The 261,597-nt window shown below is 40.2% G+C and overlaps 3 protein-coding genes and 1 pseudogene across 23 annotated transcripts; 3 read left to right on the top strand and 1 right to left on the bottom strand.

Moving 5' to 3' along the window:
* Window positions 1-24,452: 24,452 nt before the first annotated feature.
* Window positions 24,453-50,235, top strand: SLC25A15 (solute carrier family 25 member 15). 6 transcript variants are annotated; one of them, XM_049100922.1, is made up of 10 exons: window positions 24,463-24,594; window positions 25,788-25,926; window positions 27,503-27,627; window positions 30,089-30,224; window positions 34,461-34,576; window positions 34,676-34,719; window positions 41,035-41,172; window positions 44,853-45,022; window positions 46,136-46,294; window positions 47,612-50,235. In XM_049100922.1, exons 4-10 carry the CDS (start codon window positions 30,200-30,202, stop codon window positions 47,734-47,736), a joined length of 777 nt encoding a protein of 258 aa, XP_048956879.1. In that variant the 5' UTR covers window positions 24,463-24,594; window positions 25,788-25,926; window positions 27,503-27,627; window positions 30,089-30,199; the 3' UTR covers window positions 47,737-50,235. The 6 variants fall into 6 exon arrangements, with proteins under 6 accessions (XP_048956880.1, XP_025318176.1, XP_048956879.1 ...); XM_025462393.3 differs by lacking the exon at window positions 30,089-30,224; XM_049100921.1 differs by having other exon boundaries at window positions 34,461-34,719.
* LOC112669357 (phosphatidylinositol 3,4,5-trisphosphate 3-phosphatase TPTE2-like) lies at window positions 46,024-222,434 on the bottom strand. 16 transcript variants are annotated; one of them, XM_025462377.3, is made up of 32 exons: window positions 222,414-222,434; window positions 221,819-221,906; window positions 220,912-221,001; window positions 216,601-216,651; window positions 215,513-215,566; window positions 199,309-199,365; window positions 188,542-188,595; window positions 187,443-187,496; window positions 186,616-186,666; window positions 185,674-185,727; window positions 184,774-184,827; window positions 170,079-170,132; window positions 168,662-168,715; window positions 167,765-167,830; window positions 149,807-149,857; window positions 148,363-148,524; window positions 146,949-147,068; window positions 144,952-145,051; window positions 144,748-144,811; window positions 143,927-143,991; window positions 100,067-100,127; window positions 98,943-99,024; window positions 98,751-98,839; window positions 82,719-82,780; window positions 81,100-81,180; window positions 76,689-76,794; window positions 57,858-57,949; window positions 54,602-54,697; window positions 53,214-53,284; window positions 51,702-51,783; window positions 47,154-47,353; window positions 46,024-46,240 (listed from the first exon to the last, which is right to left on the bottom strand). In XM_025462377.3, exons 3-31 carry the CDS (start codon window positions 220,968-220,970, stop codon window positions 47,177-47,179), a joined length of 2,223 nt encoding a protein of 740 aa, XP_025318162.1. In that variant the 5' UTR covers window positions 220,971-221,001; window positions 221,819-221,906; window positions 222,414-222,434; the 3' UTR covers window positions 46,024-46,240; window positions 47,154-47,176. The 16 variants fall into 16 exon arrangements, with proteins under 16 accessions (XP_025318162.1, XP_025318163.1, XP_035575138.1 ...); XM_025462378.3 differs by lacking the exon at window positions 222,414-222,434 and adding an exon at window positions 222,321-222,411; XM_035719245.2 differs by lacking the exon at window positions 222,414-222,434 and having other exon boundaries at window positions 216,601-216,648; window positions 221,819-222,302.
* On the top strand, window positions 194,334-195,345 carry HNRNPA1L2 (heterogeneous nuclear ribonucleoprotein A1 like 2; the record flags this gene model as incomplete). The annotated part of the gene is given in 3 exon segments (XM_025462388.2): window positions 194,334-194,433; window positions 194,436-194,708; window positions 194,711-195,345. Coding segments are annotated over 3 exon segments (1,008 nt in total), but the record flags the coding sequence as incomplete, so codon positions are not given.
* A 29,831-nt stretch (window positions 222,435-252,265) lies between the features above and the next one.
* Window positions 252,266-253,654, top strand: LOC112669356 (chromatin target of PRMT1 protein-like; annotated as a pseudogene).
* The last annotated feature ends 7,943 nt before the right edge of the window (window positions 253,655-261,597 follow it).

Below are 261,597 nucleotides of genomic sequence, written 5' to 3'. Positions count from 1 at the left end.
GGGGGCGGGGCCGCAGCGGGCGGGCTCGGGACCCCGGCGTCGGGACGGAGCGGACGCGGGCGCCAAGCAGGCGCCGCTCCCCGGGATCCCGGAAGACGTGCTGGTGTGTTCCGGGAGACCGCAGGTGGGCGTGGGCGGGGGCGTGGGCGGGGCGTGGGCGGGGCGCGCGGCGGGGAAGGACGCCCGCCGAGCCCCGCCGCACCAGGGCCGCGCACAGGGCCGCGGCCTCCCCCCGCCGCCCGCGCCGGAGACGCCCGGGTCGGCTCGGTGCCCACGGCCTCTGCGCCTCCGGCCGCGCCCTCCGCCGGGGATCGCCGCCGCCCGCCGGCCCCCGCCCGCCTCTCCCTCCGGGGCTCCGCTCCGGGGCCGCCGGACGCCCTATTCCCCGCCTGCCTGCGGGCAGGGACCTCTGCGTCCAACCAGCGGATGTGAACGGAAGCGATGTGCCCTTAAACATGGGCAGAAATGCCCACAAACCTCTCCTCCTTCCTCTCAGTCGGGATACAGACGGGATGGCAGGAGCTGAAGGAGCTGGGGCCTGGAGAGGGGAGGGTCAGAGGCGCCCAGGAGGCCGCCCTACCCGTCCCGCCACCTCCTCCAGACAGTCACAGAGAAAGCGGGGGCGGGGCGGGGCGGGGCGGGGCCACTCCATCCTGTTTAAATGTATTTTTGAGTTTCCTTGTGACTCGGTGTCTAGACTGAATCTTAACTAAGGCACCCTCTTATGTCAAAATCTTGATTCATTTCCACAGAGCATCACTAGGTGAAATTTCTCTCACATCTACGTGCTCCAATACTTGTTACCTCTCCGACGGAATGTGTTTTCCGTGAAGGAGTGGACTCTGTCCTATCCACTGCCGCAATTCTAGTTCCTAGGGCCATGCCTGTCATACGATAGACGCTCAAAAATATTTTGTGAATAAATTATTTCCAAGCACAAAGGAAAAAAGTAGGTGCAGAGAGTTTATTTAATTCACTCAAGTTCCTGCAGCTAGTCAATGGCAGAGTTAGACTCAAACTCAGAACATTTAACAGATATTCTTGTTCATCCTAGAATAGCTGATGGTTTATGATCTTCCTTATGTGTACAAGTCATGTGTGGACACCTCCTAATACACATTACTGAGTAGCCCAGAAGATCTGAATCTGAGACTTTAACAAGCACCCAGGTGATTATGGTGCAGGTGGTCTTCAGACAAAACTTTGAGAAACACTGCAATGATGATTTGGCTTATTTAGCTATTCATGGCTCTGTATCCTCTTAGAACACACATAAAGAAAAAGTGTTATAATTGTGGAGGCCGAGAAAAATTAAGGCCATTCCACCTCAAGTTTAGCGTTAGCACAAGTATAGCCATCTCAGGCCCCTGGGAATAAGAGCTGAACTTTACAGGAAAAACCACAGAACACCCTTGACAGAGAGTCCCATATCAGAATGAGAACAGAGCTTAATGCCCTTGAGAGAAAGTCCCATATCAGAATAAAAACAGAGCTCAGAACGCCCTTGACAGAGACAGAAAGTCCCATATTGGAATGAAAACAGAGCTAAAGGGATCCCTGGGTGGCGCAGCGGTTTGGCGCCTGCCTTCGGCCCAGGGCGCGATCCTGGGGACCCGGGATCGAAACCCACGTCGGGCTCCCGGTGCATGGAGCCTGCTTCTCCCTCTGCCTGTGTCTCTGCCCCTCTCTCTCTCTCTCTGTGACTATCATAAAAAAAAAAAAAGAAGAAGAAAACAGAGCTAAAGAAATTCCTCCACCTCTTCTAAAAATCCCCTAGACCAGCCCATAAAAACCCACCTGTAACCCCCCTTGGGGTCCAAGTCCCTGCCTGCTCCACTGTGTCGGGTATACTTGGACCCAAGCTTGAGCTTGTTAATAAACCCTCGTGTACTTGCATCGGTGTCGGCTCCTCAGTGGTTTCTCGGATTCGCAATCTTGGGCACAACAATAATTGATACAATAGTAAAAGTAATAATCAGACTATTACTCTGGATGGACATTTAAGTCACTAGGCTCAGTGAACAGAGCCAGACCTAAGAGACCATACACTGTATGATTCCGCTTACATAACAGTGTGAAAAAGATAAAGCTATAGGGACAGAAGTCAGCTCAAAAGTTACCAGGAGGGATCCCTGGGTGGCTCAGCAGTTTGGCACCTGCCTTTGGCCCAGGGCGTGATCCTGGAGACCCGGGATCAGATCCCACGTCGGGTTCCCTGCATGGAGCCTGCTTCTCCCTCTGCCTGTGCCTCTGCCTTTCTCTCTCTCTCTCTCTCTCTCTCTCTGTCTCTCATGAATACATAAATAAAACCATTAAAAAAAAAAAGATTGTATTCATTCATGAGAGACACTGAAAGAGAGGCAGAGACACAGGCAGAGGAAGAAGCAGGCTCCCTGCAAGGAGCTGGACTCAGCACTTCATCCCAGGACCCTGGGATCACAACCCAAGCCGAAGGCAGACGCACAACCACTGAACCACCCAGGCTTCCCGTAAGGGAACTTTTTGAATTTATTGAAATACTCTATATCTTGGCTCTGGTGGGGATCATGGCCTTTCACACTTCCCAAAACTCACAGGCTTGTACACCTAAAATGCATGAATTTTATTGTATATAAATGATAGCAAACCTGACTTCAACAAAACAGATAACTAAAGCAGTTAGAAATTTGCAATTTAAAAAAAAAAAGAAATTTGCAATTAAACCACAGAGAATTTCAATATATCCTAAGAAAAGAAAAACCTGTCTTTTTAAAAAACATAATTTGTGCAATTGTCTAGAGCAATCTCATAAAAATACTTTTATGAGAACAACAAAAATGTAGCCTGAAAATAGAAAATGTTTTCCCTCCTTCTTCTATTTTGGCATGGACTTGCTAGTCATTTTCTTCTCAGTGCCCCCTTGAAATACACTTTCTAGAATAATGTGCCTTTGGCAGGAGGCAACAAATCAACTGAAATAGATCCTGATATACATCAGTGACTTTGTCCTAAATATCTCATGAAATTCTGCACTAATTAACTTGACAAGCCTTCCATGAACAGAAAAAACAAAATCATTCTATATTCCAGTTATCAATTGGTGCATAACAGATTACCCCAAAACTTAGTGGCATAAAACAATTTATTCTCTCTCACAGTTGTGTGGTTCACTGGGCTCGGCTGGGCTATTGCTACTTGGGGTCTGTCATGTGGTTGCAGTCAGATAGCAGCTAGGCTGGATTGGATGTCCCAGATATTTTTTTCATTCACATATCTAATGGTGCAGCTGGGATGGCTAGAAGAAACAGGACCTGGCTGGTAATTCTCTCTCTCTCTCTCTTTCTCGGTTGCTCTCTCTCTCCACATGGCCTCTGAAGGGTAGCAGAATATGCCACCCTAAAATATACCACTTTGATAATAAAGATCATTTTGAGCTATGGATATTTAACAACGAAATACAAGTCGAGCTCTCTGCCCTCCCCCTATTTGCCTAAAAGCAGAACATAAATTTATGAAGGTGTTCCTTCTCCATTCTCTACCAGCACTGGATGCAACTCTAGATCCTTGTCATCCCGGAGATGGCACTAAAGGAATCTACATACCCAACTTTACTAACTAGTCCTTATTTTACATTAGTTCCCCCATATATTTGCCTTTTTGTGACTTGCTCCCTTGGAAACTGAAAATCCTTTGCCTGAAAATCACTTCCCTGAAAATTTACCGCTATTTCGTTAAGATGATATATAAGCCAAAATTCTAACCACTCCTTTATTTATTTATTTATTTATTTATTTATTTATTTATTTATTTATGAGAGACACACAGAGAGAGGCAGAGACACAGGCAGAAAGAGAAGCAGGCTCCCTATAGAGATCCCAATGAGGGACTTGATCTCAGGACCCTGGGACCATGACCTGAGCCAAAGGCAGATGCTCAACTACTGAGCCACCCAGGTGCCCCAACCACTCCTTTAAATTACTCATTTCTGAGTGCTCTCATGTGTCTGTGTGGTGTATGTGTTCATAAACTTCTATTTGTTTTTCTCTTGTTAACCTGTCTTTTGTCAGTCTAATTTACAGGCTCTTGGCCATTGAACCTAAGATGGATAGAGAGAGGGAAAATAGATCTTTTTCCTCTCCTATACCTGTCTACCTGGTTAGCTTAGCTTCCTCATAGTGTGGCATCTTAGAGTATTTGAATTTCTTACGCAGAAACTAGCTTGCCTTGTGGTGAGTGTTCCATGAGGTGCAGGCTAAAGCTGCACAACTTTTTAGGACCCAGCACTGAAAATCACATAGTATCACTCCATGGTACTCCATTGGTAAAAAATGAGCCAGAAGACCAGCCAAAAGGAAGGGAACTATCTATACCTCTCAAGGAATACTAGGGGGAGTGGCTCATTGGGACCACCTTTGGAGACTTGCTACCACCTCCCAGAAAACTTTAAATTAAGTCCATTCACTTTATTAGCCACTCTGCTATATTGTTTTGTCTTTTTTAATTTCCAACCATCTTGATGATCTTTTAAGTACTTCATATTTCAGTTTATATAAACTATTACAAAGAACTATCACATACACTATTTAATTTGATCATTGTGGTAATAGTTGAGGTAGGCAGGGTAATAATTTTTATTCCCCAATGTACTAATAAGAAAAATGAGCCTCAGAGAAGTTAGCTGAGTCACCTAAAGTCAATGACTAGTAAGTACCAGCCCACAGCCTACTGACTTTTAACCAGAGCTTTTCACTGGCTCTCATGCCTGCTCAATTGTATATTTGGGTTCCATTGGCATCATTCCAGCCTGAATGTTGAAGTTCACTTGACAACATCCAAGTGCTGGTTTTGGCAAATCATGCTTCTGAGATTAGTATGGTAAGACAAATTAAGAAAAAGCAAAGAAACTTTTAGAGAGCTATCCACTAGAGAGATTTTATTTTATTTTATTTTTTTAAAGATTTTATTTATTTATTTATTCATGAGAGACAAAGAGAGAGAGAGAGAGAGAGAGAGGCAGAGACATAGGCAGAGGGAGAAGCAGGCTCCATGCACGAAGCCCAGTGTGGGACTCGATCCTGGGACTCTGGGATCATGCCCTAGCCAAAGGCAGATGCTCAACTGCTGAGCCACTCAGGCATCCCCACTAGAGAGATTTTATTTTATTTCATTTATTTTTTTTCCCACTAGAGAGATTCTAATGAGAATCTATTTCAGATGAAGATTATAGGTGTTGATTGTACTATTTTTTAAAAAGGGCTTCTTCAAACTGATTTTGATTTTGTAAAATATGAGATAATCCTTTTGAATAGAGTAGTAATAAATTTTCCTTTATGCACTAATGCTAGAGTTGATGCCGAGGTAACCTAAAATACTACATAGACAAGTCATGAATGTTCAAAGGATCATGAAAAAGATATTCTACGTTTTCAGGTCTAAATATTTATTTTATTTTATTTTATTTTATTTTTAAAAAGATTTTATTTATTTATTCATAGACACAGAGAGAGAGGCAGAGACACAGGCAGAGGGAGAAGCAGGCTCCATGCAGGGAGCCCCACGTGGGACTCAATCCGGGGTCTCCAGGATCACACCCCGGGCTGCAGGCGGCTCCAAACCGATGCGCCACCGGGGCTGCCCTAAATATTTATTTTAAAAATCTTTTTATTGATAGAGAGCAAGAGAGCAGTGGGAGGGTCAGAGGGAGAGGGAAGAGGGAGCAATCTCTCCATTGAGTGGGGGAGCCTGAAACAGGGCTCAGTCCCAGTATCCTGAATCAAAGAGTCTGATGCTTAACTGACTGAGCGGTTCAGGCGCCCCAGGTCTCAAATATTTATATTGATGACATTGTTTAGTGTTGGTTCACAATGCCAAGCAAATGTTGAAGTTAACAAAAAAAAGAAGGATATGCTGCTACATGTTAGAGAGTTAACTTGAAGGGTCTCCTTACCTCCTTACCTCCTCAGTCGGTTCCCAGACTGTCCCCTTTCTACTTCCTTATCTCCTTACCTCCCCTAGTAAGGGGGTAGCAAGGGAACAGTCTGGGGACAGACTGAGACAGGGCCCAGTACTCTAAGCAGACAAAACTATTTGAAGTATGCCATGTGACATAGACCACCCACAAAATTCACATAACTAAAGAAAAATAAACTCTAATATATGTTTTTAAAATTATAATTTTTCTAAAAAATTGAAAGCAAAGAAATAAAGAATAAAGCAATCACACTAGAACTCTATAGTTCAGTGTTACTTGGCAGAGCATAGGACTCCTGATCTGGGGGTTTTAAGTTTGAGCCCCACACTGAGTGTTGAGATTACTTAAAAATAAAATCTTTTTTTTTTTTAAGATTTTATTTATTTATTCATGAGAGACACAGAATGAGAGAGAGAGAGGCAGAGACACAGGCAGAGGGAGAAGCAGGCTCCATGCAGGGAGCCCGATGTGGGACTCGATCCTGGGTCTCCAGGATCATGCCCTGGGCCAAAGGCAGGCATCAAACCACCGAGCCACCCAGGGATCCATTTAAAAATAAAATCTTAAAAAAAAACAACTCTATGACTCAGGTATAATAGACATAGCAGAATGTGGTTGCTCTGGGATGGGCAGAGTAAAGGACAGTGCTTTGCCCAAGGAACCTTGGGAAAATTTTCTTACCATCTTTGGATCTCAGATGCCTTATCTGTGGAAAAGAAATCATAATATCACCTACCCTCAAGGTGGCTGTGAGGATTAAGTGGATTAAAATGTGTGTAAGTGCTTAAAACAGTGCCTACCACACAGTAAGCACTATATAAGCCTTTGCTACTTTTAGAGCAAAAATTGAATATTAATATCCTTTGAAAGTTTAAAAATCACAGAAGCTGTACAGAAGACAATTTTGTTTTGTAATAAATCTTCTATGTTTAAATAATTGTAGACGTACAGTAAAGTTGCAAAAACAGTACAAATAATTTCCTTATATCCTTAACCCATACTACCCAAATGTTAACATTTCATCACATTTGTTTTTATTATTTTCATTCTCTTACCCATTATTTTTTCATGAAACACTTAAACTAGAGCTACAGAGATGATTCCCTTTACCTCTAAATGATTTGGGGTGTGTTTCCTTTATTTTTATTATTTTTTTATTATTTTTTTGTTTCCTTTATTTTTAAAAAAATTTTTAAACGATTTTATTTATTTATTAATGAGAGACACACACAGAGAGAGGCAGAAACACAGGCAGAGGGAGAAGCAGGCTCCATGCAGGGAGCCACATGTGGGACTCGATCCCAGGTCTCCAGGATCAGCCCTGGGCTGAAGGCAGCGTTAAACCGCTGAGCCAACCCAAGGCACCCAGTGTGTTTGCTTTAAAAGGGCATTCTCGGGATGCCTGGGTGGCTCAGCTGTTGAGGGCGTGATCCTGGGGTCCCGGAATCGAGTCCCACATTGGGCTCCCTCAGGGAACCTCGTTCTCCCTCTGCCTATGTCTCTGCCTCTCTCTCTCATGAGTAAATAAATAAAATCTTAAAAAAAAAGAGAGCATTTTCTTACCTAAGTACAGTAAAATTATAAAATTAAGAAATAACATCAATACAGTACTACAACTAAATCTACAGACCTTATTCAAATTCCACCAACTGGGGATCCCTGGGTGGCTCAGTGGTTTGATGCCTGCCTTTGACCCAGGGCATGACCCTGGAGTCCCGGATCGAGTCCCCACATTGGGCTCCGTGTATGGAGCCTGCTTCTCCCTCTGCTCCCCCGCCCCACCGTGTCACTTACGAATAAATAATAAAATAAAATATTTAAAAAACAAAAAACAACAACAACAAAAAACAAATTCCACCAACTGTCACAGTGATGTCCTTTATCGCAAAAGCAGAAGAAACTCTTTTCCGCATCCAGGACCTGATCAGAGATTACAGTTTGCATTTAACTCCATGCCTCTTCATCTATTTTGACTCAGTCCATCTTTGTCCTTCATGACCTTGACTTTTTTTAAAACTTGAAGTAGAGTTGACACACAATGTTACATTAGTTTCAGGTATTTGACCTTGAGGTTTTTGAAGAGTTCAGGCCAGTTATTTTGTAGCACACTCCCAATTTTTTTTCTTGTTTCCTAGTGATTAGATTGAAGTTATTAGTTTTTTAGCAGAACTACAGAAATGAAATTATAATCTTAACTGTGCTGTATATCAAGAGGCATTGGTATTTATCTCTTCCATTACTAGAGGTATTCAAAATGAATAGTAGCTAGATTAAGAGGTACATAGGGCAAGGTCTAGAAGGGTTGTGGGCATAGGAGCTTCTGTCCCATTGACCTGGGGTGTACCCATTCTCCTGGCACATAGATGTGTTTGACAAGTTTGAAGCTCCTGCAGAAAACCACTTTGGTTGAGGATGTTGAACTATCTAGAAGGCTAGTAAACACTGTCCTTTATAAGGATGTCTTCTGATTTCAAACATAGCACTTCTAGAGAACACTGAAGCCACTTTTTTCAGCAATTACCACTTCTGGATCTAACAGTGAACTTTCATCAGTCAGCTCTTACTAGATAGTCCAGGAAGAGTGTATCGTTATTATTGTTAAGAACGTTTTTAAAGATTTATTTATTTATTTGAGAGAGAAAGAGCACACACAGAGGGATAGAGGGAGAAGAGAGGCAGACTCCCCAACGAAGGTGGAGCCTGACGCAGGGCTTGATCCCAGGACCCTGAGATCAAGACCTGAGCTGAAATCAAGAGTTGAATCCTCAACCAACTGAACCACCAAGGCATGCCCATAGATTTTATATTTTATCTTTAGGGCTGGTAGACATTACTAAATACTTAGAATCTTGATTTCATATGTAAGTAAAAGGTTATCTTACGTGCAAAATAATCCCTTCTCTAAAAATCAACTCTAAAAAATAAATATAAATAAATAAATAAATATCAACTCTAAATGAACTTTCAATACTTTGTGTAAATGAGTGCATAAAATTTTTTTCCAGCAAAACTGGGAGGTATCATATATATCCCTGCAATATGATAATTAATTAGTGATAATGGAGTGCCTGGGTGGCTCAGTTGGTAGTGTCTGACTCTTTTTTTTTTTTAAGATTTTATTTATTTATTCATAGACACAGAGAGAGAGGCAGAGACACAGGCAGAGAGAAAAGGAGGCTCCCTGCGGGGAGCCCCGTGTGGGTCTTTATCCCAGGATCCTGGATCCCCACCTGAGCCAAAGGCAGATGCTCAACCACTGAGCCACCCAGGTGCACCAAAAATTTGATTTTTAAAAGAAGATCTTTAAATTTCAAAAAGCAAAGACTGTACCTCCAGATGAGATTATTTGTTTTTGCTTTCCTGGCCCTCTCAAATTATGCCCTGGGGAAACTGCTCCTCTAAGAGTTAATTCGATTTGCCCCTGGGGTGTATTTGTAAGGCTCAAGTGCCCTCTGGAGGCAGAAACAATCTCATGTCACATAAAACATTTATACCATAGTGTGTGTGGGGGAGGCGGTATGTGGTGCTCCTGTTTGTGTTGGTATATATGTGTGGGAGTCTGGGGGGTTGGGGAGTGTATGTGTGTAGTATGTGGTATGTAATATGTGTATGGAGTGTGTGTATGTAGTATGTAGCATGTGTGTGGTGCTATATATATGTAGCATGTGGTCTCTGTGTGAGTATGTAGTATGTAGGGTCTCTGTGTGTGGCATGTGTGGCGTGTGTGGCGTGGTGTGTATGTATGTGGTATGTAGGGTCTGTGTTTGGTGTGTGTGTATGTGGTATATAGGGTCTGTATGTGGTGCGTGTGTGTGTGTGTGGTATGCAGGATCTGTATGTGGTATGTGTGTGTGCATATGGTATGGAGGGTCTGTATGTCCATCATGTGTGTGTGTAGTGTGTGTGTGCATGTGGTATGGAGGATCTGTATGTGTGGTGTGGTGTGCGGTATGTGTGTGTGCATGTGCATCCTTACTAATAGACTACAAACGATTGGAACCTGAGCTGGGGGTTCCCTCATTCCTCTGCCACCCCTATTCTAGATCCCAGTCCAAGTCACCATTGTCCTGAGCTTTGACTATTTCAGTGGTCAACTAACTGGACCCCTTCCCGTCATTCCCATTCTCTTGCAATTTCTTCCCTACCTAGCCACCACTAAAGCTATCAGTAATTTAATTCAGACCATCTTTTTCACCTGCTTAAAATCCTGAACTGGCTCCCCATTGCACTTTGAATTTTTTCCCCCAGAGGGTAAGATTTCCTTTTATTGTTTCATCAATCTCACAGATAAACCCAATACAGCCAGAAACATTGAGCTGCTAAACCACAGCCCAGAGGCCTGGCAACAGAAGAAGAGAGGAATCCAGTCTGTCTCCAGGTCCCCAGCCTGGAAAGCTAATTCTATTATACAAAAGCGAGGGCAGCAAACAAAGCAATCTACTCTATAGACTTGCTGAGCTGAGGAATAGAAAAGCTTTCCAGGTAGGTTTTGTGCGGTGCCAGAAAATGGGCTTAAATGCCCTACATGTCCAGCGGCTCCCACCTCCATCCCCCCACCTCCCCTCCCCTTGCTCCCTGCAGTTCCAGCAACTTGGGTCTGCTTTCTGTTCTTCCCAGACACAACACAGCTTTGCTCTAGGACTTTCAGCTTTGGCATGGAAAATCTTCTTTCCTGGAATATTCGTCTCAAAGATTATCCCATGATTGCCTCGCTCATCTCTTTCTCACTTAGCTCAACAGCCACCTTCTCAGCCACACCACGCCTGGTGGAGCCAACCTTCCCATTCTATCGTGTTGCCCAGTTTCTTTGCCTTGCTAGCACTCATCACCGTCTGAAATGGTCTCCTTTCATCCACTCAAGGCATTCATTGAGTGCCCACAGTAGACACCCTCTCATGTACTTGGGCTCTGTCAGGATACAAAAGGATTAGCTCCCTGCCTCTTGGGGCTTACAGATCTTGTCAACTCTTTTGTTTACTTATTTATTGTTAGCCTCCCCTACTAGAATATAAGTTGCACAAGAGCAGAGACCTTGGTCAGCCTTGTTTACTACTTTATTCTCAGAGTTTATAACTGCCTAGCACATCATTCATGGTCAATTGATTTTTGTTAAATGAATAAAGTGTTTATATCTTTATTAGGGTACACAGACAACATTTTAAATTCCTATCATTGTGACAAAGTTAATTCATTTGATTACTATTTACTAGAAAAATTAGGCAAACAAGAAACCTACTTATCAATTATTCCAATGACCTATAATAACAATAGTTAGCTTATTGACCACTTACTATGTGTCAGGCACTATAATAAGTGCTTTATACATGTTACCTTATCTTATCTTTACAAAATTCCATGACCCAGGTACAATTTTTCTCCCCTCCTCTTTTAAAAAATGATTATATTTATTCATTTGGGAGAGAGAGTACAAGCAGGAGGAGCAGCAGAGGGAGAGGGAGAAGCAGGCTCCCTGCTGAGCAGGGAGCTGATGCTGGGCTTAATTCCAGGAGCCTGGGATCATGACCTGTGCTGAAGGCAGCTGCTTAACTGACTGAGCCACCCTGTTATCCCCGACTCTCTCCTTTTTAAGATGAGGAATTTCAGACTTAAAGAGGTTGTCCACTATCACAAAGCTATCGAATGGGAGAGCCGATCTTCAAGGACAGGATGGTCTGGCTCCGAAGTCCATGCTTTCAACCTCCTCTCCATGCTATCTCTCCACCTGTCCACATTCATATCATATGAATGAATAACTCACCATTTCCCTTTTCCACCCTCTGTATAAACTCAACATTCAGGGCCTGTGGGACCTCTAGAGACCAGCCCCGCTCCTTGCTAGCCTCTTCTCCTATCACCCTCACCTCTTATCCTGCACCGAACCACCTGGGCTCCTAGATGTCACGTTTCTTTCTCCTTTCTTCTCTTGCAAATGCATGGTTTGTTCACTCCTTTCAAACTCCTACCCACAACTCCTTCTCATACTTCAAGACTCAGATTACCTGCTCCAGATATCTTTCCTCATTCCTTGGGCTTGATCCGGGGCCCTTTCCCTGTTGCTCCCCAGCATCCCAAACATGCATCTGCAATATTCAGTGAACTCCTTCCCTTGCTGCAGTCCCAGGTATTTGGGAGATGAGGTTTTGCATTTCATCTCCAAATTTCTAGTGTTTAGTGCAAAGCTTGGAGCAGAGATGTTGACTACTTGCTTTGAATGATGGATATTCATTTGGGGATTGACTGAATCCCATGTTTTAGTATTTAACACACAGCAGGGAAAGAATCCTATTATGTGGAATATGGCATGTGGAAGTCTTCATTGTGAGATCACATGGGCATTGGGGATAGTGGGAATGGGGGTGGCAGGCACACAGAGCATCAGTTGTTAGAACCATATCTTTCCCTCATTCTCACCCCAGAAAACTTATTCAGCCGGCTGGAAAAATAGATGCTGGGATTTTCCTCTTAGGCCATCTGACGCCAGAGCCTGCAATAATCTCTAAGCTGTATTGCCTCAGATATACTGGGCCTTCCAAAGAATGGGTGTGTCTCTTTATTCATATACCCTTTCCCTGGTTGTATCTGTGTTTTTCCAAAATAATCAATTCTCTAAAAGCAGTTTTTAAATGTTAATAAATGGCTAAGTGTCTAGTGATGGGTGCACAGAAAGATTAAGTAATTTACCCAAGTTTACACACTACTAATATTAGACCAATTTGCCTCTAGGCCCTGTTCTCTTAACCAATACTATCTTGTCTTAAAGACAAGTCAACGGAAAAGAAGAAACAAACATGCTGACTGCTGTAGTTAGGCATTGGTTTGGTCCTGAGCTTTCTGGCAGCCCAGGAGAAAGGGGAGATGTTATGAATAACAGTTTTTATAATTAGGAAAATGAATTCAAATGATTTCTTAGAGAGTTAACACTGGGTGTTATACTAGCAGTGCCCTTCTAGCTATTTTTATAGTAAAGACAGAAGCAGAAATCACATAATTGTGATAGTCACTAAAATAAAAAAGATGATGTTTTAACATTGAAACACTTTTAAATCAAGCTACTATTTCATACGGTGAAGTTGTAGTTAATCTCCACACAGGTTTAATGCAACTCAAAGACAGAAGAGCCTCAGGTACCTTGAGGACTGACTGAATTCTGAATTCCTTAGTCTGGTGGTCTTCAATTTGAATGTTCATGAAAATCTAATAAAGTCCTTATTTAAAGTACAAAAAAACCCCAAAACTCAGCCATTCAACTACACATTCTACAAATGTTTATTGAGTGTCATAGCACGCCAGCTATTGTTCTAGATCAACAATATTCGGTAAAACTTTTCAGTTAGGTGCCTGGGTGGCCCAGTGGGTTAAGCATCTGACTCTTGATCTCAGGGTTGTGAGTTCAAGCCCCCCATTGGGCTCCATGCTGGGCATGGAGTCTACTTAAAAAAAAAACTTTCATTGATATTGAAATGTTCCCTATCTGTCCTGTCCAATATGGTAGCCACCAGCCACGTGAGGGTAATTAAGTATTTAAATGTGTCTAGTGCAACTGAAGCAATGCATTTACTTTATTTCATTGTAAGTTCAAATTAAGCAGCCACATGTCGTGATGGGCTAACAAAATGGACAGTGTCATTGCAGACATTAGGGAAACAATAAAAAGCAAAGACACTTGATCTTACAGAGTTTACATTTTAGGATGGGGACAGAGGTGAGAGGGAAAGAGAAAGAGTGTAAATAAGAGACATAATAAATAAATAAATTATATAGCATGTGATACACTACCGAAAATTTAAAAGTACAGCACAGTAAATAGGGGCTGGCTTGCATTTTAAAATAGGGAGGGCACATCAATCTTAGAACTTGCTCATCCCTTGGTTAGGATAATTTGGTCTGATCCAATTCCAACTCCCAATCTCTCTCCTTCCCTCCTCCCCTTCCTCATCAGAGTTTAGCTCCTCAAAGACGGGGCAGGAAGAGGATAGGAAAGGCAAGTTTGCCTTTTAAACTAGCCTTGCTCTTGTTCCATCTGATGTTGGTGGATGAGAGCCCTTCAGAGACTGTGCTATGGGGTTCTCTAGGGGATAATATGGAGGTTTGCCCTGTCCCCTTCCATGGTGAAGCACCGGCTCAGACTAGGGCAGCCATCTTTCCTTTCTGCTGCAGTTAGCCTACCCCCAAGGCCATTTTAGGTGATGTATCACCTCCTCTGGCTGCTTGGGCTGTCCCTGGGCTCCTCCCCTTCCTGTAAGGGATATTTTCCTTCATGTGGGGCTATGGGAATGGCTGAAAGCCCTGAGTCCTTCCAGGCCACTATCCCTTCAAACAGCTGGCTAAGCCTCTCCATCTTCAGAAATATATGAGAAATAGGCACCAGTCCTTATGTCCATGAGACCTCTGTGCTCTGGCTGCCCCCAAGACACACACCAAGTCCTCCTGAGATCCCCTCTTCACGCTTGACTCTGCTTGGATGGTAACTGCACCATTTTGGGTATAGACTTGGCAGCTCACAATCTGCCAGCTGGGAAGAGAGCTATACATATTCCCTTCAATTTAAAAAAATATATTACTGAAGTGTAGTTGACATACAATGTTATATTAGTTTCAGAGGTACAACATAGGGTTTTGACAATGACAATGCTGTACATCACACAACACTCACCATGGTAAGTGTTGTCACCATACAATGTTATTACAACATTATTGACTATATTGCTTATGCTGTACTTTTAATCGCCATGACTTACTTATTTTTTTTAAATCTTATTTATTTATTCATGATAGACACACACACACACACACACACAGAGAGGCAGAGACACAGGCAGAGGGAGAAGCAGGCTCCATGCAGGGAGCCCGACGTGGGACTCGATCCCAGGTCTCCAGGACCAGGCCCTCGGCTGAAGGTGGCGCCAAACCATTGAGCCACCGGGGCTGCCCATGACTTACTTTATAACTAGAAGTTTATACCTCTCAATCCACTTCACCTATTTCTCCCATCCCTCCATAAATCTTTTGGTGACCTAAATGATCTTGCAACAGGGAGCATAGGCATCTCGACAAGAGTCCTATGCTCTCCCTGCCCCTCATAGTTTGCCTAGGACTAATGACAAACATGTCCCTACCGCCTATTCAATTTCTCTCCTACTATGGACTGTGATGGTGGAGCCTGGGAAAGGAGAGCTGGGCTGATGGATGAGAAGGCAGCAGACTGGGATGCCTGGGTGGCTCAGCGGTTGAGCATCCATCTTTGGCTCAGGGTGTAATCCTGGAGTCTTGGGATTGAGTCCCACATTGGGCTCCCTGCATGGAGCCTGCCTCTCCCTCTGCCTGTGTTTCTGCCTCTCTCTGTGTCTCTTGTGAATAAATAAATCTTAAAAAAAAAAAAAAAAAAAAAGGAAAGGCAGCAGATTGTGCAAAAAAAGGGAAGACAGCAGATTATGCCAACCTCTTATTTAACTCTTCCAGGAAGTATTGTTATCCACTTGTGGTGACTCTGTCTGGAATACATGGGACTTACCACCTTTTCCCTTCAGATTTTTTCCCCCAAGACTTCATTTATTCATCTGACAGAGAGAGAGAGAGAGAGAGAGAGCACAAATAGGCAGAGCAGTACATAGTGGGAGAGGGAGAAGCAGGCCCTCTGCCCAGCAGAGACCCCAATGTAGGGCTCAATTCCAGGTCCCTGGGACATTACCTGAGCCTAAGGCAGACGCCTAACAACTGAGCCACCCAGGTGGTCCCCCTTAAGCTTTGAGTCTTAGCACTGCTTTAGGATAAGAGACCTCAGCCTCCTCTTATTTCTGGTGTTATATCACAAGGTAATTGTTAACATGGGCACCTGCATGGCTCAGTTGAACAAGTGTCAGACTCTTGATCTCAGCTCAGGTCTTGATCTCAGGGTCTTGAGTTTAAGCTCCTTGTTTATTTTTTTTAAGCTTCTTGTTTAAAAAAAAAAGCTTAAAAAATAAAAACAAGTGAATTTTTAACCATGTATTAAATGATCAGTGTACACAACATCCTTGGGGATACAATATAAAGACTTCCTTTTCTGGTCATCTTGTTTAGTCCACAAAAAGGGGTCCACCACCAGAAGATAAACTTCAAATCTCCCACTGACCACAGTGACCAAAATACATAAGAGAAGAGAAAAGATCTAAGAATCGTAGGGTTGAGATAGTCTAGCATGATAGTTGCCAAGGCAACTGTTCTGCCACAATTCGTGTCACTTGACCTACTGCTTCATAGTGACCAAAGGAGGAACTATTCCTCCCTATTTTATGGAGAAGCTATACATTAAGTGTCATCTGTCATGTCTCCCCCCGCCTCCCCGTTTGCCAGTAGTTAGTTCAAGCTGAATTGGTGTTTATTGACTCTGAAAATTTGAAGGGATATATCTGATTGCTGTCGGATGTGAACATAAGGGATGAAAAGAACCTGAAGGAGAAAATATATTTGTAAATTTCTGATAAGTTTGCACTTCTAAGAAAATAGAAGCAATTATAGATTTTGCAGCTTCTAATGATCATAAAAGAAAAAGGAGGGCAAAGAGAAATACCCTTTACAATTATTATTTTTTCTCTTTCTAAATAGGTATATTTTTATTTTTTAAAAATTATTTTAAAGATTTTATTTATTTATTTAAGAGAGAGAATAGAGAGAGAGTGAGAAACATACTCCCCACTGAGCAGAGGGCTCGATGCCAGGACCCTGAGATCATGACCTGAGCTGAAGGCAGATGCTTAACTGACTGAACCACCCAGGTGCCCCTAAGTAAGTTTATTTTTAAGTAGCTTTCAAGATACACATATTTTTCCTTTAAAAAATATGTTCCGGGATCCCTGGGTGGCGCAGCGGTTTGGCACCTGCCTTTGGCCCAGGGCGCAATCCTGGAGACCCCAGATCGAATCCCACATCGGGCTCCCGGTGCACGGATCCTGCTTCTCCCTCTGCCTGTGTCTCTGCCTCTCTCTCTGTGTGTGTGACTATCATAAAAAAATTTAAAAAAACAATTATTATTTAAAAAGTATTTATAAAATGCTTGTAATGCTTACTTTGATGATTTATTTGGTAAGTGTAAAAGATCAGCAAAGTTGGTAATTCTTTCATTTTTTTACCATAAAACAGATTATTGTTCATTCTGGCTCTCAAGCCATATTTTATTACCATGAAAAAAAAAGATTTTATTTATTCATTCATGAGAGACACAGGAAGAGAGGTAAGACAAAGGCAGAGGGAGAAACAGGATCCCTGCGGGGAGCTGGATGCAGAACTCGATCCCAGGACTCTGGGATCACAACCCGAGCTGAAGGCAGGTGCTCAACCACTGAGCCACCCAAGTGCCCCTTTGTTACCATTTTTAAAAATGGTTTTGATCAGTGCCTGGGTGGCTCAGTCAGTTAACTGTCTGCCTTTGGCTCAGGTCATGATCCTGGAGCCCTGGGATCCAGTGCTACATAGGGCTCGCTGCTCCACGGGAAGCCCGCTTCTCCCTCCACCTGCCACTCCCCCTGCTTGTGTGTGTGCTCTTTTTCTCTCTGTGTCAAATAAATAAATATTTTTTTTAAAATCGTTTTGATCTGGCATCTAAATGAAAGCATCACTGAGGAACAGGGATGTGGTTCTAAAAGTTAGCAACTGAATACTTCCATATCTAAATCAAATTAGCCTTTAGAAAAGTATCCATTATAGACATAGACAGGCCTAGTTGTGGGAAAGAAGACACCTACAACAGTCATACTGGTGAATTTTAAGACAATGAGGCAATTCAACAAATTTATTTCAATGATTCTTAAAAAAAAAAAAAAGATTTTAGGGACGCCTAGGTGGCTTAGCCGTTGAGCATCTGCCTTTGGCTCAGGGTGTGATCCCGGGGTCCCAGGATCCAGTTCCATACTGGGCTCCTTTTATTTATGTATGTATGTATGTATGTATTTATTTATTTATTTAAAAGATTTTATTTATTTATGCATGAGAGACATAGAGAGAGAGAGAGGCAGAGACACAGGCAGAGGGAGAAGCAGGCCCCATACAGGGAGCCTGACATGGGACCCGATCTCGGGTCTCCAGGATCCCACCCTGGGCTGAAGGCAGCGCTAAACCTCTGAGCCACCAGGGCTGCCCTCCTTTTTTTTTTTTTTTAATTTTATTTATTTATTCGAGAGAGAGAGAGAGAGAGAGAGAGAGAGAGGCAGAAACACACACAGGCAGAGGGAGAAGCAGGCCCCATACAGGGAGCCTGACATGGGACTCAATCCCTGGTCTCCAGGATCATCCCCTGGGCTGAAGGCGGCGCTAAACCACTGAGCCACCTGGGCTGCCCCATACTGGGCTCCTTGCATGGAGCCTGTTTCTCCTGTCTCTGCCTCTCTCTCTGCCTCTCTCTGTGTCTCTCATGAATAAGTAAATAAAATCTTAAAAAAAAAAAGATTTTATTTATTTGAGAGCAGGAGAGCACATGTACAATAGCGGCAGGTGGCGGGGAGTGGAAGGGAGAGAATCTCAAGTGCACACCTACCAAGCAGAGCCCCATGCAGGTCTCCCTCTCACAACCCTGAGATCATGACCTGAGCCAAAATTCAGAGTCAGACACTTAACCAACTGAGCCACCCAGGCACCTCTCACAATGATTCATTTTGACAGTGCCTAAAACCCATCATGGGCAAGGCCGCAGCCAGGTGAGAAGTAAGCCACAGTTTGTGTGCCTCAGCAGGGGACATAGAGTAGATTCTACTATAGGATCCCTGAGGGCTCAGCAAGTGGCTATTCCCACCCATCCAGCAGAATCTTCCAACACTCTTACTTTATACCCACCCCCACCCCCGGAGAGCCAGACTGCTGCAGTTCTGCATTTGAATTTGTACCTTTGCACATGCAGTCTTCTCTGTTTTTTTTTTTTTTAAAGCCCAAATTGGAATCATTTGCCCCTACAACAGTAAACCCAGACTTATAGTTTCAACTTATTTCAGGAATGTGACCTTTTAACAGTCAATATGAAATTTCCTGATCAGCACTAGTGAGGTTATCTCCATGATAAACCCTGTTTTTCTCTTTCACCATAAAAGAAGCTGACCTGGCCTGAAACAATCCTTTCTTTTCTTTTGCAAATAACTTCTCCCTCCATCCTCCTTCCTTTAAAAAACTTCTATTTTGCACAGCTCCTCTCCATGTTCCCCTCTACTTATTAGATGGAATGCTGCCCGATTCATGAATTGCTTAATAAAGCCAATTAAATCTTCACATTCACTTGGCTGGATTTTGTTTTCTAACACCCCTGATGGGAATGCTTAGCCTGCCTGGAGTGGACATGTGTCATGTTTTCTGGCTACTTGGCATTGTTTTAAAGCCCTGCCTACATTCAGGGAGTTTCCTACCAAGTGATTCCTTCCTCTTCAAAACAAGCCGGAAATCTCAGGATCCCAGTCCCCTTTGCAGGTCGGGGTACAGGCACATGACTTGCTCTCCTTCCATCCACTGTCTCTATGTGATTTATCAATTTGGAAATAAGCAATACAAGGCACTGGACAGGATGTGGCAGTGACCTATCACGCAAGGCTGGTAATGAAGGTGCCCACCTTTGGAAGAACAGTAGTTATGATGCAGAGGCTCTGGTACAAATGGGACAGTAGTAAGAACTATAAAATCTAGGGGCTCTGAAGGAGTTGCAGCATAGTTTCCATGGCTGTTCTGCAGCGGCTTGGGGACTGTTTCAAGTCCTTCAGGGTGCTCCATCTCCTCTTTCAGAGATTCCAAAAGTTACTCGGTATCATTTTAATCAGTTATTCTTGTACTCCAGAGCTGGCTTCTCTGCTGATTCTAACTGAGCTTTCCTCTTAAGAAAGAGCCATTTGTCTTTCAAAACCCACTCTGATATGGGTGTCCCCTGGGGGTCTCCTATGAAACTCGCTTTTCCATTCTTTATTTCCTGCTCTGAGATGCCACACTACCCACACCCCACTTGCTGCAAGTCCTCCCCAAATTTTAATTATTTGTTTCTTCCTCCTTTACTTGGGCTGAGGTTTCTTTGAGGCTACCCATTGTCTTCCATTTCTGTATTTCTTAGTGCGGGTTGATACAGAGCTGATCAGTGCTAAATGAAAATTTGTTATTGATAGGAAGCAGTGAACAGACATGTTTAGGAAAACTAGGAAAAGGCGTTTGAGATGCCTGTGTCAAATACAGGTCTTGGTAAATAGGGATTTCAAAATGAAACCAGAATGGTTGAGACTGTCCAATTGCAGTCCATATTGACATACAATCTGCTTTTAAAAATGATTATATCCCTAAGCATTTTCCCATATGCTTAATATGCTGTAGGGGACCTACTAAAACCCTGCTTCCCCCAAGCTTCCCTCCAGGTCTGCAGTGGTAATGTCGCAGAAAAGGTGGGCCTCTTCCACAGTCCCAAGGGGAGAAGTCATCATTGGTCAAAACCAGAGGTTGACAAAACACAACTTGCCAGCAAGATCAGGCATGCCATTTCTTTTTGAATGGCCACGAGCCATACAATTTTTTTAAAAACAGTTTTAAAAAGTTGAAAAAAATAAAAGTCAAAATAATATTTTGTGACAGGTAAAAATTATATGAAATTCAAATTTCAACACTCACAGGTAAAAGTTTTATTTTGGAACACAACCACACTTTTCTCTTTACTGTATCTATGGCTGCTTCTGTTTACAACAGCAGAGTTGAGTAGATGTGACAGAGATTGCATGCCCTGAAAAATATTTACTAAAATATTTACTAGCTGATTGATCATTTTCAGAAGTTTGATGACCCTGGTTCTAAACCAAATATGGTAACTCCAATCTCTTTCCAGTGTTTATGTTTGGGCAAGCACGAGACTCAGTTCTGGGCTAATGGAATACAAGGGACAGGGGGCTTCTGGGAAAGTTTTTTTGCATGTGATAAAAAATTTTGTAAAGAAAGCTCCTTCCTGCACTTGGATTTTACATGTGAGGATGTGACAGAGCTATGGCAGCCACTTTGTGATCATGAGAGAAAAGTCAAGAGAATGACAGAGAAGCTGATCCCAGATACTTTTGAGCTGTTAAATTTTTTTTTTAATCTTATTTATTTATTCATGAGAGAGAGAGAGAGAGGCAGAGACACAGGCAGAGGGAGAAGCAGGCCCATGCAGGAAGCCCGACGCGGGACTCGATCCTGGGACTCCAGGATCACGCCCCAGGCTGAAGGCAGGTGCTAAACCACTGAGCCACCCAGGGATACCCTTGAGCTGTTAAATTAAGCAACTCTGGAACTTCCTATTTCTAGATTTCTTTTTATATTCAAAATAAATATATTAATAGTTGTGCATTCTGCTACTGGAAGCCAAGTATTTCCTAAAGCATGTCATTTAAAAAATGATTTTTAAAATTATGTCATAGTATTTCCTCTTACTGATGATGATCCATTAAGTTTTATCCACTCATGGGCATTTATCCTAAGTCCTTGCTATTATAAATTATGTCTTTAAAATACATATATATATATATATATATATATATGACAAATTCAATCCTAAGGCTCATGAAATATACATCTCAGCTGATTTTCTTACTTTTTTTTTTTTTTTTTTTTTTGCTTGTACCATTTGCTGGTACCCTTGTACTATTAAAAAGCTGTCAAGGAAAAGACAAAAGAAATTGCCCTCATTTAAAACATTGTCTTAACTTTTTCATGGGATACAAAATACTCCCTTATTCCATATAGATGACAAAAAATAAAAATCCACGTTTATTTCAAATACAAAGTCTACCTAATTTCATAAAAGATTTGAGAGAATTTTCAATAAAGGTTACATCAGCAGCCAATAATATTCAATGGGAGTTGTGTAATCAAAGCATTTTTTTCCTTTCTCACTAATTAAAAGTACCCTTGAATTGGAAATGATTTACATTTTTAAATTATTTACAACTCCAATTAACACTTTGTTAAGACACATCCACATGGTATTAGGGCCAAAATGCTTCAAGTGATGAAATTATTTCTCCTTTTGGTGTCATTAACTATTGCATTGTGAAATACTATTGAAATAGCAAAGTCTCCCTTTTCTGTGTTAGCTACTCTGCCCCCTTTCTTCTGACCTGCGTCACACCTGCCCTCCATCACAGTCAGCTGCACTAATGTCCCTGGATTGCGCAGTCCAAGTGTAATAATCAACCAACTGGAGCAAAGGGGTCAGTGCATTGTATTTGCTTGGTGTTGGGAACCCAGCTCAGAAATGCCATTGGGTTAACCTACCTATACTGAAAGCATAATGCAGGACTCTTTTAAGTCCTGTTCTCCAGGCCATCAGATATCTGGGGAATTAGCCATAAAACAAAGTTTGTGTGGATACCAAGCAGGTGGTTTTCCAATCAGTTCTCTGAGCTGTGAGATGTTAAGCTTTTCAACATTTTATATTTGTGTTTCTATTCCTAAAGCAAAGATAACAGAAAGAGCCACTCCTGTGAGGGATTTTAAGTTGCTGAGGTGAATTTATAAGATATGAAGGGAGATCTATTTCAGGAGAAAGAACTGGTTCCTGCAACCCTCTTGCTTTTAAAAGGAGGCTGTCTAGGAGGTTATGGACATGAACTTCAGAATTGAACACAATTTTGTGGAGTTCCAGCTCTTTTATTAGTACTTATATAACTTTGGGCACACGATTTGACCCCTGGGAGCCTCTGTGCCTTCACTAGCATCATTGGTGCCAGCCATGGTTCGAGGTGCCAGCAAGATACAGCAAACAAGACAACAGGATAGAGGCAAATGGATGTGTTTTTTTTTTTTTCCAAAAAAAGATAACTTTGTAAATTAGGGGTTAAAAACTTGCAGAAATGTTTCCTGGTTGTTTTTGAGTGTACGAATAAACTGAGGCTAAGGTTGTTGAAGAGAGGTGAGGGAGAGAAGAAATGGTGTGGTGAGAGTCTGGAGTAGCCCTTGTGAGAGTAGGAGAAGGGGTTCAGGGAGACCACACAAAGAACGAGGTGCACACAGTGGACTGGAGTAGCACCTGTCCTCACAGTGGATGGCCCCAGTAGGCTCCCAGAGCAGCAGTGGCCCAAGTGGTGGATGGCCCCAGCAGGATCCAGAAGATCGGAGGCCATGATGCAGTTGCATGAAGGCTGGGCTTTGAAAAAGTTAAATAACTCATTAAAAGTCACCCAGATTTTTACAGAAGCATCCTGGTTCCAGTTCCAGTGCTCTTTCCAATCTGCAACGGAAGATCTGGATCTTTCTTTAATGAGGTTTCCTTTGGGCCTAATTTTTCTAGCTTGCTAAAGCCACTGGACAGGGGATACTGAAAGTCCTTTTGTCCTCCGGGATTTTTTAAGGGTAGGTTCTGCTCCTGAGTCAGCTTCCCCCCAGTTAGGTCACAAGTCACTTTGGGCAAGTATTTCAAACTCCTTCGCTTGTTTCCGTAATTGAATTGTTTCAGAAACTTGACTTCTAAAGCGCTAATTTTGTGAAAAGACAGTTTTGTGCTGTTTTGATGAATGCCTCATTTATCAGGAGTTCTGATGCCTTCATAGCACCTCCACCTCATGAAGGTCTATGCAGTTGGGCGTTCTCATGAAGCACAAACACAAGTCACATGGAATATTTAAGTCCCCCCCCCATCACTTAACTGACATTGTCACTAATCCACCACCACAATCAAACGGGCAAAAACCAACTGTAAAAGGAAAAGAGAGCATGGTTTAAGGAGGAAAATACAGCATAGAAAATGAAAAATGCATGAACACTGAACCAAAGAAACCCAAAGACTAGGACTGCGTTATATTGAGCAGCTCTCAGTAATAATAGCTCTTTGTCCCTAGTAGGGAACTAGAGAAAATTCCTTTACTCCTGGTATGCAAGATTCCTTGAATTGTGCTTTTGAATAAAATGCCAGAGAGCCTATAATTCATTAGGAACTAAAAGATCAGAGGAGCTATTTAGAGCTCGTTTTCATGGGTGGGCCTACTTTCTCGAAGGGGTCAAGTGAGGATGGATTTCCTTGCGATATGCAGAACGGGAAGTGTGTGCTCTGTGGGGTTTTTCTCTGGCAATAAGCGAATGTACTTTTCATCACTGCGTTTCCAGCACTTTTGTATTCAAATATAATCTAAAATCGAGGCCTTGAGGTCCGGCAAGGTCAATCAGCCTGAAGACCTCGCTCGGTGGGTCCTCCTGACCCCCCCGCCCGCGTCCTGAGCGCTAAGCGGGGGGCGAGCCTCTCGGGAGTCCCCCCGGAGCCTGGAGGAGGGACAGGGCTCCCCCGCCCTGCGGAGACCCGCAGCCGCTCCGGGGCCGGCTCCTGCGGCCTGCGCGGGCCGGGCGCGCCGCCTCACCCGCCACTTCCGCTTCCCGCGCTCCCGCCCCGCCCCCGCCCCCGCCCCGCCCCCGCCCGCGCAGCCCCCCCGCGCTCCCGCCCCCGCCCCGCGCTCCCGCCCCCGCCCCGCCCCCGCCCCGCGCAGCCCCCCGCCGCGGGGCGCCCCTGGGCTCGTGGGGCCCGGTCCGAGCGCCCCCGCCGCCCGAGCGCCCCCGCAGGAGAGGGCGGGGCGGGGCGGGGCGGGGCGGGGGCCGGCCCGCGGCCGACGTGGGTGTTAAGCGGCCGCCCGGGCCGCGGAGGCAGCGTCGAGAGCCCGCGCCTGACCCCGAGCGGGACGCGGCCAGCTGGCGTGGCGGTGAGCGCAGCCCCGGCCGGTGCTCCGGGGGCCCGCGGGGAGGAGGCGCGGCGGGAGCTTCGCGGGCGGGCGGGCGGGCGGCCGGGGGGGGCCGGGGGGGCCGGGGCTCGGGGTCCGCGGCGCGCACGTGCTGCGGGGGGTGTTCCTCCGTGGCCCCCCGGAGTGTCGGCCTCCGGGGCGGGGGCGCAGGGAAGGGGGACGCTCGCGGGTTGCCGGGCCAGCTCGTGCACGGTGAGGCCGCGCAGAGGAGGCTGGAGGCGGCCTCAGAGCGCCCCTGCGCCCGCCGGCCCCGAGCCCCGCGGCAGGAGCGTCTCGGCGGCCGGCGGGCTGGTCCCCGCGGCCCGAGGCTGGACGCTCGGCGGTGGGGGCCCCCCGGCGTGGAGGGCCCCGGCGTGGAGGGCCCCGGCGTGGAGGGCCCCGGCGTGGAGCACCCCCCGGCGTGGAGCAGCGGCGGGATTTTTTTAAAAAATGAAAGATGGTTCATTAGCAGAATATTAAGATAATTCAACAACCAATTCTGGTTGGTTTTCAGAGTATGTGAGTGACTTATGCATGAGTAAGGAAGTGCAATCTTTAGTCTTCACACTAAAGACCTTTGTGCTCCCACTGGGGCCACCTCTCAGAAGGGGGGTGGGCTGGTTGGATCAATGTCAACCTTAACATCAGCAGAAAGAAAAAATTATCCACTAAGAAGTTTGGCCAGTTGACACATGTTGCCAATGACCAGACACCAAGAATCTTGCTTTCCTTACAAAACATTGTAAAACCAGCAACCACAAAGGCACAGTCCTGGACTTGAAAAAGCAACTAAGTGAACCCGACAAGACATGGATTTTATGTTATTGACAGGACTGGAGAGGCAAAATCAGTAGTAACTCGCGTTGAGAAGGTTGTGGCCATCCTGTACCTAGAGAAGGATAGGAGGGTCCTAATCCAAACTCCCTTTTCCACGTGGAAAGCTGAGGCCAGAGGGCATGAGCTTTTCCAAGGTCATACAAGTAGTGGATTCAACTAGTCTTGCCTTTTGGGTCTCTGCCTACCAATCAATACTTAACTCCTGACCACAACCAAAAACACCCAACGGTGCATTTTAAAGGAAAAGTGGAGGCAAGTGGGGGAGAGTCACCCAGGGTGTAAGCGAAGTGGCTTCTCCACGCGTTCAATTCTTTGGATGTGTAACATTCCTTAATCAGAAAGGCCTGGATCGTTCCGTGTCGTCAGTGTGAATTCAACCCCTTCAGATAAGCCAAACTTAAACACCGTGAATCCCACGAGGGACGACTTACAGAATCGTTAGGATACCAAACGACGGCGAGGACTAAAACTCAAAAGGTGAGGGCAACTGATCAAAATTCTTGTGTAGCTTAAGAAGGCTTCGGAGGGCTTGAAAAGTACAAAGGGCTTGGGGCTAGTAGGCGAGCCTGGTCGGGGTAAAGCTCATTCCCCGAGCCCGTTGAAGAGAAAAGCGGAGTCCTTTCGGCGTCCCTTCTCCGGCCCTCCCGTGGGGGCGGCGCGCGCGGGCCCGGCGACCCGGGAGACCAGCAGCGCCGCCAACCGCACGGCGACCGCCTGGGGAACGCCGACAAGCAGCGCTCCACGCCGGGGGCCTCCACGCCGGGGGGTGCTCCACGCCGGGGGGTGCTCTCTCTCTCCCTCTATGTGACTATCATAAATAAATTAAAAAAAATGAAAAAAAAATCCATATTTATAAAGTCCATTCCTCTGCAATAGTTGATTTTTGTCTAAAGGTAGAGGAGTAGACTCTCGTTTTCCCAAACTTTTTTTTTTTTTAAGATTTATTTATTATTTATGATAGACCTAGAAAGAGAGGCAGAGACACAGGAGGAGGGAGAAGCAGGTTCCATGCTGGGAGCCTGACATGGGATTTGATCCTGGGTCTCCAGGATCACACCCTGGGCCAAAGGCAGGCACCAAACCGCTGAGCCACCCAGGGATCCCCTCCCAAACTTTTTAGGCTCTAGCTCAAACATGCTGAATCAAGATCACTAGGAGAGTGGCTTATTTGAATATTTCATAGGCATCCCAGTAATTCTTATCAAACAAATTTAGGACACACTGGACCAAGTGTTGCTTCTCAAAATGTGGTTGGTGGCCAGTCATTATCAGCCTCATCTGGGAGCTTGTCATGACTGACAGGGTTTCTGGTCCCACCTGAGGCCCATCACATCAGAATCTGTATTTTAACAAGGTCCCCATGTGATTAATGTACACGTTTATGGTTGAGAAGTTCTAGAGAGTACTCTGATAATTAGTAACATTTGGTGCTGTGTTCTGTAGTTATAAGAACATCTGTCTCACGTGGCTATTTGTGATTGCCTTTGTATTATGATAATACTTCTTCACCTTTTATATGTGGAGACTCCCAGCTTTAGGGGCCCACCCTGCTGGTGGCAGAGTAGGCGTTCAAACCCCCCCCCCCCACCCCTCCACCATGTGTCACTTTGCAGAGCCTCTTCTCCGTTCCTTTCCAGACTTCTGTTTTGTGACCTCCTATTGGGGACATAGGCTGCTGTGTGAATTTAGAACTGACCTAATTGACTCAGAGTTCCAATTAGGCCTCTGAAAAACTAGTTTGATATGCCTTGGGTGTCTGGCATTTGGCATTCATTTGTTAAGTTTTTCAGAAAGACAGTTGACATGCCCCCTACTAGTGGCTGTAGCTTTGATACTCAGGGAAGGTTTATGACTTGAGAGATTTTTATGGGGAGATAATGGGCAGGGAGAAGGGGATGCCAGTTGCTAGGCTCCACTGACATCTTGACTGCCTTTCTTTGGAGAAATGTAGAGCTCCCAGAAGTTGAGGTCCCAGTAACTGGGCGGCTATTCTAGAGAAAGGGAGGCTGCAGAGGCCCCACTGATGGTGAGCTCTCCTCTCCTCTCCTTTCAGGGATATGAGACACCTGTCATAAGTTCCAGAGAGTTGCCTTCCACGGAGCCCAGCAGAGGAGTGGGCGAACATGAAGCCCAATCCTGCTATCCAAGCTGCCATTGACCTCACAGCAGGGGCTGCAGGTAATTCCAGGGGAAACCCCATCTTCTCTTCTTCAAGTACTGCTACAAATGAGATCCAGCGAAAGGGTGGTGAAAATACTACCTTTGCCACTCCAGAAGCAACATGCTTTCCACCTTGGAATGAATCCATTTAATGGAAATACAATATTATGTTCCAAGAACAGTAGAAGGTAGAGTAGTTCCTTTATAGGAAAACTCTTGAGTCAGTGTGGGAATATTGTCAGTTTACAGCTGGAACACCTCACAGCTCAGAGCTGAACTCATTTGTTTATTGTCCCACGCTGGAGTATGCAGGTGACATGGGGTTTTATTCCAAGCCTGGCAGTCTAGAGAGCCCTTGTTGTCAAGAATCACACTGTGCCATCTCTCCAGGGAAGTTCTAGTTACTGTCCTTATTACTGCCAAGGAAAGAAAGGAGGACACCCTTTAGAAATGTCTTTGGTAAATGAGACTGGTATTTGGTGATATCTAAAGCCCTGAAAGGAAAGGAGAGGCCCTAGAATTTGCCAGGGATGGTGGGCTGGGAAGGGGTTGAGCCCCAGGACAGACTGCAGCCTCATAGGGCACAGGTAAGCACTCCTGGGCAATGCTTGAAACACATAGGCCTCTTTTTAGAAAGATTACCTTTACTTAGCCTGAGGTCAGTAACTGGAAGTGTATGGATAGTAACTTGGTTTTCTAGGTTCCTGCATTATTTTAGAGCCAGAAGAATGCTGTAATGCTTACATTTCTCAGATGAAAACCCTGGTTTACCCTTGCCCCTTATACTGATTCTTATCAGGGTCATAGCTCCTAGGCGTGGAGAGGCCAGGGGCGGTGGCCATTGTCCTCTTATCCAGTAGGACCTCCTGGGTCAGTGGATCGAGTGCAGTCAGAGGGCCACCACCTGTCATCCTGTCATTCCCTTAATTGGAAAAAAAAGAAGTCCCAGTTCAGAGAACAAAGTATTTTCTGGTGAACCAAAGGTCGACCAAGGTAGGCTAGTGAGAAAGGCTACAGACAGTGCATTACACTAGTAAGAAGTGCAGGCACTAGCTCCCAGGTTAGAGACCACAGGAGTGTCTTGGCCCAGTTGTAGGAAAAACTAAGGGCTGCCTAGGTTTTGCCCTGCTGGCTTCTTGTCTGCCGAGTGCCTTGGGTCAGTCTCTTACCCAGCTGCAGCCCTTAGGCCACGTGTACCATCACCACCCCCAACCGTGTGCCACATTGTGAAGGCACTGACCATGGGAATGGCGGACCCATTTGTCGACTACTGGCACCCTCTTACCAGTCCAGAGAATGCTCTAGGCTCAGTTTTTCCCACAAGAGGGTATTTAACCACATGAGAGATTCTCAACTTTTGAAATTAAATGTCCCTTAGTGAGTCTGCCAAAGATGTAGAATCTGTTGTGACAGAATTTTCTTTTCCCTAGAAAGGCATTTCTGTGTGACAGGTATTTGGGTGCTACATATATACTTTACAGTGAATTTTATTATTTTTTATAGATTTTATGTATTTGAGAGAGACCCAGAGCACAAGGTAGGGGGAAAGGGAGAAGCAGGAGCAGGCTTCCCACTGAGCGGGGAGCCCAATGTGGGCCTTGTTCCTAGGACCCCGGGATCATAACCTGAGCCGAAGGCAGACGCTAAGCCACCCAGGTGCCCCTATGGTGAATTTTAAGGATACAAATTGCAAGAGTATTTATTGTTGGGAGTCCACTGTGTAGGGTATTTGCTGGTATACATGTTCTCCCCCCTCCTCTCCCCCCATAGTACTGATCTGTTTTGGGCCAGAAAACATATGGCTTTTAATTCTCCTGATGACTAGATGGGATTTCTTCCTGCAGTGGTAACAGAGGGTCACCCCTCACTGCTATAGCATTGTCCTGCATCCTCTAACTTTGGAGGAGAGAAGGCTCCTTTGCAGGGGTCCATGCTTTATTATTATTATTATTTATTTATTTATTTATTTGGGGGGGGGGCGGTGTCCATGCTTTAAACTAGGTTAGAGTCTCTTCCATGGTGCTGGCAGAGGAGGCTCCTGTTAGTGACCTGAGAATTTCTACTGGGAGGTGCATGGAATGCAAACAGGAAGCCAGAGCCCTGCTTTGGAGGGGTCTCAGTCTCTCAATGATGGAGCTAGAAGGGCCTTTAGAGACTGTTGGCTCTAATGCGCACTGTATATGTAGAAAGGAGATCTGGAGATGGACAGTGGATTTGTCAGTGATTGCACAGCTAGTTTATGTCAAGACAGGGCTAGGACGTTGGTTGCTTGGTTCCTTGACCAGTCCTGTCGTTGTCTTTAATACTATGTAATGGGCCAACAGCACTCTTGGGGGTGGAGATTAGTCTGAAGCCCCTGATGCTCAGCCGTCTAGGTTGGGACATTGGACCATCGTGGCCTGTGGTGATATAGGTTAGATACATATGTTCTTTTCTGTATCCTTCCTTTTCTTTGAAACAAACTTCTCCCATCTGGCAGGTTTTTGGTCCACTTCATCTACTATAAAGTACTGGGAAGCTGTCATGCCTGTCTGCAGCTAGTAGAGGAGAAATTCCAGGAAAGAAATTCCAGAAATTCTAAGCAGCTAGGATGGGAGAGGATTTGAAGAAGATAGGTAATTGGAAAATATTGAAATGAGTAGTGTGGAGCTCTAAAGTTAAATTGCCTTAATGAGGAAACTTGGTCTCCCTTTAAGATACAGTAGTTGACAACTATAAAATAACACACTGCCTGCTTTGACTGCTCTGTTGCTATGTGCCTTAACTAGTGTTAATTTCTGAATGTGACATTTGAGACCATTCACATTTATCCCCTCATACCAAAATTTATGTTTCTGTTGGCCATCTGGATATCTTCTTTAGAAGAACATCTCTTCAGGTCCTCTGCCTGTATTTTTCATCAGAATGTGTTTTGTTTTTTTGTTTTTTTGTTTTTTGGTTTTTTTTTTTGGGTGTTGAGTTGAAGTTCTTTATATATAATTTTGAATATTAACCGTTTATCAGAAACATTATTTGCAAATATCCTCTCCCATTCAGTAGGTGGTCTTTTTGTTTTATTGGTTTCCTTTACTGTGGAAAAGCTTTTTTTATTTTAGTGTAGTCCCAATAGTTTATATTTGCTTTTGTTTTCCTTACTTTAGGAGACATATCTAGAAAAATGTTGCTAGGCCAATGTCAAGAGGGCTTACTGCCTGTATTTTCTTCTAGGAGTTGTATGGTTTCAGGTCTCACATTTAGGTCTTCAATCCATTTTGAGTTCATTTTTGTGTATGGTGAAAGAAAGTAGCCCAGTTTCTTTTTTTTTGCATGTAGCTGTGCAGTTTTCCCAGCACGGTTTATAGAAGAGACTGTCTTTTCCCCATTGCATATATATGCCTGCCTTCTTTGTTGTGGAATAATTGACCCTGTAAGTTTGGGTTTATTTCTGGGCTCTCTATTCTGTTCTGTTGATCTATGTGTCTGTTTTGGTGCCAGTACCATACTATTTTGATTACTACAGCTTTAAAGTATATATATATATTTTTTTTTAAAGGAAGAGGTTTACTATAAAGTGGCAAGATTCACATCAGTAGAGATGATAAAATTACCCTTTTCTTGATAAGAGTTCCAGTTTTGCATTTTTCTTTTCTGCCATCTTTTAACCTGTGCTTTTCTATTACTTTCACCCCACCTCTTCTTGTCTATGGTTATATTGACTGATCCCCTCTTTCCCCCTCATAGTTTAGAAAGTATACTCCAACACAAGCTATGATGATTAACATTAATTTTTTAAAAACTATTTTATTGATTTGACAGAGCACAAGCAGGGAGAGCTACTGGTAGGCAGAGGGAGAAGCAGGCTCCCCACAAACTAGGGAGCCTGACACAGGGCTTGGATTCCAGGACGCTGGGATCATGACCTGAGCTGAAGGCAAACGCTTAACTAATTCAGTCACCCAAGCTCCGTGATTAATTTTATTTTATTTTATTTATTTTTATTTTTTTATTTTTTTAAATTTTTATTTATTTATGATAGTCACAGAGAGAGAGAGAGAGAGAGAGAGAGGCAGAGACACAGGCAGAGGGAGAAGCAGGCTCCATGCACCGGGAGCCTGACGTGGGATTCGATCCCGGGTCTCCAGGATCGCGCCCTGGGCCAAAGGCAGGCGCTAAACCACTGCGCCACCCAGGGATCCCTCCGTGATTAATTTTAACACCCTCTTTTACTTTACCAACATTTAGGCAGTATCTGTAACCTTCCTTTCCCCTAGTCCCCTAACACTGTTAGCTGTTTATCTATCTAGGTAGATACGTGGCATTTTATTTTCCTGTTTTCCTTGTTGATTTTTGGTGTGGAAGATAATATATATAGTGTGTATGTGTTTAGGGTCACCCTAGATAGCTAAAATATATCTTGCAGTAATTCTTTCAAAGGGTATGCAAGAAATAAACCGAATTCTTTAGTATCAAAAAATGTCTTTGTTTTACCTTCAAAATCAGATGCCACTTTGGTTGGATGTAGGATTCTAAGGTTAAAACCTCCCTGTGGAACTTTTATGATCCTGTCCCCATTTACTTCTAGCATCCAGAGTATCTAATGATAAATCTGTCAACCTGATTCTTGTTCCTCTGTAGGCTCTCTCTTTTTCTGGAAGCCGTTATATTTTTATCTTTGGGATTCCTAGATTTGTAGGAGTGAGTCTCTTTTCATCAATCTTACTAGGTACTGGGTAAGTACTGACAATCTCAAGACTTGAATCTTTGTTTAGTTCTGGAAAATTTTTTCAATCATTTCCTTAATTTTATTTTCTCTGCTCCATTCCCTTTATTTTTTGCTGGAATTCCTGTCAAATGGATGTTGGAACTTCTGGATCTATCCTGTCTCTTGATCTTTATTAACTGTTTGGCCATTTACATTGTATCCTTAGAGATTTCCTCAAGTCAATCTTCTAGATTGTCTCTTGTCTCTTCAAGTATGTCTATTCTGAGCATCTATTGAGTTTTTTATTTCTAAGACTTCTGTATGATTTTTATTTCTAATCTCTTGTATCTTTCTGAGTTATTAATTACTTCTGGTAAAGTTTTCTTATTTTAAGTCTGTTTCTTTAGATGTTGGCTCCTCTTTTGCAGAGTTTTGTATCTGTCTTAGTTTTCCTTAAAAGTGTAGTGATTTCTCATGGAATACTCAAATTTGTACATAGATGCCTTTTCTGTTTATCAGAACGTAGCTCTAGTGACTTTGAGGGAGAGGCGCCGAACATACTATCCCAACTCCTTGATTTATGAGCATAGCTGTTTCCTCTTTATTGTTTTTTTTTTTTTTTTCCTATCCAACATTTTGGCAAATTTTTCTCCTCAGACTCCCAAACCACATAACTAGAGGCAATTTCTTTAAGTCCACTTTTGAGGCCTCTCTTTTCTCAATCTGGGAGGCGGTCTTTACATGTTCTGCTTCAGAGTCTTCTCCTCCCCCCACAATGAAATTATTTCCATTTCCCACTCTGAACTATCTTCCTCCTGTGGCTCAGAATCTTCTCCCTCTTTAATTAAAATAATCTCCAAGGCATTTTTGGTTATTTCCTCAACTCCATGCTTTGTATTTACCACAGTATGACTTTGGTAGGTTAGATCCTGTTCGTTAAATAATACTAAAGTGTCTTCTCTTTCCTCCTCTAGCATTCAGGCCTCTCCCCCCTCTTCCTCAGGCCTCTCTTGCCCTCCTCCTCAGGCCTCTCCACCCTCCTCTTCTATCTCTGAAGCTTCTTACCTGAGGGCTTGTTTTTCCTTCCACTCTGAAGACTCTTCTTCCGGAGTCTCCAAGTTCTTCGTCTTCTCTGGCTCAACAATATTTACCTCTTCAACAAATAGAAAGCTCAAGCCATCACCAGTCTCCTCCCCAGTTCCATGCTTTGAATCTATTAGTTTTATCCATTTTTTTTCTTGAATTCTGTATCTTCCTCCTTTTCTTTTTTTGTTTTATGGGAATGTATCTTTTAGTAATTCTTAAATGATTTTTGGCTGGTAAATTTGGGGCATATCGGAAGAGCTGCTTCACCATGCTTAATGCTTACATGCTAATTTAACTTGGTATAGAAATTTAGGTTCAAAATCATTTTCCCTTAGAATGTTGAAGATGTTACTCCATTGCTTACTAATGTCCAGTTGTTGCCAAGATGAATATTGCTCCTTCATCTTCTAATGAAGACACTACAAAAAAGAAAACTGCAAGCCATTATCTCTGACATAGATGCAAAAAATCCTCTTCAACAAAAAATATTAGTAAATGGCATTCAACAATACAGTAAAAAAAAAAAAATCCTTTAGAGCAAGATCAAGCAGGATTTCAGGGATGCAAGGATGGTTTCAATATTTTGAAATCAATCAATGGGATACACCATATTAACAAGGATAAAAACCATATATATGATCTCAATAAATGCAGAGATGCATTTGACAAAATACAACATCTGTTAATGAAAAACAATTTCTCAGGAAAGTTTAGAGGAACATACCTCAATATCACAAAGGCCATATATGAAAAGCCCACAGATAACATCATACTTAATGGTGAAAATCCTAACACCCCAGAACACACACCATACTTTTGTATCCTGTGGCTTTGACTGTCAAACCACGTCTGTCTCTCTTGCTGAGTGCAGGCCCCTTCAGGACTGGAGCTCGGTGCTCCAGGCATACTAGGGACGCTTTGTTCACTGGACTGGGCTAGAAGCTTTGGGGGGACAGAGGTAGAAATGAACTGAAACAGAAGCAAGCCCTGGGGGGGCTGATTATCTTTCTTTTCCTCGGGTATTTGAATCTACATTCTAACACACATCGACTTGTGCTGGAGAAGAATTCTGTCCTGGTTTTAGGGGGCACAGCATGTGTACTGACTGGGCAGCCCTTTGACACACTGAAAGTGAAGATGCAGACATTCCCCGACCTGTACAGGGGCCTCACCGACTGCTGCCTGAAGACATACTCACAGGTGGGCTTCCGGGGCTTCTACAAGGGGACCAGCCCAGCGTTGATTGCCAATATCGCCGAGAACTCTGTCCTCTTCATGTGCTACGGCTTCTGCCAACAGGTGGTGCGGAAAGTGGTTGGATTGGAAAAGCAGGCCAAGCTGAGGTGAGTTTTCGGTTTGTTTAAAAAGACAACACTGTTACGTAGTCAAGAGTTTTATGTTATCTTCTCGGAAGAGTGTTTCCTTTTTTTAAATAGCCACTTTCTTGTCATGAAGTCTTATGTTCTCATCATATTAAACTTGGAAAACTGGTATTATGCAGAAGGGTTGTAATGTACCATGGAGAATGAGCTCCCCCTTACGTGTCAGTATGCTTCAGAGAGCTGCTTTTCAGATGCTGCTGGTGGTACTACTTGTCTTGTGGGCATGAGTGCTGGACCGGAGCCATAGATGCAAGTTATGAGCTGATGCAAGTTTGGGTTCCACTTCATTAGCAAAATGCAGAGGATTGGAAGAATTTGCCTGAGCCAGATAGGCTTAAGAAAAACTTGGAATTTTAGGAAGAGTTGGAAGCATCTGTGCAGATGCAGATAAACCTGTTTGGCCAAGTCAGCCCAAACCTCCGACTTTGGCTTGTGTGCAGTCATCCCTTGGATATTTATTTGCACAGAGACTAAAAAGAATTTAGGAACCACTGGGATGTGTAGCCATCCTTTTTGAATGTTGATTTATTTTAAGTCATTTAAAATCCTATCAGCTTCACGGTTGCAGAGGGTAGACCGCCATCTGGTAGACCTAGTTCTGGTAGGAATTGGAAACCCTATTGCAACTCAGGTTGCACAGGCCCCTTTTGTACAGAAATATTCTCTAGAGGTGCCTCGTCTTAAAGATATGCCCTTTTATGGGCAGAACTGTATCTTCATGGATGGAATTTGTTTTCTAAAAGCTTGGGACTGGATGAAATCACCTAGGAAGATAGCACTCATAGAGGGACTGCATACAGATTCTAGGACCTTCCACCACAGAAGGGTCACAAAGAAGAGGAGGAAATAAAGAAAGGAGCAGGAGGCCAACCAGGAGAGTGTGGGATCTAATGATAGAGATGGATGGAAAGAAGACCGTAGCGATTGCCACTGTTCCCAGTCAAGGGGGAGACCTTCTCTGGGAGGAGATGAGAGGTTTAGGTCCCTTGCAGAATTCCTAGAGGAGGATGCCTTGAAGAGAAGATGGGCACAGCAAGCAGCCATGTGAGGTCCTGGAGGAAGTCCTGCAGCCAAGAAGCCACCCTGTTTGACTTGGCCTAACCTGGTACCCTCTTCTTTGATCCTTGTGGCATGGGGGATGGCGGCGTCTTCATCCTGCAGGGCAGTGTTTGCTTATTACCTGGTGGGGCAATGCTATCTTAGAGCTTACAGAGCTGTGACACCCATGGCCTTCCTGTGTTAGTTAGTCCTCATCATGGTCCTGTGTGAGCAGCCAAGCCTGTGGTATCACCGGTCTTATAGTTGGGGACTCTGAAGTGCAGAAAACTGGCTTGCTTAGGATACTGTTGTCTGAATTCACAACCAAGAGCAAGACCCAAAGCCAGTCTTCTGAGTCTCTGCCCAGTACTCTTTCCGTAAGATCAGAGTTGGGGCTCTGGACTATGTGGGAGGGGGCAGATGTAGAAGAAAGAGTAGTAAGTAGAGTCAGTAAAAGGAAAGCACTGCTTGGATGATCCTGCTGTGAATTTCAGCAATAACCCCGTAAATATTTATCTGTCCTTGGTTGAATGCCACCCCCTGGTAGTGTGTTCCTTTGACCTCAGGAGTGTTTGGGTACATGTTTGTTGAATGGGTGACAGTTAGTTGGTCCTTACCAAAGGTGCTTCTACACCTGCTGCAGTTTCAGTTCTGGGTCTGAACGCCTCTACTGCAGGTGCAGCCTGGGGCCCCTTGCCCCTCATTTAGTGCCCTGGTAGACAAGCATATTTATTAGAGAGCCAAAGTCCACTGCAGATCTGATTTGGCCTTGTTGCTGCACTAGAACAACTTGGTTGGTATTCATTCAGGTGGCTGACTCGTTACAGCATCTGAGGTTGAGTAGATGTCCACATTTACTGATGCCACCTCTGTTCCAACAGACTCGGCACCTCTGGCTAATGACCCTCATTGACTGTTGCCGGTCAGCGAGTTGATGGAGAGTCCCTGAGGGAGACAAAGTGTGGATCCGCAGGCTGGCTGAGAGACCACAGAAACCACTTTAATCTTTGGTTTTGACAAGCAGCTAAGTAGGAGTGAAGCAGGAAGGGAAGGAACAGTGTGAACTGTTGGACAGTTTCTGTATGCAGAAGCTGAGGGCAAGTACAGTCGTGTGTCTGGTCTGATACCTAATTCTCTAAAATGAATAGCAAGTCCATACTATAAGCAGAGGTCTTCTCCTGGAAGAGAGAGCCTTGTTCCTAGCCAACTCTTTTGGGACTGGGGTGTGTAGCAGGCCAGCTAGTCCCAGGCACTCACCCTTCATCTCAGGGAAGGGAATAGAAGACTGGGGCTAAGATTGGAGGCAACCGTCAACTTTATACTAATGTCTGATATCAGTTTACTATAACTGTTTAACTCTAGGACAGTTGAATGTTAGGTCTACTAGGCTTTTGGTCATGGTTTGGGGAAAAATTGTGAGGTGCCCTCTCTACCAGGGCAATCAGCTTAGGTGTCATCCTGGTGGTTGGTGATAGTGGGCTGCTGGCAGTGAACAAGTTAGAGTCGGGAGCCAGTGGTCCTGCTCTGAGCAGCTTGCTCCTTCCTGTCCAACCCCAAGCCCTGCCAGCCATGTTCCTGTGATAGAACACGGTCCTGAATTGGAAGGGATCTTGTTTTCTGACCCTCATGAACACTTGGGGAAGAATTCCCTGAGTTCACATTTGATTTTTCAGACTTTTCCTCATATTGAACTCTGATTGGACCTCATTTTCACAGCCCTGCTGGTGATAGTGGCTGTAGTACCAAACCCTCTTGAGGCGAAATGAATACTTTGGGTTGTATTTATATGCATTAGTTCCTCCATTTAGATTCCTGATTTAGCCATTTTACCTGCAGGAACTGAACTTGCTGATGGGAACTGGCCTCCCCCAGCCCCACCCCCCCACCACTGTTGCACCCTCTTAGTGCCCTCTGTTGCTGAGGTCAGGAGGTCATCAGTGGAACTGGGAAATCTTTTTGCAATGAGCGGCTTTTTGGTTAAAAATTTATCCTGAAAAAAAAATTTATCCTGGACTTTCATCTACAACAGTCACATTACACATCTGGTTGCTTCGGGTTGGATTTTGGGCATGCAGGGATGGCCTCAAAAACTTATTTTATAAAGCTTAGTGGCAGATATGCTCAAGTATTGATGTGTGTCTTGGAGGGGGAGGGGAGTATGGGTGATCTTTTTCTCCAGATCTTTTTTGGTTTTGTATATCACTGTGTCTTAGCTCTGGCTGCTATGACAGAGTACTGTCAACTGGGTGGCTTAAACATTTGTTTCTCACAGTTTTGGAGACCAGAAAGTCTAAGATCCATGGTACTGGTTGGTTTGGTATCTGGTGAGGGCCCATTTCCTGATTTACAGAGGGACAACTACTGGCTGTGTCTTCAAAGGGTGGAGAGATCAGCGGTCTCTTATAGGGGGACGCTAATCCCATCATGGCCAGTTCTACCCTCACGACCTCATCTAAACATAGTTATCCCCCAGAGGTCCCCTCCGAATGCCATCACACTGTGGGGTTAAGGCATCAGCATAGAGATTTAGTGATGGGGGATACATTCTGTGCATAGCACCTATGATTAATAAGAGGAGCATAGATTTTGCAGTCAGACCTGGGTTTGAATCGTAGCATTGCCACTTAGTGGTGTGACTATATATAAATAAAAATAAAAATATAAAATATAAAAATATAAATATAAATAAAAATATATAAAATAAAATATATGTAAAAATAAAATATATGTAAAAATATAAAAATATATCTCAAGATTTTTAAAATAAATTTATTTTTTTATAATTTATTTTTTATTGGTGTTCAATTTGTCAACATTCAGAATAACAGCCAGTGCTCATCCCGTCAAATGCCCACCTCAGTGCCTGCTACCCAGTCACCCCCACTCCCTGCCCACCTCCCCTTCCACCACCCCTAGTTCGTTTCCCAGACTTAGGAGTCTTTGATGTTCTGTCTCCCTTTCTGATATTTCCCACACATTTTTTCTTCTTTCCCCTTTATTCCTTTTCACTATTATTTATATTCCCCAAATGAATGAGATAATGTTTGTCCTTCTCCGATTGACTCATTTCACTCAGCATAATACCCTCCAGTTCCATCCACCTCAAAGCAAATGGTGGGATGGTGGGTATTTGTCGTTTCTAATGGCTGAGGAATATTCCATTGTGTACATAAACCACATCTTCTTTATCCATCATCTTTCGATGGACACTGAGGCTCCTTCCACAGTTTGGCTATTGTGGACATTGCTGCTAGAAACATCGGGGTGCAGGTGTCCCGGCGTTTCATTGCGTCTGAATCTTTGGGGTAAATCCCCAGCAGTGCAATTGCTGGGTCATAGGGCAGGTCTATTTTTAACTCTTTGAGGAACCTCCACCCAGTCTTCCAGAGTGGCTGCACCAGTTCACATTCCCACCAACAGTGTAAGAGGATTCCCTTTTCTCCGCATCCTCTCCAACATTTGTGGTTTCCTGCCTTGTTAATTTTCCCCATTCTCACTGGTGTGAGGTGGGATCTCATTGTGGTTTTGATTTGTATTTCCCTGATGGCAAGTGATGCAGAGCAGTTTCTCATGTGCATGTTGGCCATGTCTATGTCTTCCTCTGTGAGATTTCTCTTCATGTCCTTTGCCCATTTCATGATTGGATTGTTTGTTTCTTTGCTGTTGAGTTTAAGAAGTTCTTTATAGATCTTGGAAACTAGCCCTTTATCTGATAGGTCATTTGCAAATATCTTCTCCCATTCTGTAGGTTGTCTTTGAGTTTTGTTGACTGTATCCTTTGCTGTGCAAAAGCTTCTTATCTGGATGAAGTCCCAATAGTTCATTTTTGCTTTTGTTTCTTTTGCCTTCGTGGATGTATCTTGCAAGAAGTTACTGTGGCCAGGTTCAAAAAGGGTGTTGCCTGTGTTCTCCTCTAGGATTTTGATGGAATCTTGTCTCACATTTAGATCTTTCATCCATTTTGAGTTGATCTTTGTGTCTGGTGCAAGAGAGTGGTCTAGTTTCATTCTTCTGCATGTGGATGTCCAATTTTCCCAGCACCATTTATTGAAGAGACTGTCTTTCTTCCAGTGGATAGTCTTTCCTCCTTTATCGAATATGAGTTGACCATAAAGTTCAGGGTCCACTTCTGGGTTCTCTATTCTGTTCCATTGATCTATGTGTCTGTTTTTGTGCCAGTACCACACTGTCTTGATGACCACAGCTTTGTAGTACAACCTGAAATCTGGCATTGTGAGGCCCCCAGATATGGTTTTCTTTTTTTAAAATTCCCCTGGCTATTGGGGGTCTTTTCTGATTCCACACAAATCTTAAAATAATTTGTTCTAACTCTCTGAAGAAAGTCCATGGTATTTTGATAGGGATTGCATTAAACGTGTACATTGCCCTGGGTAACATTGACATTTTCACAATATTAATTCTGCCAATCCATGAGCATGGAATACTTCTCCATCTCTGTGTGTCTTCCTCAATTTCTTTCAGAAGTGTTCTGCAGTTTTTAGGGTATAGATCCTTTACCTCTTTGGTTAGGTTTATTCCTAAGTATCTTGTGCTTTTGGGTGCAATTGTAAATGGGATTGACTCCTTAATTTCTCTTTCTTCAGTCTCATTGTTAGTGTATAGAAATGCCACTGACTTCTGGGCATTGATTTTTTTTATCCTGCCACACTGCCAAATTGCTGTATGAGTTCTAGCAATCTTGGGGTGGAGTCTTTTATCTCTCTTAAGATTTAAAAAAAATCTCTAGGATTATGCCCTGGGCCGAAGGCAGATGCTAAACCACTCACAGAGCCCAATCAGGCGTCCCTTTTCTTTTTCTTTTTTTTTTTTTTTTAAGATTTTATTTATTTGACAAGGGTACAAGCAGGGAGTGCAGCAAGCAGAGGGAACTGAGAGGGAGCAGCAGAAGCAGGTGCTCTGCTGAGAGCCTGATGCAGAGCTTGATACTAGGACCCTGGGATCATGACTTGAGCTGAAGGCAGGCACTTAACCCACTGAGCCACCCAGGTGCTCTGTGCATCATGTATTCTATGCATTGGTTTTCCACATGAAAATTGGGGTGTCGGTGTCCGCCTCATAGGGCTGTGGGATCCTTAGATGAAACAGCGTGTGCAAGTTCTTGGAACTCAGGAAGTGTTCATCTCCTTTGATCCTTGCTCTCCCTCACCCAGCTGAGTGCTTTGCATGGTGAGAGCTGAATGAATGAGTAACCTGACTCCTGTGCTTGTTTCCTTCCAGTGATCTGCAGAATGCAGCTGCTGGTTCCTTTGCCTCTGCCTTTGCTGCTCTGGTACTCTGCCCCACTGAGCTTGTGAAGTGCCGGCTGCAGACCATGCATGAGATGGCATCGTCGGGAAAGATAGCCAACAGCCAGAAGTAAGCACTGCTTGGGCACAGACTTTGGGTCTCTGTTTCCTTGATACAGCACATATTTATAAATTCTATGTTGTACTAAAACTAAGTGGCAGAGAAAGAGATTGGTCTACTCCAAAATACTGTGTGTTTAGAACTCCTTCCCTTACCAGTCAGAGGATAGCTTTCTAAATGAACCTTATGAGGGTTGGACCCACCCCCGCTCCCACAATAGAACATTGTAGGCAGATATTTACTACCTGGGAAATGGAGAGGCTGGGAGGTGAGCCTTCATAAGTACCAATTTGGGTTCCAAGATGAGTATTTGATGCCTGTTTCCAGTTTCACATGGGCCGATCACCCCAGATCCTGGGATAACTTCCTTACCTTCCTACCCTGATCCTTCACATGTATCAGCAGAGGGCCTGGGGTTATGAGGACACTCAGAGCCCTTGTGAGCTATCCTGTAACCATCAAAACACTGTCCCCCTCAGTCTTGGAAACAGATGTTACATGAGTCAGTTGTATATAGGATGATTTGTTTGGATGGTAAAACAATTTATTGTTTTTATTAATCTCAATACTTATTTATCTTAACATCTGGCTGACTAAAGCCTTTGTCACTGTGGTTAACTCAAAGTCTATAAGTCTGATGGGAAAAACCAGATAAACTGACCATTTACAGAATTAGTGTCCTTCCGGTAAGGATGGGGTTTCTAATAGAGCTCGGTTTCCTGTACCCCTGAGATTCCCTACAACCAGTTTGAATGTATTCATAGTTAGGAGGTCCAAAAGCATAAGTCTCTAAAACTTTTTATAGAAATACAATGTAGACAGGGCACCTGGGTGGCTCAGTGGTTGACCGTCTGCCTTTCTCAGGGTGTGATCCCAGAGTCCTGGGATTGAGTCCCACATCGGGCTCCCTGCAATGGAGCCTGCCTCTCCCTCTGCCTGTGTCTCTGCCTCTCTCTCTCTCTCTGTCTCTCATGAATAAATAAATAAAATCTTAAAAAAATATACAAGGTACCCACAGAAATCATAAGTGTGGGGTTCTGATAGTCATAAACACGTTTGTAACCAGTGTCCAGATTAAGAGGTAGAATTTTTTTTAGATTTTTATTTATTTTGGCTATTGTGAACATTGCTGCTATGAACATCGGGGTGCAGATGTCCCGGTGTTTCACTGGGTGTTCTACTATATGTTGGCAAATTGAATTTGAATTAAAAAAAAAATGTAAAAAACCCATGAATTAAAAAATTTTTAAAAGAAAAAACATGTAAAATTCAACAGGTACTAAATACATAGATAAGAGGTATGAGGGTGTTTGTCATGTTTGTCTTTCACTATATTTGCAACTTTTTTCGTAGGTTCAAAAAATTTTCCAAATAAAGTTGGGAAAATATATCTTTAAAATAGAAAAAAAAAAAAGATTTTTAAAAATATATTCATGAGCGAGATATAGAGAGGCAGACACACAGGCAGAGGGAGAAACATGCTCCCTGCAGGGAACCTGATGCAGGACTTGATTCCACGACTCCAGGATTACAACCAGAGCCCAAGGCAGATGCTCAGTCACTGAGCCACCCAGGTGCCTCTAAGAGGTAGAATATTAACAGCACCTAGAAAGTTGCTCTCCTGTCCCTTAGAAATATTTTAAAGTATCTTTAAAAATTTATTTAAATTCAATTTAGTTAACATATAATGTATTATTAGTTCCAGGGATAGAATTTACTGATTCTTCAGTTGCATATAACACCCAGTGCTCATTACAGCAAGTGCCTTCCTTCATGTCCATCATCCAATTACCCCATCCCCCATTCACTTCCCCTCCAGCAATCCTCAGTTTGTACCATGAGGTATTTTAAAGAAATTGTTGTCTCTAAAAACAAGCAAATGGACACCTTTCACAAAAGTATTGGTTGACTATATTTTAGGTGTGGCAGTGCCCACACAGGTATATGGTAGCTTGGGATTAAGACTTGCGTCAGAAAGCAGGCTGATCATGTTGAGTTGGATACTGTGTCACATTTCCATTATCGAATGGGAGCCGAGTTGCAGGAAGGACCTGGATAATGAGTGATGCCTGACGAAGCCTTCTGAAGTGACTTTTATTACTGGGGGCTCAGTTATTCCTTGGTCCAAGTAAGGTCACCTGCTGAGAGCCAAGTGAGGACAAAGTGTTCTCTAAACACCAAGGATGTGGTTTCTGGTGCTGTTTTTCTGACAGATAAAGCCTGCCATGGTGCACACCATCAGGAAGAGGGGTCTAAGCGGAAAATGTCATGCATTCCAACTGCTACAGGGCTCTGATCAGCTTGAAATAAAAATTCTTGCATATCTACTCTCTCAGAACTAAATTCTCGGTGCTTCTTGCCCTACAGAATTTCTAAGAATTTCCTTTGTCTTACCTTCCAGTAGCATCTACTCCTTGCTCATTCTGTGCACTAGTGCAAGACCAAACAAGCCCTAAGAACCTGAACACATTCCTTCAGTAAACACCAGGTAGAAGGAAAGGTTGAGGAGGGTAGTCATTGAGGGGAATTGGGAACTGGGCAAACATTATGCCATTTTATTCTTGCTGAATTTGGACAGCTCCTTATTGTCATTTCACTTATTCATTGTTGGAAAAAAGTGGGTATTGGCTACTTGACATCTTTGATAATGACATCTAGAATGTAGGAATGCACTTTTTTTCAAATGAGGAACTTTTTGAAACAAATTTGAAACAAATTCAAATGGAATTTGTTTATTGAGGGCAAGAGAATGCAACCAACAAAATCAAGAGCTTGTCTGGCTTTCACTGACTTTTCTCTGCTTGTCAAATGGGGGTTGGATTTTATTTGTATATTTTCTTTATTTTTAAAATATTTATATTCATGAGGGACACAGAGGAGCAGAGACACAGGCAGAGGTAGAAGCAGGTTGGGACTTGATGTGGGACTCTATCCCAGGACCCGGTATCATGACCTGAGCCGAAGGCAGATGCTCAACCACTGAGCCACTCAGGTGTCCAATTTGTATATTTTCTGAGGGTCTGCTCATGGAATCCTTATACAGGGAGAAGCTGGGGGACAGGTTTCTGAAGACCCCCTTCTGGAGAACTGTCATCCAGCAGGAGTGTTGCTTAGTGCTTCCTACTTTTCCTTTTGCTTCATTTGTACTACAAAATAAGCATCGCATGCAGTGGTGAGCCTAGCAGTTAGTGAAAAGCAGCTCTGGGAGTCCCCTTGGTCCTGTTGGCACCAGTCCAGGTCCTTCATTGTTTTGTCTATGGCCCGAGGAGGTCTGATTTTCTAAAAATCCAGGGAACTCCTTTTCTAGGTGTGCTCTTAGGTCCTCCTCTGCTGAGTAGTCTTGATCCCCAGCACACTGGGGAAATGTGAATGTGGTTCCATTTGAGATGGGGTTCTGGCGCGGTCTCTTGAAATCTTGGCCACAGGTGCAATGGGCACACCCAGCTCTGTATGAATGTGCACTTTAATGAAATGTCCTTGCCATCAGATAGTTCAGGTGAGAACAGCTGTCCTAAAATAAATGTACGTGTGCTCCTCTGAGGTTTCCTCCCTGCAGAAGCCTTATATTCTCAGGATTCCGGTCCCTGGGTTTCTAGAATCAGCCCTGCCCAGGGCTGAGCCAGGCCCACCACTGGCAGGAAATGCCCCTCCCCCCACCTGCCCTAAGCTCGCTCCCTGTCACCTTGCAGCACCGTCTGGTCTGTGGTGAAGACTGTCCTCAGGAAGGACGGCCCCTTGGGCTTCTACCATGGCCTCTCCAGCACTCTACTCCGAGAAGTGCCCGGCTATTTCTTCTTCTTTGGAGGCTACGAGCTGAGCAGGTCGTTTTTTGCATCAGGGAAATCCAAGGATGAACTAGGTAAGCGCGCCACAGGGACGCAGCTGGCTGGGCTGGGCTCAGCCCTGCAGAGGCGTGCTCATTGTGGAGGCTGTGGGGGTCTGCCCTGCCCTTCGCTGGGGTTCCTGGAGCCTGGGAAGGACCTTGGTGCCTTCCTCTGGGTATGCTAATGTCCTCAGGGCAGGGCTGAAGCTGTGTATTCCAAACATCTTTACTGGAATAATGTTTTGGGGGAGAATACAGAGATGACTTTCCCTGTGGGAAATCTCTAGTAATGGGTAAGTCACCTGTGAAGCATTTTGCAATAAGCTTAAAACTTGGTGATAAATCTTGAGAGTTTCCAGAGCACGGGGAAAAATTTGTTTTTTTATCCTGTTTTGCTGCTTGACACAACCATGTCCACGTTTAGCTTGTGTGAATGATTACTTTTTTTCCCCTCAAACCCCTCCCTTCAGTGTTTTGGACTTGTTCTCGGATTAGGCAAGCTTCCAGGCTGAACAATTGTGATTAATAAGACAACTCTGGTTTTCATGATAAAGGAAGAGTCAGGGCTGTGGGGCATTGAAATATTGAAATACTGCCAAGTGAGAAGTTTGGAAAAAACATGGTCTATGTTTCAGTGGCCACTGTTGTTATTCCCCATGGTAGAGTGTTGCCATGTTGCTGGGGGCCTGCTGGTTCTGTGTGAGCCAGCCCTCTGGAGGACAGGCCAAGAGGGCCCCATAGCACCACAGTGACCACCATGATGAGGGGCAGACAGTGCCACCACAGTGCCACATGGGTCCTTGTGTTCTCAGAGCTTTGGTTGCTTCCTCAGAGAATTGTGCTTTGCAGCATTAGCATTTTTTTAAAAAGCTTTTATTTGAGAGAAAAGCATGGAAGAGGGGCTAGGGCAGAGGAAGAAGGACAAGCAGACTCCCCACTAATCAGGGGGCTGACGCGGGGCTCCATTCCAGGACCCCAGGATTATGACCTGAGATCCTGACCTGATCCGAAGGCAGACACTCAACCGACTCAGCCACTGAGGCATCCCAAGCATCGGCATTTTTATTTGTACCCTGTAGCCACTACTACATTAACCTCTGGAAATGCTGTTCTTGAGACAAAGTGCTGTTTGCTAATTTCCTCCTCTAGGCCCTGTCCCTTTGATGTTAAGTGGTGGAGTTGGTGGAGTCTGCCTCTGGCTTGCTGTTTACCCAGTGGATTGCGTCAAATCCAGAATTCAGGTTCTTTCCATGTCTGGAAAACAGGCAGGATTTATTGGAACCTTTATAAGCATTGTGAAAAATGAAGGTGAGTCTGCTCATGGCAGAAACGGAGTAGGTGTGCATAGACTGGTCACTTCCCTGTAAGCCTTGTAAGGTTGAGGTCGTGTGTGTACCTCTTCCCTGTCTCTTCTCCTTTTTCTTTCTTAATTTTTTAGAATTTATTATTTTAAGATTTTATTTATTCATAAGAGAGACACAGAGAGAGGCAGAGACACAGGCAGAGGGAGAAGTAGGCTCCATGCAGGGAGCCTGATGAGGGACTCGATCCCAGGATCACAACCTGAGCCAAAGACAGACACTCAACCACTGAACCACCCAGGTGCCCCTCCTATCCTTTTTCTAGTGCTGTTTCCGTATCCAAACCCCTTTAGCTTACTTCCATTCTCAAGAATATTTAAAGTTGTTATTCCTAAAAAAAAAAAAAAAAAAAAAAAAAAAGTTGTTATTCCTCACTTCTGGGCCAGGATTCTTCTAAATAGCATAGAGGGAGTTTTTTACAATATAAACGGTGCCTGAGGGGCCACATGCTTTGAGGTCAGCACCACTTGTTTTATAGAATAGAGGTACTATCAGAAAATGATTTCCAACAGAAATACTAAGGGACTTAAAAGAACGTGCAACACATCCCTAAGCTAAGACTTTCTGAAGGTGATTTGTTGTTAATTTTGAGACTTAGGCAAGAGGATAAAGATTTTCTATGTGATGTTTGTATAAAGCCAGTGTCCTGCCACTAGTGAGTAAAGACCTGGCCTTCCAGCATCCACTATACATGTTATACCTCGGGATGTGTTGATTTTGAGAGCGAGCACAGTCACAGTGTGTGAAAACAGTTAAGTTCATATCCCAAAGTTGCATGACACTTCATAGTCTCACAAAGTACTTACACCTCCCTCAGCCACCTGGATCTTCATAACCACCTTGGGCAGCACCAGCAGTAGACACCAGACTCTGACTTGAGCACCATTGCTTTTTGCCTGATGTCTCCAGGTCCTTTCCTCCCAGGTGACACTGTGGAGCTGCCACCCCATGTGGCCCTGGGGTTCCTTCTGTCTGCCCAGTGAGGCCTCTGCTCTGCTTGATACATCTACAGGGAGTGAACCAGGCATGGGATTAGTGTATAGTACCTGAGCATCACCCAGCTTTGCTGGGAGACTTGACTCCTGTCTTTGTTTCCATTAGTCTCTTCTGTTCCCATTAGTCCAGGGAATCCTAGAGAGAAATCCTATTACTTGTTGGTGTTCAGTGTGTTCTCTGGATTTGTAGGTGTCCAGCCTCATGCTCTGCGGCTTCACGGGGTCTAAGGAAGGGCATCTCAGTCTTTGATCACTTTTTTGTCTTCTAGGAATAACAGCCTTATATTCTGGACTGAAGCCTACTATGATTCGAGCGTTCCCTGCCAACGGGGCACTGTTTTTGGCCTATGAATACAGCAGGAAGCTGATGATGAGCCAGTTTGAAGCCTACTGAAGTGTCCTAGTGAACTGAATTCCAAGCATAGGCATTTGAGGACTACAGTTCATCTCAGGGTTTCATGGAGTACAAGACCAATGTGGAATTAGTTTGATTTCATATGAATTTTGATTTTTTTTTTTTTTTTTTTTGGTCTTCCCTTATTCTACCCTAAATCTTAAACTTTATGTAAGGGGCTCTATTTTATATTCTATAATTTCTGTCTGTAATTGTATTGAAATAGAAAAGTTGCTGCACTTGTCCTTGGTGGGACATTGAGAGTGAGCTGCTGGCCCTAATGATAATCTGAAAGGCTAAATATAGTTCTGTCAGGGCTTTGGCATAAACCTGTATGTTTCCATGCAGTTTGGATGGTTACATGTTGTTAGTAAAGCACAATTTGGTTCCATGTTTAATCTCAGATCTCACTAGTAAACTCAGAAGTAATCATGTTTCATGGAGATGACTGTAAATGATTACTTAACTCATTCTAGATGTAGGGTCTCCTAAAATGTGCTTAGTACATGTACTGCACTAAGTGGCTAAAGTTTTTTAGTTTTTCTGTGGTGCTTGAAAACTAAAATATCCATGTAGATTTTGTAGAGGAGAACACACCTGTGTACCGGTATGGCTTCCATGTTATGATTTAAGTTGAGAGTAAGCACCTTGGATTTTCCCAAGATGTCCTACTGTTAAAATAGTGCCATTCATTTTCTAGATGGGATCATGTTCTACACCTGTTGCATGTCAGGTGTGGCTAGAGCAGCACGACCTTTACCTGTGGCAGCTTCCCTTTTCTCCCAAAGAACTTCCCCTCTGCTGGGCTGCTTTAGGTTGAGGGGAAGGCTGGAGGGGAAGGGATGATACTACTATGCTTTGTGAAGACCTCTGCCTGGTGGTAGCCCTTAGTTTCTGGCTCTGGGTCCTGGTCTGAGTAGGATTCCAGAGTATTTCTTTGGACCGTCTCCGGGCTGTTGATCCACTCTGGACTACTCACTGCCTCCACAATCAGATACCCTTCCAGGGAGCAGAGTGCCAAAGCTGAGAAGCCCTTGTTCCCTGTCTGGTGCCTGAATGACAGCACTTGTGGGCAAAGTCCTCCTCTGATGGAACTGGACAGAGCATAGTGCTTGTCCTCCACAGTGAGTGATGTTGGGGCTGACCCTTAAGTTTATCTTGTGATCCATAACGGCTTGCCGTGTTTCCTATAGTGCTGGAGCCTTTTACATTTGGTACTGGCAGTCCGTGGATTTTCATGATGATTGCATACAGGGGGTGACTTCATAAAGTAATGAAATAAGCAGTGATTTTATTAAGCTATGGCATATGTATGCACTAACAGCAACCACAAGATCCCAGGTCACCTGGTGTAAGAGGATCCTTCCTGTCACCACTTAGGTAAGCCTCCTCATTCCATGCTGCTCGAAGACCAGCAAGGGCTTCCTCAGTAACAAGTGTTCTTAAGTAGCCTATAAGGCTGAAAGCAAGCAGGCTGACCCTGCTAATGTCTGTCCCGTGTGTCTGTCATTGTTGGCACAGTGTTAAGCCTTGAGTGAAATCTCTGGTTCCCTTCAGCTTTTTGTTCTCTGCGGAGCCCCTGTGCTAACTCTAGCCATGTGCCAAAAGCAGGACGGTCCGGGAAGTGAGCTGCTGATGGTCCGGAGCAGTGGCTGGTCTGCCCTCTGCTTTTTCCTTGAAAGAAAACCATTTTTCTACCTTTTCTTTCCATTCTTAAATAGTAGCTACTGAGTGGTGCTTCATCTGGACAGGCCTGGACTGAAGCAAAAGAGAAAATGGAGCTGGCTTCCAGCAGGAAGTGAATTACTTCAGAATCTGTGAGCCTCTGCCTGGTGCCTGTGAGCCCATCTGAGTAAGGCCCGTTGGCAGGGGACCTTCTCATATGCTATCCTTTAAAGTTTTAACTAAATATCTGTAATAGCAACAATCTGAGGCAAGTAAAAGGAATAGTAAGGAATGAAATCTGAATCAAGGGAATTACTGTTTTTTTATTGTTTGCTTAATTCATGGTTTGGTATTTGGATACGATTTGTATGTTTTGGCTCTGTACTCCAGACAAAAACAGTAACTTGAAATCGTGTCTAAAGCAATTCTGTTCTGTCATTAAATTATTTACCTAATATTTGAGTATATGATGAGTTGTTTTAAGTACTTGACATGCTAGGAACCAACTGTCCAGAATGTTTCAGTTATGTATAGTAATATTTCAGGGTGGTGGTTTTATTGCAGTGAGCATTCTTTTTGTTAAGATTTATTTGAGAGAGAGTGTAAGCGCACATGCAGAGGGAGAGGGAGAAGCAGACTGAGCAGGGAGCCCGATGTGAGGCTCTATCCCAGGACTCTGGGACCATGACCTGAGCCAAAGGCAGATGCCCAACCACTGAACCACCCAGGCGCCCCTGAGCATTGTTTTTTCGTCAGCAGTATTCCTGATGTAAAATAATTTCACTGCAAGTAAAGTGACAAATGTGTTTTTAAATATACACTACAATTGTGAAAGTTGGCCCACTAGCATTATTCTTCTCTGCCTGGCTATGCGTGTGATGGGACTGACATGGCAGGATGCTGTTCTATTTTTTTTTTTTTTTAAATAGTTAAACTTGCTATTAAGTTTCGGATAATACTATTCCAGGGTAGTAAATTCCATTTGAGAAAACCAGTATCATTCTGATAATAACATTCTTGAAGTGTCCAAGGAAGTGTTTACATCAGGTTCTAAGGGGGCAACTCCCATAATTCTCTTATGAGTAAAAGCACAAGAATGTGGCAACTCCATAATGCATCTTGGAGGGTTAGGGAAGAGAAATCCTAAATATAATCTTATTTCAAAAAGCAAGAGTCTTAAAAATTGGGGTTTCCTTCCTTATGGCCAACAAAGTATTTTCCCCTCTATTTACCTAAGGCTGCCACCTGGTCTGCCCTCTCTGGCTTATGGCTCATGCATTTTCAAGGGAACAGTACAAGTTGTTCAGCCACAACATGTTTCTGTGACACAAATTACAGCAAGTAATGTAATCAGACCATGGAAAGAACTTAAAGCATGTTCCTCCAAGGGGAGCCCAATAACTTAGAAAAGCAAAAAGCCTTTAGGTGGGCTGTTGCACTGGCAGCTAAGACCCTTTGAGGACTATTTAGAAGGAAAAAGAGCACCTGCATCCAGGGCGTGTCCATAAATAAGGACAATTAAGATACAGTGAAGATACTTAGAATGTGCAGCCAGGACTAAGTGTTTATAATGAGAAGTTGACCTTCCTTCTCAGAGTTCCCTAAATGTAAGTGAAGTTGTGGTAAGGGAGGGGGTGGATTTTAAAATCATCTAGATTTTTCTAGGCAAACATTTCCTTTGACTTCACTTGTCATGTTATGAAAAAGATAATCTTCAGTAACTTCTGCTTATGTTTACCAAACTTGTCTTGCCTTCCCCAAAAACTGTATAATTAAAGGAAGCATGTAGCCTAAGCACTGGTGGGACTGCTTATGGGAACAGTTCTAGGGATTTAAAACAAGTTTTGATGGCAATCTGATGGTTTATAAGCTATTAACAAACAAGTAGAGGAAGAAAATAGAAACAACTTTTCTTAGCTGAAATTACAAATGTAAAGCAGGGAATTCTTATCTAAAAATATGTAATAAACCTCACTCAATATTGTGAGGAGTCACAATTTTTAAATGCTATTTTGATATGAAAGTCTGTTATTTCAAAGCTCTTAAATTTGGACACAGAACAGTAGTTATCTCAACCTGACAGAACTCCTTCAAAAAATAAAATGCACCACTGACATTTTACTTTGTATATATTTAAGGTTTCTCAAAAACATATGTACATAAATGTAAATGTAAGTATACCAGGAAGGAAGTAGGTTTAGAAGATATAAATATGTGGCGGTGGGGTGGAGAACATGATTCTGTCCTAGAAAGGGAACTGTACTTGATCAGGTACCAGCTACTACTTCATCAAAATATACCTCGACTGCAAACTGTGGACGGTAAATTTTCCATGTTTTTTGTTTATGGGGATTATCCAATTCGCTTCTTGGAAGATAAAGCCTAGAAAAGAAGAAACCTCGTTTCAATCGATGACCATGGCCCCTGTCTTGGCTCCTAGGAAGCCTGCTGAGAACCCACTCCTCCCTTCCATAGCGAACAAAATCTTAATCATCAGTAACAACTTGTCCCTGATTCTTCTCATATTGCCTTCTATGGCAGTAGTGACATTTGACTTTTCACATGGCAATTTATTAATTAGACTAGATGTGAATTAAAATCAAGCAGTAAAATAGTGTCTCTTACATGAGGATAGGGGCATTTTTGACTTATTAACCTCTGTGGAACAAATAAAACTGTTCTCCCTAGTAGTAGGGAAAATTAGAAACCTGTGAAAGTGAGGAGAAAAGTGATCCTAATGGGCTGCCTCTCCAATATGATTGTGGGGTTATAAAGGAAAAAACTGTACCCCTTACCAAGAACTACTCTGGAGGAGCAGCACCAGATGAAGTTCTACCTGAGGGACTTCATCCATGTTATGAGTAAAAGTTTATATACACCCCGGGAAAAATTGTTAAAAATTTTCCATCAAAGCCAAAGTTTCTCTACCCATGAAATATGTGTATTGTAAGTATGTAGACCAGATGTTCCATTTATTATTGCCTTACTGAATATGAGGTATGGTGAGATGTTCAGATTTGAAGAAAAGACTAGGGTTGTATATAATGAGAACTATTAATTCATGCCACATACAATCACAACTACTTCAAAACTCATTTCTTTGGATATTTTTCCTTTTTTGTATTGGATGATACATGAGATGTATTGGGGTGATACCAATACATCTCAAATTCTCAGTGCCAAAGAATACTCCTTAAAGTACTAGAATTCTAGAGACCCTCTAGACTCAGGAATGAGTTTCCAGATAGGGAAGAAGTTTCCTTGGAATAGTAGTTATTACTTTTTAAAAAATGGTTTCCCAATTTAGCCACTAGAAAATCATTTTTAACTGGGATACTAGGATTCTCTTGAAGCTGTCTTCATTGATGCTTATTGTGTCATAAATTTCTGCCACTCTAGATCTACATACCACCTTTAAACTAGCTGAAGCCTTCCTTGAGGATGCCTGACTTTTTGGCATAGAATTTGGTGGATGGTCAGTAAATTAACATACAGAGAACCTGCTGTAGTCAGAGTGACTGAGCAGACTCATATTAAACTTGCATGGGAGGGATTTATTACCATACTCAAGATCTGATTAGATTATGTTTTAACTTATGCGACAGTCCATGGCATGGGCCTTGAGGATCATGCAACAGTGGTTCTTAAGAATAGCCCATGTTTTACATGACCAGATTCAGAGGAAAAAGACAATGAAGAATGGGGGACTTGAGGATTTCTTGGTTTCTGTAAATTGAGCATAGGATTGCCATTATGCCTTACACAGACCTTGGAGATTAAGGGGTTTCTACTGGATTGTATCAGAGCCATACCTGTTATTTTGTATAAAAGATGTGTGGAACCAAAAGAAAAATGGGCAGTTGTCATAGTATTTAGGAAGATCCTAAAATTAAAAAAAAAATTTTTTTAGTATCATTTCTACTATGAAAAATAACAAAGGGGTTAAAATTCTGTATTTGTCGATCAACTAGAGCCATTAAATGTGTAGCATTTAATAGTCTGTAATCTTTCATGACACAGCAGAGGAGGCTTTAAGAAATGCCTGGTTCTTTCTCTTGCTCTTTCTATCAAAATTTAAGGAAATAGTCAGTAGTCTCCTAGTTTACAGTGTCGACCAGAGACTGATGCCCATTTATGCTCAAAGAGATCGTCCACTTCCACAAGGAACAGCTACATTGATAACTGTCAGTATTTAAATAAGAATACCTACATATTCTGAAAGTGTTTTCATTTCATGGCCCCTAAAAATCACAAAATTAGCAACACTGCCTGGACCAGTACTTCTTGTACTGGTGCTGCTGCTTAGAGACCACTGATTGAGAGAGTTCAGACTGGCTTCAGTAATCAAAGGATGGCCATCCGGTATGACATAACATTTCACTATGGAACAGATGCTCTCACCATGGAGCAAGCAGGTGGTGAAGGAGGGCAAGGGATACAAACTTTAAATTGATCAACCTCGTTAATTGTAGGCAGTTCTGCTTGATGATTTTAATAGAAAAACAACCACTAAGGCCTAGAAATTTGTTATATACAGAATAACACTTGTATACTTTGTGACTGCTCAGGGGAAATTACTCATGTTATTCAGAGTAAGGACAATGGCAAACATTCTTTTCGTAAGTTAAATATTGGATTAAAATACTATTATCAACTCAAAGGAAAGTCAAATCTCCCTCATTTTAAAGTCTTTATAAATTATGGGAGCAGGGACGCCTGGGTGGCTCAGCGGTTGGGCATCTGCCTTTGGCTCAGGGCATGATCCTGGGGTCCTGGGATCAAGTTCCGCATTGGGCTTCTTGCATGGAGCCTGCTTCTCTGCCTGTGCCTCTGCCTCTCTTTCTGTGTCTTTCATGAATAAATAAAATCTTTAAAAAAAAATTGTGGGGAGCATGTGTTTTAAAGATACAAAACAAAAATGTGATCACTGCTATGCAGTAGATATGCCTTGGTTTTTTTCTTATTTGAAAATATGATGTAAGTTGTATAGAACTTAGAAAAAACTAAACCAAAAACTCTTTACCTGTGTTCTTTTTATAAACTGTTACAGACCTGACCTGTTTTTCTCCCCCTCCCTGGCCAGGGGTTGATATTTCCTATCATATTCCTTGCTGAGAATTGTAGCAAAGGAAATCCTAAATCAGAATCATTCAAAAGTCCAGATGAGAATACTGGCATAGGTTCTTTCTTGATTACTCACCGAAGAAGAGAAAAATTGCACTTTGACATCGTCATACAGAGGTGGGCAGTTGGATAGCTGAATTATTACACTGTCTGTTTCAACATCATGAAATATCTGTGAATAATCACATGGAATTCAGAACTATAACCCTACCCAGTAGAAGAATAACAGTGAAGTTCAGTCTGCTTATCAAGGCTTCTGGATTTACCAAGTATGCTTGGTCTTCAAGCCCAGTCACTACCCATATAAATAAATGTGAATCATTTCTGTAAAGTTGCAATACTGTTTACACTTTTAAAAGGCCAATATTCTTGGAGGTTATGGTAATGCACTGTTGAAAAGTGAAGTATTTGGTTTTCTATTAGAGTTTTAGTAAACATTACTGTTGAATGTGTGTCATTTGATTTTCATATGCTGGGACACAGAGCTCAGTTTTAAAGCTGGCATTCACATTTAAGAAGTAATACCTAATTGGTCATGTTTTATCAAAAAGGTGTTTGCTTTTGGGATCATAGGCCTTGTCCATAGCCGACCACTGGATGGAGTGACCAAAGATTGGCCAAGTTTCTGGAATGAAGGACTTTGAAGCTATACTGAGTATTTCTTTGTTACCGATTTACCCTGGTATAATAATGGCATGCACAATGAGAAAAGTCTGTGCTAGGCCCTGTGTAAAATACAAAAGAAAGTGCAAACTCTGGTATGCTTCAGGGAGCTATTTACATAAACAATTAGAATGGCATAAATTACATGTCAAGCTGGATGATGAAGACTGGTGTGTGTGCTTTGGGGAGGTTAACAGGAAGCATAGAATAAGAAGGTTTCACAGAGGCATGGAAACAGCTGGGCATGGATTTGTATCATGAGCGCTGAAGAGAGCATCCAGTGCAGACAGTGTGGTGTGGGGTAGGGAGAGGAAAAACCAGCAAACACATGAAACAGAAATGAAAGTGTTGTGTTCCAAGGGTCAGAAGGTACTCAACCACTTTGAATGGAATCTGCAGGTCAAATTACTGATGGAAATTCGCTCAGGTCTCAGATCTGATAGGGCTATATCATAAAGGTTCAAGAGCCAGGGAAGTAAGTTGTTGAAGCATGTGGTGGCGATGGTGGGGGCATTTCCTGGTGACAAAGTGGCCTGAAAATTTCCACATGTAACACTTCTTCAGTGTTTTATAGCTCACAAAGCAACTTCACGTATGTTATCTAATACTCATAACACTTGAGATTTGATCTTTATTTTATAAATACACAGAGCTGAAGATCCTAACCAGCTTTGACTACAGGCACACAGAGTGTCTTCTGCTCTACAGTAAGAGCAGAGAAATACTTGCATATTTTAGGACTCTCTGTACTGTACTGTATGAGAAGAAAGGGAAGGAGGGAGAGCATTGTAGAAATTTGGCAATGAGCAGATGAGCTGCCGGACTAGGCAGGGGCAATGGGAACAGAAAGGAATGGAGAAAGTGAAGAGAGATTCCAAAGGTATAATCAACAGGAATTGGTGACTGACTGGACTGGGGGTGGGGGACGCGGGGGGCGAGGGGCACAGCAAAGAAAGAATCAAAGATACTACTACCTTTTAAGGCCTGAGTGAGAGAACTCTGGTGTCATTTGCAGAAGCCGAGGAAAAGCTCATTTGACACATTTGGATCAACAAATGTGGTAGCATTGTGGGAGTAGAGGCTGTCTACCTGCCAGGTGGTGGGTGCTCATAAATGTGTGCAGAGTGAGAGAAAAAAAATAGCTTTAAAGCAGGGGAATGGATGAGCAAAACCAAGAGTAGAGTATTTGTAGAGATAAGAACAGAAAGTCAATCAGGTCTGGGTGAGTGCCTTCAGTTGGGTAAAGGTGAAGGAGTGGTGTTGGAGAAAGAAGAGAGACAAAACCCTGAGAGAGAATTTTGAGAGTTTATATTTCTGAGACCCAGGAAGGTTTCTTATTACTTCAGAAAAGGTGGGTAGTCTAAGGTACTTCTTCAAGTAGAAAGAAAAGAAAACAAGACTATCAGGACCCATTGCTTTGGGCAAAGAAATACATCCCCCGTCTGACCACCCTTGCATGATTTCTCACAGTGCAGTCCCATAGGACATCTGAGGTAGAATCACTTGGGACATTGCTAACTCTAGATATTTCTGGGCCCCATTCCAGATTTCCTGAATATATTTTTGGGGTACAATCTAGGTATCTGCATCTTTATGAGCTCCTAGGTGATTCACATGCACACTAAAATTTTAGAATCAGTGCCATATTATAAAATAACCAAGAAGAAGACGACATGGCTAAAAATCACCAGATGCATGAATTTAAAATTCAGATAGATTCCTGGGGACATGCTTGGCATGTATGGAAAAGTGACAGGCAAAGCAATACTCTGAACTGAAAACATATTCTGGAAAATGCCCTGAAAAACGATTTTGAATAATGAGTTTGAGCTCTGACTTGCTCAAGGACACCAAGTTGGATGGTAACCAGAAAACAACATGGTCTTTCTTTGTGATGACTGATGGTTTGGGGAAGTCAACATGCTGATTTGACATTGAGATTTAAAACAAACACTAGGGGAATGTAAGCTGGTGCAGCCACTCTGGAAAACAGTATGGAGGTTTCCTCAAAGAGTTGAAAATAGAGCTACCCTATGACCCAGCAATTGTACTACTAGGGATTTACCCCAAAGATATAAATGTAGTGATCCAAAGGGGCACCTGCACCCCAATGTTTATAGCAGGAACGTCCATAATAGGCAAACAATGGAAAGAGCCCAGATGTTCATTGACAGTGAATGGATAAAGAAGATGTGGTATATATATTTATGTATTTATATATGTTTATATATTTACATATAATGGACTACTGAGCCATCCAAAAATGAGATCTTGCCATTTACAATGATGTGGATGGAACTAGAGGGTATTATGCTAAGTGGAATAAGTCAGAGAATTATGATCTCACTCATGTGGAATTTAAGAAACAAAACAGAGGATCATAGGGGAAGAAAGGAAAAAATAAAATAAGATGAAATCAGAGAGGGAGACAAACCATAAGAGACAATCTATAGGAAACTGAGGGTCGCTGGAGGGGAGGGAGTAGGGGGGATAGGGTAACTGGATGATGGGCATTAAGGAGGGCAGGTGATGTAATGAGCACCAGGTATTACATAAGACTCATGAATCACTGATCTCTACCTCTGAAATCAATAATACATTATATGTTTATTAATTGAATTTAAGTAAAATTTTAAAAATACCAGAATTTTCAGGTTACATGCTGTTACCTGACAGTTTTTAGAAGCAGAACAGAAAAAGATGATCTTGTGCTGCATTATTACTTGTACTTTTAGATCATTTCCATTGCCTTTTCCAACACCTGAAGAAAATAAAGTTAGGCTAGTTAGAGCAAAGAACAAATGTATCACCAATTAACATTATGGATTAAAAAGAGGAAACTATTCCAGCTAACAGTGTGTCAATAATGAATCATTTAGGTCTTGCTTGGATTCCATCTTCAAAAGACAAAGCTTTGAGCCCAACTTTGTCTCCTAAAGCACAACTCATAAGGCTGGGGGGCAGAAAAAGACATAGTTCAGCTTCGAAGACTTAGAATCTCATTTCTTCAACTTTCTAGAAAAAAAAAATCAGGGAAGGTAACTTGCAACATTTCCTGCTAATGTGTTACTTGCTTCAGACATCTGATAATGTTTCTCAATAATAAATAGTCTAAATTCCTCTTGCTTCATCTAACTTCAGTTCCTAGAGCAATCAATCTCTATGGAAATATTGGACAGCTGTAATCTAAACATTCCTGTGGCGTTCAGGATACATCTACAGACAAATGGTTTCTTGCTCTTTATTCAATTCAAATGACCCCCTTCTTTTAGTAGTTCCTAAAAGGGCTGGTTTCTCAAGCCTTCAATTAATTTCGTATTGCTTACCTTTTAACCATGCATGTGAAAAATATACACAGAAGTAAAGGTACAGAACTAAAAAGACATTCTAACAAAGTCATATATTAATCATTCTTGATGTTCATGTTTTCATTGTTTTCACTAACACCACATTAGTAATTTGTCTTAAGCATCATCATTTCTCAGAGGAGGGGCAAGACGGCGGGAGAGGAGGGTCCCCAGGCCACCTGTCCCCACCAACTTACCTAGATAACCTTCAAATCATCCTGAAAATCTATGAATTCGGCCCGAGATTTAAAGAGAGAACAGCTGGAACGCTACAGTGAGAAGAGTTCGCGCTTCTATCAAGGTAGGAAGACGTGGAAAAAGAAAGAAACAAAAGGCCTCCAAGGGGGAGGGGCCCGCGAGGAGCCGGGCTGAGGCCGGGGCGAGTGTCCCCAGGACAGGAGAGCCCCGTCCCCGAGAAGCAGGAGCTGCACCGACCTTCCCGGGCGGAAAGGGGCTCGCGGGGAGTTGGAGCAGGACCCAGGAGGGCGGGGGTGCCCTCGGGCTCCCGGGGACACTAACAGGCACCTGCGCCCCGGGAGAGTGCGCCGAGCTCCCTAAGGGCTGCAGCGCGCACGGCGGGACCCGGAGCAGCTCGGGGGCTCGGGGGCGGCTCCGCGGAGGGGCTGCGGGGCGGGAGCAGCTCCGGGGGGCTCGGGGGCGGCTCCGCGGAGGGGGCTGCGGGGCGGAGGCGCGAATTCACCAGCGCAGGCCCCTAGCACAGGGCGCGGGACAGGGCCCAGGATCCGGCCTCCCCCGGGACAGGCAGAGGCCGGGAGGGCCCAGGACAGCGAGGACGCTCCTGCCCCGAGCTGAGCAGATCAGCGGCCCCGCCCGGAGCCTCCAGGCCCTGCAGACAGAGAGCTCCGGAGCTACTGCGGGGGCTGACTCCAGGGCTGCAGAGCTGGCCCCGCCACTGGGGCTGTTCCTCCTGGGGCCTCACGGGGTAAACAACCCCACTGAGCCCTGCACCAGGCAGGGGCACAGCAGCTCCCCCAAGTGCTCACACCTGAAAATCAGCACAGCAGGCCCCTCCCCCAGAAGACCAGCTAGAAGGACAATTTCCAGGGGGAGCCAAGGGACTTAAAGTACACAGAATCAGAAGATACTCCCCGTGTTTTTTTGTTTTGTTTTGTTTTGTTTTTTCATTTCTGTTTGCTTCCCCCACCCTTTTCTTCCCCTTTCTTTCTTTTTCTTTCTCTTTTTCTTCTTTTTTTTTCTTTTTTCTTCCTTTTTTCTTTTTTCTTTTTCTCTTTCCTTCTTTCTCTCCTCTTTTTTTCTCCTTTGCCCAATACAACTTGATTTTGGCCACTCTGCACTGAGCAAAATGACTAGAAGTAAAACCTTACCTCAAAAGAAAGAATCAGAAACAGTCCTCTCTCCCACAGAGTTACAAAATCTGGATTACAATTCAATGTCAGAAAGCCAATTCAGAAGCACTATTATACAGCTGCTGGTGGCTCTAGAAAAAAAGCATAAAGGACTCAAGAGACTTCATGGCAGCAGAATTTAGATCCAATCAGGCAGAAATTAAAAATCAATTGAATGAGATACAATCCAAACTAGAAGTCCTAACGACGAGGGTTAACGAGGTGGAAGAATGAGTGAGTGACATAGAAAACAAGTTGATGGCAAAGAGGGAAACTGAGGAAAAAAGAGACAGACAATTAAAAGACCATGAGGATAGATTAAGGGAAATAAACAACAGCCTGAGGAAGAAAAACCTACGTTTAATTGGGGTTCCTGAGGGCGCCGAAAGGGCCAGAGGGCCAGAATATGTATATGAACAAATCCTAGCTGAAAACTTTCCTAATCTGGTAAGGGAAACAGGCATTCAGATGCAGGAAATAGAGAGATCCCCCCCTAAAATCAATAAAAACCGTTCAACACCTCGACATTTAATAGTGAAGTTTGCAAATTCCAAAGATAAAGAGAAGATCTTTAAAGCAGCAAGAGACAAGAAATCCCTGACTTTTATGGGGAGGAGTATTAGGGTAACAGCAGACCTCTCCACAGAGACCTGGCAGGCCAGAAAGGGCTGGCAGGATATATTCAGGGTCCTAAATGAGAAGAACATGCAACCAAGAATACTTTATCCAGCAAGGCTCTCATTCAAAATGGAAGGAGAGATAAAGAGCTTCCAAGACAGGCAGGAGCTGAAAGAATATGTGACCACCAAACCAGCTCTGCAAGAAATTTTAAGGGGGACTCTTAAAATTCCCCTTTAAGAAGAAGTTCAGTGGAACAATCCACAAAAACAGGGACTGAATAGATATCATGATGACACTAAACTCATATCTCTCAATAGTAACTCTGAACGTGAACGGGCTTAATGACCCCATCAAAAGGCCCAGGGTTTCAGACTGGATAAAAAAGCAGGACCCATCTATTTGCTGTCTACAAGAGACTCATTTTAGACAGAAGGACACCAGCAGCCTGAAAATAAAAGGTTGGAGAACCATTTACCATTCAAATGGTCCTCAAAAGAAAGCACGGGTAGCCATCCTTATATCAGATAAACTAAAATTTACCCCGAAGACTGTAGTGAGAGATGAAGAGGGACACTATCTCATACTTAAAGGATCTATCCAACAAGAGGACTTAACATTCCTTAATATATATGCCCCGAATGTGGGAGCTGCCAAATATTTAAATCAATTAATAACCAAAGTGAAGAAATACTTAGATAATAATACACTTATACTTGGTGACTTCAATCTAGCTCTTTCTACCCTCGATAGGTCTTCTAAGCAAAACATCTCCAAAGAAATGAGAGCTTTAAATGATACACTGGACCAGATGGATTTCACAGATATCTACAGAACTTTACATCCAAACTCAACTGAATACACATTCTTCTCAAGCGCACATGGAACTTTCTCCAGAATAGACCACATACTGGGTCACAAATCAGGTCTGAACCGATACCAAAAGATTGGGATCGCCCCCTGCATATTCTCAGATCATAATGCCTTGAAATTAGAACTAAATCACAACAAGAAGTTTGGAAGGACCTCAAACACGTGGAGGTTAAGGACCATCCTGCTAAAAGATGAAAGGGTCAACCAGGAAATTAAGGAAGAATTAAAAAGATTCATGGAAACTAATGAGAATGAAGATACAACCGTTCAAAATCTTTGGGATGCAGCCAAAGCAGTCCTAAGGGGGAAATACATCGCAATACAAGCAGCCATTCAAAGACTGGAAAGAACTCAAATACAAAAGCTAACCTTACACATAAAGGAGCTAGAGAAAAAACAGCAGATAGATCCTACACCCAGCAGAAGAAGAGAGTTAATTAAAATTCGAGCAGAACTCAACGAAATCGAGACCAGAAGAACTGTGGAACAGATCAACAGAACCAGGAGTTGGTTCTTTGAAAGAATTAATAAGATAGATAAACCATTAGCCAGCCTTATTAAAAAGAAGAGAGAGAAGACTCAAATTAATAAAATCATGAATGAGAAAGGAGAGATCACTACCAACACCAAGGAAATACAAACGATTTTAAAAAAATATTATGAACAGCTATATGCCAATAAATTAGGCAATCTAGAAGAAATGGACGCATTCCTGGAAAGCCACAAACTACCAAAACTGGAACAGGAAGAAATAGAAAACCTGAATAGGCCAATAACCAGGGAGGAAATTGAAGCAGTCATCAAAAACCTCCCAAGACACAAGAGTCCAGGGCCAGATGGCTTCCCAGAGGAATTCTAGCAAACGTTTAAAAAGAAATCATGCCTATTCTACTAAAGCTGTTTGGAAAGATAGAAAGAGATGGAGCACTTCCAAATTCGTTCTATGAGGCCAGCATCACCTTAATTCCAAACCAGACAAAGACCCCACCAAAAAAGAGAATTACAGACCAATATCCCTGATGAAGATGGATGCAAAAATTCTCAACAAGATACTAGCCAATAGGATCCAAAGTACATTAAGAAAATTATTCACCAGGACCAAGTAGGATTTATCCCCAGGACACAAGGCTGGTTCAACACTCGTAAAACAATCAATGTGATTCATCATATCAGCAAGAGAAAAACCAAGAACCATATGATCCTCTCATTAGATGCAGAGAAAGCATTTGACAAAATACAGCATCCATTCCTGATCAAAACTCTTCAGAGTGTAGGGATAGAGGGAACATTCCTCGACATCTTAAAAGCCATCTACGAAAAGCCCAGAGCAAATATCATTCTCAATGGGGAAGCACTGGGAGCCTTTCCCCTAAGATCAGGAACAAGACAGGGATGTCCACTCTCACCACTGCTATTCAACATAGTACTGGAAGTCCTAGCCTCAGCAATCAGACAACAAAAAGACATTAAAGGCATTCAAATTGGCAAAGAAGAAGTCAAACTCTCCCTCTTCGTTGATGACATGATACTCTACATAGAAAACCCAAAAGCCTCTACCCCAAGATTGCTAGAACTCATACAGCAATTTGGTAGCATTGCAGGACACAAAATCAATGCCCAGAAATCAAAGGCATTTCTATACACTAACAATGAGGCTGAAGAAAGAGAAATTAAGGAGTCAATCCCATTTACAATTGCACCCAAAAGCATAAGATACCTAGGAATAAACCTAACCAAAGAGGTAAAGGATCTGTACCCTAAAAACTATAGAACACTTCTGAAAGAAATTGAGGAAGACTCAAAGAGATGGAGAAATATTCCATGCTCATGGATTGGCAGAATTAATATTGTGAAATGACAATGTTACCCAGGGGAATTTACACCTTTAATGCAATCCTATCAAAATACCATGGACTTTCTTCAGAGAGTTAGAACGAATTATTTTAAGATTTGTGTGGAATCAGAAAAGACCCTGAATAGTCAGGGGAATATTAAAAAAGAAAACCATAGCTGGGGGTATCACAATGCCAGATTTCAGGTTGTACTACAAAGCTGTGGTCATCAAGACAGTGTGGTACTGGCACAAAAACAGACACATAGATCAATGGGACAGAATAGAGAATCCAGAAGTGGACCCTGAACTTTATGGTCAACTAATATTCGATAAAGGAGGAAAGACTATCCACTGGAAGAAAGACAGTCTCTTCAATAAACGGTGCTGGGAAAATTGGACATCCACATGCAGAAGAATGAAACTAGACCACTCTCTTGCACCAGACACAAAGATAAACTCAAAATGGATGAAAGATCTAAATGTGAGGCAAGATTCCATCACAATCCTAGAGGAGAACACAGGCAACACCCTTTTTGAACTCGGCCACAGTAACTTCTTGCAAGATACATCCATGAAGGCAAGAGAAACAAAAGCAAAAATGAATTATTGGGACTTCATCCAGATAAGAAGCTTTTGCACAGCAAAGGATACAGTCAACAAAACTAAAAGACAACCTCCAGAATGGGAGAAGATATTTGCAAATGACATATCAGATAAAGGGCTAGTTTCCAAGATGTATAAAGAACTTATTAAACTCAACAGCAAAGAAACAAACAATCCAATCATGAAATGGGCAAAAGACATGAACAGAAATCTCACAGAGGAAGACATAGACATGGCCAAGATGCATATGAGAAAATGCTCTGCATCACTTGCCATCAGGGAAATACAAATCAAAACCACAATGAGATCCCACCTCACACCAGTGAGAATGGGGAAAATTAACAAGGCAGGAAACCACAAATGTTGGAGAGGATGCGGAGAAAAGGGAACCCTCCTGCACTGTTGGTGGGAATGTGAACTGGTGCAGCCACTCTGGAAAACTGTGTGGAGGTTCCTCAAAGAGTTAAAAATAGACCCGCCCTACGACCCAGCAATTGCACTGCTGGGGATTTACCCCAAAGATACAGATGCAGTGAAACGCCGGGACACCTACACCCCGATGTTTCTAGCAGCAATGTCCACAATAGCCAAACTGTGGAAGGAGCCTCAGTGTCCATCGAAAGATGAATGGATAAAGAAGATGTGGTTTATGTATACAACGGAATATTCCTCAGCCATTAGAAACGACAAATACCCACCATTTGCTTCAACGTGGATGGAACTGGAGGGTATTATGCTGAGTGAAGTACGTCAATTAGCGAAGGACAAACATTGTATGTTCTCATTCGTTTGGGGAATATAAATAATAGTGAAAGGGAATATAAGGGAAGGGAGAAGAAATGTGTGGGAAATATCAGAAAGGGAGACAGAACATAAAGACTGCTAACTCTGGGAAACGAACTAGGGGTGCTGGAAGGGGAGGAGGGCGGGGTGTGGGGGTGACTGGGTGACGGGCACTGAGGGGGGCACTTGACGGGATGAGCACTGGGTGTTATTCTGTATGTTGGCAAATTGAACACCAATAAAAAATAAATTTATTATATAAAAAAAGCATCATCATTTCTTAGCCTACTTCTTCCATCTCATTCCAGTTGCAGAACTCCTTTCCCCTGATGTCTACCAGGAATCAGTGAAATGTACCTCTAAATTAATTCAAATACTTATCACATGACAGGAAAGGGCAGTGATTTATAAGCTTAGTGCTCACATTTAAAACTTTTAAAATATATTTATAAAATGAAGAATCTCCTCAACCATCCCCACCTGTTTATTTCTCCAGTTCCAAATGCATAAATATGATTGTTTTTATGCACATCGAATCAAATATGAATATATACATTCTCTGGTATTTTTTTATATATGTACACACAAATATGAATATATAGTATTCTGCACTTCTGTTTTACAGAAATTGTTGCATACCATAGCACTGTCCTGTACCTTGCATTTTTAAAATACATGTCATAAATTTTATTTAACTCATTCATAAAAATCAGTAAAATGTTACAGCTGGTTCAAAGTAAAGTATACAAGTCACCAGGGAAAACACTATGAGGCTCCTCACAAAATTAGAAATAGAATTACCATGTGGTCCAGTAATTTTACTACTAGGTATTTACCCAAAGAATATGAAAACACTACTTTGAAAAGATATATACACCCCTATATTTATTGCAGCATTATTTATAGTAGCCAATATATGGAGGCAATCCAAGTGTCTATTGATAGGTGAATAGTATACATACACAATGGAATATTGCTCAGCTGTAAAAGAGAATTAAATCTTGCCATTTGCAACAATATGGATGGACCTAGAGGATATAAAGCTAAGTGAAATAAGAGAGACAAATATCATGTTTCCACTCATATATGGAATTTAAGAAAATTAAAAAAAGATAAAAAAATCAGGATTCTTAAATACAGAGAACAAACTGGAGTCTGCCAGAAGGGAGGTGGGTGGGGCGATTGGTGAAATAAAAGGGATTAAAGAATATGCTTATCTTGATGAATACTGAGTAATGTATAAAATTGTTGAATCATAATATCATATACCTGAAGCTAATATAAGCTAATGTATGTTAGTTATACTTCAATTTAAAAAAAGTACTGCATGTCTATAGGGGGATAAGGGCTGATGACATGAGTTTACAAAGAGATACAAAGTGGCTCAATAATCAATTGCTTTCCACTAGACAAAACTAATTTGTATTTTTATGTTCAGATATTATTTACAGTATTATTAGTTTTCTACAAATTACAGAGTAATAAAGAACTTGCAGACCATGAGAAGAAGGGATAATCCCAGAATGGTGCGCTAGACAAAATATTGCTCATTTCAAGGTCCCTCACCCTTTTTTCTGATAGGCTCATCTCCCTTCTGTTTTGATCATAATCATAACAATCTGAAAGGAAGATTATTCTTATTCCAAAAGAAAGCTGATGTTTCTAACATTGGGTCAGGAAGAAACAGGAAATCTGAACAGATAAATTACTAGTAATGAAACTAAATTGGTAATCAAACAACACCCAACAAACTAAAGCCCTGGACCAAATGGAATCACAGATGAATTCTACTAAACATTTAAAGAAAAGTTAGTACCTATTCTCCTCCAACTATCCCTAGAAACAGAAGGGGAATGAAAAACTTCCAAATATATTCTATAAGGCCAGCATTACCCATTCCAAAACCAGACTAAAGTCACTATAAAAAAATTAGAGGGATGCCTGGGTGGCTTAGCAGTTGGGCTCCTGCCTTTAGCCCGGGGTGTGATCCTGGAGTCCCAGGATCTAGTCCCGTGTCGGGCTCCCTGTGGAGCCTGCTTCTCTCTCTGCCTGTGTCTCTGCCTCTCTCTGTGTGTCTCTCATGAATAAATAGAAAAAATTTAAAAAAGAATTAGAACTACAGGCCAACATTCCCAATGATATAAAAACCCTCAACAAAATATTAGCAAACTACACTCTTACAATACATTAAAAGGATCATTTACCATGATCAGTAGGACTTATTAGAGGGATGCAAGGATGGTTCAGTATTTTCAAATCATTCAACATGGTATATACTACATGAGCAAAAGGAGGATAAAGATTCTATGCTGGTTGTTTTTTGTTGCTGGGAAGATGGCAGAGTAGGAGGATCCTGAGCTCACTTTGTCCCACAGCCACACCAAGATAACAGCCACATCAGGGCAACGAATTCTGAAAAGGACCTAAAGACTGGCAGAACAGACTTTGTACAGTAGAGAGGCCACATTGAAAAGGGTAGGTAAGGTGGAGGCACAGTTGAGAACCAAACCCCCAGTAAGACTAATCACAACCAAACCCCCAAGCATGAAGAAGCAAGAGGCTCAGACGCCACAGCAGGCACAAGGGAGCTGCACTGAGAAGACAAGACCTCATAACATTTGGCTTTAAAAACTAGTGGGACTTAATAGGTCTTTATGGCCATCAGAGTTCAACTCTGGGCACTTTATTTATTTATTCAAGTATAATTAACATAAGTACTCTATTAGTTTCAGGTGTACAATATAATGATTCAAAAAAGTCTATACACTACTCAGTGCTCATCAAGGTGAATGTACTATTAATTTTCTTTTTCTATTTCACCAATTCCCCGCTCCACTTCCCCTCTGGCAACCACCAGTTCTCCGTATTTAGGAGTCTAGTTTTCTGTCCTTTTGTTTGTTTGTTCTGTTTCTTAAATTGCATATATGTATGAAATCATATGGTATTTGTCTTTCTCTGATTGACTTATTGCAATTAAAAATATACCCTGTAGGGCCATTCATGGATGTTCAAATGGCAAGATTTCATTCTTTTTCATGGCTGAATAACATTCCATTATACATAAATATACATACACATATATACTACCTCTTCTTTATCCATTTACCTATTAATGGACACTCGAGTTGCTTCCATATATTGGCTATTGTAAATAATGTTGCAATAAACATAGGGGTGTATATATCTTTTCAAATTAGTGTTTTCATATTCTTTGGGCAAATAACCAGTAGTGGAATTACTGAATCATATTGTAATTCTATTTTTAATTTTTGTGAGGAAACCCTATACTATTTTCCACAGTGCCTGCAGCAATTTGCATTTCCACCAACAATGTACAAGGGTTCCTTTTTCTCGAATTCCTCATCACACTTGTTTCTTGTGTTCTTGATTCTAGCCATTCTGACAAGTGTGAAGTCATTGTGGTTTTGATTCATATGTCCTTGATGATTAGCGATGTTGAGAATCTTTTCATGTGTCTGTTGGCCACGTGTATGTCTTTTATTGAAAAAATGTCTATTCAAGTCTTCTGTCCAATTTTTAATCTGATTGTTTTTTGGTGTTGAGTTGTATATGTTCTTTATATATTTTGGATATTAACTCTTTATCAAATATATCATTTACAAATATCCTCTCCATTCAATAGGTTGTCTTTTTATTTGGTTGATGGTTTTCTTCATTGTGCAAAAGCTTTTTATTTTGGTTCAGTCTCAATAGTTTAATTTTGATTTTGTTTCCCGCACCTTAGGAGACATATGTAGAAAAACATTGCTATAGCCATGTTAAAGAAATTATGCTCTATGGTCTCTTCTATCAGTTTATGGTTTTAGGTCTCACATTTAGGTCTTTAATCCACTCTGAATTTGTATGGTGTAAGAAAGTGGCTCAGTTTCACTCTTTTGCATGTAGCAGTCCAGTTTTCCCAACACCATTTGTTAGAGAGATGCTTTTTCCCATTGTATATTCTTGCCTCCTTTGTTATAATTAGCCATAAAAGCATAGGTTTATTTTGGGCTCATTATTCTGTTCCACTGATGTATCTATTTTTTCTGACAGTCCATTGGTGTGTCTATTTTTGTGGTTACTACAACTTTCTAGTATATCTTGAAATTTGGGATTGTGATATTTCCAGCTTTGTTTTTCTTTGTCAAAATTTCTTTGTCTATTTGGGGTCTTCTGTGGTTCCATACACATTTTAGGATTATTCTATTTCTTTGAAAAATATTATTGGTTTTTTGATAGAGTTGCATTAAATCTGTGGACCATTTTGGGTAGCATGGACATTTTAACAATTTAAAATTTTAACAATGGGACTGTTTTTTTTTTAACTTCTCTTTCTGCTACTTCATTATTAGTGTAGAGAAAGACAACAGGTCTATGTATATTAATTTGGTATCCTGTGACTTTACTAAATTATCAGTTCTGGATGTTTTTTGGTGAGGATTTTCTTTTTTTTAAGATTTTATTTATTTTAGAGAGAGAGTGCATGCATGTGTGAGCAGAGGGAGAGGCAGAAAGTGAGACAGAGGGAAAGGGAGAGAATTCTAAGCAGATTCACATTAAGTGATCAAGCACTAATGTTGTGCTTGATCCCCCAACCCTAAGATCATGACCTGAACTGAAACCAAGAGTCAGACAATTAAGTGACAGAGCCATTCAGGTACCCTGGTGAAGCATTTTCTATATATCATATTATGGCATATACCAATACTGACAGTTTTACAGCTTCCTTACTAATTTAACTGCCCTTTATTTCTTTTTCTTTTTCTTTTTTAAATATTTTTATTTATTTATGACAGTCACACAGAGAGAGAGAGAGAGAGAGAGAGAGAGAGAGGCAGAGACACAGGCTCCATGCACCGGGAGCCTGACGTGGGATTCGATTCCGGGTCTCCAGGATCGCGCCCCGGGCCAAAGGCAGGCGCCAAACCGCTGCGCCACCCAGGGATCCCTATTTCTTTTTCTTGTATGATTGTTGTGGCCAAGACTTCTCATACTATGTTGAGTAAAAGTAGTGAGAGTAGACATCCTTGTCTAGTTCCTGATCTTAGAGCAAAAGTTCTCTTTTTCACCATTGAGGATGATGTTAGCTGTCAGTTTTTTAAATATATATGGCCTTTATTAGGTTGAGGTATGTTCCCTCTAACCTTCTTTTTGAGAATTTTTATTGTGATTGGATGTTGTACTTTGTCAAATGCTTTTTTCTGCATCTATTGAAATGCTCATATGATTTTTATCCTTTCTCTTGATGTATCATGTTGTTGATTTGAAAATACTGAAACATCCTTGCATCTCTGGCATAAACTCCCCTGGATCATGGTGAATTTTTTAATATATTGTTGGATTCAGTTTGCTAATATTTTTTGAGGATTTTTACATTTATGTTCATCAGAGATATTGACCTGGAGTTTTCTTTTTTGGTAGTGTCCATTTAAAAAAATATTTTATTTATCTATGAGAGGGAGAGAAAGCATGAGCATGAGAGCAGAGGGAGGGGCAGACAAAGAGGCAGGCTCTTCACTGAGTATGGAGCCTGATGCAGGGCTTGATCTCAGGACCCTGGGATCATGACCTGAGCCAAAATCAAGATTCAGACACTCAACCAATGGAACCACCCAGGCACCCTTGTCTGGGAAACTCTTTCTCTCTCCTTCTCAATGACAGCCTTGTTGGGTGGAGTGTTCTTGATTGCAGTTTTTTTCCTTTCAGGTCTTTAACATTGGCTTTAGCAACTGTTTTCTAGTATGTCTCCTCCAGTATGGGAAACAAAAGGAACAATAAGCCATTGGGACTACAAAATAAATTTGCACAGTGAAGGAAACCACCACCAAGTTGAAAAGGCAACTTCCTGAATGGGAGAAGATACTTTAAATGATATATCTGATGTGTAATTAATATCCAAAACATATGAAGAAATTATAAAACTCAACACCAAAATACAAATAATCTAATTTAAAGGTGAGCAGAGGATCTGAATAGACATTTTCCACAGAGGACATACAAATGGCTGACCCATGAAAAGATTCTGAACATCACTAATCATGAAAGAAATGTAAATAAAAAACCCATAATAATATATCACTTGACACTGTCAGAATGGGTAAAATAAAAAAGACAAGAAATAATAAGTGTTGACAAGGATGTGGAGAATGAGGAACACTTGCACACTTTTGGTTGGAATGTAAATTGGTGCAGCCATGGTGGAAAACAGTATTGAGGTTCCTTAAGAGATGAAAAATAGGGGAAAAAAAAGAGATAAAAAATAGAAATACCATATGATCCAGCAATTGCACTACTGGGTATTTACCCAGAGAAGACAAAAACAGTATTTTTTTTAAATAATAAACTTATTCTTTATTGATGTTCAATTTGCCAACATACAGAATAACAGCCAGTGCTCATCCTGTCAAGTGCCCACCTCAGTGCCCGCTACCCAGTCACCCCCACCCCCACCCTCCTCCCCTTCCACCACCCCTAGTTCGTTTCCGAGAGTCAGGAGTCTTCCATGTTCAAAAACAGTAATTTGAAAAGATATCTACACCTCTCTCTTTACTGCAATAGCCAAGACATGGAAGCTACTTAAGTGTCCATTGATAGATGAATAAAGAGATGATTAGATATAGATACAGATATAGATATAGATATAGATATATAACTCACCCATAAAAAGAATGATATTTTGCTATTTGTGACAACATGGATGGACCTCCAGGATATTATTTTAAGTGAAATAAGTCAGACAAAAATGGACAAATATCATATGGGTTTACTTTTATGTGGAATATAAAAAATAAAAAAATGATCAAACAAAAAAGTAGAATCAAACCTGTAAATACAGAAAACAAACTGGTGGTTACCAGAGGGGAGGCAGATGGGAAGATGTACAAAATAGGTGAAGGAGAGTGGGAGATACAGGCTTTCAGTCATGGAATGAATAAGTCATGGGGGTAAAAGGTACAGCATAGGAAATGTAGTGAGTGGTACTGTAATAGTGTTGTATGGTGATAGATGGTAGCTATACTTGTGGTGAGCATAACATAACATGTAGACTTGTTGAATCACAAGGTTATGTATCTGAAATTAATGTAACATTTTGTGTCAAGTATACCTCAATAAAGAAAGTTTATAAAAATATGGGGAGACAATACAAAGAAGTCCAAGAATTGTTACTATAAAAGAATGACAACAAAGAAAATGAAGAAGAAAGCCACTGTTGCTGGAGCTGATTTATGGAGGGACAGAGAGGTAAGGGATAAAATTGAGAAGTGGGTGGTGAGGGATGGCCATGGTGTAGTGAGACATGCCAGAGACATTTTAGTTCAAGTTAAGTCAACAGAGATTTACTGAGTTCCAATGTGTTATGATCTGGGGGATTCAAAGACGAATGTATAATGGTCTCTATCCTCATGCAGTTTGCAATATAGAGTATATCCCCTGATATAGGCTAAGTAAATACAATGTTAGAAATATCTCAGTATAATAGGTGGTCTTAGGTTGAGTTCTCTCAGAAGTAGACCCTGAGCCAACCCTTTGGGTGCTAGTGATTTATAAAGGAAGTGCTCCTAGGAGGAATTCATTCATAAGAGCCAAGGAAGGGTGGGATTCAGTGTATTCAGCTTGATCCGGGGAGGGAGGGGATTCTTTAGTGTAAATCATACTGCAGAGTTTGTCACACTTTGAAGCAATGGAGTTGAGTTTTTGTACAACTGTTGGTCATTGCCTATGGGCTGCCCAACAGGGATGGTATCACTCTTAGTAATTTTTGGTTCCAACTTTTTTTTTTTAACACTGAAAGCAGATTTATTGAAACAAATGATCCAAAAATGTGAAATAACCATGCCAAAGACCCTCCAGGAGACATGGGACTACATAGTAGGAACATGAAGCAAGAACAAGAAACCAATAAGAGATACCAACTGGAAATCTAAGTATAAAAAATATAACTGAATTAAATAATGAGATAAATGGCAAGATAAATTTGAAGAAAAATGAAATGGTAAATTAGAAAATCAGATGGAGGAAACCACAGAAAATATAAAAGGAAAGCATAAGGATATTAAAAATAGACCATAGGTAGGACAGTATTGTGAGACAGTAAAGAAGAGAATCCCTAACTTTGCCTGGAAAACCCAAGAAAAGCTTAAGGAACAGAACTCTTGAACCGGGATGTAAAGAATGGTAGGAGCTCGCCAGGTGGGCATGGAAAGCAAAACCATTTTAGGCAGAAAACACCAGTGCGCGCAGATGCATGGAGGCATGAACGAACATAATTGCTGTGATTTGGGAAGGGCAGGGAGGCTGGCATGTCTGGAGCAAAGGCCACTCAAAGGAAAGTGACGATGGCTGATGTGGAAAGGCAAGCAAGAGTCGTGTTGGGAGGATTCTGGGGAGGTACATAGTATAATTGTCCCCCATTTTAAATCTGAGGAAGCTAAGTGAAGCTCAGACAGCTTGAGTGAGTTGCCTCAGGTCAGGCCTCTAACTTGGGGGCTCAGGCTTTTTTTTACTGCCTCACAGGTCCTGAGGTTACTTAGCTTGGATCTTCAGGGTTCGGCAAAGTCGGTTAAAAAAACCCACAAAACAGAAATGAGGCTGAGAAGTAGGTGAGCCATGAATGAGTTCAGGATCCAATGGGTTGTTCTGAGGTGTGGAGTGTCTGGCTGATGACTAGAAGTTCAGGGTTGAAAGGAAGAAGTTGGAACCAAAGTTGAGTTGGCTTCAGTGGTAATTCTCCAAAGATTAGAGCAAAGGGGGTGGAGGCTAGGGGGATGGGAGCACAGAGCTGGCTGGTAGAAGGGATCTAAGGGGATCCTGATGGGGCATCAAGAGTCTCCACCCCCAAGGGCTAACAGCACTTCTTAGCCTAGAGGGTACAACTTGAAGGACAGGCTTATAAGAGAATAATAAGGGGATAAGAGGATAGTAAGTAAAATTTAAAAAGAAAAGAAGAAAAAGAAGGTGGCTGGCCTTTAGCTTTGGCCTGATTATTTATGTGGGTACAGAAAGAATGTTAACTTACCATGTAGCCCTACTGAAGTTGGTTCTCAAGCCTGGACTCACACTGTATTGAACAATTGCTAAGATTATAACTTTGCCTGGAAGTCTTCATGAAGAATCTCAAAGTAGACTTTTATCATCTATTTTATGTTAGCCCAAGACTAGCAAACCAAACCCATGAAACCCTCTACCAGTTTTCCCCTGCAGTATTTGTACATTGGGTTAGCTCCTCTATTCGCCACATCTGCAACTTACAGTTTAAACAAACAATGTTTCTACAGAGTTTCTATAAAATTTAAAATGTTAACAGAAAAATCACAGTCTTAGGATATAATATCAGACTGAGAAACACACAAAATTCTAGAACATATTAAAAACCTTGTTAAGCTTAGAATTTGGGAAACAATTCCCATTCTCATTATCCATGTTAGAAAATATATTAAAATTCCATTGGACTAAGTGCCTATTTGCCTATCTGGAACAGTTTAATACTCACAGAGGTTTGTATAGATACTGTTGGTCTAATTGTTAACAAAGAGGAAATTGAAGCAGAGTATACACTCAGATACAATACTATCATGCCACCAAGTTGGTTTTATGGCTGGGTTTATATTTCTCAGTGGGAGAAAATGCTCCAATGGCTGACTGTGTTGCTTCTCATTAGAGAATAAAGTGGTCTACCCTTTTTGTAAGATCCCATTGAACATGGAAAGGGAACAAAGCAAAATACTGCTATCCCCTACCTTCTGACACCTGTTGGACAAGCCTGGCTCTGCTCTGGTGGGGTCTGACAGCAGCTGGAATTCTGATTGAGGTCACCCATTAGGACCCATGGCAACCCTGTCCCTCCTAATTCACACACAGCCCATGAAACAGTCATAATGGACTCTGCAGAGGACTTTGCAGTCTGCAAAGCCTTTTCACAGACAGTTGCTCATTTATACACACAAGCAGCCTTCTGCCAGAACATACTGTGTTTCGAGGGTCTGCCTGCACAATGCTTGTTTGGAGACCTAGACCAATATTTCCCACAGAAACAATGCTACTGGATTGACACTTGTTTTCACAAGCCAGCAACCTGTGCAATGTGTTTGTGGTAATTCATTAAAATTCCTCACCACCACCTCTATGTGTGTGGTGTTGAGAAGGCGGGCAGTGAGGTGGGCACTTGACAGGATGAGCACTGGGTGTTATTCTGTATGTTGGCAAATTGAACACCAATAAAAAATAAATTTATCATTAAAAAAAAGAGAAGGGATATAGAAATAATTTGAGAAAAAGCATTTTATACTTGAACTAACTGTACTTTTTTGACTATGCAGTTTTTATATATATTTTAAAGGATTCTTTTATTTCTGACTAATTGGATGAAATGTTAAAAAAAAAAATCTAGATCTTATTTTGTGCAACTCTCCAGAAAAATAAAAATACTAGGCTGTCTGAATGGATACCAATGCCCTGGCACCCTACCACCCATGAGAGACCTGGCACCTCCTCATGGTCCACAATCTGACTTTGGGGAGTCAGAGCATCACTCACTCCCTGCTGCGCCTCTGGCAGTGAGAGAGGTCTTATCTCATCCCCACTAGGTGGCCCTGCTCTGCAACTCCCCTGTGAGCTTTGCAGAAAGTGAGGTGGGTGATGTAGAATTAGAGACCTGAGGATGGCTCCCTCCTTCTTCCACTGCTCCCCTTCCCCATCCTTTATTAAGTCCCAGAGATGGGTGATTTGACTAATTTTCCTGCCTCCTTGGATGATGGTGGATCCCATTACCTCTCCTGACATTCTTGAAGCAGGCAATCAGTCAGCTTTTTTAAGGTTTAAAAGGATTTTTACTCCTGGTAATAACCAATAGCTGAACCCCCACCTCCCCGCCAAGAGTCCAGGTTTCTCCCAACCCTTTCTTTTTTTTTTGCATGTGTGGTACACTTTTTTTTAAAATAATAAATTTGTTTTTTATTGGTGTTCAATTTGCCAACATACAGAATAACACCCAGTGCTCATCCCGTCAAATGCCCACCTCAGTGCCCGCCACCCAGTCACCCCCACCCCCCGCCCACCTCCCCTTCCAGCACCCCTAGTTCGTTTCCCAGAGTTAGGAGTCTTCCATGTTCTGTCTCCCTTTCTGATATTTCCCACTTATTTTTCCTCCTTTCCCCTTTATTCCCTTTCACTAGTATTTATATTCCCCAAATGAATGAGACCATATAATGTTTGTCCTTCTCCGATTGACTTATTTCACTCAGCATAATACCCTCCAGTTCCATCCACGTCGAAGCAAATGGTGACTCCCAACACTTTCTGTGTTCGTGTAGATTCAGATAGGGAAGACCTGGGTGCTGTTCCCTAGGAAGCTTTCCTTGATCCCCAGCTGAGCAGGGCCCAATCTGTGTGTGCCTGAATACTGTGGTCGGATCTTTATCTATGTGTACGCATTCCTCTCCTTCTTAAGGGCAGAGAAACGCTTGCATGGGGGGCCCAGAGCAGGCACTTGGTAGTTATTCGTGAAAAAAGAATTTGTGGCAACAAAATTCACTTGCTGTTTGGGTATTTAAGGCATCTTTGGGCATTTAAGACATATTAAGACACCTTGATTTGCTGGGGGTGAAAGGGCCATGCGTGGAGGAGGGGAGAGGGAGAGGCCAGGTGATGAGAGAAAAAAAAGGGTCTCTGAAGGGAACATGTAAGAAAATGATACAGGGGTGCCTCTGCCAAGATGAACCCTGCACTAGAGGCAGGCATGTGGAAAGGGTGGTATCCAGGGCTCATGAGCCCTTTCTCTCCTCTCCACTGGAGGTCCAATTCTGAAAAGTCCATCCTGGGCTGAGGCCAAAGCAGCAATGAGAACAAGAGAAAAGGGAAGAGGATGGAGCCCCACAAATTGGTGATGGGAAAGGAAAAGAGAGGATACCTAAGGGCTGCTGGACTCTTCCGGGGAGGGGTGTTCATATGTGAGGATGCATAAAAGGACAGCCATGGGTTGAGACTGTCGGTATAGAGGCTGAGGAGCAACCTTCTTACCCCTGAAAAATCAGAACATTGTCCTTTGCCAAATTCTCCAATTATATATAAAGCACTTACCATGAATTGAATAAATAATGAATTTTTTTATCTTGAGTGTTTTTCTTGGAGGGAGAGTCATATTGTAGATATTTTTCACATCTGCAAAATATCCAACATACCTATTCTGCAAAACAACAGAAGCTTCAATTTAAGTGGAGATAAAAAGCCTACATTCAGCATTCCTTATATTTTTTTTATATAGAACTTAAGGAGAATCACTAATTAAAGACACATTTACTGAGTGCCATTATATAACTAGGCATGTTTATATTTGCTGCCTCATGACTGAAAATATCCCTTAGAAGAAAAATACTGAACACAGCGCTGCAAGGAGGGAACACAAAAGGAGCCAGGTGTTGCTTATAGGCTACTTATGATTGAGTGGGCACCTAATCAGAACCAGTGAAAGAGCTACAACATTACATCAAGATGCAGTTAATGCAACTGTGGAAAAGGTCCATCTGGGGGTGGAGGCTTGGCTGTAACTGAGTTGAAAGAAGATTTATGGTTTGGCACAATCTTGACTAAGTAGCCTCTTAGTCATGAAAGAATTTAAGAAGACCTCCACATGCCACTAGTAGATACATATGCCCTAATCTCCATGGCCAGTTTGAGTGTATTCACTTTTCATGTCCCCAATTCTATTTTTTGTGAGGAAGCCCTGGATCCTCTTAGCCTAGTCTTTCTCCTGTGGCAAGCTGCTCACAAGGGCTCTCCTTGGCTCTTTCTGCTTTTTTTTAAAGATTAAAAAAATTTTTTTAAAGATAATCTCTACACCCACATGGGGCTGGAACTTGGCAATCCTGAGATCAAGAGTCACATGTTCTACCAACGGAGCCAACCAGGCACCCCCTCCTTGACTCTCAAGAAGTGGATGAATTCTGGGGGCACCTGGGTGATGCAGTTGGTTAAGCATCTGACTCTTGGTTTTGGCTCGGGTCATGATCTTAGGGGTGTGATCTCAGGGTTGTGAAATCAAGTCCCTGTGTTGGCACTCAGCACGGGGAGTCTACTTAAGACCCTCTCCCCTTAAAAAATAAAACAAGACGAAATCCAAGAGGGAGACAAACCATAAGAGACTCTAAATCATAGGAAACAAACAGGGTCGTTGGAGGGGTGAGGGGCCAGGGGATGGGGTAACTGAGTGATGGATATCAAGGAGGGCATGTAATATAATGAGTACTGGGTGTTATATAAGACTGATGAATCACTGGACTCTACCTCTGAAACCAATAATATATGTTAATTAATTGAATTTAAATAAAAATTTAAAAATAAATAAAAATTAAAAAATAAAGATGAAAGACAATGTCTCAGAGAAATAAAGCAATTTGCCCAAGGCCAGAAAGCTAATAAGTCTTGGGATGTGTTTCACTTGTTTAAGAAAATAAACTGTATTAAAAAAAAAAAAAAAAGACTCTCCTTTTCCCTCTGTACCTCCCCCTTCCCTCCACACCTGGCACACTTTCGCTCTCAGATAAATAAATGAAACCTTAAAAAAAAAAAAAAAAAGAAAAGAAATGGAAGAGTTCTAGTACTGAATCAACTGGACTTCAAAGTTCACAGATGTTTTCCCACCCAATGGGATGTGTTAATAAAATTAACTGCCATATTTTCCGTTGGAAAGGGCCAGTCAAAAGAAAGGCTCATGCAAGTTCTTAACTTGGGGAATGGATGAAATGGAGTCCACAGAGTGGGCCACAAAACACAGTCAAAATATGACGGTATCAGATTTACCACCATTTCCCATGGAGGGAACTCTGTCTGGGGGCTTTGCCAACCCAGCGCTCACACTGCTGCCAGGTCCTTGTACTGTTACCCCAGTGAATCAGAAGAGAGTCCATCATGGCCTGTGGTGTGCCAGTTCTAGACTGAAGTTAGAGAAACTACATGGTGTCGAAGTAGTGGGGAAGGGAAGATGTACAGGGAGAGAGTCCTTGAAGGAGTTATATCTAACATGTCCTTGGCCCCTGCCACCAGATTCTCTACTTTCCACAAAAGGCTCGTAACACACCAGAGCTCTCAAGCTGCTTCTCCTACAGCCTAAAACAACAAGGGTTTGGAGCAGGAGTTAATATGATGAACATGTGTTTAGTAAGCATTATCTACAAACAAAGGGGATACTGTGAGACATTCTGGGAGGCAAATGGTGCAAAGATGGATAAGACATGGGCCTTGCCTGCAAAAGGGATAAAGTCACCACTTCAAACGGCTAGAGAATAATGCGAAGTAAATTAGTGCCCCCGAAAAACACAAAGGGGTATAATAACTGAAAAAGTAAGAAACTCCTTATGCTCAAAGGGAAAGTGGCTCCAGGAAAGGGACCCCCACAAGCAAGGGCACGTGATTACAACATGTGGACAGGGTGGGAAAACACAAACAGTCCAAATGTGGAGTATGGGACAATGTGAGGCACATAGTGCAAGAAATGAGTGGAAAAATCACATTCTCAAAGATACTGAGTGCCAGGTGAAACGTTTAGATTTGTTGCCACTGGCAGAAACTGGTATGGATCTTGAGCATGGAAATGGCATGATGTCCATTACTATAGCTAGGCTTTAGTAAGTTCATCTATTATTTTTAGTTTATGGTTTATGGTTTTTTTCTTCCTGTTTTGTTTGAGGGTGGCAGAAAAGTATCAGTGGATAAGGCTGCATTCTCTTGCCTCAAACTCAATGTCTAGAGTCAGCAGTTATAATATTGCTGCTAATGAAGGCCAAGGGTATCTATCCAGCTCCCAGCGCCTAACTCAAACTTTCATTCACAGCCATATCCACGTAGGTCTACTTAAGTGTTCCTAACTAGGTCTTACTTCAGCTTGAGGAGCAATATAGAAAAGGCACAGGATGGGAAATAATGGGCTATAGAGTCTGACACAGCTGGATTTGAGTTCTTGGTTCAAAAAGTTGATTTTCCCTGAACCTCAATTTCTCAATCTATAAAATGGGAACCATAATGGTGCCTCCTTAGAGTTTTTGAGAATATATATATTTTTGTATATATTTTTTATTGGCGTTCGATTTGCCAACACATAGCATAACACCCAGTGCTTATCCTGTCAAATGCCCCCTCTGTGACAGTCACCTCAACCCCCCACCCAAGTTTTTCAGAATATTAAATGAGATAATGAATATAATACTCGTAGCATGGTTTTTGCAACAAAGTCTAGAATTTTGTAAACTCTCAAGGATAAATATCCTGGTTACTGCAATAAATAAGGAAGATCTAAAAGAGATTGAAGAGATCTAGCAACCAAATAAAATGTGTGGCCCTTGTTTAGATCCTGATTGAAACAAAGTAAATTTTAGAAACATTTAATTATGGAAATTGGATATTATTAAGGTATTATTAAGGCATAATATTTTTTTTAAAGATTTCTTTATTTGTTTTAGAGGGAGGGGTGGGGGGGTAGAGAGAAAATCTCAAGCAGACACCTTGTGCAGTGTAGAGTTCATCATGGGGCTCAATCTCACCACCCTAATATCACGACCTGAGCTGAAATCAAGAGTTGGATGCTTAATTCACTGAGTGACCAAGGTGCCCCTTGAGATGTAATATTTTTAGATATGGTCAATGGTTTTAAGTTGTTTTCCTCCCCAAGAATCTATGTGAGATGTTACAGTGAAATACTGTGGATACAATGATCTGACAGGATTTTCTCCATAGTAGCTCGGGTTTCAAGAAGAAGTGGAGAAGGGACGAGGACAGTGGGGACGAGAAGTGTGAGGACAGTGGGGAGGGAATGAATGAGACATGATAAAATTCTGATTGCAGTGGCATGAAGACTATAGGGGAATTTGTTATAGGACTGTCTCAACTTTTTATGTTTGATATTATTCATCACAAAACATTTTTAAAAGGAAAAAATACAGTAACTGTATATGTTTCACATGGGTTTTCTGAGTATTAAATGAGATAATATATGTCAAAGTGCAATAATGTCTGGACTATAATAGGTTTTTGAAAGATGTTAATTTCCCCCTTTCTTTTTCTTTCAAAATGCAGCAGTCCCCTCCTCTGTCTCTGTCACACATGCATGTGATGTTCTTTCTGCAAGAGGTGAATTGCCCTAGTAGGGGTTTGTGAAAGACTCGATCCCTCTCAGAGGGAAATCAAATGCTAGTGACTTTCCATAATCTTCAAGAGTCTAGAATCTTAGAAATTAGACCTTTCTACTTTGGAAAGGGAATCAACTTTTGAACTCTGTAGCAATGACAGATGTAAACCGGACAGCAGGATGTCTTGGGGGAACTCGGTGCTTGCAGCACATGGGCAGGGCCACAGGTGTGGCCCTCAGGCCCTGGGAAGGATCATGGCCTGTCACAGGCACCAGAGTCAAGCAGCAGAGGAGGAGTCCAAAATGCAACCAAATAGGTGCCAATTTTAACCGAACTCCCCAAAGAACCCCCTTTTAGGAAAGACAACTTACCTGAGAAGGAGTTTCAACTCCCTGAAATTTAGTGCTGGTGCTTTTATCTGTTCGCCGTTCTCCAAAATAGTAAAGGCTATCCTACAGAAAGGGGGCAATGCAATCATAGTTCATCTGCACTTTCTTTTCCCATGTGAGGCATTCGTAAAGTTTCAAAGGGCACATTATTTCCTTAAGTTAGCAGCCTTTGGGCTGAGGCCGCCCAAAATAAAGTTGATGGAAAAAGTCATGTCAAGGCTTTTTACACAAACACACACTCACACACAACTGAAGCCAAAGTTTCACAAAATAATACTTACCTTTTGATATTTCCTATTCTAATCTATTCTACTTTATTTAAAAAAATGCTTGTCACTGGGACACCAGGGTGCCTCAGTGGTTGAGCCTCTGCCTTCGGCTCAGGGCATGATCCCGGGACCCTGGGATTGTGTCCTGCCTCAGGCTCCCTGTGAGGAGCCTGCTTCTCCCTCTGCTTATGTCTCTGCCTCTCTCTGTGTTTCTTACGAACGAGTAAATAAAATCTTAAAAAAAAAAAAACCCACACAAAACACTAGTCACAATCCAATAAGTTGACTTTGCAACTGACTGTTGGATTGGACCCAGTTTGAAAAACACTGTCCTGGAATATTCACTTTCCTAACCTCTGTGTCTCAAATTAGGAAGAAAGCAGATGGTGGTGCCAGAGTGTGGGGCACTGTAGACAATCTGAAGCTTCTCTTCTCGGATTGCAGGCCAAGTGGGGAGCAGAGAGGCTGGGCAAATCTGTTCAGTAGGAGCTTCTCAGCACAATCATGGCAGAAATGAGACCAAGAAGCATGCTTTAAGAACTGGATATAGCCCTCCCTCTCTTTGCGGAAATTTTCAAGGGGCACAGACTCCAACAGACCCCATGGATCTTGACTATGAGAGGTTAATAACATACAGGAGAGACTTTGTTCTATGTTGGAAGATGTACCTTTCATCTACCTCGTGCTTCTAAGGATGTTGGAAGTCCTCTGGAGAACTTACCAAACCAGTCTTGATACTATTCTTGTGAGGAAGGAGGAAGGCCCCTAACTGGGGGCATGAGAGCAGGGCTGGGATGCAGTGAGGTGAACAAAGCATTATGATTATAGAGTTGTTTTGCACTTGGACAGCTTGACCTTACCCCACATTATTCCTGTCCGTATTGGGCCCTATCTTTATTTAACATATTGTTATTACTGTATATGTCAAGGATTTTTTTTGCATTAATTTTAAAAAATACTGCATTAGACTGTTTCTTTTAATTACTGAAAACTTTGGTATTTCCTTAAGTTTTATGCCTGAGGTGAGTGTCTCACTGACCTCCCCCTAGTCCTGGCCCAGAGTAAGAGGCATTCAGGTCACAGTTACTAACCAGTGCAAGTTACACAAGGAAATGTGGTATGTTAACTAACTAGAATTTAAATAAATTTTTGAAAAAAAATAAATGAGGAAGTATCAAAACCAAACTTTCTCATATGTGCATCTTCAATTACAACTTCATTAAATACCATGGCGCAAAGAATCCTCTTAACATCCTACCAGTGAGGTTTCAGAACTATCACATTCAAATTCAATCGCACAAGACACAGAGTCTGTAGTAACATCTTTCATACCTCTGCGGTTATAAATATTTCACTGGCAATAAGGTAGGCACAAACCATAGTTCCAGTTCTTCCTGGAAGAGAAAAGAAGTTAGTAAGTGAACCATTGTTCATGGCAGTTCTTGGTATAAAAATGCTGTCAGAAATATTCAAAGAGTTCCTTTTATTTAATTTTTAAATTTAATTTAATTTTGTATATATTTTTTTATTGGAGTTCGATTTGCCAACATATAGTATAACACTCAGTGCTCATCCCGTCAAGTGCCCCCCTCAGTGCCCGTCACCCAGTCACCCCATCCCCCCACCCACCTCTCCTTCCACTACCCCTTGTTTATTTCCCAGTTAGGAGTCAAAGAGCTCCATTTAGATTGATTTTCCTTCCTTTTCAGAGTGCTTGTTCAAAATATTCCAAATCAGGAATAGCCAAAGCTTTCTCACTGCTCTGAGGTTCTACCTGAATTCTGTCCTGTGTGCACAGAGGCACAAGTACATGTGTATATTGTTCTTAAATCACTACTGCTGGGGATTGTAGTAACAGACAGAAGCAGTGAAGTCTACTTACACACCCTGTTTTTCTAACTATCATAAATAAAAGTTCCTGTAAAAGATAAAACATGACCAGAACCCAAAACATGATGTAGCATTTATAACACCCATTTCCCCTTCTATTTTTGAGTTTTTAAGTATGTTATAAAACATACATGAAAGAGAACAGTGTAATGAACCTCATATATCTGTCCCCTAGAGTATGTTGTATTGCTGTACTTGTTTCTTTCCTCTACACCTTCTCCCTGTTTTTCTTCCTCTCTTCTTCTACAGCATTCCATTTTTTAAACTTTTTTTGACTAGGCTCCACACTCAGCACAGAGCCCAATGCAGGGCTTGAACCCAAGATCCTGAGATCAAGATCTGAGCGGAGACCAAGAGTCAGATACTTAATTGACTGAGCCACCCAGGCTCCATCTATAGCATTTTAAAGCAAATCCTTGATTTCATGTCATTTCATCATCAAAGTTTATGTTATATTCAAATTTATATTTTTGTCTTGTTATATAAGATTTGATTTCAAAAATATGTTGTCTTTTATTTCTATAACTATCTGTAGTTTTTTGTCTTAGCCAGTATATGCTGAACTTACTTTGTATAATTTCAAGCTTACCCTTTTAACTCAAGATACATTCTATTTTCTATTCTATTCCTTTTTCTTTTTTTTTAAATAAATTAATGTTTTATTGGTGTTCAATTTACCAACATACAGAATAACACCCAGTGCTCATCCCGTCAAGTGCCCCCCTCAGTGTCTATTCCTTTTTCTTGGTATATTGTTTATTGGAGTTTGATTTGCCAACATACCGTATAACACCTAGTGCTCATCCCATCAGGTGCCCCCCTCAGTGCCCATCACCGCATCCCTGCTCCCACCTCCCCTTCCACTACCCTTTGTTCATTTCCCAGAATGAGGAGTCTCTCAGGTTCTGTCACCCTCTCTGATATTTCCTTTTTTTTTCAATGAACAACTAAACTTATTTTGCAACCCATAGTTTGAAAAACATTCTAAGCCCAGTATTTCCAAAAAGACCTTTTACCACCTTATGCTATGATACATAAAGGCTTCTTGCTAATGGAAATCCTGACTAATAACAACCTAGCTCTCAGTCGTATATACACTGTTAACATTTCAGCTCTGGAGGACATTTCTGGGTCTCTAGAACTGGTGTTTTCCTATCTGAAAAACATTTTTGCAGATTCCATGTCCATGTGGCTGTGTCCAACCACAGACACAGTAGATGGCCTATCATCCAATCAAGTAGGTATAGCAGGGAATCATAAAAATGATACATACTTACCTTCAATATTTTATCTTAACTTAAAACATAAACCTACACTTATTTACTACTTCTGATATTAGACAAAGGTTTTAACCTTTTAAGTATGAATCTCCCAATTGGAGTTCTTTCTTGGAAAGGCCAGGCCTATGGTATAAACCACTGCATCATCTGTAATTTCTAGTTTCAGATTCTTTAAAGCAATCTAGGTGAAGAAACCTTTTAGATTTTACTACTGGGATTTTTCCACAGTGCATTTTTAAAAAAGATTTTATTTGTTTATTCATGAGAGACACACAGAGAGAGGCAGAGACACTGGCAGAGGGAGAAGCAGGCTCCCTGCAGGGAGCCCAATGCAGGACTCTATCCCAGCACCCTGGGATCATGACCTGAGCCAAAGGCAGATACTCAACCACTGGGCCACCCTCTGGGTTGCATGCCACCTAAACTCCAGCCACCCCACATGGAGTGCCCTGGGACCTCCAGCCTCTGCCTTAGCTCCAGCCACCACATCAGGGCACATTCTATGGGGACAGCCCCAGGTTTACTACAGTTGCACCTATTTCAGCTTCAGCCATTCTGTGAAAAAGACCCTCTGTGTGGAGAGCCCAGGTACTCCCTGGATTGTACTTCTTTCAGCTTCAGCCACTCTGTCAGTATGCCTCCTCTGCAGAGAGCTCAGGGACCACCCTGGCCAATGCCTACTACAGCTCTGGCCATTGTACCAGGACATCCCAGCATGGAGTGTTCTGGGACCCAAAGCCTAAGCCATTCACAGTTCCAGTCAGCCAAAGTCACCAGGCACACACTGTCTACACAGGGGATGACCATACACAAGACCATTCCTTCAAAGTTTAGAAGAAGTAGCTGATCTGCCTGATTGATGGAAATAAACACAGAAAGTTAACTAAAATGAGGAGATAGAGGAATTTGCTCTAAACAAAAGAGTACAACAAAACCTCAGAAAAAGAACTAAATGAAATGGAGATAATATATCTGATAAATAGTTTAAAGTCATGATCATAAAGATGCTTACTGGACTGGAGAGAAGAATGGGAGAACTTCAATAAAAAGATTTTTTTTGTTGTTGTTTTAACGAAAAAGTATCAACTAGAGTTGAAGAACAGAATAATTGAAACAAAAATACACTAGAGGGAATCAACAGATTAGCAGATGCAGCAGAACAAATCAATAACGTAAAAGACATGATAATGGAAAACACACAACCTGAACAGCAAATAAAAGTAAGAATTAAAAAAATGAATTAGTTAAAGGATCCCTTAGACAGCTTCAAGAAAACAAATATTCACATTACAGAAAACTTATTTGAAGAAATAATGGCTGACATTAGAAATGACAAATACCCACCATTTGCTTCAACGTGGATGGAACTGGAGGGTATTACGCTGAGTGAAGTAAGTCAATCGGAGAAGGACAAACATTATATGTTCTCATTCATTTGGGGAATATAAATAATAGTGAAAGGGAATATAAGGGAAGGGAGAAGAAATGTGTGGAAAATATCAGAAAGGGAGACAGAACATAAAGACTCCTAACTCTGGGAAACAAAGGTCGTGGAAGGGGAGGAGGGCGGGGGTTGGGGGTGACTGGGTTACGGGCACTGAGGGGGGCACTTGACAGGATGAGCACTGGGTGTTATTCTGTATGTTGGCAAATTGAACACCAATAAAAAATAAATTTATTATAAAAAAAAAAGAAATAATGGCTGAAAACTTCCCTAACCTGAGAAAGGAATAGATAAAGCAAATAGTAACAGACACAAAGGGATAAACTGATAATGATACAATAATAGCAGGAGACTTTGACACCCCTTACATCAATGGAGAAATTATCCAGGCAGAAATACATAAGAAAATAGTGTCTTTGAATGCCATATTAGGACAAATGGACTTTATATATATATATTTTATATAAATAAGTATTATATAAATATAATATTTATATTTATATATAAATATATATCTGTTGACCATTCCATCCAAAATCAACAGAATACACATTCTTTTCAAATACATATGAAAAATTCTCCACGACAGATGCCATGTTAGAACACAAAACAAACCTCAATAAACTTAAGAAGATTGAAATTACATCATGAATCCTTTGGACCACATTGGTACAAAACTAGAAATCAATCATAAGAAAAAAAAAGTGGAAAAACATAAACATGTGGAGGGTATATCACATTTTAGCAAACAACCTATGGGTCAATGAAGAAATCAAAAGGGAAATAAAAAAAAATCTTGGAGACAAAAATGAAAATACAATAGTCCTCAATCTTTGGGATGCAGCAAAAGCAGAAAGAAGTTTATGGCAATACAAATATACCTCCAGAAATAAGAAAAATCTAAAATAATCTAAGCTTATGCCTTAAAGGAGTTAGTAAAAGAACAAACTCCAAGCTAGTAGAAGAAATGATATAATAAACATTAGAGCAGAAATAAATAAAATAGACACTAAAAAATAAATAGAAAAGATCAATGAAACTGAGAACTGGTTCTTAGAAAGGATAAACAAAAGTGAGGAAACTTGGGATCCCTGGGTGGCACAGTGGTTTGGCGCCTGCCTTTGGCCCAGGGCGCGATCCTGGAGACCCGGGATCGAATCCCACGTCGGGCTCCCAGTGCATGGAGCCTGCTTCTCCCTCTGCCTGTGTCTCTGCGCCCCTCTCTCTCTCTCTGTGACTATCATAAATAAAATTAAAAAAAAAAAGTGAGGAAACTTTAGCTAGACTTATCAAGAAAAAAGATAGGGCCCAGGCCCAAATAAATAAAATTAGAAACGAAAGAGAAGTAACAACCAACATCACAGGGATACAAAGGATTATATGAGAGTACTATAAAAAATTATATGCCAACAAGTTAAATAGTCTAGAATAGAAAAATTCCTAGAAACATATAGGTCATGGGATACAAAATTAACATAGAAATCAGTTGTACTTGTATACACTAATAACAAAGTAGCAGAAAGAGAAATTAAGAAAATAATTTTATTTACAATTGCATCAAAAATAATATAAAAAACCTAGGAATAAACTTAACCAAAGAGGTGCAAGATCTGTACTCTGAAAACTACAAGATACTGATGAAAGAAATTGAAGACATCACAAATAAGTGGAAAGATATTCTATACTCATAGATTGAAGGAATTAATATCATTAAAAAGTCCATAGTATCCAAAGCAATCTACAGATTTAATGCAATCCTTATCAAAATAGTAACATTTTTCACAGAACTACAACAAAGAATTCTAAAATTTGTATGAAACCACAAAAGACCATGGGATGCCTGGCTGGTTCAGTGGTTTAGCACCTGCCTTCAGCCCAGGGCATGATCCTGGAGACCTGGGATCGGGTTCTACATCAGGCTCCCTGCATAGAGCCTGCTTCTCCCTCTGCTGTGTCTCTGTCTCTCTGTGTCTCTCATGAATAAGTAAATAAAATCTTTTTTTTTTTTTTTTAGTAAATAAAATCTTAAAAAAAAAAAAGAAACCACAAAAGACCTTAAATAGCCAAAGTAATCTTGAGAAAGAGTACAGCTGGAGGTATCACAATCTCAGTCTTCAAGATATACTACAAAGCTATAGCAATAAGATAGTATGGTGCTGGCACAGAAGTAGATACACAGATCAATAGAACAGATTGGAGAGCCCAGACATAAACTCAAGCTTATTGGGTCAATTAGTTAATGACAAAGGAGGCAAAAAAAGGCAATGAGGAAAAGGCAGTCTCTTCAATAAATGGTGCTGGGAAAACTGCTCAGCTACATGCAAAAGAGTGAAACTGGACCACTGTCTTACACCATGCACAAAAATAAACTCCAGATGTATTGAATACTTAAATATGACACCTGAAACCATAAAACTGCTGGAAAAAAATATAGGCAGTAAGCCCTTTGACACTACCCTTAGCAATATTTTTCTTTTTTTTTTTAAGATTTTATTTATCCATTCATAGACACACAGAGAGAGGGAGAGAGGCAGAGACACAGGCAGAGGGAGAGGGAGAAGCAGGCTCCATGCAGGGAGCCTGATGCGGGACTCGATCCTGGGCCTCCAGGATCACACCCCAGGCTGCAGGCGGTGGCAAACCGCTGCGCCACCGGGGCTGCCCGGCAATATTTTTCTACATATGTCTTCTAGGCAAGGGAAACAAAACCAAAAATAAACTATTGGGAGTAAACCAAAATAAAAATGTTTTCCATAATGAAGGAAACCATTAACAAATTGAAAAGGCAATGCACTGAATAGGAGAAGATATTTGCAAATAATATATCCGATAAGGGATTAATACCAAAGTATATTAAGATCTTGTGCAATTCAACACCAAAAAACTCCATACAATCCAAATAAGCAATGGGTAGAGGACCTGAGTAGAAATTTTTCTAAGAAGACATACATATGGCCAACAGACACATGAAAAGATGTTCAATATCACTAACCATCAAGAAAATGCAAATCAAAATCACAATGAGATTTCACCTTATACCTGTCAGAATGGCTAGAATAAAAAAGACAAGAAATAACAAATGTTGGCAAGAATGTGGAGAAAAAGGAATCCTTGTGTACTGTTGATGAGAAAATAAGTTGGTGCAACTTACATTTGCACAATGGTGCAACCACTGTGAAAAATAGTATGGAGTTTCCTAAAAAAAAAAAAAAAAAAAGAATTACCATACAATTCAGTAATTCCATTGCTGAGTATTTATCCAAAGAATACAAAAACACTAATTTGAATTATTTCCAAAAGTCAAGATATGGAAGCAACCCAAATGTCCAACCATAGATAAATGGAAAAAGAGGTGGTATATAAATAGAATGTAATATTAGGGGAGGCGGGGCAAGATGGCGGAAGAGTAGGGTCCCCAAGTCACCCGTCCCCACCAACTTACCTAGATAACTCTCAAATCATCCTGAAAACCTATGAATTCGGCCTGAGATTTAAAGAGAGAACAGCTGGAATGCTACAGAGAGAAGAGTTTGCACTTCTAACAAGGTAGGAAGACAGAAAAAGAAAGAAGGAAAGAAAGAAGAAAGAAAGAAAGAAGGAAAGAAAGAAAGAAAGAAGAAAGAAAGAAAGAAAGAAAGAAAGAAAGAAAGAAGAAAGAAAGAAAGAAAGAAAGAAAGAAAGAAAGAAAGAAGAAAGAAAGAAAGAAAGAAAGAAGAAAGGAAGAAAGAAAGAAAGAAAGAAAGAAAGAAAGAAAGAAAGAAAGAAAGAAAGAAAAAAGAATCAAATGGGGGAGGGCCCCCACGAGGAGCCAGGCTAAAGTCCTGCGGCGAGAGCCTCCAGGACAGGAAAGCCCAGCCCTGGAGAAGCAAGAACTTTAAAAATCTGCACCGGATTCTTCCTGGACGGAAAGGCACTTAGCAGGGAACTTGGGCAGGATCCCAGGAGGGGATCCCAGTGGGGCCTTCAGGTTCCCGGGGTCACTAACAGAGGAAGTGTGCCCCAGGGGAGCACACACCACACCCTGCGCGCTGAGCTCGGTAAAAGATGGAGTGTGCCCGGCAGGGCCTCGGGAGCAGCTCAGGTGGTGGCTCCAGGTGGAAGGGGCTGTGTGCCCCTGGAGCGTGATTCTAGCAGTATAGGCCCCAGATCCCAGGGCGCCAGGGGACACAGACCAGGATCCTGCGCTCCATCGTGGACAGGCGGAGGTGGGGAGGGCACAGGACAGGGGGACACTCCAGCTGTGGGGTGCCCCCGAGCTGTGCAGATCAGCGCCCCCACCCCCACCCCTGGAGCATCCAGGCCAGTGCAGACTGGGAGACTGTGGTAGTTACTGCGGGAGCTGACTCCAGGGCTGGAAAGCTGGCCGCCACCAGTGGGGTTGTTGCTACTGGTGTCACCCTGTGCCTGAGATGGAACAGGGCTGCCAGGGAACAGAGGCCTCACATGATAGCTCCCACTGAGCCATGCACCTGGTGGAGGGGCAGGGCAGCTCCCCCAGGTGCACACACCTGAGAATCAGCAGAGCAGCCCCCTCCCCCAGAAGACCAGCTGGAAGGACAGGGGAAGAGCAAGTTCTCCACAGAGCAGTGCTGAAAGCTCCAGGGGAAGTCAAGGGATTTACAGTATATAGAACCAGAGGATACCCCTCCTTGTTTTGTTTTTGTCTTTTGTTTTGTTTTGTTTTTTCTTTTTTTCTTTTTTTTCTTTCCTTTTTCCAGTACAACTCATTTTTAGCCACTCTGCACTGAGCAAAATGACTAGAAAGAAGAATTCACCACAAAAGAAAGAATCAGAAACAGTACTCTCTCCCACAGAGTTACAGAATTTGGATTACAATTCAATGTCAGAAAGCCAATTCAGAAGCACAATTATATAGCTACTGCTGGATCTGGAAAAAAGCATAAAGGATTCAAGAGACTTCATGACTGCAGAATTTAGATCTAATCAGGCCAAAATTAAAAATTAATTAAATGAGATGCAATCCAAACTGGAGGTCCTAATGATGAGGGTTAATGAGGTAGAAGAAAGAGTGAGTAACATAGAAGACAAGTTGATGGCAAGGAAGGAAGTTGAGGAAAAAAGAGAAAAACAATTAAAAGACCACGAGGAAAGGTTAAGGGAAATAAATGACAGCCTCAGAAGGAAAAATCTATGTTTAATTGGGGTTTCAGAGGGTGCCGAAAGGGACAGAGGACCAGAAAGTGTATTTGAACAAATCATAGCTGAGAACTTCCCTAACTTGGGGAGAGAAACAGGCATTCAGATCCAGGAGATAGATCCCCCCCAAAAATCAGTAAAAACCACGCAACACCCCGACATTTAATAGTGAAACTTGCAAATTCCAAAGATAAAGAGAAGATCCTTAAAGCAGCAAGAGACAAGAGATCCTTAACTTAAATGGGGAAAAATATTAGATTGACAGCAGACCTCTCCACAGAGACCTGACAGGCCAGAAAGGGCTGGCAGGATATATACAGGGTACTAAATGAGAAGAACATGCAGCCAAGAATACTCTATCCAGCAAGGATCTCATTCAGAATAGGAGAGATAAAGAGCTTCTAAGATAGGCAGAAACTGAAAGAATATGTGACCACCAAACCAGCTCTGCAAGTAATATTAAAGGGACTCTGTAAAAGAAAGAGGAAGTCCAAAGAAATAACCCACAAAAACAAGGACTGAATAGGTATTATGAAGACACTAAATTCATATCTTTCAATAGTAACTCTGAACATGAATGGGCTTAATGATCCCATCAAAAGACAAAAGTTTCAGACTGGATAAAAAAGCAAGACCCATCTATTTGCTGTCTACAAGAGACTCATTTTATTTTATTTTATTTATTTATTTATCTTTTTATTTTTTAAGAGACTCATTTTAGACCTAAGGACACCTACAGCCTGAAAATAAAAGGTTGGAGAACCATTTACCATTCAAATAGTCCTCAAAAGAAAGCAGGGGCAGCCATCCTTACATCAGATAAATTAAAGTTTATCCCAAAGACTGTAGTAAGAGATGAAGAGGGACACTATATCATACTTAAAGGATCTATCCCACAAGAAGACCTAAAAATCATGAATATTTATGCCCCTAATGTGGAAGCTGCCAAGTATATCAATCAATTAATAACCAAAGTTAAGACATACTTAGATAATAATACACTTATACTGGTATACACAAGTATACACAATATACTTATACTTCAACATGGCACTTTCTGCAAATAACAGATCTTCTAAGCACAACATCTCCAAAGAAACAAGAGCTTTAAATGATACTCTGGATCAGATGCATTTCACGGATATATGCAGAACTTTGCATCGGAACTTAACTGAATACATATTCTTCTCAAGTGCACATGGAACTTTCTCCAGAATAGACCACATACTGGGTTACAAATCAGGTCTTAACCAATACCAAAAGATTGGGAGTGTCCTCTACATATTTTCAGACGACAATGCTTTGAAACTAGAACTGAATCACAAGAAGAAATTTGGCAGAAACTCAAACATGTAGAGGTTACAGAGCATCCTAATAAAAGACGAATGAGTCAACCAGGAAATTAGAGAAGAATTAAAAAGATTCTTGGAAACTAATGAAATTGGAGATACAACCATTCAAAATCTTTGGGATATAGCAAAAGCAGTCCTGAGAGGGAAATACATTGCAAGACAAGCATCCTTCAAAAAATTGGAAAAAACTCAAATACATAAGCTAACCTCACACCCAAAGGAAATGGAGAAAGAACAACAAATAAAACCTACACCAAGCAGAAGAAGAGAGATGATAAAGATTTGAGCAGAACTCAATGAAATAGAGACAAGAAGAACTGCAGAACAGATCAACAAAACAAGGAGTTGGTTCTTTGAAAGAATTAATAAGATAGATAAATCATTAGCCAGCCTTATTAAAAAGAAAAAAAGACTCAAATTAATAAAATCATGAATGAAAGTGGAGAGATCACCATCAATACCAAGGAAATACAAACTATCTTAAAAACATATTATGAGCAGCTTTACGCCAATAAATCAGGCAATCTAGAAGAAATGGATGCATTTCTGGAAAACCAAAAATTACCAAAACTTGAACAGGAAGAAATAGAAAACCTGAACAGGCCGATAACCAGGGAGGAAATTGAAGCAGTCATCAAAAACCTGCCAAGACACAAAAGTCCAGGGCCAGATGGCTTCCCAGGGGAATTCTATCAAACGTTTAAAGAAGAAACCATACCTATTCTACTAGAGCTGTTCCGAAGGATAGAAAGAGATGGAATACTTCCAAACTCGTTTTGTGAGGCCAGCATCACCTGATTCCAGAACCAACCCCCCCCCCAAAAGGAGAATTATAGACCAATATCCTTGATGAAGACAGATGCAAAAATTCTCAACAAGATACTAGCCAACAGGATCCAACAATACATTAAGAAGATTATTCACCATGACCAAGTGGGGATTTATCCTTGGGATGCAAGTTTGGTTCAACTCTCGTAAAACAATCAACATGACAGATCATATAAACAAGAGAAAAAACAAAACCATATGATCCTCTCAATAGATGCAGAGAAAGGATTTGACACAATACAGCATCCATTCCTGATCAAAACTCTTCAGAATGTAGGATAGAGGGGACCTTCCTCAGCATCTTAAAAGCCGTCTATGAAAAGCCCACAGCAAATATCATTCTCAATCAGGAAACATTGAGACCTTTCCCCTAAGATCAGGAACACGAGAGGGATGTCTACTCTCACCACTGCTATTCAACATAGTACTAGAAGTCCTAGCCTCAGCAATCAGACAACGAGAAGAAATAAAAGGCATTCAAATTGGCAAAGAAGAAGTCAAACTCTCCCTCTTCACAGATGACATGATACTGTACATAGGAAACCCAAAAGATTCCACCCCAAGATTGCTAGAACTCATACAGGAATTCAGCAGTGTGGCAGGATACAAAATCAATTTCCAGAAGTCAGTGGCATTTCTATACACCAACAATGAAGAAAGAGAAATTAAGGAGTCAATCCCATTTACAATTGCACCCCAAACCATAAGATAAACTTAGGAATAAACCTAACCAAAGCGGTAAAGGATCTATACCCTAAAATACTACAGAACATTTCTGAAAGAAATTGAGGAAGACACAAAGAGATGGAAAAATATTCCATGCTCATGATTGGAAGAATAAATACTGTCAAATGTCTATGCTAACCAGGGCAATTTACTCGTTCAATGCAATCCCCATCAAAATACCATGGACTTTGCTCACAGAGTTGGAACAAATAATCTTAAGATTTGTGTGGAACCAGAAAAGACCCCGGATAGCCAGGGGAATATTAAAAAAGAAAACCATATCTGGGGGCATCACAATGCCAGATTTCAGGTTGTACTACAAAGCTGTGGTCATCAAGACAGTGTGGTACTGGCACAAAACCAGACACATAGCTCAATGGAACAGAATAGAGAACCCAGAAGTGGGCCCTCAACTCTATGGTCAACTAATATTCAACAAAGCAGAAAAGACTATCCGCTGGGAAAAAGACAGTCTCTTCAATAAATGGTGCTGGAAAAATTGGACAGCCACGTGCAGAAGAGTGAAACTAGACCATTCTCTTACACCAGACACAAAGATAAACTCAAAACTGTTGAAAGATCTAAATGTGAGACAAGAATCCATCAAAATCCTAGAGGGGAACACAGGTAACACCCTTTTTGAACTTGGCCACAGCAACTTCTTGCAAGATGCATCTATGAGGGCAAAGGAATCAAAAGCAAAAATGAACTATTGGGACTTCATCAAGATAAGAAGCTTCTGCACAGCAAAGGATACGTCAACAAAACTAAAAGACAACCTACAGGGATCCCTGGGTGGCGCAGCGGTTTGGCGCCTGCCTTTGGCCCAGGGCGCGATCCTGGAGACCCGGGATCGAATCCCATGTCGGGCTCCCGGTGCGTGGAGCCTGCTTCTCCCTCTGCCTGTGTCTCTGCCTCTCTCTCTCTCTCTCTGTGACTATCATAAATAAATAAAAATTAAAAAAAAAAAAGACAACCTACAGAATGGGAGAAGATATTTGCAAATGACATATCAGATGAAAGGCTGGTACCCAAGATCTATAAAGAACTTATCAAGGCACTTAGTGCTGGGCTGCTCAGTGGTTTGGCACCTGCCTTCGACCCTGTGTGTGACTCTGGAGACCCGGGATCAAGTCCCACATCTGGCTCCCTGTGTGGAGCCGGCTTCTCTCTCCTCTGTGTGTCTCTCATGAATAAATAAATAAAATATTTTTAAAAGAACTTATCATACTCAACAGCAAAGAAACAAAAAATCCAGTCAAGAAATGGGCAAAAGACATGAACAGATATTTCACAGAGGAAGACATAGACATGGCCAACAAGCACATGAGATAATGCTCCGCATCACCTGCCATCAGGGAAATACAAATCGAAACCACAATGAGATACCACCTCACACCAGTGAGAATGGGGAAAATTAACAAGACAGGAAACAACAAATATTAGACAGGATGTGGAGAAAGCGAACCCTCTCGCACTGCTGGTGGGAATGTGAACTGGTACAGTCACTCTGGAAAGCTGTATGGAGGTTCCTCAAAGAGTTAGTAATAGAGTATCCTACAACCCGGCGATTGCACTACTGGGGTATTACACCAAAATGCAGTGAAACACAGGACGCCTGCACCCCAATGTTTATAGCAGCAATGTCTACAATAGCCAAACTGTGGAAGGAGGCTTGGTGCCCATTGAAAGATGATGGATAAATAAGATGTGGTCTATATATACAATGGGATATTACTCAGCCATCAGAAACGGCGAATACCCACCATTTGCTTCAATGTGGGTGGAACTGGAGGGTATTATGCTGAATGAAGTAAGTCAATTGGAAAAGGACAATCATTATATGGTTTCACTCATATGGGGAATATAAAACATAGTTAAAGGGAAAGGAGAGAAACATATAGGGGGAAGGAGAGAAAATGTGTGGGAAAAATGTGAGGGTGACAAAACATGAGACACTTCTAAGTCTGGGAAACGAACAAGGGGTAGTGGAAGGGGAGGTGGGCAAAGGGATGGGTGACTGGGTGACAGGCACTGGGGGGGGACTTGACAGGATGAACACTGAGTGTTATACTATATGTTGGCTAATCGAACTCCAATAAAAATAAAAAAATAAATACAAAAGCAAAGTGGTTGGTGCCAAAGGGAAGGAGGTGAGGCTTTGGATAAAATTGGCAAAGGGAAGTGGCAGAAACATGCTTCCAGTTATAGAGTAAGTTAAGGGGATGAAAGGTACAGCACAAGGAATATAGTGAATGGTATTGTAATCAAAGGTAATGTAAAAGCACTACATAGTGACAGATGGTAGCTACACTTGTTGGGAGTGTAGCATAACATATAGACTTGTCAAATTACTATATCATACCCCTGAAAGCAATGTAACATTGTGTATCAACTATACTTAAAAATTAAAAAAAAAAATTCAGTAGTGTGGCATAAAGAACTCAGAAACAGTCCCAAACACTATCAAAACGTGGCATATGACTGAGAAGGGATTATAAATCAGAGGGGAATAAATGAGCATGTGATAGATGGTATTAGGACTTGTCTATCCATATGAAAAAAACTTCCTCCCCAAATCACAATTATATTTAAAAACTAAATGTAAAAAATAAAACGTTATCATTTTATAAAGCATAATACCTTCACTCCGTCAGTGTGCAGGCTGGATTTCTTAAACATGATCAAAAGCACAAGCCACACACACATACATACACAAAAAGACTGATAAATTTGACTCCATTCAAAATTATAAATATTTCTTTCTATATGACAAATCATAATCAAATTAAAAGGCAGCACATAGGAAATATTTGTAATATAAACTACTAAGAGAAAAAAACAGCATCCATTTTTTATGGCTGAGTAATATCCCATTGTGTGTGTAGACACACACACACACATACACACACACCGCATATCTCCTTCATCCATTGATCTACTCATGGACATTTGAGTTTCTTCTATAACTTGGCTATTGGAAATAATGTTGAATAAACATAGGGGTGCATAGATCTTTTCAAATTAGTATTTTCATTTTAACATTGTATGTCAACTATACTAAAAAAATTAGCATCCAGTTTATTTAAAGCAGTCCTATAAATAAAAAATAAAATATTTTGATTATCATAATACTACTGGTAATGTGCAGGCACCAACCATCAAGAATGAGCAAAACCAGTATGAGGAAGGGGAGGTGGGTGGCAGGGTTAACTGGGTGATGGGTACTGAGGAAGGCTCTTGATGGGATCAGCATTGGGTGTTATACTATATGTTGGCAAATCGAACTTCAATTAAAAAAAAAGAGAACCTCCCCCAAAATGAATAAGTTAGTCTACACCTATACTAGGGAGACCATTGTACTATTAATAAAACATGAAATTTAAAAAAAAAACTTGAAAAAAGAGGCTACTCTGGTGCATACCGGCTGAATACCAGCTTGCCAAATAATTCTACAGGAGAATCAATGAAACACATGTGAAAACAGAGTAAATGAAGTCCCTTCTCAGAAAAAAATTAAAAATGAAATTTGAAATGAAGTTTCTCTTTCAAGCAGGGAATTAGCTTTAATTAAAAGAAAACTGAAGTTGATTGCTTGGATTATAGTATTTTAGGTTGAGCTACTTGAAATGACTATGTTTATAATTAAAAGAGTAAAAAACTGGCAATTCCTTATGGCTTCACTTCTACAGTCTTCATTTATGCATGGTATGGAAATTGACTATTCAGAATATTTCAACCTGTAGAGTGAAAGATAGAAGCTATCTATCTACTAATTCATGGGCTTGAAACTTATTTTCAGGTAAGACTAAAACTTGATTCTACTCAATTATAATAAGGCAATTTTAAAGTATTGTGTTTTCCTGGAATGCAATAAAAAAACTGTTTTCTAGCCTACCAAAAATGCAGTTCTTGGTCAAAAATAGTGAAATATGCTTAGATGATTATTGAAAGCCTAAAGCTGAATGAGAGAAAATCTAACTCAATTTAAATTGAATGAATTTACACTTTTTTTCCATTTTACCACACCAAAATCAGCTCCTTTGTATCTCTACACTATAAAAATTCCACTATAATTTTTGGGTTTTGCAATAGCATTACTGTTGGCTCCTTAAACTTCAAAAAGTTCTCACAAAGTTTAAGAATAATCTTAGGTAAAAGTGTTCTAACAGTTTCTAAAATTACACATTTTTATTTTCATAGATATTTTGGGAAATCAAAAATGAAGAAACCCAAGTAGTCAGTAAACAAAAAATATGCTCAACCTTCCTTAGTTTTGTTCTTCCTTTCTTTATTCTTTATCTTTCACCCTCCCCTCCTTCCTCTTTCCTTCCTTTCCTTCAGTCTTGAAGCTGACATAAAAAAATGTCAACAATTTTTTTAAAGATTTATTTATGTATTTGAGACAAAGCAGAGTAGGGGGCAGTGGGGCAGAGGGAGAAAGAAACTCAAGCAGAATCCGCGCACTGAAGCACAGAACCTGGCAAGGGACTCAATCTCATCACCCTGAGATTGTAACCTGAGCTGAAACCAAGAGTCAGACACTTAACCACTGTGCCACCTAGGTGCACCCCAAAGATTTTAACAACTATTAATACTAACATCAGTTTGTATCTTGTTCTTGTACTTTAATGTATTAATATTTATTTAGAAAAAGAGAAATTTAAAAAAAAAAACACGTTTTTACCTTTGCCTCCCTTACAATGAATCGCTACGATGTTTTCGTCATCTTGAGCCATCCACTCATCTACTTCCTTAGTGAATGCCACCATCTCACTGATTTCAAATGTAAAATTTTTAGTTGAATTAAAATACATAAAAAAAATCCAGCCCAGTGTATTTAGCTTTCTTCTGACAGTCATCTTGGCATAAAACTTACCTTAGAGTGGGGACATTGTGATCATCAATTTTGACTCGCCGGACCCTGTAATGGAAGTTCTTAGGGTCATAAGCTCTTTCACCTAAAATAAATGATAATTATGTCATATATCTATGCCTAATAAACATAGTAAATAATCAAGTTATGAAGAAGTTCTATTTTTTTCTTATAAATTCCTTATCCGCCTTTATCTTTTTAAAAGATTTTATTTATTTATTCATGAGAGACACAGAGAGAGAGAAAGAGAGGCAGAGACACAGGCAGAGAGAGAAGCAGGCTCCATGCAGGGAGCCCGACATGGGACTCGATCCCAGGACTCCAGGATCACACCCTGGACTGAAAGAAGGGGCTAAACCATTGAGCCACCCAGGGATCTCCCTTATCCACCTTTAAAGCGAGCTTTCTGACTGGCTCTTGCTGCTTTATTTTTCAGAATATTAAGAGTATGAAAAACACAGATAGTAGTAGTTTGTCCATCTTGAGTAACCTAAGCCCAATTTATTTGGGTTTCACAGGCCTTACTTTTAATTTTCCAGCAGGCTACATCATATTATCATACATATAATAGATAGACACCACAGAGCAGAAGTAAATGTGGCCAACCAGACTGCTTGCCTCCTGAAACTGTCTATTTAATATACAGGAAGAGGAAAAGTCAAAACACACAAAGTAGTAAGCCAGGATATAATCTGTTTTATAAAAGGTTTTGCTCTTGGAGCATATTTTCCCTTGTTTATTGACTCTTTGGATTTTTTTCATTTGAGTAATGCTCTCCTTACACTTCACTCCTAGTGAATTAGAAAATATATTTGTTGAATTGTCTGTCTTCAAAACACAAGGTGGCAGGAAAAACGGAAGTATTTTCCTAAACCTAAGACCACTAGAGCAGATTTTGCCCAAAATGGGTCTGCTGCCACTGGAGCCTCCTGCCTCCCCCACTGGGTATTTATGCTATTGAGCTATTTTTTCCTACAAAATAGAGCCAGTGCAAGATGGAGATTTTAAACTCACTTCCCACCACCCACCAAATACTTATGATTAAATGAAATGTAAAAACTGAAACATCTTATATGTAGTGATCTGTTTTCTATCAATAGTAGCAAAGTATCTGCGCATGTACATACTGCATAGATTATAGACTTGATAGTGGTCTTGATGTTTGGTATCTAGGAACCGCACAACTTCCTAGAACAAATAGACACATATCATATATAAATCCACATGGCACCAATTTAAGCCATTCTTTAGGAGTAAGCCAAAATGGTCATTACCTTTTATTCACTTGTCCTTCACTTAGCACCTTCTAGGGAAGACTTAGGGAATAAGCTCCTCTGTATCTCTACACTATAAAAATTCCACTATAATTTTTGGGTTTTGCAATAGCATTACTGTTGGCTCCTTAAACTTCAAAAGTTTGGAGGATTAGATTTTTAATAACAATGAATAGTAATATGCAGATATTTTCTAATCCTGCTGGAGTATGTACATTCCAATCCTATCTCATCCACTGACGGTTTTCAAAAAGCGCAAAATGTTGTACTTGACTACTCTGATTAACCTCTACTATAAATACACATTGCTTAAAGCTACTAGAGATAGTTAACTAGCCATAAGTAAATTTGTTCCAAATTTTGAATTCACAGTAATATATGTTTCTTATCTAGATATGTTTTCTGGATAGGTATTCTTATTTATATTTTTTAAAGAAAAGATGTATTTAGAAAATGAGAGAGCACACATGAGCAGGGGGAAGGGCAGAGGAAGAGGGAGAAAGAATCTCCAGCAGACTTCCTGCTGAGTGCAGAGCCTGATACAGGGCTCTATCCCACGACCCTGAGATTATTACCTGAGCTAAAACCAAGAGTCACAGGCTCAACCAACTGAGTCACTCAGGCACTGCAATAGATAGATTTTTAAGATAATGATCTGGATATTACAATCTTCCTATGCACCATTTAAATGAATAAAAGATTCAAAACTGAACTATTATGATTCATATCATAATATGATTGTGTGTGTATATATGCATGATAGAAAAAGATAAATATATTAAATTTTAGTTAAGTGGTAGCAATATGGAGATTTTTTTGGATCTCCTGCATATTTTCTAAAGTGAATACATATGTTTGTGTATGTGCATATATGTATATATATACACACAAATATATGCATATATGCATAACTTTTCAAATAAGAAATAGTGATTTAAAAAACAGTTACTATCACCATAACCAATACAATATTTTCAACAAATTTATCCATCTGAAACATACACACATGTGCATGTGTCTCTCTCTGTACAACAACAAAATGACTAAAAAAGCTAAAAAATTGATGAGTATAGAACCCTGAATCATGTTTACTAGGTTCATATTAAGAAAAAGAAAAGATATCAAAATGATCAATTGGTTAAATTATCAGGAGGAAATAGTCAAAAAGGTGAACTGTGAGTCTGCATAATGTTGGAATGGGGAAATAAATAGACTTATACACATCAAAATTCATGAGATCCTTCACACTAAATAAAATGCAGATAGACTGAGGAATAAGATCTAAAAAAACCCACAAATATCTCTAAGAAGTGAACATTAATCAATTCTTTTGATAAGGAAAAACAAAGTGTTGAATCAATGGAAGATCAACAGATTTAGGTTCAACTTTATAAAAATTTGAAATTTCTGTTAAAAAAATGGTACATATAACAAACACATAACAGAGGAGAATAATTTTCAGTAAAATTGAGTGAAGAGGACTATGTCTAGTATTATCTATAAACTAGTTATGCTAGTATAAACTAGTAACTCATAACAGTCTCTGTGTGTTCACACAATATTAACAGAATAGTTTACACTCGATGTGATTGTCTATCAGCACATTCGTTGATTTGGAGATGAAGATACATCCTCATTGCTTGCATGTGGTGGTGGCACTGGCCAAACTTGACACTTCCACCATAGTGCTTGCTTCTTCATTCCCACATATGTACAACTCTTGCTACTTCTAGGCAACATTTGACATTTATATTAGCAAATTTACCATGTGTGAAATCCTACTGTTTGCTCTGCATATTACTATTCATTGTTATTAAAAATCTAATCCTGCAAATTTACTCCCTCTTAAGAGTGAAGGGGAACCACATGACCACTTAGCATTCTCTCAGGAATTAATTGTTTCCATATCTGAATCTTGTATCCTTTAGTCTAACTGGATTTAATTTAGTTTGTAGATGGCTTTCATTTAAAATATAACAAAGGCATACTCTGTGTAGGATATGTTGTTATTAATTGAACATGTAAGCACCAACACAGCTCCACTGCCTAATTCTCAGTCTGCCCAGGTAGCTGAACAAATAGCTCAGACATGAGCCTGCATTCAGACAAAAGATGAAAGTAAATATTCATATGGATAGTAGAAATGATTTTTGAGGTAGTTTATAATTCATGAATTTTATAAAAACTGATAATTTATTACCTCTTCTTCACATATGCTAATTAAAAATGGTAAAAATATCATGGCTTATAAGAACTTTTTCAAAATCCCAAGGAGATAAGTGTTAAGAACTGGAAAAAACTCTACCTCAATGGTCTAGAGAACACCCAAGAAGTCAAGAGTAATGTTTTTGCTTTGATTTATATGCTAAATGAAGTTTGTGGCTTTTTAACACCCCAGCCAATAGTGTTGCTAAATTTATATTTATCACACCAATCTACAAAAGGAAAATGAATCAATTTAGACAAGTTGTAATTAACTCACAGTTCTCAGCTCAACCTACTGAAAAGCAATTTTGGCAAAGGATACTTTATTTCTAGAGATGGATTCTGGCAATTTGAGGGTGGCTATCCTGAAGTGCCATAATCCATCCAATGGACCCTGGTCAAATTACTCCATAACTCTTCCCATTATGGAATGGATAAAGTCATTTCCACATTAAATAGAGGTTTGGAAGATTTCCCAAAATTGGTCAGGGGAGTAGAATCATGTCTTACCTATAAATAGCATAAACTAGATAAGATATGGTTCACACTCTTCTCTTTAAGACCTTTTGAACATTTACAAACCGATTTTATTTGACTGCCCAAGTCTCAAGACTATGAATATATACTAGTTATTGTTCATAATTTTTTGCATGTATAGAAAAGTTTCCTTGCCTTAGAATAAAAAAAATGATTTCCTTAATGATCCAAATACTTTATCCTCCCTGCATCTACCTTGTAGTGCTCTTGTACTTCAATATTGGGCTCTATCACATAAGTGTATTTGGTCAATGGAATGACATAGAGCAGGCGATTGCAAAAGCCCTTGTAAGAGTCTACTCTAGCTTTTGCCTTTTGCCATTATAAGAATTCATCCGACTAGCCTAATGGAGGATGAAAACATGTGGAGCAGATAAGAGTTACCCCAGGTAAGGTCATTCCTCAATATCTTTTAAGATTTGTGAAAAGCCCACAGCAAATATCATTTTCAATCAGGAAACACTGAGACCTTTCCCCTAAGATCAGGAACATGACAGGGATGTCCACTCTCACCACTGCTATTCATTTTTTTTAAATAATAAATTTATTTTTTATTGGTGTTCAATTAGCCAACATACAGAGTAACACCCAGTGCTCATCCCGTCAAGTACCCCCCCTCAGTGCCCGTCACCCAGTCACCCCACCCCCCGCCCTCCTCCCCTTCCACCACCCCTAGTTCATTTCTCAGAGTTAGGAGTCTTTATGTTCTGTCTCTCTTTCTGATATTTCCTGCCCATTTTTTCTCCCTTCCCTTCTATTCCCTTTCACTATTATTTATATTCCCCAAATGAATGAGAACATTTAATGTTTGTCCTTCTCCAATTGACTCATTTCACTCAGCATAATACCCTCCAGTTCCATCCACATTGAAGCAAATGGTGGGTATTTGTCATTTCTAATGGCTGAGGAATATTCCATTGTACACATAGACCACATCTTCTTTATCCATTCATCTTTCGATGGACACCGAGGTCCTTCCACAGTTTGGCTACTGTGGACATTGCTGCTATGAACATTGGGGTGCAGGTGTCCCGGCGTTTCATTGCATCTGTATCTTTGGGATAAATCCCCAACAGTGCAATTGCTGGGTCGTAGGGCAGGTCTATTTTTGACTCTTTGAGGAACCTGCACATAGTTTTCCAGAGTGGCTGCACCAGTTCACATTCCCACCAAGAGTGCAAGAGGGTCCCCCTTTCTCCACATCCTCTCCAACATTTGTGGTTTCCTGCCTTGTTAATTTTCCCCATTCTCACTGGTGTGAGGTGGTATCTCCTTGTGGTTTTGATTTGTATTTCCCTGATGGCAAGTGATGCGGAGCATTTTCTCATGTGCATGTTGGCCATGTCTATGTCTTCCTCTGAGATTTCTGTTCATGTCTTTTGCCCATTTCATGATTGGATTGTGTGTTTCTTTGGTGTTGAGTTTAAGAAGTTCTTTATAGATCTTGGAAACTAGCCCTTTATCTGATACGTCTTTTGCAAATATCTTCTCCCATTCTGTAGGTTGTTTTTTAGTTTTGTTGACTGTATCCTTTGCTGTGAAAAAGCTTCTTATCTGGATGAAGTCCCAATAGTTCATTTTTGCTTTTGTTTCTTTTGCCTTCGTGGATGTATCTTGCAAGAAGTTACTGTGACCAAGTTCAAAAAGGATGTTGCCTGTGTTCTCCTCTAGGATTGTGATAGAATCTTGTCTCACATTTAGATCTTTCATCCATTTTGAGTTTATCTTTGTGTATGGTGAAAGAGAGTGGTCTAGTTTCATTCTTCTGCATGTGGATGTCCAATTTTCCCAGCACCATTTATTGAAGAGGCTGTCTTTCTTCCAGTGGATGATCATTCCTCCTTTATCGAATATTAGTTGACGAAAAAGTTGAGGGTCCACTTCTGGATTCTCTATTCTGTTCCATTGATCTATGATCTATACTCTAAAAACTATAGAACACTTCTGAAAGAAATTGAGGAAGACACAAAGAGATGGAAAAATATTCCATGCTCATGGATTGGCAGAATTAATATTGTGAAAATGTCAATGTTCCCAGGGCAATTTACACATTTAATGCAATCCCTATCAAAATACCATGGACTTTCTTCAGAGAGTTGGAACAAATAATCTTAAGATTTGTGTGGAATTAGAAAAGACCCCGAATAGCCAGGGGAATTTTAAAAAAGAAAACCATATCTGGTGGCATCACATTGCCAGATTTCAGGTTGTACTACAAAGCTGTGGTCATCAAGACAGTGTGGTACTGGCACAAAAACCACTGCTATTCAACATAGTACTAGAAGTCCTAGCCTCAGCAATCAGACAATGAGAAGAAATAAAAGGCATTCAAATTGGCAAAGAAGTCAAACTCTCCCTCTTCACAGATGACATGATACTGTACATAGGAAACCCAAAAGATTCCACCCCAAGATTGCTAGAACTCATACAGGAATTCAGCAGTGTGGCAGGATACAAAATCAATTTCCAGAAGTCAGTGGCATTTCTATACGCCAACAATGAAGAAAGAGAAATTAAGGAGTCAATCCCATTTACAATTGCACCCCAAACCATAAGATAAACCTAGGAATAAACCTAACCAAAGCGGTAAAGGATCTATACCCTAAAACACTACAGAACATTTCTGAAAGAAATTGAGGAAGACACAAAGAGATGGAAAAATATTCCATGCTCATGATTGGAAGAATAAATACTGTCAAATGTCTATGCTAACCAGGGCAATTTACTCGTTCAATGCAATCCCCATCAAAATACCATGGACTTTGCTCACAGAGTTGGAACAAATAATCTTAAGATTTGTGTGGAACCAGAGAAGACCCTGGATAGCCAGGGGAATATTCAACAAGAAAACCAGAGCTGGAGGCATCACAAGACCAGATTTCGTTTTTTTTTTTTTTTTTTTTTTTTTTTTTTTTTTTACAAGACCAGATTTCAAGCTGTATTACAAAGCTGTGGTCATCAAGACAGTGTGGTACTGGCACAAAACCAGACACATAGCTCAATGGAACAGAATAGAGAACCCAGAAGTGGGCCCTCAACTCTATGGTCAACTAATATTCAACAAAGCAGAAAAGACTATCCACTGGGAAAAGGACAGTCTTTTCAATAAATGGTGCTGGGAAAATTGGACAGCCACATGCAGAAGAGTGAAACTAGACCATTCTCTTACACCAGACACAAAGATAAACTCAAAACTGTTGAAAGATCTAAATGTGAGACAAGAATCCATCAAAATCCTAGAGGGGAACACAGGTAACACCCTTTTTGAACTTGGCCACAGCAACTTCTTGCAAGATACATCTATGAGGGCAAAGGAATCAAAAGCAAAAATGAACTATTGAGACTTAATGAAGATAAAAAGCTTCTGCACAGCAAAGGATACAGTCAACAAAATTAAAAGACAGCCTACAGAATGAGAGAAGATATTTGCAAATGACATATCATATGAAGGACTGGTACCCAAGATCTATAGCTTAGATCTTAGAGTTTGAACTTATCAAACTCAACAGCAAAGAAACCAAAAATCCAGTCAAGAAATGGACAGAAGACACGAACAGAAATTTTACTAAAGAAGATATACACATGGCCAGCAAACATGAGAAAATGCTCCGCATCACTTGCCATCAGGGAAATACAAATGAAAACCACAATGAGATACCACCTCACACCAGTGAGAATGGGGAAAATTAACAAGACCGGAAACAACAAAATTGAAGAGGATGTGGAGAAAGGGGAACGCTCTTGCACTGTTGGTGGGAATGTGAACTGGTACAGCCACTCTGGAAAACTGTGTGGAGGTTCCTCAAAGATGTAAAAAGAGGCAGCAATTACACTACTGAGTATTTATCCCAAAGATAGATGCAGAGAAATGCCAGGACACCTGCACAATGTTCATAGCAGCAATGTCCACAATGTTCATAGCAGCAATGTCCACAATAGCCAAACTGTGGAAGGAGCCTTGGTGTCCATTGACAGATGAATGGATAAAGAAGATGTGGTATATATATACAATGGACTATTACTCAGCCATTAGAAACGGCAAATACTCATCATTTGCTTTGACGTGGATGGATCTGGAGGGTATTATGCTCAGTGAAGTAAGTCAGTTGAGAAGGATAATTATTATATGGCTTCACTCATATGGGGAATATAAGAAATAGTGATAGGGATTATAAGGAAAAGGAGGGGAATCAATAGGGTAAAATCAGAGAGGGAGACAAACCATGACAGACTCCTAATTCTGGGAAATGAACAAAGGGTTGCAGAAGGGGAGGTGGGTGGGAGGGTTGGGGTAACTGGGTGACGGGCACTGACAGGGGCGCTTGATGGGATAAGCATTGGGTGTTATACTATATGTTGGTAAATCTAATTTAAAAACAAATGAAAAAATTGTCAATAAAAAAAATAGAATGTGCTTGAATTTAAATGACCATCAATTTAATATAGACTGATATATACTTAGAATGTTATATATAAACCTCATAGTAAACACAAACCCAAAACTGACAATAGATACACAAAAATAGAAAGTCAAGCATAACACTACATACAGTTATAATCAGAAGGAAAGAGAACAAGAGAAGAAGAAATAACAGAGAAAAACCACAAACAAACCTGAAAACAATCAAAAAGTCAATAAGTACATACTGAAAGTGATTACTGGGCAGCCTGGGTGGCTCAGCAGTTTAGCACCTGCCTTCAGCCCGGGGCGTGGTCCCAGAGACCCCAGATGGAGTCCCACATCGGGCTCCCTGCATGGAGCCTGATTCTCTCTCTGCCTGTGTCTCTGCGTCTCTCTCTCTCTCTCTCTCTCTCTGTATCTCTCATGAATAAGTAAATAAAATTTAAAAAAAAATAAAGAAAATAATTACTTACATGTTAAGTGCTCTAAATTCTTTCTTTCTTTTTTTTAAGTACTCTAAATTCTCCAATCAAAAGGCATAGGGTGGCAGAATGGATAAAAACACAAGACTGATCTATGTGTTGCCTGGAAGACACTCATTTCAGATATAAGGACACACTCAGATTGAAAGTGAAAAGATGTAAAAGATATTTTATGCAAAAGGAAGTGAAAAAAACCTCTATGTAACATTATTTATACCACACAAAGTAGACCTTAAAGACTAACAAGAGAAAAAGAAGGCCATTGTATAAGGATAATGGAACCAATTGAACAAGACAACAGTTGTAATATCTATGCACCCAACAATGGAGCACCTAAATACTCAAGGCAAATATTAATAGACATAAAGGAAGAAAGAGTAAAACAACAATAGTAGGAGATATTAACACAGCACTTACATTAATAGATAGATTATATAGGAAGAATAACAATAAGGAAAGTGTCTTTCCTTATTAAATATAATATAGATAAAATAAATATAGAACATGCCATGCAAAAAAAACAGAATACACATTCCTTTTATATACACACAGAAATTTTCCAAGATAGGTCAAATGTTAGGCCAAAACAAATCTCAATAAATTTAAAAAGATTGAATTATATCATGTATATTTTCCAGTCACAATGGAATGAAACAGAAATCAATCACAGGGAAAAAATTGGAAAACTAAACATGTGGAGGCTTACCAACATGCTGCTAAACAACAGATGAGTTAACAAGGAAAATGAAGAGAAAATAAAAAAAATATATGGAGACAAATAGAAAATGAACACAATGGTCTGAAGTCTTTGAGACCCAGAGAAAAGAGTTCTCAGAGGGATATTTATAGAGATACCAGCCAACCTGAAGAAATAAGAAAAACCTCAAACAGTCTAAATTTTATAGTTATACCTATAAAAACTACAAAAAGACAATGAAGCCCAAAATTAGTAGATGAAAAGATTTAATAAAAATCAGAGCAGAAATGAATGAGAGAGTCTTAAAGAACAGAAAAGACAATGAGACAGAGTTGATTCTTTCAAAAGATTTTTAAAGAATCAATCTCTAGCAGACCAATCAAGAAAAAAAAACAAACAGGGGCGTCAGGGTGGCTCAGCGGTTGAGCACCTGCCTTCAGCCCAGGGTGTGATCCTGGGGTCCTGGAATCGATTCCCACATCAGGCTCCCTTCAGGGAGCCTGCTTCTCCCTCTGCCTGAGTCTCTGCCTCTCTCTGTGTGTCTCTCTCATGAATAAATAAATAAAATCTCTTTAAAAAAAAAAAGAAAAAAAGCAAACAAAACCAGAAACAAGAGAGGTAACAAAGAACACCTTAGAGATACAAAGGATTATAACAGTAATACAAAAAATTATATGGCAACAAATCGGATAACCTAGGAAAAATAGATGAACTCCTAGAAGGGCACAATTTCCCTAAACTGAATCAGGAAGAAATACAAATTTGAAAACCAAATTATTGCTAACAGAATTGAATTGTTAACAACAACAACAACAACAACAACAACAAAAACTCCCAACAAACCAATTCCAGGACCAGACAAATTCAAAGGTGAATTTACCAAATATGTATACAATGGAATATATTACTCAGCCATTAGAAACGACAAATACCCACCATTTGCGTCGACGTGGATGGAACTTTAGGGTATTATGCTGAGTGAAATAAGTCAATCAGAGAAAAACAAACATTACATGGTCTCAGTCATTTGGGGAATATAAAAAAATAGTGAAAGGGAATAAAGGGGAAAGGAGAGAAAATGAGTGAATATATCAGTGAGGGTGACAAAACATGAGAGACACCTAACTCTGGGAAACGAACAAGGGGTGGTGAAAGGGGAGGTGGGCAGGGGATTGGGGGGACTGGGTGATGGGCACGGGGCGGGGCACTGGTGGGATGAGCACTAGATGTTACGCTATATGTTGGCAAATTGAACTTCAATAAAAAAAATTTTAAAAAAAAGAAGAGTTAGTACCTATTATCTGTTATTATCTATCTATTCTAAAAAATAACAAAAGAAGTATAGCTTCAAAGTACAGTCTATGAGGCCAGCATTTATTACCCTGATACCAAAACCAACAAACATACTTCAAAAGAACAAAACTACAAACAATATCACTGAAGAACACAGAAGCAAAAATTCTCAACAAAATATCAGCAAACTACATTCAACAATATATTAAAAGGAAGATTCACTACAATCAAGTGGGATTTATCCCAGGGTTGCAAGAATGGTTCAGTATTTGGAAATCAATCACCCCAAGTCAACAAAACAAAGTATAAAAACCACATGATCATCTCAGTTTAAAAAATGGGTTTAGAAGGAACATACCCTAACATAATAAATGTCATATATGATAAACTCACAGGTAACATCATACTCAATAGTGAAAACTGGAGAACTTTTCCTCTAAGATCAAAAACAAGACAATCATGTCTACTGTCACCACTTTTATTCAACATATTCCTGGAAGCTCTAACCACCATAATCAGACAAGAAAAAAAATTGGCCTCAAAGTTGATAGAGAAAAACTTACTATGACTATCTGCAGATTACATGATATTATTCAGAGAAAACCCCACGGCCCCAGTTGAAAAGCTATTAGAATAAACGAATTCAGTGAAGTTTCAGGATATATAATATAGACAAATTGATTTTTGTACACTAATAATCAAGTAGCAGAAAGAGAAAATAATTTTATTTGTAATTGCACCAAATTGCAACAAAGGCGGTAAAAGATCTGTATTCTGAAAACTATAAAGTGCTGATGAAAGAAATTGAAGACAAACCGGATTATAAGATATACTACAAAGCGATTGTAGTCAAAATAGTGTAGTACTGGCACAAAAATAGACACATAGAACAGATTAGAGAGCCCAGAAATAAACCCACATTCAACAGGCACAACTAATCTAGGACAAAGGAGGCAAGACTACACACTGGGGAATAGACATTCCCTTCAATAAGTGGTGCTGGGAAAACTAGACAGCTACATGCAAAAGAATGAAATGACCAGTTTCTTACACCATACACAAAAATAAACACATTGAATTAAAGACCTAAATACGAGACCTGAAGCCATAAAACTTCTTGAAGAAAACATAGGCAATAAGCTGTTTGACATCAGCCATAGTAATATCTTTCTACATATGTGTCCTTAGGCAAGGAAACAAAAGTAAATATAAATGAATTGGACTGTTCCAAAATAAGAAGTTTTTGCATGGTGAAGAAAACCAGTGACAAAACCAAAAAGCCACCCTGTGAATGGAAGAAGATACGTGCAAATAATATGTCTGATAAGGAGTTAATATCCAAAATATATAAAGGAATTATACAAAGCAACACCCAAAAAATAAATGATTCAATTAAAAATAGGGAGAAAATCTGAATAGACATTTTTTTCAAAGAAGACATAGAGATAGCCAACAGACACATAAAAAATGCTAAATATCACTAATCATTAGGGAAATGCAAATCAAAACCACAAGCTATCACTTTATACCTGTCAGAATGGCTAAAATCAAAGACAAGAATTAAGTGTTAGTGAGGATGTGGAGATGTACACTGGTGGTGGGAATGCAAATTGGTGCGGCCATTGTGGAAAAAGGTACAGAAGTTCTTTAAAAAACTAAAAATAGAATTACCGTATGATCCAGTAATTTCACTACTGTGTTACCCAAAGAAAACAAAAACACACATTCCAAAAGGTATCTGTATCTCTGTTTATTGCAGCATTATTTGTAATAGCCAAGATATGGATACAACCCAAGTGTCTATCAACAGATAAATGGCTAAAGAAGAGGTGGCATATATATACAAAGGATATCATTGAGCCTTGCTATTTGCAACAACATGGATGAACATAGAGGGTATTATGCTTAGTGAAGTAAACCAGACTGAGAAAGGCAAATACCATATTTTGAATCTAAAAATGAAATGAACAAAAAGCAGAGCCAGATCCACTGAACAAACTGATGTTTGCCAAAGGAGAGAAGGACTCAAGGATAGACAAAATACATGAAGGGGAATAGGAGATACAGGCTTCCGTTTATGGAATGAGTTAGTCACAAGGATAAAAGGTATAGCAACGTAATATAGTCAATGGTATCGTACTGGTGTTTTATGGTGACACTTCTATCACTAACTACACTTGTGATGGGCATAGTGTAACAGATAGACTTGTCAAATCACTATGTTGTATACCTAGAACTAATGTAACACTGTGTGTGTCAACTACACCTCAATTTAAAAAAAGGAACAATGAAGGTCAAGATCTCTCATCAACATATACAAAGAGTTGTAAATAAAATATTAGCAGATAGACAGTTGTAGTATAATAAATAACACATTAAGACCAGAGGGGTTTATTTCAGGAATAAAAAAAGGTTGGCTTTACATTTGAAAATAACAGAAAAACCTTTGATTATCTCCATACATGTAGAAAAAGTATTGATAAATTCACTCATTCATGATTCAACTCCTAGTAAACTAGAAATAAATAAAAGTTTCTTGGATGCCTGGGTGGCTCAGTGGTTGACCATCTGCCTTTGGCTCAGGTCATGATCCCAGGGTCTGGCATCAGGCTCCCTGCGGGGAGCCTGCTGCTCCCTCTGCCTATGTCTCTGCCTCTCTCTGCGAGTCTCTCATGACTAGATAAATAAAATCTTTTAAAAATAAAAAATAGGGATTCCTGGGTGGCTCTGTGGTTGAGCATCTGCCTTCGGCTCAGGATATGATCCCAGCAGAAAGGGAGACAGAACATGAAAGACTCCTAACTCTGGGAAACGAACTAGGGGTAGTGGAAGGGGAGGTTAACACCCAGGGAGCACTGGTGTTATTCTGTATGTTGACAAATTGAACACCAATAAAAAATAAAACTTTTTTTTTTTTTAAAAAGGACATGATCCCAGGTCCTGGGATCAAGTTCCACATCAGGCTCCCCACAGGGAACCTGCATCTCCCTCCACCTATGTTTCTGCCTCTCTCTGTGTGTCTCTCATGAATAAATAAGATCTTAAAAAATAAAACTTTCTTAATTTGGTAAAGAGCAGGTATAAAAGGCCTCTAGAAAACACTATTCTAATAGTGGGATTTCTAATTCTTTCAATCTAAGTTTCAGAACAAGCAAAGAGTGTCTGTTCTTACTATTATTCAACATGACAGTGGAGGTCCTAGACAATTCAATAAAGAAAGAAAAAAATAAAAAGCTTTCAAAATTAAAAAAGTAGTAATTTTACATGATTATATACATAAAAAGCCCAAGGAACACACAACTTATTAAAATGAATGCATGAATTAATCTTTTGTGACCATTTATTCATTCCAATGTTTTATTTTTTAAATTCTGGTGTATTTAATGAAGTGTTATATTAGTTTAAGGTGTACAAAATAGTGATTCAGCAGTTCCATATTAATATGGAATAGTGCTCATCAACATAAGTGTACTCTTAATCTTCTTTACCTATTTCTTTTTTTTTTTTTTTTTTTTTTTTTTTTTTTTTTTTTTTTATTGGTGTTCAATTTACTAACATACAGAATAACACCCAGTGCCCGTCACCCATTCACTCCCACCCCCCGCCCTCCTCCCCTTCTACCACCCCTAGTTCGTTTCCCAGAGTTAGCAGTCTTTACGTTCTGTCTCCCTTTCTGATATTTCCCACACATTTCTTCTCCCTTCCCTTGTTTCCCTTTCACTATTATTTATATTCCCCAAATGAATGAGAACATATAATGTTTGTCCTTCTCCGACTGACTTACTTCACTCAGCATAATACCCTCCAGTTCCATCCATGTTGAAGCAAATGGTGGGTATTTGTCATTTTCTAATAGCTGAGTAATATTCCATTGTATACATAAACCACATCTTCTTTATCCATTCATCTTTCGTTGGACACCGAGGCTCCTTCCACAGTTTGGCTATCGTGGCCATTGCTGCTAGAAACATCGGGGTGCAGGTGTCCCGGCGTTTCATTGCATTTGTATCTTTGGGGTAAATCCCCAACAGTGCAATTGCTGGGTCGTAGGGCAGGTATATTTTTTAACTGTTTGAGGAACCTCCACACAGTTTTCCAGAGTGGCTGCACCAGTTCACATTCCCACCAACAGTGTAGGAGGGTTCCCTTTTCTCCGCATCCTCTCCAACATTTGTTGTTTCCTGCCTTGTTAATTTTCCCCATTCTCACTGGTGTGAGGTGGTATCTCATTGTAGTTTGATTTGTATTCCCTGATGGCAAGTGATGCAGAGCATTTTCTCATGTGCATGTTGGCCATGTCTATGTCTTCCTCTGTGAGATTTCTGTTCATGTCTTTTGCCCATTTCATGATTGGATTGTTTGTTTCTTTGGTATTGAGTTTAATAAGTTCTTTATAGATCTTGGAAACTAGCCCTTTATCTGATATGTCATTTGCAAATATCTTCTCCCATTCTGTAGGTTGTCTTTGAGTTTTGTTGACTGTATCCTTTGCTGTGCAAAAGCTTCTTATCTTGATGAAGTCCCAATAGTTCATTTTTGCTTTTGTTTCTTTTGCCTTTGTGGATGTATCTTGCAAGAAGTTACTATGGCCGAGTTCAAAAGGGTGTTGCCTGTGTTCTTCTCTAGGATTTTGATGGAATCTTGTCTCACATTTAGATCTTTCATCCATTTTGAGTTTATCTTTGTGTATGGTGAAAGGGAGTGGTCTAGTTTCATTCTTCTGCATGTGGATGTCCAATTTTCCCAGCACCATTTATTGAAAGAGACTGTCTTTCTTCCATGGATAGTCTTCCTCCTTTATCGAATATTAGTTGCCCATAAAGTTCAGGGTCCACTTCTGGATTCTCTATTCTGTTCCACTGATCTATGATTCTATACTCTAAAACTATAGAACACTTCTGAAAGAAATTGAGGAAGACACAAAGAGATGGAAAAATATTCCATGCTCATGGATTCAGAATTAATATTGTGAAAAGTCAATGTTCCCAGGGTACATACATTTAATGCAATCCCTATCAAAATACCATGGACTTTCTTCAGAGAGTTGGAACAAATAATCTTAAGATTTGTGTGGAATTAGAAAAGACCCCGAATAGCCAGGGGAATTTTAAAAAGAAAACCATATCTGGGCATCACATTGCCAGATTTCAGGTTGTACTACAAAGCTGTGGTCATCAAGACAGTGTGGTACTGGCACAAAACCACTGCTATTCAACATAGTACAGAAGTCCTAGCCTCAGCAATCAGACAATGAGAAGAAATAAAAGGCATTCAAATTGGCAAAGAAGTCAAACTCTCCCTCTTCACAGATGACATGATACTGACATAGGAAACCCAAAAGATTCCACCCCAAGATTGGTAGAACTCATACAGGAATTCAGCAGTGTGGCAGGATACAAAATCAATTTCCAGAAGTCAGTGGCATTTCTATAACGCCAACAATGAAGAAAGAGAAATTAAGGAGTCAATCCCATTTACAATTGCACCCCAAACCATAAGATAAACCTAGGAATAAACCTAACCAAAGCGGTAAAGGATCTATACCCAAACACTACAGAACATTTCTGAAAGAAATTGAGGAAGACACAAAGAGATGGAAAAATATTCCATGCTCATGATTGGAAGAATAAATACTTGTAAATGTCTATGCTAACAGGGCAATTTACCTGCTCAATGCAATCCCCATCAAAATACCATGGACTTTGCTCACAGAGTTGGAACAAAAATCTTAAGATTTGTGTGGAACAGAGAAGACCTGGATAGCCAGGGAATATTCAACAAGAAAACGAGCTGGAGGCATCACAAGACCAGATTTCGTTTTTTTTTTTTTTTTTTTTTACAAGACCAGATTTCAAGCTGTATTACAAAGCTGTGGTCATCAAGACAGTGTGGTACTGGCACAAAACCAGACACAAGCTCAATGGAACAGAATAGAGAACCCAGAAGTGGGCCCTCAACTCTATGGTCAACTAATATTCACAAAGCAGAAAAGACTATCCACTGGGAAAAGGACAGTCTTTCAATAAATGGTGCTGGGAAAATTGGACAGCCACATGCAGAAGAGTGAAACTAGACCATTTCACACCAGACACAAAGATAAACTCAAAACTGTTGAAAGATCTAAATGTGAGACAAGAATCCATCAAAATCCTAGAGGGGAACACAGGTAACACCCTTTTTGAACTTGGCCACAGCAACTTCTTGCAAGATACATCTATGAGGGCAAAGAATCAAAAGCAAAAATGAACTATTGAGACTTAATGAAGATAAAAAGCTTTGCACAGCAAAGGATACAGTCAACAAAATTAAAAGACAGCCCTACAGAATGAGAGAAGATATTTGCAAATGACATATCATATGAAGGACTGGTACCCAAGATCTATAGTTAGATCTTAGAGTTTGAACTATTAAACTCAACAGCAAAGAAACCAAAAATCCAGTCAAGAAATGGACAGAAGACATCGAACAGAAATTTTCACAAGAAGATATACACATGGCCAGCAAACATGAGAAAATGCTCCGCATCACTTGCCATCAGGGAAATACAAATGAAAACCACAATGAGATACCACCTCACAACAGTGAGAATGGGGAAAATTAACAAGACCGGAAACAACAAAATTGAAGAGGATGTGGAGAGAAAGGGGAACGCTCCTTGCACTGTTGGTGGGAATGTGAACTGGTACAGCCACTCTGGAAAACTGTGTGGAGGTTCCTCAAAGATGTAAAAGAGGCAGCAATTACACTACTGAGTATTTATCCCAAAGATAGATGTGAGAAATGCCAGGACACCTGCACAATGTTCATAGCAATGTCCATGTGTCTATAGCAGCAATGTCCACAATAGCCAAACTGTGGAAGGAGCCTTGGTGTCATTGGAGATGAATGGATAAAGAGATGGTATATATATAAAATGGACTATTATCAGCCATTAGAAACGGCAAATACTCATCATTTGCTTTGACGTGGATGGATCTGGAGGGTATTATGCTCAGTGAAGTAAGTCAGTTGAGAAGGATAATTATTATATGGCTTCACTCATATGGGGAATATAAGAAATAGTGATAGGGATTATAAGGAAAAGGAGGGGAATCAATAGGGTAAAATCAGAGAGGGAGACAAACCAGACAGACTCCTAATTCTGGGAAATGAACAAAGGGTTGCAGAAGGGGAGGTGGGTGGGAGGGTTGGGGTAACTGGGTGACGGGCACTGACAGGGGCGCTTGATGGATAAGCATTGGGTGTTATACTATATGTTAAAACTAATTTAAAAACAAATGAAAAAATTGTCAATAAAAAAAATAAGAATGTGCTTGAATTTAAATGACCATCAATTTAATATAGACTGATATATACTTAGAATGTTATATATAAACCTCATAGTAAACACAAACCCAAACTGACAATAGATACACAAAAATAGAAAGTCAAGCATAACACTACATACAGTTATAATCAGAAGGAAAGAGAACAAGAGAAGAAGAAATAACAGAGAAAAACCACAAACAAACCTGAAAACAATCAAAAAGTCAATAAGTACATACTGAAAGTGATTACTGGGCAGCCTGGGTGGCTCAGCAGTTTAGCACCTGCCTTCAGCCCGGGCGTGGTCCCAGAGGACCCCAGATGGAGTCCCACATCGGGCTCCCTGCATGGAGCCCTGATTCTCTCTCTGCCTGTGTCTCTGCGTCTCTCTCTCTCTCTCTCTCTCTCTGTATCTCTCATGAATAAGTAATAAAATTTAAAAAAAAATAAAGAAAATAATTACTTACATGTTAAGTGCTCTAAATTTCTTTCTTTCTTTTTTTAAGTACTCTAAATTCTCCAATCAAAGGCATAGGGTGGCAGAATGGATAAAAAACACAAGACTGATCTATGTGTTGCCTGGAAGACACTCATTTCAGATATAAGGACACACTCAGATTGAAAGTGAAAAGATGTAAAAGATAGTTATTTATGCAAAAGGAAGTGAAAAAAAACCTCTATGTAACATTATTTATACCACACAAAGTAGACCTTAAAGACTAACAAGAGAAAAAGAAGGCCATTGTATAAGGATAATGGAACCAATTGAACAAGACAAACAGTTGTAATATCTATGCACCCAACAATGGAGCACCTAAATACTCAAGGCAAATATTAATAGACATAAAGGAAGAAAGAGTAAAACAACAATAGTAGGAGATATTAACAAGCACTTACATTAATAGATAGATTATATAGGAAGAATAACAATAAGGAAAGTGTCTTTCCTTATTAAATATAATATAGATAAAATAAATATAGAACATGCCATGCAAAAAAACAGAATACACATTCCTTTTATATACACACAGAAATTTTCCAAGATAGGTCAAATGTTAGGCCAAAACAAATCTCAATAAATTTAAAAGATTGAATTATATCATGTATATTTTCCAGTCACAATGGAATGAAACAGAAATCAATCACAGGGAAAAAATTGGAAAACTAAAACATGTGGAGGCTTACCAACATGCTGCTAAACAACAGATGAGTTAACAAGGAAAATGAAGAGAAAATAAAAAAAATATATGGAGACAAATAGAAAATGAACACAATGGTCTGAAGTCTTTGAGACCCAGAGAAAGAGTTCTCAGAGGATATTTATAGAGATACCAGCCAACCTGAAGAAATAAGAAAAAACCTCAAACAGTCTAAATTTTATAGTTATACCTATAAAAACTACAAAAAGACAATGAAGCCCAAAATTAGTAGATGAAAGATTTAATAAAAATCAGAGCAGAAATGAATGAGAGAGTCTTAAAGAACAGAAAAGACAATGAGACAGAGTTGATTCTTTCAAAAGATTTTAAAGAATCAATCTCTAGCAGACCAATCAAGAAAAAAAAACAAACAGGGGCGTCAGGGTGGCTCAGCGGTTGAGCACCTGCCTTCAGCCCAGGGTGTGATCCTGGGGTCCTGGAATCGATTCCCACATCAGGCTCCCTTCAGGGAGCCTGCTTCTCCCTCTGCCTGAGTCTCTGCCTCTCTCTGTGTGTCTCTCTCATGAATAAATAAATAAAATCTCTTTAAAAAAAAAAAGAAAAAAAGCAAACAAAACCAGAAACAAGAGAGGTAACAAAGAACACCTTAGAGATACAAAGGATTATAACAGTAATACAAAAAATTATATGGCAACAAATCGGATAACCTAGGAAAAATAGATGAACTCCTAGAAGGGCACAATTTCCCTAAACTGAATCAGGAAGAAATACAAATTTGAAAACCAAATTATTGCTAACAGAATTGAATTGTTAACAACAACAACAACAACAACAACAACAAAAACTCCCAACAAACCAATTCCAGGACCAGACAAATTCAAAGGTGAATTTACCAAATATGTATACAATGGAATATATTACTCAGCCATTAGAAACGACAAATACCCACCATTTGCGTCGACGTGGATGGAACTTTAGGGTATTATGCTGAGTGAAATAAGTCAATCAGAGAAAAACAAACATTACATGGTCTCAGTCATTTGGGGAATATAAAAAAATAGTGAAAGGGAATAAAGGGGAAAGGAGAGAAAATGAGTGAATATATCAGTGAGGGTGACACAACATGAGAGACACCTAACTCTGGAAACGAACAAGGGGTGGTGAAAGGGGAGGTGGGCAGGGGATGGGGGGGGACTGGGTGATGGGCACGGGGCGGGGCACTGGTGGGATGAGCACTAGATGTTACGCTATATGTTGGCAAATTGAACTTCAATAAAAAAAAATTTAAAAAAAAGAAGAGTTAGTACCTATTATCTGTTATTATCTATCTATTCTAAAAAATAACAAAAGAGTATAGCTTCAAAGTACAGTCTATGAGGCCAGCATTTATTACCCTGATACCAAACCAACAAACATACTTCAAAAGAACAAAACTACAAACAATATCACTGAAGAACACAGAAGCAAAAATTCTCAACAAAATATCAGCAAAAACTACATTCAACAATATATTAAAAGGAAGATTCACTACAATCAAGTGGGATTATCCCAGGGTTGCAAGAATGGTTCAGTATTTGGAAATCAATCACCCCAAGTCAACAAAACAAAGTATAAAACCACATGATCATCTCAGTTTAAAAATGGGTTTAGAAGGAACATACCCTAACATAATAATGTAATATATGATAAACTCACAGGTAACATCATACTCAATAGTGAAAACTGGAGAACTTTTCCTCTAAGATCAAAAAACAAGACAATCATGTCTACTGTCACCACTTTTATTCAACATATTCCTGGAAGCTCTAACCACCATAATCAGACAAGAAAAAAAATTGGCCTCAAAGTTGATAGAGAAAAACTTACTATGACTATCTGCAGATTACATGATATTATTCAGAGAAAACCCCACGGCCCCAGTTGAAAAGCTATTAGAATAAACGAATTCAGTGAAGTTCAGGATATATAATATAGACAAATTGATTTTTGTACACTAATAATCAAGTAGCAGAAAGAGAAAATAATTTTATTTGTAATTGCACCAAATTGCAACAAAGGCGGTAAAAGATCTGTATTCTGAAAACTATAAGTGCTGATGAAAGAAATTGAAGACAAACCGGATTATAAGATATACTACAAAGCGATTGTAGTCAAAATAGTGTAGTACTGGCACAAAAATAGACACATAGAACAGATTAGAGAGCCCAGAAATAAACCCACATTCAACAGGCACAACTAATCTAGGACAAAGGAGGCAAGACTACACACTGGGAATAGACATTCCCTTCAATAAGTGGTGCTGGGAAAACTAGACAGCTACATGCAAAAGAATGAAATGACCAGTTTCTTACACCATACACAAAAATAAACACATTGAATTAAAGACCTAAATACGAGACCTGAAGCCATAAAACTTCTTGAAGAAAACATAGGCAATAAGCTGTTTGACATCAGCCATAGTAATATCTTTCTACATATGTGTCCTTAGGCAAGAGGAACAAAAGTAAATATAAATGAATTGGACTGTTCCAAAATAAGAAGTTTTTGCATGGTGAAGAAAACCAGTGACAAAACCAAAAAGCCACCCTGTGAATGGAAGAAGATACGTGCAAATAATATGTCTGATAAGGAGTTAATATCCAAAATATATAAAGGAATTATACAAAGCAACACCCAAAAAATAAATGATTCAATTAAAATAGGGAGAAAAATCTGAATAGACATTTTTTTCAAAGAAGACATAGAGATAGCCAACAGACACATAAAAAATGCTAAATATCACTAATCATTAGGGAAATGCAAATCAAAACCACAAGCTATCACTTTATACCTGTCAGAATGGCTAAAATCAAAGACAAGAATTAAGTGTTAGTGAGGATGTGGAGATGTACACTGGTGGTGGGAATGCAAATTGGTGCGGCCATTGTGGAAAAAGGTACAGAAGTTCTTTAAAAAACTAAAAATAGAATTACCGTATGATCCAGTAATTTCACTACTGTGTTACCCAAAGAAAACAAAAAACACACATTCCAAAAGGTATCTGTATCTCTGTTTATTGCAGCATTATTTGTAATAGCCAAGATATGGATACAACCCAAGTGTCTATCAACAGATAAATGGCTAAAGAAGAGGTGGCATATATACAAAGGATATCATTGAGCCTTGCTATTTGCAACAACATGGATGAACATAGAGGGTATTATGCTTAGTGAAGTAAACCAGACTGAGAAAGGCAAATACCATATTTTGAATCTAAAAATGAAATGAACAAAAAGCAGAGCCAGATCCACTGAACAAACTGATGTTTGCCAAAGGAGAGAAGGACTCAAGGATAGACAAAATACATGAAGGGGAATAGGAGATACAGGCTTCCGTTTATGGAATGAGTTAGTCACAAGGATAAAAGGTATAGCAACGTAATATAGTCAATGGTATCGTACTGGTGTTTTATGGTGACACTTCTATCACTAACTACACTTGTGATGGGCATAGTGTAACAGATAGACTTGTCAAATCACTATGTTGTATACCTAGAACTAATGTAACACTGTGTGTGTCAACTACACCTCAATTTAAAAAAGGAACAATGAAGGTCAAGATCTCTCATCAACATATACAAAGAGTTGTAAATAAAATATTAGCAGATAGACAGTTGTAGTATAATAAATAACACATTAAGACCAGAGGGGTTTATTTCAGGAATAAAAAAAGGTTGGCTTTACATTTGAAAATAACAGAAAAACCTTTGATTATCTCCATACATGTAGAAAAAGTATTGATAAATTCACTCATTCATGATTCAACTCCTAGTAAACTAGAAATAAATAAAAGTTTCTTGGATGCCTGGGTGGCTCAGTGGTTGACCATCTGCCTTTGGCTCAGGTCATGATCCCAGGGTCTGGCATCAGGCTCCCTGCGGGGAGCCTGCTGCTCCCTCTGCCTATGTCTCTGCCTCTCTCTGCGAGTCTCTCATGACTAGATAAATAAAATCTTTTAAAAATAAAAAATAGGGATTCCTGGGTGGCTCTGTGGTTGAGCATCTGCCTTCGGCTCAGGATATGATCCCAGCAGAAAGGGAGACAGAACATGAAAGACTCCTAACTCTGGGAAACGAACTAGGGGTAGTGGAAGGGGAGGTTAACACCCAGGGAGCACTGGATGTTATTCTGTATGTTGACAAATTGAACACCAATAAAAAATAAAACTTTTTTTTTTTTTAAAAAGGACATGATCCCAGGTCCTGGGATCAAGTTCCACATCAGGCTCCCCACAGGGAACCTGCATCTCCCTCCACCTATGTTTTCTGCCTCTCTCTGTGTGTCTCTCATGAATAAATAAGATCTTAAAAAATAAAACTTTCTTAATTTGGTAAAGAGCAGGTATAAAAGGCCTCTAGAAAACACTATTCTAATAGTGGGATTCTAATTCTTTCAATCTAAGTTTCAGAACAAGCAAAGAGTGTCTGTTCTTACTATTATTCAACATGACAGTGGAGGTCCTAGACAATTCAATAAAGAAAGAAAAAAATAAAAAGCTTTCAAAATTAAAAAAGTAGTAATTTTACATGATTATATACATAAAAAGCCCAAGGAACACACAACTTATTAAAATGAATGCATGAATTAATCTTTTGTGACCATTTATTCATTCCAATGTTTATTTTTTAAATTCTGGTGTATTTAATGAAGTGTTATATTAGTTTAAGGTGTACAAAATAGTGATTCAGCAGTTCCATATTAATATGGAATAGTGCTCATCAACATAAGTGTACTCTTAATCTTCTTTACCTATTTCTTTTTTTTTTTTTTTTTTTTTTTTTTTTTTTTTTTTTATTGGTGTTCAATTTACTAACATACAGAATACCACCCAGTGCCCGTCACCCATTCCACTCCCACCCCCCGCCCTCCTCCCCTTCTACCACCCCTAGTTCGTTTCCCAGAGTTAGCAGTCTTTACGTTCTGTCTCCCTTTCTGATATTTCCCACACATTTCTTCTCCCTTCCCTTGTTTTCCCTTTCACTATTATTTATATTCCCCAAATGAATGAGAACATATAATGTTTGTCCTTCTCCGACTGACTTACTTCACTCAGCATAATACCCTCCAGTTCCATCCATGTTGAAGCAAATGGTGGGTATTTGTCATTTCTAATAGCTGAGTAATATTCCATTGTATACATAAACCACATCTTCTTTATCCATTCATCTTTCGTTGGACACCGAGGCTCCTTCCACAGTTTGGCTATCGTGGCCATTGCTGCTAGAAAACATCGGGGTGCAGGTGTCCCGGCGTTTCATTGCATTTGTATCTTTGGGGTAAATCCCCAACAGTGCAATTGCTGGGTCGTAGGGCAGGTATATTTTTAACTGTTTGAGGAACCTCCACACAGTTTTCCAGAGTGGCTGCACCAGTTCACATTCCCACCAACAGTGTAGGAGGGTTCCCTTTTCTCCGCATCCTCTCCAACATTTGTTGTTTCCTGCCTTGTTAATTTTCCCCATTCTCACTGGTGTGAGGTGGTATCTCATTGTAGTTTTGATTTGTATTTCCCTGATGGCAAGTGATGCAGAGCATTTTCTCATGTGCATGTTGGCCATGTCTATGTCTTCCTCTGTGAGATTTCTGTTCATGTCTTTTGCCCATTTCATGATTGGATTGTTTGTTTCTTTGGTATTGAGTTTAATAAGTTCTTTATAGATCTTGGAAACTAGCCCTTTATCTGATATGTCATTTGCAAATATCTTCTCCCATTCTGTAGGTTGTCTTTGAGTTTTGTTGACTGTATCCTTTGCTGTGCAAAAGCTTCTTATCTTGATGAAGTCCCAATAGTTCATTTTTGCTTTTGTTTCTTTGCCTTTGTGGATGTATCTTGCAAGAAGTTACTATGGCCGAGTTCAAAAAGGGTGTTGCCTGTGTTCTTCTCTAGGATTTTGATGGAATCTTGTCTCACATTTAGATCTTTCATCCATTTTGAGTTTATCTTTGTGTATGGTGAAAGGGAGTGGTCTAGTTTCATTCTTCTGCATGTGGATGTCCAATTTTCCCAGCACCATTTATTGAAGAGACTGTCTTTCTTCCAATGGATAGTCTTTCCTCCTTTATCGAATATTAGTTGCCCATAAAGTTCAGGGTCCACTTCTGGATTCTCTATTCTGTTCCACTGATCTATGTGTCTGTTTTTGTGCCAGTACCACACTGTCTTGATGACCACAGCTTTGTAGTACAACCTGAAATCTGGCATTGTGATGCCCCCAGATATGGTTTTCTTTTTTAAAATTCCCCTGGCTATTCGGGGTCTTTTCTGATTCCACACAAATCTTAAAATAATTTGTTCTAACTCTCTGAAGAAAGTCCATGGTATTTTGATAGGGATTGCATTAAACGTGTATATTGCCCTGGGTAACATTGACATTTTCACAATATTAATTCTGCCAATCCATGAGCATGGAATATTTTTCCATCTCTTTGTGTCTTCCTCAATTTCTTTCAGAAGTGTTCTATAGTTTTGAGGGTATAGATCCTTTACATCTTTGGTGAGGTTTATTCCTAGGTATCTTATGCTTTTGGGTGCAATTGTAAATGGGATTGACTCCTTAATTTCTCTTTCTTCTGTCTCATTGTTAGTGTATAGAAATGCCACTGACTTCTGGGCATTGATTTGTATCCTGCCACGCTACCGAATTGCTGTATGAGTTCTAGCAATCTTGGGGTGGAGACTTTTGGGTTTTCTATGTAGAGTATCATGTCATCGGCGAAGAGAGAGAGTTTGACTTCTTCTTTGCCAATTTGAATGCCTTTAATGTCTTTTTGTTGTCTGATTGCTGAGGCTAGGACTTCCAGTACTATGTTGAATAGCAGTGGTGAGAGTGGACATCCCTGTCTTGTTCCTGATCTTAGGGGAAAGGCTCCCAGTGCTTCCCCATTGAGAATGATATTTGCTGTGGGCTTTTCATAGATGGCTTTTAAGATGTCGAGGAATGTTCCCTCTATCCCTACACTTTGAAGAGTTTTGATCAGGAATGGATGCTGTATTTTGTCAAATGCTTTCTCTGCATCCAATGAGAGGATCATATGGTTCTTGGTTTTTCTCTTGCTGATATGATGAATCACATTGATTGTTTTACGGGTGTTGAACCAGCCTTGTGTCCCAGGGATAAATCCTACTTGGTCATGGTGAATAATTTTCTTAATGTACTGTTGGATCCTATTGGCCAGTATCTTGTTGAGAATTTTTGCATCCATGTTCATCAGGGATATTGGTCTGTAATTCTCCTTTTTGGCGGGGTCTTTGTCTGGCTTTGGAATTAAGGTGATGCTGGCTTCATAGAACGAATTTGGAAGTACTCCATCTCTTTCTATCTTTCCAAACAGCTTTAGGAGAATAGGTATGATTTCTTCTTTAAACGTTTGATAAAATTCTCCTGGGAAGCCATCTGGCCCTGGACTCTTGTGTCTTGGGAGGTTTTTGATGACTGCTTCAATTTCCTCCCTGGTTATTGGCCTGTTCAGGTTTTCTATTTCTTCCTGTTCCAGTTTTGGTAGTTTGTGGCTTTCCAGGAATGCGTCCATTTCTTCTAGATTGCCTAATTTATTGGCGTAGAGCTGTTCATAATATGTTTTTAAAATCGTTTGTATTTCCTTGGTGTTGGTAGTGATCTCTCCTTTCTCATTCATGATTTTATTAATTTGAGTCTTCTCTCTCTTCTTTTTAATAAGGCTGGCTAATGGTTTATCTATCTTATTAATTCTTTCAAAGAACCAACTCCTGGTTCTGTTGATCTGTTCCACAGTTCTTCTGGTCTCGATTTCGTTGAGTTCTGCTCGAATCTTTATTATCTCCCTTCTTCTCTTGGGTGTAGGATCTATTTGCTGTTTTTTCTCTAGCTCCTTTATGTGTAAGGTTAGCTTTTGTATTTGAGTTCTTTCCAGTTTTTGAATGGATGCTTGTATTGCGATGTATTTCCCCCTTAGGACTGCTTTTGCTGCATCCCAAAGATTTTGAACGGTTGTATCTTCATTCTCATTAGTTTCCATGAATCTTTTTAATTCTTCCTTAATTTCCTGGTTGACCCTTTTATCTTTTAGCAGGATGGTCCTTAACCTCCATGTGTTTGAGGTCCTTCCAAACTTCTTGTTGTGATTTAGTTCTAATTTCAAGGCATTATGGTCCGAGAATATGCAGGGGACAATCCCAATCTTTTGGTATCGGTTCAGACCCGATTTGTGACCCAATATGTGGTCTATTCTGGAGAAAGTTCCATGTGCGCTTGAGAAGAATGTGTATTCAGTTGAGTTTGGATGTAAAGTTCTGTAGATATCTGTGAAATCCATCTGGTCCAGTGTATCATTTAAAGCTCTCGTTTCTTTGGAGATGTTGTGCTTAGAAGACCTATCAAGTATAGAAAGAGCTAGATTGAAGTCACCAAGTATAAGTGTATTATTATCTAAGTATTTCTTCACTTTGGTTAATAATTGATTTATATATTTGGCAGCTCCCACATTCGGAGCATATATATTGAGGATTGTTAAGTCCTCTTGTTGAATAGATCCTTTAAGTATGATATAGTGTCCCTCTTCATCTCTCACTACAGTCTTTGGGGTAAATTTTAGTTTATCTGATATAAGGATGGCTACCCCTGCTTTCTTTTGAGGACCATTCGAATGGTAAATGGTTCTCCAACCTTTTATTTTCAGGCTGTAGGTGTCCTTCTGTCTAAAATGAGTCTCTTGTAGACAGCAAATAGATGGGTCCTGCTTTTTTATCCAGTCTGAAACCCTGCGCCTTTTGATGGGGTCATTAAGCCCGTTCACATTCAGAGTTACTATTGAGAGATATGAGTTTAGTGTCATCATGATATCTATTCAGTCTTTGTTTTTGTGGACTGTTCCACTGAACTTCTTCTTAAAGGGGAATTTTAAGAGGCCCCCTTAAAATTTCTTGCAGAGCTGGTTTGGAGGTCACATATTCTTTTAGTTGCTGCCTGTCTTGGAAGCTCTTTATCTCTCCTTCCATTTTGAATGAGAGCCTTGCTGGATAAAGTATTCTTGGTTGCATGTTCTTCTCCTTTAGGACCCTGAATATATCCTGCCAGCCCTTTCTGGCCTGCCAGGTCTCTGTGGAGAGGTCTGCTGTTACCCTAATACTCCTCCCCATAAAAGTCAGGGATTTCTTGTCTCTTGCTGCTTTAAGGATCTTCTCCTTATCTTTGGAATTTGCAAGCTTCACAATTAAATGTCGAGGTGTTGAACGGTTTTTATTGATTTTAGGGGGGGATCTCTCTATTTCCTGGATCTGAATGCCTGTTTCCCTTCCCAGATTAGGAAAGTTTTCAGCTAGAATTTGTTCAAATACATATTCTGGCCCTCTGTCCCTTTCGGCGCCCTCGGGAACCCCAATTAAACGTAGGTTTTTCTTCCTCAGGCTGTCGTTTATTTCCCTTAATCTATCTTCATGGTCTTTTAATTGTTTGTCTCTTTTTTCCTCAGTTTCCCTCTTTGCTATCAACTTGTCTTCTAGGTCACTCACTCGTTCTTCCACCTCGTTAACCCTCGTCGTTAGGACTTCTAGTTTGGATTGCATCTCATTCAATTGATTTTTAATTTCGGCCTGATTAGCTCTAAATTCTGCAGTCATGAAGTCTCTTGAGTCCTTTATACTTTTTTCTAGAGCCACCAGTAGCTGTATAATAGTGCTTCTGAATTGGCTTTCTGACATTGAATTGTAATCCAGATTTTGTAACTCTGTGGGAGAGAGGACTGTTTCTGATTCTTTCTTTTGAGGTGAGGTTTTCCTTCTAGTCATTTTGCTCAGTGCAGAGTGGCCAAAAGCAAGTTGTATTGGGAAAAAGAGAAAAAGAGAGGAGAGAAAGAAGGAAAGAAAAGAGAAAGAGAAAAAAAAAAGGGAAGAAAAAGAAAAAAAAGAAAAAAAAAAAAACGAAAAAAGAAAAAACAAAAAAAAAAAAAAAAAAGAAGAAAAAGAGAAAGAAAAAGAAAGGAGAAAAAAAAGGGGGGTGGGGGAAGGAAACAAATCAAAAAGCAAAACAAAACAAAAACAAAAACAAAAACAAACAAACCAAAAAAGAACCACCGGGGAGTATCTTCTGATTCTGTGTACTTTAAGTCCCTTGGCTTCTCCTGGAAGTTGTCGGTCTAGCTGGTGTTCTGGGGGAGGGGCCTGTTGTGCTGATTTTCAGGTGTTAGCAGTTGGGGGAGCTGCTCTGCCCCTGCCTGGTGCAGGGCTCGGTGGGGGTTGTTTACTCCGTGAGGCCGCAGGAGGAACAGCCCCAGTGGCGGGGCAGCTCTGGAAACCTGGATTCAGCTCCGGCAGGAACTCCGTCTGCAGGGCCTGGAGGCTCCGGGGCGGGGCCGCTGATGTGCTCAGCTGGGGCAGGAGCGTCCTCGCTGTCCTGGGCCCTCCCGGCCTCTGCCTGTCCCGGGGGAGGCGGGATCCTGGGCTGTGTCCCGGCGCCCTGTGCTCCGGAGCCTGCGCTGGTGGATTCGCGCTCCCGCCCCGCAGCCCCCTCCGCGGAGCCGCCGCCGGAGCCCCTCCGAGCTGTTCCTGGAACCGCGCAGCCCCCTCCGCACGGAGCCTCTTCCTCTGCCCGAGCCCCTCCGAGCTGCTCCCGGGGCCGCGCAGCCCCCTCCGCGGAGCCGCCGCCCGAGCCCCTTCAGCTGCTCCGGGTCCCGCCGGGTCCCCCCGTGCGCGCTGCAGCCCTTAGGGAGCTCGGCGCACTCTCCTGGGCGCGCAGTTGCTGTTACTGTCCCCGGGAGCCCGAGGGCATCCTCGCCCTCCTGGGTCCTGCTCCAACTCCCCGCGAGCCCCTTTCCGCCCGGGAAGGTTGGTGCAGCTCCTGCGTCTCCGGGACGGGGCTCTCCTGTCCTGGGGACACTCGCCCCGGCCTCAGCCCGGCTCCTCGCGGGCCCCTCCCCCTTGGAGGCCTTTGTTCCTTTACTTCTTTTTCCCCGTCTTCCTACCTTGATAGATGCGCGAACTCTTCTCACTGTCGCATTCCAGCTGGTCTCTCTTTAAATCTCAGGCCGAATTCATAGATTTTCAGGATAATTTGAAGGTTTTCTAGGTAGTTTGGTGGAGACAGGTGATTTGGAGACCCTACTCTTCCGCCATCTTGCTCCTCCCCCCTTCTTTACCTATTTCACAAAACCCATGTGTTCTCTGTAATTAAGAGTCTCATTTTTGATTGGTCTTTCCCTCCTCCCTTTGTTCATTTGTTTCTTAAATTCTGCATGAGTAAAATCATATGGTAATTGTCTTTCTCTGACTGGCTTATTTTGCTTCACGTTATGCTCTCTAGATCCATTCATGTTGTTGCAAATGGCAAGATTTCATTCTTTTTATGGATGAATAATATTCCACTGCATATGTATATATGCATATATGCAATGGAATATTATATATATAATATTATATAATATATAAAATCTTTTTTATCCATCTATTGATGGATGCTTGGGTTGCTTTCACAGTTTGGCCATTGTAGATAATTCTGCAATAAAATAAGGGGTGCATATATCATTTTGAATTAGTGTTTTTGCTTTCTTTGGGTAAATACCCAGGAGGGTGATTCCTGGATCACAGAATATGTCTATTTTTTTATTTTTGAGGAACTTTCCATTGAACTTCCACAGCGGTTGTGCCAGTTTGCATTCCCATCAGCAGTGCACAAGGTTCCTTTTTGCCCACATGATGACACAACATGAAGACTGGCAGAATAATCTCCACACAACTAATGTAGAGAAGAGACCACAACAAAGGGGGTAGGAAGGGCAGAGACACAGTCTGGAGCTAAGAAGACCCATACAACTGTCTGTAGGAGGAAGGGGTGCTGCAGGCATGGAGAGGGGGAAAGAAACAAACTCTTACACCAGGGAGCCGATGTAGGGAAGATGAATCCCCAGAATATTTGGCTTTGAAAACCAGTAGTTTATTCATCTCAGAGCACATCCCAGAGGGACAGAGATTGCTGGAAGACTCCTTCAGGAACAAAGGAGCTGGCAGGTACCATTGCCCTGCCCTCCTTCCCCCATCTAAACAAATGGCCACCTGCAGGACCAGCACAGCTCTGATATTCACTACCTAACTGGCTAATACCACTGTCCCCTCTGAACCTCAGGCACATTATGGATCTGCCCCCTCTAATGTGCTATTTGACAGGGCCATCCAGATGGGTGCCACAAGCCTGGCAGTGTGAGAACAACCCCAACAGGGGCCAGCATCACTCCAAAGGAACTCCTGCTCTGGGGAAAGGGAAAGATAACCACAGACAACAGTCAAACTGTGGACCTAGCAGTAAGCTGGAAGCAGACAGCTGGTCTGGATTGCTGGCCTGGCTCACCAACAAAAGCATTTCAAGGGACAAATATCAAAAGCACCCTGGAATTTGGTGCTACTGCATCTCTGGCAAACATCTGGTCTAACTTAACTCAAGCCCAAGATGGCCCCAGACTGCTGATTAATACCACAAAGAACAAACACTGCCCACAGCAGACAAAGGGAGCCACTGCAGATGACTGATGGAAAAAGTGGCCAAGACACCACAGGAAGGCACACACAACACACATTGGAGACATCCCTGAATTACCAGGTTCTGGTGAAGAGGGGACGCTAAACTGCAGAGCACTACAGGACCTTTTCTTCATAAGGCCATTATTTTCAAGAGTAGGGCATATAGCTGATTTTCTTAATATATAGAAATAGACACAGAGGAGGACAAAATGAGGAGACAGAGGAATATGTCCCAAATGAAAGGACAGGACAAAATCACAGCAAGACACCTAATCAAAACAGAGATAAGTAATGTGCCCAATATGGCATTTAAAGTAATAGTCATAAAGATACTCAATGAGCTTGAGAAAAGAGTGGAGGACATCAGTGAGACCCTTAAAACAAAGAGGTAAAATAGAATCATCAGAGATGAAGAACACAATAATTGGAATTAAAAATACACTAGAGGGGGATCCCTGGGTGGCGCAGCAGTTTAGCGCCTGCCTTTGGCCCAGGGCGCGATCCTGGAGACCCGGGATCGAATCCCACGTTGGGCTCCCGGTGCATGGAGCCTGCTTCTCCCTCTGCCTATGTCTCTGCCTCTCTCTCTCTCTCTCTGTGACTATCATAAATAAATAAAAATTTAAAAAAAATTAAAAAAACAAAATAAAAATACACTAGATCAAACAATAGGCTAGAAGAAGGAGAAGAATAAATCAGTAACCTGGAGGACAGAGTAATGTAAAGTAATCAAGCTGAGCAGATAAGAGGAAAAAAAATGCAAAATCGGAATAGACTTAAGGAATTCAGTGACTCCATCAAGTATAATAGCACCCACATTACAGGAATCCCAGAAGGAGAAGAGAGGGGAAAGTGGGTAGAAAACTTATTTGAAGAAATTATAGCTGAAAACTTCTCGATTCTGGGGAGGAAACAGAAACCTGGATCCAGGAGGCACATAGAGCCCACCCAACAAAATCAACCCAAGGAGGTCTACTCCAAAACACATAGTAATTACAATGGCAAAAATAGTGATAGAATTTCAAAAGTAGCAAGAGAAAAAAGAAAGCAGTTATATACAAAGAAAACTCCTTTAGATTATGTGTTGATTGTTTGTGGAAACTTTGCAGACCAGAAGAGAATGGCATGATATATTCAAAGTGCTGGAAAGGGGCAGCCCTGGTGGCACAGCGGTTTGGCACTGCCTGCAGCCTGGGGTGTGATCCTGGAGACCCCAGATCGAGTCCCACGTCAGGCTCCCTCCATGGAGACTGCTTCTCCCTCTGCCTGTGTCTCTGCCTCTCTCTGTGTGTCTATGAATAAATAAATAAAATCTAAAAAAAAACAAAAACAAAAACAAAAAAACAAAGTGCTGGAAGGAAAAAAACCTGCAGCCATGAATACTCTAGCAAGGCTATCCAGCAAGGAGAGAGTGTTTCACAACCACTAAAGGAGCCCTACAAAAATGCAAAAGGGGACTCTTGTGGAAGAATGTAAGCAGGAGTAAGAAAAGTAGGAAGTACAAAGGCAGTTAAATAAAGTAGGTATATCTACAAAAATCAGTAAGAAGACTAAAAAAATAAAAGGATGTAAATTATGACATCATATACCTAAAATGTGGAGAGAAGAGTAAAGAATGCATTCAAACTTATGTGACTATCAACTCAATGCGGTCTGCTATATGCAAAAGATGTTATATATAAACCTAATGGCAACTACAAATCAAAACTGGTAACAAATATGCAAAGAATAAAGGGAAAGGAATCCAAATATGTCACTAAATAAAGTCAACTAATCATGAGAGAAGAGAGCAAGGGAAGAAAGGAACAGAAAGCACTACAAAAACAACCACAAAACAAGTAAAAGATGACAATAAATACATAACCATCAATAATTACTTTCAATGTAAATGGACTAAGGGCTCCAATCAAAAGACATAAGCTGATGGAATGGAAAAAAACCCCAAGACCCATATTTATGTTGCTTACAAGAGACTCATTTCAAACCTAAAGACACATACATATTGAAAGTGAAGGAATGGAGAATGCGTGCAAATGGATATGAAAAGAAAGCTGGGGTAGCAATACTTATGTCAAACAAAATAGAGTTTAAAACAAAGACTGTAACAGGAGACAAAGAAGGACACTCTATAATCATAAATGGAACAATTCAACAAGAAGATTTAACAATTGTAAATATTTATGCACCCAACATGGAAGCAGCTAAATACATAAAACATCTAATAACAAACATAAAGGAAGTAATTGATAGTATACAATAATAGCAAGGGACTTTACCCTCCTTACATCAATGGACTGATCATCCAAACAGAATATCATTAAGGAAACAATGGCTTTGGGTAACACATGGAACCATGTGGAATTAACAGATGTATTCAGAATATTCCATCCTGAAACAGCAGAACACACATTCTTTTCAAGTGCACATCGAACATTTCAGAAGAGAGCATATATTAGGCTAAAAAGAAGTCTCAACAAATTCACAAAGTCCAAGTCATACCATACATCTTTTCTGACTATAACACTATGAAACTAGAAATCAAAAACAAGAAGAAATCTGGAAAGATCACAAATACATGGAGGTTGGATAACACACTACTAAACAGTGAATGAATGAATTAATCAAGAAATCAAAGAGGAAATTCAAAGATACATGGAGCAGAATAAAAATGAAACACAATAGTCCAAAATCTTTGGGATGCAGCAAAAGCTATACTAAGAGGGAAGTTTATAGCAATACAAGCCCATCTCAAGTAGAAAAGTCTCAAATACACAACCTAAACTTATACCTAAAGGTATAAAATAAATAAAAGATTAGAGCAGAAATAAATGAAATAGAAACTAAAATACAATAGAGTAGATCAATGAAACCAGGAGCTGGTTCTTTAAAAAGATGAACAAAATTGATAAGCCTTTAGCCAGACTCATCAAAAAAAGGGAGGGGGCTTAAACAACATTAGAAATAAAAAGGAGAAATAACAGCTGACACTATAGAAATACAAAGGATTATGAGAGAATATTATGAAAAATTATATGCCAACAAGTTTGACGATGTAAAAGAAATGGATAAGTTTGTAGAACTCTATAATATATAACCTCTCCAAATGAATCAGGAAGATAGAAAATTTGAACAGACCAATTATAAGCAATGAAATTGAATCAGTAATCAAAAAACTCCTAACAAAAGTCCAGGACCAGATGGCTTCACAGATAGATTCTACCAAACATTTTAAAAAGAGTTAATTCTTTTCAAACTATTCCAAAAAATAGAAGAAAAGGAAAACTTCTATGAAGCCAACATTACCATGATACTCAAATCAGATAAAGATACTACAAAAAAGAGGAGAACTATTGGTCAATAGCCCTGATGAAAAATAGATGCAAAAATCTTCAAGAAAATATAAGCAAGCTGAATCCAACAATACATTAAAAAAACCATTCCCCATGATCAAGTGGAATTTGTTCTCAGGATGCAATGGTGATATAATTTTTGCAAATCAATGTGATACATCACATCAGCAAGAGAAAGGATAAAAACTCACAATACAGTAGGTTTAGAGATAACATACTTCAATATAATAAAGTCTATACGTGAGAAACTCATAGCTAATATCATATTCAAAGGTGGAAGACTGGGAGATTTTATGAATGAAGAGACTTCTGAGGAAAACAATCAAATGGATGAACTTCATATGTCTCAAGCTGAGAAAGATTTATATTCTGAAGGAAATAAAAAATACAGGCCTTGGAAGCAGCAATTCTAACTACCAGGAGACAAAAGAATGAGTAGGATCCAATACCAATAGAACTGGGGACATTCTCAGAATCATCTAGAGAAGAAGATGACAATGCTACAGAAATATTAGATGCAGTCCTCCTTTCATATACAGTCCTACTTTAACACTGTATGAATTTTTAATATAATAAAGTAGATAATATTAGTTACACAAGATAAGCAGATTGTAAAATAAAGTACTTTACAGGATGAATTATAAAAGAGTTGTTCATATACAACTGTGAATTATCAGCTGTTCTGGGTTTTCTTAGTACTGATTTTTGGGGGAGAGGCAGGGGGCCTCTCATTAAGTTAGTGGTTTATGTATATAGATTTTTTCAAAATTTAGAATTAGAGTTTTATTTTATTTATTAAAAAGGTTTTATTTATTTGAGAGAGAGAGGCTGTGTATATGAGTGGTGGGATAGGCAGAGGGAGAAGGAGAGAATCCTCAAGCAGGCTCCTCACTGAGGCCAGAGTCTGACCCAGGACTCAATCCCAGGACCCTGAGATCATGACCTGAGCCAAAACCAACAGTCAGGTGCTTAACTGACTCAGCCACCCAGGTGCCCCTAGAATTAGATTTCTTTTTTTTAGAATTAGAATTTTTAAATAGAGGTATCAATTACTATTTTTAAACCTTTGGAGAGTATTACATTTCCTTTATATATATGCCAGATAGCTTTTTGTCTTGTCTTTTTCTGAAAGCTCTAGTAGTTTTCATATTTTGGTCCAACATTTTACCATATGAATTATATGGTTTCAGGTTAGTTATATATTACTTATAACTATACATTACATATATGGCTCTCTTACATAAACAGGAAGATAGAAAAATTTTCCCTTAGAATAATATATGTATGTATTATATGTAATCTAATATAGTATATACCATATAATATATAACATACATAATATAGCATGCAATATAATACATATTGTGTAACATAATATATAACATATATAACATGTTATAGGATTATAGAAACTATTATATGTAATACACACTCAATTATATTATATATAATTATATATGTTATCTAATTTATAATTTATAAATATAATTTATAGAATTCATAATTTATATATAATTACATAACAAACTAAAAATATATACTTTTATATATGCAGCCCGGGTGGCTCAGCGGTTTAGCGCCGCCTTCAGCCCATGGTGTGAGAGACCCGGGACCAAGTCCCACATCAGACTCCCTGCATGGAGACTACTTCTAGCTCTGCCTGTGCTCTGCCTCTCTCTCTCTCTGTGTCTGAGAATAAATAAATAAAATGAATAATAATAAATAAATAAATAAATAAATAAATAAATTTATTCGTGAATAATAAAATCTTAAATAAATAAATAAATAAAAATACTAATGAATAAATAAAATCTTTAAAAAATATATATACTTATATGTTAGATATAATATGTTACATATTGTATATATTATACAAATTTGATTATATTCACATATTGATATATACATGTTACATTTATATATTATATAACATGTACTATATTATATATATTTATATAACATATTATATTATATATATGTGCTGCCAAAGTGAGCATTATATACCATATTATATATAAATATACGTGTATTATTCTAAGAGGAAAGGTTTTATTTTTCTGTTTCTATAAAAGATGAATTTGTATTATATATTCTATAAATAAATGTATATTTACATGTAATATATAACATACACTAAATGTATGTAACTGTATAATTTATATATGTAATTATATATTATATATTGTGTAGTGTAATATATATTATATGTAAATACACATATTATTCTAAGGGGAAAATGTTATATTTTTGTGTTTCTATAAGAGATGTGTATATATACAAATATATTTGCAATATGTATCTATAAATAGAATAAAATATAATATTTAATATTATTTGTAATTTTATATTATATAAAATTATGTACTATGCTACTGCATAGTATATATTTAAATATGTACTATTCTAAGAGGCAAATGTTATTCTAATATATTAATATCAATTTATTATATAATATGTATAACTATTATCTAATATCTAATATCTATTATATTATTATATATTATTGTATAAATATTATTCCAAGGGGGGAAATGCTTTATTTTTCTGTTTGTATAAGAGATGAATACAGTGGATACTTTTTTTCTATTGATAATGCTGGAGTTCATCTTTCTCCAGGCAGTTTCTTTCTGAGTATATATATTCCTTGACTTATGATGGGGTTAGGTCCCAACAAACCCATTTCAGGTTGAATATATTATGAGTCAAAAATACATTTAATACATCTAACCTATCCAACATCATAGGTTAGCGTAGCCTTCTTAAATATGCTCAAAACACATTAGTCTACAGTTGGACAAGATCATCTAATATGAAACCTATTTTGCAATAAAGTATTGAATGTCTCATGTAATGTACTGAATACTGTACTGAATGGGAAAAACAAGAGTGGCTATAGAGGCACACAGTGGTTGTCAGGGTATGTAACTGTTCAACCTTATGATCATGTGGCTGACTGGGAATTGCAGCTGTTGAGACTATCACACCACAGATCACTAGCTTGAGAAAGGATCAAATTCAAACTTCAGAGTATGAGGTCTACTGAATATTTATCACCTTCACACCATTGTATCACCTTCACATCACTGAGCCTTTTTATTTTTATTTTATTTTATTTATTTTATTTTATTTTTATTTTATTTTTATTTTAAATTCAAGTTGGTTAACACATATGTAATATTGGTTTCAGGAGTAGAATTTAGTGATTATTGTTTACATATAACACCCAGTGCTCATCCCAACAAGTGCCCTCCTTAATATCCATTACCCATTTAGCTCACCCCCTACCCATCTCCCCTCCAGCAATCCTCAGTTTGTTCTTTTAACTATAGAGTCTTTTATGGTTTGCCTCCCTGTTTTTTTTAATTTTTTAAAAATTTTTATTTATTTATGATAGTCACAGAGAGAGAGAGAGAGAGAGGCAGAGACACAGGCAGAGGGAGAAGCAGGCTCCATGCACCGGGAGCCCGACATGGGATTCGATCCCGGGTCTCCAGGATCGCGCCCTGGGCCAAAAGCAGGCGCCAAACCGCTGCGCCACCCAGGGATCCCCTCCTCTCTGTTTTTATACTATTTTTCCTTCCCTTCCCTTCCCCTATGTTCACATATAACATATATGTTTCTTAAATTCACATTAGAGATAATGGTTTTTATGGTTGTAAACAATTGCCTGCAAAATCATATTTGTCTTCTCTGACTTCTTTCTTTCTTCCTTTTTTTAAAAAAAAAGATTTTATTTATTCATTCATGAGAGACACACAGAGAGAGAGGGAGAGAGAGAGAGAGAGAGAGAGAGAGGCAGAGACACAGGCAGAGGGCAAAGCAGGCTCCATGCAGGGGTCTCCAGGATCATGCCCTGGGCTGAAGGCAGGCACTAAACCACTGAGCCACCCAGGGATCGCCTCTCTGACTTATTTCACTTAGCATAATACACTCTAGTTCCATTCACATTGCTGTAAATCTGGCCAAGATGTCATTATTTTGATGGCTTAGTAATATTCCATTACATACATACATATATATATATATAAATATAAAATTCCATTGTAATATTGTAATTATTGTAATTGTAATATTCACCTGATGGTATATATATATATATATATATATATATATATATATATATATATCTCACCTTCTTTATCCATTCAGCAAGGGACAATAGCCAAATTATGGAAAGAATCCAAAAGCTGAACCTTTTAAAATCAGAGCCTGTCTATAATTCAAAATCTGCTCCTTGTGAAATCTTGGAAACTAAGTTGAAATATCAGGTTAAGCACATTCCAAGAAATCTGTTCAAACTAAAATTCTTCTGTCTACTGTTGTGGTGCTTGAGAAAAAGACTTCATGATTTATGAGAAAATGTGTTTTATCTTGGAAATTATGTTCAAACATTAGCTTACTGTTTTGCAGAATGAATACTTATTAAGCAGACATGAGACCATCTCAGAAGAACTGGGCAGGTTCACTGGTCTTCTGCTTGCTTTTCTAAACATTTGTGAATCTCATATGTTTCTAACATATTCTAGAGTATGCAAAGGTCAAAAGGATGAAATATACCATTGTACTGGAAGAATTAATGGTCATTTTAGTGATATACTTAAACTAAATGACTAAGGTTTAGGGGTGCATAGAAACCACCATAATTTGTATAACATTTTGAAGTGCACTAAATATTTTTAACGTGATTCTTCAACAGCCAGTATTCTTTTTTTATCAACATAAAACATAATGATTACTCAAAATGCATTATTTTTAATTCACATATTTAAAGGTATTTGTACAACTTCCTTGTCAAAATTACTGGCTGCCAAATTTATACCTATTTCTTCAGCTATATCTTTTGATTTTTAAAAATTGCTGTAGGGTAGATGTTTAGAATGTAACACTTTTGCTGTCTTTGTGAAGTGGTGTATAATTGTATCACTTCTGTATATAAACTGAATGCTTGGGCTTTTTTTAATATAAAGATTTTATTTATTTATTTAAGAGCGAGAATGAGAGCAAGAGCACACAAGCACGAATGAGGTAGGGGCAGAGGGAGAGGGAGAAGCAGACTTCCCGATGATGAGGGACACCCCCCCAGCCCTCAGATTATGACCTGAACTAAAGGCAGCTGCTTAGCCGACTGAGCCACCCAGGTGCACCTGAATGTTTGGGCCTTTTTTTTTTTTTTTTTTTAAGATTTTATTTATTTATTTGCCAGAGAAAGAGGGAGAGAGCACAAACAGGGGAAGCAACAGAGAGAGAGGGAGAAGCAGGCTCCCCACTGAGCAGGGAGCATGATGTGGGGCTCAATCCCAGGACCCTGGGAAGGCAGACACTTAACCAACTGAGCCACCTAGGTGCCCCTGAATACTTGGCTTTTAATACAGGATTTTAGAAAGCAGTGAATATTAATGTTATAATGAATAAATATAAGTAATATGTAAATGTTGTAAGAACTGTACAACAATATTGAATGAACCTCAGATTTTAGGCATATAAAGCCAGCCAAAAAAAGATGTATTATATGATTCCACTTATGTGAAATTCAAGAAAAGGTAAAATGAATCTGTGGTAAAAGATGTTAGAATAATAATTACTTCCAGTGTGTTGGGATATTGACTGAAAAAGAACAAGAAATGTTCTACATATTGATAGGGGTGTTGGTTACATGCATATACACCTATATATAATTTTATCAAGATCCACTTAAGTGCAATTTATAGTATTTGTTATGTCTTAACAAAAGCATAATTATATATGCATGTTTATATGTAGACTTAGGTGTATATATATATGTGTGTGTATACATCTGTATATAAGATATAATTACATCATATAACAGATACTACAAATTGCACTAATATGTACCAATACACATATGCAAACTTTTTTTATTTTTTTTTAAAGATTTATTTATTTATGATAGACAGAGAGAGAGAGAGAGGCAGAGACACAGGCAGAGGGAGAAGCAGGCTCCATGCAGGGAGCCTGACGTGGGACTCGATCCCGGGACTCCAGGATCGCGCCCTGGGCCAAAGGTAGGCGCTAAACCGCTGAGCCACCCAGGGATCCCTGAAAACTTTTTAAATAATGGCTTTTAACTGGAATTTCAAACTAAACAGCATTTTATGTTTGAATTAAATAATTATGGTGAAAAAATTTAGATTTAGCCATCTGGACCTAGTTTAGATGACCGAAATTTTGTTGGTAACATCCAAGTGTCATAGTCAGGAGCCAGTGGAATATATGCTTTCTTCTCTCCATGAAGCCTGATCAGGGCATTGACTTTGGCCACATCAATGTTACAGAGCTTCTTCACAGCCTGTTTGATCTGGTGCTTGTTGGCTTTTTTTTTTTTTTTTTTTTTAATTATTTATTTATTCATGAGAGACAAAGAGAGGCAGAGACACAGGCAGAGGGAGAAGCAGGCTCCATGCGGAGAGCCTGACACGGGACTCAATCCCAGATCTCCGGGATCACGCCCTGGACTGAAGGTGGCGCCAAAGAGCTGAGCCACCCGGGCTGACTATGGTGTTTGTTGGCTTTGACATCCACAATGAACACAAATATGTTGATGTCTTCTATTTTCTTCATGGCTGACTCAGTCAGTAGTCAGGGGGAACCTGATGGCACAGTGGTCGAGCTTGTTTCTCCTGGGGGCACTCTTTTGAGGATATTTGGGCTGTCTTCAGAGATGTAGTGTCTTGGGCTGTCAGAATGTAGGTGATCTGTGGGTCTTCTTTCTTTGGTGACTGCGGACATCTTTCAGCACCACGTTTTTGACCTTCAAAGCCTTTGCCTTGGTTTTGGGAGGGTAAGCGGCTTCCTTCTTTGTCTGGTGCCATCCTCATTAGAGGATGAAATAATTTCATCCACAAACTCTAAAGCAGTATGCCTCCACTATAACTCCACCTAAGAAAACTTATTTTATTTTATTATTTTATTTTATTTTATTTATTTATTTTTTCCTAAAAAGAGGTTTTTATTGCCTTTGGTCCAGTCACATTTCACATGATCTCTTGGTTCCAGGGCTGCTGGATGGGGGCCAGTCCTTGGGGAGGACCTCCACTGGGGGTCCCTGTGCAGTACTTGGCAGAGGAATGAGGACAAGTAGGGGGTTGGGGGTGGGGCGGAGGGGGACCCCCGGTGGCTTTGCCTCAACCACTCTGAACTCTGTCATTCTGCCCGGGGCCTCAGTTTCCCCACCAGCCATTGGGGGGAGTGCTAAAGAAATCCGGTCCCTCACAAGCCCTCAAGTGATTCAGGCCATGGCCCGGCCCTCCCCTTCCTTCCACCCCCACCCCTACCACTGCCCTGCAAAAGAACATCATTTTTCTTTCATTAAAACTGCCTGAAACTTCTGTGGGTACAGAAACCACAAACTGATCAGAGAAAAGGGAAGAGAAGGAGAAGCAACCGGAAACCATTCAGGGCTGGTCCCAGCCTGCGGGTGTCTCCCCCCCCCGCCCCCCCCCCAGCTCAGCCCCAAGCCTGCTGGCAGATCTGCGGCGGGAACCTTGGCAGGCAGACCCCCGCGTGCCCCCGTACCCCTGACCCACAGGCCTTGGGCGGGCAGCGCGCAGACAAGGAGAAAATCAAGATGAAAAATAGAAGAACCCCGACACCGCCCAGACTGACGTGGGGAGGCCCCCGCAGGGCGCCTCAGTAGTCGGCCTCCTCCTGCGGGTAGGGGGTGCGCTCCGGGGCTTCCCCGGGTCTGGGCCGCCGCCCGCAGCCCCTGCAGCCCCATCCGCCCCCCGGCCCTGCGGGCAGTACTTGGGGTCGTAGATCTGCCGGCCCAAGCCGAAGACCTGGCCACTCTGGTTGGCGCCCGAGTGTAGCCCATCTGCAGGGACATGGAGGAGTTGTCGCACTTGGTGCTTGGTGTCCTAGATGTGCCGCCGGGTCCCGGGAGCTGTCGTGCCCACCTGGCTGGCACACTTGTTTGTGCCCATCTGGAGGCTGATGGTTGAGTGGTCCCTGGGGGGCAGGATATGGTTCTTGGGGTCGTACAGATGCCTTCGGGTGCCGTAGGCCGTCATGCCCGACTGGCTGGCACATTTGTTGGTGCCGATCTGGAGCCCGACGACGCACTGGCCCGCTTCATGGTGGCGTCGTTGAAGTTGCTCCTGCTTCTCCGAGTATTTGACCCCAATGTCCACGCCACTCTGCAGCCCCTGCGTCTTGGCCTTCCCCGCCAGGGTGAGAAGAGACACCTGCACCTGGGTCATGTTCCCGCTCTCAAACAGGTCGTTGGCCTCGAACAGGTCCACGGGGTTCATGCCGTAGCTGACCATGGCCTTGATGAAGGTGGACAGGTTTTCCAGCTGGTGCCAGTTCTGCAGGGAGCGGTTGATCTTGAGGACGGAGCCTGGCTGCAGCTTGCTCATGAGTGTGCACAAGAAGACTCCGTCTTTCAGACCTTTCTGGAAGTCGGGCCGGATGGAGAGGCCCATGAGCCCCTCGATCCAGCTGCGGAGCTCCGCCTCCTTCTGGGGGTCATACTTGGACAGCAGCCGGTTCTTGACCTCGGCGGACAGCCGATACCAGGGCCCCTTATTGAACTGCATGGAGCTCACGGCCGGCGGGACCGGACGGGACGGGTGGCCGGCGGGACGGAGGGGCGGCGGAGGAGAACATATATTTTAGGATATCTTATGTATGTATGTATGTATGTATGTATGTATGTATGTATGTATTTATTTATTTACTTATTTATTTATTTATTTATTTATGATAGTCACACAGAGAGAGAGAGGGAGGCAGAAACACAGGCAGAGGGAGAAGCAGGCTCCATGCACCGGGAGCCCGACGTGGGATTCGATCCCAGGACTCCATCGCGCCCTGGGCCAAACAAAGGCAGGCGCTAAACCGCTGCGCCACCCAGGGATCCCGAACACATATTTTAAATAAGAATTCTCATCTTTCTCTCCTATGCTAGACTATAAAAATGTCCATAATTTGTTGCAATTCTTGCCATCAAGAGATGCAGTCTGTTCTGCTCCTTGAATCTGGACTGAATTGTAATTTGCTTTGTATCACAGAATGAGGTAGAAGCCACATTATACTAGGTTTGAACCTGCTCCTTTAGGGGCTATGCATTTTTTTGCTTGCTGCTTATGGGATCTCTGACACCACCACCCTAGGAACAAGCCTGAATTAGTCTGCTGGAGTGTGAGACATCACATGGAACCATCCAACCATTTAATTTTTTAATTTTTTAAGATTTTATTTATTGTTTGCTTATTTAGAGAGAGCACACACATGCAAGTGAGCAGGAGGAGGGGCAAAAGAAAAAAGAGAAAAACCTCCAGCTGGCTCTGTGCTGAGTGTATGAAATCCAACACAGGTCTCGATCTCATGACCCCGAGATCATGACCTGAACTGAAACCAAGAGTCAATGCTCAACTGACTAAGCCACTTCCCAGGGGCCCCTCGGACTGTGCCATTTTAGAATAGCTGATCCTCAGATGCCAACCAAGGAGCTGCCCACAGATGTATACATTGATCCAGATTGTCAAACCTGTCCCTGACCAGCAGAACCACCCACTTAAGCCCAACCCAAATTCACAAACCACACTATCATGAACTAAGAAAATGGTTTGTGCTATAAGTCACTAGGTTTTTTGGTGGTTCATTACATAGCAACTGCTATCAATCCATTATAATTCTTTACCTGAGAGAGTAAACTTGAAACACTGTGGGCTAATATTAAACTTATGACTCCACAGCCTATGTTTACCGAGAATTATGAGTATTTGTTAAATACCCTTACCTTAATGGGATTCCTATAGAAAGACTCCTTTCCAGAAGATGGGAATGACATGGCAATAATACGCTCTGGAAGTCAAAATAGTCACTATTATGAATGTCATTATAAATGTGAAACAATATATGAGGACTTATATATAATTAGACTCCTTTTTCATAGAAAAGGACTTTCTGGATTGAGAATGATAGGGAAAAAAGCTACCTCTCAGGATAATGAAGATAACATATTAAATTATCCAATATAATGACCATTAAACTTACATAATGTTCCTAAGAATCAAATGATTCCAACCATAAGGGACAGATTTGTGTTGACTGGTCATGAGAATTTATTTCCTATTTAAATACCAAAGAAAATAAATAAATAAGTGCATACATACATACATACATACCAAACAAAAATGAGAGATCTGAGCTCCAGCAATGGAGAGAACTCCCAGGGTGCCTTTCAGTGCTCCTGACTCAGAAAACTGAGACCTCTTATTCTTTAGGGTTTTAGAAAGAGAACAGGTCTGTCTGAAATCCTTGTGACCCAGGAAAACTTCTAGAACTCAAATTCTAAACCAAACAAAGGGAGCCAACTGGAAATCCATTCAATTTCCTGTATGGTATCAGGTAGTCCTGATTTAAGAGGGCAATGCAGATTTTCCATTGTCAGGGGTAAACTACAAATATATTGTGCTACCATAGAGGCTCATGTCTTCATGGACAAAGAATGCTTTGAAAGAATATGACTTAGAAAAAGGAAGAACAAAATGAACATTATTCACACACCAGAAAGATCTGAAGTTAATATAAGTAAATCAACAGTTAAACTTTACAAACCAGTAACATAAGTGAGGTCTAAGTCAAATCCATCCTTTTTGTATCGCCGTTTGTTTCCTGAAACCTGAGAGTTTAAAACAATCGTTAATTTGTAGCACAAAAATCCACATAAAAATAAAGACTATAATATAGCTATCTATAACCCTTGTCAGTATTTCCTGAAACAAATCTTTCCTGAATCATAAACATGTTTTGTCTGCTTACCATTCTTCTGGTCAGCATTTCAAGATGTCTCTTTTGATGAGCCAGATGAAAAACTCTTATCAGAATGATAAGTCGTAGAGGTCGAAATAAAATTGTCAATCTAATAGCAAAAAGATTAATCTTTGCTTTAGAGACAGGATTTTGCCAACGTGGATCAAGTCTAGAGATGTAGTTCTTTTTTTATTTTTTTTAATTTTTTTTTTATTATTTATTTATGATAGGCACACAGTGAGAGAGAGAGGCAGAGACACAGGCAGAGGGAGAAGCAGGCTCCATGCACCGGGAGCCCGACGTGGGATTCGATCCTGGGTCTCCAGGATTGCGCCCTGGGCCAAAGGCAGGCGCTAAACCGCTGCGCCACCCAGGGATCCCTAGAGATGTAGTTCTTAACCAGGGGTGATTCTGCACACACACACACACACACACATGCACACACACAAACCCTCACTAAGCCTCCTATCCACCCACTTACAGGATACTTGGCAATGTCTGGGATATTTTTGGTTGTCACATTGTGTATGAGGGTGTGCTACTTGTATCTAGTGGGTAGAAGCCAGGAATGCTGCTAAACACCAATCAATGCACAGGACAATCCTTCTAACAAACTATCTGGTCCAAAGTGTTAATAGTGCTGAGGTTGAGAAACTCTGGTAGAGAGAAATAGTTATATGAATTTGTGGCTTACACTTCTGTGATTCAAGATGAGCATTTTTCAATCATTTTCCCAATAAAAGGTTCATTTCCCATCAAAAGATTTTCCCATGAGAAGGGCTCTTGTTCACTTTTGTTATTCCCATCAGTAACAGAGGCTCACTATACCTGCTAAAATATATCAGGCAGGCAGCAGATTGAGATACTTCCCAAGTGTGCTAGCTGGTGTCTCTCTTCCCATCAGTACAAAAAACAAAAACAAAAACATGATGGCAGAGAATTGGCAGCAGAGAATTGGCAATTTGGATATATGCTTTTCTAACTTGAGTGTACATATGATTCAGTAGGTCTGAAGTGGGGCCTGAGGTGTTTTTCTTCTTGCATTTCTAGTAAGTTCTTAGGTGATACTGAGGCTGTCAGCCTGAGGACCATACTAGATCCAGTTATTTTAAAACAACTGCAAGCCTGTCATATAATATCAATTTTTTTGGGACCTGAATTTAAGTCCTGAGCTGCTGGAGTACAGGAAGAAGCAAGCTGTTGGACTAATGAGTGAGCTGCCTAACATCTGTATCCCAATATACACTTGCTCCTTTTCTTCCATTGCCACAGTAGCAAGAGGAAGAACAGGGGTGAGGGGTCCTGGGGGGAGGGAGCCATCAGTCTCTCATACACATTTTAGTTTCCTGATACCTAAACAGTTCTAACTTTGCCTCAGCTTTCCTCATTTTAGCCATACTGCAGAATTCCACCTCCATGATGTTACCTATGTTACCTTGTTTCCTGGTTCCATTTGCTCTTTCTTAGAGCATGGGTTGACTTGGTAATTACTTTGGGATGCTTCTCATAGCAGTACAAAATAGCTTTACATGTTTTTAAAAAATGAATCAAACTTACTCTTCTACTTGTACTTGAAGAATATTTGAGTCACTCAAATTTTTAATATGCTCAAACTAACTGATTTATCCTCTTGATTACAGGAAAAAACCATGTGTCAGGAACTTATGATTGAAGCTCAGTGGGAATTCAGTGGGAATTTCAAAAAGTTGAGAAGTTAAAGTGAGCACAATAGGCAAAGTCCCAAGTTTCTTCCTTAGGGGCTCCATGTTCTTTAGTCAGCTAAAGGTACTGAATCTATACACCCTTTACTCTTCCTTAAATAAAACCATTTTTTTGTTTCCAAATACTTAAATTTACCAAAATATTTCCTTTTTGGCAGCTTATTTGGCACAGAATCAGCACATTCAGACTTAGAAAGTTTATAAAAAAATAAAACTACAGAAGAGACCCTCCCCAGAAATAGAAAAAAATCAAAACTTTAAGAGAAATGAACATATGTTTCTTACCTGGGAATAGTTTTAAGAAACTTAAAGTCATAAAACATATAAATTATATCAATCAGTAGAGTCACTACAATAATGACAGCATCTAAGTAGTTAAGTATATCAGAAAAATATCGTTGAATCCTGTAGTATAAAACAACAAAAAATAGTAGTTTATGCTCTCCCAAAGAAGAGATAGGAATATTTTAAGAAATTATTTGACTCATCCTATTAAGAATTCTACTTTAATGGATTCTTTAAAATGCATACAAGACTAGACTAAGGGGGAAAACATCCAAATTCTATCTTATAAAATAAGATACATACATACATTTATACATACAAATGACAAAAGCATCAATATGGCAATTTAAGTATAGTAAAAGATATAACCAAACCACCGAACAAGAGGCAAGCATTCCCTTCACATGTTGGGTGAGAAGGGTGGGCTGTGTGGCAGGACTACTGAACAACAGAAATTAAATGTGTCATAGCCTTAGAGCAACTGGGCTGTGAGGAGTATATAAGAGAAATTTGTGAGAGGGAGACAGGTCTAGTAATTTAGCTTGCAAACTCATCATCTGGCTTTGTGCCTACATAGAATTCCAGGAGGCTTGTGGCCTCTCCCGTGCAAAGCTGAACTTCCATCTGCTTTGCCTTCCTCCCCAACACTGGCTCCTTCAGCCAAGAGCACAGGTGCTCAAGGGAACCCTTCTTCCAATTTTGGGGTAGTCCCTCTCAGACTCTGAGTAACCTGGGTAAAAACTGTCCTTGGCTCCAAAGTATAAGTTCAGCAGGAGTGGAGACGAGTAGCCTTCTGAAAAGCTTTGGATGAAATGAGGTTGGGGAGTTAGTCCCTGACTCCCACAGCTGACATGTTCCAGGGCTTGGCTCACTTCATTCACCTTTTCATAAAGCCAGCAAGCAGAGAAAATTAGCTGCTGCCTCACCACCAAGCTTCATCAATGGAATAAAGATGCCTCAGGTCTTTTGTGTACCTTACCACAAATTTTTATTTTAACTGAGGTAGAAGGTTTTCATGATCTATTATCTAGTATTTGATATACTGTCAGCTTTTATTTAGATTCAACTCTTCCTGAGATTTAGATTTATACTTCACACACATGTTCCTCTTGATAATGTGCATGCACGCACGTTCATTGCCTGGCCCTACTCTACAAACCCTTTAAACTTTACCTGTTAAAGGATCTACAACACATTGCTACAAACTAGAGTGCCAGTTGCAACAATAATATTAAAGCCTAATCTAGTTGAAATGGGGATTTGGATTACTTTCTTGTTGACTATGCCTCAGAGGAGAATTATTTTGATAAAGAAGGACACATTTATTGGGTTGACTTGATAATTACTTTGGGATGCTTCTCATAGCAGTACAAAAGAGCTTTACATGTTTTTAAAAAAAATGAATCAAACTTACCCTTCTACATATACTCGAAGAAGAACATCGAAGAAAAAAAATAAAGCAATAGCTAAAGAAATTGAACGATATTCCAAAGGAATATGCATTGTTCTCTCAGTGAAAAGTAGATCTGTGATGATGAGGGATAGATCCACAAAGATCAGCAAAATTCCAAATATTCTGCAACAAAAAAATTGAATAAAAATAAAGTGGTGTGCACTCCTAAAGTTAGACTAAATTAGGCCAATGATATGATACCATGATGTCATTTAGGATTAAATTGTCCACTGGTAGGGAATACTGGGTTGCCTTAGAATCTCAAAAAAAAAATTATTAAGTTTTCACCAATGGAAGCAGTTGTTAGAGAATTAAAATTCCCACACCACCATTTCACATTATCATGCCCTTTTATAAAAGACAGGTCACACTAATACTCCAAGATAGCACAGGCAACCTGAATTAAAATTACACATCTACACTTGTAAACTCTTCTTAAATCCGAGAATTTCTTTAAGGGGCTTCTACCAACTTATAATAAACAAAATCTCATTCATATTGATAATTTTGACAAATTTAGCAATAAAAACCAAGTGAGAACATGACTAACATAAGCTCTTAAAAGACCACTTTGACCAGTAAGATGTTTTATCAGTGATATTTTCAACATGTATATGATTATATATTAATAGATGTATTTAGCACAGTGCTAGGCACATGAAAAGGAATTAAATTCCATAAATATATATATGATTGAACTCTAAAGTACCTCCTAAGCTTTCTTTCATATATTCTAAATAGTCTTCATAAACTAATTACACTACTTGTATAATCTATAAAGATAAATTCATTTGTTTTCAAACTACTTTTTTATAATTGCAATGCAAATTAAAATATAAATTTAAAAGGGAGCAAGTATTTTGTGTGACTCTATATCATAACATGCAATCTTACTGTCATGTGGAGAAGCCTAAATAGAATGATTCCACAATTAAGGAGTACTTCTAGGCAAATAAAGTGTTTAATAAAAACATTTAAAGAATTTTAAAAAGCATGCTTCATTAATTCTACTTTTACAGGTAGGAAAAATATGTTATTATTAGGCTTAGATACCATTTCTTTACAATTCTTTTTTATAGATATATTTTTAAATTTTTTTATTTAAATTCAATTTGCCAACCTATAGTGTAACACCCAGTGCTCATCCATCCATCAAGTGCCCTCAATAGTGCCCATCACCCACTCACCCCATCACCCTACCTCTCATCCCCATTTCTTTACAATTCTTAATTTAAGCTTAAACCAAAATCTCAAGACAAATTATATTACATTAAATGGGACACAAGGGCTATTTACCAATATACTGACAGTGGAAATGTGTTTTCCCCCCTCCCAGATCCTTTATCAATAAAAATATTAAATATTATGTGTAATTACCTCCTTTTTTTAGAGGAGTTTCACATACCTGAACATGAGTGATGATACAAGTGAGTATACCACTCTCTTAATCAAGTTGCTGCAAAAAGAAGTAAAAATTAAATTCCTGAGTTTTCAAGTTTACCACAGATTTCTTCTAATATAGAATATGAATTTAGTCAATAAAACAGGCCTTTATAAATATAGTTTGAAAGAAAGTTCTTCAGAGGCTACACAACAAAATGTTTTTTACTAAGATTTTCACTGTTCAGCTTCATGATTTTTAAAAAAACTTTCATATGTCAAATAAATGCAAATAAAACTCTAAACTGTGTTTAGTAATATTTCCCTCGCCTGTAAAGCACCAATCCCAAGTGTATGGTTTTATTAAAGTTGGGATCATCAACTAAAGCAAGATAACATGGAGACAGAAAGGTATGGTAGAAGAGATCACTGTTCCATTTCTCCTATTAATGAGCTGTGGGATTCTGTGCAAGTCATCAAACCTTGGCCAAATCTGTTTCCATTGCAGTAAAATAAAGGACTTAAGGGATGGTCGGAGAGTAGATGATACTCTTATGATATTCATCTCTTGAAAAAAGACACCCATGACCACAACACGTAATCATTAATGGGAGTCACATTGGGGCTGCAAGTTTACTTTGGAGACAAGGAATCTTAGTAAGATACATTTCAAAGGAGAAACACTGTAGAGACTGTGCTCCTTCCATTAATAGGAGGAGGAGGACCCTGTCTGATGGGGCCTGCAGTTAGCCTTATTTTACCCTATGGCTGGAGACAAGGTAGCCACTGAGGAGCATATTATTGTCCTGTTGAGGCCTGCAACATAGGACCCAGATTCCACCCAAAGTGGCATTAGCGCCAAAGCAGTGCTCATAATCTGCACCCAAGAGTGGACTGGAAAATGGAGAAACAGATGCTGAATAGAACTGAGCATTGCCAAAATTGGCTACAGATGAATGCTATTAGGCTAACCCAAAATATAAGAGCTCCCTGCTCTCTCAAATTCTCCCTCCTCCACCTGCATCTACCACCTCAGCCTAGGCTTAGGAAGCTGAGGCTAACATGGACACATGACTGGCCAAAAGAGAGGATTGCCCCGAGGTTGCCATTTTCTTAAAACATTCCCTTCTTGGGGAATGGGGTGACTGGGTGATGGGCACTGAGGGGGACACTTGACAAGATTTGTACTATATGTTGGTAAATCAAACTCCAATAAAAAAATATACAATAAAACAAAAAACAAGAAACCACACCCTTTTGATCTGACACAGACTGGATCTCCATGTAGTGAAGAAATGTTAAAATAAATCTGAACTTGGTTGACAAAGTGCCCATACAGAATCCATGCCTGACAGAATCACGAGGCACAAAGGGGAGGCTTTAACTCTCCTATCCTTTTGAGTGCCTCCCAAAACTACTCCAAGTAAATATATAGCTGAGATTTTTTTTTAAAGAGTGTGCTAAGCATGTGCACCTTCAAACAATGTGGGTGGAATTTGCAGGGAAAGAACTGTGACTCAGTAATTCTATATATAGGAGGACTGTTTGTATTTGAAAAGAACAAACACCCTCCAGCATGCCATGACTCTAAGCATAGCAGTCACATGCCTCTCCTAAAAACAATTACTCAAAGAAGTACCAACTGAACAATGAATCAAAATGAAGAACTCAGGAATAAGGAAGATATCTTATAGAGACAAGGTGTTAAGAAATCATAAAAATTCAGAACTGTCTAAATAACCGTTGATAATGTAGCGTGTGATAATATAAACAAAGGATTCTAAAAACAAGGATAAATAATATGAAATCCTTCACAATAGTATGGCTTTAATATTGCAGGTTTTCAGGTGGCTTCCCGGAAGATGGTGGAGTAGGAGGATCCTATGCTCATGTTGAGCACACCAAGATAACAACCACATCAGTGTAACTAATGCAGAAAATGACCCAAAGACTGGCAGGAGAGATCTTCCACAGTTCATTGTAGAGAGGAGGCTACATTAAAAAGGGTGGGTGGGGGCACCTAGGTTGCTCAGCAGAAAGGTTTCTGTCTTTGGCTCAGGGTATGGTCCTGGTCCAGGGATCAAGTCTTGCATGGGTCTCCCTGTGAGGAGCATGCTTCTCCCTCTGCCTGTGTCTCTACCTCTCTTTCTTTATCTCTCATGAATAAATAAAATCTTTTTTAAAAGTGTAGGTGGGGTGGAGATGTGGTCAGAAATAAAACTCTTGCTGAGACTAACCACAAACAAGAGGGACCCCACAAGCATGGAAGAAGGAGAGGAGTAGACTCTACAGCAGGTACCCCAGACATGAGGGACCTGCAATATAGGAAGACGAGTCCCATTGTATTTGGCTATGAAAACCAGTAGGGCTTAGATTTGGGTTTGTACAGCTAGAAGGGCTTAACTCAGGGCACTTTAAAAATCAGTGGGCTTAGTTCTGGGAGAGTCAGAGGGCAATAGGAAACTGAGTTCCTGCCCTTAAGGAGCCAGAATAACAATCTGACTGAGATAAGCATAGAATCAGCAGTTTGAAAAGTACCTGGGGTATAGTGAATATTTATTTACTAATCTCGGAGTATGTGCTAGAGAGCAGCCTAGATAACCTGGCACTTGTGGGAACTACTTAGAACACTTTACATTTACCTTGCTAATATCGTGTGCCCTACCCTCATGTTCTCTTGTGGGTCTGCCACGTCCAACATGCCCCACTGAGAGGGCCTCCCCTCAAAGGGACAAGTGCCCTGAGAAGAGGGGAAGATAACTACACACACCAGTTCCACTGCAGTCCCAGTAGCTGAACCTTATAACTAACTGGCAGTGCAGAGTGCCCTGTCAATCAATTCATATGCTGCCCAAGTAGATAGACTGGAGGCAGGCATCTGAACTACTGGCCCCATCCACCAACAAAAACCTCCCAAGGGACAGCACAGGGAGAGAGACCAACAGTTTGGGGTCACTGCAGTTCTGGTAGAGGGATTGGGGGCAGGTATCTAGGTAGTCTGCAGGCCCCATCCGCCAATTGAAGACTCTCAAGGTACAATATGGGGGAAGGGTGCCCTGAGTTCAGTGTGATTGCAGCCTCAGCAAAGGGGTTGAGCCAACAAACTTACAATAGATTAGAGACCTAAATGTGAGATTTCAAACCATATAATTCATAGAAGAAGATATAGGCAGTAATTTCTTTGACACCAGCTGTAGCAGCATTTTTCTAAGTATATCTCCTAAGGTGAGGGAAGCAAAAACAAAATAAAATTATTGGGATTATATCAAAGTAAAAAGCTTCTTCACAGTGAAGGAAACAACCAAATGAAAAGACAACCTATTGAGTGTGAGAGGATGTTTGCAAATGACATATTGATAAAGAGTTATCCAAGATATGTAAAGAAATTATACAACTCAACACCAAAACCTCCAAATAATCCAATTTAAAAATGAGCAGAAGACATGAATAGACATTTCTCCAAAGAAGACATACAGATGGCCAACAAACACATGAAAAGATATTCAACATCAACTCACTATTAGGAAAATTCAAATCAAAACCACAATGACATATCTTCTCATGTCTGTCAAAACTGCTAAAATAAAAAAAAAAAAACAAGAACAACAGGTGTTGGTGAGGAAGGGTGTGGGTGGCAGTACCAACAGGTGTAGTCACTGTGGAAAACAGATGGAAGTTCTTCAAAAAATTAAAAGCAGAATTACATATGATCCAGTAATTCCACAGCTGGGTATGTACTCCAAAAATATGAAAACATGAATCCAAAGGATATATGCACTGCTATGCTTATTGCATTATTTGCAATAGCCAAATTATGAAAGCAGCTCAAATGTCAATTGATAGACAAATGGCTAAAGAAGAGGTGGTATATATGTATACCTGAAATGCAATATTGAATTTTAGAACAAATGTGGGTTACTTACCATGTCTTACAGCAAGTAGAAGACATGACTAAAAGGATCCCAGTGACCATTTACACTCAGTATCCTATAGTAGGATGGCTAAAGGATACATTTCAAGAGCCCAAGTCAGTCATTGCCCAAATCCAGACTATAGCCAAGCGCATGTTTACTTGCAACCACAGAGTGCTTTGACAAACAGCCCTCTTAGTGTGGAGCAGCACTCCATTCTTGGCCTGTCACCTCTGAAGGACAGCCACTCACTGAGGCAGCAGAGCTACCATAGCTGCCATTCTTTACGTAGGAAGGACATGGATCAATCCCTGAGCATGACTGTACGCTGAAGACACAACAAAGGATGACCCCTGCACCTGGACAGCCATTGCCAACCAACCCTCAACTGAAAGTATCTATAGACTCTGGAATTGGACACAGTAGTCAATGGGCCAAACTGCAAGTACCATAGATGGTATAGCTTCATGAGCCTGATTCCATTGTTCTATGCAGATATCTGGAAATCTATAAGGGACCAACTACATGACTTCTTCAGTGGGAGGCACAGGACTAGATGGTGGCAGGCCATCCACTCTGGGGAAACAACATGTGGAACTCCAGTGCATACAAGATATGAACACTATTGTTTACCATATAGATGCACACACTGCACACACCCCACCTGGTAATCAACAGGCTGATGAATAGGGCCACATCTCCCTCCTATAAGATATGCCAACAGAAGATAATGTCGCTTAGCTATACAACAAATACAACATATACAACAAAGTAAAGACAACATACTCTGTGGGAAATTGCTAAGAACTGGGGGTTGCCACTGTATTACAGAGATACTGTAATCATCTGCCAGTAGTGCCCAATCTGTGCCCAGAGTGACCATGCCCTTTGTCAAGAGACACTAGATAGATGGAGGGGGGCGGTAGCCACCAAATTCAGAGATGGCAGATTGACTATATTGGTCCCCTTCCCCTCTTTTATGGCTATCATTATGCTTTGACATGTGTGACATTTATTCAGGACTCCTGCAAGCCAACCCCAGCAAGCATGCTACACAGAAGCCACCATCTGTGGCCTGGAACAGCTGGGTGCTGCATATAAGGTGCCCAGTGTCACTGAGAGCAACCAAGACTCCCACTTCACAGGATATATACTGCAAGTGTGGGCCAAAGCTCAAGACATCCTTTGGCATTTCCATCCACCATACAATCCCACTGCAGCTCAGTTGATAGGATGCATGAGTGGACTGTTCAAACAACTGGACAAGAAACTCAGTCACTGGCCGTTTGGACATATCACCTGTCAACAGCTATATGGACATTAAATAAATATGAACATTCCAGTTGACTCAGTGCCTATACTCTATTCGCTTAAGGACTGATACCCTTAGAATACAAGTAAACAGCATGCAAGAAGGATGCTCTTTGCTGCAGGTAGGGACACAGGTAACCTTTTACTGCTCTTGCCACAAGATCCATCTATAGGGGAACATGTAACTAAGTGGCCCTGGAAATGGCAAACGAGTCCACAGTATTTAAGGTTTGCAGTCCTGTAGGATAGGGATAGGACAGGCCCTAACCATCATCCCATTTCTTCACCCTACTCCACTGAAAACAATGAAGATCCATAACCCTAGGCCTCTTATAGAAAGGGATACTATCATAATTGCCCTATGGAGCATTGTTATATCCCCACAATCCTAAAACAATTTTAGGTTTGTCCCACCATGTAGCAGAAAGGGAAGAAATGATTTGGTACTGTAAATCTGGAGCTAAACTGTAGTGAGGGGTAAGGTTATCTCAGACAACCACCACCCCTGCATTCTATTAGACAATTGGGACTTGCCTTTTTTGGTGCCTACTCAACATCTTGTTTTTTGCCCTTAGATTCTGCATAGGAAACCTATTTACCAAATGAGCTCTGAACACAATTCCTATATAGAATAAGACCAACTGTTGGGTGTGTAGTGAACTCCTCCTATCAGTGACTATGGGTCTCCTCTGAGGAATCCAAGCTGCTATCCACTTAGGAATGTTTCTACACTAAAAAAAAAAAAAAAAAAAAAAAAAAAAGGAATATTTCTATGCTTGATGTAACGCTTTCAATCCCCTACCTGGACTGACCCATATTCACTGGGTAGCTAGGCTTTCTGCCCAGGAAGACACAAAGAGCAAATTTTTCCAATTGATATTGGAACAGATAACTAAGACTCTGCCAATAGAATATACCATTTGGGATGGCTTGGAGTGATTAAATGCAACCCAGGTACAAACTATGGGAGTGGCCTCATAGAGAAGCACAATAGGACCACAATGCTACAGGTCAGAATGTAGGAAGGATAACCACACAACAATGCAATTACACTGTACTCATCACTGCTGAGACCTGGCTTTGGAGACAACAAACATCCATTCCTGTGGATACCTTCCCCTCTCTGTGGGATGGAGCTGGGCATATGGTACCCATGGCTGGCCCTACTTACCCTATACCTAAACTAGGTGGATTTGGGGGTGCCCCTACCTGCCAGGCTGTATATTTACCCACTTAGAAGCCTACCAATTGGGAAGTGGTCAGGACCTGACATAAAACCAATAGAACATCTTGGTGATTCCAATCCCTGTCCACTCTCTACCCTTCTGTGGCCCACCACTGACATAGAATGGCAGGTATAGGCTTTAACCAGACACATGACTACTACCTTTAATTCCACCCATAAGGCAACCACCCTCCTTACTGGAGGGAGTTTCCAAATGGGACAAGTAGATCTGCAGAGTAGAATGGTTACTGACATGTGCTGTCATCAAGACAGAGTGCTGTATGTATGTACCTGATTATTCTCACATTTCCCAAGTCATGACTAGTTTAATTGAACATATTAAAGCTACTGATTCCCTGGCTACTGACCTTGTTAGTGCTTGGTTAAATCATTTGCTTTGTTCCTGGCAGAATGTTTTTTTTATAGTTTCTTAGTTATTTGTGTTCTCCTATAATTTGAATGCTGTGGCTTATACTGTTGCTGTGGGATTTGGTTGCAGTGTACCTCGGCATATCTGGCTCCAGAGACATCATGGAAGAGGGGCATGTAAAGAATGTGCCGGCCATTCAAGGTGTGCTGGGATGCAGGGTACATGCTGGATAGCCAGATCATGCAAGCATATCCCAAGTGCCCCTGTTAAGCACTATCTGGAGAATGTAGAGATCCTGTCTTCTCTCTATATTCCCATCAAGCAGAATGTACAGAAAAACACTGTTCAGTGTTCAAGCTCAGGGGCTCTGGGGGCATCTCTCTTCTAATTAAGTGTCTCCAGGTGGCAGGCCTTGATCTCCTTGGAAATACTGTCCATGCAAGGTGGGGAAAGGCCACTGATAGTTGGTAGAGTAAATTGCTATGATATAAAAACTTGCTGTACATAGCTCCCAGCAGTGGATGCTTTGTACAGTTGGGTACTCATGGATTCCCTATACATAAGTTCTCCCAATTTCAATTTCTGTTTCTGGGTCTTTTCTTTGGCCTCACTAGACCATCATCCCTTCTAGACTAAGTCTGCTGGGGTGTGGCTGCACATTAGCTAGTTTCTTTCTTTTTTTTTTTTTTTTTAAGATTTTATTTATTCATGAGAGACACAGAGAGAAAGGCAGAGGCACAGGCAGAGGAAGAAGCAGGCTCCATACAGGGAGCCCGATGCGGGACTCGATCCTGGGTCTCCAGGATCATACCCCGGGCCAAAGGCAGGCCCTAAACCGCTGAGCCACCCAGGCTGCCCTAGCTAGTTTCATCCAATGTTTGGCCTGGTCACCGACAAGCATGTGGACAAACTGATAGAAATCTGAGAAACCAGGGTGGAAGTTTGAATAATTACACTAAATTCTTCAGTAAACTTATGGAGGTATTAATCACTTTAAGAAACTCTTTTAGGGATGCCTGGGTGGCTCAGTGGTTGAGCATCTGCCTTTGGACTCTGGGATCGAGTCCCACATGGGGCTCCCTGCATGGAGCCCACTTCTCCCTCTGCCTATGTCTCTGCCTCTCTTTCTCTCTCTCTCTGCGCTCATGAATAAATAAAATCTTTTTTTTTTTTTTTAAAGAAACTCTTTTAACTATGGTTCTCAATTTGGTCTCAGTCCAGGGAATGTGGGAAACTTGAGGTTTATTTAGGTACTCACAAGACTTAACTGTGAAGAGGCAGGTTTTAATGGTTTCAGGAGAGGAGGCGTAGGGAGAGGGGGAGGAAAAGGCAAGTTCTGTGGGGGGGTACTGAGCACAAGGTGGCTTCGAGGCGTCTGCAGCAGGGGAGTCGGGCAGGGAGAGGCCTCAGAAGCCATTTTGACTCCTTTCAATTGTTTGTTTGCTTCAATTAATTTAGAAACAGTATTTTACAAAGAAGCAAACAGAATCCTGAAAACATCTGGAAGCCTCGAAATACCATTTAAAAGAGGTATCCCATTCAGTTTTTTATTTGTTTGTAGTAGAGCCATGGCTTTCTAACTTAATTTTGAGTAAAAAAAATTGGGGGAGATTGAAATTTCTTATAAGACCATTGAAGTTCTAAATTATTTTTTGGTTAGGTCAGTCCACATAGTTATAAATGCACATTTGAAGGAACCATAGTTTTAAAACATAAAACCCACAGAGTCCCAGTGGTGGTGGTGGTGGAGGGGGAAGGCAACCCTCAGAGCATTTTGATGACTGAAATCCCATTTCTTAGAATTTTTTTTTCTTTAGAATAAAGAGAAAAATCCCTCAACAGTATTTTCAATAGGAGCAGCCTGGTTCTAGAAGGAATCAAACCAAAAGCCAGCAAACTTCCAATAGGAAAAATGTGGTTCTGAAAAGGAGTCAGACCAAAGGCTAGCACAGTTTAATAGGAACAGTCTGATTCCAAACAGGAGTCAGACTAAAGGCTAGTGTAGTTCCAATAGGCAGTTCTAGATGGAATGGTCCAATCCCCAAAGGGGGTCAGACCAACATTTCAAACTGGCACAATTCCAACAGGAACAGTCTGGTTCTGAAAAAGAGTTGGACCAAAGGTCAAATGAGTACTCTCAAATTAAAAAAAAAAAAAAAACAAGACCTTAAAACAGGTCCTGAATAAAGTCTGAAGAGCTTGAACATAAAGTGCAGAGTCAAAATCTAGGAGAAAACTTACCCTCAAACTCCAGGGTGGGCGAGAAAGCAGTGAGTACAACTAGCTCTGTGGGTACCAGCACCTGTTTGCTCACCAGCCTCAGAGCTGTTGAGGGTCTTCTCTGGATTCCATTTGAGATCACCAAGTAATGTTAACCTTAAACATAAAACTGCCCTCAGGGAAATACAAATCAAAACCACAATGAGATACCACCTCACACCGGTCACAATGGCTAAAATTAACAACCCAGGAAACAAAAGATGTTGGCAAGGATGTAGAGAAAGGGAAACTCTCTTACACTGTTGGTGGGAATGCAAACTGGTGAAACCACTCTAGAAAACAGTATGGAGGGTCCTCAAAAAGTTAAAAATAGAGCTACACTATGACCCAGCAATTGCATTACTAAGTATTTATCCAAAGGATTACAAACACAGTGATTCGAAGGAACACATGCATCTCAATGTTTCTAGCAGCAATGTCCACAATAGCCAAACTATGGAAAGACCCCGATGTCCATTGACAGATGAATGGATAAAGAAGAAGTGGTATATATGAACAATGGAATATTACTCAGCCATCAAAAAGAATGAAAACTTGCTATTTGCAACAACATGGTAGAACTAGAAGGTATTACACTAAGTGAAATAAGTCAGTCAGAGAAAGCCAACTATCGTATGATTTCACTCATATGTGGAATTTAAGAAACAAAACAGACACGCATAGGGGAAGAGAAAGAAAAATAAGATGAAAACAGAGAGACAGACAAACCATAAGAGACATAAGAGACTCTTAACTATAGGAAACAAATTGAAGGTTGCTGGAGGGGAGGTGTGTAAGGGGATGGATAACTGGGTGATGGGCATTAAGGAGGGCACTTGATGTAATGAGCACTGGGTGTTATATGCAATTGATATATTACTGACCTCTCCCTTTGACTAATAAATACACTGTATGTTAATTAAATTGAATGTAAATTTTAAAATATTTTTAAAAAATAACACTGACAGTTATTTTCGCAGCAAAAAATGTGTTCATTTGGGAATAGCAGAGAATTGCAATCTGGGACAAGCAAGCTATGGCAAAACCATGAAGAAGAGAAATACTATTTTATAGAGGAAAGTGGAAAGTTGGAAGGGTCTGTCATAAACTAAAAGTACACTGGAGTAAACTGGGAGGTTGAAGTATAAGTGGCTCTTCATTGACTAAGTTGTGAGTTGTCTCATTGGCTGAGCTGTTACTAGGGGAGGAAGAAAGTCTTTCTTCTTCCTGCTGGGCTGGTAAAGTAGTATTGATTTGCAAAGTCTCTTCCCATTGGATTTGCAATTGGCAGCAAATGTAGAATATAAGAACTCCCTCTGCCAAGCCTCCCAAGTTCATTTTAGTGATGTTTCCCTTTATTAATGTTCACAACGTAAAAAATACTAGTTTTTAAACAAAATTTTAACAGCCATTCATAATAAAAACCTTCAGTGAACTGCAAATAGAATGAGCTCCCTAACCTGACAATTTACAAAAAGAACCTATGGCTGATATCAACCTTAATGATGAAAGACTTAATAAATAAAGTTCCAAATAAAGGCTGATATACAAAATTCAATTATATTTCTGTAGACTAGTAATTAACAATTGAAAAATAGCAATGTAAGTAACTGTACTACTTATATCAGCACTAAAACCCATGAAATAATTCAGTATAAATTAACAAAATATGTGAAGGATTTGCATGCTGAAAATTATAAAAACATGTGAAAGAAAACATGGTCCAAATGAGAAATGTAGCATGTTCATAGATTAGAAAATTCAATATTGGTTAGATGTCAATTCTCCTCAAACCAATTTATAGATTCAACATAATCTTAATAAGACAAATCACAGCATAATTTTTTGTAGATATAAACAACTTGATTCTAAAATTTATATGGAAAGGCAGAGTGATACCACTACCTGTAAAAATATTTACTCCGAAGTTAATAAGACAATATGGTTTAAAGAATAGACACACAGAACAGTAGAACAAAATAGACCCTGTATATGGTCAATTGATTTCCAACAAGGATGCAAAGGCAATTCTATAGAGAAAAGAGAACCTTACAAGAAGCTGTAGTAGAATTATGGGGCATACATTTGCAAAAAGAATACTCTTCCACCTGTATCACACAATATACACAAAAATTAACTCAAAACGGATCCATATACCTAAATGTAAAACCTAAAACTATGAGACTTCAAGAAAAAAACAGAAAATATTTGTGACCTCGGATTAGGAAAAGATTTCTTACAGCATCAAAACCCCAATCTCAATGGAAAAAATTAGATTTCATCAAAATTTAAAATTTCCACTGTGCAAAAAACACTATTAAAAGAATGAAAAGACAAGCTACAGATTGAGAGAAAATACTTGTAAAACATTCATCTGATAAAGAACTTGTATCCAGCATATATCAAGAACTCTCAAAACTCAATAATAAGAAAAAAACAAAAACAGATTTGGACAGACATTTCATCAAAATAATCTATAGAAGTAAATAGGCATAAGAAAAGATAACAGGGATCCCTGGGTGGCGCAGCGGTTTGGCGCCTGCCTTTGGCTCAGGGCGTGATCCTGGAGACCCAAGATCGAATCCCACATCGGGCTCCCGGTGCATGGAGCCTGCTTCTCCCTCTGCCTATGTCTCTGCTTCTCTCTCTCTCTCTGTGACTATCATAAATAAAAAAAAAAAAAAGAAAAGATAACATCATGATCATTAAGAAAGTACAATTTCAAGTCTCAATGAGATATCTCTACTCATCTATTAATTGTCTTAAAAAAATAAACAAAATGGAAGGATGAACCAAGTACAAATGAGGATACACAGCAACCAGAACCCTCATACACATGAAATGGTATCCTTTTGGTAAATTATTTCTATTATAATTAACATACTCTTTACCATAAGATTCAGCAATTCTATTGCTCAGCATTAACCAAAGATAAATGAAACTTATGTCCACACAAAGATTTGCTTGCAAATGTTCATAGCCACATTACAAATAGTAGGCCTAAAGTTGAAATAACCCACATGTCCTTCAATGGGTGAATGAATAAGGAAATATGGTATATTCAAATAATGGAATACAAGTCAGGAATAAAAAGAAATGTACTACTGATACATGTATTAATATGCATAGATCTCTAAATCATTATGCTGCATGTAAGAAGCCAATTTCAATTGGCTATAATTCCACTCAAATCCATTAAATGACATTCTGGAAAATGTAAAACTATAAGGACAGAAAACAGATCAGTGATTGCCACAGCCTGAGGTTGTGGGAGGGGCTAAACAGACTTGAGAAATTTTAGGGAGATGATATAATTTTTCTTATCATAATTATGGTGGTGGCTAAATGAATGTATTAGTCAAAACTCACAGAACTGCCACACAATGCATAAATTCATTATATATAAATTGTACCTTAAGTTGAAAAATGTTTTAGTGTGCTGTAAATTATACCTTAATGTGTGAAAAATATGCTATAATAAAAAGGCTAGTGAAATGATGGAATAAAATAGATCCTGCAAGCAGTCTGTAAAGATTCATAATATAATAGAGAGGGGTTTAAAAATCATTGAAAAGGAAAATTTTTTCAATAACAAGTTAACTAATTCAACCAATCTCATTGAATGCCTACTATGTGCCATGGTACTGCTGTAGGCACTGGAGAGAAGCAGTTAAAATAAACAAAATGTTATTCCTTTATGATGCTTACATTTTTATTGTGAAGATAGACCATAAGTACAATAAATAAATAAATAGCCTAGTAAATTATAAGGTGATAGGCATAATAAAGATCATTAAAATAGGGCAAAGACAATAGAGGGTGATGCAATTTTGATGTTGAAAAACCAGTAGTCACTCAGGAGAAAAATAAATTCCTATGCTTTATACCTTAATACAAAATAAATTCTGGGAAGATGTTTTATTTAAATGTAGAAAACAAATTCAAAACATAGAAGAAATTTTGTTATATACGTTAGGTTTCTAAGCTCTACTCTAAAGGCATGAGTTAGGGATGCCTCGGTGGCTCAATGGGTGAGCATCTGCCTTCAGCTCAGGGCGTGACCCCAGAGTCCTGGGATCAAGTCCCACATTGGGCTCCCTGCATGGAGCCTGCTTCTCCCTCTGCCTCTGTCTCTGCCTCTCTCTCTGTGTCTCTCATGAAAAAACACATAAATAAAATCTTAAAAAAACAGTTCAAAATTAATTTCTTAAAAAAATAAAGGCATGCAGTATAAAGATGAGTATAGATATACTCTATTGCCTAAAGATTAGAAATTTCTGCATAGTGAAAAGATAGACAAACAGAAAAATTACTTGCCCTATATAGGATACAAGACATTCATATATTTAAGTTTTTAATCAAACAACACAGATTTTTTTTTATTGGAGTTCAATTTGCCAACATATAGCATAACAGCCAGTACTCATCCCATCAAGTGCCCCATTCAGTGCCTGTCACCCAGTCACCGCCACCCCCCACTCACCTCCCTTTCCACCACCTCTTGTTCATTTCAAAAGGTTAGGTGTCTCTCATGTTCTGTCACCCTCTCTGATATTTCCCACTCATTTTCTCTCCTTTCCCCTTTATTCCCTTTCAGTATTTTTTATATTCCCCAAATGAATGAGACCATATAATGTTTGTCCTTCTCCGATTGACTTATTTCACTCAGCATAATACCCTCCAGTTCCATACATGTCAGAGCAAATGGTGGGTATCTGTCGTTTCTAATGGCTGAGGAATATTTCATTGTATACATAAACCACATCTCCTTTATCCATTCATCTTTTGATGGACACTGAGGCTCCATCCACAGTTTGGACATTGTGGACATTGCTGCTAGAAACATCGGGGTGCAGGTGTCCCGGCATTTCATTGCATCTGTATCTTTGGGATATATCCCCAGCAGTGCAATTGCTGGGTCGTAGGGCAGATCTATTTTTAACTCTTTGAGGAACCAGTTCACATTCCCACCAACAGTGCAGGAGGGTTCCCCTTTCTCCACATCCTCTCCAACATTTGTTGTTTCCTGCCTTGTTAATTTTCCCCATTCTCACTGGTGTGAGGTGGTATCTCATTGTGGTTTTGATTTGTATTTCCCTGATGGCAAGTGATGCAGAGCAGTTTCTCATGTGCATGTTGGCCATGTCTATGTCTTCCTCTGTGAGATTTCTCTTCATGTCCTTTGCCCATTTCATGATTGGATTGTTTGTTTCTTTGCTGTTGAGTTTAAGAAGTTCTTTATAGATCTTGGAAACTAGCCCTTTATCTGATACGTCATTTGCAAATATCTTCTCCCATTCTGGAGGTTGTCTTTGAGTTTTGTTGACGGTATCCTTTGCTGTGCAAAAGCTTCTTATCTGGATGAAGTCCCAATAGTTCATTTTTGCTTTGGTTTCTTTCACCTTCGTGGATGTATCTTGCAAGAAGTTACTGTGGCCAAGTTCAAAAAAGGTGTTGCCTGTGTTCTCCTCTAGGATTTTGATGGACTCTTGTCTCACATTTAGATCTTTCATCCATTTTGAGTTGATCTTTGTGTATGGTGCAAGGGAGTGGTCTAGTTTCATTCTTCTGCATGTGGATGTCCAATTTCCCCAGCACCATTTATTGAAGAGACTGTCTTTTTTCCAATGGATAGTCTTTCCTGCTTTGTCGAATATTAGTTGGCCATAAAGTTGAGAGTCCACTTCTGGATTCTCTCTTCTGTTCCATTGATCTATGTGTCTGTTTTTGTGCCAGTACCACACTGTCTTGATGACCACAGCTTTGTAGTACAACCTGAAATCTGGCATTGTGAGGCCCCAGCTCTGGTTTTCTTTTTTAAAATTCCCCTGGCTATTCGGGGTCTTTTCTGATTTCACACAAATCTTAAGATGATTTGTTCCAACTCTCTGAAGAAAGTCCATGGTATTTTGATAGGGATTGCATTAAATGTGTAACTTGCCCTGGGTAGCAATGACATTTTCACAATATTAATTCTTCCAAACCATGAGCATAGAATATTTTTCCATCTCTTTGTGTCTTCCTCAGTTTCTTTCAGAAGTGTTCTGTAGTTTTTAGGGTATAGATCTTTTACTTCTTTGGTTAGGTTTATTCCTAGGGATCTTATGCTTTTGGGTGCAATTGTAAATGGGATTGGCTCCTTAATTTCTCTTTCTTCAGTCTCATTGATAGTGTTTAGAAATGCCACTGATTGTTGGGCATATCCTGCCACACTGCCGAATTGCTGTATGAGTTCTAGCAATCTTGGGGTGGAGGCTTTTGGGTTTTCTATGTAGAGTATCATGTCATCGGCGAAGAGGGAGAGTTTGACTTCTTCTTTGCCAATTTGAATGCCTTGATTTCTTTCTGTTGTCTGATTGCTGAGGCTAGGACTTCTAGTACTGTGTTGAATAGCAGTCGTGAGAGTGGAAATCCCTGTCTTGTTCCTGATCTTAGGGGAAAGGCTTCCCCATTGAGAATGATATTTGCTGTGGGCTTTTCATAGATGGCTTTTAAGATGCTGAGGAATGTTCCCTCTATTCCTACACTCTGAAGAGTTTTGATCAGGATGGATGCTGTATTGTGTCAGATGCTTTCCCTGCATCTATTGAGAGGATCATATGGTTCTTCTTTTTCTCTTGCTGATATGATGAATCACATTGATTGTTTTACAAGTGTTGAACCAGCCTTGCATCCCGGGGATAAATCCCACTTGGTCATGGTGAATAATCTTCTTAATGTACTGTTGGATCCTATTGGCTAGTATCTTGTTGAGAATTTTTGCATCCATGTTCATCAGGGATATTGGTCTATAATTCTCCTTTTTGGTGGGGTCTTTGTCTGGTTTTGTAATTAAGGTGATGCTAGCTTCATAGAACGAATTTGGAAGTACTCCATCTCTTTCTATCTTTCCGAACAGCTTTAGTAGAATGGGTATGGTTTCTTCTTTAAACGTTTGATAGAATTCCCCAGGGAAGCCATCTGGCCCTGGACTTTTGTGTCTTGGGAGGTTTTTGATGACTGCTTCAATTTCCTCCCTGGTTATCGGCCTGTTCAGGTTTTCTCTGTCTTCCTGTTCCAGTTTTGGTAGTTTGTGGTTTTCCAGAAATGCGTCCATTTCTCCTAAATTGCCTAATTTACTGGCATATAGCTGTTCATATGTTTTTAAAATCGTTTGTATTTCCTTGGTGTTGGTAGTGATCTCTGCTTTCTCATTCATGATTTTATTAATTTGAGTCTTCTCTCTTCTTTTTAATAAGGCTGGCTAATGGTTTATCTATCTTAATAATTCTTCCAAAGAACAAACTCCTGGTTTTGTTGATCTCTTCCACAGTTCTTCTGGTCTCAATTTCGTTGAGTTTTGCTCGAATCTTTATTAACTCTCTTCTTCTACTGGGTGTAGGATCTATTTGCTGTTTTTTCTCTAGCTCCTTTAGGTGTAAGGTAGCTTTTGTATTTGAGTTCTTTCCAGTTTTTGGATGGCTGCTTGTATTGCGATGAATTTCCCCCTCAGGACTGGTTTTGCTGTATCCCAAAGATTTTGAACAGTTGTATCTTCATTCTCATTAGTTTCCATGAATCTTTTTAATTCTTCCTTAATTTCCTGGTTGACCCTTTCATCTTTTAGCAGGATGGTCTTTAACCTCCACGTGTTTGAAATCCTTACAAACGTCTTGTGATTTTGTTCTAATTTCAAGGCATTATGGTCTGAGAATATGCAGGGGATGATCTCAATCTTTTGGTATCGGTTAAGACCTGATTTGTGACCCAGTATGTGGGGGTTGGGTTAAATAGATTAAGGGTGCACTTGTCATGATGAGTACCTGGTAATACATAGAACTGTCAAATCACTATATTGTATTTTTTTTAAATCACTGTACTCTAAACATGAAACCAATATAACGCTATATGTTAGCTATACTGGAATTAAAAACTTAAAAAAAACAAAAACAAAACAAATTTTGCTCCAGTTCTGGGCAGCCTCATTGCAGAAAATGTATAGCTAATATGTAGATCTGTAATGCAATTAAGTAGCAGAGTGAACTCCTTTTTTTTTTAATTTATTTTTTATTGGTGTTCAATTTGCCAACATACAGAATAACACCCAGTGCTCATCCCCTCAAGTGCCTCCCTCAGTGCCCGTCACCCAGTCACCCCCACCCCCGCCCACCTCTGCCCACCTCCCCTTCCACCACCCCTAGTTCGTTTCCCAGAGTTAGGATGTCAGAGTGCACTCTTCATTGATGGCCCATGATGAAAAGTCATAGAAAATGCAAATTAATTCATGGATAATCTGGAAATCTATTTGGATTCATTAGTCTCCCTTTTATTTTCCACGTAAATCTTTGTCTAGACAGCAAAAAAATTCCAACAGTGACCAGCTAATTTCCTCTTCAGCACTACTCACTCTCTAACAATGGCACAAGCTTCTGAATGCCTAAATAAGTGTTGAAAAGAAAAGCAGAAGAAAAATCTCATCAATATTTCTACAGTTTAGACACATGTGACTTTAAGAATGTATTGTTTCCTTGCCATGAATGAGTACATGGTAAAAATGCCTTCAAGTCAGTGCAATAGGAAGTACTCTTAGGGAGATTACTCAGAAACAAGTTAAAATTAATAAAATCCCAATGAGCATGAAAGATACCCTTAATTAGAAAAATGTGTTCACTTTTGTTCTCAGTCCCATTTGCTCATAGACAAAACCCATTAAACTACAAGAACATTTACCTGTGAATGTATGGAAATATTTTTTCAAGCATGGTACTTATCTGTTAATTTAATTTAAGTCATTATTGTGTACTCTCCCTCACAAACATTTTGATACTTTTCCACAGTTTTTTTACTTTTGCCTTAGCACAAGCTCTACCTTGCAAAGATAAGAGATCCACTAAGGGCCCCCTTCCTCCAAACTTCAAACTGACTTACTCATATGAATTGAGAAAGACAATGTCTTCACCATCATCAGGGATTCTGGAGAGTCGTTCTATTATACTTTAACCACCAACAAATGCAAAAACATGTCATTAGAGATTTGCTACATGGAACAGTGATGTGAAAATTTATTTGAACAAAAATAAGTCTTTGAATCTAAAGGACATAGTAAACATGACTTAGCTCACTGGATAATCTAAATATTTAGAAAGAATTTTAGATTTATTGTCCAGAAAACTCATTCTCATGAGTACTTCCAAGATTGAATTTTACAAATCTCTCTAGCTTCCTTTCCCCCACTCATCTCCCTGCCATCTCACCCCCCTTCCTTCTTCCACCCTTTGTCCTTTTCTGTCTCTCCCTTCCCCATTTCCCCTCCCCTCTTCTGTCTTCTGCTTCTGTCTTCTTCTGTGTCTCTCTGCCTTTATTGGGCTCTCTCTATATGTAGAGAGATCAATGTATATATAGCACTGACCCAAATAAATGATATCAGTAGTCTTTAATGCATCATTATTGAAAGGTAAAATATATCTAAGTAGTCAAATACTTCTGACATCACTTTATTCAGGTCAGTGTGAAAGACTAAAAATGTACATAGAACCAAGTGGGTTCACAGACTTACTTTTTTTTTGGTTGAATTTAGATATATTTACTCTACAATATATAAACTGATTGAACTCTTTTTTTTTTTAAACTGATTGAACTCTTAAAAAATATGTCAATTAGTTATCTGGAACCTCAGTCCCTCCACCACCTCTACTTCTCACATGTCATGGATATCTTTTCCTTGGATAAGATCTAAATACTTGTTAGAGACAGGACTTCATAACTAATTGGATCTCCTAAACTTCAGTATTCCCCTTCCTCTCTCTACATATATTTATATCTTACCTTTCCTTGGTGGCTCTAACACAGGCTACTTTTTCCAATTCATTTGCATTATAGCTACAGGATTAAAAATGTACATAGTAAGACTCCATGCCTTTCTAGACTTATTTTTAAATGCAAATCAGCTACAATTACTCTACAATCTAGTTGTACTAGATTGTAGATTGTCTACTCTACAATCTACAATCTAATTTATAATCTAGTTGACCTAAAAAATAAGATCTTAATCAGCTCATTGAAGCCTGGTTTTTAATTTTACCCTAGAAATGAACTTTATGTAATGAAAATAATGAAAATCTTAGTTCAATGGAAAAAATTAATAAATTGACATAGACACTACATAATTTTCTAAATATTTTTTGGTTCAAACTAGTTAATATTACTCTTTAACGTGCAAAATAGATGACTCTTTAATAATGTACATGTAAATCAGTTATTTGAAACCTGATATGTCATTTCCCCCAGAAATGAGGCCTTATATGTAATGAATACCTTACACCTGTCAAAAAACGAATGACTCAAGATTTAAATATAGTTCTTTACTACTGAATCTGACCCAAAGTATAACATCTTCTTAAGGTGGGATTGATTGATTGATTGATTTACATCAGTGTAAGTATGCATTTCAGCGCAGCCCCGGTGGCGCAGTGGTTTAGCGCCGCCTGCAGCCCGGAGTGTGATCCTGGAGACCGGGGATTGAGTCCCATGACAGGCTTCCTGCAAGGAGCCTGCTTCTCTCTCTGCCTGTGTCTCTGTCTCTCTCTCTCTCTGAATCAATCAATCAATCAATCTAAAAAAAAAAAAAGTATGCATTTCAGTTGAATAACCTAATTTCCTGAAGTACCTCCAATCCGTCTGTGCTCCTTAGGAGTCATGGATGTCTTTTCTAACCCTCAAATAGTATCAAGTCACCACAGGTCTGAGCAAATGGCTCTATGCAATGTGATGGTAGGTCTGGGCTTGGGGGACCAGCTGCACATGGTAGAAAAACAAACAGATCCAGGTCTATTAGCTCCATTCTTTTCTGTTGAGGCATCCTCTGCAGCTTGTCCAGTGATACTATTTACTGTTTATCATTTACTATTATTCTCCTTTCTCCAAAAAGGTTTTTCTCCTCCCTTGACCCACTCCAACAGAGTCACAGGCATAGGCAATCTAAGTTTTCTGTAGTTTGGCTACTAGTATTAAGGGTAAAGACTAGGGGAAAGAGAACTCCTTCTATGACCTATTCGTCTTCTATCTCTTTTTAAAAGACAAAGGGTATATAGAAGCTTATAGAGAAGACTTTACAAACAGTTATCAGGGGAACTCTGTATTCCCATGCGTGATCCTGAGAGTGAACATCCCAAATCTCAATGTTTGTGTGTGTTTGTGTGTGTGTACAGATACATATCTATGTAATGTACTCATCATAGCTCACTGTGCACTGGAGAGTCCTTCAGAGGATACTGCTGTCAATTCACTCAGGGCAGGACTAAAGGATTAAAAACAGACACAGTAAGATACCCTAGGACTTTTAGACCTACTTTTTTTGTTCAAATTAGCTACGATTACTCTTGAACTTATAAACTCCTGTCACGGAAAAAATTCACATGCAAGTCAGTTATTGAACCTTAGAAATGAAGATTTGTATGTTTGTAATAAGTATTATAGACCTAACAAAAACATGAATGATTCAAGAATCAAATACAGATCTTTACTACTGAACCTGGCTAGTATGTAACAGCCTTCAATGGTAGAATTTGTCTCAAATTCAACCTTAATTTGCAGGCATATATTCTTCTTTCCTGCTCAGTTTCCTGCTTCTCTAGTCCCTCTTTCACCTTCCATGCTTGCCTTCCCTGCCTTCAGGTAATGTCAAGTTACTGGCAGGCCTGAGGCAGGGGCTCCCTCCATGTGACTACAGGTTTGGGGCAGTAGCCTCACATGGTGGCAGAACTCTGGAAAGTGAAAGAACCAGATTTGATTAGCTCCTTTCTTTCTGCTGAGGGCTCCTTTGTTCTTTGTCTTTTTTTTTTTTTTTTGTAAATTTACTTTTTATTGCTGTTCAATTTGCCAACATATAGAATAACACCCAGTGCTCATCCCATCAAGGGCCCCCCTCAGTGCCCATCACTCAGTCACCCCCACCCCTCACCCACCTCCCCTTCCCTCATCCCTAGTTCGTTTCCCAGAGTTAGGTGTCTCTCATGTTCTGTCACCCTCTCTGATATTTCCCACTCATTTTCTCTCCTTTCCCTTTTATTCCCTTTCAGTATTTTTTATATTCCCCAAATGAATGAGAACATATAATGTTTGTCCTTCTCCGATTGACTTATTTCACTCAGCATAATACCCTCCAGTTCCATCCATGTCAGAACAAATGGTGGGTATCTGTCATTTCTAATGGCTGAGGAATATTTCATTGTATGCATAAACCACATCTCCTTTACCCATTCATCTTTCGATGGACACCGAGACTCCTTCCACAGTTTGGCTATTGTGGACATTGCTGCTAGAAACACTGCTGGAAACGCAGGTGTCCCGACGTTTCATTTCATCTGTATCTTTGGGATATATCCCCAGCAGTGCAATTGCTGGGTCATAGAGCAGGTCTATTTTTGACTCTTTGAGGAACCTCCACATTGTTTTCCAGAGTGGCTACACCAGCTCACATTCCCACCAACAGTGCAGGAGGGTTCCCCTTTCTCCACATCCTCTCCAACATTTGTTGTTTCCTGCCTTGTTAATGTTCCCCATTCTCACTGGTGTGAGGTGGTATCTCCTTGTGGTTTTGATTTGTACTTCCCTGATGGCAGGTGATGTGGAGCATTTTCTCATGTGCTTGTTGGCCATGTCTATGTCTTCCTCTGTGAGATTTCTGTTCATGTCTCTTTCCCATTTCATGATTGGATTGTTTGTTTCTTTGCTGTTGAGTTTAATTAAGTTCTTTATAGATCTTGGATACTAGCCCTTTATCTGATAGGACATTTGCAAATATCTTCTCCCATTCTGTAGGTTGTCTTTGAGTTTGGTTGACGGTATCCTTTGCTGCGCAAAAGCTTCTTATCTTGATGAAGTGCCAATAGTTCATTTTTGATTTTGTTTCTCTTGCCTTCATGGATGTATCTTGCAAGAAGTTACTGTGGCCAAGTTCAAAAAAGGTGTTGCCTGTGTTCTCCTCTAGGATTTTGATGGACTCTTGTCTCACATTTAGATCTTTCATCCATTTTGAGTTGATCTTTGTGTATGGTGCAAGGGAGTGGTCTAGTTTCATTCTTCTGCATGTGGATGTCCAATTTCCCCAGCACCATTTATTGAAGAGACTGTCTTTTTTCCAGTGGATAGTCTTTCCTCCTTTGTCGAATATTAGTTGGCCATAAAGTTGAGAGTCCACTTCTGGATTCTCTCTTCTGTTCCATTGATCTATGTGTCTGTTTTTGTGCCAGTACCACACTGTCTTGAAGACCACTGCTTTCTAGTACAACCTGAAATCTGGCATTGTGATGCCCCCAGCTATGGTTTTCTTTTTTTAAAATTCCCCTGGCTATTCGGGGTCTTTTCTGATTTCACACAAATCTTAAGATGATTTGTTCCAACTCTCTGAAGAAAGTCCATGGTATTTTGATAGGGATTGCATTAAATGTGTAACTTGCCCTGGGTAGCAATGACATTTTCACAATATTAATTCTTCCAAACCATGAGCATAGAATATTTTTCCATCTGTTTGTGTCTTCCTCAGTTTCTTTCAGAAGTGTTCTGTAGTTTTTAGGGTATAGATCTTTTACTTCTTTGGTTAGGTTTATTCCTAAGGATCTTATGCTTTGGGTGAAATTGTAAATGGGATTGGCTCCTTAATTTCTCTTTCTTCAGTCTCATTGACAGTGTTTAGAAATGCCACTGATTGCTGGGTATATCCTGCCACACTGCCAAATTGCTGTATGTGTTCTAGCAATCTTGGGGTGGAGTCTTTTGGGTTTTCTATGTAGAGTATCATGTCATCGGTGAAGAGGGAGAGTTTGACTTCTTCTTTGCCAATTTGAATGCCTTGATTTCTTTTTGTTGTCTGATTGCTGAGGCTAGGACTTCTAGTACTATGTTGAATAGCAGTGGTGAGAGTGGACATCCCTGTCTTGTTCCTGATCTTAGGGGAAAGGCTTCCCCATTGAGAATGATATTTGCTGTGGGCTTTTCATAGATGGCTTTTAAGATGCTGAGGAATGTTCCCTCTAAAGATGGCGGAAGAGTAGGGTCCCCAATCACCTGTCCCCACCAAATTACCTAGATAACCTTCAAATCATCCTGAAAATCTACGAATTCGGCCTGAGATTTAAAGAGAGAACAGCTAAAACGCTACAGTGAGAAGAGTTCGCGCTTCTATCAAGGTAGGAAGACGGGGAAACAGAAATAAAGAAACAAAAGGCATCTAAGGGGGAGGGGCCCCCCAGGAGCTGGGCTGAGGCTGGGGCGAATGCCCCCAGGACAGGAGATCCCCGTCCGGAGAAGCAAGAGCTGCACCAACCTTCCCGGGCGGAAAGGGGCGCAGGGAGTTGGAGCAGGACCCAGGAGGGCGGGGATGCCCTCGGGCTCCCGGGGACACTAACAGACACCTGCGCCCCGGGGGAGTGCGCCGAGCTCCCTAAGGGCTGCAGCGTGCACGGCGGGACCCGGAGCAGCTGGGAGGGGCTCGGGCGGCGGCTCCGCAGGGGGCTGTGTGGCAGGAGCCCGAATCCAACAGTGCAGGCTCCGGAGCAGTTCGAGCCAGACAGCCCGGGATCCGGCCTCCCCCCGGGACAGGCAGAGGCCGGGAGGGCCCAGGACAGCAAGGAAGCTCCTGCCCTGAGCTGAGCAGATCAGCGGCCCCGCCCTGGAGCCTCCAGGCCCTGCAGACGGAGAGCTCTGTAGTTACTGCGGGAGCTGACTCCAGGGCTCCAGAGCTGCCGCAGCCACTGCGGTTGTTCCTCCTGCGGCTTCACGGGGTATACAACCCCCACTGAGCCCTGCACCAGGCAGGGGCTGAGCAGCTCCCCCAAGTGCTAACACCTGAAAATCAGCAGAAGAGGCCCCTCCCCCAGAAGACCAGCTAGCCGGACAAGTTCCAGGGGAAGTCAAGGGACTTAAAGTATACAAAAGCACAAGATACACCCCGTGTTTTTTTCTTTTCTTGTTTTTTTCTTTTTGATTTTCTGACTGCTTCCCCCATTTTTTCCACCTTTCTTTCTTTTTCTTTCTCTTTTTCTTCTCTTTTTTCCTTTTATCTTCCTTTTTTCTTTTTTCTTTTTCGCTTGTCTTTCCTTCTCTCTCTCTCTTTTTCTCCTTTTCCCAATACAACTTGTTTTTGGCCACTCTGCACTGAGCAAAATGACTAGAAGGAAAACATCACCTCAAAAGAAAGAATCAAACAGTCCTCTCTCACACAGAGTTACAAAATCTGGATTACAATTCAATGTCAGAAAGCCAATTCAGAAGCACTATTATACAGCTACTGGTGGCTCTAGAAAAAAAGCATAAAGGACTCAAGAGACTTCATGGCAGCAGAATTTAGATCCAATCAGGCAGAAATTAAAAATCAATTGAATGAGATGCAATCCAAACTAGAAGTCTTAACGACGAGGGTTAACGAGGTGGAAGAATGAGTGAGTGACATAGAAGACAAGTTGATGGCAAAGAGGGAAACTGAGGAAAAAAGAGACAGACAATTAAAAGACCATGAAGACAGATTAAGGGAAATAAATGACAGCCTGAGGAAGAAAAACCTACGTTTAATTGGGGTTCCTGAGGGCGCCGAAAGGGCCAGAGGGCCATAATATGTATTTGAACAAATCATAGCTGAAAACTTTCCTAATCTGGGAAGGGAAACAGGCATTCAGATCCAGGAAATAGAGAGATCCCTCCCTAAAATCAATAAAAACCATTCAACACCTCGACATTTAATAGTGAAGCTTGCAAATTCCAAAGATAAAGAGAAGACCCTTAAAGCAGCAAGAGACAAGAAATCTCTGACTTTTATGGGGAGGCGTATTAGGGTAACAGCAGACCTCTCCACAGAGACCTGGCAGGCCAGAAAGGGCTGGCACGATATATTCAGGGTCCTAAATGAGAAGAACATGCAACCAAGAATACTTTATCCAGCAAGGCTCTCATTCAAAATGGAAGGAGAGATAAAGAGCTTCCAAGACAGGCAGGAACTAAAAGAATCTGTGACCTCCAAACCAGCTCTGCAAGAAATTTTAAGGGGGACTCTTAAAATTCCCCTTTAAGAAGAAGTCCAGTGGAACAATCCACAAAAACAAGGACTGAATAGATATCATGATGACACTAAACTCATATCTTTCAATAGTAACTCTGAATGTGAACGGGCTTAATGACTCCATCAAAAGGTGCAGGGTTTCAGACTGGATAAAAAAGCAGGACCCATCTATTTGCTGTCTACAAGAGACTCATTTTAGACAGAAGGACACCTACAACCTGAAAATAAAAGGTTGGAGAACCATTTACCATTCAAATGGCCCTCAAAAGAAAGCAGGGGTAGCCATTCTTATATCAGATAAACTAAAATTTACCCCGAAGACTGTAGTGAGAGATGAAGAGGGGCACTATCTCATACTTAAAGGATCTATCCAACAAGAGGACTTAACAATCCTCAATATATATGCCCCGAATGTGGGAGCTGCCAAATATTTAAACCAATTAATAACCAAAGTGAAGAAATAATTAGATAATAATACACTTATACTTGGTGACTTCAATCTAGCTCTTTCTACCCTCTATAGGTCTTCTAAGCATAACATCTCCAAAGAAAAGAGAGCTTTAAATGATACACTGGACCAGATGTATTTCACAGATATCTACAGAACTTTACATCCAAACTCAACTGAATACACATTCTTCTCAAGTGCACATGGAACTTTCTCCAGAATAGACCACATACTGGGTCACAAATCGGGTCTGAACTGATACCAAAAGATTGGGATCGTCCCCTGCATATTCTCAGACCATAATGCCTTGAAATTAGAACTAAATCACAACAAGAAGTTTGGAAGGACCTCAAACACGTGGAGGTTAAGGACCATCCTGCTAAAAGATGAAAGGGTCAACCAGGAAATTAAGGAAGAATTAAAAAGATTCATGGAAAAAAAAAAATAAAAAGATTCATGGAAACTAATGAGAATGAAGATACAACTGTTCAAAATCTTTGGGATGCAGCAAAAGCAGTACTAAGGGGGAAATACATCGCAATACAAGCAGCCATTCAAAAACTGGAAAGAACTCAAATACAAAAGCTAACCTTACACATAAAAGAGCTAGAGAAAAAACAGGAGATGGACCCTACGCCCAGCAGAAGAAGAGAGTTAATTAAAATTCGAGCAGAACTCAAATAATCGAGACCAGAAGAACTGTGGAACAGATCAACAGAACCAGGAGTTGGTTCTTTGAAAGAATTAATAAGACAGATAAACTATTAGCCAACCTTATTAAAAAGAAGAGAGAGAAGACTCAAATTAATAAATTATGAATGAGAAAGGAGAGATCACTACCAACACCAGGGAAATACAAACGATTTTAAAAAAATATTATGAACAGCTATATGCCAATAAATTGGGCAATCTAGAAGAAATGGATGCATTCCTGGAAAGCCACAAACTACCAAAACTGGAACAGGAAGAAACAGAAAACCTGAACAGGCCAATAACCAGGGAGGAAATTGAAGCAGTCATCAAAAACCTCCCAAGACACAAGAGTCCAGGGCCAGATGGCTTCCCAGGGGAATTCTAGCAAACGTTTAAAGAAGAAATCATGCCTATTCTACTAAAGCTGTTTGGAAAGATAGAAAGAGATGGAGCATTTCCAAATTCGTTCTATGAGTCCAGCATCACCTTAATTCCAAAACCAGACAAAGACCCCACCAAAAAGGAGAATTACAGACTAATATCCCTGATGAACATGGATGCAAAAATTCTCAACAAGATACTAGCCAATAGGATCCAACAGTACATTAAGAAAATTAAAAAAAAAAAAGAAAATTATTCACCATGACCAAGTAGGATTTATCTCCAGGACACAAGGCTGGTTCAACACTCGTAAAACAATCAATGTGATTCATCATATCAGCAAGAGAAAAACCAAGAACCATATGATCCTCTCATTAGATGCAGAGAAAGCATTAGACAAAATACAGCATCCATTCCTGATCAAAACTCTTCAGAGTGTAGGGATAGAGGGAACATTCCTCGACATCTTAAAAGCCATCTACAAAAAGCCCACAGCAAATATCATTCTCAATGGGGAAGCACTGGGAGCCTTTCCCCTAAGATCAGGAACAAGACAGGGATGTCCACTCTCACCACTGCTGTTCAACATAGTACTGGAAGTCCTAGCCTCAGCAATCAGACAACAAAAAGACATTAAAGGTATTCAAATTGGCAAAGAAGAAGTCAAACTCTCCCTCTTCGCCGATGACATGATACTCTACATAGAAAACCCAAAAGCCTCCACCCCAAGATTGCTAGAACTCATACAGCAATTTGGTAGCGTGGCAGGATACAAAATCAATGCCCTGAAATCAATGCCATTGCTATACACTAACAATGAGACTGAAGAAAGAGAAATTAAGGAGTCAATCCCATTTACAATTGCACCCAAAAGCATAAGATACCTAGGAAAAAAACCTAACCAAAGACGTAGAGGTTCTATACCCTAAAAACTATAGAACACTTCTGAAAGAAATTGAAGAAGACACAAAGAGATGGAAAAATATTCCATGCTCATGGATTGGCAGAATTAATATTGTGAAAATGTCAATGTTACCCAGGGCAATATACACGTTTAATGTATTCCCTATCAAAATACCATGGACTTTCTTCAGAGAGTTAGAACAAATTATTTTAAGATTTGTGTGGAATCAAAAAAGACCCTGAATAGTCAGGGGAATATTAAAAAAGAAAACCATAGCTGGGGGCATCACAATGCCACATTTCAGGTTGTACTACAAGGCTGTGGTCATCAAGACAGTGTGGTACTGGCACAAAAACAGACACATAGATCAATGGAACAGAATAGAGAACCCAGAAGTGGACCCTGAACTTTATGGTCAACTAATATTCGATAAAGGAGGAAAGACCATCCATTGGAAGTAAGACAGTCTCTTCAATAAATGGTGCTGGGGAAATTGGACATCCACATGCAGAAGAATGAAACTAGACCACTCTCTTTCACCATACACAAAGATAAACTCAAAATGGATGAAAGACCTAAATGTGAGACAAGATTCCATCAAAATCCTAGAGGAGAACACAGGCAACACCCTTTTTGAACCTGGCCACAGTAACTTCTTGCAAGATACATCCATGAAGGCAAAAGTAACAAAAGCAAAAATGAACTATTGGGACTTCATCCAGATAAGAAGCTTTTGCGCAGCAAAGGATACAGTCAACCAAACTCAAAGACAACCTACAGAATGGGAGAAGATATTTGCAAATGTCCTATCAGATAAAGGGCTAGTTTCTAAGATCTATAAAGAACTTATTAAACTCAACACCAAAGAAACAAACAATCCAATCATGAAATGGGAAAAAGACATGAAGAGAAATCGCACAGAGGAAGACATAGACATGGCCAACATGCATATGAGAAAATGCTCTGCATCACTTGCCATCAGGGAAATACAAATCAAAACCACAATGAGATACCACCTCACACCAGTGAGAATGGGGAACATTAACAAGGCAGGAAACAACAAATTTTGGAGAGGATGTGGAGAAAAGGGAACCCTCTTACTCTGTTGGTGGGAATGTGAACTGGTGCGGCCACTCTGGAAAACTGTGTGGAGGTTCCTCAAAGAGTTAAAAATAGAGCTGCCCTACGACCCAGCAATTGCACTGTTGAGGATTTACCCCAAAGATTCAGATGCAATGAAATGCCGGGACACCTGCACCCCGATGTTTCTAGCAGCAATGTCCACAATAGCCAAACTGTGGAAGGAGCCTCGGTGTCCATCGAAAGATGAATGGATAAAGAAGATGTGGTTTATGTATACAATGGAATATTACTCAGCCATTAGAAACGACAAATACCGACCATTTGCTTCAACGTGGATGGAACTGGAGTGTATTATGCTGAGTGAAGTAAGTCAATCGGAGAAGGACAAACATTATATGGTCTCATTCATTTGGGGAATAAATATTAGTGAAAGGAAATAGAGGGGAAGGGAGAAGAAATGTGTGGGAAATATCAGAAAGGGAGACAACATAAAGACTGCTAACTCTGGGAAACGAACTAGGGGTGGTGGAAGGGGAGGAGTGCGCGGGGTGGGGGTGAGTGGGTGACGGGCACTGAGGGGGACACTAGACAGGATGAGCACTGGGTGTTATTCTGTATGTTGGTAAATTGAACACCAATAAAAAATTATTTTATTAAAAAAAAAGGAATGTTCCCTCTATCCCTACACCCTGAATAGTTATGATCAGGATGGATACTGTATTGTGTCAGATGCTTTCCCTGCATCTATTGAGAGGATCATATGGTTCTTCTTTTTTCTCTTGCTGATATGATGAATCACATTGTTTTACGAGTGTTGAACCAGCCTTGCATCCCGGGGATAAATCCCACTTGGTCATGGTGAGTAATCTTCTTAATGTACTGTTGGATCCTATTAGCTAGTATGTTGGTTGAGAATTTTTGCATCCATGTTCATCAGGGATATTGTTCTATAATTCTCCTTTTTGGTGGGGTCTTTGTCTGGTTTTGGAATTAAGGTGATGCTGGACTCATAGAACGAATTTGGAAGTGCTCCATCTCTTTCTATCTTTCCAAACAGCTTTAGTAGAATAGGTATGGTTTCTTCTTTAAACGTTTGATGGAAGCCATCTGGCCCTGGACTTTTGTGTCTTGGGAGGTTTTTGATGACTGCTTCAATTTCCTCCCTGGTTATCGGCCTGTTCAGGTTTTCTCTGTCTTCCTGTTCCAGTTTTGGTAGTTTGTGGCTTTCCAGAAATGCGTCCATTTCTCCTAGATTGCCTAATTTACTGGCATATAGCTGTTCATATGTTTTTAAAATCGTTTGTATTTCCTTGGTGTTGGTAGTGATCTCTGCTTTCTCATTCATGATTTTATTAATTTGAGTCTTCTCTCTTCTTTTTAATAAGGCTGGCTAATGATTTATCTATCTTATTAATTCTTCCAAAGAACAAACTCCTGGTTTTGTTGATCTCTTCCACAGTTCTTCTGGTCTCAATTTCGTTGAGTTCTGCTTGAATCTTTATTAACTGTCTTCTTCTGCTGGGTGTAGGATCTATTTGCTGTTTTTCCTCTAGCTCCTTTATGTGTAAGGTTAGCTTTTGTATTTGAGTTCTTTCCAGTTTTTGAATGGCTGCTTGTATTGCGATGTATTTCCCCCTCAGGACTGGTTTTGCTGTATCCCAAAGATTTTGAACAGTTGTATCTTCATTCTCATTAGTTTCCATGAATCTTTTTAATTCTTCCTTAATTTTCTGGTTGACCCTTTCATCTTTTAGCAGGATGGTCTTTAACCTCCACGTGTTTGAAATCCTTCCAAACTTCTTGTGATTTTGTTCTAATTTCAAGGCATTATGGTCTGAGAATATGCAGAGGATGATCTCAATCTTTTGGTATTGGTTAAGACCTGATGTGACCCAGTATGTGGTCTATTCTGGAGAAAGTTCCATGTGCACTTGAGAAGAATGTGTATTCAGTTGAGTTTGGATGTAAAGTTCTGTAGATATCTGTGAAATCCATCTGGTCCAGTGTATCATTTAAATCTCTTGTTTCTTCGGAGATGTTGTGCTTAGAAGACCTATCAAGTGTAGAAAGCTCTACGTTGAAGTCACCAAGTATAAGTGCATTATTATCTATGTATGTCTTAACTTTGGTTATTAATTGTATATTTGGCAGCTCCCACATTCGGGGCATATGTATTGATGATTGTTAAGTCCTTTTTTAAAAAATTTATGATAGGCACACAGTGAGAGAGAGAGAGGCAGAGACAAAGGCAGAGGGAGAAGCAGGCTCCATGCACTGGGAGCCTGACATGGGATTCGATCCCGGATCTCCAGGATCGCGCCCTGGGCCAAAGGCAGGTGCTAAACCGCTGCACCACCCAGGGATACCTCCTTTCTTGGATAGATCCTTTAGGTATGATATAGTGTCCCTCTTCATCACTCACTGCAGTCTTCGGGATAAACTTTAGTTTATCTGATATAAGAATGGCTACCCCTGCTTTCTTTTGAGGACCATTTGAATGGGAAATGATTATCCAACCTTTTATTTTCAGGCTGCTGGTGTCCTTAGGTCTAAAATGAGTCTCTTGTAGACAGCAAATAGATGGGTCCAGCTTTTTTTATCCAATCTGAAACCCTGCACCTTTTGATGGAGTCATTAAGCCCATTCACGCTCAGACTTTCTATTGAAAGATAAGAAGTGAGTGTCATCATGATACCTGTTCAGTCCCTGTCTTTGTGGATTGTTCCATTGGACTTCCTCTTAAAGAGGAATTTTAAGAGTCCCCCTTAAAATTTCTTGCAGAGGTGGTTTGGTGGTCACATATTCTTTCAGTTCCTGCCTATCTTGGAAGCTCTTTATCTAGCCTTCTATTCTAAATGAGAGTCTCGCTGGATAAAGTATTCTTGGCTGCATGTTTTTCTCATTTAGGACCCTGAATATATCCTTCCAGCCCTTTCTGGCTTGCCAGGTCTCTGTGGAGAGGTCTGCTGTTAATCTGATATTTCTCCCCGTATAAGTTAGGGATGCCTTGTCTCTTGCTGCTTTAAGGGTCTTCTCTTTATCTTTGGAATTTGCAAGCTTCACTATTAAATGTCGAGGTTTTGAATGTTTTTTGTTGATTTTAGGGGGGGATCTCTCTATTTCCTGGATCTGAATGCCTGTTTCCCTTCCCAGATTAGGGAAGTTTTCAGCTATGATTTGTTCAAATACATATTCTGGCCCTCTGGCCCTTTCGGTGCCCTCGGGAACCCCAATTAACTGTAGATTTTTCTTCCTCAGGCTGTCACTTATTTCCCTTAATCTATCCTCATGATCTTTTAATTGTCCCTTTTATGTCACTCACTCGTTCTTCTACCTTGTTAACCGTTGTCGTAATGACCTCTAGTTTGGATTGCATCTTATTTAATTAATTTTTAATTTCTACCTGATTAGATCTAAATTCTGCAGTCATGAAGTCTCTTGAGTCCTTTATGCTTTTTTCTAGAGCCACCAGTAGCTTTATAATTGTGCTTCTGAATTGGTTTTCTGTCATTGAATTGTAATCCAAATTTTGTAACTCTGTGGGCAAGAGGACTGTTTCTGATTCTTTCTTTTGAGATGAGTTTTTCCTTCTAGTCATTTTGCTCAGTGCAGAGTGGCCAAAAACAAGTTGTATTGGGAAAAGCAGAAAAAGCGAGGAGAGAAAGAAGAAAAGGAAAAGAAAAAAAAAGGGGGGGTGGGAAAGAGAGAAGAGAAGATAAAAATGGGGGGGGGAAGCAAACAAATCAAAAAAACAAAAAACAAGAGGTAGTATCCTCTGATTCTTTATACTGTAAATCCCTCTCCTTTCCCTGGAACTTTCCTGTGCTGCTTGGTCAATAATTTGTTTTTCCCCTGTCCGTCTAGCTGGTCTTCTGGGGGAGGGGCCTGCTGTGCTGATTTTCAGGTGTCAGCACTTGGGGGAGCTGCTCTGCCCCTGCCTGGTGCAGGGCTCGGTGTAAGTTGTTTAACCTATTTATCCTGTGAGGCCACTGTGAAGCGCAGTAGGGGTTGTTTATCCTGTGAGGCCCCAGGAGGAACAACAACAGTAGCAGCGGCCAGCTCTCCAGGCCTCGAGTCAGCTCCCGCAGGAACTCTGGAGCTCTCAGTCTGCAGAGGCCTTGATGCTCCGGGGGCGGGGGCCACTGATCTGCTCAGCTCCGAGCCACCCGGAGGCTGGGGTGTCCTGGCTGTCCTGTGCCCTCCTGGCCTCTGCTTGTCCCAGGGAGAGCGCCGGATCTTGGGCTGTGTCCCCCGCGCCCTGTGCTCCAGGGCCTGCCCTGTTGGAATCGCGCTGGCGGCTGCACAGCTCCCTCTGTGCGGAGCCTCTGCCCGAGCAGCCCCCGAGCTGCTCCTGGGGCCCTGCAGCCCCTCTGCACGGAGCCACCACCTGAGCCCCTCCGAGCTGCTCCCAGGTCCAGCCCGGCTCGTGCTGCAGCCCTTTAGGGAGCTCGGCCTCGGGGTGTGGCACACTCTCTCAGGGGCGCAAGTGTCTGTTACTGTCCCTGGGAGCCTGAGGGCATCCCCGCCCTCCTGGGGCCCTGCTCCAACTCCCTGCGAGGGCCTTTCCATCTGGGAAGGTTGGTGAAGCTCCTGCTTCTCCATGGACGGGGCTTTCCTGTCCTGTGGACACTCACTGAGGCCTTAGCCTGGCTCCTCGCAGGCCCGTCCCCCTTGGATGCCTTTTGTTTCTTTATATCTTTTTTTCCCCCATATTCCTACCTTGATAGAAGAGTGAACTCTTTTCACTGTAGCATTCCAGCTGTTTTCTCTTTAAATATCAGGCCGAATTCTTAGGTTTTTTGGATGATTTGAAAGTTACCTAGGTAATTTGGTGGGGACAGGTGACTTGGGGATCCTACTCTTCTGCCATCTTGCCCCACCTCCTGTTCTTTGTCTTAAATAGCATCCTGTCCCTTCTTCTCCCAATCGAGTAAGTCTCATATACAGGCACTCCGGAAATCTTCAGGAGGTTTTGTCTGGTCATCACTAGGAAGAAGAAGGAGTCCTCTTATGACTTGTTCCTCTTTAATCCAACTATATCCAGAAAAGAAAGTTATCTATAGGTGCTAAAGTGAGAAGCTTTAGAAATAGTCAAGGTATGGTCATGGATGCTCTTAAGAATGTATTTGGAAACATCATTTCTTTCTTTTTTTAATTTCAGAGGTAGAATTCAGTGATTCATCAGTTGCATTTAACACCCAGTACTCATTATTTCAAGTGCCTTTCTTAATGCCCATCACCCAGTTATCCCATTTCCCCACCCACCTCCCCTCCTGCAACCTTCAGTTTGTTCCCTTTAGTTAAGAGTCTCTATGGTTTGTCTCCCTGTTTTCCTCTTATTTTCCCTTCCCTTCCCTTCCCCTATGTTCATCTGTTTTGTTTCTTAAACTCCACATATGAGTGAAATCATTTGGTATTTGTCTTTCTCTGACAGACTTATTTTGCTTAGCAAAATATCCTTTAGTTCCATCCATGTCATTGCAAATGGTTAAGATGTCATTCTTTTTGATGGCTGAGTACATATCATGTCCTTTTCATCCATTCATCTGTTGATGGACATCTGGGCTCTTGCCATAGTTTGGCTATTGTGAACTGCTATACATTGGAGTGCATGTGCCCCTTCAAATCACTATGTATTCTTTGGATAAATAACTATTAGTGCAATTGCTGGGTTGTAGGGTAGCTCTATTTTAACTTTTTGAGGACTCTTCATACTGTTTTCCAGAGTGGCTGCACCAGTTTGCATTCCTACAAACAGTACAAGAGGGTTCCCCTTTCCACATCTTCACCAATATCTGTTGTTTCCTGAGTTAATTTTAGCCATTATGACTGGCGTTAGGTGGTATCTCATTGTGCTTTTGATTTGTATTTCCCTGATGCCAAGGGATGTTGAGCATTTTTTTGTGTGTCTATTGGCCATTTATGTATCTTCTTTAGTGAAATGTCTGTTCATGTCTACCGAACATTTCTTGACCAGATTTTTTTGTTTATGGGTGTTGAGTTTGGTAAGTTCTTCACAGACTTTGGATAGTAGCCCTTTATCTGAGAAGACATTTGCAAATATCTTCTCCCATTCTGTGGGTTGCCTTTTAGTTTTGTTGATTGATTCTTTTGCTGTGCAAAAGCTTTATATCTTGATGAAGTCCCAATAGCTCATTTTTACTTTTGTTTCTCTTGCCTTTGTAGTCATGTCTCATGAGAAGTTGCTGCAGCCAAGGTCAAAGAGGTTGCTGCCAAAGCTCTCCTCTGGGATTTTGATGGATTCCTGCTGTTTGTGTATGTGTCTTTGTGGGTCTGTGTCAATACAAGTATATAAATACATATGTACATAAATGTCCATATAAATATATATTTATGCTTATTCATTTATATCTCACATTTCACTGATGACTTCCTCATAGTTGTCTGATTTCAATTCAGTCAGAGCAGTGCTAAAGGATTAAAGAGGCACATAGTCAAACACCACACGTAATGCTAGACTGACTTCTTTCTATTTAAATAGCTGTAACTTCTCTATACTTATGAACTGGTCATCTTTAAAAATTCATGTATATATCACCTAAATGAACTTGGTAGGTCATTTTTGATTAGAAATGAATGAGGCTTTATGTAAGGTGCCCTTGACTATCTTAGGCCTACATATAATTAATGTATCAATCTATAAGAAGTTCTTTACTATTACCTTAATCTCAATGTGTAAACAGCCCTTTGCAATAGAATTTACTTCAAATTCAGTTTCAGTTTATAGGGACATATTCCTTTGACCCCAACTAATTTCCTGATTCTTAATTCCTTTCGTCACCTGCTTACTCTTCATGCTTCCTGGATGTCTTTTCCTGCCCCTCAGACAGGGTCAAGTGACTAAAGACCTGAGGCAGAGGCTCCTTTCAGTATGGTGGTAGGTTTGGGGCACCAACGTCACATGGGGGCAGAGCTCTGAAGGGTGAGGATCCAGGGTCTATTAGCTCCATTCTTTATGCTGATTTCTCCTGGCTCCAAATAAATTTTCCTCCTCTCTTGCCCATTCTAGTAGAGACTCATCCACAATAATTAAGGATGGACAAATAAATACTAGGATTAAAAAGATTCCCTCTAGGATCTGTTCATCTTTTCCCACCTATGTTCAAAATAGAAGCTTATCATGAGAAGACTTTACAAACAGTATCAGGGGAACTCTGTATTCCCATGCATGATCCTGAGAGTGAACATCCCAAATCTCAATGTATGTGTGTGTGTGTACAGATACATATCTATGTAATGTACTCATCATAGCTCACTGTGCACTGGAGAGTCCTTCAGAGGATACTGCTGTCAATTCACTCAGGGCAGGACTAAAGGATTAAAAACAGACACAGTAAGATACCCTAGGACTTTTAGACCTACTTTTTTTGTTCAAATTAGCTACGATTACTCTTGAACTTATAAACTCCTGTCACGGAAAAAATTCACATGCAAGTCAGTTATTGAACCTTAGAAATGAAGATTTGTATGTTTGTAATAAGTATTATAGACCTAACAAAAACATGAATGATTCAAGAATCAAATACAGATTTTTACTACTGAACCTGGCTAGTATGTAACAGCCTTCCATGATGGAATTTGTCTCAAATTCAACCTTAATTTGCAGGCATATATTCTTCTTTCCTGCTCAGTTTCCTGCTTCTCTAGTCCCTCTTTCACCTCCCATGCTTGCCTTCCCTGCCCTCAGGTAATGTCAAGTAACTGGCAGGCCTGAGGCAGGGGCTCCCTCCATGTGACTACAGGTTTGGGGCAGTAGCCTCACATGGTGGCAGAACTCTGGAAAGTGAAAGAACCAGATTTGATTAGCTCCTTTCTTTCTGCTGAGGGCTCGTCCATTCTTTGTCTTAAATAGCATCCTGTCCCTTCTTCACCCAATCTAGTAAGTCTCATATACAGGCACTCCGGAAATCTCCAGGAGGTTTTGGCTGGTCATCACTAGGAAGAAGAAGGAGTCCTCTTATGACTTGTTCCTCTTTAATCCAACTATATCCAGAAAAGAAAGTTATCTATAGGTGCTAAAGTGAGAAGCTTTAGAAATAGTCAAGGTATGGTCATGGATGCTCTTAAGAATGCATTTGGAAACGTCATCCCTTTAATTCATTGTATTTATATTTATGTATGTGTCTGTGTTGTTATAAATACATATGTACATATATGTCCATATAAATATATATTTATCTTTTTCATTTATATCTCACATTTTACTGGTGGTGTCATAGCTCTGTGCTATCAATTCAGACAGGGCAGTGCTAAAGGATTAAAGAGACACATAGTCAGACACTACACATAATGCTAGACTGACTTTTTTCCATTTAAATATACTTACAATTGTTCTATACTTATTAATTACTCAGCCTTTAAAAATTCATGTACATATTACCTAAATGAACCATTTCTAATCATGTTTCATTAGAAATGAGGCATTACATATGATGCTAATAACTTAGTCCTATAAATAATTAATACATCAATCTATAAGAAGTTCTATACCATCACCCTAATCCCAGTGTCTAACAGCTTTTTATCATAGAATTTATTTCAAATTCAGCTTCAGTTTGGAAGCAACCAACCATCTTATTCTTTTAAATTCCTGGTTCTCAGGCCCTTTTCTCTTCTCTTTACTTTCATCTAAGGTTTTGGCTGCTACTAAAGGAGATAAACCTACTCAGGGGAAAAAGCATTCCTCTTAGGACTTCCTCTTTTATTCAACAAATCAAAAAAAAAGAAAGAAAAGAGAAAGAAAGAAAGAAAGAAAGAAAGAAAGAAAGAAAGAAAGAAAGAAAAGAGAAAGAAAGAAAGAAAGAAAGAAAGAAAGAAAGAAAGAAAGAAAAAGAAAGAAAAAGAAAGAAAAAGAAAAAAAGGAAAAAAAAGAAAAGAAAGTTACCTACGTATAATGAGGGCTTAGAAGTAGTATTGAAGCTACTCTATTGCCATGGATGCTCCTGATAAATTTTTCTTTATTGTTTTATGCATGTATGTGTTGAGATTGTACATATAATTTAAAATTTATGCATTCAAATCTCACATTTCATTGGAGAATTCCTCATAGGTTTCCAATGTCAATTCACTTGGGGTAGGGCTAAAGAATAAAAAAGGTACATAGACAACATATGTAATTCTAGATACACTTTCCCCCACTCAAAAAGCTATAATTAATCTGTGATATGAATTAATATATTTTTAAAAATCCAAGTGCAAATCAATAACCTGGAACTTAGTGTGTCAGTTTATATTATAAATGAGGTTTATATAGTAGTAATGATTAACTTGTGCCCATGAGTAGTTAACACATTGAAATTTGGGTAAAAAGTGTTCTTCATTATTATCCTAACCCAATGTGTAACTATCTTTGGTGGTGGAACTTATTTTATTTCAACTTTAGCTTGTAAAGTTATAGGTATCTAGGTATAGGGATATAGGTATATATCCCTTTGACCTCAACTAATTTTGTGCTTTGTGCTTGGTGATTCCCTCCATCACCTGCTTACTCTTCATGCTTCATGGAGGTATTTCCTTCCCCTCAAACAGGGTCAAGTAACTAAAAACCTGAAACAGAGGCTTCCCCCAGTATGGTGGTGCATTTGGGATAGGAGGATCAGCTTAATGCAGTAGCAGAACTCTGGAGATTCATGGACACATCCAGTGTATTACCTTCATTCTTTTTGCTGAGGACTCGCTCCATTGCTCTGTCCACTGCTGACTCCTCCTTGTTTCAAATACCATTCTGTCCTTTCTTGGCCTACCCTAGCAGAATCTCATATATAGGCAATATGATAATTTCTTAAGGGTTTGGCTGCTACTAACTAAGGGTAATAAACATACTTAGAGGAAGAAGCATTTCTTTCATGACTTGGTCCTCTTTTATTTAAGTGAATCTGAACAAGATAAAAGAGTTATCAGATGTTATTATGAGAAGACTTAGAAACAGTATCAGATACTCTGTATTGCTTTGAATGCTCCTGAGAGTGAATTTGACAAATCTCAATCTCTATTTCTTTGTGTTGTCTTTCTGTATATGTGCTTATGTATGAGTATATGTGTTTTTATGCTGCTAGGACTATGTGTATGTATATATATGTATTATTATATATGTTTATATATATCTTTATGCTTTTCAATCTCACATTTCATTGCTGACTTCCTCATAGGAGTCTGATGCCAATTCATGATGGTTTGGGCTAAAGGATTAAAAAGGTACATGGTCAGATACCACGTAATTCTAGAGTTACTTTTTTCTGCCCAATTATACTCTATACTTATGAGCTGGTTGATCTTTAAAAATTCATGTATCAGTAAATTGAATCTGCTATGTCATTTTTATTAGAAATAATGCTTTAGACTTCTGGACAAGATGGTGGAATATGATGATCCTATGTCCACCTCATTTCATGGATACACCTAGATAACAGCTGCATCAGTATAAATAACTGCCAAAATAACCTGAGAGTGGCAAAACAGTCTCTCCACTCCTAAATGTAGAGGAGGGTGCACATCAAAGAGGGCAGAGACAAAGTCAGGAGCTAAATGGACCCACAGGACTCCCCATGGGAGTAAAGGATGTGGTGGGCATGGAGAATGTAGAGAAGACTTCACACCAGGCACCCCAGACATGGGAAACATGGACAGGGAAGACAAATCGCTACAACATTAGGCTTTGAAAATCAGAGGGGTTCAACTTCACGAGTTCTTACAATCAGTGGGACTTAACACCTGGAACTTTAAAAAAATCAGTGGGCCCAGCACTGGGAAAGCTGGACGGCAATATGTAACTAAGTCCTGCCCTTAGAGAAACAGCACAACAAAGAGCTCCCAGAGATAGAGCATTGACACAGCAGTTTGAAAAACACCTGTGGTATACAGGAAGATTTATTTACTAATGTGAGAGCATGTGGTGGAGAGGAAGGGACCTTTGGGAAACGTCTCAAAGAATAGAAGTGCTGGCAGGTGCTATTTCCCTCCCCAACCTCCCAGCCAAGCTACATGGACACCTGTGGGAACCAGTGCAGCACACTCTATACCTAGCTTACTAGCAGTGTGTCCTGTACCTCTGTTCTCTTGCTGATGTGTCATCACCATCCCAGACTGGGCAGGAGTTTTTCTTGAGTGGCTGTAGGTGCCCTTCCATACTAGACCATTGCAGACCAAGTGCCTCTCTCTCACATTGTCCTGCAGACTATCTATAGCAGGAGCCCCTCCAAAGCTGAGTCACAAACAGTATGGAAGCAGCCCTGACAGGTGCCAGCACCACTCCAAAGTAACTCTTGCCCTGAGGAGAGGGAAAGATAATCACACATAGCAGTTTAACTGTAGCCCAGCACTAGGCTGGGGATAGACATCTGATCTAACTGCAGCCCTGCCCACCAACAAAAGCTTTTCAGGGGACAACTAGAGAGAGTACCTTGCAATTTGGTCCTACAGCAACTCTGGCAATGCCTGTTCTAACTCAACTCAAGCCCAAGGTGGCCCCAGACTGGCCCATTAATAACACAGGGAAAAATCCCTGCCCACAACAGGCAAAGAGAGCCATTGCAGATGACTGGACTAAAGGTAAACACAGCTCAGCCACAATAGTAAGGCATACACAACACATAGAAGACAACCCTGAAGTTCCAGGTTCTGGTGAATGGGACACTGCATTGCAGCACACCACTGGACCTCTTCAAGAGCAGAACATGTAGCTACTTTCCTGACACATGGAAACAGATATAGACAAATGAGAGTTTATGGCAGCAATGTCCACAATAGCCAAACTATGGAAGAAGCCTCAGTGTCCATTGAAAGATGAATGGATAAAGAAGATGTGGTCTATATACACAGTGCAATATTACTCAGCCATTAGAAATGACAAATACCCACCAATTGCTTCAACGTGGATGGAACTGGAGGGTATTATGCTGAGTGAAGTAAGTCAATCAAAGAAGGACAAACATTATATGGTCTCATTCATTTGGGGAATATAAAAAATAGTGAAAGTGATTAAAGGGGAAAAGAGAGAAAATGAGTGGGGAATATCAGAGAGGGTGACAGAACATGAGAGACTCCTAACTCTGGGAAATGAACAAGGGGTAGTGGAAGGGGAGGTGGGCAAGGGAATGGGGTGACTGGGTGACAGGCACTGAGGGGAGCGCTTGATGGGATGAGCACTGGGTGTTATACTATATGTTGGCAAATTGAACTCCAATAAAAAATATACAAAAAGGAGAAGACAAAGGAATATGTCATAAATGAAAAAACAGGACAAATATCACAGCAAGAGAGCTAAACAGAACAGAGATTAGTAACATGCCTAATAGAGAATATAAAGTAATTGTCATAAAGACACTCATTGGACTTGAGAAAAGAGTGCAGGACTTCAGTAGGACCTTCAAAAAAGAGAAAGCAATCATAAAACAGAACCAATCAAAATGAAAAATTCAGCAGCTGAGATTAAAAACACGTTAGAGGGAGTATGTACTAAAGGAAGAGAAATGGATCAGCAACCTGGAGGACAGAGCAATGCAAATCAATCAATCTGAATATGAGAGAGGAAAGAAAACAATAATAAAAATGGGAATATATTAAGAGAACTCAATGCCATCATCAAGCATAACATTCACATTATAAGGATTCCGAAAGGGTAAAGAGAGACAAAAGGGGGCAGAAAATTTATCTGAAGAAATAATGTGGAAAACTTCCCTAACCTTAAGGAGGAAATCCAGAAATCCAGATCCAGGAGGGAGGCATAGAGCCCTCAACAATATCAACTCAAGGAGGTCCACATCAAGATGCGTAGTAATTAAAATGGCAAAAAAAAATTGTGATAGAGAATTTTTAAACAGAAAGAGAAAAGTAAACAGTTACATACAAAAGAAATCCCATACAACTATTAACTGATCTTTTAAGCAGAAATTTTGCAGGCTGAAGAGAGTGGTTGATATATTCAAAGTGCTGAAAGAAAAAAAAAATTGCAACCAAGAGTACTCTATCTAACAATGCTATCATTCAGAATAGAAGGAGATATCAAGAGTTTCCCAGACAAACAAAAGTTAAACTAATTAATCATCACTAAACCAACCTTATAAGAGATTTAAAGGGGACTCTGGGTGAAAAGAAGAGATCATAACCAGGAATAAGAAAAGTAAGAAGCACAAAAGCAAAATATATCTATACAATCAGTCAAGGGATTCACAATATAAAGGTTGTAAGTATGACACTATACACCTAAAATGTGGGGAGAGGAGTAAAAATTTAGGGCTTTTAAAATGGATTCAAATTTAAGCAACCATCATCTTCATATAGACTGCTATATGCATTAGATGTTATACATAAACCTAATGGAGCTGCAAATCAAAAACTGGTAATAGATATGTAAAAAAATAGAGAGAAAGAGAGAAATCCAAGCATATCACTAAAGAAAGGCAACTAGCCATGAGAGGAAACAAGAAAGGAACAGAAGAACTACAGATGATGGATAAAGAAGATGTGGGTTTTTTTAAATAAATTTATTTTTTATTGGTGTTCAATTTGACAACAAACAGAAGAAGATGTGGTTTATGTATACAATGGAATATTACTCAGCCATTAGAAACGACAAATACCCACCATTTGCTTCGACGTGGATGGAACTGGAGGGTATTATGCTGAGTGAAATAAGTCAATCGGAGAAGGACAAACATTATATGGTCTCATTCATTCGGGGAATATAAATAATAGTGAAAGGGAATAAAGAGGAAAGGAGAAAAAATAAGTGGGAAATATCAGAAAGGGAGACAGAACATGGAAGACTCCTAACTCTGGGAAACAAACTAGGGGTGGTGGGAAGGGAGGAGGGCTGGGGGTGGGGGTGACTGGGTGGCGGGCACTGAGGTGGGTACTTGACGGGATGAGCACTGAGTGTTATTCTGTATGTTGGCAAATTGAACACCAATAAAAAATAAATTTATTATTAAAAAAAGAACTACAGAAATAACCATAAAACAAGGAACAAATGGCATACCTATCAATAAGTACATATCCATCACTATTGACTTTGAATGTAAACAGGCTAAATGCTTCTGTCAAAATGCATAGAATGATGGAATGCATAAAAAAGCAAGACTTATTTATTTGCTGCCTATAGGAGACACATGTCAGAACTAAAGACATGTGCAGATCCAAAATGAAGGGATGGAAAAGCATTATCATACAAATGGAAGTAGAAAGAAAGCTAGGATAGCAATACTCATATCAGACAAAATAGATGTTAAAACAAGGAATGTAATAAGAAACATAGAAGAACACTATATAATAATCATAAAGGGAACAATTCAACAAGAATATATAACAATTGAAAATATGTATGCATCCAACATGCGAATACCCAAATACACAAAGCAGTTCATAACAAACATAAAATAATTGTTAGTAATACAATAATAGTAGGGGACTTTACCACTCCACTTACATCAATGGACAGATCATCCAAATAGAAAATCAACAAGAAAACAGTGGCTTTATTTTTTAAAGATATTTATCTACTCATTTATTATTTAGGGAGAGATAGAGACATAGAAAGAGAGCACCAGAAGGGGGAAGGATGAAGGGAGAGAGAGAATCTGAAGCAGACTCTGTGCTGAGTGTGGAGTTCAATGCAGGGCTCAATCTCACAACCTGAGATCATGACCTGAGCAGAAATTAAGTTGGACACTTAACTGACTGAGCCTCCCAGGTGCCCTGGAAACAGTGGCCTTAAACAACACATTGGATCAGATGGAACAGATATATTCAGAGCATTTCATCTTAAAACAGTAGAATACACATTCTTCTCAATTGCACATACAGTATTATCCAGAATCGATCACAGTTTAGGCCGTAAAACAAGTCTCAACAAATTTAAAAAGACTGAATGCATGCCATGAATCTTTTCTGACTATAACACTATGAAACTAGAAACCAACCAGAAGAAGAAATCTGGAAAGAACACAAATACATGGAGATTAAATACCATGCTACTAAATAATTAATGAGTCAACCAAAAAATAAATCAGAAATCAAGAAAACATGGGGACAAATGAAAACAAGAATACAATGGTCCAAAATCTTTGGAATACAGCAAAGCCAGTCTTAAGAGAGAAGTTTATGCTAATACAGGCCTACATCAGGAAGCAAGAAAAATCTCAAATAAACAACCTAATGTGACACCTAACAGAACTAGAAAAAGAAAGCAAAACCCCACACCAGTAGAAGGAAGGGAATAATAAAGATTACAATGAAACAGATCAATGAAACCTGGAACTGTTTTTTTTTTTTAAAGATCAACAAAATTAATAAACTTTTAGCCAGACTCATTAAAAAAAAGAGAAAAGAGAGAGAGAGACAGACAGACAGACAGAGAGGGCTCAAAATCATAAATAAAAGATGAGAAATAATAACCAATACCACAGACATACATTGGATTCTAAGATAATATTATGAAAATTATATGCCAACAAATTGGATAACCCAGAAGAATTGTATGCATTCCTAGAATACATAATCTTCCAAAAATGAATGAGAAAGAAATAGAAAATTTGAATAGACTGATTACCAGCAATTAAATTGACTCAGTAATCAAAATCTTTCAACAAACGAAATTCCAGGACCATATATCTTCACAGTTGACGCCAATGAAACATTAAAGAAGAATTAATACTTATTCTCTTCAAGCTATTCCAAAAATAGAAGAGGAAGAAAAGCTTTCAAATTCATTTCAGAAGGCTACCCTTACCTTGATACCAAAACCAGATAAAGACAGTACAAAAGAGAGAGAGAGAGAGAGAGAGAGAGAGAACTACAGGCCAATACCTTTGATGAACATAGATGCAAAAATCCGCAACAAGATACGTTCGTTAGATTATTCCTTTCTGCCCCTGGACACCTTCGAGTAAGCATCATTAAAGTCTCCCCTCCCACGGCCATCATGTCTAAGTCAGAGTCTCCCAAAGAGCCTGAGCAGTTGAGGAGGCTCTTCATTGGAGGTTTGAGCTTTGAAACAACCGATGAGAGTCTGAGGAGCCATTTTAGCAATGGGGGACACTTATGGACTGTGTGGTAATGAGAGATCCAAACACCAAGCGCTCCAAAGGCTTTGAGTTTGGCATGTATGCCACCGTGGAGAAGGTGGATGAAGCCATGAATGTAAGGCTACACAAGGGGGATGGAAGAGTTGTGGAACCAAAGAGGGCTGTCTCATGAGAATATTCTCAAAGACCTGGTGCCCACTTAACTGTGAAAAAGATTTTTGTTGGTGGCATTAAAGAAGACACTGAAGAACACCATCTAAGAGATTATTTTGAACATATGGGAAAATTGAAATGATTGAGATCATGACTGACTGAGGCAGTGGCAAAAAGAGAGGTTTTACTTTTGTGACATTTGATGACCATGACTCTGTAGACAAGATTGTCATTAAAAAATACCATACTGTGAATAGCCACAACTGTGAATTAAGTAAAGCCCTACTGAAGCAAGAGATAGCTAGTGCTTCATCCAGCCAAAGAGGCCGAAGTGGTTCTGGAAACTTTGGTGGTGGTCATGGAGGTGGTTTTGGTGGGAATGACAACTTTGGTTGTAGAGGGAACTTTAGTGGTCGAGGTGGCTTTGGTGGTAGTGGAGGTGGTGGTGGATATGGTGGCAGTGGGGATGGCTATAACAGATTTGGTAATGATGGAAGCAACTTTGGAGGTGGTGGAAGCTATAATGATTTTGGCAATTATAGCAATCAATCCTCAAATTTTGGACCCATGAAAGGAGGAAATTTTGGAGGCAGAAGCTCTGGCCCCTATGGTGGTGGAGGCCAATACTTTGCCAAACCACAAAACCAAGGTGGCTATGGCAGTTCCAGAAGCAGCAGCAGCTATGGCAGTGGCAGAAGGTTTTTAATTACTCCCAGGAAACAAAGCTTAGCAGAAGAGGAGAGCCAGAGAAGTGACAAGGAAGCTACAGGTTACAACAGATTTGTGAACTCAGCCAAGCAGGGCCTAGCTGATACAAAAAAAGACATGTTTTAGACAATACTCATGTGTATGGGCAAAAAACTCAAGGACTGTATTTGTGACTAACTGTATAACAGATTATTTTAGTTTCTGTTCTGTGGAAAGTGTAAAGCATTCCAACAAGGGGTTTTAATGTAGATTTTTTTTGCACCCATGCTGTTGATTGCTAAATGTAATAGTCTGATCATGACGCTGAATTAATGTGTCTTAAAAAAAATCCACAACAAAATATTACCAAAATGAATCCAATATTCCAGTAATAAGGTCATTCATCCCAATCAACTATTATTTATTCTAGGTCTGCAAAAGTGGTTCAATATTTGAAAATCATTATGATAAAGCACATCAATAGGAGAAATAAAAACCATATTATTATTTCCGTCAATACAGAAAAAGGATTTGATAAAGCACAACATCTATTCATGATAAAAACTCTCAACAAAGTAGATTGATTCATAGGTCTTCTGTACAACAAAGGAAAAAAATCAACAAAACTAAAAGACAATCTAAGGAATAGGAGAAGATATTTGCAAGTGACATATCCAATAAAGGGTTAGTACCTAAAATATGTGAAGAATCATACAACCCAACACTAAAATCAAATAATCCAATTTAATAATGGGCAGAAGACATGAACAGACTTTTCTCCAAAGAAGATATCCAGATGACAAACAGGCACATGAAAAGATGCTCAATATCATCATCAGGGAAATGCAAATTAAAACTACAATGAAAAATGAGATATCATCTCACAGTTTTCAGAATAGCTAAATCCAAGTGTCCATTGATAGATGAATGGATAAAGATGTGAGATTATATGTGTGTGTGTGTGTGTGTGTGTGTGTAGGCCCTGCCACCATTATATATATATAATACACACATACACACACACGAATATTGCTCAGCTATAGAAAATAGTGAAATCTTGCCATTTGCAACAACATGGATGGACATAGAGAGTATAATGAAAGACAAATACCATATGATTTCACTCATATGTAGAACTTAAGAAACAAAACAAACCAACAAAGGAAAAAGAGAATTTTAAAATTTATTTAAATTCAATTAACATATGGTGTATCATTAGTTTCAGAGGTAGAGTTCAGTGATTCATCAGTTGCATATAATACCCAGTGCTCATTAGATCATGTGTTTTCCTTAATGCCCATCACCCAGTTACTCCATCCCCTCACCCATCTCCCCTCCCAGTAATTCTGAGTTTGTTTCCTATAGTTAAGAGTCACTTATGGTTTGTTTCCCTCTCTGATTTTGTCTTATTTTATTTTCCCTCCCTTCCTCTATGATCCTCTGTTTTGTTTCTTAAATTCCACATATGAGTGAAATCATGATGATTGTCTTTCTCTGACTGACTTATTTCACTTAGCTTAATGCCCTCTAGTTCCACTCACATCATTGCAAATTATAAGATTTCTTTTTTTATGGCTGAGTAATATTCCATTATATATCTACACCACATGTTCTTTATCCAATCATTTGTCCATGGACATGAAAAAATGCTCAACGTCCCTCAGCATCAGGGAAATACAAATCAAAACCACAATGAGATACCACCTCACACCAGTCAGAATGGCTAAAATTAACAAGTTGGGAAACAATAAATGTTGGCAAAGGTGTGGAGAAAGGGGAATCCTCTTACACTGTTGGAGAGAATGCAAGCTAGTATAGCCACTCCGGAAAACAGTATGAAGGTTCCCTAAAAAACTTAAAAAAACACACACACAATACAACAGACTCTTAACTAGGTTACCAGAGGGGAAGTGGGCAGGGGGATGAGTGAAACAGGTCAAAGAGAATTAAAAGCACACTTATTGTGATGAGCACTGAGTAATGTATAGAATTGTGGAATCACTGTTGTACATCTGAAACTAACATAATGCTGTATGTTAATTATACTGAAATTAATTTTTCTAAAAAAAGGAATAAGATTTCATATGATGATATATCTTAGGCTTGTGAAAATAGTAAGCATCAAGGTTTAAGTAATGTTCTTTACTTGTCCCTAATCCAATATGTAACAGTCTTTTGTGGTGGCATTTATTTCACTTTAATTGCAGTTTATAATGTACACAACCCTCTTACTCCATCTAAATTCCTGATTCTCAAGTCCTTCCATTACCTCCTTACTTTCACCCATTATAGTCATCTTCCCTGCCCCTCAGACTATAGGTCTGAGGCAGTGACTCTACCCACTATGATAGTGGGTTTGAGTCTGAGGGCTATCTCTCACATGGTGGCAGAGCCCTGGAGGCTGTGGGCAAACCAATGTCTATTAGTTCCATTATTTCCTGTAGAGGCCTCTTCTGTTCCCAGTCTACTGCTATTATTCTCCTGGCTACAAATAGGAATCTCTCCTTACTTGTCACATATTGTAAGTTGAATATTGTCCCACCAAAATAGATACATTGAAATCCTATCCCCTATAACTTAGAATATGAATTTACTGGAAATAGGGTTGCTGTAGATGTGCTTAAGATACAGTCATAATAGTTTAGAGTGGGCTACTAATCCAGTTTGACCAGTGCCCTTATACAAAGGAAAAATTTAAACACAGACATACATACTTCATCCATGTAGAGATTAAGGTAGAGATTAGAGCGATTGGTTCTACATACCATGGAACAGCAAATATTGACAGCAATCACCAGAAGCTAGGAGAAAGGCATGGAATAGATTCTTTCTCACAGCCTTCTGTAGGAAACAATCCTACTGACACCCTGATATCAACTTCTAGCCTCTGAGACTGAGACAATAAATTTCTGTTGTTTAAACTATTAAATTTTGTGATATTTTGCTACAGTAGCCCCAGCAAATAATACAGCCCCATCTCGTAGAATCTCATACAACAATCCAATAGTTTTCTAAGAATTTTGACTGCTGGTAACCCAGATAGGAGGACCTGTTCCTCTTCTATCCATCTAGATAAAAAATATGTTACATATAGAAGGTGACACTGCCAACGCATTAGGAAGAGTGTCTAAGAAACTCTGCATTGAATATTTCTGGGTGTATCTTTACATGTATTTCTCTCATCTTTCATTGATAACTGCCTTATCAGTTATTGATGTCAATTCATTCCAATCAGAACTAAAGGATAAAATGTATCTGATCAAACACCCTGTGACATCTTACATACTTTTCTCATTCAAATTAACTATAATTTATCTACAACTGTTAATGTGGTTGAACACTAAAAATATTCTAATATAATTTGGTTATTTGAAAAGAAGTATTTCACTTTCCCCTAGAAATGCAGCTCTTTTTTTGGTAGAAATAAAATTCTTAGACCTGTAAAAGAATTCTTAATGGATCAAGATTTTAAAACATTTCTTGACTACTGAACCTAACCCCAAAGTGTATCTGCTTTTGCAATTGCATCGATTTCAAATTCAACTATAGTTTGTAGGTACCTGTCCTTCCTACCCCATTTAATTTTCTGATTCCAAGTCCCTCTACCACTTCTTTACTTTTCATGCTTCATGGATGTTTTTCTTGCTCCTCAGATATGGCCAACTAATTTCAGGCCTAGGGCTGAGGCTCCATCCAATATGAAGGTGGGTTAGCTCCTTTATTTTTCTGACAAGGGCTCCTCTGCTCCCTGTCCACTGTTATTGTCTTTTTTGCTTCCAAGTAGTATTCTCTCTTCCTTTGGCCCACACAAATATAATGTCACATACAGACACTCTGATGGTTTCCCCAGCATTTTAACTGGTAGTCCCTAAAGCTCACAAACAGACCCTTAGTAAATGTTCTCCCTCTTTGATTGTTCCTTCTTTTTACATCTAGATCCAAAACAGAAAAAAAAAGTTACATATAGAAGCTGACAGGCTATCTGAACAAGCTATATGATTTTCCCACTCAGATGACAGAAAATCAACTCACCTATTGTTGGTATTGTGGCCAGGGGACACCAAAGATGACCCTCGAGCATTCTGACTTCTGCCAAAGGGGAAAAAATACACAAAAAATTAAGTCAGATAACTGGAAAGAAATCATGCTCTTTCCTGACAGGAATTTCAGGCAAGAAAAGTAAACAGCACATCACAAATCCTGAGGCGAGGTGACAGAAACTGAAGAAATAGCTTTGAGTTACCACAATGGGATCTGTAAGCCAGCCTCTCTCTGGGGTGTGTGTGTGTGTGTGTGTGTGTGTGTGTACACATGCGCATGCATATTTACTGGAAATAGCAAGAAGCAAGAGAGAAGCAGCAGTGATGATTAAGTTATCCTTGCTTCTTTCCCAAATTTTTTACCATTCTGGTATCTGTTGAATAAATTTGGGAAGAGAGTCAGAGACATGAGAGTAGGGATGGGGAGGTGGATCCAGGTGACAGTTAATGAAAGAATATAAAGAGAATGGGAAGAAAACGCCAGATGAGAATTTCCATGGCAAGACCAGTTCCTACGCATTATTTGGTAGGGCAGAAAGAATTTTGCCCTAAATTCTATATTAGAATTTGCCTAAATTTTGTTTACAAGAGTTTTTAAGTTGAAAGTAGAGAGCATATCATCAGAATGACTTTTCTTTCTGTTAGTTCTTTAAAAAAAATTTTATTAAGATATATGAAGATATAACTGACATACATTATGCTAGGTTCAGGTGCACATCATCTGTCACAATACTTATAGAATTTTTCTCATTATAAGGAGTTTTAAGATGTACTCTCCTAGCAATTTATGAATATGCAATACAGTTTTAACTATAGTCACCATGCTGCATATTACATCCCCATAATCTATTTATTTTAAGGTTTTATTTATTTATTCATAGAGACACAGCTAGAGAGAGAGAGGCAGAGACACAAGGCAGAGGGAGGAGCAGGCTCCATGCAGGGAGCCTGATGTGGGACTCGATCCCCGGTCTCCAGGATCACGTCCTGAGCTGCAGGCGGCGCTAAACCGCTGCGCCACCGGGGCTGCCCCCCATAATCTATTTATTTTATGACTAGAGAGTTGTAACTTTGGACCCCCATCACCCAAGTGGAAGAAACATTCAGTGAACTCAAATACAGGGCAGTGGAATTCATCTAACCAGAGAGCAAAAAGAGAAAAAAATTAAAAGAAGGGTTTAGAGGAAATAGCAGTTGAATGTCTGCCTTTGGCTCAAGGCATGATCCCGGAATCTCAGGGTCAAGTCCCACATTGGGATCCCTGCATGGAGCCTGCTTCTCCCTCTGCCTGAAAGAGACCTGCCTCTGTGTGTGTGTGTGTGTGTGTGTGTGTGTCTCATGAATAAATAAATAAAATCTTTTTTAAAAATGAAAAGGCATCCTATGGAGTAGGAGAAAACACTTTCAAAAAAACCAAAAAAACAAAAAAACAAACCACTTTCAAACTACATATCAGATAAAGGGTTTATATCCAAAATATAGAAGGAACTCATTCAACTTAATAGCAAAACCCCCAAATAACCCAATTTAAAAATAAGCAAAGAACTAAAATAAACATTTTTTCCAAGAAGACCTACAAAAGGCCAACAGGTACATAAAAAGGTGCTCAACATCACTAATCATCATGAGGGAAATGCAAATCAAAACCACAATGAGATAGTACCTCATACCTGTTTGGATATCTTTTATCAAAACAACAAAAGATAACAAAATTCTGGTGAGGATTCAGAGAAGAGGAAGCCTTTGGGCACTGGTGGTAGAATATAACTGTACAGCCACTAAGGAAAACAGTATGCAGGGTTCAAAAAAATAAAAATGGAACTACAATATGATCTACTAATCTCACCTGTGGGTATATATTCAAAGGAAATGAAATCATTATCTCACAAAGCCATCTGTACCCCCATGTTCATTGAAGCATTGATTAAAAAAATAGTCAAGATATGGAAACAACTTATGCATGAATGGATAAAGAAAATGTGATATATACATATATAAAATAGAGTATTACTCAACCTTAAAAAGGAATTTTTGCCATTTGTAACAACATGAATGAACCTGAAAGTATTAAGCTATGTGAAATAAGCCAGACAAAGACAAATGCTTCTTGGTGTCACTTATATGTGGGACCTTTAAAAGAAAAAAAAAAAAGAAAGAAAAGAAAGAAAAGAAAGAAAGAAAAAAGAAAGAAAGAAAGAAAGAAAGAAGAAAGAAAGAAAGAAAGAAAGAAAGAAAGAAAGAAAAGAAAGAAAGAAAGAAAAGAAAGAAGAAATAAAGGAAGGAAGGAAGGTTGAACTCATAGAAGCAGACAGTAAAAAATAGTTATCAAGGAGTGGGAAATCAAAGAAATAGGCAGAAGTTGGTAAAAGAATACAAACTTTCAGTCATAAAATAAATTAGGGTCTGAGGACCTAATGTATAATATAGTGGCTATAGTTGATAACACTGTATTGTATAATTGAAATTTGCTAAGAGAGTAGACTTAAATGATCTCACACATAAAGTATATATATGAGGTGATGGCTATGTTAATCCAATTGAATAATCTTTTTACAATGTATACCAAATCATTACTTTGTACACTTTAAATATATTTTGTTGATTATACCTTCATAAACCTGGAAAAAATGTTTTAAATGCATATGTATGTTTATTAACAAGGAAATATATTCATGATACGTCATTAAGCAATTTTTAAAGGAATGTGATTTATTATCTGCAAACAAAAAATGTATATGCCTTAAAAAACTAGAAGGATATGTGTCAGAAATTAAGAATGATTATTTGTGGATGGATTTATTGATTGTGTTTTCTGATTTTGCTATAACAAATTTTCATGTGTTGTTTGCCTTTTTTTTAAGGAGGAACAATGCACTTACCTTAAAAAAGCAAAAAATAGCTTTCTGCTATTGTATGTATATATGTATATATTGCCTGGTTCTCCTCTCACAGAAACATTAGAAGTAATGTTACCTGGCAATTCCAAAATACAAAAGCTGTAGCACTTTATAGCACATTTATTATTTCAACAATAGTTTTCGGAGTGCTTCATTGTGTCAAGATTCTGGTGGCTCCAGATATACCAGAGTGAAGAAGAAACAACCCCTGTAATCCCAATTCAACAGGTGACATCTACATTAGGAGGTAGTTGTGCTTTGTTTTTAAAGACTTTATGTTTTAAAGCATTTTTAGGTTAATAGCAGAATTAAGAGGAGGATACAAAGATTTCCCATATGCCCCCTGTCCCCACATACGTATTGCCTCCTCTATTAGCAACATCCTCCACCAGAATAGTATGTTTGTTATCATTGATAGACATATAGAGACACATCATTATCACCCAAAGTCCATAGTTTACATTATGGTTCACTTGGTGTTGTACATCCTATACAAATGTATAATGACATGGATCCATCATTATAATATCATACAGAGTATTCTGACTGCCCTAAAAATCCTCTGTGCTTCTTCTATTTATCTTTACCTCTGTTTTGAATATTAGCATAAACTTATTTATGGTGCTTTAGATTTTCACATACATCATTTCACTTTTCCTGTTAATTTTTTATTATACAACATTGACTAAGATAGTCAAACCTCTGATACCCACAACAGACAAAGAGAGTCGTTGCAAATGATTAGAGTGAAGGCAAACACAGCTCAGCTGCAACAGTTGGGCACACACAACCCATAGAAGACACCTCTGAAGTGCCAGGTTCTGGTGAACAGGAGACACTGCACTGCACTACAGGACCTTTTTTTTTCTTTTTCTTTTTTTAAAAGATTTTATGTATTTATTCATAAGAGATGCATACAGAGAGGCAGAGACACAGGCATAGGGAGAAGCAGGCTCCATGTAGGGAGCCTGATGCAGGACTCAATCACAGAACCCCAGGATCATGACCTGAGCCAAAGGCAGATGCTCAACTACTGAGCCACCCAGGTGCCCCAGGACCTCTTTTTTTCAAGATCAGGAGATGCAGCTACTTTCCCAACACAGAAACAGACACAGAGTTGGACAAATGAGGAGACAGAAGAATATGTCCCAAAAGAAAGAACAAGACAAAATCACAGCAAGAGAGCTAAATGAAAGAAGAAACATGACTGACAGAGAATTTAAAGTAATGGTCATGAAGCTATTCACTGGACTTGAAAGCAGAGTGGAGGACTTATTGAGACCCTCAATAAGTAAATAGAAAACATAAAACAAAATCAGCCACAGAACTCAGAATCTTTAGAACTCAGTTGCTCGGGGCGGGGCAAGATGGTGGAAGAGTAGGATCACCAAGAGTTGTCCCCACCAACGTACCTAGATAACTTTCAAATCATCCTGAAAACCTACAAATTTGGCCTGAGATTTAAAGAGAGAAGCGGGGATCCCTGGGTGCCTCAGCGGTTTAGCGCCTGCCTTAGGCCCGGGGGTGTGATCCTGGAGTCCCAGGATCGAGTCCCACGTCGGGCTCCCGGCATGGAGCCTGCTTCTCCCTCTGCCTGTGTCTCTCATGAATGAATAAAATCTTTAAAGAGAGAACAGCTGGAATGCTACAGTGAGAAGAGTTCACGCTTCTATCAAGGTAGGAAGCCAGGGGGCGGGGGAGGAATAAATAAATAAGCATCCGAGGGGGAGGGGCCCCGCGAGGAGAGGAGCCGGGCTAAGGCCGCGCCGCCAGCGCCCCAGGACAGGAAAGCCCAGGCCCGGAGAAGCAGGAGCTTTCCCAATTTTCCCGGAGGGAAAGGCGCTCGCAGGGAACTCAGGCAGGATCCCAGGAGGGGCAGTGGAGCCCCCAGGTTCCCAGGGGCACTAACAGAGGACCTGCACCCCGGGGCAGAGCGGCCACACCCCGCGGTCGAGCTCCCTAAAGGGCTGCAGCGTGTGCCCGGGGGGGCCTGGGAGCAGCTAGGGGGGCGGCTCAGGTGGCGGCTCCGCGCCGAGGGGGCTGCGCGGCCCGGGAGCGCGATTCCAGTGGCTCAGGCCCGGGAGCCCAGGGCACCAGGGGACACAGCCCAGGATCCAGGGCTTCCCCAGGACAGGCGGAGGCCGGGAGGACACAGGACAGCGAGGACGCTCCTGCCGCCGGGTGGCCCTGACCTGTGCAGATTGGCACCCCCGACCCCGGAGCATCCAGGCCCCTGAGGACTGGGAGACTACGGTAGATACTGCTGCCTCCAGGGCTAGAGAGCTGGCTGCCACCACTGTTGTTGTTCCTTCTGGTGTCACCTTGTGCCTGGACTGAGTGGGGCCACCAGGGAGCATGGGCCTCACAGGATAAAGAGCTCTCACTGAACTGTGCACATGGCAGGGGGGGCGGGGCAGCTCCCCCAGGTGCACACACCTGAGAATCAGCACAGCAGGCCCTTCCCCCAGAAGACCAGCTGGAAGGATAGGGGAGGAGCAAGTTCTTGAGCAAGAGGTATTGAAAAGTTCCAGGGGAAGTCGAGGGACTTACAGTATATAGAATCAGAGGATATCCCTCCTTGTTTTTTGTTTGTTCCCCCCCCCTTTTTTCTCTTTTTTCTTCCTTCATCCAGTACAACTGGTTTTTAGCCACTCTGCACTAAGCAAAATGACTAGAAGGAAGAACTCACCACAAAAGAAAGAATCAGAAATAGTACTCTCTCCCACAGAGTTACAAAATTTGGATTACAATTTGATGTCAGAAAGCCAATTCAAAGCACAATTATAAAGCTACTGGTGGCTCTGGGAAAGAGCATAAAGGAATCAAGAGTTACATGACTGCAGAATTTAGATCTAATCAGGCCGAAATTAAAAATCAATTAAATGAGATGCAATCCAACTGGAGGTCCTACCGACGAGGGTTAATGAGGTAGAAGAATGAGTGAGAGATATAGAAAACAAGTTGATGGCAAGGAAGGAAGCTGAGGAAAAAAGAGAAAAACAAATAAAAGACCACAAGGAAAGGTTAAGGGAAATAAATGACAGCATCAGAAGGAAAAATCTGTGTTTAATTGTGGTTCCAGAGGGCACTGAAAGGGACAGAGGACCAAAAGTGTATTTGTACAAATGTAGCTGATAACTTCCCTAACTTGGGGGGGAGGGAAACAGGCATTCAGATCCAGGATATATAAAGATCCCCCCCTAAAATCAATAAAAACCGTTCAACACCCCGACATTTAATAGTGAAACTTGCAAATTTCAAAGATAAAAAGAAGATCCTTAAAGCAGCAAGAGACGAGAAATCCCTAACCTTTATGGGGAGAAGTATCAGGTTAACAGCAGATCTATCTACAGAACTGGCAGGCCAGAAAGGACTGGCAGGATATTCAGGGTACTAAGTGAGAAGAATATGCAGCCAAGAATACTCTATCCAGCAAGGCTCTCATTCAGAATAGAGGAAGATTAAAGAGCTTCTAAGATAGGCAGAAACTGAAAGAATATGTGACCACCAAACCAGCTCTGCAAGAAATATTAAAGGGGACTCTGTAAAAGAAAAAGGAAGTCCAAAGAAATAACCCACAAAAACAAGACTGAATAGGTATTATGATGACACTAAATTCATATCTTTCAATAGTAACTCTGAACATGAATGGGCTTATTGATCCAATCAAAAGGCGCAGGGTTTCAGACTGGATAAAAAAGCAAGACCCATCTATTTGCTGTCTACAAGAGACTCATTTTAGACCTAAGAACACCTCCAGCCTGAAAATAAAAGGTTGGAGAACCATTTACCATTAAAATGGTCCTCAAAAGAAAGCAGGGGTAGCCATCCTCATATCAGATAAATTAAGGTTTATCTCAAAGACTGTAGTAAGAGATGAAGAAGGACACTATATCATACTTAGAGGATCTACCCCACAAGAGGACTTACAATCACGAATATTTACGCCCCTAATGTGGGAGCTGCCAAGTATATCAATCAATTAATAACCAAAGTTAAGACATACTGGGATAATACTACACTTATACTTGGTGACTTGAATGTAGTAGTGCTTTCTACAATCAACAGGACTTCTAAGCACAACATCTCCAAAGAAACAAGAGCTTTAAATGATACACTGGATCAGATGGATTTCACAGATATTTATAGAACTTTACATTCAAACGCAACTGAATACACATTCTTCTCAAGTGCACGTGGAATTTTCTCCAGAATAGACCACATACCGGGTCACAAATCAGGTCTTAACTGATACCTTTTGGGATTGGGATTGTCCCCTGCATATTTTCAGACTATAATGCTTTCAAACTAGAACTAAACCACAAGAAGAAGTTTGGAAGGAATTCAAACACTGGAGGTTAAAGACCATCCTGCTAAAAGATGAAAGGGTCAACCAGGAAATTAGAGAAGAATTAAAAAGATTCATGGAAACTAATGAGAATGAAGATACAACTGTTCAAAATCTTTGGGATACAGCAAAAGCAGTCCTGAGGGGGAAATACATCGCAATACAAGCAGCCATCCAAAAACTGGAAAGAACTCAAATACAAAAGCTAACCTTACGCCTAACGGAGCTAGAGAAAAAACAGCAAATAGATCCTACACCCAGCAGAAGAAGACAGTTAATAAAGATTCGAGCAGAACTCAATGAAATCGAGACCAGAAGAACTGTGGAAGAGATTAATAAAACCAGTAGTTGGTTCTTTGAAAGAATTAATAAGATAGATAAACCATTAGCCAGCCTTATTAAAAAGAAGAGAGAAAAGACTCAAATTAATAAAATCATGAATGAAAAAGGAGAGATCACCACCAATACCAACGAAATACAAACGATTTTAAAAACATATGAACAGCTATATGCCAATAAGTTAGAGAATCTAGAAGAAATGGATGCATTTCTGGAAAATCACAAACTGCCAAAACTGGAACAGGAAGACAGAGAAAACCTGAACAGGCCAATAACCAGGGAGGAAATTGAAGCAGTCATCAAAAACCTCCCAAGACACAAAAGTCCAGGGCCAGATGGCTTCCCTGGGGAATTCTATCAAACGTTTAAAGAAGAAACCATACCTATTCTACTAAAGCTGTTCGGAAAGATAGAAAGAGATGGAATACTAAATTCGTCCTATGAGGCCAGCATCACCTTAATTCCAAAACCAGACAAAGACCCCACCAAAAAGGAGAATTATAGACCAATATCCTTGATGAACACAGATGCAAAATTTTTCACCAAGATACTAGCCAATAAGATCCAACAATACATTAAGAAGATTATTCACCATGACCAAGTGGGATTTATCCCCGGGATGCAAGGCTGGTTCAACACTCGTAGAGCAATCAACATGATAGATCATATCAACTAGAGAAAAAACAAGAACAATATGATCTTCTCAATAGATGCAGGGAAAGCATTTGATACAATACAGCATCCATTCCTGATCAAAACTCTTCAGTGTGTAGGGATAGAGGGAACATTCCTCAGCATCTTAAAAGCCATCTATGAAAAGCCCACAGCAAATACCATTCTCAATGGGGAAACACTGGGAGCCTTTCCCCTAAGGCCAGGAACACGACAGGGATGTCCACTCTCACCACTGCTATTCAACATAGTACTAGAAGTCCTAGCCTCAGCAATCAGACAACAAAAAGACATTAAAGGCATTCAAATTGGCAAAGAAGAAGTCAAACTCTCCCTCTTCACAGATGACATGATACTCTATATAGAAAACCCAAAAGACTCCACCCCAAGATTGCTAGAACACATACAGCAATTCAGCAGTGTGGCAGGATATTCCCAGCAATCAGTGGCATTTCTAAACATTATCAATGAGACTGAAGAAAGAGAAATTAAGGAGTCAATCCCATTTACAATTGCACCCAAAAGCATAAGATCCCTAGGAATAAACCTAACCAAAGAGGTAAAGGATCTATACCCTAAAAACTGCAGAACACGTCTGAAAGAAATTGAGGAAGACACACAAAGATAGAAAAGTATTCCATGCTCATGGATTGGAAGAATTAATATTGTGAAAATGTCAATGCTACCCAGGGCAAGTTACACATTTAATGCAATCCCTATCTAAATACCATGGACTTTCTTCAGAGATTTGGAACAAATTATTTTAAGATTTGTGTGGAATCAGAAAAGACCCCGAATAGCCAGGGGAATATTAAAAAAGAAAACCATAGCTGGGGGCATCACAATGCCAGATTTCAGGTTGTACTTCAAAGCTGTGGTCATCAAGACAGTGTGGTACTGGCACAAAAACAGACACATAGATCAATGGAACAGAATAGAGAATCCAGAATTTGACCCTCAACTTTAAGGCCAACTAATATTTGACAAAGCAGGAAAGACTATCCACTGGAAAAAAGACAGTCTCTTCAATAAATGGTGCTGGGAAAATTGGACATCCACATGCAGAAGAATGAAACTAGACCACTCCCTTGCACCATACACAAAGATAAACTCAAAATGGATGAAAGATCTAAATGTGAGACAAGATTCCATCAAAATCCTAGAGGAGAACACAGGCAACACCCTTTTTGAACTTGGCCACAGTAACTTCTTGCAAGATACATCCATGAAGGCAAGAGAAACAAAATAAAAAATGAACTATTGGGACTTCATCAAGATAAGAAGCTTTTTCACAGCAAAAGATACCGTCAACAAAACTCAAAGACAACCTACAGAATGGGAGAATATATTTGTAAATGACCAATCAGATAAAGGGCTAGTTTCCAATATCTATAAAGAAGTTATTAAACTCAACAGCAAAGAAACAAACAATCCAATCATGAAATGGGCAAAAGACGTGAACAGAAATCTCACAGAGGAAGACAAAAACGTGGCCAACAAGCACATGAGAAGATGCTCTGCATCACTTGCCATCAGGGAAATACAAATCAAAACCACAATGAGATACCACCTCACACCAGTGAGAATGGGGAAAATTAACAGGGCAGGATACAACAAATGTTGGAGAGGATGTGGAGAAAGGGGAACCCTCCTGCACTGTTTTTGGGAATGTGAACTGGTGCAGCCACTCTGGAAAACTATGTGGAGGTTCCTCAAAGAGTTAAAAATAGACCTGCCCTACGACCCAGCAATTGTACTGCTGGGGATTTTCCCCAAAGATACAGATGCAATGAAACACTGGGACAGCTGCACCCCGATGTTTATGGCAGCAATGTCCACAATAGCCAAACTGTGGAAGGAGCCTCGGTGTCCTTCGACAGATGAATGGATAAAGAAGATGTGGTTTATGTATACAATGGACTATTACTCAGCCATTCAAACGACAGATACCCACCATTTGCTCTGATGTGGATGGAACTGGAGGGTATTATGCTGAGTGAAATAAGTCAATTGGAGAAGGACAAACATTATATGGTCTCATTCATTTGGGGAATATAAAAAATAGTGAAAGGGAATAAAGGGGAAAGGAGAAAAACTGAGTGGGAAATATCAGAAAGGGAGACAGAACATGATAGATTCCTAACTCTGGGAACTAGGGGTGGTGGAAGGGGAGGTGGGCAGTGGTTGGGGGTGAGTGGGTGATGGACATTGAGGTGGGCACTTGATGGGATGAGCACTGGGTGTTATTCTATATGTTGGCAAATTGAACGCCATAAAAAATAAATTTATAAAAGAATAAAAAATAAGATAAAAGAAGAGACTCCAAATAGCCAGGGGAATACTAAAAAAATATTTTCTCCAAATAGCCAAGAAAACCAGAGCTGGGGGCATCACAATGCCATATTTCAGGTTTTACTATAAAGCTGTGATCTTCAAGACAGTGTGGTACTGGCATAAAAACAGACACATAGATCAATGGAACAGAATAGAGAACCCAGAACTGGACCCTGAACTCTATGGTCAACTAATATTCGATAAAGCAGGAAAGAGAATCCACTGGAAAACTACAGTCTCTTCAATAAATAGTGCTGGGAAAATTGGACATCCACATGCAGAAGAATGAAACTAGACCACTCTCTTACACCATACACAAAGATAAACTCAAAATGGATGAAAGATCTAAATGTGAGACAAGATTCCATCAAAATCCTAGAGGAGAACACAGGCAACACCCTTTTTGAACTTGGCCACAGCAACTTCTTGCAAGTTACATCCTTGAAGGCAAGGGAAACAAAATCAAAAAGGAATTATTGGGGCTTAATCAAGTTAAAAGCTTCTGCACAGCAAAAGAAACAGTGAACAAATCTAAAAGACACCCTACACAATGGGAGAAGATATCTGCACATGACATATCAGATAAAGGGCTAGTTTCCAAGATCTATAAAGAACTTATTAAACTCAACAGCAAAGAGACAACAATCCAATCATGAAATGGGCAAAAGACATGAAGAGAAATCTCCCAGAGGAAGACATAGACATGGCCAACATGCACATGAGAAAATGCTCTGCATCACTTGCCATCAGGGAAATACAAATCAAAACCACAATGAGATACCACCTCACACCAGTGAGATTAGTACAGTTAACAGGACAGGAAACAACAAATGTTGGAGAGGATGTGGAGAAAGGGGAACCCTCTTGCACTGTTGGTGGGAATGTGAACTGGTGCAGCCACTCTGGAAAACTGTGTGGAGGTTTCTCAAAGAGTTAAAAATAGAGCTGCCCTACGACCCAGCAATTGCACTGCTGGGGATTTACCCCAAAGATACAGATGCAGTGAAACGCTAGAACACCTGCACCCCAATGTTTATAGCAGCAACGTCCACAATAGCAAAACTGTGGAAGGAGCCTCGGTGTCCATCAATAGAGAAATGGATAAAGATGTGGTCTATGTAGACAATGGAATATTCCTCAGCCATTAGAAACGACAGATAACCACCATTTGCTTCAAGATGGATGGAACTGGAGGGTATTATGCTGAGTGAAGTAAGTCAATCAGAGAAGGACAAACATTATATGGTCTCATTTATTTGGGGAATATAAAAAATAGTGAAAGGGAATAAAGGAGAAAGGAGAGAAAATGAGTGAAAATATCAGTGAGGGTGACAAAACATGAGCAACACCTAACTCTGGGAAATGAACAAGGGGTAGTGGAAAGAGAGGTGGGGGGGGGGGGTTGGGGTGACTGGGTGATGGGCACTGAGGGAGGCCCTTGGCAGGATGAGCACTGGGTGTTATGCTATATGCTGGCAAATTGAACTCCAATAAAAAAAGAACTCAATTGCTGGAATTAAAAATATACTAGAGGGAATAAATATACTAGCAGGAGGAAACGGATCAATTAGCAACTTGGGAGGACAGAGTAATGAAAAGTAATCAAACTGGACTCCTCTCCATAGAGGAAAAAAAACCAATAATAAAAAATGAGAACATATTATGGAACTCAGTAACACCATCAAGCATAATAAGATTCACATTATGGAGATCTCAGAAGGAAAAGAGAGAAAGGCAGAAAATTATTTGAAGAAGTAATAGGTGAAAACTTCCCTAATCTGGGGATGGAAACACAAATCCAGGTCCAGAAAACACAGAGGGCCTCCATTAAAATGAACCAAGGAAGAACACATCAAGACCAGGGAAGTAATTAAATGGCAAAAGGTAGTGATAAGGAGAGAATTTTAAAAGCAGCAAGATAAAAGATGACAGTTATATACAAGGAAAACTCCAGAAGCTATTGGCAGATTTTTCAGCAGAAACTTTAGAGGCCAGGAGAAATTTCATGATATATTCAATGTGCTGAAAGGGAAAAATAAGCAGCCATGAATGCCCCAACCAGCTAGGCTATCATTCAGCATAGAAGGAGAGATAAAGAGTTTCTCAAATAGACCAGTTGCCAGCAATGAAATAAACAAACTTCCAAAAAACAAAAGTCCAGGTCCGGACAGCTTCACAGGTAAATTCTACCAAACATTTAAGGAAGTTAATTAGTTAATTAATTAATTAATTAGTTAATTAATTAGTTAATTAATACTAGTTAATTAGTATTAACTAATACCTAGTCTTTTCAAACTACTCCAAAAAATAAAAATAAAAAAAGGAAGGAAAACTTCCAAATTCATTCTATGAGGCCTGATACCAAAATCCATAAAGACACTGACACACACACACACACACACACACACACACACACACAGAGAGAGAGAGAGAGAGAGAGAGAGAGAGAGAGAATGAGTGCTACAGGTCAATTGCCCTGATGAACATAGATGCAGAAATTCCATATAAAATACTACCAAACCAAATCCAACAATACATTTAAAGAATCGTTCACCACAATCAAGTGGGATTTATTCCCAGGGTGCAAGGGTGATTCAATACTTGCAAATCAATCAACATAATACATTACATCAGTAAGAGAAAGGATAATAACCATATGATCATCTCCATAGGTACCGAAAAAGCATTTGACAAAGTACAACATCCATTCATGACAAAAATCCTCAACAAAGTAGATTTAGAGGCAACATATCTCGACATCACAAAGGCCATATATAAAAACCTGCAGCAAACTTCATACTCAATGGGGAAAAATTGAGAGCTCTTCCCCTAATGTTAGAATAAGACAAGGATGGGGCAGCCCCGGTGGCCCAGTGGTTTAGCGCCACCTTTGGTGCGGGGTGTGATCTGGAGACCTGGGATTGAGTCCCACGTCAGGCTCTCTGCATGGAGCCTGCTTCTCCCTCTGCCTGTGTCTCTGCCTCTCTCTCTCTCTCTCTCTCTCTCTCTCTGTCGTGAATAAATAAATAAAATCTTTAAAAAATAAGACAAGAATTTCTACTTTCACCACTTTTATTCAACATAATACTAGAAGTCCTAGTAATAGCATTCAGACAAGAGAAAAGAATAAAAGGTACCCAAATTGGTAAGGAAGAAGTAAAACTCTATTTGTACATGATACTATATAGAGAAAGCCATAAAGACCTCACCAAAAAACTACCAGAACTGATAAATGAATTCGGTAAAGCCACAGGATACAAAAACAATGTACAGAAATATGTTTCAAATTTATATACTCATAATGAAGCAGCAGAAAGAGAAACTAAGAAAACAGTCTCATTTACAATTGTATCAAAAACAGTAAAATACCTAGGAATAAACTTAACCAGGAGGTGAAAGATCTATACTCTGAAAACTATAAAACACTGATGAAAAACACTAAAAATTACAAAAAGAAATGGAAAAATATTCCATGCTCATGTTTAGAGGAAAAAATAATTGTTAAAATGTCCATTTTACAATATACAATTTACAAACCAATACAATATACAAACCAATTTACAGATTTAACGCAACTCCTATTAAAATGCCAACAACAACAACAACAACAAAACAAAATAACATTTTTCACAGAACTAGAACAAACAATCCTAAAATTTGTGTGGAACTACAAACAACCCCAAATAACCAAAATGATTTTGGAAAATAAAACCAGAGGTATCACAACTCTAGATTTTGAGTTATATTACAAAGCCTGTAGTATTGGTACTGGGACAAAAATAGACACATAGATTAACAGAACAAAACTGAGGAGCCAGAAATAAACCCACAATTATATGATCAGTTAATCCTTGACAAAGGAGGAAAGAATAGTAATGAGGAAAAGATAATATCTTCAACAAATGGTGCTGGGAAAACCGCATGGCTTACTTACACCATTCACAAAAATAAACTCACAAGAGATTAAAGATCTAAATGTGAAACCTTAAACCATAAAAATCTTGGAAGAGTATATATACAGACAGTAATTTCTGTGATATTGCCCATAGAAACATTTTTCTAAATATGTGTAGGAAGGGGTCAGGCGAAATGGGTGAAGGGGATTAAAGAGTATATTATGACCAGCACTGAGTAATGTATAGAATTGTTGAATCACTATATTGTATACTTGAAACTAGTAACACTGTATGTTCATTATACTGGAATTTTAAAAAATTTTAAGGGAAAATTATGGGTAATTTGAAGAAGTATTTGTAGTCATTAGTTGGTCCTTTATCTCCCATGTAATCTCTGTCTAGACAGAAAAAATTCCAACAGTGACCAGTTAATTTCCTCTTTAGCACTGCTCATTCTCCAACATTGACATTAAATGGTTGAGTAACTGGCCAGGAGAGAAACAAAAAAATCCCATGACTATTTCTGCTCAGACATATGTGATTTTTTAAATGTATTTTTTTCTTGGCTTGAGTACACAGTAAAAATGCCTTCAGATCAGAGCAATAGCTCTGAGTATTCTCAGTCAGAGAATAATTGGAAAGAAGTCAAAATGAACTCCAATGAGTAAAAATGTAATCAACAAAACATGTTCACATTCTATTAGTCTCATTACTTAGACAAAATCAACAAAATGGGGAATCAGAATACATCCAGCAAAAAATGAGAAAGGAACACAACTGAAGAGCCAGTAGTAGTCTACATTTCTCTATTTTAAAAGACTGATAAAATTACTCTCAAAGATATATTCATATTTTCAATCTAGATCATTTAAGTATGTTAAATGGAAAAAATTTTAAATATGGTACTTTCTGTCTCCTTTTCTGACATTTCCCACCCATTTCTTCTCCCTTCCCTTCTATTCCCTCTCACTATTATTTATATTCCCCAAATGAATGAGACCATAAAAGAACATGAAGACTCCTAACTCTGGGAAGCGAACTGGGGGTGCTGGAAGGGGAGGAGGATGGGGGGTGGGGGTGAATGGGTGACAGGCACTGAGGGGGGCACTTGATGGGATGAGCACTGGGTGTTATTATGTATGTTGGCAAATTGAACACCAATAAAAAATAAATTTATTATTAAAAAATAAATACATAAATATGGTACTTTCCTCTAAATTAGAACGAATTATTATATATCCTTCCCACACACACACTGATATCTTTTTGTAGTTTTCCATTTTCTTCCTGCCTCAGGATAAGCTGTATCTCCTCCAAAATAAGAGATCCAAAAAAACAAAAAAACAAAAAAACAAAATAAGAGATCCATCTATAGTTCCCTCCTCCCAGAGTTTAACCTGACTTACTCACATGAATTAGGAAAATCAATGCCTTCATCACCATCTTTGAGGCTAGAGAGTTGGTTTAGCTTATTTTAAACATCAACAAATGGAAAAAATTATCATTAGAGATTTCCTACATGGACTTATGATGTGATCAATTTATCTGATTAACAAGAATTTACTGAATCTAAAAGTTATGGTAAACATGACCTAGCTTGCAGCAAGTCCTAACTTTTCAGAATAAATTTTAGATCACTGTTCAGAAAATTCTATACTGCTATGGATACTCCAGATTGAATTTCTTCACCCCCTCCAATATATATCTTACCTTTCAGTGATGGCTTCATTAGAGGTTCCTGATATGAATTCATTGGAATCATTTCTAAAGAATTAAATACATGTATGATCAGACCCCAGTGACTCCATAGCCAAACTTTTTTGAATTTAGTTACAGGTAGTTCAATTTGTAGACTGATTGAATTCTAAACAAACAAACAAACAAAACTATTTGTAAATTAGTTATTTGGAAACCAGTACCCAATTTTCCTTAGGAATAGGGCTTTATATAGTTGTATTGAAAATCTCAGGCTTGTCAAAAAAGCCTAACAAATCAAGACAAGAACAATTCTTTATTGCTAAACTCAACTCTCCTAAGGAACTACACTGAAGTTGAATTTTTTTTTAATTTTTTATTTATGATAGTCGCACAGAGAGAGAGAGAGAGAGAGAGAGGCAGAGACACAGGCAGAGGGAGAAGCAGACTCTGTGCACCGGGAGCCCGATGTGGGATTCGATCCCGGGTCTCCAGGATCGCGCCCTGGGCCAAAGGCAGGCGCCAAACCGCTAAGCCACCCAGGGATCCCTGAAGTTGAATTTACTTCAAAATATAACCTTAGTTTGTAGGTACACAGCCTTTTGGCTTCTTATTTCCTGATTATCAAATATCCTTACTTTTCATGTGTCACTAAATTCTTTTCTATTCCTCAATTTGGTTCAAAAAACTGCATGCTTGAGGCAGGGGCTTCTTTTAATATGATGATGGGCTAATGTTTGGGACATGAGCTTTAGATGGTTGCAAAGCTCTAGAGGGTAAGGGGACAGACCAAGAGGGACTCATCTCCCTGTCCACTGCCACCTCTCCATGCTCAAACAATAGGATCCTCTCTTTACCTGGCCCACTCTATCAGTGTTTCACCACAGACATTATGAGAGTTTCCTAAGAGCTTTAGTTACTGGTTACTAAGAATCCCAAACAAACATTAAGTAGAAAGTCTCACTCTTATGACCTGTTCTTTTTTCCACTTAGAACCCAAAAGAAAGTTACCTACAGAAGCTTACAATCTCTTATGGAAACCTCTTATTGGCACCAATGCTCTCTGTTAGCTTTTGGTACTCAGATCAGTCAAGTCAACTTACCTCTTGTCGTCACTGTTGTCAGCAGATCCTATAGAGGAATCCATAACTCTGCTAAAGAGTAAAAAGCATACAAAAAATAAAGTCAGACATTTTGGAAAGCAATCAGGTTCTTTTTCCTGAGTTTTAGGACATGAAAAGTAAAATCATGAGGAAACATGACAGAAACAGCAGAAACAGTTTCAGGGTACAGCAATGGAACATCTGAGACAGCCTCTTGGCTGTGTGTTGTGTGTTCACTGGAAAGAGAAGGAAAGAATTAAGGGAGGTATTGCTTTCATGATTAAACCTCCTTTCTTCTCCATTTTTTCAACTTATGCATTCTGGAATAAATTTGGGCAATGTGAATGATCTGGGCATAGGGACAAGGAGCTGGATCCAGGTAATAGGTAACAAAGGACACAGAAATAAAGAAAATGCAAGAACAATAAATATTCCAATGTCAAGAGCTAGTCCTTGGTCACCATTTAGTAGAGAAGAAATAGGTATGTCAAGAATGGCCTAAATAATGTGTTTCTTTTTAAGATTTTATTCATTTATTCATGAGAGAGACAGAGGCAGAGACAGAGGCAGAGGGAGAAGCAGGCTCCATAAGGGGAGCCCAATGTGGAACTCCATCTCAGGACCCTGGGACCACAGCCAGAACCAAAGTCAGACTGTCAACCACTGAGCCACCCAGGCGCCACAGACCTAAATAACGTTTAAAAGATTTCTCTGAACTGAAAGGAGAACAAGGGTCCAGAATGATTTTTCTCTCAAATCATCACAAAAGGTATCTGGTTAAATTATTAAAGTCAAGACTTCCCACCACCAAACTACTGGGTTCAATAATTTAATCTCTCTACATTTAATTTCCTCATCTGTAAAATAAGACACATTAAAAATGCTCTTTGTATCTGTCAGCTTCATGCTGATTGTTCATCATTTCACAAACATTACTGGTTTTTAGGCAGCCTGCCTCTTCACCAAATGTTATACCAAAAATATCAATGTGACAAACAATACGAAAAAAAATCAGTGACAACATGAAAAAAAATCAGTGACAACAATATAAACAGATACATATTTAAATTTCAAAAACACTTCAAGATTCTCAAAGTACTACATTCTCATGATTTCCTGGGAAATTTTGGATTCCTATCCATAAGATAGTCTTCCCCCCAAAACTATAGAAATTAAACCAAAGTATGGATTTCTAAAACTAACAATAACACAAACCCTGGGAGTCTCCAAAGGAGTGAGAGCTGTCCCTTAACTGGCAGACAGATAGGAAAAGGGCTGCTCTGGACAATCCTGAGGGGCTGAGTAGGAGGGGAAATTTTAAGTTTTGCCTTTCTTCTGAGTTGCTTGGAGACAATCACTGCAGTTCTTAGAAGCAAGTACCCAGATGCAGTTAGGATAAAATTTGGGTAGCATTAGGCTAGCTGATGAAAACAGGGATGGGCTGAAGAGCAATTCTTGGGCCTTTACCTCTCCCCTATTTCCAAAGCCCAGTTGAATAATGCAGAAAGCTACTTTCTCCATTGCTGCTTTTGCCCAAGACCTTAGAAGTGACATACTCTGACTGGAGAAATTACCTGGATTACAGTGTTTCACTGTTCTACAGACTCTCTGTCCCCAGACTATCACCTCCCCTCATGTTAAATTTACTGAGAAAAACATACCTTAAGTCCTAGCTTTCAACAAGAGTGACTTATATTACCTCATCCAACCCAGGATACTTTTGAAAGCAGAAAGGACATGCTATTAATAATTATGATCAGACAACAGCCACAAACTGAAATTTTCCCACGCAAATCTTCAGCCCTTGCCTAATACAAGTTTCCAGACAGAGGGGCCAATGTAATTAGATACCTGAGGGGTACAACCACTGAAAAATACAACAAACTGAACAACATATACCATCTGAAACAGACCTCCTGGAACATACTCACCAAGATTTTTAAGTAAGCATTAGAGTACACTTAAAAATACAGGGGAAGATGTTACTAAAGGAAACGAGCATAAGAAATCCTAAGGAAAAAAAAAAAAAAAGAAATCCTAAGGAAATACCCAAGCAAAATAAGTCAGTCAGAGAAAGACAAATACCATATGATTTCACTCATATGTGGAATTTAAGAAACAAAACAAATGAACCTAGAAGAAGGGAAGGAAAAATAAAATAAGATGAAAAATGAGAGGGAGGCAAACCATAAGAGACACTGAACTCTAAGAAACAAACTGAGGGTTGCTGGAGGGGAGATGGGTAGAGGGAAGGGATAATTGAGTGATGGGCATTAAGGAAGGCACTTGATATAATGAGCCTGGGTGTTACACACAACTGGTAAATCACTAAATTATATATATATATATCAGGTTACTACCCTCTGCTTATATATTCATTAAAGGGAACTTTTAAACACACACACACACAAGAAGATATCTTAAATGTAAAAGTCTAATTGTTGAAATAAAGAATCATTTCATGGGATAAATAGTAGTTTGGATACATGTGGAAAGCAAATTAATCTGGAGTTGGAAGAGGAGATTGAGAAACTCTCCCAGAAAATAGTAGAAAACGATAGAACATACAACAGAAAAGCCAGTTGATATATAGGATAAAAAAAAAACAGATCTCTAACACGTGGATTATAGATATCTAAGAAAAAATAAAAAGAAAATGTTTGAAAAGTAATAAATTTCCCCAAATTAAAAAAGAATATTATAAAAGTGATGTTTCATTTAACAAACATTTAAATGGTATTAACTAAGTGCCAGGCATTGTCCTGATGCTTCATAAATATTTTAATTGGTCCTCATTACAATCCTTGTGATAGTTACTATTATTATTTGTTTTAACCAATTCACAGATCTTGAATAGTCATATGTTTCCAACATCCATCATGCTGATTTGTAAGCCACTCATTGCTAATAAAAATCTGTGGCCTTCTCTGAGGTAATTAACAGTGTTTCAAGTATTGATTGAGATGGGACAACTAAAGCCTCTGTAGTGGCTATCCCAAAATAGTCAAACATATCCCCATGGACAGAGCAGCCCCAATAGAGCATTCAGCTGTCCCAGAGGAGAAGCTTAAAGTGACAGTGACTCAGCAAAGGAAACAGTCAACAAAACTAAAAGGCAACATCTGGAATGGAAGAAGATGTTTGCAAATGTCTTATCAGATAAACAAAAAATCCGGTCAAGAAATGGGCAGAAGACATGAACAGACATTTTTCCAAAGGATGTACAAATGTCCAAGACATGAAAAAATGCTCAACATCCCTGGGCATCAGGGAAATACAAATCAAAACCAAAATGAGGTACCACCTCATGCCAGTTACAAAGGCTAAAATTAATGGTGAGGATGTGGAGAAAGGGGAACCCTCTTACACCATTGGTGGGAATGCAAACTGGTGTATCCACTCTGGAAAAACAGTATGGAGGTTCCTCAAAAAGTTAAAAATAGAACTACCCTATGACCCAGCAATTGCTACTAGGTATTTATTCAAAGAATATAAACATTAGAAGGAGTACATGCACCCCCATATTTATAGCAGCAATGTTCACAATAGCCAAACTATGGAAAGATCCCAGATGTCCACTGACAGATGAATGGATAAAGATGATGTGGTGTGTATATATATACATGCATATATATGTATGCATACACAGGTATATATAGATATATAGATATATATACTGTAGAATATTACTCAGCCATAAAAAAAGAAATCTTACCATTTGCAATGACATGGATGGAACTAGAGGGTATTATGCTAAGTGAAATAAGCCAGAAAAAGCCAATTATATTCTTTCACTCATATGTGGAATTTAAGAAACAAACAGATAAACATAGGGGAAGGGAAGAAAAAATAAGAGGAAAAAGAGAGACAAACCATACGAGAGTCTTAACTATAAGAAACAAACTGAAGGTTGCTGGAGCAGAATAGAGTGGGAAGGATGCTCTAAATGGGTGATGGGCATTAAGGAGAACACTTGATGGAATGAGCACTGGGTATTTTACGCAACTGATGAATCACTAAATTCTATCTCTGGAACCAATAATACATTATTTGTTAATTAAATTGAATTTAAATTTTTAAAAAAGTGACTGTGACTGCCAAGTGCATATTGTTACTGGCATACTGCCTAAGCTGTAGTATTTTACAGAAATTATAAGCATAATACAAGGTCTTTAAATTTCGAGTTTGTCAAATTTCATTTATATACAGTTTACATTCATTATGAAAGAAGGTATACATATATTCCCTATTCTATTAACCAAGGCTGAGAATTATGATCAAAATTTAGTAAATTTGAGTTTTATCACTTACTTATTATTTTTTTGATGCATGAGCCAGAGATATAAAGGGTTCTTCTTTAATCTCTGCATGATGTTGTCTTATATTTAACTTACAATTCATCTAAAAAAAGAAAGGCACATATGAATTTTATATTCAGTATATTTAAAACAATAAGCTATTTGCCCAATTATAAAGAAAATTACACATAGAACTTACTGGGTATAGATCAGCATTTCTAAAATCTTGAATCCACAAAGTTATAAAATATACAATATTGTACAATTTTATCAATCCTGTGAAATATGCATTTTTGTATTTTCCCCTCAGTATTTAATTTTGGATAGAGAAATGGAAGAAAAAGTTTTCTGAACATGCAATTAAAGTTTAGTTCAAAGACAGGACACTTTAAAGTTTGTTCTCTTAATACATAGGACCCTGCAAGTGAAACAAAATTTGTTTCAAACCAATTTTACACCATCATAGGGATTTATGATATTTCCATCCTGAAATATCTAGCATAAATCAAAGGAGTAGGAAAGCAAAGATGCATCCTTCAACATTTTACAGAACAATGAGAAGTCATTGGAGAATAAGACATTGCCAAGTACATTGCCAAGTTATCAAGGAGGCAGACTTGAGTGCCACAAGGTCCTAAATTCTGGACAAGGAGAGAAAAATGAAAACAAATAGAAAAAAATACTTTCATAAACACATCAGTTTGGGCATAAATGTTAATTTTGAGTTTTGGCTTTAAGGGCCAGCCATCTGTAAATTCTGTGCCTTCAAGGAATACCACCTCACAGGCAGCAGGAAGAGGAACCCCAAAGTTCTGAGGCTACTACCTTCTGTTCCAGAGGTGGCCAGAAAAGCGGGATGGACCAAGGCAGAGCTGCATATCTAAGGATACTTCCTCCCCACAAACCCTGGATCTGCTTACCTGCAGACAGGGCTGCTTCTGAGGAGCTGCAGTAGAAGCGTGGCAGGAACAGAATAACTCAGATATTGTGCCTTGGATACAACTTTTCCTAAGTGGGAGCAAACATTACTAGAGCTCCTAATAGTAGTCTTCTTTCCCGCTGCCTTTCAGGATAGTGGCTTTAACTTCTTTCCCTTTTTATAAATTTTTAATTTCCCAAACCAAGTCTGTTAAGTCATATTTGTCCCAATTCCTGGCCAGCAACAAGGTTACTGCTATTTGGTCCTACATCCGCCTAGTGCACGCCTATCCTGCCCACATATCTTCACCCCACACCCCCACCACTCTGGTTCCCTGAAAGTGAGGAGGTTCTGGGAGGTCTCCAGGAAAGAGACAAACATTTATCAATGCTCCCCAAAGATGAGCACAAGGCAAAACGTCCTGTCTATGGCCACAAATACCTCCATCCTGCCCTCTCCCCCCACCCTCTAGCCCTCCCTCTAAAACATTATGTTCTTCTCACTCTCTATGAGGATGAGGGGCAACAATAGCTAACATAGAGGGAAGAGTACAGGATGCCCCTGTCCAGAGACCCCCACCACCCCTAGGTCTCTACCTGGTGCTGGTAATAAGCCAGTACTGGAATAAGAACTCTGTGTCCATGGCAACCCCAAACAACAGATTCCAGGGGGTCCTGAGATAGTAGTAGAGTGGGGAATACAGTGAATTTGGTTCCAGGCTACAGGGTCTTAAAAATAGATGCAGATCCCCTTAAAGATGGGGGATAGGGGAGTACCAAGATCAAAGAACCCAGGATAATAATCTCAGAGCAGACTGTCTTATTTTATATCTTTTATTCTGCGAGAAAGAGAATGATCAGAGAGCCAAATGTTTTCTGGTAAATATCAAATAAGACTAAAATAGGCAAAGTTGTTACAGGACTCAGAACAAAAATTATTTATGCAAGCTATCATTTCATAGGATTGAGAGGAAGCAATTAGTTATTAGTTTTAAATTTAAAACACCCATTTTCCTGGTAGAGTAAATCTGAGAAGGTGGAAACAAATGCCAAAGAAAGGGAAAAAATGTGAAAAGAAAATTTTAAAAATGTAGATGAAACATTAGAAATTTCTATATGAAAATTACAATATAAGAATTACCACAAAAAGAAATAAGAAACATCTGTTTGACAGTCTGTGTTGGTACATGTTCTGATGCTGAATAAATGGTCACAGCTGAAGGCAGGGAAAAGAAATTAAGGTCATGTTTAATATTTCTTTTTTTTTATGTTTAATATTTCTAAAAGTACTTCACAAGATACAAAACTGAGTAATACATGGTCACTCAATTCAGATGACCTCAAGGCCATACCATTTTGAAATATGCCCAGAGCATTCCGTTCTATGTGAGAAAGACTTGTCCTAAGGAGAAACTACTTTACCAGAGCCTTGCCTGACCTAAGGGAAGGACAAAAAGACAGCCTTAGTTCCTTCTAGCCTTCCATTCTCCCATAAGAAGATGAAAAAGAGACGAAGAAACTATTTTGAAGATCACAGTACTTGTTTCATGTCTCAATATTTTATTGAAAACTGGACTTTTAAAATAACTGCAAATCTCTAATTTTTCCCTTTCCCCAGGGTTTATTGTTGTTTGTTTAGTGACTTTTTTGTATATTTTTTAAATCAGAATTCAATTTGCCAACATATAGCATAACACCCAGTGCTCATCTCGCCAAGTGACCCCTCAGTGCCCATCAACCAGTCACCTCATTCCCCTACCCACCTCCCTTTCCACTACCCCTTTTCGTTTCCCAGAGTTGGGAGTCTGTCATGTTCTGTCACCTTCTGATATTTCCCATTCATTTTCTCTCCTTTCCCCTTTATTCCCTTTCACTGTTTTTTATATTCCCCAAATGAATGAGACCATATAATCCTTGTCCTTCTTTGACTGACTTACTTCCCTTAGCATAATAGCCTCCAATTCTATCCACATTGAAGCAAATGGTGGGTATTTGTCATTTCTAATGGCTGAGTAATAGTCCATTGTATATACAGACCACATCTCCTTTATCCATTCATCTTTCGATGGACACTGAGGCTCCTTCCACAGGTTGGCTATTGTGGACATTGCTGCTATAAACATTGTGGTGCCGGTATTCTGGCGTTTCATTGCATCTGTATCTTTGGGGTAAATCCCCAACAGTGCAATTGCTGGGTCATAGGGCAGGTCTATTTTTAACTCTTTGAGGAACCTCCACACAGTTTTCCAGAGTGGCTGCACCAGCTCACATTCCCACCAACAGTGCAAGAGGGTTCCCCTTTCACCACAGCCTCTCCAACACTTGTTGTTTCCTGTCTTGTTAATTTTCCCCATTCTTACTGGTGTGAGGTGGTATCTCATTGTGGTTTTTTTTTTTTTTTTCATTGTGGTTTTGATTTGTATTTCCCTGATGGCAAGTGATGCGGAGCATTTTCTCATGTGCTTATTGGCCATGTCTATGTCTTCCTCTGGGAGATTTCTCTTCATGTCTTCTGCCCATTTCATGATTGGATTGTTTGTTTCTTTGCTGTTGAATTTAATAAGTTCTTTATAGATCTTGGATACTAGCCCTTTATCTGACATTTCATGTGCAGATATCTTCTCCCATTGTGTAGGGTGTCTTTTAGTTTTGTTAACTGTTTATTTTGCTGTGCAGAAGCTTCTTATCTTGATTAAGCCCCAATAGTTCATTTTTGCTTTTGTTTCCCTTGCCTTCATAGATGTATCTTGCAAGAAGTTGCTGTGGCCAAGTTCAAAAAGGGTGTTGCCTGTGTTCTCCTCTAGGATTTTGATGGATTCTTCTTGTCTCACATTAGATCTTTCATTCATTTTGAGTTTATCTTTGTGTATGGTGTAAGAGAATGGTCTAGTTTCATTCTTCTGCACATAGCTGTCCAAGTGTTTAGTGACTTTTCTGAATTCTGATTAGAAATTTCTAATTTAGGGATGCCTGGGTAGCTTAGTGGTTGAGTGTCTGCCTTTGGCTCAGTCATGTTCCTGGGGGAACCAGGATTGAGTCCTCCATCAGGCTCCCTGCAGGGGCCTGCCTCTCTCTCTCTGCCTATGTCTCTGTCTCTCTTTCTGTGTCTCTCATAAAAGTAAATTAAATTAAACTTAATTTAATTTAAATTAAAAAAAGAAAATTCTAATTCAAAATTCTGTAAAGTCTCTATTCTTTGTAAAGTGTGGCCATTGAACTCAGCTTGATTATCATAATGGTCAGCTAATAAATGAATAGAGATTCCCTCAGATGCCTGGATCTTGAAAAAAAACTTATAAGCTGACAGAGTGACCTACAAGCAAATCATTCTGTCTCTGTTGGCATTGGATTTTAAAATATTAATAATTTTAATTTGAATAGTCTCCATAATGTTTTATAACCAGCTTTATACTCTCCCTGAGATTTGAATTGATGCCACATTCATAGTCCAAGAAACTCCAATCTGATCAATTAAATTGAAATGGTTCTATTGGTAGTAACCCTAGCACCCAGCAGAAACCAAGGCAAATCATCTCAACTTAGATCCCTCAAGATTCCCAAAACTAAAGTTCAACCAAATATGAACTCTTAACACAACCTAAGAAGTATGTGAGGATGCATACCCTCATGTACAGAAGTCAAAAGAAATTATAAAAAGAAAAACACATGGAAAGACTACAGATATTAAAGCAAGAAAGTTTATGCTCAGGAAATAGGTTTAAAAATATGTTTGAAATGAAAGATAGAGGTCAACACTCCCTGGAACAGAAAGAAGGGCCATTGGCCTCCTCTGGAACTTCAAAACTGGTTTTTTGAAGAAGATCACACTAGAGCTTAGATCTAAAGAACAGTAAAAAAAATAAAAAAGCTAGGAAGAAAAAAGTGGTGAGGATATTTCACACGGGAAAATCATAAAAAATGATTACATGGAAGCCCTGGACAGTATGGGAACTTTTGGGGAAACCATAAACATTATCTAATGCTCCCATAAATAACATGGGGAGGGAGTAGCAGAAGTTGCAAAAACAGCCCTGTACCTCATATTAAGAAATACAGACTTTATAAGTCAACAAACTGGACAACCTAGAAGAACTGGATAAATTCTCAGACACATATAATATTCCAAAACTGAATCAGGGAGTAATAGGTCTGTTCAGATTTTGTATTTCTAGCAATGAAATTGTATCAGTAATCCAAAAATTCCCAAACAAAGCCAGGATCAGATGAATTCACCAGTGAATTCTACCAAATATTTTAAGAAGAGTTAATACCGGGATCCCTGGGTGGCGCAGCAGTTTAGCGCCTGCCTTTGGCCCAGGGCACGATCCTGGAGACCCAGGATAAAATCCCACGTCGGGCTCCCTGCATGGAGCCTGCTTCTCCTTCTGCCTATGTCTCTGCCTCTCTCTCTCTTTTTTTTTTAATTTATTTTTTATTGGTGTTCAATTTACTAACATACAGAATAACCCCCAGTGCCCATCACCCATTCACTCCCACCCCCCGCCCTCCTCCCCTTCTACCACCCCTAGTTCGTTTCCCAGAGTTAGCAGTCTTTACGTTCTGTCTCCCTTTCTGATATTTCCCACACATTTCTTCTCCCTTCCCTTATATTCCCTTTCACTATTATTTATATTCCCCAAATGAATGAGAACATATAATGTTTGTCCTTCTCCGACTGACTTACTTCACTCAGCATAATACCCTCCAGTTCCATCCACGTTGAAGCAAATGGTGGGTATTTGTCATTTCTAATAGCTGAGTAATATTCCATTGTATACATAAACCACATCTTCTTTATCCATTCATCTTTCGTTGGACACCGAGGCTCCTTCCACAGTTTGGCTATCGTGGCCATTGCTGCTATAAACATCGGGGTGCAGGTGTCCCGGCGTTTCACTGCATTTGTATCTTTGGGGTAAATCCCCAACAGTGCAATTGCTGGGTCGTAGGGCAGGTCTATTTTTAACTGTTTGAGGAACCTCCACACAGTTCTCCAGAGTGGCTGCACCAGTTCACATTCCCACCAACAGTGTATGAGGGTTCCCTTTTCTCCGCATCCTCTCCAACATTTGTTGTTTCCTGCCTTCTTAATTTTCCCCATTCTCACTGGTGTGAGGTGGTATCTCATTGTGGTTTTGATTTGTATTTCCCTGATGGCAAGTGATGCAGAGCATTTTCTCATGTGCATGTTGGCCATGTCTATGTCTTCCTCTGTGAGATTTCTGTTCATGTCTTTTGCCCATTTCATGATTGGATTGTTTGTTTCTTTGGTGTTGAGTTTAATAAGTTCTTGATAGATCTTGGGTACTAGCCCTTTATCTGATAGGTCATTTGCAAATATCATCTCCCATTCTCTAGGTTGTCTTTGAGTTTTGTTGACTGTATCCTTTGCTGTGCAAAAGCTTCTTATCTTGATGAAGTCCCAATAGTTCATTTTTGCTTTTGTTTCTTTTGCCTTCGTGGATGTATCTTGCAAGAAGTTACTATGGCCGAGTTCAAAAAGGGTGTTGCCTGTGTTCTTCTCTAGGATTTTGATGGAATCTTGTCTCACATTTAGATCGTTCATCCATTTTGAGTTTATCTTTGTGTATGGTGAAAGAGAGTGGTCTAGTTTCATTCTTCTGCATGTGGATGTCCAATTTCCCCAGCACCATTTATTGAAGAGACTGTCTTTCTTCCAATGGATAGTCTTTCCTCCTTTATCAAATATTAGTTGCCCATAAAGTTCAGGGTCCATTTCTGGATTCTCTATTCTGTTCCACTGATCTATGTGTCTGTGTGCCAGTACCACACAGTCTTGATGACCACAGCTTTGTAGTACAACCTGAAATCTGGCATTGTGATGCCCCCAGATATGGTTTTCTTTTTTAAAATTCCCCTGGCTATTCGGGGTCTTTTCTGATTCCACACAAATCTTAAAATAATTTGTTCTAACTTTCTGAAGAAAGTCCATGGTATTTTGATAGGGATTGCATTAAACGTGTATATTGCCCTGGGTAACATTGACATTTTCACAATATTAATTCTGCCAATCCATGAGCATGGAATATTTTTCCATCTCTTTGTGTCTTCCTCAATTTCTTTCAGAAGTGTTCTATAGTTTTTAGGGTATAGATCCTTTACATCTTTGGTTAGGTTTATTCCTAGGTATCTTATGCTTTTGGGTGCAATTGTAAATGGGATTGACTCCTTAATTTCTCTTTCTTCAGTCTCATGGTTAGTGTATAGAAATGCCACTGACTTCTGGGCATTGATTTTGTATCCTGCCATGCTACCGAATTGCTGTATGAGTTCTAGCAATCTTGGGGTGGAAACTTTTGGGTTTTCTATGTAGAGTATCATGTCATCGGTGAAGAGGGAGAGTTTGACTTCTTCTTTGCCAATTTGAATACCTTTAATGTCTTTTTGTTGTCTGATTGCTGAGGCTAGGACTTCCAGTACTATGTTGAACAGCAGTGGTGAGAGTGGACATCCCTGTCTTGTTCCTGATCTTAGGGGAAAGGCTCCCAGTGCTTCCCCATTGAGAATGATATTTGCTGTGGGCTTTTCATAGATGGCTTTTAAGATGTCGAGGAATGTTCCCTCTATCCCTACACTCTGAAGAGTTTTGATCAGGAATGGATGCTGTATTTTGTCTAATGCTTTCTCTGCATCCAATGAGAGGATCATATGGTTCTTGGTTTTTCTCTTGCTGATATGATGAATCACATTGATTGTTTTACGGGTGTTGAACCAGCCTTGTGTCCCAGGGATAAATCCTACTTGGTCATGGTGAATAATTTTCTTAATGTACTGTTGGATCCTATTGGCCAGTATCTTGTTGAGAATTTTTGCATCCATGTTCATCAGGGATATTGGTCTGTAATTCTCCTTTTTGGTGGGGTCTTTGTCTGGTTTTGGAATTAAGGTGATGCTGGCCTCATAGAACGAATTTGGAAGTGCTCCATCTCTTTCTATCTTTCCAAACAGCTTTAGGAGAATAGGTATGGTTTCTTCTTTAAACGTTTGATAGAATTCCCCTGGGAAGCCGTCTGGCCCTGGACTCTTGTGTCTTGGGAGGTTTTTGATGACTGCTTCAATTTCCTCCCTGGTTATTGGCCTGTTCAGGTTTTCTATTTCTTCCTGTTCCAGTTTTGGTAGTTTGTGGCTTTCCAGGAATGCGTCCATTTCTTCTAGATTGCCTAATTTATTGGCGTATAGCTGTTCATAATATGTTTTTAAAATCGTTTGTATTTCCTTGGTGTTGGTAGTGATCTCTCCTTTCTCATTCATGATTTTATTAATTTGAGTCTTCTCTCTCTTCTTTTTAATAAGGCTGGCTAATGGTTTATCTATCTTATTAATTCTTTCAAAGAACCAACTCCTGGTTCTGTTGATCTGTTCCACAGTTCTTCTGGTCTCGATTTCGTTGAGTTCTGCTCGAATCTTTATTAACTCCCTTCTTCTCTTGGGTGTAGGATCTATTTGCTGTTTTTTCTCTAGCTCCTTTATGTGTAAGGTTAGCTTTTGTATTTGAGTTCTTTCCAGTTTTTGAATGGATGCTTGTATTGCGATGTATTTCCCCCTCAGGACTGCTTTTGCTGCATCCCAAAGATTTTGAACGGTTGTATCTTCATTCTCATTAGTTTCCATGAATCTTTTTAATTCTTCCTTAATTTCCTGGTTGACCCTTTTATCTTTTAGCAGGATGGTCCTTAACCTCCACGTGTTTGAGGTCCTTCCAAACTTCTTGTTGTGATTTAGTTCTAATTTCAAGGCATTATGGTCTGAGAATATGCAGGGGACAATCCCAATCTTTTGGTATCGGTTCAGACCCGATTTGTGACCCAATATGTGGTCTATTCTGGAGAAAGTTCCATGTGCGCTTGAGAAGAATGTGTATTCAGTTGAGTTTGGATGTAAAGTTCTGTAGATATCTGTGAAATCCATCTGGTCCAGTGTATCATTTAAAGCTCTCGTTTTTTGGAGATGTTGTGCTTAGAAGACCTATCAAGTATAGAAAGAGCTAGATTGAAGTCACCAAGTATAAGTGTATTATTATCTAAGTATATCTTCACTTTGGTTAATAATTGATTTATATATTTGGCAGCTCCCACATTCGGGGCATATATATTGAGGATTGTTAAGTCCTCTTGTTGAATAGATCCTTTAAGTATGATATAGTGTCCCTCTTTATCTCTCACTACAGTCTTTGGGGTAAATTTTAGTTTATCTGATATAAGGATGGCTACCTCTGCTTTCTTTTGAGGACCATTCGAATGGTAAATGGTTCTCCAACCTTTTATTTTCAGGCTGTAGGTGTCCTTCTGTCTAAAATGAGTCTCTTGTAGACAGCAAATAGATGGGTCCTGCTTTTTTATCCAGTCTGAAACCCTGCGCCTTTTGATGGGGTCATTAAGCCCGTTCACATTCAGAGTTACTATTGAGAGATATGAGTTTAGTGTCATCATGATATCTATTCAGTCCTTGTTTTTGTGGAATGTTCCACTGAACTTCTTCTTAAAGGGGAATTTTAAGAGTCCCCCTTAAAATTTCTTGCAGAGCTGTTTGGAGGTCACATATTCTTTTAGTTCCTGCCTGTCTTGGAAGCTCTTTATCTCTCCTTCCATTTTGAATGAGAGCCTTGCTGGATAAAGAATTCTTGGTTGCATGTTCTTCTCATTTAGGACCCTGAATATATCCTGCCAGCCCTTTCTGGCCTGCCAGGTCTCTGTGGAGAGGTCTGCTGTTACTCTAATACTCCTCCCCATAAAAGTCAGGGATTTCTTGTCTCTTGCTGCTTTAAGGATCTTCTCCTTGTCTTTGGAATTTGCAAGCTTCACTATTAAATGTCGAGGTGTTGAACGGTTTTTATTGATTTTAGGGGGGGATCTCTCTATTTCCTGGATGTGAATGCCTGTTTCCCTTCCCAGATTAGGAAAGTTTTCAGCTAGAATTTGTTCAAATACATATTCTGGCCCTCTCTCCCTTTCGACGCCCTCGGGAACCCCAATTAAACGTAGGTTTTTCTTTCTCAGGCTGTCGTTTATTTCCCTTAATCTATCTTCATGGTCTTTTAATTGTTTGTCTCTTTTTTCCTCAGTTTCCCTCTTTGCTATCAACTTGTCTTCTATGTCACTCACTCGTTCTTCCACCTCGTTAACCCTCGTCGTTAGGACTTCTAGTTTGGATTGCATCTCATTCAATTGATTTTTAATTTCTGCCTGATTAGATCTAAATTCTGCAGTCATGAAGCTTCTTGAGTCCTTTATGCTTTTTTCTAGAGCCACCAGTAGCTGTATAATAGTGCTCCTGAATTGGCTTTCTGACATTGAATTGTAATCCAGATTTTGTAACTCTGTGGGAGAGAGGACTGTTTCTGATTCTTTCTTTTGAGGTGAGGTTTTCCTTCTAGTCATTTTGCTCAGTGCAGAGTGGCCAAAAGCAAGTTGTATTGGGAAAAAGAGAAAAAGAGAGGAGAGAAAGAAGGAAAGAAAAGAGAAAGAGAAAAAAAAGGGAAGGAAAAAAAACGAAAAAAAAAAAAGAAGAAAAAGAGAAAGAAAAATAAAGGAGAAAAAAAGGGGGTGGGGGAAGGAAACAAATCAAAAACAAAACAAAACAAAACAAAACAAAAAGAACCACGGGGGAGTATCTTCTGATTCTGTGTACTTTAAGTCCCTTGGCTTCTCCTGGAAGTTGTCAGTCTAGCTGGTGTTCTGGGGGAGGGGCCTGCTGTGCTGATTTTCAGGTGTGAGCACTTGGGGGAGCTGCTGTGCCCCTGCCTGGTGCAGGGCTCAGTGGGGGTTGTTTACCCCGTGAGGCCGCAGGAGGAACAGCCCCAGTGGCGGGGCAGCTCTGGAAACCTGGATTCAGCTCCGGCAGGAACTCCGTCTGCAGGGCCTGGAGGCTCCGGGGCGGGGCGCTGATCTGCTCAGCTGGGGCAGGAGCGTCCTTGCTGTCCTGGGCCCTCCCGGCCTCTGCCTGTCCCGGGGCAGGCGGGATCCTGGGCTGTGTCCCGGCGCCCTGTGCTCCGGAGCCTGCGCTGGTGGATTCGCGCTCCCGGGCCGCGCAACCCCCTCCGTGGAGCCGCCGCCCGAGCCCCCCGAGCTGCTCCTGGAACCGCGCAGCCCCCTCCGCACGGAGCCTCTTCCTCCGCCCGAGCCCCCCCGAGCTGCTCCCGCCCCGCAGCCCCCTCCGCGGAGCCGCCCCCGAGCCCCCCGAGCTGCTCCCCCCCGCAGCCCCCTCTGCAGAGCCGCCCCCGAGCCCCCCGAGCTCCTCCCGCCCCGCATCCCCCTCCGCGGAGCCGCCCCCGAGCCCCCCGAGCTGCTCCGGGTCCCGCCGTGCGCGCTGCAGCCCTTAGGGAGCTCGGCGCACTCTCCCGGGGCGCAGGTGCCTGTTAGTGTCCCCGGGAGCCCGAGGGCATCCCCGCCCTCCTGGGTCCTGCTCCACCTCCCCGCGAGCCCCTTTCCGCCCGGGAAGGTCGGTGCAGCTCCTGCGTCTCCGGGACGGGGCTCTCCTGTCCTGGGGACACTCGCCCCGGCCTCAGCCCGGCTCCTCCTGGGCCCCTCCCCCTTGGAGGCCTTTTGTTTCTTTATTTCTTTTTCCCCGTCTTCCTACCTTGATAGATGCGCGAACTCTTCTCACTGTAGCATTCCAGCTGGTCTCTCTTTAAATCTCAGGCCGAATTGATAGATTTTCAGGATAATTTGAAGGTTTTCTAGGTAATTTGGTGGAGACAGGTGATTTGGGGACCCTACTCCTCCGCCATCTTGCTCCTCCCCCTATCTGCCTCTCTCTCTCTCTCTCTCTCTCTCTCTGTGTGTGTGTGACTATCATATAAATAGAATTAAAAAAAAGAGTTAATGCCTATTCTCCTCAATATATTAAAAAAATAGAGGAAGGAAAGTTTCCAGATATAGTCTACAAGGCCAGCATTACCCTGATATTAAAATCAGGCAAAGACACTACAAAAAAAGAAAACCACAGGCCAGAATCTCTGATGAACAGAGATAGAAAAATTCTCAACAAAATATTATCAAACTTCATTCAGTGATACATTAAAATGATTCACCACCATCAAGTGAGGTTTATTCTGGAGATGCAAGGATGGTTCAATATTCACAAATCAATACCATACACATAAAAAAGGATAAAAATAACATCTCAATAGGATTTTGTCAAATGCTTTTTCTCTACCAACTTCTGTTCATGATAAAAACTCAATAAAGTGGGTTTAGAGGAAACACACCTCAATATTATAAAGGCATACATGAAAACCCACAGCTAACATCATACTCAATGGTGAAAAACAGAGCTTTCCCTCTAAGATCAGGAACAAAAAAAAGGTGTCCAATTCTTACCACTTTTATTCAACATTGTACTGGAAGTCCAGGCCACAGTAATCAGGCCAGAAATACACGGCATCCAAAAATGAATGGAAGAAGTCTAATTGTCACTTTTTGCAAATGACATAATACTATACATAGGAAACCCTAGACTCCACCAAAAAACTATTCAAATAAATTAATTTAGTAAAGTGTCAGGATAAGAAATAAATACAAAGAAATCATTTGTGTTTTTATACACTAATAATGAAGTACCTGAAAAATTATAAATAAATAATAATATAAATAATGAAGTACCAGAAAAGTTTGGTGCATTTATAATTGCACCAAAAACAGTAAAATAGTGAGGAATAAACTTAACAAAGTAGATGGAAGACCTGTACTCTGAAAACTATAAATACTGATTAAAACATTTGAAGATGACACAAACAAATGGAAAGATATTCCATGCTCATTGATTTTAAAAAAAGATTAATTTTTCCAAAGATTTTTTGTAAAGATTTTATTTATTCATCAGAGACAGAGAGAGAGAGAGAGAGAGGCAGAGGGAGAATCAGGCTCCATGCAGGGAGCCCGATGCGGGACTCGATCCTGGGACTCCAGGATCACGCCCTGGGCTGGAGGCAGGCGCTAAACCGCTGAGCCACCCAGGGATCCCCCAAAGATTTTTAAAAATAATCTCTGCACCCACTATGGGGCTTGAACTCACAACCCCAAAATCAAGAGTCACATGTTCTACCAATTGAGCCAGCAGGACACCTCAGGAAAATTTAATCTTATTAAAATGTCCTTACTACCCAAAGCAATCTACAGATTCAATGTAATCTCTCTTAAAATACCAACAGCAATTTTTCACAGACCTAGAACAAAGAATCCTAAAATTTGTATAGAACCCAAAAGATCCTGAATAGCAAAGGAATCTTGAGAAAGAAGAACAAAGCCAGAGACACATGGGTGGCTCAGTGGTTGAGTGTCTGCCTTTGGCCCAGGGCATGATCCTGGAGACCTGGGATCGAATCCCACGTCGGGCTCCCGGTGCATGGAGCCTGCTTCTCCCTCTGCCTGTGTCTCTGCCTCTCTCTCTGTGTGTGACTATCATAAATAAATAAAAAAATTTAAAAAAAAATTTTAATACTTTAGTCTTTATGTGTGTGCGCAAATGACCATTACGGGGCCAGTGGAAAGCCCACATAACTAAGCAGTGGGCAGTGCCAACCATGAACTTGATCCTGCAGTTCAGACCTGAAAGGCTCTCAGGTGTGAAATCACTGCTCCAATTTGTCAGTTAAATTGGACTTGATTGAGTTGGGGGGGAGGGTGTCGGTAGAGTTATCGCTTTGAATGTATGGGTTATGTTTCTTTACAGATGATATTAATTTTGTATCGCATTAGCCAGACTCCACTGTCTTCTTAATAAATAAATATGCGGAGAGTGACCAAGGCGTGCCTGAGTGATCTGTGCTGCCACCGGGACTCGTTGATGGGATTAGTGTTTGGTAATTCATGCTGTAGTTAGCTCTTATTTATTCTGTCTCCTCCAACAATGCCTATTTGTAAACCAGACGAGGCAGCAGACTTTCCGAATTCTATTAAAAATTGTTGCTTTTTTTTCTTTCTTTTTCAATCGCTCCATGACTCGCCCTGCCCCTGCAAGGTCTACTCACATTGCTTTTTGCCCTTGTGAGCATTTAGTTTGTGGGGCTGCTGCTTTAGTAGACCAGCCCTCCTGCTCCCGTGCAGTGCAATGTGTTTTAACTCTTTGGGGGATTGGGTGGAGAATGCTGTCTGCCTTCCTCAAGGAAATGGCAAAGCAAGGGCTAGTCTAAAAGAGGAAATTTATAGTCATTCCTCATCCCCCCCCCCAAGAAATAAAAACAACAAACCCAAGGGTTCCATGAAAAATATCGGACATTCCATCCCTTTTACTCATTTGGCTAAATTTTTCCAAATGTTTCAAAATTCATGCTTTCTTTTTGGTTCTTTTTTTGACTACGAAGCATATTCAGAAAGGAAACTTTAGATAAAAATGAATGGAATAATTGCTTTCCTGCCTGAGATTTCTTTTAACTTATTGCTAGCAGGAAATAATGTCTTGCACATTATATTAAGGACAGGATGTTGGATGAGCTACACTGATGGGAAGTGTGTGTGTGTGTGTGTGTGTGTGTGTGTGTGTGTGAAGAGAGAGACTGGGAGAGGGAGAGAGAGAGGGATTGAGGTAAAGAAAGTGCAGTGGTGAGGGAAAAGAGGAGAGCCTGAAAAACATAGAGGGAATTTTTTAAAAAATCTGTTTTGGGGTCCTGTGTAGTTTAGTGTGTAGACAGGCAGCATCTGGATCTTGTTACTTTCAAGCTAGTCAAAGCCATCAACTTCTGGAACATTTTTAAAGAAGGTAGATCCATTAGGTGACCTAAACTGATATTCGGGCAATCAGATCAGGGTGGTGGGGAATATAGGATCAGCTACTTTGGCTATCATGGTAGTTCATATTGATTATTATGTTGCAAACTTTCGACAGAGCTGTGAAGTTGTTGAATACTGTTTCGGTGGCTCTGAAATGATAGACATTAATAACATTCCTGGAAGCTGAAGATGTGAAAACTTGCCCTGCTTTGAAACTTGGGCACACAGGGAATAAGAATAAGGATCAATCATACTTTAAAATGTGGGGACTTTCTGGCAGCATGAATACTATGTAAGAAAGTACTATCATGACCCAGTATAGCATGAAAACAACTGGGTTATTTCAGTGTTGTCTTTTTGCTCCTTTTATATTTTTATCTTAAAATATTACCTATAATAATTCTGAGGGGAATACATGCTGCTCATGTTTATTTGGTAAGCAAGCCTTGGTGGAATTCACAAAATCTACAGTCCTAGCCTTGGCTTATAGTTATAATCTATTTTAAAAATCAGAGCTATTTAAAATGATACTGATACATAAAGAATACTTATGGTTGATAAAAATAGAGTTCTGTGGTTGACTATAAAAGTCATATTCTGGTGACATCATAACTTAAGCTGTCCTGTAAAACCAGGTGTTCTTAACTAATCAACAAAAGCCATTTACTGACATTAGTTTGGGGTGAAGAATCTTTATGGGGTTCTTAAAGAACTCAAGGTGTATCATTGCATTTATTCAGACAGTACAAAATACTGAACCTTTTCTTTCTACTTAAATGTGTGTGTTAGATACAGCTGCTCTTTTCTTATGATAAAACAAAATGAGAGTAGGGTGTCTAAATAAATGGAAAGGTTTCCCTTTCCTCAAATGCAATTAAAGTTTTAGAAAAACTTGGGGCACTTCCCTGCTTTCTCTGATCCTCTTATTTTCCCATCAAATGCTTAAATTATTATATTAGATAAATGTACATAGAAGTAAAATGAAAACCCAATGACTAGCTGATAGCTATCTTGTAGCGGTATTGTTCGAGGATGCATGCTTTCCAAGACCTTGCATTAAAAGCTGTCATTTGTCAATTTTCTTTTGGCCATTTTTTCCCCCTATTAAAAGAAGCAATTTAAAAAAGAAACATTGTGATTGAGCAGAAAAGAAGCAATCTTTTTTTTTTTTTTTAATTTTGATTTCTTTATGATAGTCACACACAGAGAGAGAGAGAGAGGCAGAGACACAGGCAGAGGGAGAAGCAGGCTCCATGCACCGGGAGCCCGACGTGGGATTCGATCCCGGGTCTCCTCCAGGATCGCGCCCTGGGCCAAAGGCAGGCGCCAAACCACTGCGCCACCCAGGGATCCCAAAAGAAGCAATCTTGATGACATGTTTTAATACTTACATAAGAGCCATAGCCAGATTTAAAAAAAAAATCTTCATCAAAACGAATTTGCTCTTTGAAGGCCACCAGGATAATCAGCAAATTTTAGAGAAAGGGGACCAAAAAATAGCTCATTAGCTTAATGATAATATCCATAATCACGTTTGATTGAGTCACAACCTAATATTTCTCAGCAATTTTGTTATAGCCCATTCAAAGCAAGCAACCTGTTGCTATTGCATTGTGAGACCCAGGGTGAATCGCAATCTGAGTTATTTTGTGGAGGGTTTCTTGGAAAAGCAACTTAATCATAACTAGGAAGGCTAAAAAGAGTAAAACATGGTCACAGCCTGGTGAATTGATACTTTGTTGCTGAGAAAGATATTTCCCTCATGTGTGGTATCTGGAAAACTTTATCATCTTCCCAAAACTTTAAAATGCATCCAAACGCACACAGCAAGCTAGTCCTTCCTTCCATTTCCTTACCCTGACCGGGTCACGATGTTTCTACCGATCCAGGGCATGGTTTCTACTCATGCTGCTTTTCCATCAGCCTATTGCTTTCCCACCTTGGACCATCTGCTTCCCCTGAAGATCTTGCAGAAAGATCTGTGGGACCCAACAGAGTTTTTCTGGCTGCTGGTACTCAGATCGTATTCAGAACCTGGTGTGAAGTTGGGGTCAGGTATAGGGAGTAACTCATCAACTGCACACTGACTTCAGGCTGAGTTTCCAACCATCTGCAGCCTGGACAGCTGCTCATCTCTCAAAGTCTAGCTAGAGCCCGATTGATTGTGCCATAGAAAGAGCAAACACTTGAAACACGAAGGACTAAGGAGTAGGGAAAGGAAGAGAGAGGCTCCTATGGGGCAAGGGATATTCTCAAAGATGTGAATGTACAGATCCTTCAAAAGCAAAACAGGACAACCCCTTAACATGCTTCTTGCACATGAAAATGTAGAAAATCCTGCAGAGGGAGGGAAAGAGTTTACGATTTCCTTAGTACTTCCTGCCTCAGATTTGCATTGATAGCCAGAGTTGGTAACTTGCCTGTTTTAAAACAGCCTTGAAAACTCCCAAGTTCTGTTTTCCTTTGAAAGGCTGAAACATACAAAACTGGTTTTCTAAAAATTGTCCAGCAATAGAACCTTGAGGTACAACTCCAAATATTTCTTTCGCTTCAGGGGGTAATATGATAGCATGAAACTATGATAAATCTTGTTTGTCTCATTTGAGAATGTACACAATTTTAATTGGTTTTGAATAAGAGAAAAATAGTAACAAGGGGCCACTCTCCCTTTCTAGTTGTCCTGTTTTCTTTACCTCCTCCCCCATATTTAATTATCTTTGGAATTGTCTTTTCTATAATGCAGCCATTGTTTTCACAGTACTAAGTTTAGTGCCTAGCTAAAAGGAGGAGCTATGTAAAAAGTTCATGTTGTTGTTGTCTTTCTCTCCAGAATCATTCTTAATTCAAAAGAAACCTCATTGGGATCCCTGGGTGGCGCAGCGGTTTGGCGCCTGCCTTTGGCCCAGGGCGTGATCCTGGAGACCCGGGATCGAATCCCACATCAGGCTCCCAGTGCATGGAGCCTGCTTCTCCCTCTGCCTGTGTCTCTGCCTCTCTCTCTCTCTCTGTGACTATCATAAATAAATAAAAAAAAAATTAAAAAAAAAAAACAAAAAACAAAAAAAAAAAAACAAAAGAAACCTCATGTCAATTTGTTCTAACAGTATCTTCCTAACAGCTTCCTTTCGCTTTCTCTCAGTTTGGGAAAAGAACAATAGAATTATAAATCAAAATTATTTCTCTGAAGTAATTAAATCTATTAGAGGGTTGGAGGTAGGGGTGATTTGCAGGGAGGGAGACAAAAGAAAAGAAGTAGGATGTAAGTTCATTTCAGGTCTTTCTGGCTCCAGGAATTCTGGAAAGCATCATTATTGCACTAATATGATTTTACACAATCCTTTTTGACATTATCAGTCTTTTTGGCAGAGAGAGGGCTCAGTCACAATTACGTCCATGCCAAATTCTAAGAAAACCAGTCTTTCTTTAAAAGAAAATCTTTTTAGTGTTGGACTTCTTATTCGGAGTAAATGGTTGATGTTTATCCACAATTGGCTTCGAGTACTACATTAAAATTGTGTTTTGTAGCAGTCTTGTAAGCCACAGCTGTATGTGATTAAATAGTGTAATATCAAAAGCGTGTGAGAATAGGCTTTTTTATGCTATAGCTGTTGCACAGCAAGAGAGCAGATGGAACCAGAGGGAGAGCCAGGGCAACAGTGTATTTATGTGTTGTAATACCTGCGTCGAGGATACACATTGCTGTTTTTTGCAGTAGTGGGAAAATGCTGACCTATCTTGGATGTCATTGAAAAATACACTTTTTGAAAATGGACATGGACCTATCATACCAATTTTTATTTTAAACAGAGAGTTACTGTTTAATTAGAAAACACATATTTACCGAAGGGTCCGAAACATTTGCAAGTGGAAGGATCATAATGATTTTCCATGCAGCACACATTCAAATAACAAAAGTGAATTTCTCATTTCTGTTTTGAAATCATAACTTTTTTGCTTTTTAAAAAAATTTTAAATGTTTTTTTGCTGCTTTAAGCTGTGGAACTATTGTAAGAAAATCATCAGGCCATTTATCCCTAAAAAAGAGTGACAGGTAATGAGGAGAACAAAATAGGCGGTGGTATGATTCTTTTTTTTTTCTTTTCAGATATTTGGAAATATAGTATTTGGTTTTGTATGCCTATTGTTCCTTTGTGGCCACTGTTAAGAAGTACATACTTGTACAAAGGGACACACTTTTGGGTCTATCTCTTTAGCAGGATATCATAATAAGGAGATTTATTTTTCATGGGATGGTTAAACTATAAAGTTCTTGAAAGAAAATATTCATGAAACCTGTCATCTTGAGTTTTCTTGAGCTTGTGAATCTATAGGATACTAATAAGAGATTTACTAGTACGTCATTGTTTTCAGGGCCTTGAAAAAGCCTATAGAAGTAGCTGTTGGTTTTCAAATTTCAGGCATTAAAAAGCAATTTGGAAAAGGAAAAAAAAGAGGGGGTTGACAGAGATAAGTTGGATTCTGTTTGTTTTGTTTTTCATGTTGATATAAGCAGCAAATTTGTTCACATTTAAACTTTTTTTTTTCATGTAGATTTACTGGTCAGGAAGTATATACCATGTGGAATCAGTAACTGGATATAGCTTTGGAATTCAGAACATTGACATCTAATAGATAACAAATTTCAAGAGTATGGATAACAAATGCTGAGTCATGGAGTCTGGTTTTGTTTTATTGTTGTGGAGGGAGGGAATTCTCTGATTTGTGTGTCAATGGATTGGTTTCAGGTTCTCTAAGATCTCTTCCAGGCTTAGTATTTGTGACTCACACTTTGAGACTAAATGAGCCTGCTTTGATGTATTCATGGTACTGGGAGATGACCTTGGTTTTGTGCTGTCAATGAGTTTTGTTCAGGTCCCCATCCTTTCTCCAGAGCAGATCAAATACTGCTTTGCCCACTCTGGTGATTGATGAATTTAACTGTCTGCTTCCTTTGCCAATCTAAACCCAGTGTACCAAGAGAAACACATCCATCACCTGGGAGTGGGTGGAGAGCAGCTCCCAGGGGTAGGACAGAATGACAGACATCATTTAATCATGGTCATTGCCAGCTTTGTTATCATGGTTAAAGTTTTCTCCTTTGGGTAAAATTAGAGCTTATCTAAAGATGGTGACAGTGTGATGCTTTACTTTTCTTCATTTAACTTCCTCTCTGCAGGTGGTTTCAGAACTGAATGGGTAGGCATATGTTTGGCCTAACCAGTGGGGTGATGGAGGCAGAAGGATTGCCTCATTAAGGCCCTGACAACCCTAGTTTTGTGAATGAAACTAGGAGCTAGTGCCAATATGGAAATGACAATTGATACATGAAATACTATTTTGACTGGAGGTTATAAATCCTTAAAACCCCTAAATTGCTGAATAGTAGTCTTTAAAACATGAGAAAAGAATACTATAGTAACTCTAGTATATGGAGTAGTAGGAGGAAGAGAATTACTTCTCCGGGACACATAAGCACAACCGTTATCTTTCTCTCTTTTTCTAAGTACCCTTCTCATTCCCCCAAAAGCTCCTATTAGCTGAATTAATGAAAGTAAATAGAGGGACGCCTGGGTGGCTCAGCGGTTGAGCGTCTGCCTTCAGCTCAGGGCATTATCCTGGAGTCCTAGGATCCAGTCCCACGTCAGGCTCCCTGCACAAAGTCTGCTTCTCTCTCTGCCTACGTCTCTGCCTCTCTGTCTCAGTGTCTCTCATGAATAAATAAATAAAATATATTTTTTAAAATAAAGTAAATAGAACCTTGAATTTTGTTTTTATGAATGATAGCCAGATAGAAAAAAATAGACTTGACTTCATACATAGTTCAGGCAACCCTGATAATATCCTGTCTTATTGTGTGGAAAGTAAGAGACAATGGAAGAAAAATAAATCTTGCTATATTCTAAGTATTGGTACTAATTATTTTAGGTATGGAGTTTTGGTTTCAGAGTTAGCTTTCCTACCATTATATTGTAGGGTTAAGAAGTTGGTATACATCACACTTCATATGCTAGAATCTTTGGCTATTTCATTCTTAACTAATGGTTTTCAAGCTGAATATGAATCATGCATAGAATTTAAGGAGAGTTTTTGAGGAGCCTTCCTATTTTTATCTCGTGTACTGCTGTCTATTTATCTTAGTCACATTGCTGATTGATGACGATTTAATGAAAACGAAAATGGAAAACAGAATACTAACTGTCTGGGTTTCTGGACCGGTTAAGATACCTTAAAAGTTTTCCTTACATATGCGAGTCATATTTGAAGCTATTATCGATGTCTGTAAACTCTCATATTGCCCCTTTTAAAACTTATCAGTCACATAAATTGGGTGGTGGCACCCTGACTATAGCTCCTGTTGAGGTCACTTAGCATTCAAGCAAATATACTTTTGAGCTCCTAGCTAGTTTCGAGTGGATGAAGTATTTGAAGGAGTGTGTACAAAGCTTGGAATAAAATTTCAGAGATTGTTTTCTAGTGTATCATACAAAAAACCCATCTGACATACTTACGATGTTTCATTTCTTCATCTCTTCTCAAGAGATGAGAAAAACACTTTTTTGACTTGGTACTCATCCCTGGAAGGGTTGTGACACTCCTGAATTACCCTCGGTCTTGCTTTTGGCCCCTAGGCCTCTTGTCCCTTGCTGTGCATATCAATTCAAACTGAACCATTAGAAATAAGGATGTTGTATTTCAGTATAAGGCAGGAAATTCTGAAAAAGCATAAAATTCTGATGTCCTTTTTAAACTTATTCCAAAAAATTAACCACTGCTTTTTTCTTATGATAGTCACACAGAGAGAGAGAGAGAGAGAGGCAGAGGGAGAAGCAGGCTCCATGCACCGGGAGCCCGATGTGGGATTCGATCCCGGGTCTCCAGGATCACGCCCTGGGCCAAAGGCAGGCGCCAAATCGCTGCGCCACCCAGGGATCCCTTTTTTCTTTCTTTCTTTCTTTCTTTCTTTCTTTCTTTCTTTCTTTCTTTCTTTCTTTCTTTCTTTCTTCTTTTTTTTCTTTCTTTCTTTCTTTCTCTTTCTTTCTTTCTTTCTTTCTTTCTTTTTCTTTCTTTCTTCTTTCTTTATTTCTCTTTCTTTCTTTTCTTTCTTTATTTCTTCCTTTTCTTTCTTTCTTTCTTTCTTTTCTTTCTTTATTTCTTCCTTTTCTTTCTTTCTTTCTTTCTTCTTTCTTTCTTTCTTTTTTTCTAATAAAAATTTATTTTTTATTGCTGTTCAATATGCCAACATACAGAATAACACCCAGTGCTCATCCCATCAAGTGCCCCCCTCAGTGCCCACAACCCAGTCACCCCCACTCCCCGCCCTCCTCTCCGTCCACCACCCCTAGTTCGTTTCCCAGAGTTAAGAGTCTTCCATGTTCTGCCTCCCTTTCTGATATTTCCTATCCATTTCTTCTCCCTTCCCCTCTATTCCCTTTCACATCTTCTTTATCCATTCATCTTTCGATGGACACCGAGGCTCCTTCCACAGTTTGGCTATTGTGGACATTGCTGCTAGAAACATCAGGGTGCAGGTGTCCCGTCGTTTCACTGCATCTGTATCTTTGGGGTAAATCCCCAGCAGTGCAATTGCTGGGTCATAGGGCAGGTCTATTTTTAACTCTTTGAGGAACCTCCACACAGTTCTCCAGAGTGGCTGCACCAGTTCACATTCCAACCAAGCGTGCAAGAGGGTTCCCTTTCTCTGCATCCTCTCCAACATTGGTGGTTTCCAGCCTTGTTAATTTTCTCCATTCTCACTGGTGTGAGGTGGTATCTCATTGTGGTTCTGATTTGTATTTCCCTGATGGCCAGTGATGCAGGGCATTTGCTCATGTGCTTGTTGGCCATGTCTATGTCTTCCTCTGTGAGATTTCTGTTCATGTCTTTTGCCCATTTCATGATTGGATTGTTTGTTTCTTTGGTGTTGAGTTTAATAAGTTCTTGATAGATCTTGGGTACTAGCCCTTTATCTGATAGGTCATTTGCAAATATCATCTCCCATTCTCTAGGTTGTCTTTGAGTTTTGTTGACTGTATCCTTTGCTGTGCAAAAGCTTCTTATCTTGATGAAGTCCCAATAGTTCATTTTTGCTTTTGTTTCTTTTGCCTTCGTGGATGTATCTTGCAAGAAGTTACTATGGCCGAGTTCAAAAAGGGTGTTGCCTGTGTTCTTCTCTAGGATTTTGATGGAATCTTGTCTCACATTTAGATCGTTCATCCATTTTGAGTTTATCTTTGTGTATGGTGAAAGAGAGTGGTCTAGTTTCATTCTTCTGCATGTGGATGTCCAATTTCCCCAGCACCATTTATTGAAGAGACTGTCTTTCTTCCAATGGATAGTCTTTCCTCCTTTATCAAATATTAGTTGCCCATAAAGTTCAGGGTCCATTTCTGGATTCTCTATTCTGTTCCACTGATCTATGTGTCTGTGTGCCAGTACCACACAGTCTTGATGACCACAGCTTTGTAGTACAACCTGAAATCTGGCATTGTGATGCCCCCAGATATGGTTTTCTTTTTTAAAATTCCCCTGGCTATTCGGGGTCTTTTCTGATTCCACACAAATCTTAATTAAAATAATTTGTTCTAACTTTCTGAAGAAAGTCCATGGTATTTTGATAGGGATTGCATTAAACGTGTATATTGCCCTGGGTAACATTGACATTTTCACAATATTAATTCTGCCAATCCATGAGCATGGAATATTTTTCCATCTCTTTGTGTCTTCCTCAATTTCTTTCAGAAGTGTTCTATAGTTTTTAGGGTATAGATCCTTTACATCTTTGGTTAGGTTTATTCCTAGGTATCTTATGCTTTTGGGTGCAATTGTAAATGGGATTGACTCCTTAATTTCTCTTTCTTCAGTCTCATGGTTAGTGTATAGAAATGCCACTGACTTCTGGGCATTGATTTTGTATCCTGCCATGCTACCGAATTGCTGTATGAGTTCTAGCAATCTTGGGGTGGAAACTTTTGGGTTTTCTATGTAGAGTATCATGTCATCGGTGAAGAGGGAGAGTTTGACTTCTTCTTTGCCAATTTGAATACCTTTAATGTCTTTTTGTTGTCTGATTGCTGAGGCTAGGACTTCCAGTACTATGTTGAACAGCAGTGGTGAGAGTGGACATCCCTGTCTTGTTCCTGATCTTAGGGGAAAGGCTCCCAGTGCTTCCCCATTGAGAATGATATTTGCTGTGGGCTTTTCATAGATGGCTTTTAAGATGTCGAGGAATGTTCCCTCTATCCCTACACTCTGAAGAGTTTTGATCAGGAATGGATGCTGTATTTTGTCTAATGCTTTCTCTGCATCCAATGAGAGGATCATATGGTTCTTGGTTTTTCTCTTGCTGATATGATGAATCACATTGATTGTTTTACGGGTGTTGAACCAGCCTTGTGTCCCAGGGATAAATCCTACTTGGTCATGGTGAATAATTTTCTTAATGTACTGTTGGATCCTATTGGCCAGTATCTTGTTGAGAATTTTTGCATCCATGTTCATCAGGGATATTGGTCTGTAATTCTCCTTTTTGGTGGGGTCTTTGTCTGGTTTTGGAATTAAGGTGATGCTGGCCTCATAGAACGAATTTGGAAGTGCTCCATCTCTTTCTATCTTTCCAAACAGCTTTAGGAGAATAGGTATGGTTTCTTCTTTAAACGTTTGATAGAATTTTCCTGGGAAGCCGTCTGGCCCTGGACTCTTGTGTCTTGGGAGGTTTTTGATGACTGCTTCAATTTCCTCCCTGGTTATTGGCCTGTTCAGGTTTTCTATTTCTTCCTGTTCCAGTTTTGGTAGTTTGTGGCTTTCCAGGAATGCGTCCATTTCTTCTAGATTGCCTAATTTATTGGCGTATAGCTGTTCATAATATGTTTTTAAAATCGTTTGTATTTCCTTGGTGTTGGTAGTGATCTCTCCTTTCTCATTCATGATTTTATTAATTTGAGTCTTCTCTCTCTTCTTTTTAATAAGGCTGGCTAATGGTTTATCTATCTTATTAATTCTTTCAAAGAACCAACTCCTGGTTCTGTTGATCTGTTCCACAGTTCTTCTGGTCTCGATTTCGTTGAGTTCTGCTCGAATCTTTATTAACTCCCTTCTTCTCTTGGGTGTAGGATCTATTTGCTGTTTTTTCTCTAGCTCCTTTATGTGTAAGGTTAGCTTTTGTATTTGAGTTCTTTCCAGTTTTTGAATGGATGCTTGTATTGCGATGTATTTCCCCCTCAGGACTGCTTTTGCTGCATCCCAAAGATTTTGAACGGTTGTATCTTCATTCTCATTAGTTTCCATGAATCTTTTTAATTCTTCCTTAATTTCCTGGTTGACCCTTTTATCTTTTAGCAGGATGGTCCTTAACCTCCACGTGTTTGAGGTCCTTCCAAACTTCTTGTTGTGATTTAGTTCTAATTTCAAGGCATTATGGTCTGAGAATATGCAGGGGACAATCCCAATCTTTTGGTATCGGTTCAGACCCGATTTGTGACCCAATATGTGGTCTATTCTGGAGAAAGTTCCATGTGCGCTTGAGAAGAATGTGTATTCAGTTGAGTTTGGATGTAAAGTTCTGTAGATATCTGTGAAATCCATCTGGTCCAGTGTATCATTTAAAGCTCTCGTTTTTTGGAGATGTTGTGCTTAGAAGACCTATCAAGTATAGAAAGAGCTAGATTGAAGTCACCAAGTATAAGTGTATTATTATCTAAGTATATCTTCACTTTGGTTAATAATTGATTTATATATTTGGCAGCTCCCACATTCGGGGCATATATATTGAGGATTGTTAAGTCCTCTTGTTGAATAGATCCTTTAAGTATGATATAGTGTCCCTCTTTATCTCTCACTACAGTCTTTGGGGTAAATTTTAGTTTATCTGATATAAGGATGGCTACCTCTGCTTTCTTTTGAGGACCATTCGAATGGTAAATGGTTCTCCAACCTTTTATTTTCAGGCTGTAGGTGTCCTTCTGTCTAAAATGAGTCTCTTGTAGACAGCAAATAGATGGGTCCTGCTTTTTTATCCAGTCTGAAACCCTGCGCCTTTTGATGGGGTCATTAAGCCCGTTCACATTCAGAGTTACTATTGAGAGATATGAGTTTAGTGTCATCATGATATCTATTCAGTCCTTGTTTTTGTGGAATGTTCCACTGAACTTCTTCTTAAAGGGGAATTTTAAGAGTCCCCCTTAAAATTTCTTGCAGAGCTGTTTGGAGGTCACATATTCTTTTAGTTCCTGCCTGTCTTGGAAGCTCTTTATCTCTCCTTCCATTTTGAATGAGAGCCTTGCTGGATAAAGAATTCTTGGTTGCATGTTCTTCTCATTTAGGACCCTGAATATATCCTGCCAGCCCTTTCTGGCCTGCCAGGTCTCTGTGGAGAGGTCTGCTGTTACTCTAATACTCCTCCCCATAAAAGTCAGGGATTTCTTGTCTCTTGCTGCTTTAAGGATCTTCTCCTTGTCTTTGGAATTTGCAAGCTTCACTATTAAATGTCGAGGTGTTGAACGGTTTTTATTGATTTTAGGGGGGGATCTCTCTATTTCCTGGATGTGAATGCCTGTTTCCCTTCCCAGATTAGGAAAGTTTTCAGCTAGAATTTGTTCAAATACATATTCTGGCCCTCTCTCCCTTTCGACGCCCTCGGGAACCCCAATTAAACGTAGGTTTTTCTTTCTCAGGCTGTCGTTTATTTCCCTTAATCTATCTTCATGGTCTTTTAATTGTTTGTCTCTTTTTTCCTCAGTTTCCCTCTTTGCTATCAACTTGTCTTCTATGTCACTCACTCGTTCTTCCACCTCGTTAACCCTCGTCGTTAGGACTTCTAGTTTGGATTGCATCTCATTCAATTGATTTTTAATTTCTGCCTGATTAGATCTAAATTCTGCAGTCATGAAGCTTCTTGAGTCCTTTATGCTTTTTTCTAGAGCCACCAGTAGCTGTATAATAGTGCTCCTGAATTGGCTTTCTGACATTGAATTGTAATCCAGATTTTGTAACTCTGTGGGAGAGAGGACTGTTTCTGATTCTTTCTTTTGAGGTGAGGTTTTCCTTCTAGTCATTTTGCTCAGTGCAGAGTGGCCAAAAGCAAGTTGTATTGGGAAAAAGAGAAAAAGAGAGGAGAGAAAGAAGGAAAGAAAAGAGAAAGAGAAAAAAAAGGGAAGGAAAAAAAACGAAAAAAAAAAAGAAGAAAAAGAGAAAGAAAAATAAAGGAGAAAAAAAGGGGGTGGGGGAAGGAAACAAATCAAAAAGCAAAACAAAACAAAACAAAACAAAAAGAACCACGGGGGAGTATCTTCTGATTCTGTGTACTTTAAGTCCCTTGGCTTCTCCTGGAAGTTGTCAGTCTAGCTGGTGTTCTGGGGGAGGGGCCTGCTGTGCTGATTTTCAGGTGTGAGCACTTGGGGGAGCTGCTGTGCCCCTGCCTGGTGCAGGGCTCAGTGGGGGTTGTTTACCCCGTGAGGCCGCAGGAGGAACAGCCCCAGTGGCGGGGCAGCTCTGGAAACCTGGATTCAGCTCCGGCAGGAACTCCGTCTGCAGGGCCTGGAGGCTCCGGGGCGGGGCGCTGATCTGCTCAGCTGGGGCAGGAGCGTCCTTGCTGTCCTGGGCCCTCCCGGCCTCTGCCTGTCCCGGGGCAGGCGGGATCCTGGGCTGTGTCCCGGCGCCCTGTGCTCCGGAGCCTGCGCTGGTGGATTCGCGCTCCCGGGCCGCGCAACCCCCTCCGTGGAGCCGCCGCCCGAGCCCCCCGAGCTGCTCCTGGAACCGCGCAGCCCCCTCCGCACGGAGCCTCTTCCTCCGCCCGAGCCCCCCCGAGCTGCTCCCGCCCCGCAGCCCCCTCCGCGGAGCCGCCCCCGAGCCCCCCGAGCTGCTCCCCCCCGCAGCCCCCTCTGCAGAGCCGCCCCCGAGCCCCCCGAGCTCCTCCCGCCCCGCATCCCCCTCCGCGGAGCCGCCCCCGAGCCCCCCGAGCTGCTCCGGTCCCGCCGTGCGCGCTGCAGCCCTTAGGGAGCTCGGCGCATCTCCCGGGGCGCAGGTGCCTGTTAGTGTCCCCGGGAGCCCGAGGGCATCCCCGCCCTCCTGGGTCCTGCTCCACCTCCCCGCGAGCCCCTTTCCGCCCGGGAAGGTCGGTGCAGCTCCTGCGTCTCGGGACGGGGCTCTCCTGTCCTGGGGACACTCGCCCCGGCCTCAGCCCGGCTCCTCGCGGGGCGCCTCCCCCTTGGAGGCCTTTTGTTTCTTTATTTCTTTTTCCCCGTCTTCCTACCTTGATAGATGCGCGAACTCTTCTCACTGTAGCATTCCAGCTGGTCTCTCTTTAAATCTCAGGCCGAATTGATAGATTTTCAGGATAATTTGAAGGTTTTCTAGGTAATTTGGTGGAGACAGGTGATTTGGGGACCCTACTCCTCCGCCATCTTGCTCCTCCCCCTATCTGCCTCTCTCTCTCTCTCTCTCTCTCTCTCTCTCTGTGTGTGTGTGACTATCATATAATAGAATTAAAAAAAAGAGTTAATGCCTATTCTCCTCAATATATTAAAAAAATAGAGGAAGGAAAGTTTCCAGATATAGTCTACAAGGCCAGCATTACCCTGATATTAAAATCAGGCAAAGACACTACAAAAAAAGAAAACCACAGGCCAGAATCTCTGATGAACAGAGATAGAAAAATTCTCAACAAATATTATCAAACTTCATTCAGTGATACATTAAAATGATTCACCACCATCAGGTGAGGTTTATTCTGGAGATGCAAGGATGGTTCAATATTCACAAATCAATACCATACACATAAAAAAGGATAAAAATAACATCTCAATAGGATTTTGTCAAATGCTTTTTCTCTACCAACTTCTGTTCATGATAAAAACTCAATAAAGTGGGTTTAGAGGAAACACACCTCAATATTATAAAGGCATACATGAAAACCCACAGCTAACATCATACTCAATGGTGAAAAACAGAGCTTTCCCTCTAAGATCAGGAACAAAAAAAAGGTGTCCAATTCTTACCACTTTTATTCAACATTGTACTGGAAGTCCAGGCCACAGTAATCAGGCCAGAAATACACGGCATCCAAAAATGAATGGAAGAAGTCTAATTGTCACTTTTTGCAAATGACATAATACTATACATAGGAAACCCTAGACTCCACCAAAAAACTATTCAAATAAATTAATTTAGTAAAGTGTCAGGATAAGAAATAAATACAAAGAAATCATTTGTGTTTTTATACACTAATAATGAAGTACCTGAAAAATTATAAATAAATAATAATATAAATAATGAAGTACCAGAAAAGTTTGGTGCATTTATAATTGCACCAAAAACAGTAAAATAGTGAGGAATAAACTTAACAAAGTAGATGGAAGACCTGTACTCTGAAAACTATAAATACTGATTAAAACATTTGAAGATGACACAAACAAATGGAAAGATATTCCATGCTCATTGATTTTAAAAAAAGATTAATTTTTCCAAAGATTTTTTGTAAAGATTTTATTTATTCATCAGAGACAGAGAGAGAGAGAGAGAGAGGCAGAGGGAGAATCAGGCTCCATGCAGGGAGCCCGATGCGGGACTCGATCCTGGGACTCCAGGATCACGCCCTGGGCTGGAGGCAGGCGCTAAACCGCTGAGCCACCCAGGGATCCCCCAAAGATTTTTAAAAATAATCTCTGCACCCACTATGGGGCTTGAACTCACAACCCCAAAATCAAGAGTCACATGTTCTACCAATTGAGCCAGCAGGACACCTCAGGAAAATTTAATCTTATTAAAATGTCCTTACTACCCAAAGCAATCTACAGATTCAATGTAATCTCTCTTAAAATACCAACAGCAATTTTTCACAGACCTAGAACAAAGAATCCTAAAATTTGTATAGAACCCAAAAGATCCTGAATAGCAAAGGAATCTTGAGAAAGAAGAACAAAGCCAGAGACACATGGGTGGCTCAGTGGTTGAGTGTCTGCCTTTGGCTCAGGGCATGATCCAGAAGTCCAGGATTGAGTCCTGCATCAGGTTCCCAGTAGGGAGCCTGCTTCTCTGTGTCTCTCCCTCTTTTTCTGCATCTCTCATGAATAAACAAATCTTTTTTTTTTTAAAGAAGCACAAAGCTGGAGTTACTACAATCCCAGACTTTGAGATATACAATAAAGCTGTAATAATCAAAACAGTATCATAGAGGCACAAAAACAGACACACAGATCAATGAAACAGAATAGAGAGCCCAGAAATAAACCCACACATATGGTCAACTAATCTAGAGCAAAGGAAGCAAGAATATACAATGGGGAAAAGGCAGTCTCTTCAACAAATGGTGTTAAGAAAACTGGACAGCTACATGGGAAAGAATGAAACTAGACCACTTTATTACCACCACCCCCCAAATAAACTCAAAATGGACTAAAGACCTAAATGTGAGACCCCAAACCGTAAAACTAGAAGGGAACACAGGCAGTAATTTCTTTGACATCAGCTGTAACAACATTTTTCTAGATAGGTCTCCTCAGGCTAGGGAAACAACAGCAAAAGTAAACTATTGGGGCTACACTAAAATAAAAAGCTTTTGCGTGCAAAAGAAACTATCAACAAATTGAAAAGGCAATCTACTGAATGGGAGAAGATATTTGCAAATGATATATTTGAAAAGGGGTTAATATCAAAAGTGTATAAAACTTCTACAACTCAATACCAAAAAATATCCAATTTTAAAAATGAGCAGAACACTTGAATAGACATTTTTCCAAAGACAACATATGTATGGCCAACAGACACATGAAAAGATGATCATTACTCACAACCCAAGGAAATACAAATCAAAACCACAATGAAATATCACCTTACACTTGTCAGAATGACTAAAATAAAAAACACAAGAAACAAGTATTGGTGAGGATGTGGAGAAAAAGGAACTCTTGTGCACTTTTGGTGGGAGTGTAAACTGGTGCAGCCACTCTGGAAAATAGTATAGAGGTTCCTCAAGAAATAGAAAATGTAAATACCATAAGATCCAGTAATCCCACTATTGGACATTTACCCAATGAAAACAAAACACAAATTCAAAGATACTGCACTCTGCACTCCTATGTTTATTGCAATATTATTAACTTCACCATGGCCACAATATGTAAGCAATCCAATTATTCATCAATAGATGAATGGATAAAGAGGAGGTGGGGTGTATGTGTGTACACACACAGTGGAATACTACTCAGCCATAAAAAGGATAAAATCTTGTCATTGGCAACAACATGGTCTCAGAGAATGTTATGCTTATTGTGTGAAATAAGACACAAATAGATGAATATACATGATTTCACTTATATGTGGAATCTAAAAAAACAAAAAAAGTAAGTAAACAAAAAGGATCAGACCCATAAATACAGAGTACAAATTGATGGTTACCAAGGAGAGGGGAGTGATGGGAATGGGTAAATTGACTAAAGGTGAGTGGGAGATACAGGCTTTTAGTTATGTAATGAATAAGTGATGGAGATAAAAGGTACAATATAGAGAATATAATCAATAGTATTGTAATAATGTTGTATGGGGAGAGATGGTAGCTACCGTTGTGAGAACAGCATAAGGTACAGACTTGTCCACTTACTGTGTTGCACACCTGAAACTAACGTCATCAGTTTTGGGCCTTCGGACCCTCGTGTGTGCGCGGAGGCTCTGTGGCGCTGGGGCCCGGGCGGAGGCCTCCAGGCCCGGATCGGCCGTGCCCGGGGTTTGAGGATGGCTGCACAGTCGGCGCCGAGAGCTGTGCTACAAAGCACCACCAAGATGTCTCTCCATGAGCGCTTTACTAATATGCTGGAGAACAAACAGCCGATGCCAGGAATACTCGGGCTTCGACGCAGCAACAGCAGCAGCTAGCCAGGGCCAGAAACGAGGCTGGCCCAGCAGATGGAGAATAGAGCCTCGGTCCGGGCGGCATTAAAACTTAAGCAGAGCTTAAAGCAGCGCCTGGGTAAGAGGAACATCCAGTCGCGGTTAGGCCGACCCATGGGGACCCTGGCCAGGGCAGCAGTCGGTGGACGAGGCCTGCCCATAATCCAGAGAGGCTGACCCCGAGGAGGACTGCGCGGGGGACGCGCCACCAGAACCCTGCTTAGGGGCGGGACGTCGCTCCGGGGTCAAACCCTGCTCCGAGGTGGACGAGCCGTAGCTCCCCGAATGGGCTTAAGAAGAGGCGGTGTTCGAGGTCGTGGAGGTCCTGGGAGAGGCGGCCTAGGGCGTGGAGCTATGGGTCGTGGCGGAATCGGTGGTAGAGGTCGGGGTATGATGGGTCGGGGAAGAGGGGGCTTTGGAGGCCGAGGCCGAGGCCGTGGACGAGGGAGAGGTGCCCTCACTCGCCCTGGGCTGACCAAGGAGCAGCCGGACAACCAGTTGGATGCATACATGTCGAACACAAGAGGACACCTGGATGCCAGATGGATGCCTACATGGCACAAACAGATCCCGAAGCCAATGATTGAAACCTGCCCACCCTACTGTGAGAGACTCTTATTCAAAAGTCACCACATCTGTAAATAACCTTGAGATAACAGATGGAGAAGAAACCTGATCGATGCTGGAAGGACCTATCACAATAGACTACGGACTTATTTGCCACCAGTTTGTGCATTTAGTGTGTTCCTTTTACATTTTTTGATACTGTTGTATGAAAACTTTCTTTCCTCTGATTTGGGTTTTGTTTTGTGTTTGGGGTTTTTTTCCCCAATCGCTCTGACTTCTCTTTGAACATGAATGTGGTGGCCTTGTGGCTAGAACACACTCTTCCCACCTCTGCCTCCCTTCATCTGTCATATGCTCTGATATTCTGACTTTCCTCTCGTCATTTCTGTGTGCCCGTGGATAAAGCCCCAGAAAGAGCTCATCAGTGTTACTTCCTGGGTTTCTGAGAAACGGTTCTGTTCTACATAATCTTTAATAGCTTCTTAGAACTGTTCAGAAAATCTGAAGCTCAAAAATGAATTCTGCCACATTGATATTTTGGGGTAGTAAATTAGGGACACTGATATAGCCGCAGGGCCGCATAACAGGTTACACGTGGTAGCACTTCAGATTTGATTAAAGTTACTTCCCGTGTACGTTGACACCACATGACAAGTATGCTGGTGGGTTGGGTCCGTGCACTTCGACCCTGAAATAACTTTGCTCTTGGCTTTGTATCATGTCCTAAGAGCTACTGTTCTGTTGGCTTACACCTGCAATAGAGAGGAAATCGCCGTTTGATTTGGCAGATTGTTCAGAGAAAGGGCTAGAATGATAGCACATACCTTCTAGGAGTCAGAAGATACCCACCCTGGAATGCTATTGTCCTTATGTTTATCCCAAACCAATCCCGAGCCTCTCCATTCATTGGCTTTGTTTGAACCTCTTTATTTTTCTTGAAGGTTTAAGTATTTTCAGTGGAATCTTGTATTTCTGGTTCATCATAACAAGAAATCGTTCTCAAATCTAAAAAAAAAATGTAATTAGTAAACTAATTTCAGTTAAAAAAGAAAAAGAAGTACATTCTCTGACATGGGCCTTAGCAACTTCTTTCTAGATATGTCTCCTGAGGCAAAGGAAACAAAGGGAAAAACAAACTACTGGAACTACATCAAAATAAAAATCTCCTGTACAGCAAAGGAAACAATAAACAAAACTAAAAGGCAATCTATGGAAGGGGAGAAGATATTTGCAAGTAAAATATGTGATAAAGGGCAGTATCCAAAATATATAAAGAACTGATACAACTTAACACCCCCAAAGATGAATAATCCAATTAAAAAGTAGGCTGAAGACATGAAGAGACATTTTTCCAAAGAGCCTACAGATGGCCAATGGACACAATAAAAGATGCTCAACATCATTTATCAGAAAAATGCAAATCAAAATTACAATATCAACTTACACTTGTCAGAATAGTTAACATCAACAACATAGGAATTAACAGGTGTTGTTGAGGATATGGAGAAAGGAGAACCTTATTACATTATTGGTGGGAATGCAAACAGGTGCAGCTACTCTGGAAAAGAGTTTGGAGATTCCAAAAAAAAAAAAAAAAAAAAAGGAACTACTATATGATCAAGCAATTGCACTAATAGGTATTTACTCAAGGAATATAAAAATACCAATTCACAGGAATACATGCACCCCCATATTTATAGGTTTATGGCAGCATTATGTACTCAGATTATGGAAACAGCTGAGGTGTCCACCAATTGATGAATGGATAAAGTTGTGGGTGCGTGGGGCGGGTTGTGTAGAGAGAGAGAGACAGAGAGAGAAATACATATATCTCCATAATGGAATATTACTTGGCCATAAAAAGAAGACAATCTTGCCATTTGAAATGACATGGATGGAGCTACAGAGTATTACATGAAGTGAAATAAGGCAGAGAAAAGCAAATATTACATGATTTCATATCTGGAATTTAAGAAACAAAGCAATGAGCAAAAGGGAAAAAGAGAGAGGGAGAGAGGTAAAGAGAGTAAACATGGCTACCAGAAGGAAGGTAGGTAGGGGGATGAGTGAAATAGGTGACGCGGATTAAGGAATGCACTTGATGTGATGAGTTATATGGAAGTGTGGAATCACTACATGTACACCTGGAACTAACATAATGCTGTATGTTAACTAACTCAAATTTAAATAAAAAATAAAAAAGCACAGAGTTTAGTAGGCAACACAGGGTCAACTGAAGGATTTTTTTTTTAATTTTATTTATGATAGTCAGAGAGAGAGGGAGAGACATACGCAGAGGGAGAAGCAGGCTCCATGCACCGGGAGTCTGATGTGGGATTCGATCCCGGGTCTCCAGGATTGCACCCTGGGCCAAAGGCAGGCGCCAAACCGCTGCGCCACCCAGGGATCCCTCAACTGAAGGATTTTAAGCAGAGGCATTTCATGTTTTAGGCAGGCCATCGAGCAACAGCGAAGGAAAGAATTTAGGAGGGATGACACTGAAGGATTAGAGATCTAGTAGTGGGCTACTACACAGCTTAGGTGAGAGACACTGAGGTCTGAAAAACCAGGGTAGTAGTAAGAATTGAGAGGAGACATAGACTTGAGAAATAGCAGACAAAAATCTGTAAAACTTGTGAATGGCTAGTTATGTGGAAGATAAAGGGGGAAATGGCTCCCCTGTTTTTTCCCTAGATGATGAGTTGCTCCTTCTTGATACTGGAAATAAGTAGGAATAATAGGTTGGTGGCAGAGAGAGATAATGGGTTCAGTTTTGAAAGTTTTAGGTTTGGGGTGCTTGTGGAAAACCAAGGCTGGGAATGTTTAACAAACAATTGAAATATGAAACTCAGAGAAGTCAGCACTGACAACTAACCACTTGAGCGGATAACTCACCTAAGTGTAGAGGGTTAAAAAAAAAAAAAATAGCAGCCATGGATAGTACCTTGGATTTTCCTGAAATTCAGGAAACCCTTGGTGCTTTTTGGAATAAGACAGTTTTTAGGCAAAAACAATAATGCAGAAAAATGTAAAACAATTCCCATAATATCAAAATATTGAAAACCTTCTAAATGTCAAAGAAAGGTAGAATGGTTAAGTTAATATAGTTTATCCACTTCAGAGAATATCAGTTCTTTTAAGTAATGTGTAGGAAGAGTTAATATGAACACAATGTGTTTTTGATTAAATGTTAAGGTTTTTTTTTTTTAACCTTTACTTAAAAAGGCATGTATTGTGTAAATAATACAACAATATGTATAGCCAAGGTTGGAAAGACAAATATATTAGAAGCAATTATTTTTTAAAAAAAGTTTTCAAATTATTCAAAATTGTCCCTAATTATATTTATATAATGGGAAAACAACTGTTAAAAATGCATTTTTCCACAGTGAGATAATATCTCACACAGTAGGAGGGCTATAATAAAGACAAATAGATGGTATCAAGTGTTGACAAGGACAGAAGAAACTGAAATCCTCATAGACCGCTAGTGGAGATGTTTTAAAATGGTGTGGCCACTTTGGAAAACTGTTTGGCAGTCCTCAAAAGGTTAAACAGAGAACTACCACATGACCTAGCAATTCCTAGGTATATATGTAAAAGAAATGAAAACATAGATCCACACAAAGACATGCAAAATCATAATAGCCAAAAGTAGAAACAGCCCAAATGTTGATCAACTGATGGTTATTTACAATGTGGGATATTCATATAATGTGATATTATTCAGCAATAAAAGGGAATGAAGTATTGACATATGCTGCAAGTTAGATGAATCTTGAGGATGACATGCTATATGAAGGAAACCAAGCATAAAAAAACCACAGGTTGTAGGATTCCATTTATATGAAATGCCCAGAATAGGCTTACATACCTACAGGGAATGAAAATAGATTAGAGGTTGCCCAGGTGTTCAGTGGAGGGTGGGGAGAAGAATAATAGGTATGGGGTTTCTTTTTGGGGTGAAGAAGTCCTAAAATTAGATTGTGATGATAACGTGCAACTATGTAAATATACTAAAATCCATTGAACTGCATACTTTAAAAGGGTGAGTCATAGTGTATATGAGTTATCTCTTAATTAAAGCTCTTTATTTTTTAAAGTTTTATTTAATTCAGTTAATTAACATATAGTGTATTAGTTTCAGAGATAGAGTTTGGTGATTCATCAGCTCCATATAACACCCAGCGCTCATTCTATCAAATGCCCTCCTTAATGCCCATCACTCGGTTACCCCACTCCCCTTACCCACCTCCTCTCCTGCAAACCTCAGTTTATTTCCTAGAGTTAAGAGTCTCTTATGGTTTGTCAATAAGAGCTTTTTAAAAAACCCTTATTTCCACTCACCCCCAGGGGAGACAAACACAGAAACACATCCTCTTCCTACCATGTCTGACGCTGGGTAAGACCTCCACAAGTTAAGTGCAGAATCTATCAAATGAAGAATGAAGGAAGTGGCCTCTGATTTTCTGCCTGGGTACACTGCAGGTGTCACATAAGCCTCAGCAGATGTGGTCCTGAAGTCTGTAGGGTATGTAGTCTTGTCTCTGGTCTTAACCTTAACACCTGTCCACGCTTTTCCTCGCTGGGCAATAGAGAGCATCATGGGAGATCAGCTTTCCCAGAAGCAAGGCCCAGCAGGGCTGTGTCCTAACACAGATCTTCCACATTTTGAACATGGGTCCTGCAAAGAGAGTTTGGGATACTTACCCCTCAGCCGAGGGGGTTGGGGTGTGGGGCAAAGGCTGAGTGAGATCTCTGTATCCTTGGGACCAGGTCAGATTTCTCTCAGAGTGGGCAGAGGCTGTTCCTCAAGCCCCTATGGCAAGGGCGGCAAGGGCAGCAAGGGCAGTAAGATCACAGGCCAAGCCCTCACCTCTGGCACTGTCTAAAGCACGTTTCGTGTCCCTCACCTGTCTTATCACAGCTGTTTGATCCGCATTAACAGACAGATGAAATCTGAGCCTTAGGTTCCCGGCTCACCCAATCCCCTACAGCCGCCCCACCCCCCCCACCCCCGCCCAGTGAGGGTTCAACAAACAGTAATCAGTATGATTACTACCTTATCTCACTATGTCCCTGGAGTTCCAAGGCAGAGGGAATCCACACCCTGGGGGTCCAGTCCCCAGGGAGGCTTCTGGAGCAGCGTGTGAGGGCCAGAAGCACAGGAGCCCTGGAGGGCTCCTCCCAGATGATGCAGGCTGAAGGGATCCTCAGGCATCCAGAAAGCCTGCCTGATTCTGCTCTGGGAGGCTATGTACCTGACTCTCATCTCACAGAAGCGACAGTGGCGGGGTGAAGCACCCTTCACAGGGTGAAGTGAAAACCTCCACCAGGAAGCCAGAGGAGTGCACCCAGAAGGCAGGGCTCCTGACATTGGTTGGCCCAGCCCGGGTACGTGCTGGGCGAGGCCTCCTTCCAGGGATCCCTCCTATGGTTTATTAATTTTCCCAAAGAGTCATCAGTGTGCCAGCCATATGCGCAGCTCCAGGTGCTGGGGGCAGGACAGTGAGTGTGCACGACAGAGAACCAAGCCAAAAGTCACAATACAGTGTGATGAAGAAAGCAAGGGGCAAGGAGGGTCCCCCAGAGGGATACCTCTTTCACAGTAAAGGGAAGAAAAGAGGAAAGGAAGGATAGGATGTGAAACTCATTGAAGGTTTGTTGATGAAAAGCTCCCACCTGATAGCTTGTGGTTCTTCTGTGAAGTGGAAGATCCAAACCATCTACTACAGGAACAAAAATTTGGGGAAAGTGGAGACTATTTGACATGGCCTTGATAGGATGGAGGAAGGATTGACTACAGAGATGGTGATGTAAACTTCAGAGGCAGGAAGCTTCCTATTGGGTTCACAGGGGCTAGGTACAGTGCCTAGCACCCTGGAGGTAGTCAATACCAATGTAGTAAATGAGGTAGTGAATGAATGAATGATTTTTACTTGGTGTTGGAGCAGGTAGTTGTGACCATAGTTTAGCACCAGTATCCTCATGGGTGTGCCTTTGTGAAGTGGCAGATCTCAAAGAAGCAGAGTTGAGGTTTTCCCAGGTAGGAATGATGAAAAAGGAATGGTGGAGGTGTTTAGGACGTCTGCTAAGTGATAAACCTTGAAATCTATTACAGAGGGTGGAAATTAAGACATGAAGTTGCTGATGTAGGTGGAAGGGTTGATAAATTGAAGATCCTGACAAGGTTGGCAACACTGCTGTCTAAACCTAGTCCTTACTCAGACTTTTCAGTTACATATGTCATAGTCTTTTTTGTGTTAGGACACTGAACTATATTTGAATCAGTTACATCCAGATTATTCCCCTTAATACCAGAAGGTTTTCTCCTGCTTCTGAGCCAACCTGCTAAATAAATATTAACTTTTGTGTACCTCAGTTTCCTTTTTTTGTCAACTGTGATGAATGGTTAAAAGGATGATCAATTTAGGGGTGCCTGGGCGACTCAGTGGGTTAAGCATCTGACTCTTGTTTTTGGCTCAGGTCATGATCTGGCAGTTGTGGGATCCAGCCCCACATTGAGCTCTGCACTCAGCATGGAGTCTGCTTCAGATTCTCTCTCCCTCTTCCTCCCACTCATTCATTCTCTCTCTCAAATAATAAATAAATAAAATCTTAATAAATAAATGCATACATAGATGATAAATTTTAAAAACATGCATTTGTTCCACAACCTTGAGATGCAAAAATCATCAGATTAATTTTTCCAAATGAAATTAAATCTGGCTCTTTACCCACATTCACTATAGTAAGAAGACACCCAATATTATCGTGACTAGACATCCTTTTCCTTCTTCTACAACTTGCTCTTGGAGTCTCCCAATGAAGTTAAGCCCTAGCTGACAACAGTGACAACTTGCTTGATAATGGAGCCCTTATTTGTTTCCCTGCCCTGCTTTGCCTTCCTTCTCTCACTTTTCCTTTTTTTTTTTTTTTTTTTTTCTCCTCTCACTTTTCCATTCCCCAATTGTTCCAGGGCCCACTTCTGTGGGAATCTAAACTAAAATAGTTTATTCTTTTTCATTTTGGCCATTGGGGAGGGGTAATTAGGGGACGAATATGTCTTAAAAGACTTCTAAGAGGAGAAGGTAATAATGAAAAATGGTAGCAAAACATTGGCTTAGATACTTGATCCATCTCAAATTTATTTTTGTGTGTAGTGTAAGGCATGCTTCCAGTTTCATTTTTTCATTTTGCATATGTATACCCACTTTCAACAGCACCATTTGTTGAAAAGATATTCTCCCCCATTGAATTACCTTAGCACCATTGTAAAAAACATCTACTATATATGTATGGGTCTCTTTCTTGACTCTATTCTGTTCCATTGGCTTCTTTGTCTATTATTATGACTAAACCACAATGTCTTGATTACTCTATCTCAATAGGAAATCTTAAATAGTATAATCCTCTAGCTTTTTTTCTTTTCTGAGATTGGTTTGGCTATTCTTCTGCTTTGTGTTTCCATGTTAACTTTAGAACCAGCTTGTTGTTTTCTACAAAAAGTATTGCTTGGGGGGCACCTGGGTGGCTCAGTAGCTGAGTGCCTGCCTTTAGCTCAGGTCATGACCCCAGGGTCCTGGGATTGAGTCCTACATCAGGGTCTCCATAAGAAGCCTTCTTCTCCCTCTGCCTATGTCTCAGCCTCTCTCTGTGTGCCTCCATGAATAAATAAAATCTTAAAAAAAAGTACTGCTTGGATTTTTATTGGAATTGTGTTCAATCCAGAGATCACTTTGGAAAGACTAACAAACTTGAATCTTCCACTCCATCAGCATGACATAACTCTCCATTTACATAGGCTTGTGTCTTCTATAAATAGGTCTATGTATTTGATGATATTGCAAGTGGTAATTTTATTTCATTTCTCAATAGTTTCTTTTTGTTCAAGATTTTATTTTTAAGTGCTCTCTACAACCAACATGGGGCTTGAACCCACAACCCAAGATCAGAAGTCACATGCTGCATTGACTGAATCAGCCAGGCGCCCCTCAATAGTTTCTTGCTAGCATATAGAAACACAATTGTTTTCCTTTTATAATTTAATGAGTTATATAATTATCCATCTAGCTGCAAATATTAGATTATTCACAACACTAATAGTATTGTGTTACTATTAATATAAAACAAATCCAAAAAACTAATGAGTAGCAATACTCCATTGATTTTGAGACATTTATTCTTTTTTTAAATATTTTTTTAATTGAAGTTTGATTTACCAATGTATAGTATAACACCAAGGGCTCATCCCATCAAGTGCCCCCCTCAGGTTATTCTGTGAAGAGGGAGAGTTTGACTTCTTCTTTGCCAATTTGAAAGCCTTTGATTTCTTTTTGTTGCCTGATTGCCGAGGCTAGGACTTCCAGTACTATGTTGAATAGCAGTGGTGAGAGTGGACATCCCTGTCTTGTTCCTGATCTTAGGGGAAAGGCTCCCAGTGCTTCCCCATTGAGAATTATATTTGCTGTGGGCTTTTCATAGATGGCTTTTAAGATGCTGAGGAATGTTCTATCCCTACTCTCTGAAGAGTTTTGATCAGGAATGAATGCTGTATTTTGTCAAATGCTTTCTCTGCATCTATTGAGAGGATCATATAGTTCTTGGTT

The sequence above is a fragment of the Canis lupus genome, chromosome 25 (assembly GCF_003254725.2).
Source record: "Canis lupus dingo isolate Sandy chromosome 25, ASM325472v2, whole genome shotgun sequence".
Classification (NCBI taxonomy): Eukaryota; Metazoa; Chordata; class Mammalia; order Carnivora; family Canidae; genus Canis; species Canis lupus.
The sequence above is the reverse complement of the archived record's forward strand: the minus strand, read 5'-3'. Positions and strand labels throughout refer to the sequence as shown.

Bases quoted from the DNA above. Each gene is read 5' to 3' on its own strand.
- LOC112669357 (XM_025462377.3), bottom strand. From the start codon at position 220,970: ATGCAGAGATTAAAGAAGAACCCTTTATATCTCTGGCTCATGCATCAA. The intron at 215,567-216,600 runs GTAAGTTGACTT...TTAATTCTTTAG, and splicing joins GACAACAGTGACGACAAGAG to AAATGATTCCAATGAATTCA. The intron at 185,728-186,615 runs GTGAGATATAAA...TTAATCCTTTAG, and splicing joins TATGACACCACCAGTAAAAT to TCCTGCCCTGAGTGAATTGA.
- SLC25A15 (XM_025462391.3), top strand. From the start codon at position 27,573: ATGAAGCCCAATCCTGCTATCCAAGCTGCCATTGACCTCACAGCAGGG. The intron at 41,173-44,852 runs GTAAGCACTGCT...GTCACCTTGCAG, and splicing joins AAGATAGCCAACAGCCAGAA to CACCGTCTGGTCTGTGGTGA. The intron at 45,023-46,135 runs GTAAGCGCGCCA...TTCCTCCTCTAG, and splicing joins GAAATCCAAGGATGAACTAG to GCCCTGTCCCTTTGATGTTA.